The sequence below is a fragment of the Pagrus major genome, chromosome 6 (assembly GCF_040436345.1).
Source record: "Pagrus major chromosome 6, Pma_NU_1.0".
NCBI lineage: Eukaryota > Metazoa > Chordata > Actinopteri > Spariformes > Sparidae > Pagrus > Pagrus major.
This window is the reverse complement of record NC_133220.1, coordinates 21,004,381-21,277,826: the sequence shown is the minus strand read 5'-3', so window position 1 is coordinate 21,277,826 and position 273,446 is coordinate 21,004,381. Positions and strand designations below refer to the sequence as shown.

The 273,446-nt window shown below is 39.8% G+C and overlaps 27 protein-coding genes and 1 long non-coding RNA gene across 33 annotated transcripts; 19 read left to right on the top strand and 9 right to left on the bottom strand.

The window, feature by feature from the left end:
- The first annotated feature begins 8,527 nt into the window (after positions 1–8,527).
- LOC140997722 (G-protein coupled receptor 84-like) lies at positions 8,528–9,763 on the top strand. Its single transcript, XM_073467706.1, has one exon. The coding sequence runs from the start codon at positions 8,528–8,530 to the stop codon at positions 9,761–9,763; it is 1,236 nt and encodes a 411-aa protein (XP_073323807.1).
- Positions 9,764–15,314: 5,551 nt separating this feature from the next.
- Positions 15,315–16,547, top strand: LOC140997721 (G-protein coupled receptor 84-like). The gene has a single exon (XM_073467705.1). It carries the CDS (start codon positions 15,315–15,317, stop codon positions 16,545–16,547), a length of 1,233 nt encoding a protein of 410 aa, XP_073323806.1.
- Positions 16,548–26,939: 10,392 nt separating this feature from the next.
- Positions 26,940–28,175, top strand: LOC140997720 (G-protein coupled receptor 84-like). The gene has a single exon (XM_073467704.1). The coding sequence runs from the start codon at positions 26,940–26,942 to the stop codon at positions 28,173–28,175; it is 1,236 nt and encodes a 411-aa protein (XP_073323805.1).
- Positions 28,176–32,404: 4,229 nt separating this feature from the next.
- Positions 32,405–33,640, top strand: LOC140997719 (G-protein coupled receptor 84-like). The gene has a single exon (XM_073467702.1). The coding sequence runs from the start codon at positions 32,405–32,407 to the stop codon at positions 33,638–33,640; it is 1,236 nt and encodes a 411-aa protein (XP_073323803.1).
- Positions 33,641–37,798: 4,158 nt separating this feature from the next.
- Positions 37,799–39,025, top strand: LOC140997718 (G-protein coupled receptor 84-like). Its single transcript, XM_073467701.1, has one exon. The coding sequence runs from the start codon at positions 37,799–37,801 to the stop codon at positions 39,023–39,025; it is 1,227 nt and encodes a 408-aa protein (XP_073323802.1).
- Positions 39,026–42,203: 3,178 nt separating this feature from the next.
- Positions 42,204–43,436, top strand: LOC140997717 (G-protein coupled receptor 84-like). Its single transcript, XM_073467700.1, has one exon. It carries the CDS (start codon positions 42,204–42,206, stop codon positions 43,434–43,436), a length of 1,233 nt encoding a protein of 410 aa, XP_073323801.1.
- Positions 43,437–52,708: 9,272 nt separating this feature from the next.
- LOC140997715 (G-protein coupled receptor 84-like) lies at positions 52,709–53,941 on the top strand. Its single transcript, XM_073467698.1, has one exon. It carries the CDS (start codon positions 52,709–52,711, stop codon positions 53,939–53,941), a length of 1,233 nt encoding a protein of 410 aa, XP_073323799.1.
- A 1,752-nt stretch (positions 53,942–55,693) lies between these two features.
- Positions 55,694–57,905, top strand: LOC140998637 (G-protein coupled receptor 84-like). Its single transcript, XM_073468981.1, has 2 exons — positions 55,694–55,726; positions 56,412–57,905. Exon 2 carries the CDS (start codon positions 56,420–56,422, stop codon positions 57,620–57,622), a length of 1,203 nt encoding a protein of 400 aa, XP_073325082.1. The 5' UTR covers positions 55,694–55,726; positions 56,412–56,419; the 3' UTR covers positions 57,623–57,905.
- A 1,817-nt stretch (positions 57,906–59,722) lies between these two features.
- Positions 59,723–69,136, bottom strand: stat2 (signal transducer and activator of transcription 2). Its single transcript, XM_073468182.1, has 24 exons — positions 68,915–69,136; positions 68,438–68,569; positions 68,177–68,321; positions 67,864–67,959; positions 67,178–67,270; positions 67,005–67,083; positions 66,769–66,848; positions 66,514–66,665; positions 66,072–66,230; positions 65,885–65,974; positions 65,625–65,684; positions 65,460–65,480; positions 65,249–65,342; positions 64,942–64,989; positions 64,714–64,797; positions 64,462–64,560; positions 64,213–64,348; positions 63,691–63,743; positions 63,013–63,098; positions 62,755–62,891; positions 62,443–62,631; positions 62,207–62,261; positions 61,893–61,984; positions 59,723–60,562 (listed from the first exon to the last, which is right to left on the bottom strand). The coding sequence occupies exons 2-24, from the start codon at positions 68,566–68,568 to the stop codon at positions 60,336–60,338; spliced, it is 2,406 nt and encodes an 801-aa protein (XP_073324283.1). The 5' UTR covers position 68,569; positions 68,915–69,136; the 3' UTR covers positions 59,723–60,335.
- Positions 69,137–72,069: 2,933 nt separating this feature from the next.
- LOC140997532 (G-protein coupled receptor 84-like) lies at positions 72,070–74,563 on the top strand. The gene is made up of 2 exons (XM_073467475.1): positions 72,070–72,119; positions 73,122–74,563. The coding sequence occupies exon 2, from the start codon at positions 73,130–73,132 to the stop codon at positions 74,360–74,362; it is 1,233 nt and encodes a 410-aa protein (XP_073323576.1). The 5' UTR covers positions 72,070–72,119; positions 73,122–73,129; the 3' UTR covers positions 74,363–74,563.
- A 2,510-nt stretch (positions 74,564–77,073) lies between these two features.
- On the bottom strand, positions 77,074–80,922 carry apof (apolipoprotein F). The gene is made up of 2 exons (XM_073467949.1): positions 80,716–80,922; positions 77,074–79,578 (listed from the first exon to the last, which is right to left on the bottom strand). Exon 2 carries the CDS (start codon positions 79,540–79,542, stop codon positions 78,214–78,216), a length of 1,329 nt encoding a protein of 442 aa, XP_073324050.1. The 5' UTR covers positions 79,543–79,578; positions 80,716–80,922; the 3' UTR covers positions 77,074–78,213.
- Positions 80,923–90,877: 9,955 nt separating this feature from the next.
- tac3b (tachykinin precursor 3b) lies at positions 90,878–92,518 on the top strand. Its single transcript, XM_073467697.1, has 5 exons — positions 90,878–90,991; positions 91,090–91,201; positions 91,291–91,320; positions 91,407–91,451; positions 92,442–92,518. The coding sequence occupies exons 1-5, from the start codon at positions 90,878–90,880 to the stop codon at positions 92,516–92,518; spliced, it is 378 nt and encodes a 125-aa protein (XP_073323798.1).
- Positions 92,519–93,027: 509 nt separating this feature from the next.
- c1galt1lb (core 1 synthase, glycoprotein-N-acetylgalactosamine 3-beta-galactosyltransferase 1, like b) lies at positions 93,028–98,432 on the bottom strand. The gene is made up of 4 exons (XM_073468345.1): positions 97,923–98,432; positions 97,549–97,818; positions 96,278–96,942; positions 93,028–96,098 (listed from the first exon to the last, which is right to left on the bottom strand). Exons 2-4 carry the CDS (start codon positions 97,772–97,774, stop codon positions 95,787–95,789), a joined length of 1,203 nt encoding a protein of 400 aa, XP_073324446.1. The 5' UTR covers positions 97,775–97,818; positions 97,923–98,432; the 3' UTR covers positions 93,028–95,786.
- A 1,499-nt stretch (positions 98,433–99,931) lies between these two features.
- os9 (OS9 endoplasmic reticulum lectin) lies at positions 99,932–110,487 on the bottom strand. The gene is made up of 15 exons (XM_073467954.1): positions 110,286–110,487; positions 109,672–109,854; positions 107,223–107,286; positions 107,066–107,142; positions 106,048–106,146; positions 105,666–105,867; positions 105,250–105,405; positions 104,308–104,429; positions 103,943–104,003; positions 103,588–103,670; positions 103,270–103,467; positions 102,930–103,125; positions 102,387–102,554; positions 101,731–101,840; positions 99,932–101,206 (listed from the first exon to the last, which is right to left on the bottom strand). Exons 1-15 carry the CDS (start codon positions 110,451–110,453, stop codon positions 101,069–101,071), a joined length of 2,025 nt encoding a protein of 674 aa, XP_073324055.1. The 5' UTR covers positions 110,454–110,487; the 3' UTR covers positions 99,932–101,068.
- Positions 110,488–114,648: 4,161 nt separating this feature from the next.
- b4galnt1b (beta-1,4-N-acetyl-galactosaminyl transferase 1b) lies at positions 114,649–123,011 on the top strand. Its single transcript, XM_073468714.1, has 10 exons — positions 114,649–114,865; positions 114,947–115,123; positions 116,741–116,847; positions 117,353–117,390; positions 117,483–117,663; positions 119,367–119,459; positions 119,570–119,757; positions 119,840–119,980; positions 120,067–120,304; positions 121,447–123,011. The coding sequence occupies exons 1-10, from the start codon at positions 114,651–114,653 to the stop codon at positions 121,662–121,664; spliced, it is 1,596 nt and encodes a 531-aa protein (XP_073324815.1). The 5' UTR covers positions 114,649–114,650; the 3' UTR covers positions 121,665–123,011.
- Positions 123,012–124,614: 1,603 nt separating this feature from the next.
- On the bottom strand, positions 124,615–154,174 carry arhgef25b (Rho guanine nucleotide exchange factor (GEF) 25b). 3 transcript variants are annotated; one of them, XM_073469155.1, is made up of 17 exons: positions 153,974–154,174; positions 151,799–151,910; positions 137,550–137,875; positions 137,358–137,459; positions 133,056–133,183; positions 131,833–131,899; positions 131,548–131,651; positions 131,285–131,354; positions 130,432–130,521; positions 130,250–130,342; positions 129,882–129,932; positions 129,504–129,581; positions 129,219–129,410; positions 128,953–129,133; positions 128,658–128,863; positions 128,417–128,557; positions 124,615–125,488 (listed from the first exon to the last, which is right to left on the bottom strand). In XM_073469155.1, exons 1-17 carry the CDS (start codon positions 154,124–154,126, stop codon positions 125,387–125,389), a joined length of 2,196 nt encoding a protein of 731 aa, XP_073325256.1. In that variant the 5' UTR covers positions 154,127–154,174; the 3' UTR covers positions 124,615–125,386. The 3 variants fall into 3 exon arrangements, with proteins under 3 accessions (XP_073325256.1, XP_073325257.1, XP_073325258.1); XM_073469156.1 differs by lacking the exons at positions 151,799–151,910; positions 153,974–154,174 and adding an exon at positions 148,400–148,718; XM_073469157.1 differs by lacking the exons at positions 151,799–151,910; positions 153,974–154,174 and adding an exon at positions 148,400–148,718 and having other exon boundaries at positions 137,550–137,872.
- A 2,472-nt stretch (positions 154,175–156,646) lies between these two features.
- ankrd33ab (ankyrin repeat domain 33Ab) lies at positions 156,647–160,328 on the top strand. Its single transcript, XM_073467696.1, has 4 exons — positions 156,647–156,907; positions 156,992–157,121; positions 157,315–157,455; positions 159,478–160,328. The coding sequence occupies exons 1-4, from the start codon at positions 156,647–156,649 to the stop codon at positions 160,326–160,328; spliced, it is 1,383 nt and encodes a 460-aa protein (XP_073323797.1).
- A 2,250-nt stretch (positions 160,329–162,578) lies between these two features.
- On the top strand, positions 162,579–173,369 carry LOC140998452 (activin receptor type-1B-like). The gene is made up of 9 exons (XM_073468748.1): positions 162,579–162,725; positions 165,889–166,134; positions 167,297–167,563; positions 167,859–168,089; positions 168,230–168,397; positions 169,515–169,671; positions 169,762–169,886; positions 170,000–170,130; positions 170,692–173,369. The coding sequence occupies exons 1-9, from the start codon at positions 162,659–162,661 to the stop codon at positions 170,815–170,817; spliced, it is 1,518 nt and encodes a 505-aa protein (XP_073324849.1). The 5' UTR covers positions 162,579–162,658; the 3' UTR covers positions 170,818–173,369.
- A 767-nt stretch (positions 173,370–174,136) lies between these two features.
- prkag1 (protein kinase, AMP-activated, gamma 1 non-catalytic subunit) lies at positions 174,137–180,615 on the bottom strand. The gene is made up of 13 exons (XM_073468033.1): positions 180,497–180,615; positions 179,297–179,348; positions 179,093–179,193; positions 178,900–178,981; positions 178,752–178,810; positions 178,549–178,594; positions 178,403–178,457; positions 177,676–177,802; positions 177,299–177,464; positions 177,157–177,194; positions 176,800–176,946; positions 176,303–176,402; positions 174,137–176,154 (listed from the first exon to the last, which is right to left on the bottom strand). The coding sequence occupies exons 1-13, from the start codon at positions 180,503–180,505 to the stop codon at positions 176,144–176,146; spliced, it is 993 nt and encodes a 330-aa protein (XP_073324134.1). The 5' UTR covers positions 180,506–180,615; the 3' UTR covers positions 174,137–176,143.
- Positions 180,616–180,894: 279 nt separating this feature from the next.
- rhebl1 (Ras homolog, mTORC1 binding like 1) lies at positions 180,895–185,804 on the bottom strand. Its single transcript, XM_073468034.1, has 8 exons — positions 185,350–185,804; positions 184,258–184,329; positions 184,077–184,144; positions 183,737–183,819; positions 183,429–183,485; positions 183,295–183,342; positions 182,686–182,767; positions 180,895–182,584 (listed from the first exon to the last, which is right to left on the bottom strand). The coding sequence occupies exons 1-8, from the start codon at positions 185,399–185,401 to the stop codon at positions 182,492–182,494; spliced, it is 555 nt and encodes a 184-aa protein (XP_073324135.1). The 5' UTR covers positions 185,402–185,804; the 3' UTR covers positions 180,895–182,491.
- Positions 185,805–186,685: 881 nt separating this feature from the next.
- LOC140997935 (zinc finger protein Eos-like) lies at positions 186,686–197,168 on the top strand. 4 transcript variants are annotated; one of them, XM_073468029.1, is made up of 9 exons: positions 186,686–186,726; positions 187,778–187,950; positions 189,067–189,124; positions 189,219–189,323; positions 190,478–190,732; positions 191,114–191,305; positions 191,391–191,522; positions 191,796–191,927; positions 192,489–197,168. In XM_073468029.1, exons 3-9 carry the CDS (start codon positions 189,085–189,087, stop codon positions 193,358–193,360), a joined length of 1,728 nt encoding a protein of 575 aa, XP_073324130.1. In that variant the 5' UTR covers positions 186,686–186,726; positions 187,778–187,950; positions 189,067–189,084; the 3' UTR covers positions 193,361–197,168. The 4 variants fall into 4 exon arrangements, with proteins under 4 accessions (XP_073324130.1, XP_073324133.1, XP_073324132.1 ...); XM_073468032.1 differs by having other exon boundaries at positions 186,688–186,726; positions 191,114–191,281; positions 191,373–191,522; XM_073468031.1 differs by lacking the exons at positions 186,686–186,726; positions 187,778–187,950 and adding an exon at positions 188,221–188,326.
- A 46-nt stretch (positions 197,169–197,214) lies between these two features.
- On the bottom strand, positions 197,215–199,118 carry LOC140997938 (small ribosomal subunit protein eS26). Its single transcript, XM_073468035.1, has 4 exons — positions 199,038–199,118; positions 197,802–197,979; positions 197,567–197,697; positions 197,215–197,306 (listed from the first exon to the last, which is right to left on the bottom strand). The coding sequence occupies exons 1-4, from the start codon at positions 199,038–199,040 to the stop codon at positions 197,271–197,273; spliced, it is 348 nt and encodes a 115-aa protein (XP_073324136.1). The 5' UTR covers positions 199,041–199,118; the 3' UTR covers positions 197,215–197,270.
- A 1,810-nt stretch (positions 199,119–200,928) lies between these two features.
- fkbp11 (FKBP prolyl isomerase 11) lies at positions 200,929–205,735 on the bottom strand. Its single transcript, XM_073468230.1, has 6 exons — positions 205,423–205,735; positions 205,240–205,302; positions 202,420–202,507; positions 202,252–202,285; positions 202,000–202,070; positions 200,929–201,180 (listed from the first exon to the last, which is right to left on the bottom strand). Exons 1-6 carry the CDS (start codon positions 205,549–205,551, stop codon positions 200,972–200,974), a joined length of 594 nt encoding a protein of 197 aa, XP_073324331.1. The 5' UTR covers positions 205,552–205,735; the 3' UTR covers positions 200,929–200,971.
- Positions 205,736–211,943: 6,208 nt separating this feature from the next.
- On the top strand, positions 211,944–214,989 carry LOC140998087 (ADP-ribosylation factor 3). The gene is made up of 4 exons (XM_073468231.1): positions 211,944–212,115; positions 212,199–212,309; positions 212,397–212,521; positions 214,638–214,989. The coding sequence occupies exons 1-4, from the start codon at positions 211,968–211,970 to the stop codon at positions 214,797–214,799; spliced, it is 546 nt and encodes a 181-aa protein (XP_073324332.1). The 5' UTR covers positions 211,944–211,967; the 3' UTR covers positions 214,800–214,989.
- Positions 214,990–220,814: 5,825 nt separating this feature from the next.
- erbb3a (erb-b2 receptor tyrosine kinase 3a) lies at positions 220,815–241,261 on the top strand. Its single transcript, XM_073468488.1, has 29 exons — positions 220,815–221,147; positions 228,069–228,226; positions 229,381–229,567; positions 229,939–230,064; positions 230,499–230,564; positions 231,696–231,814; positions 232,113–232,254; positions 232,440–232,553; positions 232,879–232,996; positions 233,324–233,397; positions 233,493–233,583; positions 233,761–233,778; positions 234,631–234,848; positions 234,932–235,064; positions 235,209–235,302; positions 235,445–235,599; positions 235,684–235,737; positions 235,843–235,984; positions 236,066–236,185; positions 236,279–236,377; positions 237,325–237,510; positions 237,631–237,786; positions 237,935–238,010; positions 238,109–238,255; positions 239,032–239,129; positions 239,258–239,443; positions 239,538–239,603; positions 239,690–239,951; positions 240,075–241,261. Exons 1-29 carry the CDS (start codon positions 221,060–221,062, stop codon positions 240,851–240,853), a joined length of 4,272 nt encoding a protein of 1,423 aa, XP_073324589.1. The 5' UTR covers positions 220,815–221,059; the 3' UTR covers positions 240,854–241,261.
- Positions 241,262–241,940: 679 nt separating this feature from the next.
- Positions 241,941–249,761, top strand: pa2g4a (proliferation-associated 2G4, a). Its single transcript, XM_073468416.1, has 13 exons — positions 241,941–242,134; positions 243,543–243,671; positions 243,918–244,023; positions 244,907–244,976; positions 245,076–245,168; positions 245,417–245,480; positions 245,701–245,779; positions 246,647–246,725; positions 246,855–246,988; positions 247,767–247,861; positions 247,960–248,087; positions 248,191–248,244; positions 248,384–249,761. Exons 1-13 carry the CDS (start codon positions 242,053–242,055, stop codon positions 248,444–248,446), a joined length of 1,176 nt encoding a protein of 391 aa, XP_073324517.1. The 5' UTR covers positions 241,941–242,052; the 3' UTR covers positions 248,447–249,761.
- Positions 249,762–256,239: 6,478 nt separating this feature from the next.
- Positions 256,240–258,052, top strand: LOC140998472 (uncharacterized). The gene is made up of 4 exons (XR_012179433.1): positions 256,240–256,291; positions 256,393–256,419; positions 256,906–256,928; positions 257,720–258,052. It is a non-coding gene; the product is annotated as an uncharacterized lncRNA (long non-coding RNA).
- A 1,790-nt stretch (positions 258,053–259,842) lies between these two features.
- On the top strand, positions 259,843–273,126 carry crbn (cereblon). The gene is made up of 11 exons (XM_073468776.1): positions 259,843–259,926; positions 260,217–260,329; positions 260,483–260,685; positions 261,347–261,496; positions 264,134–264,296; positions 264,683–264,745; positions 264,846–264,930; positions 265,067–265,182; positions 266,604–266,668; positions 267,949–268,080; positions 269,832–273,126. Exons 1-11 carry the CDS (start codon positions 259,854–259,856, stop codon positions 270,013–270,015), a joined length of 1,347 nt encoding a protein of 448 aa, XP_073324877.1. The 5' UTR covers positions 259,843–259,853; the 3' UTR covers positions 270,016–273,126.
- The last annotated feature ends 320 nt before the right edge of the window (positions 273,127–273,446 follow it).

Below are 273,446 nucleotides of genomic sequence, written 5' to 3'. Positions count from 1 at the left end.
GTTGCATCTACTAATGGATGAAAAGCTAGCTAACGGAACAGCTCAGCAGAGGAGGACATTATTAATGTTTACATCAGCCCTTTCACAAGCACACAAGTTTAGTGCATCTACTCAAGTCTCTCGTCCATCAGCAGATGCACTTTTATTTCTTCGTGGTTATATGATTCCTGGGTGTAGTGTAGTAGAAAGAAATAGTTCCTACATGAAACTGCTCACAACAAGGTCTTTAAAATATGCTGAGTAACCAGGTCTGATTTCTGAAGAGACATTGCTGTTGAGTTTTCAAATGTTTTTTTCGTTTTTTGGCAAGTGCCATCTAGTTGTTATATTCGAGAGGAGACAGACATCTCTACGTCTGATATCTCCAAAACTCTGCAAATCACACCAAAACAATTTAGATGGATAAACAGCCCAACAGGTACATGGAAAAATTAAACTGGTCTTTCTATCCATATAGTCCCCATATAATATTTTGATGAAATAATGTAGTCCAACTTGGCATCCTCTCCCTCCTCCTCCGCGGCCCTCAGCACGCCCCTGTGGATCCAGCATCAGCTGCTCTTCCTGACACCCCATCCCCTGCACCAAGTTCAGGAGAGTCAGAGGAAGAGAAAGCCAAGGAGCTTCTCTACTGCTCTCTGTGCAAAGTAGCTGTTAATTCCCTGTCACAACTGGAGGCATATAAAAAAGGTAACTTCAACACAGCTTTGTCAGAGTGCACAGATACTCATGCACACGCTAGAGAGAAATAAGCTCAACAAACAACAGCATTAAGCATTATGCACTCTCAGAAGCAACTTCAAACACCCTGAGGCATGAGGAAAAGGCCCATTAGGAGAAATTCTGCATTTGAAGTTTGAAAACTAAAGCAGGTGCGTTAGTGCCACTTAGTGGTAAGGTTAAAAACTACATGGTTTGACTGGGTGTAGATCAGGCATGTCAAACTCAGTTTGGCTCTGGGGCCGGATCCGGACTTTCTGTTCTCAGGTGGGCCGGATCAGTAAAAGAATGTCAACTCCAAATATTTAGCTTTGTTTTTCAGTACTATGCTTTATCATTCAGCCTACATTTGTAGCCTACCCTACATATTATAATCATGGATGACAAGGGATCTTTTCTAAGCACAACACATTTATTCACAAACAATGGGAAAAAAATGATTTTTGGCATTGAATGTGTTAACAACTGGTTTATTTTAACAGTTGAGTGAATGCAGTTTTACACCTGAACCAGCTCACCACACTAAACAAACTCAAGTGGGAGCTATGAAAAAAAAATTTTTTTGCCTTAATTGTCATACTGCTTTGAAATAAATAAAAAAGAAATACAAAATAAAAGTTTTAGCAGTGCATGGGCAATAAGATTAGACTACATCAGATCAAACTACTAGGCTGGGCCTACTGAAGCTGAGAATATACTGCACAATATTAATTGTCTTTAATATGAAACCAGATTAATCTTATTTTTAATGATCTGTATTCATGAGTGCAAACAAATGTCATCACACTTTTTTTCTCTCTCTCACTGCACTCCTGCAGTCTACTTGCTGCTGCTGGCTCCTGAAACTTGGCATCTTTTTGCCTTTACAAGTGCGTCGATATCAGGTGTCAAATCCTGAGTAGCAGCACATTTAACAATGTCATTCAAGTGTTTATTTGTTAACCTTGAGCGCTGCTTTGTTTTATTATTGTTCATCACGGAGAACACCTGTTCACAAAGATAAGTAGTCCCAAACATGGAGAGAACCTTTGCAGCCATGGCTGTTAATTTGGGGTAACCTGGCACAAGATACTGATAAAACGTATCCAATCCCACGGACCCAAATTTATCCTTCATAGCGGAATCGCACTGCAAGTCAATAAGCTCGAGCTGAATGTCAGCTGGCACATCAGAAGGCTTCACTGTAAATGGCGAGCGAAAAAAGCCAAATTTGTTCTCAAGTTCACTGAAAACCTGAAACCTCCGCTCAAACTCTCGCAGCAAATCTGTTATGTTGTCTTTATATTTATCCAAATCGTTATCGGGACGGCCCGGTGCCTTCGGACGCACAGCTGTGAGACAAGAGAAGTGCGTGGTGTCACCGCTGGATAGCTGCGTCTCCCACAGTGACAGTTTCATCTTGAACGCACTTATGCTGTCTTAATATTGAGTGACAACTCTGTTACGGCCCTGCAATGTAGTGTTAAGTGTATTCAAGTGTTGTGTAATATCAACCATGAAGGCAAGATCCTGCACCCATTCCCTGCATTTAAGTTCCTTTACTGGGCGTCCCTTCTTCTCCATGAACTGTCTGGAACTGAGTTGGACACATCACGTTGCGAATGTTTATTTCCTGGTACTAACTCGTGTCAGTGCCGCATGCTGGACGTGAGCTCTTTTACACATTTACTGCCCCCTAGCGGCCGGAGAGAGAACTTGGTTTGTATTATTTTAAAAAATCATAACTTTTGATAGAAATGAGCTAGAGACTCGCTTCTTTTTTTGACATACTCAGAAATGTATGCCGGGCCGGATTAAATCATCCAACGGGCCGGGTCCGGCCCACGGGCCGTATGTTTGACATGCCTGGTGTAGATGATTAAAACCTAACCTCTTATCAGCTATGTTAAATACTGTTGCACTCAGTTAATGTAATAACAGTAATACTCCCATCTCATCCTGATATGTTTCACAATAGTACAAAAGGATTAAGGCAGATACAGTGGGCATCTGGCAGAAACTGTGATGATATTCATAATTATGTTTTGTTCATCATTTGTGTAGAATCACATGAAACTAACAAATGTAGCATTTTTGTTACCTTAGATTGAGACTTTATATCTACAGATATATATGAAGTGTTGCATCACCGTGTTTCTACAGCAGCCCAGAATGGACAAAACCACATAAAAAAAACATTAGAAAAGATTATTTAAGAATTAAGAATTATTTTCAATTAGGGCTGGTCAATATATTTTATATATATTGTTATAGTGATATGACACTCAGTGATGTTGCTAGGTACACGTCCTGCCGTAAATCCAAAAGGACAACATGCCTCATTTCAGTAATTAGGGAACTCTAACCTCTGCCTCAACTCTTAACTGCCTTGTGCATGCTGATCGAGCAGGTCAAAGTCATGTGATCTGGACTTTAGTTGACATGTGAGTGGAGTAATACTGACAAATGCAAATAATGTTCATACTCATGGCCACACTCTAACCATTACAAGGCAGCAATGTTGCACTGATGCATTAAAATCCGAAAGGATGCAGTGCAATCACAATCCATGCATCCAGGGAACACACACATATTTTATCCTTGATAATGCTACATTGTGAACAACAAATCTGTATTGAAATAATTATAAAAGGAAACTCACCGCCAAGACAGAAAACATCCACTGGTCACCGGTTCCAACCATCTGCACATTGTGTGCATATCTCAATCACTGTGACATGATTTTTTCTGCTGCCTCAAGACCAATCCTTCAGGACACCCAACATGTTGAAGTCATAGAAATAATCCATTATTTAGTTTATTTGAATTTTGTAGACAACTTCATCAGGATGAGTAGGCCTACCTGACTGAGATTTTTTTCACTTGTTCGGATTTTGCTGTTCAGTAAAAGATTGAACTTTTCTTTTTTCAGTTCAGCGCCACACTAAACTCCTATCAGCCCACATGAACCATGCACTTGAGTTTATGCACCATGCACTTGATTTTATGTATTCTTGTATGTATTCTATTCTTGTAAAGTGTCTTTGAGAGTTTTTAAAAGCGCTGTACAAATAAAATGTATTATTATTATTATTATTATTATTATTACCTGCAGTCTCTGACTCACCTTTTAATGTGTTTCCTTATCATCTGTGATGTGAAAACATCAGTTTTCCACATAGTCAGAGAAAGTAAAACTGTGTGTCCTGCTCATAGTTTACTCATAAAATCCCAGCACAACATGGACTGTTTCTCCTATTGGCTGCAGACAGTGTACTCATATATTGGATATGGTTACATCGTGATATGGCACAAGTGTTGTTTTCTCCTGCTTTTAAAGGCTGCATAAAATGATGTCCTTTTCTGAAGTTACTAGGCTGTTCTATTTGTTCTCATACTCTTCTTAATCACTTATTCAGTCATTGTATCCCCATTACTGATGATGGTTGATCAGAATCTCACTGTGTTGATATTTTGTGAAACTACCAATAGTCATCCCTGCAATATTGTTGGAACATCTAACAAAGTAGGGCTTATCTGGTCAAAAATATTGTGATGTTAGATTTTGTTGCCCAGTCCTAGCATTAATTAAGTCCTTTTCAAAACACTGAGGGATATATATTAGGTATCGCGATATGGCCTAAAAATATTGTTATATTCATTTAATATCACCCAGCCCTATTTTCAATAAAGGTTACTTTAAAGGAAGTCCGTAAATGTCCACTGCAGCAGACACATGCATCAACGATGTCAAAACAACTGCGCATTTTTAGTGGCCACCATAGGAGAGGGTAAGATGAGGGGTGTTCAGTTGGTTGGAGCCTCACCACTACATGCCACTAAATCCTACACACTGGACTTTTAAAGACTCCTCGTCCATGTTGGCCTAGAAGCTAAGGTTCAAGGTTCATTCTTGATCTTGGAAACAGCAGTCGAGCACATAATCTCACTGCAAAGTAAATTCATCCCAAAGAAGTTGTTTCCAAGCAACCCCAATATCCAATCCAATCTGTCCTTCCTCATTTCATGTTTCAGCATATATATCTAGCCGGAGACATTGCGATGGAGTCGCAGGGAAACCTAATCCCCTTTTTCAGTCGGCACAAGAAGCGCACAGACTTTATGGTAGAGACTCTTTTTGTTCTCACACTCATATTTCTTAACTCTTCCTCATAGAAAAATCATCATTTCAGGTTTTAAAATTCTTCATTGCATTCATACTTAAAGCCGTGTCACAATTAGTCACTATTGTTTCTTGACCTTCTTAAAGGAACTTCCTAAAACTCTGGGGGCCGGACTTTTACCAAGTCCTCTTGCTGTTGCTGCAGCAATGGCAGCTGCAGCCTCCTCCAATCAGCAGGCACTACGTCCTCCTGGTCCGACCTCCCACCCTCATCCCCATCACCACCTCCTACAGGGAACACCCCTCAGCCTGCTGAGGCCTGCTCCTGGTCCCATCCGCACCACGCACGGACCGATCCTGTTCACCCCTTACTGATGGCGCGAGAGAGAGAGTACAGGTCAGGAAGAAGCACACTGTGAAGTGGATGTCTGCAACCTTGTGCCGTCAAGAGCCAAATCAGCTGGTGTGGCTCCAGCTGGTGTTTCAATGTGATAAAAACAGTGAGCAAAATAAAAATGACTCTTCATGGTGCACACTGTGGTTGTAGACCACTGCTGTTACATTGACAGGGAGAACCAGAGACAAATCTCAGACATTTCAGAGAGAACGTATGTTTCCATCCTTCCTAGTTTCCCTTCATCACTCAACTATCTGCCGATCATTAAGCAGTCTCTGAAGACAGTTTGAAGAGGAACTTATGAACAAGATTTTATCAAGCATCCTTCTTTGAGCGTCCTCCTATCTGCAACTGACTATGTATCGTCGTCTAACATATGATCCACTGTATTTGACTCAAACCCTACCTCTCTTACAGTATGTTTTAAATGGTCACCTCTGCAAGGATTCATTACATATCCAAAGCATTAATGTTATCAACAACATGCCTGCTGGGTTAGATTTAGTAGTTGCCTCTAATGTTAGCTGGTATCATGCTGTAGCTGTCACAGTATAGTGGATTGTACCACTATAAAGTTCTGTTTTAGTGGCCTATAAAGACAAAAAGGTACCAAGAATTGATGTACTGTGTCTGCAGTTACTGGCAAACATTTCTCTGTACTGTATGTCTACATTTTCACAGCTGGCATATATGGTCGACATTTACCTCTGTGGGACAGAAACAGGAAGTCAAAGAGGAACAGGAAAATAGTTGAAACTCTATCTTAAAGTCACTCACGCGAACATCAACCACATTTGTGGTTTGGCAAAGATGGAGATGTTATGAAGAAGTAGTTATTACTGGTGCACTATGCAGCTATCAGTGTTTATTCCTCAGTCTGTGTAAATGCAGTAAGGTTGGAGTACATTTTAAAAAAAGAATGAGAGGGAATACTCATGCTGACATAGTTTCTTTAGTGAAGATCATGCATTTCCCTAAATGGCCACTGACAACAAACATGCACCAATAAGTCCCACAAAGCACATTAAGTAAAGTCTGTGGTGAACAGTCTAACTGACGTAAATGGCTTAAATACATTTAAAGTGACCATCTCTCATTTTGTTCATCTGCACCTCACTGTGCAAAACTGAAAGGTTTCAGTGTCTTAATGGAAAAGTTTCAACACTGTGAGCGCAGCAGGACAATGGTTGATTTGTGACTTTGATAGCAGGTATTTGCAATACATGCACATTTAATTACACAGACCACATTTTCACCATACATGGAGTGTGGAAAAGAGTTGGATAGAAGACACCAGCATTATGTTATAGAAGGAAGAGAAAAGCACGTCACACACAGATGAGTAGTTGTATGCAAAAACTAACACAGCATTTTTGGTAGTATCATAGGCCTGTAGTGGGATAAAAACATTTAGTTTGTCTGCTCTGCCTCGTGTGCTCCATGACCCTGAACTATCCATGATGGCTTGTGAAACATTAGAGGGAAGCTTTAGGAAACGGAAATTTTTGCAATACTTTAAGCACTCCTGCTAACCTTTCTTGTTAACTGCAATAAAAAGAAAATGTCTACAAATGTATGAAATGTTATTTAGGAGAAGTGTATTGAAACTGTAAATGTAGATTATTAAAAAAATGAGAAAAAGTTCATGTTGGGGCTTCCTAATTGTTAAATTAAAACAAAATTATATATAAAATCATTAAACTGACTTTATGGTTGTAAGCAATGTTGATTGGTGATTTTTATTTTCTTTTTCTTTTTCAAATGTAATGAGATATGACAACAATAAATTATAAATGTAACTGGTTGTACGAGTAGTTTAGTAATGTGATGATGTGAAAACAAAGTCTGCGAAATGTGAGGAATGTTTAAAATATTTAAAATCACTATGTGTTTTGACATACAGAACAATAAGTAATAAGTTACTAAACACATAACATACACTAAAGTATACGTGCATTTTCAAACTACTCATGATCAGAACCTGATTAAGGTCTTACAGGTTGGTGCGCTGAGCAAACAAGCATTAAGACATGGAAATGAAAACTGCAGTGTCTGTAGAGGCAACTTAGAAAAAAGAGGATGCCCATGAAAATTACACGGTAACAGGAAGCCTGGCTATTAGCAAACAAAGATTACAGCAGATAAGGACATATGCTACAGATAAACGACTGGTGGAAGTCATTAACTTAAAGGTGAGAAATTTTACACTGAACATTTTTGTTTGTTCGAACACTTTTGTTGGCCAAAGTGATTACATTCAAAACGACAGAGGATGAAGAGCTTGATGCTGGTCTGCCATCGTTTGGGTTTTGAACTGTCAGCTAAAACAAGCAAAGACATCACTGTGGCCTGTTAGGACATGACGTGGGTATTCTAGACTAAACTACGAATCAATTTGTGAAATCTGATGTAATCAAAATTGTGAGCACATTATGCTAATACAAACATCTGGCCGAGAGACAACAGATAAGGCTGAAGTCTTTACTTTATTTAATTTTTTTACTGGACAAGTGGACTAGTTTGGTGATGATGATGAAGCTGATGTTGTTCCAAGTTTCTCCTCATTTATATATTTTTTCATTGACAATGAAAGGTATAGACGAATCAGGTGTTGATCTCTGTGTTCTGCCATCTAATAGAGTCTGCCATTTCTGCAGTGGCAAGTTGTAGTGACTCAACATCTGCTGCTGCCCGCATGGATAGTTAGACTGATGATGTTAGACTGTTGTCAATAGTCCAGTTACTGATGAAGTTAACGTATATGGATGGTGATCTTAACATTAATACGATTTTATTAGTCATGTCATGAGTAACAACAGTAGCCAAAATAGATAATGGAGAAATACAGAAACGACCATCCCCCACATTTCAAGGAAAGAAGAACTGTGTAATATAGTAACGTTAATGTACGAGCTATCTACCATATTTAATCAAGAGCTGCATCTCATCATTAAACACCAGTTATGTTAGTAAAAAACGAAAAATATGAATTGATGGCTTTTCCTATAGGTATTCAAGTTTATTTCATTGATCACCTGGTGATGAGCAACACAATGCCAACTACAGGTACTCATGTAGGGCCAAAATACTGTAGTAAAAACATTGTTAATGCTGACCAAAATAAACTGAACTGAAATACTGTAGGGAGATGCCACTGCAGTGATAGCGACTTTTTGGATTCTGGTATATAATGACGTTTTGCTATAATTTAGGGAAACTGGATATCTATAAAATAATCTCTAATGTTGTTTCCTTCAGTGTGGTTTGTTGTAGTTTGTTGACCAATTTGATTCCTGTTAGTTGACAGAATGATGACGAACCACAACAACCAAACAGAGGACGACCTCTTCTCCTGCAACATTCCTTCAGTTGTTGGCTACCACTACTTTGCTGTGCTGTGGGGATGTGCTGTGACAATCATAGGTACACCAGGCAACCTGATGACCATTCTAGCCTTCGTCATAGATCCTCATCTGAGGACACGCTTCAATGTGCTCATCGTCAACCTGGCTCTAGTTGATCTCCTGTACTGCACCATACTGCAGCCCATCTCAGTTGACTCCTATCTACACCTCGAATGGCGCACTGGTCAGCTGTGCTGCAGAATCTTCGGCCTGCTCTTCTTCCTCTTCAACTGTGTCTCCATTATCACCCTCTGCCTGATAGCAGGGGGCAGATATCTCATGGTAGCAAAGAGGGCTGTGTTTGACCGTGTCTACTCTGACCTTGGTCTTTCTTTACTCATCATGTCAGCATGGGCACTAGGCCTGTCCAGCCTTGGCCCCCTATGGCCTGGTTACGAGTTTGATCCAATGTTGTGTGTTTGTAGCATCCACCAGAAGACGTACCATCCCTACCCCACCATCCTGCTGTTTTTCTACTTTTTTGTCGGTCTGGGATGTGTTGGCACATTCTACTTCCTCATCTACAGACGTGTCCGGATTGCATCACTAGCTCTACTCCGCTATAGGTTCAGCCGCCGATCCTCCAGGAAGAAACCAGCTTCTTCAACAAAAGACACCAATGACAGTGGAGTGGAGAGCAGTATGGCCAACACATGTAGCTGTGAGATGAGCAGCCAGGCAGAACTAGCCCCAACTATAGATGAGTTCAATTGTGAAAAGTCCTCTCAGTCTACTCACAGCTCTGCCACGGCCGAATCAGCAACCAAGTCTCCCCCTGATATCGTCACTACATCCCCTTCACCCACACCTGCTCCCACAAATGCAGCCTCCTCGTCCCACTGCACAGCCTCAGGAGATGATAACGAGATGAAGCGTGTGACACACATGTGTTTAGCTGTTTTCCTGTGTTTTGTGGTCTGCTTTGTCCCCTACCTGTTGATCAACATAGTTGACCAACATAACCGTGGCCCACGGGTTCTGCACATGTTCTGCCTAAACCTCACCTGGCTCAACAGCTGCATCAACCCTGTGCTCTATGCTGTCATGAACAGACAGTTTCAACAGGCCTACCATGTGCTGCTCACCAGAGCTGCTGCACCGTTCACCTGCCTGTGGAACTTAAAGAGACAGTTCTGCTAAAATCATGCTTATTTTTCCATTTTTCCATTTATCCACCAAGATTATATCATTGTGAGTTGCCGATTTTTGAAGTTATGGGCTGTAGAGATGTCACTCTTCTCGCAAACTAGGTACAGTAGCACTCTGCTTGTGGCACTCAAAGCACCAGAAAAATCATTTGGAAAACTCAGAAATCATTACCTGGTTACTCAAGATAATTTGCAGACCTTGTTGTGGGCAGTTTCATGTAGAAACTATTTTCTTTCGGGATCACAGCACAGAGGGAAAGTTGCATCTACTAATGGATGAAAAGCTAGCTAACAGAACAGCTCAGCAGAGGAGGACATTATTAATGTTTACATCTGCCCTTTCACAAGCACACAAGTTTAGTGCGTCAACTCAAGTCTCTCGTCCATCAGCAGATGCACTTTTCTTTCTTCGTGGTTATATGATTCCTGGGTGTAGTGTAGTAGAAAGGAATAGTTGCTACATGAAACTGCTCACAACAAGGTCTTTAGAATATGCTGAGTAACCAGGTCTGATTTCTGAAGAGACATTGCTGTTGAATTTTCAAATGTTTTTTTTTGTTTTTTTGGCAAGTGCCATCTAGTTCTGTTATATTCGAGAGGAGACAGACATCTCTACGTCTGATATCTCCAAAACTCTGCAAATCACACCAAAACAATTTAGATGGATAAACAGTCCAACAGGTACATGGAGAAATTAAACTGGTCTTTCTGTTCATATAGTCCCCATATAATATTTTGATGAAATAATCTAGTCCAACTTGCCATCCTCTCCCTCCTCCTCCGCGGCCCTCAGCACCCCCCTGTGGATCCAGCAGCGGCTGCTCTTCCTGACACCCTGTCCCCAGCACCAAGTTCAGGAGAGTCAGAGGAAGAGAAAGCCAAGGAGCTTCTCTACTGCTCTCTGTGCAAAGTAGCTGTTAATTCCCTGTCACAACTGGAGGCATATAAAAAAGGTAACTTCAACACAGCTTTGTCAGAGTGCACAGATACTCATGCACACACTAGAGAGAAATAAGCTCAACAAACAACAGCATTGAGCATTATGCACTCTCAGAAACAACTTCAAAAACCCTGAGGCATGAGGAAAAGGCCCATTAGGAGAAATTCTGCATTTGAAGTTTGAAAACTAAAGCAGGTGCGTTAGTGCCACTTAGTGGTAAGATTAAAAACTACATGGTTTGACTGGGTGTAGATGATTAAAACCTAACCTCTTATAAGCTATGTTAAATATTGTTGCACTCAGTTAATGTAATAACAGTAATACTCCCATCTCATCCTGATATGTTTCACAATAGTCCAGTAGGATTAAGGCAGATACAGGGGCATCTGGCTGAAACTGTCTAGGCAATACAATAATATAATAACTATGTTTTCATTTGTAGAATCACCAGAAACTAAGAAATGTAGCGTTTTTGTCACCTTAGTTTGAGCCTTTTATATCTACAGAGGGAGCGGCTCCTCTTCCACAAAGTCCAACATGTTGCACCAACAAGTGTCTGCAATAGCCCACAAGGGACAAAACCAAACAATGGCATACTGAAAATATTTCTTTGCATTATAGGGAAGAAAATAAAAATCAAAAACAAAAAAGTACTTCTATTACTACTATTACTCGTAAAATGATAGTGAAGTAAATTAGAAAACAATTAGGAAAGCAAAATAAGTTAGTAAAGTCATGTACAGACATACTGTATATACTGTACATACATATACACAGACTATCTATATAGATGCATATACATATATACATGCCATCTGTGCATACCTGCAAGTTAACTATTTAATACATGCACTGAAGTTATATACTTCTTTATGTCTCTTTTTACTTCTGAAACAAATGAAAATCATGACAACAGCTTCTTTTCAATAAATGTTATTCTAAAGGAGGTACGTAAATGACCACTGCATCGGACACATGTATCAATGGTGTAAAGACTGATTCAAGAATAACTTTTAAATCCCTCCTCTGCAGCCTCTCCACTACATGCCACTAAATCCTACAGACTGGACTGGTCAAACATGTTGGCTTAAAAGCTAATGTTCTGTGAATTAGTCACTATTCTTCGGTGACTTTCTTAGAGGAACTTCCTGAAACTCAGTCCTCTGGCTGTTGCTGCAGCGGTGGCAGCTACTGTTACATTGACAGGGAGAACCAGAAACTGTCATGACAGCTTGTGAAACATTAAAGGGAAGATTTAGAAAACAGAAACTGTAGCAATACTTTAAGCACTCCAGCTAAACTTTCTTGTTAACGGCAATAAAATGAAAATGTCCACAAATGTATGAAATGTTATTTAGGAGAAGTGTGTTGAAACTGTAAATGTAGATTATCAAAAAAATTAGAAAAAGTTCATGTTGGGGCTTCCTAATTGTTAAATTAAAACACAATTATAAATAAAATCATTAAACTGTCTTTATGGTTGTAAGCAATGTTGATTGGTGAAGTATACATATATATACTGTATACTAAAAATACAATGAGATATGACAACAATAAATTATGAATGTACGAGTAGTTTAGTAATGTGATAATGTGAATACAAAGTCTGCGAAATGTGAGGAATGTTTAAAATATTTAAAATCACTATGTGTTTTGACATACAGAACAATAAGTAATAAGTTACTAAACACATAACATACACTAAAGTATACGTGCATTTTCAAACTACTCATGATCAGAACCTGATTAAGGTCTTACAGGTTGGTGCGCTGAGCAAACAAGCATTAAGACATGAAAATGAAAACTGCAGTGTCTGTAGAGGCAACTTAGAAAAAAGAGGATACCCATGAAAATTACACGGTAACAGAAAGCCTGGCTATTAGCAAACAAAGATTACAGCAGATAAGGACATATGCTACAGATAAAAGACTGGTGGAAGTCATCAACTTAAAGGTGAGAAATTTTACACTGAACATTTTTGTTTGTTTGAACACTTTTGTTTGCTAAAGTGATTACATTCAAAACGACAGAGGATGAAGAGCTGGATGCTGGTCTGCCATCGTTTGGGTTTTGAACTGTCAGCTAAAACAAGCAAAGACATCACTGTGGCCTGTTAGGACATGACGTGGGTATTCTAGACTAAACTATGAATCAATTTGTAAAATCTAATGTAATTGAAATTGTGAGCAGCATTATGCTAATACAAACATCTGGCTGAGAGACAACAGATAAGGCTGAAGTCTTTACTTTATTTTTTTTTTTTACTGGACAAGTGGACCAGTTTGGTGATGATGATGAAGCTGATGTTGTTCCAAGTTTCTACCCATTTATATGTTGTTTCATTGACAATGAAAGGTATAGACGAATCCGGCGATTGATTTGTGTGTTTTGTTCTAGTAATAATATCAATTAATCCATTAAAATCATAATATTTTTGATTAACTTCTGGCTAACATCTTAGTCCTGTACATGCCCAGGGGATGAATGTAGTCTCCGATATGGGGCACTGTTAATGAAGTAATGGCTTGTGTTTTTCACATTTATATTTTTTCCAAATTTAAAGTTTTCCACTACTTTTGAAGCAGCTGACAACTGCACAGGTTCTTGATTTCATAGACACCATGGTCAAAACTGTTGATATAGGCTCTTAGTCATCCAGGTCATGGTAAATCTAGGTGCTGTATCGTAGGCAACTGGACTTGATCTCCTGTTCTGCCCCATACTGCATGGTCAAAACTAAATGCACATAGAAAGTTAATGTAAAAGCTGAAGATTTTTCACTTCATTCAAACACGCAGGTATTGGAAAATTGTTAATGGTGACCAAAATAAACTGAACTGAAATATTGTAGGGAGATGTCACTGCAGTGTTAGTGACTTTTTGGATTCTGGTATATAATGACGTTTTGCTATAATTTAGGGAACTTTGATATCTGTAGAATAATCTCTTCTGTTGTTTCCTTCAGTGTGGTTTGTTGACCAATTTGATTCCTGTTAGTTGACAGAATGATGACGAACCACAACAACCAAACAGAGGACGACCTCTTCTCCTGCAACATTCCTTCAGTTGTCGGCTACCACTACTTTGCTGTGCTGTGGGGATGTGCTGTGACAATCATAGGTACACCAGGCAACCTGATGACCATTCTAGCCTTCGTCATAGATCCTCATCTGAGGACACGTTTCAATGTGCTCATCGTCAACCTGGCTCTAGTTGATCTCCTGTACTGCACCATACTGCAGCCCATCTCAGTTGACTCCTATCTACACCTCGAATGGCGCACTGGTCAGCTGTGCTGCAGAATCTTCGGCCTGCTCTTCTTCCTCTTCAACTGTGTCTCCATTATCACCCTCTGCCTGATAGCAGGCAGCAGATATCTCATGGTAGCAAAGAGGGCTGTGTTTGACCGTGTCTTTTCTGACCTTGGTGTTTCTTTGCTCATCATCTCAGCATGGACAGTATAAGAATTACTAAACACATAACATACACTAAAGTATACGTGCATTTTCAAACTACTCATGATCAGAAGCTGATTAAGGTCTTACAGGTTAGTGCGCTGAGCAAACAAGCATTAAGACATGGAAATGAAAACTGCAGTGTCTGTAGAGGCAACTTAGAAAAAGGAAGTTGTTCATTAAATTACACGGTAACAGGAAGCCTGGCTATTAGCAAACAAAGATTACAGCAGATAAGAACATATGCTACAGATAAACGACTGGTGGAAGTCCTCAACTTAAAGGTGAGAAATTTAACACTGAACATTTTTGTTTGTTTGAACACTTTTGTTGGCTAAAGTGATTACATTCAAAACGACAGAGGATGAAGAGCTGGATGCTGGTCTGCCATCGTTTGGGTTTTGAACTGTCAGCTAAAACAAGCAAAGACATCACTGTGGCCTGTTCGGACATGACGTGGGTATTCTAGACTAAACTACGAATCAATTTGTAAAATCTAATGTAATCAAAATTGTGAGCAGCATTATGCTAATACAAACATCTGGCTGAGAGACAACAGATAAGGCTGAAGTCTTTACTTTATTTAATTTTTTTACTGGACAAGTGGACCAGTTTGGTGATGATGATGAAGCTGATGTTGTTCCAAGTTTCTCCTCATTTATATATTTTTTCATTGACAATGAAAGGTACAGACGAATCAGGTGTTGATCTCTGTGTTCTGCCATCTAATAGAGTCTGCCATTTCTGCAGTGGCAAGTTGTAGTGACTCAACATCTGCTGCTGCCCGCTGACAGTAACAGCAGCATAAGTAGTTAGACTGACTGTTGTCAATAGTCTAGTTACTGATGAAGTTAACGTATATGGATGGTGATCTTAACATTAATAGGATTTTATATATTAGTCATTAGTTACAACAGTAGCCAAAATAGATAATGGAGCAATACAGAAACAACCATCCCCCACATTTCAAGGAAAGAAGAACTGTGTAATATAGTAACATCAATGTACGAGCTATCTACCATATTTAATCAATTTTGCTATAATTTAGGAAACTTCAATATCTGTAAAATAATCTCTTCTGTTGTTTCCTTCAGTGTGGTTTGTTGTAGTTTGTTGACCAATTTGCTTCCTGTTTATTAGTCGACAGAATGATGATGAACCACAACAACCAAACACAGGATGACCTCTTTTCCTGCTACAGTCCTTCAGTCGTCGGCTACCATTACTTTGCTGTGCTGTGGGGATGTGCTGTGACCATCATAGGTACACCAGGCAACCTGATGACCATTCTAGCCTTCGTCATAGATCCTCATCTGAGGACACGCTTCAATGTGCTCATCGTCAACCTGGCTCTAGTTGATCTCCTGTACTGCACCATACTGCAGCCCGTCTCAGTTGACTCCTATCTACACCTCAGATGGCGCACTGGCCTGGTGTGGTGCAGCATCTTCACCCTGCTCTTCTTCCTCTTCAACTGTGTCTCCATTATCACCCTCTGCCTGATAGCAGGCAGCAGATATCTCATGGTAGCAAAGAGGGCTGTGTTTGACCGTGTCTACTCTGACCTTGGTCTTTCTTTACTCATTATGTCAGCGTGGGCACTAGGCCTGTCCAGCCTTGGCCCACTATGGCCTGGTTACGAGTTTGACCCAAAGATTTGTGTTTGCACCATTGAGCGGAAGACGCACTATCCCTACCCCTACATCCTGCTCTTTTTCTACTTTTTTGTCGGTCTGGGATGTGTTGGCACATTCTACTTCCTCATCTACAGACGTGTCCGGATTGCATCACTAGCTCTACTCCGCTATAGGTTCAGCCGCCGATCCTCCAGGAAGAAACCAGCTTCTTCAGCACAAGACACCAATGACAGTGGAGTGGAGAGCAGTATGGCCAACACATGTAGCTGTGAGATGAGCAGCCAGGGAGAACTAGCCCCAACTACAGATGAGATCAATTGTGAAAAGTCCTCTCAGTCTACTCACAGCTCTGCCACGGCCAAATCAGCAACCAAGTCTCCCCCTGATATCGTCACTACATCCCCTTCACCCACACCTGCTCACTCAAATGCAGCCTCCTCGTCCCACTGCACAGCCTCAGGAGATGATAACGAGATGAAGCATGTGACACGCATGTGTTTAGCTGTTTTCCTGGGTTTTGTGGTCTGCTTTGTCCCCTACCTGTTGATCAACATAGTTGACCAACATAACCGTGCCCCACGGGTTCTGCACATGTTCTGCCTAAACCTCACCTGGCTCAACAGCTGCATCAACCCTGTGCTCTATGCTGTCATGAACAGACAGTTTAGACAGGCCTACCATGTGCTGCTCACCAGGGCTGCTGCACCGTTCACCTGCCTGTGGACCTGGTGGTCATCTCTTTGAGCGCCTGACCTCCTGGAATTGAAAGAGACAGCTCACCAAAAAATAACATCTTCTTCCTCTTACCTGTAGTACGAGTCTATCTATCGAGGCTGGAAATGTATTCTTTAAAGTGCCATCTAGTTCAGATATCATCAAAACTCTGTAACTCACAACTTAATAATCTAGATAGATAAATAGCACTACAGGTAAGAAGAAGAAAAATATTTGGGATTTTTTTGCAAAAGCCATTGTCATTCAGCCATTGTCAAATCTTTCTTTGTTCGTCTGGGTGATTAATTTAAAGGGTAGAGATTAGGAAGAATGGAGAAAAAGGAGAAGGAACTTGACAGTGTTTGCCTTTAAATGATCAGTGATGTAAGATGTCAAGTTATAAACCACACACAAAAATGTCATCAAGCTTAATTTGAGGAATTTTAAAAAATGTGTCTGTCAAAATTCATGTGAATAGTTTGAACTTACTGTATATAGAGGTAGGTGAGGGAAGTTTTCACAACGAATACAGCAAATACCAATTTTACACTTGGCTGATACACAATAATATTATGACATTAACTCTCATGTAATGTCTTACATAACTAATGATACAAAAGATGCAGGTCATATTTAAGTCAAGCTGCAAAAACTGAACTTCGATCACACTCATCTGATGTGTATAATCACAAGCAATAAGGAACCAAACTGTGATGCACATGGTAGGTTAACTACATAGTATGAATAGGTGAAGAGGTGTAAACTACACAGTAACATGGCCCCAATAACAGCCAGGGTTATACCTTTCTTTGTATTCCTCCTGTGTACCTGAAATGTGCTGTAACACATCTGGAGGCTCTAAAGAGAATCTCTTTATCACTTACTATATGACAATCATCAGGCTTTCGATTCGGTTTGAAGAGGAACTGATAAATACGTTTCTATCAAGCATCCTCCAATCTGCAACACATGACTCTGAATCTGCCTCAAAACCCTATGTCTCTGTTTTCATGTTTTTAATGTTAATTTTGTAATGGTTCATTACATAAGCAAAGCATCAGTGTGAACAAAAGATGCTTAATAGGTTCAACATAGAAGCTGCATACACTTTAGCTCTCTGCTTCTGCTTTTGCTGACATTTTCACACATTTACACCTGTGTGACAGACACAGGAAGTGTATGTGGAACAGCAAAAGGGTCAATTATCATGTTGTGTTTTAAAGCATTTAGTCACATGTGCCCATCACTTATTCATTATCATAGTTGCAGTGAAGAAGTAATTACCACTGGAGCTATGTTTATTTTTTGTTCTGCGCTGGATTTAAAGACAATCACAGGTAGTAAAGTATGTGAAAAGGTCAAACTTAAGAGGTAGTTTGATGAATATAAATCATCCTGGAATTGGAATAAAACTAAATTTATGGTTTTTGGTAATCGAAGAAAAGATGTTAAAATCAAAATAGTTATAGTTGATGTTCTCATTGAAAGAGTGTATGAAGCTAAATCTTTGGGAGTGATGATAGAGTGATGATAAACTTACTTGGAAACCTCATATAAAATATACAAAGAGAAAATTGAGTAAATATGTTGCCCTTTCGAACAAAACAATGGAAAGTTCAGATTTTGCTTCATCCTCACATTTATATACTAAATCTGTTTTAAGGAAATGGAAGCTGTAGCAATACTTTAAGCACTTCTGTAAACTTTTCTTGTTAACTGAAATAAAAAGAAAATGTCTACAAATGTATGAAATGTTATTTAAGTGTGTTGAAACTGTAAATGTAGATTATATAAGGGACAGATACAGGAAATCTTTTCTGCCACATGCCATCACACTGTACAATAACAGCTAAAACTCTGGTCATAACATACAGTCTCTACACACTTTATATGTCTGTACACTGTTCTGCACCTTATCTGTTCACTGCACTTTTTTTTTCTTTTGCACCACAATCAATACTGCTTATTTATACATTTTTATACATATTTTATATATATATACATTTTTATATTACATTTTATATTGCTATGTTAATATGTCTAGGTTTGTTCTATCTATCTATCTATCTATCTATCTATCTATCTATCTATCTATCTATCTATCTATCTAGCATCGCGCCTGAAAGGGAGAGTAAATTAGCCTGTTCACCCAGTTGTTGTGTTCACATCAGACAAGATGAGGCCGCTGGTAGAGGCTATAAATACTCATGACTAATGCGAGTTAATTGACCAGGTAATGAATGCTGATTGTACACATTCACATTGAAGACAAAAGCCAGATGTTAACAGGTATTAGTGGGTTGTTTGGTCAGTATAAAAGGGTTTTAAAGATACAAGTTTTCAAGACTAACATTGTAATGTAATGAGATATGACAACAATATATTAGAAATGTAATTGGTTGTACAAGTAGTTCAGTAATGTCAATATGAGTACAAATTCATTTTTTCAAATATTTCAAATCACTATGTGTTTGTATTAGGGATGCAACGGTACAGTTTTCCCACAGATTGGTATGCATCACGGTTTTTGGGCCACGGTAACGGTACGGTTTCGATATCTTAATATAAAACTACTCACACTAGCAAAGGCAATATTGCATGTAAAAATAATGAAAAGCAGATATAGTCAAACCACAAACCTTATTATAAAACTTTAACACTTATCTTAATTGCCTTCCATAAAAAACATATGCAGTATCCAATCAAGTTAAACAGCAAACATTATTGTAGTATTGTATTGTACTGTATTGTATTGTTTGCCTTTGTGTATTGAACCTAACAGGGCGTATTGAACGGTTTGATAAAATATTGAATATTGTTGCATCCCTAATGTTTACGTCTATGTGCTATCGGGTGCTAAGAAAAAAACGAAGTCAAATTCCTTGTATGTGTTTCACATACTTGGCCAATAAAGCTGATTCTGGTTCTGATTCTGAAGTCTCCCCCTGATATCCTCACTACACCACCTTCATCCACACATGCTCCCACTGATGCAGCCTCCTCGTCCCACTGCACAGCCTCAGGAGATGATAACGAGATTAAGCATGTGACACACATGTGTTTAGCTGTTTTCCTGGGTTTGTGGTCTGCTTTGTACACTTCTTGTTGATCAACATAATTGACCAACGTAACCGTGCACCAGGGGTTCTGCACATGTTCTTTAGAAACCTCACCTGGCTCAACAGCTGCATCAACCCTGTGCTCTATGCTGTCATGAACAGACAGTTTCGACAGGCCTACCATGTGCTGCTCACCAGAGCTGCTGCACCGTTCATCTGCCTGTGGAACTTAAAGAGACAGTTCTGCTTATTTTTCCATTTTTCCATTTATCCACCAAGATTATATCATTGTGAGTTGCAGATCTTTGAAGTTATGGGCTGTAGAGATGTCACTCTTCTCGCAAACTAGGTACAGTAGCACTTTGCTTGTGGCACTCAAAGCACCAGAAAAATCATTTGGAAAACTCAGAAATCATTACCTGGTTACTCAAGATAATTTGCAGACCTTGTTGTGGGCAGTTTCATGTAGAAACTATTTTCTTTCTGGATCACAGCGCAGAGGGAAAGTTGCATCTACTAATGGATGAAAAGCTAGCTAACGGAACAGCTCAGCAGAGGAGGACATTATTAATGTTTACATCAGCCCTTTCACAAGCACACAAGTTTAGTGCATCTACTCAAGTCTCTCGTCCATCAGCAGATGCACTTTTATTTCTTCGTGGTTATATGATTCCTGGGTGTAGTGTAGTAGAAAGAAATAGTTCCTACATGAAACTGCTCACAACAAGGTCTTTAAAATATGCTGAGTAACCAGGTCTGATTTCTGAAGAGACATTGCTGTTGAGTTTTCAAATGTTTTTCTCGTTTTTTGGCAAGTGCCATCTAGTTCTGTTATATTCGAGAGGAGACAGACATCTCTACGTCTGATATCTCCAAAACTCTGCAAATCACACCAAAACAATTTAGATGGATAAACAGCCCAACAGGTACATGGAAAAATTAAACTGGTCTTTCTATCCATATAGTCCCCATATAATATTTTGATGAAATAATGTAGTCCAACTTGCCATCCTCTCCCTCCTCCTCCGCGGCCCTCAGCACCCCCCTGTGGATCCAGCAGCGGCTGCTCTTCCTGACACCCTGTCCCCAGCACCAAGTTCAGGAGAGTCAGAGGAAGAGAAAGCCAAGGAGCTTCTCTACTGCTCTCTGTGCAAAGTAGCTGTTAATTCCCTGTCACAACTGGAGGCATATAAAAAAGGTAACTTCAACACAGCTTTGTCAGAGTGCACAGATACCCATGCACACACTAGAGAGAAATAAGCTCAACAAACAACATCATTAAGCATTATGCACTCTCAGAAGCAACTTCAGACACCCTGAGGCACGAGGAAAAGGCCCATTAGGAGAAATTCTGCATTTGAAGTTTGAAAACTAAAGCAGGTGCGTTAGTGCCACTTAGTGGTAAGGTTAAAAACTACATGGTTTGACTGGGTGTAGATGATTAAAACCTAACCTCTTATCAGCTATGTTAAATACTGTTGCACTCAGTTAATGTAATAACAGTAATACTCCCATCTCATCCTGATATGTTTCACAATAGTACAAAAGGATTAAGGCAGATACAGTGGGCATCTGGCAGAAACTGTGATGATATTCATAATTATGTTTTGTTCATCATTTGTGTAGAATCACATGAAACTAACAAATGTAGCATTTTTGTTACCTTAGATTGAGACTTTATATCTACAGATATATATGAAGTGTTGCATCACCGTGTTTCTACAGCAGCCCAGAATGGACAAAACCACATAAAAAAAACATTAGAAAAGATTATTTAAGAATTAAGAATTATTTTCAATTAGGGCTGGTCAATATATTTTATATATATTGTTATAGTGATATGACACTCAGTGATGTTGCTAGGTACACGTCCTGCCGTAAATCCAAAAGGACAACATGCCTCATTTCAGTAATTAGGGAACTCTAACCTCTGCCTCAACTCTTAACTGCCTTGTGCATGCTGATCGAGCAGGTCAAAGTCATGTGATCTGGACTTTAGTTGACATGTGAGTGGAGTAATACTGACAAATGCAAATAATGTTCATACTCATGGCCACACTCTAACCATTACAAGGCAGCAATGTTGCACTGATGCATTAAAATCCGAAAGGATGCAGTGCAATCACAATCCATGCATCCAGGGAACACACACATATTTTATCCTTGATAATGCTACATTGTGAACAACAAATCTGTATTGAAATAATTATAAAAGGAAACTCACCGCCAAGACAGAAAACATCCACTGGTCACCGGTTCCAACCATCTGCACATTGTGTGCATATCTCAATCACTGTGACATGATTTTTTCTGCTGCCTCAAGACCAATCCTTCAGGACACCCAACATGTTGAAGTCATAGAAATAATCCATTATTTAGTTTATTTGAATTTTGTAGACAACTTCATCAGGATGAGTAGGCCTACCTGACTGAGATTTTTTTCACTTGTTCGGATTTTGCTGTTCAGTAAAAGATTGAACTTTTCTTTCTTCATGAACCATGCACTTGAGTTTATGCACCATGCACTTGATTTTATGTATTCTTGTATGTATTCTATTCTTGTAAAGTGTCTTTGAGAGTTTTTAAAAGCGCTGTACAAATAAAATTTATTATTAGTATTATTATTATTATTATTACCTGCAGTCTCTGACTCACCTTTTAATGTGTTTCCTTATCACCTGTGATGTGAAAACATCAGTTTTCCACATAGTCAGAGAAAGTAAAACTGTGTGTCCTGCTCATAGTTTACTCATAAAATCCCAGCACAACATGGACTGTTTCTCCTATTGGCTGCAGACAGTGTACTCATATATTGGATATGGTTACATCGTGATATGGCACAAGTGTTGTTTTCTCCTGCTTTTAAAGGCTGCATAAAATGATGTCCTTTTCTGAAGTTACTAGGCTGTTCTATTTGTTCTCATACTCTTCTTAATCACTTATTCAGTCATTGTATCCCCATTACTGATGATGGTTAATCAGAATCTCACTGTGTTGATATTTTGTGAAACTACCAATAGTCATCCCTGCAATATTGTTGGAACATCTAACAAAGTAGGGCTTATCTGCTCAAAATATTGTGATGTTAGATTTTGTTGCCCAGTCCTAGCATTAATTAAGTCCTTTTCAAAACACTGAGGGATATATATTAGGTATCGCGATATGGCCTAAAAATATTGTTATATTCATTTAATATCACCCAGCCCTATTTTCAATAAAGGTTACTTTAAAGGAAGTCCGTAAATGTCCACTGCAGCAGACACATGCATCAACGATGTCAAAACAACTGCGCATTTTTAGTGGCCACCATAGGAGAGGGTAAGATGAGGGGTGTTCAGTTGGTTGGAGCCTCACCACTACATGCCACTAAATCCTACACACTGGACTTTTAAAGACTCCTCGTCCATGTTGGCCTAGAAGCTAAGGTTCAAGGTTCATTCTTGATCTTGGAAACAGCAGTCGAGCACATAATCTCACTGCAAAGTAAATTCATCCCAAAGAAGTTGTTTCCAAGCAACCCCAATATCCAATCCAATCTGTCCTTCCTCATTTCATGTTTCAGCATATATATCTAGCCGGAGACATTGCGATGGAGTCGCAGGGAAACCTAATCCCCTTTTTCAGTCGGCACAAGAAGCGCACAGACTTTATGGTAGAGACTCTTTTTGTTCTCACGCTCATATTTCTTAACTCTTCCTCATAGAAAAATCATCATTTCAGGTTTTAAAATTCTTCATTGCATTCATACTTAAAGTTGTGTCACAATTAGTCACTATTGTTTCTTGACCTTCTTAAAGGAACTTCCTAAAACTCTGGGGGCCGGACTTTTACCAAGTCCTCTTGCTGTTGCTGCAGCAATGGCAGCTGCAGCCTCCTCCAATCAGCTGGCACTACGTCCTCCTGGTCCGACCTCCCACCCTCATCCCCATCACCACCTCCTACAGGGAACACCCCTCAGCCTGCTGAGGCCCGCTCCTGGTCCCATCCGCACCACGCACGGACCGATCCTGTTCACCCCTTACTGATGGCGCGCGAGAGAGAGTACAGGTCAGGAAGAAGCACACTGTGAAGTGGATGTCTGCAACCTTGTGCCGTCAAGAGCCAAATCAGCTGGTGTGGCTCCAGCTGGTGTTTCAATGTGATAAAAACAGTGAGCAAAATAAAAATGACTCTTCATGGTGCACACTGTGGTTGTAGACCACTGCTGTTACATTGACAGGGAGAACCAGAGACAAATCTCAGACATTTCAGAGAGAACGTATGTTTCCATCCTTCCTAGTTTCCCTTTATCACTCAACTATCTGCCGATCATTAAGCAGTCTCTGAAGACAGTTTGAAGAGGAACTTATGAACAAGATTTTATCAAGCATCCTTCTTTGAGCGTCCTCCTATCTGCAACTGACTATGTATCGTCGTCTAACATATGATCCACTGTATTTGACTCAAACCCTACCTCTCTTACAGTATGTTTTAAATGTTCACCTCTGCAAGGATTCATTACATATCCAAAGCATTAATGTTATCAACAACATGCCTGCTGGGTTAGATTTAGTAGTTGCCTCTAATGTTAGCTGGTATCATGCTGTAGCTGTCACAGTATAGTGGATTGTACCACTATAAAGTTCTGTTTTAGTGGCCTATAAAGACAAAAAGGTACCAAGAATTGATGTACTGTGTCTGCAGTTACTGGCAAACATTTCTCTGTACTGTATGTCTACATTTTCACAGCTGGCCTATATGGTCGACATTTACCTCTGTGGGACAGAAACAGGAAGTCAAAGAGGAACAGGAAAATAGTTGAAACTCTAACTTAAAGTCACTCACGCGAACATCAACCACATTTGTGGTTTGGCAAAGATGGAGATGTTATGAAGAAGTAGTTATTACTGGTGCACTATGCAGCTATCAGTGTTTATTCCTCAGTCTGTGTAAATGCAGTAAGGTTGGAGTACATTTAAAAAAAGAATGAGAGGGAATACTCATGCTGACATAGTTTCTTTAGTGAAGATCATGCATTTCCCTAAATGGCCACTGACAACAAACATGCACCAATAAGTCCCACAAAGCACATTAAGTAAAGTCTGTGGTGAACAGTCTAACTGACGTAAATGGCTTAAATACATTTAAAGTGACCATCTCTCATTTTATTCATCTGCACCTCACTGTGCAAAACTGAAAGGTTTCAGTGTCTTAATGGAAAAGTTTCAACACTGTGAGCGCAGCAGGACAATGGTTGATTTGTGACTTTGATAGCAGGTATTTGCAATACATGCACATTTAATTACACAGACCACATTTTCACCATACATGGAGTGTGGAAAAGAGTTGGATAGAAGACACCAGCATTATGTTATAGAAGGAAGAGAAAAGGACGTCACACACAGATGAGTAGTTGTATGCAAAAACTAACACAGCATTTTTGGTAGTATCATAGGCCTGTAGTGGGATAAAAACATTTAGTTTGTCTGCTCTGCCTCGTGTGCTCCATGACCCTGAACTATCCATGATGGCTTGTGAAACATTAGAGGGAAGCTTTAGGAAACGGAAACTGTAGCAATACTTTAAGCACTCCTGCTAACCTTTCTTGTTAACTGCAATAAAAAGAAAATGTCTACAAATGTATGAAATGTTATTTAGGAGAAGTGTGTTGAAACTGTAAATGTAGATTATCAAAAAAAATGAGAAAAAGTTCATGTTGGGGCTTCCTAATCGTTAAATTAAAACAAAATTATATATAAAATCATTAAACTAACTTTATGGTTGTAAGCAATGTTGATTGGTGATTTTTATTTTCTTTTTCTTTTTCAAATGTAATGAGATATGACAACAATAAATTATAAATGTAACTGGTTGTACGAGTAGTTTAGTAATGTGATAATGTGAAAACAAAGTGTGCGAAATGTGAGTAATGTTTAAAATATTTAAAATCACTATGTGTTTTGACATACAGAACAATAAGTAATAAGTTACTAAAAACATAATATATACTCAATACACGCATTTTCAAACTACTCATGATCAGAAGCTGATTAAGGTCTTACAGGTTGGTGCGCTGAGCAAACAAGCATTAAGACATGGAAATGAAAACTGCAGTGTCTGTAGAGGCAACTTAGAAAAAAGAGGATGCCCATGAAAATTACACGGTAACAGGAAGCCTGGCTATTAGCAAACAAAGATTACAGCAGATAAGGACATATGCTACAGATAAACGACTGGTGGAAGTCATCAACTTAAAGGTGAGAAATTTAACACTGAACATTTTTGTTTGTTCGAACACTTTTGTTGGCCAAAGTGATTACATTCAAAACGACAGAGGATGAAGAGCTGGATGCTGGTCTGCCATCGTTTGGGTTTTGAACTGTCAGCTAAAACAAGCAAAGACATCACTGTGGTCTGTTAGGACATGACGTGGGTATTCTAGACTAAACTACGAATCAATTTGTAAAATCTGATGTAATCAAAATTGTGAGCAGCATTATGCTAATACAAACATCTGGCCGAGAGACAACAGATAAGGCTGAAGTCTTTACTTTATTTAATTTTTTTACTGGACAAGTGGACCAGTTTGGTGATGATGATGAAGCTGATGTTGTTCCAAGTTTTTCCTCATTTATATATTTTTTCATTGACAATGAAAGGTACAGACGAATCAGGTGTTGATCTCTGTGTTCTGCCATCTAATAGAGTCTGCCATTTCTGCAGTGGCAAGTTGTAGTGACTCAATATCTGCTGCTGCCCGCTGACAGTAACAGCAGCATGGATAGTTAGACTGACTGTTGTCAATAGTCTAGTTACTGATGGAGTTAACGTATATGGATGGTGATCTTGACATTAATACGATTTTATTAGTCATGTCATGAGTAACAACAGTAGCCAAAATAGATAATGGAGAAATACAGAAACGACCATCCCCCACATTTCAAGGAAAGAAGAACTGTGTAATATAGTAACGTTAATGTACAAGCTATTTACCATATTTAATCAAGAGCTGCATCTCATCATTAGAGACCAGTTACGTTAGTAAAAAACAAAAAATATGAATTGATGGTTTTTCCTATAGGTATTCAAGTTTATTTCATTGATCACCTGGTGATGAGCAACACAATGCCAACTACAGGTACTCATGTAGGGCCAAAATACTGTAGTAAAAACATTGTTAATGCTGACCAAAATAAACTGAACTGAAATATTGTAGGGAGATGCCACTGCAGTGATAACACATTTTTGGATTCTGGTATATAATGACGTTTTGCTATAATTTAGGGAACTTGGATATCTGTAAAATAATCTCTTCTGTTGTTGCCTTCAGTGTGGTTTGTTGTAGTTTGTTGACCAATTTGCTTCCTATTTATTAGTCGACAGAATGATGATGAACCACAACAACCAAACACAGGATGACCTCTTCTCCTGCTACAGTCCTTCAGTCGTCAGCTACCGCTACTTTGCTGTGCTGTGGGGATGTGCTGTGACCATCATAGGTACACCAGGCAACCTGATGACCATTCTAGCCTTCGTCATAGATCCTCATCTGAGGACACACTTCAATGTGCTCATCGTCAACCTGGCTCTAGTTGATCTCCTGTACTGCACCATACTGCAGCCTGTCTCTGTTGACTCCTATCTACACCTCAGATGGCGCACTGGCCTGGTGTGGTGCAGCATCTTCACCCTGCTCTTCTTCCTCTTCAACTGTGTCTCAATTATCACCCTCTGCCTGATAGCAGGCAGCAGATATCTCATGATAGCAAAGAGGGCTGTGTTTGACCGTGTCTACTCTGACCTTGGTCTTTCTTTACTCATCATGTTAGCGTGGGCACTAGGCCTGGCCAGCTCTGGCCCCCTATGGCCTGGTTACGAGTTTGACCCAATGTTGTGTGTTTGCACCATCCACCGGAAGACGTACCATCCCTACCCCTACATCCTGCTCTTTTTCTACTTTTTTGTCGGTCTGGGATGTGTTGGCACATTCTACTTCCTCATCTACAGACATGTGCTGATTGCATCACAAGCTCTACTCCGCTATAGGTTCAGCCGCCGATCCTCCAGGAAGAAACCAGCTTCTTCAACAAAAGACACCAATAGCAGTGGAGTGGAGAGCAGTATGGCCAACACATGTAGCTGTGAGATGAGCAGCCAGGGAGAACTAGCCCCAACTACAGATGAGATCAATTGTGAAAAGTCCTCTCAGTCTACTCACAGATCTGCCACGGCCGAATCAGCAACCAAGTCTCCCCCTGATATCGTCACTACATCCCCTTCACCCACACCTGCTCCCACAAATGCAGCCTCCTCGTCCCACTGCACAGCCTCAGGAGATGATAACGAGATTAAGCATGTGACACGCATGTGTTTAGCTGTTTTCCTGTGTTTTGTGTTCTGCTTTGTCCCCTACCTGTTGATCAACATAGCCGACCAACGTAACCGTGCCCCACGGGTTCTGCACATGTTCTGCCTAAACCTCACCTGGCTCAACAGCTGCATCAACCCTGTGCTCTATGCTGTCATGAACAGACAGTTTCGACAGGCCTACCATGTGCTGCTCACCAGAGCTGCTGCACCGTTCACCTGCCTGTGGAACTTAAAGAGACAGTTCTGCTAAAATCAAAAGTGCTTATTTTTCCATTTTTCCATTTATCCACCAAGATTATATCATTGTGAGTTGCCGATTTTTGAAGTTATGGGCTGTAGAGATGTCATTCTTCTCGCAAACTAGGTACAGTAGCATTTTTCTTGTGGCACTCAAAGCACCAGAAAAATCATTTGGAAAACTCAGAAATCATTACCTGGTTACTCAAGATAATTTGCAGACCTTGTTGTGGGCAGTTTCATGTAGAAACTATTTTCTTTCTGGATCACAGCGCAGAGGGAAAGTTGCATCTACTAATGGATGAAAAGCTAGCTAACGGAACAGCTCAGCAGAGGAGGACATTATTAATGTTTACATCAGCCCTTTCACAAGCACACAAGTTTAGTGCATCTACTCAAGTCTCTCGTCCATCAGCAGATGCACTTTTCTTTCTTCGTGGTTATATGATTCCTGGGTGTAGTGTAGTAGAAAGAAATAGTTCCTACATGAAACTGCTCACAACAAGTTCTTTAGAATATGCTCAGTTAGGGTCTGATTTCTGAAGAGACATTGCTGTTGAGTTTTCAAATGTTTTTTTCGTTTTTTTGGCAAGTGCCATCTAGTTCTGTTATATTCGAAAGGACACAGACATCTCTACGTCTGATATCTCCAAAACCTTGCAAATCACACCAAAACAATTTAGATGGATAAACAGTCCAACAGGTACATGGAGAAATTAAACTGGTCTTTCTGTTCATATAGTCCCCATATAATATTTTGATGAAATAATCTAGTCCAACTTGCCATCCTCTCCCTCCTCCTCCGCGGCCCTCAGCACCCCCCTGTAGATCCAGCATCAGCTGCTCTTTCTTACACCCTGTCCCCAGCACCAAGTTCAGGAGAGTCAGAGGAAGAGAAAGCCAAGGAGCTTCACTACTGCTCTCTGTGCAAAGTAGCTGTAAATTTCCTGTCACAGCTGGAGGGACATGACAAAGGTAACTTCAACACAGCTTTGTCAGAGTGCACAGAAACTCATGCACACGCTAGAGAGAAATAAGCTCAACAAACAACAGCATTAAGCATTATGCACTCTCAGAAGCAACTTCAAACACCCTGAGGCATGAGGAAAAGGCCCATTAGGAGAAATTCTGCATTTGAAGTTTGAAAACTAAAGCAGGTGCGTTAGTGCCACTTAGTGGTAAGATTAAAAACTACATGGTTTGACTGGGTGTAGATGATTAAAACCTAACCTCTTATAAGCTATGTTAAATATTGTTGCATTCAGTTAATGTAATAACAGTAATACTCCCATCTCATCCTGATATGTTTCACAATAGTCCAGTAGGATTTAGGCAGATACAGGGGCATCTGGCTGAAACTGTCTAGGCAATACAATAATATAATAACTATGTTTTCATTTGTGTAGAATCACCAGAAACTAAGAAATGTAGCGTTTTTGTCACCTTAGATTGAGCCTTTTATATCTACAGAGGGAGCAGCTCCTATTCCACGAAGTCCAACATGTTGCACCAACAAGTGTCTGCAATAGCCCACAAGGGACAAAACCAAACAATGGCATACTGAAAATATTTCTTTGCATTATAGGGAAGAAAATAAAAATAAAAAACAAAAAAGTACTTCTATTACTACTATTACTCATTAAATGATAATGAAGTAAATTAGAAAACAATTAGGAAAGCAAAATAAGTTAGTAAAGTCATGTACAGACATACTGTATATACTGTACATACATATACACAGACTATCTATATAGATGCATATACATATATACATGCCATCTGTGCATACCTGCAAGTTAACTATTTAATGCATGCACTGAAGTTATATACTTCTTTATGTCTCTTTTTTACTTCTTAAACAAATAAAAATCATGACAACAGCTTCTTTTCAATAAATGTTATTCTAAAGGAGGTACGTAAATGACCACTGCATCGGACACATGCATCAATGGTGTAAAGACTGATCCAAGAATAACTTTTAAATCCCTCCTCTGCAGCCTCTCCACTACATGCCACTAAATCCTACAGACTGGACTGGTCATCCATGTTGGCTTAAAAGCTAATGTTCTGTGAATTAGTCACTATTCTTCCTTGACTTTCTTTGAGGAACTTCCTGAAACTCAGTCCTCTGGCTGTTGCTGCAGCGGTGGCAGCTACTGTTACATTGACAGGGAGAACCAGAAACTGTCATGACAGCTTGTGAAACATTAAAGGGAAGATTTAGAAAACGGAAACTGTAGCAATACTTTAAGCACTCCAGCTAAACTTTCTTGTTAACGGCAATAAAATGAAAATGTCCACAAATGTATGAAATGTTATTTAGGAGAAGTGTGTTGAAACTGTAAATGTAGATTATCAAAAAAATGAGAAAAAGTTCATGTTGGGGCTTCCTAATTGTTAAATTAAAACACAATTATAAATAAAATCATTAAACTGTCTTTATGGTTGTAAGCAATGTTGATTGGTGAAGTATACATATATATACTGTATACTAAAAATACAATGAGATATGACAACAATAAATTATGAATGTACGAGTAGTTTAGTAATGTGATAATGTGAATACAAAGTCTGCGAAATGTGAGGAATGTTTAAAATATTTAAAATCACTATGTGTTTTGACATACAGAACAATAAGTAATAAGTTACTAAACACATAACATACACTAAAGTATACGTGCATTTTCAAACTACTCATGATCAGAACCTGATTAAGGTTTTACAGGTTGGTGCGCTGAGCAAACAAGCATTAAGACATGGAAATGAAAACTGCAGTGTCTGTAGAGGCAACTTAGAAAAAAGAGGATGCCCATGAAAATTACACGGTAACAGGAAGCCTGGCTATTAGCAAACAAAGATTACAGCAGATAAGGACATATGCTACAGATAAACGACTGGTGGAAGTCATTAACTTAAAGGTGAGAAATTTTACACTGAACATTTTTGTTTGTTCGAACACTTTTGTTGGCCAAAGTGATTACATTCAAAACGACAGAGGATGAAGAGCTGGATGCTGGTCTGCCATCGTTTGGGTTTTGAACTGTCAGCTAAAACAAGCAAAGACATCACTGTGGCCTGTTAGGACATGACGTGGGTATTCTAGACTAAACTACGAATCAATTTGTAAAATCTGATGTAATTGAAATTGTGAGCACATTATGCTAATACAAACATCTGGCTGAGAGACAACAGATAAGGCTGAAGTCTTTACTTTATTTAATTTTTTTACTGGACAAGTGGACCAGTTTGGTGATAATGATGAAGCTGATGTTGTTCCAAGTTTCTCCTCATTTATATATTTTTTCATTGACAATGAAAGGTATAGACGAATCAGGTGTTTATCTCTGTGTTCTGCCATCTAATAGAGTCTGCCATTTCTGCAGTGGCAAGTTGTAGTGACTCAACATCTGCTGCTGCCCGCATGGATAGTTAGACTGATGATGTTAGACTGTTGTCAATAGTCCAGTTACTGATGAAGTTAACGTATATGGATGGTGATCTTAACATTAATACGATTTTATTAGTCATGTCATGAGTAACAACAGTAGCCAAAATAGATAATGGAGAAATACAGAAACGACCATCCCCCACATTTCAAGGAAAGAAGAACTGTGTAATATAGTAACGTTAATGTACGAGCTATCTACCATATTTAATCAAGAGCTGCATCTCATCATTAGAGACCAGTTACATTAATAAAAAACTAAAAATATGAATTGATGGTTTTTCCTATAGGTATTCAAGTTTATTTCATTGATCACCTGGTGATGAGCAACACAATGCCAACTACAGGTACTCATGTAGGGCCAAAATACTGTAGTAATAACATTAATTAATCATAAAATACATCTAAGTCGTAATGGCTTGTATATTTAGCATTAATTTTTTTTCTCCACTACCTTTGAAGCAGCTGAGAACTGCACAGGTTCTGTCTGATTTCATAGACATCATGGTCAACACTAAATGCACATAGAAAGTAAATGTAAAGGATGAAAATTTTTCACTTCATTCAAACATGCAGATATTGTAAAATTGTTAATGCTGACCAAAATAAACTGATCTGAAATATCGTAGTGAGATGCCACTGCAGTGATTGCAACTTTTTGGATTCTGGTATATAATGACGTTTCACTATAATTTAGGGAACTTGGATATCTATAAAATAATCTCTTCTGTTGTTGCCTTCAGTGTGGTTTGTTGTAGTTTGTTGACCAATTTGCTTCCTATTTATTAGTTGACAGAATGATGATGAACCAAACCAACCAAACACAGGACGACCTCCTCTCCTGCTACAGTCCTTCAGTCGTCGGCTACCGTTACTTTGCTGTGCTGTGGGGATGTGCTGTGACAATCATAGGTACACCAGGCAACCTGATGACCATTCTAGCCTTCGTCATAGATCCTCATCTGAGGACACGCTTCAATGTGCTCATCGTCAACCTGGCTCTAGTTGATCTCCTGTACTGCACCATACTGCAGCCCGTCTCAGTTGACTCCTATCTACACCTCAGATGGCGCACTGGCCTGGTGTGGTGCAGCATCTTCACCCTGCTCTTCTTCCTCTTCAACTGTGTCTCCATTATCACCCTCTGCCTGATAGCAGGCAGCAGATATCTCATGGTAGCAAAGAGGGCTGTGTTTGACCGTGTCTACTCTGACCTTGGTCTTTCTTTACTCATCATGTCAGCGTGGGCACTAGGCCTGTCCAGCCTTGGCCCACTATGGCCTGGTTACGAGTTTGATCCAAAGTTGTGTGTTTGCACCATTGAGCGGAAGACGTACTATCCCTACCCCTACATCCTGCTCATTTTCTACTTTTTTGTTGGTCTGGGATGTGTTGGCACATTCTACCTCCTCATCTACAGACATGTCCGGATTGCATCACAAGCTCTACTCCGCTATAGGTTCAGCCGCCGGTCCTCCAGGAAGAAACCAGCTTCTTCAACACAAGGAACAGACGACAGTGGCGTTGAGAGCAGTATGGCAAACACATGTAGCTATGAGATGAGCAGCCAGGGAGAACTAGCCCCAACTACAGATGAGATCAATTGTGAAAAGTCCTCTAAGTCTACTCACAGCTCTGCCACGGCTGAATCAGCAACCAAGTCTCCCCCTGATATCGTCACTACATCCCCTTCACCCGCACCTGCTCCCACAAAGGCAGCCTCCTCGTCCCACTGCACAGCCTCAGGAGATGATAACGAGATGAAGCATGTGACACGCATGTGTTTAGCTGTTTTCCTGGGTTTTGTGTTCTGCTTTGTACCCTTCTTGTTGATCAACATAGTTGACCAACGTAACCGTGCCCCACGGGTTCTGCACATGTTCTGCCTAAACCTCACCTGGCTCAACAGCTGCATCAACCCTGTGCTCTATGCTGTCATGAACAGACAGTTTCGACAGGCCTACCAAGTGCTGCTCACCAGGGCTGCTGCACCGTTCATCTGCCTGTGGAACTTAAAGAGACAGTTCTGCTAAAATCAAAAGTGCTTATTTTTCCATTTTTGCATTTATCCACCAAGATTATATCATTGTGAGTTGCCGATTTTTGAAGTTATGGGCTGTAGAGATGTCATTCTTCTCGCAAACTAGGTACAGTAGCACTTTGCTTGTGGCACTCAAAGCACCAGAAAAATCATTTGGAAAACTCAGAAATCATTACCTGGTTACTCAAGATAATTTGCAGACCTTGTTGTGGGCAGTTTCATGTAGAAACTATTTTCTTTCGGGATCACAGCGCAGACGCAAAGTTGCATCTACTAATGGATGAAAAGCTAGCTAACCTTTTTTTATGGAAACAGAAACTGTAGCAAATACAAAACACCTGCTAACATTTCTAGTTAATTGCACTAAGAAGGAAATGTCTACAAATGTATTAGTTGTTATTTAGGAGAAGTGTGTTGAAACATTAAAAAAAAACAAGAAAAGGTACATGTTGGGTCTTTCTAATTGTTGAAACCAAAATATATACAACATCATTAAACTGAGTTTATGGTTGTAAGCAATGTTGATTGGTGATTTTTTTTTCAAATGTAATGAGATATGACAACAATAAATTATAAATGTAATGGTTGCATGAGTAGTTTGGTAATGTGATAATGTTAGTACAAAGTGTAAACAATGTGAGTAATGTTTTAAATATTTCAAATCACTCTGTGTTTGGATATAAAATGCAGTTTATATATAAGTGACTAAGGCTGGGTTGTACCAACAAAGATCTATTTAATCTAAGATTAGTTCTAATCAGAGTTTAGTAAAACTAGGTTTAAAATGAGTAAATCCAGATTTAAAATTAAGCAGACCTCTTCACATTGTTTGCTAGTTGCTAAAACATTAGCTCGACTGTTACAACATGCTGGTGTTACATCATGTTAAGATACTGCTGGTGAAAACCCAACATTTCGTTATTTTGCTACTTCATAATGCAAGCTTTTAAATGACAAAATGACAAAATGACATAGGACTTTTACTCTGAAGAATTTAAAGGAAATTAAATGTGTATTTTACCAAATGAATGGAGCTTTGTTAGTTCAGATTCTTTGATAATGCAGCGTGCTTACAGCCACTCCTCCGACTGCTAGTCACAGCCATGGACCAGCCTGCTGCTCTTTGATGTCTTCTACTCAAGACTGACAAGGTCTGACACACTAGATGTAGAGACCAATTACAAGACTTGAGACAGTTCATGTTTCCAAAAACAGTCTCTACTGAAAATATGTTGAGTATACAGGAGATCAGTCAGCAAAGCAAAATGCACAAAAAAGGATCAGGCAGAGGTAAAAGTCAGGTACAAAAAACACTGAGGCCCTGCACACACGTACATGGGTATTTCTTAAGTTTTTTCAACCCGTTTTGGCCTTCCGTACACACGTAAACGGCATTTCAGGTCACTGAAAACAGAATTTTTGGAAAACAGCCAGGGTGAAGACATTCAGAAATGCCATTTTCAGTGTTTATGTGTAGACAGGTTTTTTGGCTTGTCTCCTTTGTTTGGCAGGCTTCTGATTGGCCAGTGTGGCCTTACAGTAGAGGTTATGTCGCCACCTATTCCTTTGGCGTACGCTTGACAGCCTGCGTTTGCATTTTTTCACGTGGACAGAGTTTTGTTTTAAATACCGTTGGTGTGGATGGAATTTTTTTTTAACTGGAGGAGGAAAAAAATGCGTTTTTAAAAATACCTGTATATGTGTGGACTTGGCCTAACAAGGCTATCACTGGGAGAAATGCCGGAATGCTTGCTACAAAAGGTGAAGATGAACTGGCAGAGAAGACAGGGAGCACGCAGACAAGGGAGGTGGGGATAATGAGACACAGGTAAAACACATCAAGAAAGGGGGGACAATCACAACGGCGAGAAAACACACAAGGGCAGGAAGGGATGTGAAACAAGAGGAGAGTTAGATGCCAAAATAAAACAGGAAAAAGAACGAGAAAAACAAAAGCATGACCTTAAAGCAGACAGACATGACAGAGACAAGTGCTCTTTAGTTAAAGGCACACCTTGAAGCAGGTAGCCCTGTTGTAATGGAGATATAAATCCTAGCTGGGCTGATGTGCCGAGTCAAACTGTGTCAAGCCAAGGTAGCACATGTGGAAAAGCCCTATTAGTTAACTAGCTGCATCTCTTTCACTGCCCTGTCTGACAGTTGATCCAGTCGTCCTGTTCAGCTCAGTAACTAACTGAGATGGTTCCTTGATAAAAAATTAAGCAGCATCATAAAAATCATTTGGTTAGAGCCTGCCCCTTAATTGTATTCCAGTAACTTGATTATTTTGCTCAGTTCATTTCAAAAAGACAGCCATGTTAAAAGTTAAACCTCATGAAGTCTAAGTTTAAAGTTAATACTGGATCACAGTTTAAATTTAAGTTTTGGTGCAACAGAAATACATTTAATCTCGGTTTAGAGAAAAAAAAACTGAAGTTGAAAGAGCAATTTAAATTGAATCTTTTTTCTTTTTTAGCAAGTTTTACAGTTTGGTGCAACAGAATTTAAACTTAACCATGATTTAATCAGGCTTAAAAGTTCATCCTTGTTGGTGCAATCCAGCCTTAGACATAGCAGACGAGATCACTGTATACGCTTCACGACCGGAGGAAGTCATCAAATTAAAGGTGAGAAATTTAATAGTGCATGTTTTGGTTTGTTTTATCACTTTCGTTTGAAAAAGTGATTACATTAAAAATGATAGATGGCAAACAGCATTGAGCTGCATTGAGCTGTTTGCCATCTATCATTTTTAATGTAATCAGGCTACACGTCATGTATAGGTCAGGGCACTGAACAAACAAGCATTAAGACATGAAAATGAAAAATTCAGTGTCTGTAGAAGCAACTAAGAGAAAGAGGATGTCCTTAAAATTACACTTTAACGGGAAGACTGACTATCAGCAGATGAGATCACAGTATACGCTTCACCAACGACTGGAGGAAGTGATCAACTTAAAGGTGAGAAATTTAACGCTGTAAATTTTTGTTTCAACATGTTTGTTTGACAAAGTGATTACAGTAAAATGATAGAAGACAATTGGCTGAATGCTGTTTGCCATGTTGTGTCTTGAACTGTTTGTCAGCTAAAACAGGCAATTTAAAGACAACACCCTGGTGTATTAGTGCATGGGATGTGCAGTTTAGACTAAATGATCCAGATATAATCTGAATTGTAAGCAGCAAAATGTGCTAATGGCAGCATGTACAATTTATTTAGTTTAAAGAGAGACAACAGATCAGGCTACAGTCTTTCATTATAATTATTTTATAGTGAAAGGCATGAGGACTGAGTGCTCCATTTGAACATCAGGATTGCTTCAATCTAGAGAGTGATCACAAAAACACACAAACATATATATGTATATATATATACTGCATATAAAACTAATAAATATAAATGTAAATTGACCCCTGTGTTTTCAGTCAGACATCAACTGATCGAATGTAACAGGCAGAATACTAACCTACACAGAGTGATATTTGAAAGTATTTTGACAGAATAAACTGAATGAATGTGCACTGCAAATGCTAAAATTGCGTACCGTAGAACAACTACTTTGATAAGTAACCATTTGCGCATTAAGCACAAGGAGAAAACAGCAGAGACAAATAACAGGCAGTCTCTCATCACCTCATTTGCTTACAGTGTTTGCATGCACCAGGGCAGACAAGATTAACCAGTTCAACATGAAAATGGTTACCATATATATGTTCCCAATAAGCTTAGTGGAGGAAGAAGGCTTCTGCCAGCTGATGGTGTTTGTTCAGCTGGAGTACAGGCTAGCGAACACACCAACTACAAGAGTGGAGTGGATTTCTGAGGAAAGCGCAGCGAAATTTAGGGCTGACTTAAAAAGTGTAGACAAGGTAGCCAATACTACTGAAAGTGGTGTTTAAGATGTGCTGCTAACCCTAACTGCTTCCCGCACTCATATATAGAAATTACATACAAAGTACAGTTGGTGATGATGACTAAGCTGTTCCTTGAGGACCATTTCTCTCTATTATTTTTGTTTTCAGCTGAAGAGGAACATATTAAAATTATGTTATAGGGAACTACACTCAGGGAACTCAAATATCAGCCTCTTATGTTGTTTCCTTCAGTGTTGTAGCTTGTTGACCAATTTGATTCCTGTTAGTTGACAGAATGAACCACACCAACCAAACAGAGGACGACCTCCTCTCCTGCTACAGTCCTTCAGTCGTTGGCTACCGCTACTTTGCTGTGCTCTGCGGATGTGCTGTGACCATCATAGGTACACTGGGGAACCTGATGACCGTTCTGGCCTTTGCCTGGGATCCTCATCTGAGGACACGCTTCAATGTGCTCATCGTCAACCTGGCTCTAGCTGATCTCCTGTACTGCACCATACTGCAGCCCATCTCAGTTGACTCCCATCTACACCTCAGATGGCGCACTGGTCAGCTGTGCTGCAGAATCTTCGGCCTGCTCCTCCTCCTCTCCAACTCTGTCTCCATTATCACCCTCTGCCTGATAGCAGGCAGCAGATATCTCATGGTAGCAAAGAGGGCTGTGTTTGACCGTGTCTTTTCTGACCTTGGTCTTTCGTTACTCATCATCTCAGCATGGGCACTAGGCCTGGCCAGCTTTGGCCCCCTATGGCATGGTTACGTGTTTGTGCCAAAGTTGTGTGTATGCACCATCACCCGGACAACGTACCATCCCTACACCATCATCCTGCTCTTGTTCTACTTTTTTGTCGGTCTGGGATGTGTTGGCACATTCTACCTCCTCATCTACAGACGTGTCCGGATTGCATCACAAGCTCTACTCCGCTATAGGTTCACCCGCCGGTCCTCCAGGAAGAAACCAGCTTCTTCAACAAAAGACACCAATGACAGTGGAATGGAGAGCAGTATGGCCAATACATGTAGCTGTGAGATGAGCAGCCTGGGAGAACTAGCCCCAACTACAGTTGAGATCAATTGTGAAAAGTCCTCTCAGTCTACTCACAGCTCTACCATGACCGAATCAGCAACCAAGTCTCCCCCTGATATCGTCACTACATCCCCTTCACCCACACCTGCTCCAACAAATGCAGCCTCCTCGTCCCACTGCACAGCCTCAAGAGATGATAACGAGATGAAGCATGTGACACGCATGTGTTTAGCTGTTTTCCTGGGTTTTGTGTTCTGCTTTGTCCCCTTTCTGTTAATCAACATAGCCGACGAACATAACCGTGCCCCACGGGTTCTGTACATGTTCTTTAGAAACCTCACCTGGCTCAACAGCTGTATCAACCCTGTGCTCTATGCTGTCATGAACAGACAGTTTCGACAGGCCTACCATGTGCTGCTCACCAGGGCTGCTGCACCGTTCACCTGCCTGTGGACCTGGTGGTCATCTCTTTGAGCACCTGACTTCCTGAAATTGAAAGAGACAGCTCACCAAAAAATAACATATTTTCCTCTTACCTGTAGTACAAGTCTATCGAGATTGGTAATGTATTCTTTGGCACTTTGAGCACCACAAGCTAAGCGCCATCTAGTTTAAATATCTACAACTCTCACCTAAATAATCTAGATGGATAAATAGCACTACAGGTAAAAAGAAAAAAAAATATTTTGGATTTTTTGCAAAAGCCATTGTCATTCAGCCATTGTCACCAAAGTGTTGTATCTGTTTAATTAGACCACATATGATGTTCTCATGAAATAATGTTATCCAACTTGCATCCAGCCATTGTCAACTCTTTCTTTGTTTGTCTGGGTGATTCATTTAAAGGGTAGAGATTAGGAAGGATGGAGAAAAAGGAGAAGGAACTTGACAGGGTTTGCCTTTAAATGATCAATGATGTAAGATGTCAAGCTATAAACCACACACAAAAATGTCATCAAGCTTAATTTGAGGAATTTTAAAAAATGTATCTGTCAAAATTCATGTGAATAGTTTGAACTTACTGTATATGGAGGTAGGTGAGGGAAGTTTTCACAACGAATACAGCAAATACCAATTTTACACTTGGCTGATACACAATAATATTATGACATTAACTCTCATGTAATGTCTTACATAACTAATGATACAAAAGATGCAGGTCATATTTAAGTCAAGTTGCAAAAACTAAACTTCGATCACACTCATCTGATGTGTATAATCACAAGCAATAAGGAACCAAACTGTGATGCACATGGTATGTTAACTACATAGTATGAGTAGGTGAAGAGGTGTAAACTACACAGTAACATGGCCCCAATAACAGCCAGGGTTATACCTTTCTTTGTATTCCTCCCATGTACCTGAAATGTACTGTAACACATCTGGAGGCTCTAAAGAGAATCTCTTTATCACTTACTATATGACAATCATCAGGCTTAACAAGTTCAACATAGAAGCTGTGTACACTTTAGCTCTCTGTTTGTGACCTAATGGGATTAAATCACTAACAACTTCAGTAGTTCTGCATTTGCTGACATTTTCACACATTTACTCCTGTGTGATAGACACAAGAAGTGTATAACTATTCGTCTAGCTGTATGATTATTGTTGAGGACTACAAACAAATGTTTCTATCAGAGTGAGGTCTCTGTTAAAAAGGAAGTGGTGAATTATCTAGACCACCTGTGACTTCCCTTTTCTCCTGTGGCACTGGTCACACTTGAACGAGAGGTGGGGAGGACTGGCTTTCTGTTAAACTTTAACTTTCTGTGAGCACATTACAAAGAAGAAAACCTATATTCTGATTCCTATCATTCCTATTAGCAAAATTATGTAATGTTTTTACCTTTAAACAACACCTTCGAAAATCATTGATGGTACAGAGTCTTGTAATAGAAGAAGCCACACACAGTGGTTACTTTCTTAACATCTTTAACGTCAGTCCCTTTCAGACTCCGTGCTGACTGAACGTTTTTCAAGCGCTGCTTGACAGAGACAGATGGAAAGATATTAACAAGCCAACAGCCTTAACTTCAATACACATCATAGCATTGCGTCTGAAAAGGAGAGTAATTTAGCGTATTCACCCAGTTGTTGTGTTCACATCAGACAAGATGAGGCCGCTGGTAGAGGCTATAAATACTCATAACTAATATGAGTCAACTGACCGGGAAATGAAAGCTGATTGTACACATTCACATTTAAGACAAAAGCCAGATGTTAACAGGTTTTAGTGGGTTGTTTGGTCAGTATAAAAGGGTTTTAAAGATACAAGTTTTCAAGACTAACATTGTAATGTATTGAGATATGACAACAATAAATTAGAAATGTAATTGGTTGTACGAGTAGTTCAGTAATGTCAATTTGAGTACAAAGTCATTATTTCAAATATTTCAAATCACTATGTGTTTGTATATATAGTACAGTATAATAATAAGCAACTTAAGAACATAACAGTTATACTAAGTGTATCTGCATTCATACAGGTTAGGGCACTGAGCAAACAAGCATTAAGACATGAAAATGAAAATTCAGTGTCTGTAGAAGCAACTAAGAGAAAGAGGCTGTCCTTAAAGTGTAATTTTAGGACTTTAACGGGAAGACTGACTATCAGCAGATGAGATCACAGTATACACTTCACCAACGACTGGAGGAAGTGATCAACTTAAAGGTTAGAAGTTTAACATTGCAACTTTTTGTTTGTTTCAACATGTTTGTTTGACAAAGTGATTACAGTAAAATGATAGAAGACAATTGGCTGAATGCTGTTTGCCATGTTGTGTCTTGAACTGTTTGTCAGCTAAAACAGGCAATTTAAAAACATCACCCTGGTGTATTAGTACATGGGATGGGCAGTTTAGATTAAACGATTCAAATGTTATCCTAACTGTGAGCAGCAAAATGTGCTAATGGCAGCATGTACAATTTATTTAGTTTAAAATAGACAACAGATCAGGCTACAGTCTTTCACTACAGTTATTTTATAGGGATAGGCATGACAACTGAGTGCTCCATTTGCACATCAGGACTGGTTAAAAAATAGAGTAATCATCTTTTTTTATTTGTAAAACACACACACACACACACACACACATATATTATATATACATATATATATACTGTATGTATATTTAATGAATATAAATGTAAGTTGACTCTATTCTATATTAAGTTTTCTATTAAATGACCTGCACAGTCCCAGATAATATTCAACTGTTTAGTCAGGCATTACTTGAGATCACAGCTTGTATCAGTAGCAATACTGTGTAAAATGAGTATTGAAACTGTTTCAAACATTCAATATTGATATTTTTCAATATTTTTGACAACACTACTACTGACAGTGATGTTTAAGATGTATCACTGTGTTTTGTTTTTTGAGTACTGTTAATTTTGAGTAGTAAAAAGCACATCCCTATTATTTAACATCTTTATTGGACAAGTGGGCCAGTTGGTGATATTGACAAAGCTGTTCCTCCAGGACCATTTTTCTCCATTATGATGTTGGTTTTCAGATGAAGAAGAGGGATATAATATAATTCTATAATAGTAAGATTCATGGAACTCAAATATCAGCCTCTTACGTTGTTGCCTTCAGTGTGGTGTATTGTAGTTTGTTGACCAATTTGCTTCCTGTTTATTAGTTGACAGAATGATGATGAACCACACCAACCAAACAGAGGACTACCTCCTCTCCTGCTACAGTCCTTCAGTCGTCGGCTACCGTTACTTTGCTGTGCTGTGCGGATGTGCTGTGACCATCATAGGTACAGTGGGGAACCTGATGACCATTCTAGCCTTCGTCATAAATCCTCATCTGAGGACACGCTTTAATGTGCTCATTGTCAACCTGGCTCTAGCTGATCTCCTGTACTGCACCATACTGCAGCCCGGCTTAGTGGACTCCTATCTACACCTCAGATGGCGCACTGGTCAGCTGTGCTGCAGAATCTTGGGTCTGCTCCTCCTCCTCTTCAACTCTGTCTCCATTATCACCCTCTGCCTGATAGCAGGGGGCAGATATCTCATGGTCGCAAAGAGGGCTGTGTTTGACCGTGTCTTTTCTGACCTTGGTCTTTCGTTACTCATCATCTCAGCATGGGCACTAGGCCTGGCCAGCTCTGGCCCACTATGGCATGGTTACGTGTTTGAGCCAAAGTTTTGTGTATGCACCATCACCCGGACGACGTACCATCCCTACTCCATTATCCTGCTCTTGTTCTACTTTTTTGTCGGTCTGGGATGTGTTGGTACATTCTACCTCCTCATCTACAGACATGTCCGGATTGCATCACAAGGTTTACTCCGCTATAGGTTCACCCGCCGGTCCTCCAGGAAGAAACCAGCTTCTTCAGCACAAGACACCAATGACAGTGGAGTGGAGAGCAGTATGGCCAACACATGTAGCTGTGAGATGAGCAGCCAGGCAGAACTAGCCCAAACTATAGATGAGATCAATTGTGAAAAGTCCCCTCAGTCTACTCACAGCTCTGCCAAGGCCGAATCAGCAACCAAGTCTCCCCCTGATATCTTCACTACATCCCCTTCACCCACACCTGCTCCAACAAATGCAGCATCCTCGTCCCACTGCACAGCCAAAGGAGATGATAAGGAAATGAAGCATGTGACACGCATGTGTTTAGCTGTTTTCCTGGGTTTCGTGTTCTGCTTTGTCCCCTTCCTGTTAATACATATAGCCGACGAACATGACCGTGCCCCACAGGTTCTGTACATGTTCTTTGGAAACCTCACCTGGCTCAACAGCTGTATCAACCCTGTGCTCTATGCTGTCATGAACAGACAATTTCGACAGGCCTACCATGTGCTGCTCACCAGGGCTGCTGCACCGTTCACCTGCCTGTGGACCTGGTGGTCATCTCTTTGAGCACCTGACTTCCTGAAATTGAAAGAGACAGCTCACCAAAAAATAACATATTTTCCTCTTACCTGTAGTACGAGTCTATCGAGATTGGTAATGTATTCTTTGGCACTTTGAGCACCACAAGCTAAGCGCTATCTAGTTTAAATATCTACAACTCTCACCTAAATAATCTGGATGGATAAATAGTACTACAGGTAAAAAGAAAAAAAAAATTTTTTTTGCAAAAGCCATTGTCATTCAGCCATTGTCCCCAAAGTGTTGTATCTGTTTAATTAGACCACATATGATGTTCTCATGAAATAATGTTATCCAACTTGCATTCAGCCATTGTCAACTCTTTCTTTGTTTGTCTGGGTGATTCATTTAAAGGGTAGAGATTAGGAAGAATGGAGAAAAAGGAGAAGGAACTTGACAGGGTTTGCCTTTAAATGATCAATGATGTAAGATGTCAAGTTATAAACCACACACAAAAATGTCATCAAGCTTAATTTGAGGAATTTTAAAAAATGTATCTGTCAAAATTCATGTGAATAGTTTGAACTTACTGTGTATGGAGGTAGGTGAGGGAAGTTTTCACAACGAATACAGCAAATACCAATTTTACACTTGGCTGATACACAATAATATTATGACATTAACTCTCATGTAATGTCTTACATAACTAATGATACAAAAGATGCAGGTCATATTTAAGTCAAGCTGCAAAAACTGAACTTCGATCACACTCATCTGATGTGTATAATCACAAGCAATAAGGAACCAAACTGTGATGCACATGGTATGTTAACTACATAGTATGAGTAGGTGAAGAGGTGTAAACTACACAGTAACATGGCCCCAATAACAGCCAGGGTTATACCTTTCTTTGTATTCCTCCCATGTACCTGAAATGTACTGTAACACATCTGGAGGCTCTAAAGAGAATCTCTTTATCACTTACTATATGACAATCATCAGGCTTTCGATTCGGTTTGAAGAGGAACTGATAAATACGTTTCTATCAAATATCCTCCAATCTGCAACACATGACTCTGAATCTGCCTCAAAACCCTATGTCTCTGTTTTCATGTTTTTAATGTTCATTTCTGTAATGGTTCATTACATAAGCAAAGCATCAGTGTCAACAAAAAATGCTTAATAGGTTCAACATAGAAGCTGCATACACTTTAGCTATCTGTTTGTGATCTAATGGGATTAAATCACTAACATCTTCAGTAGTTCTGCATTTGCTGACATTTTCACACCCGGGCCTGTACGTAATGGCCCATATTTACTCCTGTGCAACAGACACAGGAAGTGTATGTGGAACAGCAAAAGGTTCAATTATCACATTGTGTTTTAAAGAATTTAGTCACATGTGCCCATCACTAATTCATTATCATAGTTGCAGTGAAGAAGTAATTACCACTGGAGTTATGTTTATTTTTTGTTCTGGGCAGGATTTAAAGGCAATCACAGGTAGTATAGTATGTGAAATGGTCAAATTTAAGAGATGATTTGATGAACATAAATCATCCTGCAATTGGAGTAAAACTAAGTTTATGGTTTTTGGTAATCAAAAAAAAGATGATAAAATCAAAATTGTTATAGTTGATGTTCTCATTGAAATAGTGTATGCAGCTAAATTTTTGGGAGTGATGATAGACAACAAACTTACTTGGAAACCTCATATAAAATATATAAAGAGAAAATTGTGTAAATATGTTGCTGTTTTGAACAAAGCAATAGAAAGTTCAGGTTTTGCTTCATCCTCACATATATATCCTAAACCCTTTCTAAGGAAACAGAAAATGTAGCATTTTTTTAAGCACTTCTGCAAACTTTTCTTGTTAACTGCAATAAAAAGAAAATGTCTAGTAATTTCTGTATTGTATGAATGCGTGAACTATTATTTAAAGGTGCTGTTTGTAAGAAAAGTTGATTTTTGAGTCTCATTCCCAACTCATCAAATAATGACACTTTGGGATTGTAGGACGGGTCAGCCGCCATCCCAAAGCGTCATTATTTGACGAGTTGGGAATGAGACTCAAAAATCAACTTTTCTTATAAATAGCACCTTTAAAGCTATAGTTGGTAATCCTGTTCAGAAACACTTTTTGTTATACTGGGTGAAATGGTCTTTCCATCCTGAGAGTAGTCAATAAATAATGTCTTCAGAAAGAGGAACAAAAAAAATCAGACCTCTGTGGCAGCTGCAGGCCTGTAATAACTCTGACCAATCCCTGCCTCTCGGTGCGAGTGGAAAGAACCAATCAGATGCCTTCATGTCTCGTCCTGCCCACGCCCCCATCTGTCCCTCCCTCCTCTCTGCGTGCACTCATCACGTGTCACCGTTGCCGGAAATATTCAGCACACTCCATACCGAGTTAGCAGGAGAGAACAATGGCAGAGAAAATGCAGCCAAAAGTAGCACTTCCAGCGTTACTTGTAACGGCTCGCCCCGCTAAACGGGCTAAGAAAAGAAAGCCGGAGCCAGAAAAGGCTGCAACGAAAAAGGCTTTGGATAAAGCCAGAGGGAAACCCAGAGTCAACATCAGTTCAGCTTTTGAACGGTGGAGACAACTGAGGGATCTGAAGGGCCTAAGAAGTGATGCAGAGGTTGCTGTTTTTCTGTTGGACAGGTAATTATGTGTTTTGCTTCGGGAGGATTTGTTATTTTCATGAAATATGTAACGTTATCCAACTTAGCTACTTTTGTAGCTCGTATCAGCCCAATGTTAACATTAGCTTCTCTGTCGGTGTAAGCCAGTAACGTTACAGGTCGTCGGTACATACTGCTTATCTAACTTATAGGATCTTATAGGACCAAAATGTGCTGAAATACTCGGCTCTCCTCTGCCCTGCTGACTCCTACGCTGTGTCCGAAATCACTCACTCATTCTCTACTCCCTACTCACTACATAGGGAGTCCAACATAGTGGACTATATAGTGAGCTCATCGGCAGAAAGAAAAAAGCACTTTCGGACACTACTCAGGCACCGTTAATTACGTCACTGCTGTCGCACAGTTGAAACGTCATACATCAACGCCGGTTGTGGACTATCCGTAATAAAATTAAATATATATTAAAATGAGTGTTTAAAAAGTATACCGTTAATATTGAGTCAAAACACAAGCATTTTAATGTACATCCCGATTATATATATATATATAAAATATATATATGTATGTATGTGTATATATAAACACCATTTTCGCGCCACATCCTTTGTCTCTTTTATCTTGTATCGTGCGATCAGAGAGCTAGAGTTAGACCCCATTTACTTCGCAATTTCATACGAGTGTCAGAGCTCCCCAAAATGCCACCAAACATCAATTTATCTATATTCTTACTCGCCATCATCCAGATGATTCTGATCAGAAGAAGAATAAGAATCCAACAATCAAGACGAAGAAGAGTGAGATTTGCGGCTCTTGCTAATCTAGCAAGACGTCATCACATTGTAAGTATAAAGATTAAGGATTTTACATTTATACAAGACATCTAAATCATTAATGTATTGTCAGTGTCAATAATTCACTCGTATTGTCAGAGTACACCCCCTCCTGTGGAAGCAGACATGGCACAACTCTGTTCATAAATCAGATTAGATGGATAGATAAATAGATAGATACTTTATTCATCCCTTAGGGGAAATTCAGGTGTCCAGTAGCTCATAAAAATACACACGAATAAATAAGTTAAAAATAGCTCATAAAAACACACACGAATAAATAAGTTAATAACAGCTCATAAAAACACACAAATAAATAAGTTAAAAATAATTATTATTGCACATTTAATTTTAAGACACTATGTTATCAGTTGTATTTATTTTTTTACAGCATGAACAACCATCTCACTACTGCAGAGTGAACTACCAGCTCCCTGTTTTGGCCTTATACTTTGATGGCCAAAGTGACCTCCGCCCGGACTTCCGCCTCTGAACACTCAAAGTGGCCCATCTTGTCCACGTCCTCCGCTGTCCATTTGACCACGGCTGGGGTCATGACCTTGAGGTTCTTGTTTTCTTGTTTTGGCTGACAAGTGCGACGTCCTATCGTGTTGTGTCCAGAGCCTTTGGCATCCCACGGTCCACAGTACACAATGTCATCCACAGGGTTGCTGACAAAATAATAAAAATAAAGAACAGAGTCATCCACTTTCCGTGCCCTGATGACCTGCAACAAATTGGTGATGGCTTCGCACGCTTGGCTGGATCACCAGCATTCGCCAGGGTTGTGGGCAGCATTGATGGCTGCCATGTTCGCATGAAGCCACCCAGTGCAGAGGCTCAGTGTTATTTCAACCGCAAATTATTCCATTCAATACAATTGCAAGCCGTGTGTGACCACCAGTGCCAATTTTTGGACATATTTGTTGGGTATCCAGGCTCAGTGCATGACTCCAGAGTCCTGAAAAATAGCCCTCTGTATGTCAGCAGCCTGTATCCACCTGGGGGCTACTGCATTTTAGGGGATGGTGGATACACCTGCATGTCCCACTCAGTTGCCCTTGTAACCCCCTACCGAGAGCCTGTGAGAGGTGTGGTCGCTGGGAGGTTTAACCAGCACCATGCAAAGGCCCGTTCAGTCATAGAACGGGCCTTTGGCATCATGAAGACCAGATGGCGATCGGTCTTCTTCAAGGCTCTGGAGGTGCACCCTGCATTTGCCGTGAAGGTGATTGCCTGTTGTGCCATCTTGCACAACCTCTGCATCAGGGATGGAGACATATTAGAGCCTGTGGAAGAGGTTCCGGATGATGGAGGTGAGCAGCTTCAGCAGGACCTGCATTGTGGGGAACAGCTGCGTGGGCGCATCGCTGCTGCTCTGTCTGCACCGGACAACACTACTAAAGCTCTTTAAGAGCATGAGTATTGTTAAAAACTATAAAAAAAAAATTTTTTTAAAAAGTCAAGTTTTTTGGTTAAGTTATACGTCTTAGTAGCACTTCTTAAGTTTCAAATGATATTGTAAAGTGTTAAAAGTTTAATAATATAATCTTTGATTTGTTTATGTTAGTTAAGGTTGGTGTTAGAATTCGCCTTGTAAATATTAGTACTCACTTTTTGTTAATTATTATTGATAAATGTTTATATGTTAGAATTTGCCTTGTAAATATTAGTTTTCATCAGTTTTTGTTATTGATAATCCATTGAGTTAAGGTATTGTTGGTATGTTCATATGTTATGATAGATATAAGTTCACAGTCAGTGTTAATCAGTTTTTTAAAGAACATTTTATTAACAAAGATCTGTCTCTTCAATATCTATATATATATATATATTTCACATGTTTTCAACAATCTTTTCTAACAGATTTAACAGCCTCTCCTCCCTGGCCTCAGCTCTCCTGTCTCTCTCCTCTGCCCTCTTTTCCTCCCTCTCCAGCAACTCCAAAATGGCATCACGCCATTGCCTTTTTGGTGGCCTTGGCTCCTCTGACCCTGTCTCATTCCCTGGCTCTGTCGTGTCACTGTCTGAGTCAGGTGGCACTGAATCAGACACGGAAGGGTTCTCTCCCCATGCTGAGGCAATGAGGCATGGAGGCTGAATAGATAGGCCATCTATTCAGCCTCCATGCCTCATCCATGAGGGAGAACCACTTCCATGTCCCAGCAGTGGGCTCCCCTGATTCAGTGCCACTTCCTGACGGTGGTTTCCTTAGCTCCTGCACACATTGCAAAGAATATGACATTTTATTATCACTTTAGTTTACAGCCTGCTATTTAAAAGTTGACCCCAGAGTTTACAGTGTAATCTTCTTTTCTCACAGTGTACCAGTACAGCACATACCAACACATATATGTAGGGTAACAAGACGTTAAGTTTGGTATTAATTGAGGCTGACATTATTCATGACAATACACTGTCCCCTAGACCTATGTTCCCTATTAAACTTAGTTATTTTAAGTATTCCCACAATCGTAAAGGAACAATCTTGTCAACCTGTGTGTTGGTAATAAGGTAGGAAAGGCGGAGGAAAGGCAATAAAATAAAATCAGATTTAGTAATTGCAGGAGCCATCACTCCATCTTCCCTGAATCATCCATCATTTTTACTCAGTGGGTCATACATATCCTATAATCATAATAAAATAGATACCTCATATTTAAAATATAACTACAGATCTTCACATCTCTTGCTCCTGTACCTGCATATGTGTATAAACTCTACTGGTACAAAAAATTACACTGTTACTCCAGGGTTATTTAGTTGTACTTTGTGGGCTATAATCTAAAGCTTACCACATCTTTGTAGAGCACAATGTAATATTCATATTTTTAAAAAATGCTAATACAGAAAAGAAATCACTAACAAACAACAGTAACTATGATCACTCATATACACTTGCACTGTATAGGGCTATAGTAATAGAATACACTTAATACAAACCTTGTATGTCTTTTTTAAATTTTCCCACTTCTTGGCCGCTCGGGCAGGACTCACCCCACCGGCCAAGCCCATCTCTTTCAACACAGCTCTACAAAATGTAATAACAAGTAAATAACAGTCAAGTCTATCTATTCCATTTTGATAGACGGTAATTTAGTCACAAGATAAAACTACTTTCACCCTTATTAAGAATGCACATCAATATAAGATGTTCCTTCACAATAATGTGACATAACTCACTCCCATCCAGATGCCAAAGCAAAGCGTTTGCCTGAGAAGAGGTTGTCCTTCTCTCTCCTCAGGCGGATAAGTTTGGACACATCGTCGTCAGTCCCTGAAGAGATTAAAATATGATATTTTCTCTAGTGCTGATGTGACACTCCAACTTAATTTCACTGCTAAGGTATTAGAAAAAATGTAGCTCATCAAAGTTAGTTTTCACTTAGCGCCGCTGCTAATGGCAATTACAAATTACTGTAGGGAAGAGGGCAACAGTTAGCTACAGTCAGCTAACATTAGCGAGCGTCGCTAGCGTCAGCTAACAGTCAGCTAACATTAGCGAGCATCGCTAGCTGCGAATTATGCCATAATACTACTAAGCAACTGTTAACACAAACTTCAACACATCCATATATATTTTTTATTAAAATTACTCACATTTGTAGATCAGCTCCCTCTCCGCGACCTCCATTCGTCCATCCGCCATTTTTCTCTCAGCGCAATGCATGATGGTAAATATTGCTTGGTTAGTGACCATCGGTTGTACACTACTTTTCGCGATGCATTGTTGGATACTTTGAGTACACTTTATAGGGTATAATAATTCCCACTAGGCATTCGGACAGCACTACAAAATGGCGTACTCACTATGTAGTGCACTATATAAGGAGTAATGAGTGATTTCGGACACAGCCCTACTGTCAGATGCGCGTTCAAGTTTGTTGGGGCGTGGCTTTGGACGGAGCACTGATGAGAGGGGGAGGAGGGGGTGGAGCTTAGAGGAGGTGCCACTTTCAAATCTTGCTAGCTCTCCAACATTACCAATAGCTTTAAGTGTGTTGAACCGTAAATGTCGATTATTTAAAAAATGAGAAAAGGTACAAGTTTGGGCGTTCTAATTGTTACATTAATGCAAGATTATGTAACTTTTTTACCTTAAAAAATCACGTCGATGGTACAGTGTCTTGTAACAGTAACCACTCCGCCTCCCATATCACTTGTTTCTGCACTATGTAACTTCAGTGAGAGGGTAGGATCACAGCATTACATGCTTGTTTATTTATGCCACTTTCACACCAAAATGTGTGCGTATACGCAGGTTTTTTAAAAGCGGGTAAACTGGCTAAAAAGAGGCGATGACCTTTTTCACATTGCCGGGAGGCGAGTACACCTTTCTGTCATTTTTTCCCCTGGTGTGTCACGATCGACATCAAAAATGCGCCGGAAAATGCAACAGTAGAAACCAGCAAATCCTTCACCTCATCACACTGCATCCAGAGGACATAAAAACTTGCTTCAATAAGTCTTAATCAATAATATTCTGAATAAGACACGTTGTTTTTTCCAGAGCTGATAATGGAAGGTTCTGTGGAGTGACACGTCTTGCTTCTTTCTCATCTCTGTTGAGAGTTGCACATGCGCAATGCTGATCAGGCAGCTGACGAGGCTCAGACCCCACCTACTTTTTCGATATCTTTAACGTCAGTCTCTTTCAGACTTCGCACTGACTGAACGATGTTCAAGCGCTGCTTGACAGACAGATGGAAGGATATTAACAAGCCAACAGCCTTAACTTCAATACACATCACAGTATCGCGCCTGAAAAGAAGAGTAAATTAGTGTGTTCAGACCAGATGAGGCCAGTGGTAGAGGCTACAAATACCCATGACTAATGCGAGTCAATTGACCGGGGAATGAATGCTGATTTTACTAGTAGTTCAGTAATGTGAATTTGAGTACAAATGTACGCAATGTGAGTAATTTTTTAATTTTTCTAATCATGTGTTTGTATTTACAATACAGTATAGTAACATTAACACACACATTAAGACGTGAAAATGAAAAATTCAGCATCTGTAGAAGCAACTAAGAGAAAGAGGATGTCCTTAAGATTACACTTTAACAGGAAGACTGACTATCAGTAGTTGAGATCACAGTATACACTTCACCAACAACTGGAGGAAGTGATCGACTTAAAGGTTAGAAATTTAACGCTGCAACTTTTTGTTTGTTTCAACGTTTGTTTGACAAAGTGATTACAGTAAAATGATATGAGACAAATGGCTGAATGCTGTTTGCCATCGCTTGTGTCTTTAACTGTTTGTCAGCTAAAACAAGCAATTTAAAAACATCACCCTGGTGTATTAGTACATGGGATGGGCAGTTTAGACTAAACGATTCAAATGCAATCTAAATTGTGAGCAGCAAAATGTGCAAATGGCAGCATGTACAATTTATTTAGTTTAAAGAGAGACAACAGATCAGACTACAGTCTTTCACTACAGTTATTTTAAAGGCATAGGCATGACAACTCAGTGCTCCATTTGCACATCAGGACTGGTTAAAAAATAGAGTATTCACATGCTTTTCTACTTGTCTTCTTATGTTCTAGGTTTGTTTTGTTTTTTTAAGTACTATTAATTTTGACTAATAAAAAGCCCATTCCTATTATTTAACATCTTTATTGGAGAAGTGGGCCAGTTGGTGATATTGACAAAGCTGTTCCTCCAGGACCATTTTTCTCCATTATGATGTTGGTTTTCAGATGAAGAAGAGGGATATAATATAATTCTATAATAGTAAGATTCATGGAACTCAAATACCAGCCTCCTATGTTGTTTCCTTCAGTGTGGTTTGTTGTAGTTTGTTGACCAATTTGCTTCCTGTTAGTTGACAGAATGATGATGAACCACACCAACCAAACAGAGGACGACCTCCTCTCCTGCTACAGTCCTTCAGTCGTTGGCTACCGTTACTTTGCTGTGCTGTGGGGATGTGCTGTGACCATCATGGGTACACCAGGCAACCTGATGACCATTCTAGCCTTCGTCATAGATCCTCATCTGAGGACACGCTTCAATGTGCTCATCGTCAACCTGGCTCTAGCTGATCTCCTGTACTGCACCATACTGCAGCCCATCTTGGTTGACTCCTACCTACACCTCAGGTGGCGCACTGGTCTGGTGTGCTGCAGAATCATCGGCCTGTTCGTCTTCCTTTCCAACTCTGTCTCCATTATCACCCTCTGCCTGATAGCAGGAGGCAGATATCTCATGGTCGCAAAGAGGGCTGTGTTTGACCGTGTCTTCTCTGACCTTGGTCTTTCTTTACTCATCATCTCAGCATGGGCACTAGGCCTGGCCAGCCTTGGCCCACTATGGCCTGGTTACATGTTTGCGCCAAAGGTGTGCTTATGTAGTGTCAGCGGGAAAACATACCATCCCTACCCCAACATCCTGCTCTTTTTCTACTTTTTTGTCGGTCTGGGATGTGTTGGCACATTCTACTTCCTCATCTACAGACATGTCCTGATTGCATCACAAGCTCTACTCCGCTATAGGTTCAGCCGCCGATCCTCCAGGAAGAAACCAGCTTCTTTAGCACAAGACACCAATGACAGTGGAGTGGAGGGCAATATGGCCAACACATGTGGCTGTGAGATGAGCAGCCAGGCAGAACTAGCCCCAACTACAGATGAGATCAATTGTGAAAAGTCCTCTCAGTCTACTCACAGCTCTGCCACAGCCAAATCAGCAACCAAGTCTCCCCCTGATATCGTCACTACATCGCCTTCACCCACACCTGCTCCCACAAATGCAGCCTCCTCGTCCCACTGCTCAGCCTCAGGAGATGATAAGGAAATGAAGCATGTGACACGCATGTGTTTAGCTGTTTTCCTGGGTTTTGTGTTCTGCTTTGCCCCCTACCTGTTAATCAACATAGCCGACGAACATAACCGTGCCCCACGGGTTCTGTACATGTTCTGTAGAAACCTCACCTGGCTCAACAGCTGCATCAATCCTGTGCTCTATGCTGTCATGAACAGACAGTTTCGACAAGCCTACCACGTGCTGCTCACCAGGGCTGCTGCACCGTTCACCTGCCTGTGGACATGGTGGTCATCTCTTTGAGCACCTGACCTCCTGGAATTGAAAGAGACAGCTCACCAAGAATATACATCCAAATATTTTTCCTCTCAACTGTATTGCTATTGGTCCATCTAGATTGTTTTGGTGTAAGTTGATGATTCAGGAGATATGGGCAATAGATATGTCTGCCATCCCCCTCCATTCTGCAAAACATGACTGTATCTGCCTAAAAAGCCCACATCTCTGTTTCCATATTGTTCATGTTAATTCCTACAATGGTTCCTTAAATAAGCAAAGCATCAGTGTGAACAAAAAATGTGTACTAGGTTAGACATAGAAGCTGCATACACTTCAGCTATGTGTCTGTGTCTGAAAGGGATTAAGTCACTAACAACTTCAGTAGTTCTGCATTTGCTGACATTTTTACACTTGAGCCTGCACTTGATAGTCTATATTTACTCCTGTGTGACAGACACAGGAAGTGTATGTGGAACAATACACAATTATCAATTATCACATAGTGTTTTAAAGCATTTAATCTCATGTGCCCATCACTAATTCAATATCATAGCTGCAGTGAAGAAGTAATTACCACTGGAGCACTATGCAGTTATCAGTGTCTAAGGAAAATAATGCAAGTGTGGAAATAAATAATTCAGGAAAAACAATGACAAAAAGCAATACACACTGTAACTGCTCTAAGTCTTTCCCTGATCACTCCCTCGACTATTCCCCAAATGAACACCTACAACAAACCTGCATTTGTGTATAAAAGATTATAACAAAGCACAATAGTAAAACTACCATATGCCTCTGTAGAGACTTGTCTATATGGAAATGATTTAAATCTCTTTTCTCATCTGCATTTCACTGCACAGTTGAAAAGAAAGGTTTCAGTGTGTTAATGAACGTTAGATTTTACAGCACAGCAGGACAATGTACTATATGACTAAAGCAGCATGTATTTGCATTAAGTGCGTGTGTTTACTTTACCAACCACATCATGAATATAATCTGATGGCACGAGTGTGGAAACACCAGGATTAAAACAACAGAGCTGTGCTACAGAAGGATGAATAAAAACCTGTGGGAAGTCAGCCTATACAGAAATACTTGACAACTAACACAAACTTGTTCCACTTACATAAATGTTTCACAAGCATTAAGTAGTTTTATGAAAAAAATGAAAACATTTTGATGATATATTTGAAAATTACCATTCACACACTGCATGCAAATGACCCAAATTTGTCTATCATCTGAACTAATTGTATGAAAACCGATGACATGCAGATTTATTTCTTTTCTTAGAGTTTGTGAGGAGATCAACTATAAGGCTTTCATATTGTTGCACAGAAGTAAAATAACATAAAATCATTACACTGGATCTATGTAAGCAGTGTTGGTAGTAATGATCAACTGAGGTCAAGTCATCTTCTGTTCGGGCTTACAGTCTCTGACAATAAGAGACCTGTAGTATGCAGACATAACTAAAAACCCAAATACTCATTTCACTAAAAGAATAAACAAATAACCAGATGGAAAAAACAAATGTGGAAAAATATGTTTGTTTATTCCATTTTAAATATAAAAAAAATGTCCTGTGGAAAAATACACAAGATCTCTCTTCCTGATTTTAGACATGACACGGAAAAACCCAGCTGAACACTATTTCATCACTTAACCGGTACTAAAGCAACACTGAACATGCAAATGAAATGCAATACCAGCAGGAAACCAGGCACTAAGCACAACAGATCACTGCAGGGAAGTGACACAGATACTCATCAACAATTAGAAAGACTGGCAGAAACCTTCAGCCATATGGTGAGAAATTGATAATTGTGTTGTTTTGAACAATATCATATGTTTCATAAATGTTAAATTCTATCTTTATTGTATGCAATGTGTTTGTAGTTTAAAATCATAACATATGTGCAAAATTCACCTCAGTGATGTGAGCATAACTAGATGAGAGGGTTTTCATTTTAGCTATTTTTACAGGGAGCTCAAATCTTTTAAAATCATACTGTAAACAAAACCTGTTGTTATTTTGTTCATTCCATATTTATACTTATCTGTAAGGGTTAATGGTGAAGACTTATATATGCGTGCCAGGCAATGTACTTCACGTTACCAGAGCCACAGCACTTATACACAACAGTTGAAACTACATTAGATCATCCTAAAACTGCAGAAAACCTGTTGTTCTTATACTTAAAACTGTCCTAACAATAATATAGCCACACAAAACAATCTAACTACATGAACATGTATAGTTGTTCATCTAGCTCTGTGATTATAGGTGAGGACTACAAACAAATGTTTCTATCAGAGTGAGGTCTCTGTTAAAAAGGAAGTGGTGAATTATCTAGACCACCAGTGACTTCCTTTTTTATCTGTGGCACTGGTCACATTTGATCGAGAGGTGGGGAGGACTGGGTTTCTGTTTAACTTTAACTTTCCGTGAGCACATTACAAAGAAGTTAACCTATATTCTGATTCCTATTAGTTGACAGAATGATGATGAACCACACCAACCAAACAGAGGATGACCTCTTTTCCTGCTACAGTCCTTCAGTTGTCGGCTACCGCTACTTTGCTGTGCTGTGGGGATGTGCTGTGACCATCATAGGTACAGTGGGCAACCTGATGACCATTCTAGCTTTTGTCATAGATCCTCATCTGAGGACGCGCTTCAATGTGCTCATCGTCAACCTGGCTCTAGCTGATCTCCTGTACTGCACCATACTGCAGCCCATCTCAGTTGACTCCTATCTACACCTCAGATGGCGCAGTGGTCAGCTGTGGTGCAGCATCTTCGGCCTGCTCCTCTTCCTCTCCAACTCTGTCTCCATTATCACCCTCTGTCTGATAGCAGGGGGCAGATATCTATTGGTTGCAAAGAGAGCTGTGTTTGACCGTGTCTTTTCTGACTGTGGTCTTATTTTACTCCTCATCTCAGCATGGGCAATCGGCCTGGCCAGCTTTAGCCCACTATGGCCTGTTTATGTATTTGTGCCACAGGTATGCACATGCAGCTTCCATCGAACCAGGGGACGCCCCTACAGCACCATCCTGCTGTTTTTCTACTTTTTTGTCGGTCTGGGATGTGTTGGCGCATTCTACCTCCTCATCTACAGACGTGTCCGGATTGCATCAAAAGCTCTACTTCGCTATAGGTTCAGCCGCCGATCCTCCAGGAAGAAACCAGCTTCTTCAACACAAGGAACAGATGACAGCGGTGTAGAGAGCAGTATGGCCAACACATGTAGCTGTGAGATGAGCAGCCAGGCAGATCTAACCCAAAGTAAGGATGAGAGCACATGTGAAAAGGCTCCAAATTCATCAGCAGCCAACAAGACTACCCCTGATATCGTCCGTACATCACCTTTATCCACACCTGCTCCCACAGGTGCAGTGTCCTCCTCTCACTCAGCAACTACAGGAGATGATGGCGAATTTAAGCGTGTCACACGCATGTGCTTCACTGTTTTTCTGTGTTTCGTGTTCTGCTTTGTCCCTTTCCTGTTGCTCAACATAGCCGACAAACATAACCGTGCCCCACGGGTTCTGCACATGTTCAGTGCAAACCTCACCTGGCTCAACAGCTGTATCAACCCTGTGCTCTATGCTGTCATGAACAGACAGTTTCGACAGGCCTACCATGTGCTGCTCACCAGGGCTGCTGCACCGTTCACCGGCCTGTGGACCTGGTGGTGAGCACCAATATCCTGAACTTGATTGTTTCTCCTGATATTACCCCAGTATAACATTATTCTCCTAAATCAGTAGTGCAGCTTACGTGAAGCTACTATTAAGTTTCAAGTTTCTTTTCTGTATGATTTAGTCGAACAAAAGAAGGGGAGGAGTAACTCTCATACAGTGTAAAAAAGCAAAGGTTGCATTTATGTGGCATAACTAACATCTCAGACTGCTGCATTTGCTTTACAACATCCATGATTTATTCTGTTGTTTGCTTTAACGGTATTTAAAAGATTATATTATGTGTTTATGTTATGTATATGTAATAAATTCTATTTTTGAATAACCTACAGCTGTGTTCAGAATTCTGAGCAACAATTAGGCCTTACATCCCCACTTTTCTAGCTGTTACATCATATGAGAAAACACCAATGTTACAAAATCTGGATATTCTTGTGTCAATCATAACATGCCTTTTTTCAGTAATTCAGGAACTTCCGACTCTAACCTCTGTCTCATGTCTTTACTGCTTTGTACATGCTGACAAATGACAAAAAAAGGTTCACGCGACCTGGCCTTTAGTTGACATGTGACTGGAGTAATTCTGACATTAAGACTAACCATTACAAGGTGTGACTGAGGACCAACCCTGGAGGTAATACTTGTTACTATACACTAGAAAACAAAGTGGTTGGCAGAGTAAAAAATGGAAACACACACCTGCCTACACATGCCACTGTTTTCAACTACATTCAATCTTCACAGCAGCACTATATTGAGTGGTGTGTTTCAGTTTCCACTTTGACCTTTTGTGTGCAACCAATAAGATTATAGATGTCCATACGTAATGACAGGAAAAAAGAAACACACAACACATTAAAGCCAGCTGAGAATCATCACACAGGGCAAACAAATTTGACCAAAAAGATAGTAAACAATAGCACTGAACTGACTGTATCTCACCTCTACACTGTGCTCTGTGCCTCACCAGGCTGTGATCACAGTTCATACCTCTGATTACAAGTAGAGAAGTCCCAACAACTAGTGGGACACAGAATGTAAGTTTTGGCCCCAGAAGACCGGCCTAAATTAGATTTTATCCTCTGTACTGCTGCTATTTTACGAAATCATAGAGTGCTGAGGCAGTAGTTGTGGGCAATACCTTGTACCCTACCTGTTTGTCAAGTTTGAATGTAGTGTGGCATGAACTTAACTAGTGGGTAAGTGGAAATAAAAATGTGGACTTCTATGTAGCACTCCCAAATTTCAAAATTAGTATTCTTCATAACTTCTGTGTCACATTTTAATGACAATTAATCAGCACTGTTGTAATATTTCACTATGGGCCAAAGTGTTGGACTGACAGACAGGACAGACACCACCAGAGCCACTGCCAGCACAACTAAACAACTTAAAATGTACTAATTCACCCTGAGTTCTCTAACAAAAGTAAAAGCTGAGTGAAATAAGAGGTATATAGGCTACATAAAAATAAATTAGTTACTGTCCGAATTTTAGCCACTGGCGGTAACGATCCAATGAAACACATATCAACGTCATGTTAGCTAAGTTAGCTTAGCCTAACTGACACATTAGCAAAACGTACATATTTTAAATAAACCTTACATGGTCAAATGGGCCAGGGCAACATCTGACGTGGCTTCAGGCCACCTAGCGTAAATTAATGAGCATTTACTGACCTTTAAGTTCTTGTTGCGTCTCCAAAAACTCCTGAGAAAAACATGTTTTTTTAGTTTGTTTGCCGTCCACGTTCATCGCCAGCCGGCTAATGTTGCTAGCCTAACTTGATGCTGCCTGGGCGGTAGGCTAGCACTGAAAACAGCTCTCTACCTGCTGCTGGTTGAAGATGATAAATAAAGCTCAATCATAATGCGCAGTAGTCTATAGAAAGCCAAAACTACTCCTAAGAGTTATTAGATCATCTAAAATCTTTATAGAGCCAAATAATTTGATTTTATTTAAGCTAGATAATTGTATTGTCTCAATATGATTTTAATGAATATGGCGCCACCTAGAACAAGCTGTGGCTCTGTATCATAGTTATACTGTGATAATGTGATAAGAAACAAAACATTTTATTTAAAAACAGAACACACAACCAGTCAGCTCCCCTTTATTGGTTTAAATGAGCAGGTTAATATAAAAGCGTAGCATATAACTAACTTAAAGGAGGTCAGTGCCATATGTCAGTAGTTTATCACAAAGTGTAGGAAGGAACATAAAAACAACCACAAAGGAACTCACAATAAACATTAAAACAATAAATTAAGTGCAGTGTCTGCAATGTACAATATCTCATATAAACTTTTGCCAACACATTCCTTTAATGTGATATCACAACCAGATACCAAAATGTTTCTGAAGCATGATAGTTGATGGGTCGAGTGCAGGTGCCTGGTGCCTCTTTTGTGTCTTCAATAGTCTCAATGAATCATTCTTGACAATAGTACAACATGATGAAAGCGGATTTAAAAAAGGTGAATGATTTCAAAGTGCACACAGGCATTCAAATGCTGATTGTAAGAGCTATTCTTAGAGGGGGTGCAAATTACCTCAAGGTAAAGCAACATTCAGAGCAAACTATCATGTTATCACTGGTTTTGCTATGTACACTTCAATTATGTGACATGGATGTTGTAACGTAAGTGGCTAAAGAAAAGCTGATGATGAATGATAAAGAGTGGTTTGGTAAAATACAGACTACAGAGGCTCACTGGAAAATGCCTCCACAGGCTTGTGGGTGCAGGCAATTCAATCCTTGAAGACTCAATTCAGGTAGCCCTGAATCATTTTGCAAGATGTCAGAGTCATCAAAGAGGTTGGGGTTATTGAGATACATCAGTAAATCCTCCTCTGGGGTTGTAGGAGAGCCAGACAGCATGGGATCAGGGTGATACATTTCCAGAGGTGAGTTCAGAGGATGAGTGCCGTTTTGTTCTGAGAGCAGAGAAAGAGACAAGAGAAAGTTAGTGTTTCCGCTTTTAATGCTGGTTGTTATTTCTGGTACTGCTTTCACTGAGGAAATGAGAGTGACAAAAATGTGATGTGCAATGGATTCCAAAGAAAACATAAAGGTTGGACCGTACAGACCAAAAGGATTTGGTTTTGTGCATGATACTTGTGAATTGCATGCAGAGTCGGTACTTTTCCTTCATCTCATCCAACTATTAAAGTACTATTTAATTGTGACTGCACTGAAAGATTAGCTCGATTGGACTGTACTGCAGGCTTAAGTACAGCACTCGTACTTTTGTAATTCCACATTGCATCTTTTCAAGTAAACTAAATACTTAAAAGTATTCACTTTAAGTATCAAATGTGAGGCCACAGCAAGCAGCCACTCAGCTTAGCTTAGCTTGAAGACTGGAAACAGGAGGAAGCAGCTAGCCTGGTTCTGTCGAATGGTAATAAAGCCGCAAACCAGTGTTTCTAAACTCATTAACATCTTATCCACTATGTATTCTAAGCTCCATGAAGTGACTGGTTGTGGCCAAGAAACAGCCCGGCACATAACCATAGAGAGCAGGCAATCTTTGTTTTTACGCTTCAGTTTTTGAATGGATTTAGATGACAAAATAAAACTTGTTAATTAGTGAGTTTTAGAGGTGCAGGCAGGTAGATTCTGTGATCATCTGAAGAAGTTTATTTCTGTTCCAAGGATCTGCATGCAGTCAAGCACATGCATCAAGCGTGGAGTGAAAAGTGACAAATTTTGCTCCCGAAATCCTCATGCATGCCTTTCCAAGCAACGAAAGATACATTTCCAACTGATTGTATATTTAATCATTGTCAAACAAAATGCTACCGCTACCACAATTGCAGTGATAATAACAATAATAATATATCCATATTTCCTTTGATTTCATGATTAATCATTAATCAACCTATGGCTATATTAATTTTAAAGTGTAATTTAATTGATTTTCATACTTATACCAAGCAACATGTTAAAGTGCTTAAGCATCAGAAGGTAGAATGAAAAAGCTATAAATCAAATGAATGTGTTAGTAACATGCTTCTCAAACCAATCACCTCCACAGCTGTTAGATTTCAGTAGAAGCAGCCAACAGCCCCACAGGATATAAGTCACAAGTTCAACAATTTCACAGCTGTGCCTGACATCTTTCTAGAAAGCATTGTCCACATTGATTTCCTTCACCACAAGGCCAAAATAGAGAGGGCAACACAAAGCTTTTTGACAAAGGGAGAGCAACTTGTTTGATGGGATTTTCAGCTGGATGGGACAGCAAGGAGAGCCATGACTCACCAGCTGCCTCTCCATACAGGCCATTCATTGGCTCCAGGCCTTCACCCTGTGCCATGTCACAGGACATGGGTGACCTAGCCTCCAGTGTGTTCCTACATGACCAATAACAAACATTGTCATTACAACCAGTTGCTCATGACAGAAAAAAGGGCGTGGGTACACTGCTTCTTACATGAAGTATGTGCATTTTTAGTTTGCTGTTTAGGTTCTTGTTTTTGTATAAATAGCACATTTAGAACACAACAGTTTTGTTTTTTCATTCAAATAAGCAAGACGCTGTAAATCATCCAAAAGAACAGGGATAATATACTTACTCCTTTGAAACAAACACCAGCTTGGTTTTGATGTACTTTATGTAAGGGCTGTCATCTGAAAAACAGAGTTTAGATGTGATTTTAAGTGTCACATTCCTCTCCAACACTATCAATTTCGTGCAAATTTACAAATGACTACTGCAAAACACAGGTATAATAACATTAACCAAAACAGGAAATGACATGTGAGGTGTGTTTTTTGTTTGAAAGGAAAATGAATCATTTGATGTCATTACCTCCTGTCCTCTCAGAGTAGTAGCTTCCAAAAGCCTCCTCTTTAGGGGTGTTGGGATACAGATACAGAAGAGGGTTTTCTGGGATATTTTCAGCCTCTAAGATCTGAAAATTTCTGATGATTTCAACAAAGGGGATCTGGGAAAGGTCAGTTTTGGTGAAGGGCTGGACTGTCTTAACGTCTGGTTCACCTACAATAGACGAAGGATGATCATTCATAGATAAAAACACAGGAGGCTTGATTGTATTTCTGTCTACAATCCAAAAACTTTAAAGAATTTCTTTGAGTCATTATGAAGTAAAACAAATCTCACCAGTTATGGTGGTTTCCACCCAAGAGAAGGTGATTCCTCCGATGACACTTTCACTGAAGCGCAACAAGAACGTGCCTCTCTGTTTTTTCTTGAGGAGGGACTTCTCTTTGCCTTTGCTCACAAACCCCATGATGTGGCTATAGTGCAGATAGAAAGTCTCATATAAAACAACAAACTTCTCCCATTTACTCTGAGTTAAAGACATAAGTTGAACTGTTCTGTATTGAGCCCAGGTGAGACAATGTTGAGAAAACATACCCATCCCTCCAGAGGTCTGCAAGGTATGTTTTAACTATCTCAAGGATGCCATCAAACCACACATAGAAAGTGTCAGGAGGATTTTCCTGTGACAAAATAGGTTGAAAAGGGTCATCAATACATAGGCTTTTCAGAAAGAAGCCATGCTAGTGGCTCTTTGCGGCTGTAATGTTCATTGGAAAGAAAACCAAATTGTAAGATGGATAAAAGTTGAGGTGTACAGTGTGATTTGTTTTTTTAATCCTAATTAGTCACAATGAATTTATTTTAAAAACAGTAGTGGTTGATATGCCCAAAATGGCAATGTAAATATGCTCATATTTAGCAGGTGATGTTTCAAATGTTTGATATCTTACTTTACCATGCTAGGTAGAGCACAAAATACATGAAAAATAAATATAAATAGATGTAAATAAACCAAAACATTGAACAACCTGTCATTTTGACCTGTTGATTGCACTAGAGGAAAAATCAGGGGCTCAGTACAATACTGACAATTTATCTCGAGAGGTGTGAGGAATGTCTGTAGCATTTTACTCAAAACTAAAACTGTGTACTGCATGGTGACACCAGAGGGAGAAGTCAGAGGATCACCAAAGTTGAGGTATTTCGAGTTTAGCTGATAGGGCTAAAATGAATCACTCGAGCCAATATTTTTTGACGATACTGTTTTCTTACCTTGCTAAATTTTGACCAAGCTACTTTGCAGTTGTCATAGCTCTGCTTCTTTCCTGGTGGGATAGAAAATAAATTATTAAGCACCTCTCATTCACTGACATAATCTGTAATAAAATGTGCTCACAAGCCATGAAGGATACTAAATTATAGTGTGCAATCCTATCATATCATAATCCTAATCCAACAAATCAATGGGAACTGGGCACGAGTTCTGCTGGCTGTCTGAATAATTCAAATCAAATTCTATCAACGCTCTTTTCCACAGACAAGCCACAGTAATGGATAATAATTAAACAGAGAGTAAATGTGATAAAGATGTCTAGTGTCCTCTGAAAGATACAAGAAAAACTGTGATAAAGATATGTTAACATTTTTAGGGTTTTTTTTTAATCTTTAAATGAAAATCCAATCAGTCTCAAAATACAAAGAAATTTCTGACTCACAGATCACTGAATTCAGCCCTATTTCAAGACAAATCAACTGTAAAATAAGCAAAACTTAAGAAACTGAGGCAGAATATACCAAATAGTCTGTGTGCAATCATCTCCAGCTGAGCATCATTCAGACCACGTTTAGTGGCAGAGAGAAACTGCCAGCTCAACATCTCTCCAAACTGCGGCCAAGCAGCTGCAGGACTGTTGGCAAAGAACAGGACGTCCTGCAGGAAGAGATCACATTAACACATGTAAACAAAATAAATTTCAAGCAATTATTTCCAATAATAAACTGCAAAATGCTACATGGCATGTGTTAGTCACACAGATCTTGCACCTTGGTGTCTTGACTGATCATGTTGACCCAGAGGACAGAAGCCCAGGCACTCTGCTGCTGGCTGGAGTTGGAGATGATGACCACCGGAAGGGAGCAGGCCTAGGTTAGGTGCCAGGGAGAAACAACTTTTATTTAGATTATAGTTCCATGATGAAAACAATAATAACATTTTTATGCTGAACACATTGCAGGTTAGCGACATCTTTATTTAACTCAGCCATATAACAAGAAAAGAAGCAGATGGAAATGCACCTGTAACTCAACAGACAAGCCTTTCTGCTCAAATACAGTGTTGAAGTAGATGATGTGCAGCTCCTCTGTGACACTGAGAGAAATCTGTCAACACACACACACACACACACACACACACACACACACACACACACACACACAGATCAGTATTTGGTTGTTCATATCACCTTTAATTATGAATTACGGTAAGCACAGATGTTATCTTCAGGTTTCCTAAAGTCAACTCACATCACTGGCTCCTTTGCCGCCACCTCCACACTTCTGCTCCTTCAGAGACTACAGACAAAAATAGTACACAAAACTAGTCAAACAATAATATTACCACCTGAGATTAAATTTGAGATCATCTAATAATCACTTCAGTTTAGCTGCTGGAGACTTCTTTATGTGTTTGTGACAATATCAGCATATGTGACAGGACTGATCCTCTGAATAATTTGGCTGTCAGGATTGTACGAAAGGCGTTATATCTAATTGTTGTGAAGAGTTTTCTTACTTGTCATATTTTTTCTCTTCTCAAGTCATTATCACTCACCAGATGCCTGAAGTCGGCCACCATGCCTCCACTCTGGCTCTCTGCCATGTTCAAGGCCTTGGTGTTGTTCCCCAGAACATTAAAACGCCGATATCTATGAACATTTCAGATTAATAAAATCGAAATTTGCAAAAAATGTGAAAGTCTATTTCAGTTCTTTTGAACATCCCACTTGATATGTAAGCTAAAGTTTTCTAAAATAAATACTCACCCTTTGATCTGAGGAGCCTCCCTAATTTCAAGGGGGAGAAAAACAGAGCAGTGACCACAGGCAGGCAACGAAACACCACCCTCTATTGTTTGAAGTCATGACATTACAGCTACTCATTTGCATTGTGTGTTGTGAAAGTAACTGAAACTAAAGGAGGAATCTCACCTGTCCATGGACACATTCACTTTCATGGAGTGGTTCAGCTCAGGAAACTTAACAAGAAGTCTGAAAGTCAGGTGGAAGATTTTAGAACTGGGAAAATTAAGGTACTAATAAGTATAATGTTAAAAAAAAACAGGAAGACTTTCAAGGTAACAGTATGTAGCAAAATACGTTTAATATATATATATATATATATATATATATATATGTGTGTATTCAAATAAATACACAGCATTGTAATAATTGCCTGGAGTGGCACTGACCTGGTCTTGACAGAGAACTGGACGTTTGTGCGGAGCACCAGGGGTCCTTTCCCTTGAGGCATAGATGGCTGAGTCTCAACCACAAAGGAACTTTAAAAAACACAGTAAAATAAAAGTGTCAGAAAGTTTCACAAGGAAATTCTAAGAGAACAAGAAAGAGTAGGAAAATGCTTTCTAAAATAGAGACCTCTTGAGTAAGTCTTTTAAAAGAGTATCTGCTCTCCTTTGCAGAGCAGGTCTTTGGGCCTTCACAGGGTCGTTGGCATAGGACACTTTTCCAACCAGCTCCTCAAGCTTACTAAGAAACTCCCGCACCTGGAACAGACACACTGCCACACAGGTGAACCTACAAAACAAGAGGACAAGTGTTTATGTTAACACAGGTCTTACAAAATGGAAAAAAGATTGTGAAAACACCAACTAACGAAGAAAGCTGTGGCGTTAATAGTGGTGGGGGGACTGGAGAAGTCTCAAATTTCAGCTGGAAGACATTTTCATGATTTCTGTGCTGACTAGGAGCTTTAGGAACTTTCTAGCCAAGCAATTAATCTGCAGAGGAATTACTGATACAATAATAAACAGTAAAGACCAAAAATTAAGACTGATGTTGCAGGTGAAGATGGACATACCAGGTCTCAAGCTGATCCAGACATACATTGTCTGGAGCACCAATGCAGGCTTTCTGCTGCCTCCTCTGCCACTCCATCAGCTCCTTCTTCACCAGCAAGTTGATCAGGTCCTCAGTCTTGTCCAGCAGCTTATGGAGGTCTGACAGTGTGCTCTAAGAAGTTGATTGTATGAGACAAAAATTGAAATTAAAGAATAAAATAGGAAAAGAATTTAAAAGATGGAGGTGTCATCTAAAAATATTAATAACTCCATACCTTTCTACATTCATCCAGTCTGTTGATTAGTAACTGAAAAAATTTCATTTGTTCTTTCTTCACGGCCTCGTCTACCACAGCTGCATGACAGTTTCCACAGCGGGGTCACAGTTTCCACATAAGACAGACCAAAACGAAGGAGAACGTGCAGCTGTGATTCATGTCACTTTATTACTCATCCTCAGAGAACATTATCAAAGCATGCAAATATAACCAGACCTTTTCAATCAGCTTACCTTCCATTTTGTAGGTTTGGAATTTAAAATCAAACTCATCTTGCTGCTCCTCCAGACATGACATTGTGTGTTCCATGCACTATATTCCAAAAGTAAAGAGAAAACAATGATGAACTGTAATCTCTGTCGTCTTCAAAGCACAACATAATGGCACGAGGCAACATAATCTGCACCTGCAAGTCATTCCTGAGCCCAGCCATTTTACGTTCAAGGTCCTGCTGGCTGCTTATCTCCATGGCCTCCTGCGCTACATTCAAACACTGGACCTGAAACAAAGCAAAGGCACAGGAGGAGCAGGAAAAGATATAAAATGGGTTTTGAGGTGTGATACTGGGTTATATTATTGGAGAGAAAATAATAAAGTGTGAGAGTGCCAGTTAAAATAATATCACTGCTTCGTGGAAAGTCCTTCTAGCCCACAGTCCTGTAGTTTGTAGTCATTACATGTGGATCCTTCTTAATAAATGTAAATATATTTCTCTGAACAACACACAACAGTTCAAAATATATAACGAAAATATACAATGAACACCTTGAACATACTATTTTGTAAACTTTTATTAAATATATACAAGTTATAAATTAAGTAACTGCTCTGCAGACACACAGTCCACCTGCCAATACAACTTAATGGCTGACCACTGAGTTGTATTGTATAGACAGCCAAGATATGGCAATGTATTAGGTAACTACATCATAAAATATTTGCTTATAAAAATAACAGAGCTGCCATGTTATATTGCATAATGCGTGTAACTCATTTGGAGGCTGTTTTCATTACACTATTGTATGAGCAGCAGGGTGTGTTCCAATGTAATAAATCTCACATGCCAATAAGTTAAGGAAATGTTGCCCCAACCTGCTCAGCCAGATCAGCCCTCTGCAGGACTTCTTTCTCTTTTTCTAAAAACCAGAGGATTGTCCTTGCCAAGGTACACGGGTCATCCTGGTACTTCTGTCAGGGGAGAGAGGTCAGATGGATGTCAGAGTCACTGTTTGGTACTTATAATTATTAGGCAGGCACAGGCAGGGTAGGAGAAAAAACACCAAGAATGCTACATGCAAAGATGTACTCAATAGCCTTGCTCATCACATTCGCAATTGATGTTTCCAATTTAAAATAAACATGTCAGCCAATGTTTTTGTTTTCCACAAATCCTATCAACACAAACCTGAAAGTTCTGTTTATAGCGTCTGATGTTGTGCTGCAGTAAGAATGACTCCTCCTGGACGAAGCGGCTGTGTTGGATATCCAGATTTGCCAGCAGTTCCTGGAACAGCACCATAGCCTTGTCAGGGTCCTGTGCTGCTCGTAGCCTACAGAACAAAACAGTATACAAGCAGTGTTTTACAAGCAGGTTAATTTACTGCATCACTGAATGGCATAGTGTGGGATGGATTATAAAAGGGGCAAAAAGATAGTGCTGCCTTACCACTCCTGCTTCTCCATCCAAACTGACAGGTAGTGCCGGACATCCATAGGCAAAGCATCCCTGTCATAGAGCTCATGTAACTCCTGCCTGTACACATCAGACAGCTGCCTCAGTCTGTCCCACTGAGCCATCCTAAGGTTGATCAGGAAATCACAAACATACACATCAAACCACACTTGACACGTGTACACAGTATGAGTACTTGTGCAAATCTGAACTGAGAGACGGTGCCATTTAATCTTGAAATTTGACTGGTTCATACAAGTCTGCAATCAACAGTTTAGGGAGCAAAGTGCAAACTCAAAAGAGACGACCTGCGCTTACTGTGAACTTACTTTATAACATGTTACGGCTGCAAAATATGTTTTAGCAAGCTACTGGAGCGTATTTTATTTGTGTGTTAGCTAACTCTCGGAGAGACTGCCAGTCAACAACGCAGACAAGGCTCGACCCATCAGTAACAACACATTTACTCACCTCACTTTATGCAGTCAGTCCCAGTCCACTTAGAAATCTCTTATTAGCTAGCTAACTGGTGTTAAAACAAGTGCATAGCTATTGCTAGCGCTGTTTTCTGGTGTTACTAGCAAGCTGTTGTCGATGTTAGGAAGACAAAACACCTTCAAACAGACGACAGGCGTGTGAATGTTATTTTCTCCGTCTTCTTCTTCACTTGGTTCTCTTTTTTATTGGGTACCTACTAATCCCGCCCACGTCGTTCTTCATAAGCGAATCACGGACGCCATTTTGGCTCTGACACAGCTGCCGTTAATGCAGTTAAAGAGCCGAAATGTTCGAGTCAGGTCGCGCAGTTTCCGAGTGAGCTCAGCGCTAACAGCTGATTGGTCGATCCGGACACAAAACACCACGCGTTATTGGTCCACTTCCACGTCAATCAGTCGTGTGGGGGCGTGGTGAACAAAATAGAAACTTATGGCCCTGTCTGAGGATTTCCCGAGAAATAAGGCTGTGAGAGTGATGAAACACACATGTGACGCACTCACCTCCGAATCAGGAAACAACAATATAGGCTATGTGTCTTTCATAACTATGACTATTTTATAATTTTGATAACAACGCAACATTTTTTATGGTTTACTTGATATTAAGCATGTCGATGTTTTTATATTTGTTTCCTTAATCACAAAGTGCAGCGGTCAGATAATGAAGTAAAAAGTACAGTGGGCTATTACATAATTGTAATACTAGGTAAAGTGTACGAAAATCATCATTTTTTTTCATATTATTGAATAGATTTATATAAAAAAATTTGTTGGATGTGTTCATTTGTATCAGTTAATTTACATTTTTCCAAATAAACAGTTCCGTCTTCTGAGTAAGGCGGCGCAGTAGGGCCATTGCGGGTTTGGCAAAAAAAAGATAACAGAGTCTGGGGAGGGGGTAATATTCCGAGAAAACTCGGATGTTTACTGAGGTTAAAATTTACGATGAATGGTGTGGGGGGGGTTTGTCAAGAAAACCACATCGCCTCCTTTTGCAAAGTTGGCTGAACCTCATCGCACATACAGCACATGTATGACTTTATCTCGAAGAACGTCAAGAGTTTTTTTCCTTAAATTTACGACTTGTCATCACGGAAATTCTTAGGTTTTATTTTCGTGCAATACCACCCCCTCCCCCGGCTCCTTATTTTATTATTTTACCTATAATATGCCGTCGTAGGCTACCTGAGAGAGGACTGCCTTTTAAACAATAACCCTGGTAATGTAATAACGAATCACCCTCCTCAGTTCATCCTGCACACTCCACTGTATGAAGTAGTTTGTTTTTTGTTTCTTTTTTCTGTGATGTGGACTTGATAAAAAGGACTCAAACACATTTCGTTTCGCAACCCTGGTGTTGTTAAATGATAAATAACTTCCAGTGACTAACCAGTGATGAGTGCCAATCGATTGAGTACATCTACGCAAGCCTACTGTACTAAATATAATTTCGAGGTACTTGTACTTTCACTCTACTACATATATAAAGATATATTATATATATATATATATATATATATAGGCTATATACATACATACATACATATATATAGGTAAATACTATACTTTTTACTCACTACATTTATTTGATAACTTTAGTTGTTGGTTACTTTGCGGATTGCATGCTGCATCAGAACCAAGTAGCACATTTTAATGAATTTATTTTATTGACAATAAAATAAAAGACACACTGCTTACTTACACAGTCTGGTAATCAGAAAAATGATTACTATCATTTTATAACCAGCCAGGCCAATAATCAGTTGGCTCATAGTAGATGGATAAATAGCACTAGAGGTGAGAAGAAAAAAATATATTTGGGATTTTTTTGGGTGAACTGCCGTATTAAAGTGGTGTATCTGTTTAATTAGACCCTGTATGATGTTCTAATGAAATAATGTTACTTGCATTCAGCCATTGTCAACTCTTTCTTTGTTCGTCTGGGTGATTAATTTAAATTGTAGAGATTAGGAGGGATGGAGAAAAAGGAGAATGAACTTGACAGGGTTTGCCTTTAAATGATCAGTGATGTAAGATGTTAAGTTATAAACCACACACAAAAATGTCATCAAGCTTAATTTGAGGAATTTAAAAAAATGTATCCGTCTTCCTCCCGTGTACCTGAAATGTACTGTAACACATCTGGAGGCTCTAGAGAGAATCTCTTTATCACTTACTATATGACAATCATCAGACTTAACAAGTTCAACATAGAAGCTGTGTACACTTTAGCTCTCTGTTTGTGACCTAATGGGATTAAATCACTAACAACTTCAGTAGTTCTGCATTTGCTGACATTTTCACACATTTACTCCTGTGTGATAGACACAAGAAGTGTATAACTATTTGTCTAGCTCTATGATTATTGTTGAGGACTACAAACAAATGTTTCTATCAGAGTGAGGTCTCTGTTAAAAAGGAAGTGGTGAATTATCTAGACCACCTGTGACTTCCCTTTTCTCCTGTGGCACTGGTCACACTTGAATGAGAGGTGGCGAGGACTGGGTTTCTGTTAAACTTTAACTTTCTGTGAGCACATTACAAAGAAGTTCTGATTCCTATCATTCCTATTAGCAAAATTATGTAATGTTTTTACCTTTAAACAACACCTTCAAAAATCATTGATGGTACAGAGTCTTGTAATAGAAGAAGCCACACACAGTGGTTACTTTTTAACGTCAGTCTCTTTCAGACTCCGCGCTGACTGAACAATGTTCAAGCGCTGCTTGACAGAGACAGATGGAAAGATATTAACAAGCCAACAGCCTTAACTTCAATACACATCATAGCATCGCGTCTGAAAAGGAGAGTAATTTAGCGTATTCACCCAGTTGTTGTGTTCACATCAGACAAGATGAGATAAGATTTGAGTACAAAGTGTGCGCAGTGAGTCATTTTTTCAAATATTTCAAATCACTATGTGTTTGTATATACAGTACAGTATAGTAATAAGCAACTTAAGAACATAACAGTTATACTAAGTGTATCTGCATTTATACAGGTTAGGGCACCGAGCAAACAAGCATTAAGACATGAAAATGAAAAAATCAGTGTCTGTAGAAGCAACTAAGAGAAAGAGGATGTCCTTAAAATTACACTTTAACAGGAAGACTGACTGTCAGCAGATGAGATCACTGTATACACTTCACCAACGACTGGAGGAAGTCATCAACTTAAAGGTTAGAAATTTAACATTGCAACTTTTTGTTTGTTTTAACATGTTTGTTTGACAAAGTGATTACAGTAAAATGATGGAAGACAAATGGCTGAATGCTGTTTGCCATCGCTTGTGTCTTGAACTGTTTGTCAGGTAAAACCGGCAATTTAAAAACAACACCCTGGTGTATTAGTACATGGGATGGGCAGTTTAGACTAAACGATTCAAATGTTATCCTAACTGTGAGCAGCAAAATGTGCTAATGGCAGCATGTACAATTTATTTAGTTTAAAGACAGACAACAGATCAGGCTACAGTCTTTCACTAGTTATTTTATAGGGATAGGCATGACAACTGAGTGCTCCATTTGCACATCAGGATTGGTCAAAAGTATAGAGTAATCATCTTTTTTTATTTGTAAACACACACACACAAATATAAACATATACTGTATATATACATATACACATACAAATATATATTATATATACATATATACTGTATGTATATTTAATGAATATAAATGTAAGTTGACTCTATTCTATATTAAGTTTTCAATTAAATGACCTGCACAGTCCCAGATAATATTCAACTGTTTTAGTCAGGCATTACTTGAGATCACAGCTTGTATCAGTAGCAATACTGTGTAAAATGAGTATTGAAACTGTTTCAAACATTCAAAATTGATATTTTTCAATATTTTTGACAACACTGCTACTGACAGTGGTGTTTAAATGTGTCATTGTGTTTTGTTTTTATGAGTACTATTAATTTTGAGTAGTAAAAAGCACATCCCTATTATTTAACATCTTTATTGGACAAGTGGGCCAGTTGGTGATATTGACAAAGCTGTTCCTCCAGGACCATTTTTCTCCATTATGATGTTGGTTTTCAGATGAAGAAGAGGGATATAATATAATTCTATAAAAGTAAGATTCATGGAACTCAAATATCAGCCTCTTGTGTTGTTTCCTTCAGTGTGGTTTGTTGTAGTTTGTTGACCAATTTGCTTCCTATTTATTAGTTGACAGAATGATGATGAACCACACCAACCAAACAGAGGACGACCTCCTCTCCTGCTACAGTCCTTCAGTCTTCGGCTACCGTTACTTTGCTGTGCTGTGCGGATGTGCTGTGACCATCATAGGTACAGTGGGGAACATGATGACCATTCTGGCCTTCGTCATAGATCCTCATCTGAGGACACGCTTCAATGTGCTCATCGTCAACCTGGCTCTAGCTGATCTCCTGTACTGCACCATACTGCAGCCCATCTTAGTTGACTCCTATCTACACCTCAGATGGCGCACTGGTCAGCTGTGCTGCAGAATCGTCGGCCTGCTCGTCTTCCTTTCCAACTCTGTCTCCATTATCACCCTCTGCCTGATAGCAGGCAGCAGATATCTCATGGTCGCAAAGAGGGCTGTGTTTGACCATGTCTTCTCTGACCTTGGTCTTTCATTACTCATCATCTCAGCATGGGCACTAGGCCTGTCCAGCCTTGCCCCCCTATGGCCTGGTTACATGTTTGTGCCAAAGGTGTGCTTATGTAGTATCGACCGGAAGATGTACCATCCCTACCCCACCATCCTGCTCTTTTTCTGCTTTTTTGTCGGTCTGGGATGTGTTGGCATATTCTACCTCCTCATCTACAGACATGTCCGGATTGCATCACAAGCTCTACTCCGCTATAGGTTCAGCCGCCGATCCTCCAGGAAGAAACCAGCTTCTTCAGCACAAGACACCAATGACAGTGGAGTGGAGGGCAACATGGCCAACACATGTAGCTGTGAGATGAGCAGCCAGGCAGAACTAGCCCCAACTATAGATGAGATCAATTGTGAAAAGTCCTCTCAGTCTACTCACAGCTCTGCCGCAGCCGAATCAGCAACCAAGTCTCCCCCTGATATCATCACAACACCACCTTCACCCACACCTGCTCCCACAAATGCAGCCTCCTCGTCCCACTGCTCAGCCTCAGGAGATGATAACGAGATGAAGCATGTGACACGCATGTGTTTAACTGTTTTCCTGGGTTTTGTGGTCTGCTTTGTCCCCTTCCTGTTAATCAACATAGCCGACAAACATGACCGTGCCCCACGGGTTCTGTACATGATCTGTAGAAACCTCACCTGGCTCAACAGCTGTATCAACCCTGTGCTCTATGCTGTCATGAACAGACAGTTTCGACAGGCCTACCATGTGCTGCTCACCAGGGCTGCTGCACCGTTTACCTGCCTGTGGACATGGTGGTCATCTCTTTGAGCACCTGACCTCCTGAAATTGAAAGAGACAGCCAAAAATATACATACAAACATATCTTTCCTCTCAACTGTATTGCTTTAATGTGCCGTGCCCATGTTGATGCAAAACACACTTGGACTGTGGACACTGTCACCTGTCTTCCAGCAGCTTCTAATTCATCGCAGACTTGCCTTTTGTAGTTTTTGGTTGACTCTTGATCATCCAGACCAATTTTCTCTCATCAGCAGATGATAGTTTGCGTTTTCTTTCTGATCATGGCAGTGACACAACTGCCATGCACTTTATACTTACTAACAGTTGTTTGTACAGTTGATCTTTGGACCTGGCTTCAAGTGACTTTTCTGACTTGTTCAAATCAATAATGCACTCTTAAAGGTAAATGCTGAGCTCTTTAGACTTTCACATTGTACTGTTTGTGGCTGAGTCTAGTGGGTGTTTCAAACAAGCCCTATTAAAATAGGCCCAGAAACCAGTTGTTATCAATCATAATCACTCAGAAGAAGTTAAGAGGCCATGCTACAGTGAAAATGTGATTCACACAACTTTCTGTAATCACCAAAAAGTGATCGTTCGAGTTGTTGTATGTATATTTTTGACAGATTTGGTCGAATTTTCAGAAGACCCTATAATTATTAAAAAAAACAAAACTTTTGACCACAACTGTACATATAAGTAATTATATGTATATTTTACTTTTATTCGTACTTTTGATATTTAAGTACATTTATAAATCAGATACTTTAAAACTTTTACTCAAGTACTCGTATGGTCGACTTTCACTTGTACCAAAGTGATGTTTAACATAATATTGTTATTTTTACTCAAAATTGACTTTTGTGTACTTTATACAACACTGCTTATAACCTTGTTACTTTACCTATCTTGTCGTCCACAACTGGCTCTTTGTGTGACATTATAGTTTTGTGACAATAACAGTAGCATTTATTTTATTCATCCCGTCAGTTCCCACTCTCACCAGTAGATGTCATACTTGACACAAAATTAAATTTGCCATGCAGAAACTCATCATCATGGCGCCTTCATAGAAATTCTGAGATCCTTAAATTCACTGACCACAAATTTAACACCCCACACAATGCTTGCTGTAGCCATGAATTATGTACAATTCTGAAAATTATTTTAATTCCATTCACTTCATTAATTTAATATTCTCTATAAATGTGATCATGACAATGTACAAAATATCATAATCTAAGTTTAATTTGTGTGTAAACTTTTCACCTCCGGGTGCTCCAGTAGCTCAGCTGGTAGAGCACAAGTCCCATATAGAGGCTGTATCCTCACTGCAGTGGCCCAGGGTTCAAGTCTGACCTGTGACCCTTTGCTGCATGTCATCCCTCCTCTCTGTCATCTCTCAAGTTGTCCTATCAATAAAGCCATGAAAGGCCAAAAAAATAGGTTTTCCTCAGGTTGTTACAATCTCAGAAATAATGAGAAGGACAAGACCTCAGAGTCTTCAGCTACAGTCCTGATTGTATATGGTATTCTTTCTCTACAAACAGAGTGATAAGTTATAAAAAAATAAATAGTCACAGTGCTGCTGGAGCTTCAACACACAATTTTACCTCGACCAGCTGCCTGCAGTCATCAGAAGGTGTTAATCTGTTTTCAGCACACCTGCTCAACCATCTTATGACCTGACCTGCATTTGATAACAGCATAAATAAACATTGTTATATCTGGGGATAGCTGGGAAAACCTGAGAAAGAGATTTAAATCCAAGGTTATTTTCCCTCCAGACAAACAGGCCTATTATCTAACATTATTAAATAGATCTTAAACTAGTGTAGCTCCTCTAATTAAATCAAATCATTCTTTCCCTTACCAGGAAGCAGGCTGTGTGTTCTGTTGGACTTATCTGATTAAACAGAACCCAGTTTGTTCCTTATCTCTTTCCACTACATTTAGAGCACTAATGAAGTATTATTAGTTATACTGTATATTATATAGACAGCTACTAACTGTGGATTCATCAGGCTGACTAATAGACTGAGAAATTAAGAATCGTGGACTTTTTTTAGCTGTTTGGTATATATAAGAGCAAAGTTCACATTGCGGTGCTCAGAATCAGAAGAGGGATCTTTTATTGACCGTCACTATTTACTCAGCTCTGTTTATAATGATCAGCTAGGGCCTTTAAACAAGAGTAAAATAAATTTGCCTTCATTGTAATAATCTAAAAGAGTGTAACCAACACTTATCATTGTGGTTCACTTTTAATTACTTGTCCTTTGTAGCACATCAAATGTTTGTTGTTACACATGGCCACGAGTGACTGATGTGTTGAACTGTTTTGTATGGAGAGGAGGTTGAGGAAGCAGCTATTTCTTTTGATTACTTTCGTAAGTTACTTTGCAGATTGCATGCTGCATCAATGCCAAAGAAGTGGATTTAAAATTTTAAATTAATTTATCAGGAATCAGATAAAAAACCCTTCTGATAATCAGAAAAATAATGAAATGGATATGATAATAACTGGTAATTGGTTGACCCATATAATGCAGTATACAAATAAATTGAATGATGTGTGTAATTTACTTTTATTTGTACTTTTGATACTTAAGTACATTTATAACCAGATAGCTGTTCACTTTTTCCAGATATTTTAACATGCTATCTTCACTTCAATTACAACTTTTGGGTACTTTTATACAACACTGACTACCACACTGACAATCACTGTATGCACACAGATTTAAAGTACAATTTATTGACATTTAGGAAAAACACACACAAAACAACAAACTTTAGTTCTCCATCTATTGTCCCTGCAATTACACCAGAGGTGAGAATGTGACATGACATGACAAACAATGAGAGTAATGAAGGACAGTGAACAGAAGTAAAGACACTGGATGGAAGGCAAAAAAAAAAATTCTTGAGGGATTGAAGGTTTACTTTCCTGAGACCAGTTCTTCAAAAGTTGCTGCTTAATATGATAAATTGTTCAACTATTTTATTCATTATACACAAAAAGAGCTAGTTTTCTACGACGCAAAAGGTTCAAAGCTTACTTTATGAGCTTATATTTTTATATTATTGACATAGTTTACAATGAATTTGTAATTTTCATCATATTTTAAGCTAGATCTTGTCTCTCAAAAAAAAAAACATTTTTTTCTTAAAGGCATAATATGCAGGATTTTATCAACAACAAAAAAAAGTCCGGACTTATACAAAGTGATCTCTATCACCACTTATCACGCACTAAAAGTTTTTGGATGGCCTCTGCCTGAATTTTAAGATTTTCTTTCTAATTTTATTTTCAGTGTGGTTTGGGCTTCAACCTTTGGGCGGTGGTGTGTGGCTGGACTCTATAGATCTTTGCCTCTCTAGCAACTCTGTAGCCCTCAGTGTTTTATAAAGAGCTGCAGGTCTGTGTGTCTGTTTGACCGAGGGTGGGGGAATCTACACACGCACACACACAGAACAGAGAGGCAAGGCCTGCTCTAAAGCTGCATTCACACAAAATCTGCAGGGTTGTGCGAAGGTGTGGGCTGGCTTGTGTATTTGTTTCTCTCTCTCTCTCTACCATCGAGCCAGGGAGGAGGGGCCAACTTTGACCGATGTGTTTATCAACAGCAAGTGACAATCCTGCAAATTAGGCCTTTAAATTTACTGACTAACTGACACAATCTTCAATAGAGAATAACTATTTTCTATATTTTGTCAAATAAAGTTTGCTTGCGCAGTCACACACCAATGTGTTACTCTTCAACCATAACAGCTAACAAACATTTATCCCGGGTCATTGTTCAAAAAAATGTATATACTAAATTTAATGATTTTTATTGCTGAAGCTTCACAGGCTGATTTCTTGATCCTCCAGTCTACTGGACGGTGATGACACCCTCCTCCCAGCTAAACTGGTTCACCAGCACGTCGTCTTCCTCCTTCATGGAGTTGAGCAGATACCTGACGCCAGCTTTCACACCGGTCTTCACCCCTGCACCCAAAGCGTAGCCTGCAACCCCTGCAGTCCCTCCCGTGGCGACCATTAGAGCATCCGTGCTGAGGTCAACAGCGCTGAGGATGGCTCTCTCCTTGGCTGTTTCAGAGCAGTTGACTGAGGCGTAATACACAGCTGTGCCGAGGTTGTAGAGGGTGCTGACCCCAGGGATCCACTCCACCACGTTGTACACACGCTCCTCACTTTTGTTGATACAGCTCCTCTGGGGGCTTCGCTTCATCCTGCGACCTGTAGCAGTAGGGATCGAAACATCCTCCTCTGCACTGCACTGACGGATCCAGCATTCATACTCTGTGGACTCAGATGGCAGGATGCGACTACCTTTCCTAAAAACTGCCTGATACTTCCCAGGTTTGAGTAGTCCACTGCTGGTCACACCAGCACACTGGACTCCCAGTCTCTCGCAGGTGTTCACAGCCTCCTCTAGATCACCTGTGACTCCGTCCACAGCTCTTCCTACCAGTGTGGTTGCATTCACCCTGGTCCAACCCTCACAGTGCCCTTCCTGCTTTGACATACCTTCTCCCATCATGGCCAGCTGCTGGATGTTAAACATCACAGCCTCTATGTGGCGCCCTGCTTCATCCCGCACTGAAGGCGATGCTGCTGATGCAGGTGCAAGCGTAGATGCAGACTTGCTCATCCTCCTCTCTATCAGACCCTCCACCTCCATCAGGAGCTCCTCCGTATCTTCCATTCCCAGCAGGTCATACAGCTTGAGCACCAGAGTCTGCGCCTCCTGTGGGCAGCCTGCTACCAACAACACAGGCACCAAAGAGAGACCCAGCAGCTCCTGGGGGAACATGGAGGATGATGGGTCATCCACAGTGCTGGCAGACAGCAGCTCTTCACAGCTGACGTTACCCTGGATGTGGAGACGATCTTGAATCTGCTCCTGAAGCTTTGCTCTGAGGTTTGATATTACACGTTTGGCAGATTGGATTCTCTCCTCTTTTTGCGCAACCACCGATACAGGACCAGGTTTTTCCACAGCGGGGAGACCAGGCTGCAGTTGGGATCCCAGGAGAGATTGATGATCCTGTATGGCTGTCTCCTCTACTTCTCCATGGAAGTCATTTCCTGGAAGCACAGTATTTCTCGGAGCCAGAGAAGGTGGAACCCTGCACAGAGCCTGTTCATTCAGCAGGAGCTGGATCACAATCAGCCACTTCAGCTTGGAGGACATCATTCTGGTCTTGTTACAGCTTTTATTCCCCCAAAGCCACTAAACACAGGAGCATAGAGAAAAACAAGCCAAGAACATAACAAATGAGTTCCCATTGTACATACGGAACAAAGAATTTGCTTAATCTAATCTAAATTCATTCTAAACGTAGTAAATTGTGCTGTCAAGAGATTGATTGGCCGCAGCATATGACAGTTGTGTAGACAGTTTAAAATATAAAATATAAATTACTCATAAATTCTTATATGGTATTGTTAATTTTTCCAAATTGTATGATTTGAAGATGACCACACATGTATTAAGGCATGCATACAAATTCTCCAATGTGCAACTTTATATCTATTTTCTCTGATTCAGTCCTAAGCATCAAGTACCTGGTGCTCTTTTTAATCTTGCTTCTGTAACTCTTGTTTTCATGTGAATGTGTTTTAATTTGTCCTGTCTGCCTGTTGGTATGTTGTGTTTTAAATGTACCTTTTTTTGCACATACAAAAAAAAGACAAAGTTCTGCCATTTGCACGCAAAAAGTAGACAATTAAGTATTTTCTATTCTGTACACCTATTCATTAAAAATTCCAGAATATATATATATATATATATATATATATATATATATATATATATATATATATATATATATATATATACATATACATATACATATATAAAAACTTCCAAACTATTTGTGATGTCATAAATCATGATCAGCCCCCCTCTCACAATCAGATTTTTTAAATGAGCACAGAGAAACTTACATTTTCAGCAAGGAACATGAAAACGACCTTCTAGAGTCAAACTCTGCACAACCATCATTCTATCTCAATGCAAAAAAGTTAATTACACTTATTATAAGAGTATATAAAGAACATGATAAAAAACAGAAAAACTATTTAACTGTCATGATTCTCACATTAGAGGAGGGCAGCAGGGAAATAAAGCAGTGGAAAAACACTATAAACAAGCCAAAAGAATCTGGATTTTAAAATCTTTTCAACATTTTTTAGCAATGCAAAACGGTGTTAACAATGTATCGTAATACAGAGCCTTCACACTGAGCTAAAACATTAATACATGTCCTCTTTTTTCTGCACTGACTACAACTAGATTTACAAATGCTGCTCCACCCACAACTTCATAATTTCATTGCATTATTTGAAATCCTGCGGCAGCACCTACCTTAATAATATTCAGATCTGGAGTCCAGAGCGTAGCAGTGCGAGAAAGATGGCTTCAGAGCGTAGGATGCTTTTTTTGTTTTCCCTCTTCTCCCCCTTTTTTCTTTCTCAAAACATGCATAGCGATCCTCTTTCTCTTTGGCTCCAATGAGAATCTCCTTCTTTACACATGACATCCCACAGCCCTCCCTCTGTCTCATCTGTCTTTCAGCTCCCTCTTCTCTTTGGCCTCATTGCTCAACAGGGAGTTCAGGGCTTGAATATTGATTCACGTGGGGAAAGTCCATGTGCTCTAAAGCAGTTTTTTGTTTGTCTGCCCTGCTATCCTCTCGTCCCCCGCGTCCCTCCTCTCCCTCTCTCTCAGTCGGTGGGTTTTGTTTTTGACCCAGATACTTGAAAGAAGTCTTCCCTCTTGCCGTGAGCAAATTTATCTCTTATACAGCCAAGACAAGTGAGGGAACAGGGTGCTATCTGAGGTGAAGACGGAACTCATTCACGAATGTAGGATAAGAAAAACATACGAAACACAACACCATAATGGATGCAGTTTTGTCAGTTTAAACCTGTTTGCTGTCCATGTATTTTTACATCTTAACTCATCACTTTCCTGCATGAACTTCAATTAGAAAAGGACTTATTTTATTCTCCGAGGCCCTATTTACTCACACTATAGGGATTTTTCGCAATCAGAGCAGCCAGTATAGCCACAGAGCACACCATCACAGTCCTATTAAAACTATGTATCTCCACAAATCAAGTTTTCATTAGTCAAGAATGATAGCCCTCATTTTTTAGGTAACATACATACATACAACATATTTCAGCTCAAGGAGTATGATTCTTGAATACTTAATAATTTAAATAAATAAGCCGAAGTGCAGGCTTTGCCTCTCTGCTCTGCGTGTGTGTGTTTGTAGGTTTCCCCGCCCTCAGTCAAACAGACACACAGGCCTTCAGAAAACAAAATAAGAAGAAAATATGAAAATTCAGGCGGAGGGTTGAATAATTAAAAATCACCAAAAAGGGGGGTTCCGTGGTTACTGTATAGTCATTAGATAGCAATGATACATCAGTTCTAAGTCTCACTGTCATGACGGATACACAGCAAGTCTCTGTTAATCCAGACCTTATGAGGAGAATACAGAATGACTCTTATATGCAGGCTGAATTTGTATCCCATAAAAAATAAACACTGTCATTAAGCAACAGTGCATTTTTCAACGGAGCACATATGCCATAAAAAGGATGGTCATGACTCATCTCGACACAATTCCCAACCAGCATGCATGCCTCTTTATGTTCCCAGTTGTATTTGCTCTGTCACCAGTGTTCAATACTAAATAACACTTTTATTTTTTTTCATTTCAAAGAGTTTTCATCTTATTCCTCTCCCCACTTTTACTATAACTTCCTTCCTCTCACTTCCTTTCTACTCTTTCTTTTGCTCTTACACTTCCACTTACACGCACACACACTCACACGCACACACGCACGCGCGCACGCACGCACACTTTGTCCCCTCACACAAAAATGGCTTTATTCTGTTAGAGTACTCCAGAGCTTTTCCCTTTCTTTGTAAACAGAAAAGGCTCATTCAAGACCGAATGGACCACAGCAGCCAAAAACAAGAAAATTCACTACAGTGGCACAAAAATCTGTGTTAGAGTAAATTTATCCAAAGTCTTATATCACCTATGAGTTTTTCCATTATGCTTTGTAAACTGTTCTTGTCTTGCCTCTTTAAAGAGCTATATTTTCAGTTTAGTGTGATATCAATTCTTATTGTGATATGTATGACCAGTTAAATGAATACATAGTTTTAGGAGAGCAGTGTTTTACAAAGAGCAGTCACCCTCTACTTTGTTGTTGTGCTCTAAGTATTAAAAACACAATTCTCTCTCTTCTCCCTCTACAGGGATTTAAAGGATAAGTTCACCCCCATGTCGATGGAAAGCTGACTAAATTTGCAAAGTCTCAAAAAGAAAATCTGGAGCTTGACAGCAAAACAGTGTTCTCCTAAACAACTGAAGTAGATGGGGATTTAATAAACACTGAAAAAAGAAACAAGTGGTTCCATACAGTTCGGTCTGTAATCCAAGTCTCTGGAAGCCACAAGATCCCAAATAGATTTGAAAAGATGTTATTTAAACCCTCGACACACAGTCTAGCTCATACACCCAGCTCAGATGAGGTGGACACGAACACTTTTAGCTTAGCAGCTACAGTGATTTTAGCTTTTTAAATGTTGTAAATAATGTCTTCTCAAATCTATTTGGAATCTCGGTTTCCTTTGAGACTTGGAGCTGTATGGAGCCAATATATAATTTTTTAATTGTTTTTTAAGTTTTAAAAAAAGTCCCTGTCTACTTTAGTTGTTTAGGAGATTGCAGCAACACTGTTTTTCTGTGAAGCTCCAGAAATGTTTTGTGGACTACGAAAACTTCACCTGACTTTCCATCGGCATGGGGGTGAGCAGATATTGAATGAATTTCAATTTTTTGGGTGAACTGTTCCTTTAAGCAGTCACATCACCCATTTAATCATCTGGCACCAAATCATCTTGTCCTGCCATCATTTTTGTACTTGTTTGGGCTACTTTGAAACAATTCAAAGTGCTGTACATAAGACATAAAAAGGCATAAAAGCAGGATTCAATAGATACTCTTGGTGATATAAAAATACTTTTTAAAGAGTTAGGTTAGGCAGAAGATAAAAAAAAGAAGCTTGGATCGAATACAACGGCTAAAATGGGAGGGAAATAGGACCACCCTAAGTGCAGTGCAAGGTATGAATAATAGTCACAGATTTAATTTTGATAATAAAAGGCCCTGGTTTAAAAGAACTGAGAGTTGGAGCAGGCCTCTTGTTTTCTAGTTTGCTCCAGATATGTGATGCATAAAAACTAAATGCTGCTTTTCCAGGAGGCCAAAAAAAAAAAGTTATTGCAGATTTGCACAGTTTCATAACCTCTCACTCATTTTGTTGCAGAGTTTTGAACAAAAAAAGAGGAACTTACTTGGTGAAAATGAAATACATCAGTTTATTGTATTGTTGATCTCATCTTTTTGTGATCTATTTTTAATCAATGCTCACATAGCAATTCTGTCATTTGTTGTGCCTGGAGGTCCTCACTTTTGATGAAGTCACTTCTCTGTCCTTCCCTTATTCACTTTCCTCTTTTCCTTTCCAAGTTACTCCATGGGAAAATGAGAGAGGAGAAAGGGAGGAGGAATTAACCACTTTCACCAGGAGATGTTGCTCCTTCACTGTCCCCTGCTGGAGACTTAGGAAGTGATCAAACAGGGCGAGAAGGCCTCAACTACTGTAAAGAAACAGTGTAAAAACAATAAAATCATTAGGTGGAAACTAAAGCCATATATTGTGTTTTGTGTGTGGAGTTACTGGGTCATATAGCCCTTGACATGCTCTTTGTCCTCATCTGTATAAGGAAGCAGCCCTCTGGGTTACACGTAAATGATTAGAAAAATCAAACAACTAGCAACAACTGTGTGAATCATAAATTGTAGTGCTGTTTACACAGTCATTTCTGTGGGGACCTGAGTGGAATTACACCAGTTAATGGATATAAAAAACCCTCCAGAGTCCAATCAAAACTCATCAGAACATGTTGATGCAGGCTGACTCACACACTGCTCCACACACAGATGTGATTTGATTAACCATCAGGGTTTGTGTCTGCAGAGTATTTGCTCGGTGGATGTGAGTCACCATCGTCATATGTGATCAAACTGATAATCCCAGTGCAATTATCATGTCTGATTCTGTCATGTATAATATGTGAACGCACATCGCCTTATTCACTATAATGTTTTATGGGTGTGAAGTTTTTAATCCAGACACACCTGAGCTTCAAATTGGCAAAACTAGAGAAAGAAGAAAATTTAAACTTGAGATTAAAGTTAGCTTGGAAAATGTATCAGAAATGGAATAAAGTTGGATGGTTTCTCCTTTTCTAACCCTACATAAGAGCACAACAATGATCACTATAGCATTCATGAGGGAGTGAAAGTAAAGTACAAACATGTACTGTATGCTGTATTTTCTTTTTTCATGACAGGATGTCAATTTTAGTAAATTCATTGGAATTGTCCTGTTTTTTGTTTTGCAAATAAAACAGTAATTGCTGGAAAGTCAGTCTTCTTATATTATAAAACAATAAAACAAAAGTGCTCCAAGAGTCCTGTCTCTAACAGGTGAAACTGAGCTAACCACAGATTAAGGGAGATGTCAATCAGGTAGTACATTCCTACACGGTAGAGGACAAACTGTAAATGTGAATCCTGTGGACCGTAGGCAAGTAGGAGGGAGCAGACTACAACTGTGTGTGACATTTTGAAATTCATGGTGTAACTGGTGTAAAGCAAATACAATTATTTCAGCACAAATCCAAAAATGTGTTTTTTTGGGAGCATTTCAGAATAGCCATCATAATAAAAACAATATATATAGTTAATCTATCTTTAGTTAATAGTTATTTCACTGTTAATAAACAATAAAATACTATTAAGCAATTGTAAAGGTTTATAAACATCAGATGCAACTTTACAATAAACAGTTGCTTAATAAAAGGTTTATAAATCATTTATTGTTTGTTTATGGTGAAATAACGATTAACTAAAGTTAAATAAGCTATAAATTTGCCATTTATTAATGATGGTGATTATAAAGTGTTGTCTTTGTTTTAAGCAAAATCAGAATTTTGTGTCCTTCCTCATGTGGGCCTTAAACAAAGTTCCATCACACCTGTTGGGTAGTTTTTCTCATAACCTTTTCCATCACCACTTGATGAAAGGACAAAACATTGCAGCCCTCTGCCATAAAGACTGTCAGACCGCTTTGATCAGTGAATTTAGAAACTTGAATTAAAGACTAGACTGGTGCTTCATTTGGGTGCTTAAATTCACTTGTGATCAATAGTGATCACAAGATTTCTGCCTTATTCCTCATCTGAGAAGCTGAATGTCACCCACATGTACAACTTGGATTTATGCTAACACAGTAACTATGTTTACAATCTCAACTTTTAAGCCCATGGACCAACAAATTCTGAAAGTGATTAAAATAAAGAAATAATTTCCTTAGGAAGGTCATGAATTATGATTAAAAGCTCCACAACAGCTGCTGGTAAAATCCCACAGTTCCTCTTAAGAAATCTTTTTAAGTATATAGTATATAGTAAGTAATTTAAGTATCTCAGGCTTCCTCAGGTGATACTTAAAATTCATGGCAGATTGTGATTTCTTGTTTGATTTAATTTGATTTTTTCTTCGGTTTTGTACTTACTTCTGCTGCTGTAACAATAAAATCTCATCTCGTCATCTCTCAGACTACTATTACTCATAACTGTATGTAGTCAACTCTGACTCCCTTTGTAGACGAATTGCTACAGAGGACTAATAATCTCAACCCCTGCTTGTTGCCGCTCGAGGTTGACGAGATGGTGTTGGACAGGAAAAACAACTCAATTATGGAGTTTCTTCCACCGGTTTGTCCAGGGAAAACAAGTTTTCAGGCATGCAAACAAGTTTTCAGGCATGCAAACAAGTTTTCAGGTATGCATCTTCCAGATGATTAGAAAGTGCAACGTGAGAAACCCAATGATCCAAGGACCTTTCAGGGTGTTAATTAAGTGTAACTGATCCAGTCTCCTGGGAGAACTATGAGCGCACACACGATGATGCATTTACTTGTGAGGACCCTCATTGACGTAATGCATTCCCTAGCCCCTTACCCTGACCGTTACCATCAGAACTCAACGGCCAACCCCGACCATTACACTAACCCTAACCTAAACCCAATTCTAACCTAACCCATAAAACCAAGGCTAAGCCCCCAACAGCCCTTTGGAGTTGTTGCTACTCTAGTGCAGCACCATAAAACAGTGATCCATATACAATAATAATAATAATACATTTATTTTATATAGCGCTTTTCAGGATACACAAAGACACTTTACAGGTTAAAAAGCAGAATAGTTTTTATTATTCTATTATTAAAACAACACAATAAAAATACAAAAAGAGACAAGTTATACATTAAAAGCAGTTTTAAAAAGGTGAGTTTTGGTGAGTGTTTTGAAAGTAGTGAGGTCTGGACAGGGAGCCAGTGGAGTTTCTGGAGGACGGGGGTGATGTGGTCGCGGGTGCGGGCGTGGGTGAGCAGGCGAGCAGCAGAGTTCTGGACGTATGGAGTTTATTTAGGAATTTGGATGGTGTGCCATAGAGGATACCGTTGCAGTAGTCAATTCTGGAGGTGATGAAGGCAATATAAAGCTTCAAGCCAATCAGGCGATCTGAAATTAAGTCTCATTATTGTTTGAATGCAAGTAAGTAAGTTCATGTGTGTGCCAAACCTCCTCCTCCGTTCCTCATGGAAAATCAGCTTTTCTAATGTATTCTAAAGGCAATTACAGAAAGAGTTTATTTGGTAAATGAGGAAGAAAAGACTGAAGGATGAAAGTCTTGCGTAAAAACGAATTACCGCATCACAGTTTTATGCTTCCGCGTGCCAGTCAGGTTGCTGAGTATAATGATGTCGCAGTGATTGATTTGATTTGTGTAAAGTTTTTTGCCATACACACCTTGACCTTTGACCTTTGACTACTCTAATCTAAACAGTTCAACCTCGAGACAGAGTGCACATTTGTTAAAATTTTTAAAAAAATCTTCAAGCCATTGTTGAGATTTTGTGTTCACAAGAAGGAGACGATAACCCAGAAACATACTGCCTGTGGCCACAGCTATCACAGGGACGGAGGCATAAGAAAGTGGTTAAAAAAAATTAAAAAATACCACCTCTGCTATGCTACATGCTTTCAATGCAGCCATGAACACAGTATGGGTTAGCACTGTATGTAGGGCTTGGCAAGTGACAGACTTAAACATGTTAGTGTTGGCGTACATTTCTGTTCAATACATATCGCATTACTTTCAGATGACATTAGGCTTATAGGAGCTGACTTTCCTATCAGGAGGATGAGGAGATGGTGGTGAGGTGACAGCTAGACTGCCAAGTGAGAGACAACTGTTCAAGACCAGATCACTTCCTGTTTCAACCGGCAACACTGGGTCATTTTAGCCAGACGTCAGAACATTTCGCAGCCGTCTTTATGGTATCAAAACATCATATTTTAATCCAAAACATGATCTTTTCCTAATCCTTACTTCCTCACTGGATTTTGTGCCTTAACCTAAGCCCAAGTTAAGTACAGCGTCGTCATTACATCAAATTGAAAAAGAAATAACAACATAGTTGTGGTTTGCAGGAACATAATATTCCAACATTTATTCTGTCGATTATTGGCTGTGGAGATATGACCTCATGACTTCCAGGTGGGTGTAATCAAACTTTTGACTTTTTTGTCTGTGGGAGGAACGGGTCGGTCAGAAGGCTTCCGCTTGTCCTTTGAGTGGTCATTGATTTAGAGAGTGTGGGAGTTATTTGGCTCTCTGCTCTCACACACCAGTCAATGACAGCGTCACAAACACAAAACAGCAATATCCGCCTGCAGGGCGTACACTGTTTCCACGTCCTTTCCATTCCTCCTGGGACACACACAAACCCTATACTACAAGTTTTCTTATTGTTTACAGTAACAATAAGCAATGTTTATGTTGATTTCATGAAGTAAACACAGGTGAAAAGAGAGCATATTTTTTTTTATATTCCTGTATTAGCCTACTATAAATGCATCCAAAAATGTCATCCCAACGCTTTCATTTATTCCACAAAGAGTGATGACGAAGATGTTGCAAACTATGTGTGTGTGTGTGTGTGTGTAGGGGTAGGATGGGGGTTTGGGTGGCGGGTGGAGCTCTAATTGGATTACACATGAGCTGACGGACTATAATAATTGGGGTAGAGAGGCTGCTGAGAGGAAAGACATATTTTGAGTTGACACAGTTGACTGAACAGATCCCTGGCTTATACTGGATCAGATCAAGATTAAATAGCTTACAGGTAAGATTTTCTGGTTACTTTCATCTGTTTGCAGGCATTACTGTGACGCACCTTTATGAAAGGTTACTCTGTTTATTCAGAGAAGAAGTATAGATACTGTACCAGCCTATAATCTCCTATTGTACATGTTTACATGGTTCACTGGAAGAGTGAGTGAACTGAGTGACAGGTTGGTGTCAGGGTTGGTTTTTAATCTTCACTAACACAAAAACCTAGCTGTGTTTCAGTGTTTAACCTTGCTAAAGATGACCTGTTAATGTCTGCATCAATATTCATCAAAGTTTCTTTATATTATACAGTTTGAGATTGAAGCATATCTGCCCATGTCAGCATGTAAACACTGTGATTTGTGTTGAGTTGTTTTCTTGCTAAATTATTATTTTACTGGTCCACTATTTCCTAATAAGTTGTTGTTAGTATCCTGCAGGCTACAGAACTGTGTGATTTGGTACTAAAGCCCTGAGACTCTTTAGTCAAGTTTTAGTGACGGAGTTTAAAGGTATACCCTTGAAGGAGCTGCATCATGTAAGCTTAAATAATTATGCTGAGGGGTTCTTTTGGAAACACATTTCTCCATTTGTGTTTATTAATGTGTTTTGTTAATCTGATAATCTCATATTGCCTAATGAGTGCCAAATCACTAAGTTATTTCCATGTAACTAATTAGAAGATTATCAGGAAATCAGTAGCACTTTATATTTATAACGTGGGTACAAAACACATGCACAGCTATCCCGTCGTGATTAATGAATGTATTGTGTATTTTGAATTCCTTTGACTCATCATTAAGAAAAAAAGTATCACTATGAGTTTGTGTTTATCCCAAGTTTATATGCCACCAAATTAGCCAAAATATAGTGAAGGGCATTTCCGCCCCATGCATCTGATTGTCTTGTCTGGAAGCAGAACAACTTGCTCTCACAGACATGTGAAGCTGGTATCATCAAGTTGGTATGCTGCATTACTTAAATGTGTATTATGTACACATATTAATAAGTGTTACCATTTTAAAGAGCCATCAAAACAAGTTTACAAGTCTAGATATTATAATAGTATATAGTATTATAAATTGAGGCGAATCTGCATCATCTGAAGTGTAGGCTGGACATCCTGCTGCAACCGGTAGTTAAAAATCTAAGTCTTGAGTTGTGAATGTAGCAGATACATTTTATATTATATGGCATGCCAACATTTCTTTAAGCTTAAAAGGAATGATCAGAAAGTGCTGGAACCTTTGTGTATGTTTCTGTAACAGCAGGGCATAGCAGGCGTCTACAGCTTCGATGCAGTGCTCTGAAGTAACAATTTTTGCATTATCTGTACTGTAATTTATATCTCTCTAAGGACAGTTAGTTAAAGAGCATTCAAAGACAAACAGAGAAACATTTGTTGAAGAGGACGCTGTGATTGTTGCAGGCTGTTCTGCTGATTGAATGGATGACAATAATCACATAAAAACTGATTAATGTACAGATTACTGCACTTAATATCCTGCTTCAGTTATAGATGCGATGATAGTGGATTGCCGCTTTAAAACACTTAGCATACATTTAGTCTGTATTCATTATATAGTTCACAATAGCTGTGCTTATGACCCATTAGTGGGCAGAGTATTTTCAGATATGAATCAGAGTTTGTGCTCTATATAGTGGCTGAGATTTAAAATCAATGGGTAATCACTAGTGGAGGAAGACATAACTAAATACTGTATTCTCACATCACATTAACAGGTTTTTTTTTCTCAACTTAAAATGCCTATTTGTTGATAACCACCACATCTGGTTTCAATTCCAGGTCTCAGTTAACGTGAAAGATAGTAGAAGGATTGAGAGGCATTCCTTTAGTTTTGGGAGGTTTCAAACTTGTACTTAGATAATTACACTGTGTGAGAGAGGAGACATCTGTAAGCTGACCAGCTGAAAAGACCCTGCGAAAAACAAACCATTTCAAACTCTGAAAAAGTCTGAGAAGGCATCACACTTGAACAACAAATGCACGTGTCAAACCAAAATATCTCATTATGTTACTAAATCTAAAAAAGGCCCATTTTTGTTAAACATTTATATCACAGTAATGATTAAGTTAGGAAAAAATTGGTCATTAGAATATGTTTGGACATGCTTGGATGAGAAACTAACTTGGAGTCTGGTTATTATGCCTGCTTTGATTCACATTTCACAGTGATGGAGAAAACTTCAAACTGCTGCACTCTTGCTTCTCTGGTCGCTTTAGTCATCCTCGTCTTACTTCCTGCGAGGTCCTGGTGTAAGGAGGACACCTACACTTCACTGGCAGAGGTAGGACGAGCTACATTAAAGTGAAATTTACAAAGTCAAATCAGTTATCCTTGGGGCTACTGCAGCAGGCTAACAAATGTTTCTGTTTTGTCTTTCAGGCTAAGCCGAGGTGCTGTGTTAGTGGCGATGCAGAGCTGAAGAGATTTGGCGACATCGACTATGACAGTTTTGTGAGTCTGATGGGGAGGAGAAGTGCTGCTCAACCAAACAGTGAGTGGTTTTCTGCAGGAGGGACCTCGTCCTACAGTACACTCTCTCTCTGACACTGGAACTCAACTAACCCCAAACTCTATTCGCAGGTCACAAAAACTCCCCGATGTCAAGAAAAAGTAAAAAAAGTATTGAGAGTTTTTCTGTAATGACCTCATCTATAACTTTATGACAATCTTTTACCTTTTCTGTTTATCATACGCAGGACACACAGATCGCATCCTAGCTGCTCTGTTGGGACGTAAAACAAGTGAGCGACCTCATTACTCTATTGATTCTTTTTACACCATTTCACAGTGTATTGTGTGGCTGTGTGCGGGACAGAAACACACTATGGATATTACACTTGAAGCTTGTGAGGTTCCCTTTAAGTTAACTTTCATGTACTGAGGTAAGAACATGTGCAGATTTGTGATTCACGACATTACCGACCAAACAATATTCAACCATTTGCGGACGATAACAGGTTGTAGGTGGAAACACACAAGCAGCCATTACTGCTGTGGTGCCTCTCTCGTAAACCTGTTTAATTTTTCTTTTCTTTCCTGTCTGGTCTTGAAATGAAGCCAATTTGTTTGTTATTGCTCAGCAAAGTCTTCCATCTTGCTACACCAGCTGACTTGGACCTGGCACCTACAATTACCCACAATGCAACTTAGCCACTGTGCGACATCATTGGAGACTACAGATTACATGCAGCTTCCTCTGGAGCCACGAAAGACTTTATACTACTTTTTTTCCCAACATAACAAGTATAACTAGTTTTACCACAGGCTATTAACATGTTTTTCAAGCAATAATCTCATCAATACAAATCCAAGTCTACCGTTAACTTAAAAAATGTTTAGTGTCAGCTGTTGTATATACTGGGACTAAAGTAGCATGGAATAAAATCGCTTTTGTGTGTATTAAGAAAAAATAAAAATGTAATAGTCAAGCCAATCATAACCAGTTATTCAAAATAAAAACAAAGAAATACACATATTAACAGCCCATACACATTTCTGAATGGTTGATGATTGGGTCGACTGAGTGTACAATCATCTCTGATGAATGTGATACACCAGTGTTCGCCTATCTCAAATTAGCCTTGGGGTGTTTAGTTGACAAACTGCATGGTCTTCTAATTTAAGAGCCATCGTAAAGTGGTTGGGTTGGGCTGTGCTTTGTGCTGAACACAAAAGTTGCCGACAGACTCATTATTGTTAAGGTAAGTTAGAACTTGTTTTCTCCATGACAGGAATGGCTTGTCCGTGTGTTGAAGAGCATTCACAGAAAAGGAGTGGTCGACTCATCAGTCACGAAAGGCAGAGGTAAGAACAGTCGTTATAGTTGTTGATGTCTGTCAACAGGTTGGGTAAGTTATAAATTATTGTTATTTGGAGTGCTAAGAATGAAACTGAGGAGAGAGCCTGCTCTGTGGTCTGGTGGTACGGCTCTCAAACACAAAAATTTCCTTTGTTTTTTCAGTCATGAGATATACATTAAAAAAAAACAAAAAACTGTTGCTTGTAGTAGCTTTAAAAAAAGAACAGAATATTTGTTGCTCAGTCTTCACCAAACCCTATTCTCTCTTCTCAGCTTTCTGTAGAGACGACGTCATGGCCTCCACAGCCGCAACACAGGCTGTAAAACATTCAGTCTCTCACAGCGACAATAAATCCTTGGAGCTACTGCACCAACAGAGGACAATGTGTCAAAGTTATTTAACCATAGAGAGGAAAAAAGCCATATTAATCATGCATGAATGCTCTTCTACAGTCGCTGGAAAAGGCTCTGACACATCAATGTAATATATTGGAAACAAATGTAAAACAAAACAAATGTACAATAAAATATGCATTTATTTATAGTGATTAAAGTACCATTCACTGAAAACGATCCCGCACACTGATCACGTGTGCTCACACTCACACAAACTCATTTACACACTGAAGTGTATCAACTCAATTAAGAAGTCAATACCAACATAAATACATTTGAAATATAAATACAGTACTGTACACCTTTCCCTTTGATAAAATTTGAGTGTTGGGAGTAGATTGTCGAGGACTTGGTGTGTTCTGGCATCAGAAATGTGGTGGTTATCAAGAAACTGTTTGGACCCACATGACCCACTGATAGGCAGTCCTTTGCGACTGAAAAGTTGGAAGAATGTTACCCCACTGGAAATCAAACAAGTCCATTAAAGAAACCATTGTGTAAAACATGCTGATTTTGGTTTAAACCGGACATTTCCATTTTTAATAGAAAAAAAAAAAATCAACTGAACATGCTCTGTGCTCATGTACAGAAGGAAAATGAGTGTAAACGTTTAAAGGCATTTTGATAGGCATTAATTAATTACCTCATACATGTTTAAACTTTAAGGAGAGTAAGACGTTTAAGTGGTTAAACAAGGAAAAAAACAGCACTTATAACACTGAAAAAGTGCATGCAATTGTCACATAAACTGTTTCAATCAACACTGATCCTGCCTGACTCCTGAAGCCATTTTCTATATTTGGTAATTACTGTATTTCCCACAAAACTAATTCTTTGTTTGGTTACAAACTAATAAAAGAATTGTTATGATTACTTTAAATACACACAATGCACCGATTACTAAAGAAAAGCTCTGGCCCACCCAGAATTAAAAAATTACATAACATTGTATAAAAGAAAACAACAACAACAACAACAACAACAAAAAAACGTTGTCATGGACAAGTCATCCCAAAGGCCATACTCATTACATTGGAGGGATTCGATAAATTATTCTCCATCTGAAAGCATCTCTCTCATCATGGTAGTGTCACAGTGCAAAGTCATGTGTGCAGCTGATGGCTCATACAATCTCAATTTACAAGGCACAAGCTAATGGGTCTACTGGGGAACGATAAGGAGGAACTGTATGTATCCAGTGCCTGTTCCAAGAAATACAGGTGTGTGCCACTGATGGTTTAGACAAGATCGTTTTACACAAACAACTTCCTTGTCCGGCGGTGGGTGTGCCCAGACAACATAGACGGATCCAGATTGAGTGAACAAAGGCGGTTGAGTGGATAAACATCCTGCATGTTCGCTTAACACACACCGATGATAGGAAAGAGTGAGCGCCAAGATTCACTGCATCATTGCTACAATACTACAGGTACAGAAGTATTGACTGGTCTGTTTTCAACCTGGCGTCATCCCTCATCAAAATCTTTGGCTGGATTGTACAAATTGAGTCATTTGGACTTTTTAGTTTAGCATCATGGTCACATTAAAGTATCTCTATTAGCCATAAATAAATATGAACTAGAGCCCAACCGATATATTGGTATTGGTTATTACATTTCCTGTGGAGTTTATCATTTCAGTGCACTGATGTCATTTTGGACAATAAAGTTTGTTGCTTAACCGTAAGGTATCCTGCCCCTTACATATCTTTATCACACGCGTTTGACTGAGCAATACCAGTATCATGGGTTTTTGTTTAAGAGGTTACGTTTTAAGAAGGGTATAGCTATGATGTATTTGCCTTTTTCCAATCCAATAACGCTTGATCAAGGCTGCAAGATTTTTCAAGATAAATTTCTTTTCAAATTAAAAATGCCAAACATCTCGTGGGTGCAGCATCTCTCTTGTGGGGACTTGCTGCTTTTCTTTGCCTTATTATATAATAAAATGATCATATTTGAGTTTTGGACTGTTGGTCAGAAAAAGACTTCATCTTAGGCTCTAAGAAATAGTTTCAGTTTTTTCTGACATTTCATAGACATAAACGTCAGATGAGTGATCAAGAAAATAATCAGTGGATTATTCAACAATAAAAATAACCATTAATTGCAGCCATAGTTGTTTCCATAATGGAACATGGGCGTGACATTACACTTTCTTGTAAATTAAAAGTGTTTTTGAATGCAGCCTGAATCAAGTTCGGGATTCAGCCAACTTGATGAAAGTCTTTGATTCAAGGTAAGGCGCAGATTTAAAATGGTCTAATGATTGTGGACCCTTGAATCCAGCTGCAGTGTATCTTGGTTGCTTTCACAAAAAGAAAAAAGAAAACAAAACGTATCTGACAGCTGTCTGATCCGCTCAAGACGGATAGTAATAGTTGGGTCTGATTGGCCTCTTACGCACATAGCTATCTATGTGTGAAATTAAGTCATTTTGTTGGACTTGCAACAGTTAAGAAAAGAATAAAACATTGGTAGAATCAAGTTTAACTCGCTCTGTAAAATACCTTGTTCCCACACTAGGTTGATATGGATTTAAAAAGTGCTTTTTTAAATTAATGTCACTGTTCCCAACTTTTAAAGACACACAGTTGTAAAAATCCACCCAACAAACCTGAAAAACAAGGGTCAAAGTCATGAATCACCTCTTAGCCTTAAGACCAGTCTTGCAGTCACAGTTAACATTAGTAGCACTCATTCAGCTGGAGAATCCTCAGGTAGCACACTTCTATGTGGGGACATTTAAAATCAAAGTGGACCATTTTCTACTGCTGTAGAAATATGAGCCAAGATAAACTGAACGAATAAGCAAACACTCAAATCACACATTCCTCCTACCTAATGATCAGTTCCTGTCACACACCCTCACAGTCTCACTGTTATTTGCCAGCTGCAGCAGCAGGAGGGTCTTTCCCAGCTGCAGGAGGGGGATCTACATCCTTTTTCTTGTCAGTCCTGGATGGATCGTCCCCCTCTCCTTGCCCTTTCTCCTGAGGAGCGGGCTCTTTTTTTCCTTCTGCAGTTTCCAGGGAACTTGACTTCTCAGTACCGTAGCTTATTGGAGTAGGGGGCTGGTAACGGTATCTGTAGCCAAAGGCACGCAGGTGATATGTGTAATACTCCAATAAATACATGTCTGTAGGACCTACATAATGGAAAGACACCGACACGTCCGAGCAGCAGTTTGGACCCTGAGGAAAAACACAGAATTTGGTTAATCAATGTTACACACAGGGTCAGAGAATCAAGTTTTTCATGTTTACAAAGTAATCCATTCTAGAAATTCGTTTCAATAAACCTGACAAACAATCTGCTCACGTTGCTTACATACAAGCCAAACCAGAAATTCCACAACGTTTGCTGCACTTGCCTCTGAGATGGGGTAGTAGCAGTAGCTCCAATACCAGAAGCTCTTGGGGAACTTGGTAGTGAGGTGCTGCTCGGGCACAAATGGGTGAAATGTCTCCCTTTGCACACTGTCTCTGGAGTCCCCCGCCAGCACCCCAACTTTCTCCATGCACTGCCCCATCGCAAGGTCCTCTACAGAGGTGGTGTGAGTGCACACTTTGTTTTTAAATCCTTCTACAAACCGCCGCAGAGCCTCTTTGCTCAGTACATATCCTGCGCCACCACTCATATATCCCTGCTTGGTGTAGGGCTTGAATCTTCGCCCAAAGTAAATCGGCTCCTCCGGCGTGTGGTTCGCAAGAATCCACCGCAGGTTGTCTACGATTACGTAGGTGTCGTCGTCTGCTTTGAGGAACCAATCAGCCTCATTGGCATGATGCTCGTAGGCGTAATGGAAGGCCCGGATCGTTTTCCAGTACAGCTGGTCCCGACCTTCTTTTGTACCCAAGCCCACCGTGGGGAAGTCAGGGTCGTCCACTGAGCTCATGAAGATCACAATATTACAGTGGCGACTCCACGTGGACTTCACATGTCGAGCCTTCTTCTCCAGGTTGTTGGGTCCGGTCATCACCCAGCAAAGAATACGCACCTTTTTGTACAGTTCATCAGCCATGTGGCTATCCTCGCCTGGGAAGAGGATAGAAACATAAAACATCACATTTTTAAACTTTAGTCTCTCCTTAATAAATACTGCTACTATACATTCAGAACACAAACAGGTGTGCTTCTGAACTCCACTACAACAACATTCAAAAGAAGAAGAAAATATCCTCTTAGGTGATAAAAGTCCCAGCTCTAACTTAACTGAAGCATTAAGTCACTCCCCATCAAGGCATATTTGATAATATGCAGTTGAGTCCAGTTTCTAATAAATTCTGTGGTATCAGATCGGTGCTTACACTTGTGTCTTTGCCGTTACGATTCAAGCACTTTAGACAGTATCGAGGCATTCATTTGTCCTGTTTTCTGACAACAGGGACCACTTTGGAAACAGGCGTTCTTACTTTTACATGTTATCCTTTGAATACATTGTCTTCTATTACCTGTCAATCTGATACTGGTAGTGGAAACCCTCTTCTACAAATACAAGGAAGCTGAAACTTTATCTAGTGACTCAACAAGTTTGTGTGAAAATATGGTGTAGTTTAACCCTTAAATACACAACTAACCTAGTTAAATACATACAGAATACATGAAAAATGTCTCTCTATATTAATTGACATGTTTTGGCACCTTTATGATGAGGGTGCTTCAGGTTGAAGAGAGCAGACCTCTCTTTCTTCCATATCTTCGCCTCTTCCTCGAGCTGTAGCTTGTAGTCCTGAAGACTGTCCAGGCCGGCGGCATGCTGGACTGACACACTTCTCTCAAACCACACCTGCCGCAGAAACACGTACAGTGTGAAGGTTCCCACCACGAAACCCGCATAGAAGGAGAATCTGGATCCAAGGGCCTTCATGCTGGACCAGGTGTCTCACTGTCAGGCGTTCAACTCGGCAGGTGCTGAATAAAAGATGAGAGAGAATGGACTCAAGTTTCACCACGACGGCTCCAGCAGCGAGCTTTTATCAAGTGTCACCACGCCCGTCGAGGTGTGGTTTACTCACCAGCTGTACTGCAGGCACCATAGCAGCTGTATTATCCCACAGCTACTTCATCATGACAGGAAGCCTCAACTTTGAAAAGCGAAGGCTGAGCCGCTTTTGACCACGACGTCGTGTTTTTCTTCTTCTTCTTCCTCTGAACGATAACTGAGCTCAGCTAGCCGCACCACAATGTTGCTAACGATTATCGTGGCAAACCGGAACGTTAGCTAAATAACCTCCGAGATAGAAAACAACTAAGCATGATTACCGTGTTTAATCATCCGCTCCTGGCCTGTGAGTTAGGACAGCTGGCTGGTCCGTTATTTGATCGACACGGCTACTCGAGTTAGCGTCGCGTCCACACAGCTAACGGAAAGTTACTTCCGTTAGCTGCTTACAGCTGACCGACCGAGCCAACGAGGAAAACTGTTCACTGGGGTGAAACCAGCACTTTAAAGAAAATAACAAACAGGCTAAAGCACTGTCATGAAACTCCTCCACAACGCTGCATAAACTACTACACCTCTGACATCCAACTTATCTGACTGCTGCTCTCTTCCGTCCAGACAAAGTTACTTCCGGTTATATATTTCAAGACAAGAGCGCAGTGTTGGCTGAGCAGACACGTTTCCACCTGGCGGGGGGGGGGAAATACAGGTGTTGCAACAGAACCTGTGACCCGATTAACAAACTTTTATAATGCTTTAACCTCATACTGTATCAGGTGACCTATATCACTCGCATTGCGTCACATGTTTTAGTAGCATAAACTGTGGGTCCGTCTGTGTTCACATTGGTCAACGCTTTCGTCTTTTCCGTACAGCTAATCTTCTAGTTTCACAGATATGACAGGATTCATTTTAATAACAACCAATACAACATATGAATAAGAATGGGGAAAAAAACAAAAAAAACATTTGCCGTGCCAATAAAGCTCCAATTCCTAGAATCTGATCGGTTACTTCCGCCCAGCTTTCAAAATAAAATGTAATGTAATCACAACGCATGCTATAACTCAATAAATCGAAATCAAACATTGCCGCAAGTAAATCACCTATACCACGTCGACATATTAAAAAAAAATCACATTAAAGTTACTGTCATAGATTGTGTCCTTGTTTTACAACAGCCAGAAGCAGGGGTTTCTGGCTGACGGCACCAAGACTGTGATACTTTAATGACCACACGATATACAACACACTTTCAGCTGTCACTCCATTTTAGCTGCCTGTATGCCAGCAGCCGTTCATGAGAAGTACATGTTTATTATTATGATAATGTAAATTGCAAATTACATGTAGGATTTTCGCCTTTCAAGGCAAATGAAGACTTGTAGTCTAGTATGTTCATCTAATGCAGGAGCCAACTGAAATAAAAAATCAGTGTCTAACATTAGATTGCAAAATAAATGGCTGGATGATGTCTAGAGGACTCCTCTGGTATGTTTTATTTCAAAAGGCAGCACAGATTGACCTTTGTCAGGTTATGAAGCCAACATGGTGTTCCTAATACAGTATTATAGCCCCACTCAAGAATACAGTAATAAATGTAGCTTAAATAGTAATAAATTGTCTTTTCTGCCTCTACTGTGAGTTGTCAAGGTTTACAAATGTGTGCAGCTGAAGCGTGAGGATCAAAATGACCACAGCAGAATAACGTCAGTGTTATGGTACACCTGTGATTGTTAGGTTTTAAAACAGTATATTTTTTCCCCTTCAGATGTCATGATGGAGCTGGCTCATGTTATCACATACTTCAACATAGTCTGACCATTTGTGATCCTGGATAACCAGTATCATAAAGCTGTTAACTCTGGGTTTTCCCATCTAGCTGTGAGTGCATACATGTGAAAGAGGTGCTTAGAAATGAGCCAGCTTTGTGATCCCAGACTACCTGAGCTAGTCAGAAGAAAAATTCTTTTGAATAAGTCACACCCACAACATCACCTGTCTTACCGGTCTTCAAATGTATGTCTGACAATATTTGCATGTGACTTCCAACAGTGAAATTATGCTTCTTATACAAGACTGCACAGTCACAAATGTTAACACATTTACTCAGGCAACTCAAGCCCCACGTAACGTGTGCTAATGTACAACAGCTCAGATCAAAAACATTTTTATGCAACAATTATGTACATGTAGATTTCCAGGTAGCCACAATTATTCACAAACTATACAAATTCAGCCCTTGTAAGTACACCTCTGAAGGATCCTTATAAAAGTTTAAGTGGATTTTGAGAAACTTTACTTGTTTACCTTTGCTAAATTAAATACAGGGAAGTTCTTAACAGAAACAAAACAACGCACACACTTAGTCCTCCTACATTCTTTTAAGTGTTTTTCTTCTGAATCCCTTATAAAGCACATGACAACCCAATTGAAACCCATTTTGTGTTCTAAGGTTTAACGATGTTAAAATTATGAGTTAACAAATCCTTTTTTAAAATATAAAGTGCCAGAGCATGTGTACAAACACTTCTGTAATCAACAGATGTGTTTACTAACAAGTTGAATCACAAAAGTGCAGCGCATCAAGTTTCAAAGACGGCTGGGAACTGAAATGTGATCCTTTGAGTATTTGCCCTTTGTTTTTCATATCCTTATCAGTAAACTGTGAATTGAACAACCTGCACAAACACTCATCCAGTTAGTTGAGGCATGCGCATACCCTTCAGCTGTGTCACCTAAAGGTAAGGACTTCTTCTGTAAGACAAATAAAGGTAATAGTTTAACTGTGGACACAGTGTGCTGCTGACAACTTCAGAACTAGATGCAAATATTCAGTGAAATTCACTGAAATATTTCTAAAAAAGGTACACATTGTACATCGCTCGGCTTCTCTGGCCATCTATCAAAACTGAATCCCATCAAAAAGGGGAAAATGCATAACTTCGCTCAACTGCACAAGGACAGCTGACATTGCTGTATCATCGTGCAACATATAACTGATGCCTACTAAAGACACATATTGCCTATTCAATAAACACACACACATTTTCTAAATGTGCAACCAGGTGAGTTGATATTATCTGCCAGGTTTAATAGCAGTAACTGAATCATGTGGGCTCTTCTTCAAATTTGCCGCTGCGCTTCAGAGTCCCCCTCCCTGCTGGTCTCCACAGGAGTTCATTGTCACAAAATGTGCACTGAATGTACTGAATGAGCTCATATGTCCACATCGTCTGAGTCAGAGGTGCTGGATGACTGGGACTCCTCCTGGGACTCTCCCCACACAAACCTATAGTTGTTCTCCAACTCCTGCTGCCGCTTTTGCTCTTTGTAAACCTCTTCTGTGCCTCCAGTCTGTAAGATGAACAAAAAAGAAGGTGTTTAAAAACAACCACATACTTTCTATTTGACTTTTTGGCAATATTACAAAAATATCACAATTGTTTACAAAAGAAAGAGCTAATTACACATGTTGCAGTCCTCATTTTGAAATGCTGAATGCCAAAAAAACCCACGTGTGTTATACTGTTAATACTATTTAACTATTTAAAAATTAAATGTTGTCAAGACAGCGTAGCAAAGGCAGACAGCAAATCAAAAAGTGTTCTTGTGGTTACCTACAGGTAAGTGGGTTTCAGTTACATTGTAAGAGATCCTGACTTCCTGATTTATATTTGACAGACAAAAGAGTGGTTTCAATCTTCTCATCTAGCTCTCTGCATGAAGGTGTGTAAAGGTAAAACTAAGGCGTTTCTACACTGTTCCCTAAGCAAACTCTACTGCACACAACAGCTGGCAAACACGGTGTAACAAGTACAACTCACACCCAGAAGGATCCAAATGAACCCAATAAAAAGTCACTATCCCCATTAAATTACCAGGAGATTTATGAGAAGCTCTCTGAAGGACTTTGTATCCTCTTCAGTCAGCCACTGGTCACCTGCCTCCTCTGCGTTTTTCCGTGTCAAGATCTTCACCTCAATTTTACCTAAAAAGTAAAAAAAAAAAAAAAAAACAGGGGAAAAGGCAGGCTTGCCAATGAAACACTTCCAAGTGGCTCAAAGTAAAAAGAAAACAAATGTTAATACAACAAATCAGGATGAAGAATGGTACAAACACAGCAGTGGATGAAAAAGAAAAAACACATGGATATACACCTTTTGTTTCCTTTTGTCTTTAAAATAAACTTCAGCTGTTTTGCTGCCATGATCTTTAATTTTTCAATTCTGTTAAAGAAAAAATAGGTAATTGAATGGGTCCCTGGTCTAATGTGCAGGTACTTATTGTGGCCAAACAGTTTTTTAGTCTTCAGTAAAAGGATATGTGTTGAATTGTTCGCAGCTTGAAAAACGTCTGAATTCCTTTGGACTATTGCCATGAAGTGTCTTTGAACAGCTGATTCGTAGAAAAAAATAAATCTGTTATATGCTTTTTGACAAAGATGAGAAGAGAAGCACAGAACTACTATATGCTCAAGATAACAGATGGAAGAGAGAAAAGGCCATTGAGTGTTTCGGGCATTCCCCCCTCGTACCTTCTGCCTTCAGTCCTGCTTTCTCTAGCTGCTCTTTAACCACGTCCTTTATGTGCTGCCACTGGGGGTCTCCTTCGCCCATCTCCTGAACTTTGACCTCCCCATCAGGGCTGCTGCCCGTCTTATACTTAGTAATTTTGATCTTAACATGGTCGTCAGCCGCTTGGTCTGGGGTTGACGAGACAAAAGAGGGACAAACAACACAGTTCACCTCAAAACCCATCAGCAGGGCCACAGGATGGAGGAGGCGAGAGCCAAAACACTGTTATAAGCATTACATTTCACTTTCAGTTACTGTGATTGATTTCAGTTCTGTTTTGTTTTAATTACATCATTGGCAGCAGAGGAAAGGCCACTGACTAACCAAAATAAGTCAAAATCTGATTACATTACTTCTCTGGATTTTTGCTCAAACTAACTACACGTGTGCGTCTATTCTGGGATGAAAGATGTACAACATCGGCTGCACATATGGATGGAATATGAGAGTGATGAAGGCAGACACAGAGTGTACAGACATGTGACCACAGAGAGGCAGGCTACCTGGCTGCTTCGGAGCCAGGCTGGGGCTGCCCCTGGTTGGATCGCTAGCTCTTTGAACTGTTTGCTGCTCTGGGTCCTGGACGTCCTTCTCCTCCAGATGATCGAGCAGCTTGTCCAGCGTTGTCTCCAGTGTCTGTGTTGCCTGAGTGCGATCAAACTCCCCTTTCAGACCTTCTGTCTCTAATTCCTGCTGGGCCTACAACACAGAGGGAAGCCAATCAGTTCAAAGCACCGAATTACGTTGGATTATTTATGAGTCAGATCTGCCAAATAACATTTTAACATAAATGATCTAAAGAACAAACAGCAATCTTTGTGTTAAAATGATAAAATCTGAAACCTCATTTATGATGTTGTCAAACTCCTTCTGCATTTCCTCCTTTATCTCTTCAATTTTGTCCGAGGGCACTGAGAGGTCGGATATCTCATCCTCAAACTCCTGCAGCAGGCGTTCATCTTCTTCTTTCTCCTCTTCCCCGAGCTTCTCCGTTACCCTGTCGCTGGTTGGTTTCTCTCCTTGACTTTTGGCTTGTGCTTTCTAAGAATAAAAATAAAAAATGCTCCATTGAATTGGAATACCCATACATGGCAAAGAAAAAGAAATACACTCCCAAGAGGCGAACAAATAAGTATCACAGTAATCTTGGTAAGTACTGACCTTCCTGTTACTCTCTTTGAGGTGCTGGACAAATTTCATCAGGTCTGCTGGGTCAGTGATGATTTTAAAGTTGAATTTTTCAACTGAAAGACATTCATTAGAAGAGAGAAATTGCTTGTCCAACACTGAACAACAACACACAAAGAAATGTATAATAAATGGACATAAATTATTCATTAAAATTATTATTTATAATTCAAAATAATCAAATTATCCATTTGGACAAACAACTGTTCAGTTTGCAAATCAAATAAAAATAACAGCACAGATATGAAAGACTCTGTGGTTTTATTAATCTTGTTTAAGGCTTTCAAAAGCAACAGGACATAAAATCAGCTGTGCCGTTTAACAGTACCTTCATCACCATCATCGATGACTTCATTGTCTGTCAGTGCGTTGTCGGCTTCATCTGCTGCCTGTGCAGATGGAAACAAACATCAGGTTAGAGGGAAAGTGTAACCTACGCCATCTAGTGGCTAAGATTTGACATTTATAGAAATATAACATCCAAGTGAAGCATACACTTAGTGAATATACAGTATGCAACAATGGGCTACAAAGAAAAACGGTTCAACTATGTGTCATTTAAGTTAGAGAGCCTGTTCATTTGAAACAAGCCAAACTCTGGAAAATGAGTCTTTGATTCATCAACAATCAAAAGACTCCAGAGAAGCATTATTCATTTAGAGGAAAACTGACATATAAAAGACATTTTTTTACCTGATTCTCCTGTTGAGAAGCAGAAAAAGATGTTTTTGAGCTCCCTGGCTTTGTAACTCCCTCCCAGAAGTCAGAATCTTCTGCCTCTTCTGACCCAGCATCCTCAGATACATCAGCAGGATCTGTTTCAAGACAAAAGTTTATATGTGGCTCGATGGAAATAATAATAATAATAATAATAACAATAATAATAATAATAATAATAATAATAATAATAATAAAAATAATAATAATAATAATAAAAAGAACAATAGATATTTCTATTTAGTGCCTTGACAAATGACTACAATACAGTGGAAACTGCTTACAGTAATCACATCTGTCTGGGTCAAATTGATCACTTTAAGCCGATGATTATAAGAACATTTTTTTTAATTTTCTTCTCATGCAGATTACCATCTAAATGACAATTGTATATTTATTACATGACTATGAAGTCATGAAATGGACAGCTTCACTAATTACCAAATTTTACTGACCGTTTCAAAATACAGTACAACTGTTTTTAATACTTTTCAAATAATTGTACAATTTAAATTATTATGTGGCCGGCATTATCAATCCACTTGACGAAGAGCTTTCCCCACATGCAGTCGCTTTCTATCTCCACTACTAGCAGCCAGGACTTTCTCTCATTGTTTGAGTAGTAAAAATTTCCTTTTTTCCCCCCGTTATGACTTCAGTGTGCACACAGGTAGCCAGCAGATGGGTTACCGCGAGCCAAAGTATCACTGGAGTAAAAGAAGAAAAATAGAATTACTGTAGCTTTCGAAATTGTATTAGTATATTGCCGTGTATGGCACAGGATTACTTGACTACTATAAGCAATTTTTAAAAAAAGCATTTGTATAGGAAAGATTCTCTCCCAAGCTTTTAGATTTATATAAGCAGTTTCCACTTTACTTTGAAGGTCATTGGTCTCTTTGGAGTCAAAAAATGCACCTTTTCTGTCTGGCTGGTTCAGGTCATCACTGGGCACAGGCGATGTCTCGTCTGCTGTTACTTCCACTGCTCCATCTGGCCCTTCATTACCAGCCAACATCTCATCAAGACTCCTGAGCTCCTCTGAGATCTGCTCTACTTTACGCTTTGTGTCCGCTGAAAATAGACAGAGGGAAGAAAGCAAGGAGAGAAAAAGAAAGAATAAAAGAAAGAGCAAAAGAAAGATCATGTCACACGTTTCTCATTATTTTAAAATCAGACGATGGAGCATTTCACATAACATCTATTCAACAATGCACGTCAAAAAGTCTATGTCCTGCCTCAGTATCCTGCTTCCACGGGAACAAGCTTAAAGTAATGAAGCAAGACATTCTCCAAATGCTGCATCACAGTGACTTTCGTTTTTGTTAACTCACAGACTTGAGCCTTGACGTAATCCATGTACTGTTGGGCACTTAGCGCTGGCTGGCACACGATACCCTGGGGCTTGGCGGTAGACGGGGGCCGCAGGAATGGATGCTGGCAGGTACGACTGGTGTGAACTGTCAGCACGTAGCGGCACGACTGAGGCTCATCCACTCGGGCGATGTAGTCACCCGAGCCTTCTTCACACACAAACTGGAAATAAAAAGGGTAAAATTGTCTGCGTGTGTTTTGGAGGATCATTTAGGACAACATGCACATTTCCACTGACTTCATATCTTTGTATGGAATAGTGAAACGAAAAAATTAAACAAGAAAAACAGTCCACAGGAGGCAGCATGGAATACTAATACATCCTGCAATTAAATGTCTCACCCGGACTTCAGTTTCTCTGGGATTTCCATTTAGGTCACACTTTGAGCCGTTTACATAGGCCTGACTGTGGTAGCGCTTCAGTCTGTGCTGCTTGGAGGCCTGGGAAATTAAAAGTAAAGACATTTATGTTGATTTGCAATATTTGTGGACAACGTGTTGCCTCTGATGTTTGTAAACAGTTTGTCAACATTACTGAAAGCTGTTAAGTCACACTTAGGACTCAGGAAAAGCAGGACTGAGTTACACCAGCAGTTTGTAAATCAAATGTGTGTTAAATCGTTTCTAACTTAGTAACTAATTTACTAGATCAGGTTGCACCAAGTCTTAGCAAATAAAGATCTCAGAAACGTATAGATTAGTTGACAGAAAAGATTTGTCTCACTCTCCACTCAAAAGCAATTAATCTGTGTAAAGTGAAGCACTTCACTTTTTAAAATAACAGTTTTATAAAACCAAAACAATACATCAAACTTTCCTGATGATACTTTGTAAACGTAATTATGACTTTGTTTCATTCACATTTAAATAGAAGGGGAAAGATTATGACACCTAAGCGACCTTATTTTGTAATTTATATGTTATTAGCATAACATTTTGTTATTTGAAGTACCTTATTTTGGTAAATGTAATTGAGAGTTTTCCGACTACTGTCGTGATATAGAGCAGATACTATCAGAGGGATTTATGATTCATTCTTGTTTGCTGTGACAGATGAAATAAGTCAAATAAACATTCAATAAAGTGAAATAAATGTATTTTGTTAAAGACAGTAATTCAATCATTTGGAAAACAGAAATACAATTAACATAATTTCTGCTGTAGGTATAACATTAGATGGAGATTTATCCATCAAATAATGTGAAAATGCTTACTGTCAAGTACCCACATACAACCACAAGGGTTCAGCTAATATCATACAATTCCTATTCTTGTTTTGAATCTATACCGGGAATCTGAGCCCATCAAGAAAAAGAAAACAAAACAAACAACTAAAACCACAAAACTGAGGCAACTTTACCTTTGCTGTTTCATTGCTCCAATCAAATTCAGATTCATAATAACCAAGAAAGAGAATGTCGCCTTTGATTTCTGTGTCTGAGGAGAGAACAACATCAGTCAAAGACAGCTCGCCTGTCCAAGTGGGTGTAATGAAAAACATGGAGGTGCGCCCTTACCTTCAAGGTGGTACTGTCTGATATGCTGACCATGGCAGAACTCATATGTCCACCAGTCCTTCGTCTGCAGGAAACACACACAGCAGATGTTTCAATTTACGTTAAGTGACTGACGTATGCTTCGAGTCAACAACATAATAGGTCATCCTATTAGACTTCCACAAAAACATAACAACTTGTACGCATATTGTTGTGTTTTTTAACAAGTTAAGCCCAGTAGGTTCATTATCTTTTTCATTAAGTCCACTTATTTGGTTGATGATTGGGATGACAGAAAACTGATATGTCAGGGTGCAGGAATTACTAAGAGTATAAGTCAAAACGGAAAACTTAAGAGGCCTGTTAAGAAAATGTACAAAATACTAAGAAAAGACTAAAAGAATATCAATTAAAGTTAAACACTGGATAACAAAAAAAATGTAACTACAATGAGCTGTCAATCCACACACATAAACAAACCTGTGATCAAAATAAGCATCTGGTGGGGTCTGTTTATGTAATTTAACTGTTTCGGGTTTTTTAATCTGGAGGATACTAAACAGCTACAGTATTATGTTCCTGTTAAAGACCAGTGTTTGGGCCATACTTTGCTCCTACTTGAGTGAGTATAATATCAGAAAAAAGTAGAGGCTGCTCTTGGTATAATGATACTACAGCATGTCCCACGATTTAGTTAGAAGATGTTGCCCTGAATGATAGCCACACACATTAAATACTGTACATGTGGCATGTTCCTGTGTGAAACAGCACCTTATGCTCTTTTTCCATTAAGTTTAATGTTTTATTTTTTGTTTCTGACATGTTGGCCCACATCTACTATAAAACACTGTGGAAACCCTGGGTACAGCATGTTCAGTCCAGGCAAAATATTCACTTAACTTTGAACTGTAGTCCCCCACACAGCCATCACTAACTGAGATGAGTATTTATGGAACAAAAATGAATGGAGGGATTTTTTAAGTATTCCTCAAAGCCAAAACCTCCTGCTATAGAAACAAAAGAGCCTTGTTTTAACCATCCAGACACAAGTTGCTTATGAAGAGATGAGTATGTCATTTGGCACTGGGTCAAAGGACAAATTTACGTCATGTCAGCAACTCACTCTCACAACCTTCGTTTGACTGCGCCACAGGATGAGGAAGACACAAAAAGTTGACTGGGGAAAATATGTGTATATTTTCAAGGGGAAGAAGGTTTTTTCATTGCCCCTTGGCTAAAACAGCCAAGGGGAAATTAATCTGTGACTCTCTTCCCAAGAACTGAGTGGTAATTCACTTGAGCTTATTTTATCGAACAAACAAATCAGGCCCTGTTTGATAAATTGATCAAGAATTATTGTGCTTGGTGGTTTGCTGTGTATGCAGAGCCTGCAGGTCACTCAAGCAGCAAACTCCCACGATTCCAAGAACTCTCATTTTCTTTATCTTTTGCTAACAAGATCTCTGTTGTAAGAACTCTAAACTGAACCAGTAAAAACATAAAGCAGCAATACAGGGATGCGTTTCTCTTCCATTACTTTATACTGACACGGCTGTGAAACGGTTGAATAACTGAAAATGAATTATTTATGTTGTATATTTAGAATATATCATTTGAATATACAGTATGTGCTTTAAAACTTCAATGTGCAGCACAAAGAAGCTAGTGTCTTGAGTTGCAGGACTGTGACTGTACTGGAAAGGCCCTGTTCAGACTTTGACTCTTGTATTCAGGATTGGGTCTACTGTAGCTGCAGATGTGACAGATGTATTAATAGACCACTCATGGTCTGAATCTAAATCCAAACTCATATTGGTTTACATATTTGAGGAAAATGAAAGCACAAAACGGAAAAAATAAACATTAATGTTCACCCTACACCTGGATAATAGGAATGTTTGCGCACTGGTATCTTGCCTTGTGTATGGACCTGAAAACCCTGTTTAAATTGTATTTCCAATTCATCTATCTTGTGCTTTTTATGCACACTGCAAAGTTGAAAGAAGATTTATAAATGTGTATTATCCATATCTTGTTCTGGCAGCCTGTTTTAGTACAGTCAAGTGTTTTTGGTACACAGAATATTGCTTTGGTGTGTTTTTCATACAATGTGATATCCTATTTTCTGTCTGTATACATCAGTCTAGTTTTCCTGGACATGTATAAAGCTGTGGATGGATGCGCACACTATCCCCCTTCTTCACACCACAATGTTAACTAATGCAGCTTTCACAAAACAGTGAATAATAATTCACATTATCAGATTATCTGACTCTTGTACTTTTTGCATGTGTTGTTAGTGCAATCACACATGTATTTGTTAAAATACACTGAAGTGACAGGTGCAGTCAGTGTGTTACAGCCTGCATCAGGACCAGCTCTACGTTAGATGGATAAAACTTTTAAATAGTTTCTAGGTGGCATAAACATTTGACTATTGGATCACACAGATAAGTAGCTGACAACTAACCTTCACTAGACACTGGGCATTGTTCATTGGGCTGAGTAGGTCTGGGATGTCAGGCCCGGTGTACCCTTGTGAGTCAGGCTCAGAGGCAGGATCCTGATGAAACCGGACAGCCTGGGCTGGAAGTCGACACTCATACAGCTGCTTGTACTTACTGGACACCATCATCACCTCCTCTGTCTTGGTCTAAAGGAGAAACACCGTCATGAAGTCTGCAGTATCTTAAATTGTGACAATACCATGCTTAAGCACAGCACTTGAGTGTTTAAAGCTAGTGAACTACTAGGATTTGTGACTGCACTCATGGTTAGTCATTTACAATCTAAGGAAGTTACAACTGGCGTGGTGAGAGTGAGGAAGCTGAGGTTTTGTTGTGACAGCTGTCAACGATGGTTGTTGCGCAGGTCACTGGAAAATAACATCTACATTAACACTTCTTCATGTGACTTGTGAGCAAATTGTACGTTTTGAATTAAGTTTCTCGCCTCGCTAACAGACAGGTTATCCTTTACACGCGATAGCGACATAAGTATAAGATATTTCATGCTAGCTAACAGTAGCCTACTTTCTAGCTAGCAGCTAGCTACCCGTTAGCTCCCCCAAACACCCTCACTCACCTGCCCCAAGATGACGGGATCTGGAAGAATTTGAATCCCATATTTCATCTCATTCAGCTCCTCTAAATTCAAAAACGCTGGGACGGAGAGGGGACATATCAACAAGAAAACATACAATCTTTTTAGCCACCGTACCAAGGAAGCAGCCATGATTGACTCTCTCCTCATACCCCCATTTGTCTGACAGCAACAAAACACAGAAACGTCTGACATGGTGGCAGCGGATTGGTCCATGTGAGAAGCGCTGCTCTGTCATTGGCTAATTTTTTGTGTTCGGCAACTAGGGGGTTCCAGCTCCTTGGTGTGTTCGTTTATTACACCGCTACAGAGTGAGTGGGCGGGGCCTCTACCTTCATTACACCAAAAACCATTATTAAACGGCGCACATGTCAGTGGTCAATGTTTGAATTGACATAAATTAAACCCACACATTGGTACAAAACTGGGCACCTCTTGGGCTGACGGACGAGGCGTGTCACAGGCAAATTTCAGCAGATTATCATGTGGATACAATCTTTTATCTTATTTTATGACACCAGGCTGTTTTTCTTATTTAGAATTTTATAAATATAAATGAATTCACCTGGTGCCCAAATTAGACAAATTACTGAGCTCAAACGTGAACTCCAACTGCGTGGTAGTTGTTTTTTTTAATATATATATATGCATACAATAGCCAATATAGAAGCAGACTGTCGACTCACAAAAAAACATCCTCCCGTGAAGCATGCGCTCACATTCCCACACACTGTACCACACATACAGCACACACACCAAGCACATATGTGCACAGACGCCCACACCCAGCCATCTACACGCACATGCACGTGCACATTTCCCCCCCGTCATGTTCATGAGCAGGTTTAGCTGTTGGATGCATGCATTTTAATTATAGTGCACGAAATGTGTTATTTGTCGCATGTCGGAGCTCCATGGTGCTGCTGATTGACCGCTGGGTGTTGCGTTGAGGTGCGGTGCGCTCTGCCGTGCCGCTGCTGCTGCTGCTGCTGCAGGGGGAGCGTCCGTCCGCTGCTTTATTTGTCTCCTGGCTGCTCCGTCTCTCCACATCTAATCCCATTTGCAGGACCACTGAGGAACAGATTCATTAGGAAAGGCGACCTCCGTGCAGGCGGGAGGTGAAACCATCCTTACACTGTGCGTGTGTGAAACTGAGGTGAGCTCTCTGTTCATATGATTTTTACTGTAACAACAATAGGCCTGTACCTCTGTCTCTAGCGCGTTATTTTTGTCGGTGTTTCCAGGTCTGGGTGGACATCTGACGGCCTCTTTACCGGAGGAAACATGAGAGGAAAAGACAGGCGTGAAAGATTTTGGTGCAAAGTCGATTAAATGTCTAAAGGCGAATATATATTTGTTTTATAGGGTTCGTGTTTCAGCATGTAAGGGATGTAATCGTGAGACATATCCAGCTATATGAGAATGATATTTTTTTTCTTGCAGTCTTTTTCACGACAAGGTAGGCTAATAGGCCCGTGTGAGTGATCGTATTATCTCTCTCATTATCTCTGTCATTCATGTCGCCGGTTTGCTGGACACATAATTGCATTACTGTGACATGTGTGTTCTGCTCTGCTCTTTTTTTTAAAAAAAATTGTGTTAATTTAATATCCAGAATGTGAACGAGGCAACAGATCTGTCGGGCGCACTTTGGGAGGGACCCACGGACAGAGCTGTGTCCATGTCTGTAGCATGTCCACAGCTCTCCTCACCTCCCCACTGGCTCGTTTTTAGGTTAATTAAAAGCAGCAACGCAATTAATACAGCACGCATTTTAATTCTCATGACCGGGGTCATCTCTCACCTCTAGGTGAGGATGGTTACTCCATCAGAGCTAATTATCATCAAATCGTGCACAGTTTACATCCATATGCAGAGCTGTGGGACCGGCTAGTGGGGCTGAATCTGCAAGCTTAACAGGACACACCCAATGTCTGCTCTTAGAGATATGAACATATCATGTTATATTGTTTGCTATCTTTTCTGTTTCAGTTTTTATTGTAGTTTACTTATTTTTCCTAAATTCATCGTATTGTATTTTTATTGTGATTTTATCCAGCACTAATGTCAGCATTTACTCACTTTTACACTGTTATTTATTGTTAGTCTATTGCATATTTGCATTTTATTCTCATGTTAATGTCATTTTGATCATTCCCTGCACAAGAATTTCCTTCGGGATTGACACAGCTCTATTTTATCTTTACATCAGTTGTTTTAAACCTCTAATTATATTTAAAACATGTTCATGTGAGGAGTTTTCTGATTCATAAAAGTGACTTTTGATGGCTTTATCCATTTCTTTTATTATTTAATGTTTTTTGTATGTGTCTGTTTGATGTTGCCTGTATTTGTTGCAGCTAAAAGGAGATCATTAGACTGCTGTGGCATACAGTATAGTGGGACAAGAGAAAGAAGCAGCACTCTGTGGGGGGGATCCTACTCTACATCACTGATATAACAAGAGGAAGCCATTTAAAGGGGCACTTTGAGGAACCATTTACTATACATGCTCAAAACAGCACAGCTGATTTCCTGCTCAGCTCTGATTGATTTTTTTTTACAGCTCACCAGGATAACACCCCCAAACCCTGCAGGATTTCCCCTGGGGGCTATCCGACCAGGCCAGCAGCTGCTGTGGCACCATATGGACTCTTGACGTTTGTTTTTATGTGGTGATGCGATTGTGCAGTTTTGTGTACAGTTTTCTTCGGGAGCTAGTCTGTGATGTTATAGTGATTTTTTTACAGGGTATTCTATGATTCATGTTTTTTCTTTTTGTGTTTGTTTCCAGATGGGGAAGGCGCTTACTTGTTTCTGTGACTGTCTACACAGTTTCTGGAGATGCAGGTGCCTTTAGAGGATGCCCTTTCACTGACTGGATAGAAGCAGTTGGGTAAATTTTCTTACTTAATTCACATACATGCAGAGAAGTTGCGGGATTTGTTAATTTATTGATTAATTTGTTTAATTTTTGAACATCTACTTGAGGTGTTTGCAAAAGAAATTCTTACGTATGTGTACATGCATGTACTCTGGTGCAGGAACCCCTGTGTGTGCATGCAGCAACTGAGGTCATGATTGGAGAAAGCATGCAGATTAATGCTGAATACCCATAGTCATTATGTTTTAATCTCACAGCAAACCAAACTGAGATTTGGTTTTAGGTCACGATGAAGGCATCCCTTTCCTTTGGCATCTTTTTTGTAGCTGAAAAAGCAAGGAAGGTTTTTGGCACAATTCAATATGGCGGCCAAATTAAATGAAATGTTGAACTCCTTCTGGCTCACTGAGCAGGGGAAAATGAGGTCTTTTATTTGAAGATCAAGAGTTCAAGAGTTAGAGGCCAAAACATTTTCAGATTTTGGACAGATGGTGGTGTTAGAGCAAAAGAAAGAAAGAGAGAGGTTTGGCGCTTACTGTGCTGTAGCTTCAGAACGAATCTCAGAGCCAAAACCCACCCCTACCACACAGTCACACACACACAAATCACGTCACAAACAGAAATTGCTCATAAACTTCCAGACCGGAAACTGAGTTTTTGTTCATCACTGCTGCGAGGTAGGAGAAAGAGCTCATTGTCTGATGGCAAATTTCTAAGACATCTGCTTTCAGTAGAGTTAGCAGAGACGATAGAGGAGAGACCAGAAGAGAGTGGACGATAAACAACATCCAGATGTTTCAAAAGCTAAATGCTGACTTTGGTTTTTACGCATACTGAGCAAACTCAGCTCTGCTAACCCAGCAAGGTAATTACAAACTGCACGTTATTGAATATTTTTTTGTCTCTGCTTGTGTGTGTGTAAAAGCCATGCTGCTGACTGCTGTCGTGGAGGATGTGCAGACACCACATAGAGCACAGCTCTTTATTTCATGAACGCTTTGTTGAAGCACTAAGTCTCCATCATGAATGTTCCCAAGGGGTGCCTGAAGAATGCTCCACAGCAACTCTGTAGCAATGTTGATGATTTACTGGAAAGATCTTTTCTAGTCTGCCTAGATAATGTGGAAAAATGTATTCTAAAGTTCAGCCAAGGCTAATGTGGGGCTTCAACAGCCTGAAGTTAGTCACATAGAGTGGAGAGCCTCCCAAGGATTCAGGCTTTTTAGGATGGATTTCCTTCTTCCTGATTGCTGGACAGTGTTCATGTGCTGAGCAGCGGAGGAGCGACAGTAACACAGAATGTTTCATTGTCATATTAGCTTCAGCTGAACTTTGAAGTGTATTTTTACACAGAGCAAAGACTGTGGATTTATATTGGAGTTGTGTTAAGTGTAGACAGGAGGAATAATTACAGCAACCAGGAAGTCTTTCAACACGTACATTTGTCTGTGTCAGGTTTTAGGATGCGCTCCCTGAGAAAGACGGTGTTGCTCGCCATCCTGGTGTCTGTGGTGCTGGTACTGGCCCTCCTCCATTCATGGCCTACTCGGGCTTACACCACGGTGGATGTGTGGCAACGAACGGGGCCAATAGCAGAGAGGCATCTGGAGGAGAGGCTGCTAGAACCCGACCACCGATTAGGCAACATCCCCTTTCGCGTGAGGGACAGTGTGGCAAGGTATGAGCACCTTTTAACCAGTTAATTTACTCCATCTCACCACAACAGAGCTCAGCTATAAACTGGTTTCCTCCCATCCAGCTTGTTGGCGCGTAATGGATGTGTATGTGAGGGTGAGAATGGAGGAGTTAACCTACCCTTCGCCCAACTCTTATTCCCGCGGGTGTCAGCTCACCCGCTGCACACTGCCTTTGAGGTCTCCGAGCTGGAGGAGATGAAGAGGAGACGGGCCAAAGAGTACAAGAGTTTCCAGAAGAGGTGAGCCACTCGGTAAAACAGAGATATGAAATCGAATAATGGATTTTCATCTTATTGACAGAGAAACTAATGAAGCATGAGCTGTAATTCAGCTTATATATATATATACATATATATAATTTTATCTGCCTTATTCACATTTAAGTTTTCAGTATCGGGGCTGGACAATATATATGGTTAAATTAAATCGTTATCGTGATATAAGACTGTGTATTGTCTTTGATTTTAGATATTGTTATATTTTGATGTGGTTACTGGCTTTAAAGGCAGTGATATAATTTTATGAACTTACAAGACTGTCCACATTACTGATGATTGTTTATCAAAAATCTCATTGTGTTAATATTCTGCGAAAGTACAAACATTCATCCCCAGAATACTGTCACAATGTTGATGTTTAGGTATTTGGTCAAATGTATTGAGATATTTGATTTTGTCGCCCCTGTACAAGCTTTCGAGCTTGAGCAAGATTTCAAAAATAACGAGATATATATAGTATATGTATCCTGATTTTTTCTAAAAATATTGCCATATTATCAAGCTTCAGTCCTCTCTGGGTCATTTATCCGTCATTGAGAAAGCCACTGGCACACCCATATCAACTGTCCCGAGTACTTAGTATTAGTAGGATGAGTGGGATTAACTATTACCTCCCTCAAGGAGGTTATGTTTTCAACCATCTCTACGTACCGGATTTCCATGAAACTTTTCCATGAAAGAAAAAAGGATGGATCTCGGCCCAGAATAGACCTCATTAATTTTTGGTGCGGATCTGGATGAAGAGATGAATCCAGGAAATATCTTTGACATTGCGATATAGGGTATTTTTCAACATTTTTCTTAATTTCTTGGGGAAAATTGCATGGATCTTGATGATAAAAAAATGTAGGTATCTATGAGTGAATACAGCATGATGTGAATCCTAATAAAAATCCATGTGTAGCTGATTAAAATGTGTCTTTATGGAGAGTAGTGTTTTTTCAGCTACAGCAGTAACAAATAGGGACAGAAACCTGCAGCTATACCACCAATGTGCAGCTGAGATGATGGGGATTCAGAAAGGCACCAACAGTTTCAACATATCTTTCATAGTTTTAGAAGTTTATCCAAATGGAGACTCCTCTCAAATCTTGTAGCCAATGAGATTTGCTTAAATATTGGATTTGGTAGTCATGGGTGGTTTAAAATTTAGAGTGATAGATACAAGGTCATCGAGTTTGATATTGGATAAGGTTTGATTGTATTAAAGGGGACTATTGAGCCTTGGCGGAGTGATGTTCTAGTTCAATGTGTTCAATTGATCCAGAGCACAGCAGCAATGCCATCAAGGTGATCAAAATGGAGAAATCATATTATTTATGTTCTTTCCTCCCTATGCTTTCTCACTGAAGATTAGTTTAACACAAGATATTCTTTCCTGTCAAGAACCAAATCACAAGGTGACAAGGTCTTTTATGAATAGCTGCTGTGTGTGACAGTGAGCTTGTGTTTTACAAAGAGCAAAACATACTCACTGGATTTTTACTCGCTCATTTTGTTCCTGTCTATGCTTGTGGTTGTTTGTTGTGTGAAGGCTACAGAAGACTACATCCTCCTGATGTGAGTTTTTCCCCTCAGGTCACAGACTCCTGCAGATGTCCTCATCATTGCAGAGGCTAACAATCCCTTACAGTATCCAACACAGGGCGTGGAGATACGACCCCTGAAAACGATCATCATCCCAGGTACGACTTCAGACACAGTGGGACACTCGTGCCTATTTGTCAAATTAGATGGACGAAGTGGAAGCAGCAGTGTTACTTTATTAGATTAGATTATTTAATTAAAGCAGTGGCCATTACTGCAGCGAAATAAATCAAAGCCAGTGTGTTAAACGCAGACCCAGAGCTGGCTGACATGTTACCAGATGTACAAAAAGCACACTGGATTTAAATTATCTGTACGGAAGCTGAAAACAGCCATGCTTGCAATATTTTTTTAATGCTGTTATCTCAAAATTACACATTCATTATTTTGTTATCTCAAGAAAACAAGCTATCTGGATAAAACGAGATAACCAACCTGTTATCACAAGAAAACATAACTTTGTTTCTTCTTATTACTTAAAATACCTGGTACTAAGATAATGTTATTATTATATTATTATTACTTTAATGTTTGTTAGTCTTTAATAATTAACTTATGATCTCATGATAACAGCATCTGTCAATTTTCATCACATCCTTTCAGGCTTGGCCTTACACGACCTTCCAAGAGACCACTTCTCAGTACGTATTCCAATATGTCTGTCTTCACTTTCACATAATTCAGATTTCCGCTGTCCTTTTATCCCACTGACTTTCTCTCCATCTCTCTGCAGATAAACATCACTGCCACGCTGGGAACGCTGAATGTGGCAGCGGAGGTAGACGGGGTGAAAATCAAAGGTGACGGCGAGATGCATATGACCCTGTCGAGCAACCTCCTGCTCAACCTGAACCGACAGCTGCAGTTTGTCACCTACACAAACACACTGTTCCACCCGAGCACGGCTGACACAGGTGAGGCCTCAGACAAACATCTCTTACAAGCTATGTCGTACAAGTGTAATCTCTTTATGTCATCTGATTTCTTTTTGTTGTTACTCTTTTTCAAATGTATGGGGGACGTGGAGAGAAAAGCTTTTGAGTAAATTGTAGTATGCGTCCCATTTTCAGTGCTTTTTCATGTACAGAATCAAGCGCTGTGTGCTGTGTGTGATTTAAAGCTTGGCAGTTTGGGAATCATTTTTATTTGTTTTCTGGAGGAGAGTTGGAATAGAGTTGATCATTACCATTTTCATGTCTATGCAGTAAATATGAACCTACAGCCAGCATCTTAATAGCTTAGCTTATGTTAGCGTAAAGACTGGAAACAGCTAGTTAGCTCTCTCCAAGGGTAACAAAATCCACCTTCCTGCACCTCTTAATGCATATTATATCTTGTTTGTTCAATCTTTTCAAAAACCACCAGAAAGTCAAGAGTGAGAACAACCATTTGTGGTTTTCTCTGGAGTTATGTGACTATTTTGTGGCTCTGAGCAACCAACAGAGACACCAGAAAGTCACTGCAGCCAGCCAGGAAATAGTCAGACACATGAACCCTAAAAAATAGTGAATTGTCGTCTTCACTATTCAGTTTTCAGACCGATTTAACAAACAAGTTATCACGTGTTCAGTTAAAAGCTTTGCAGGTTTATTTTGTTTCCTTTGGATTTTTCCCCTGTTTCCAGTCTTTATGCTAAGCTAAGCTGACAAGCTGCTGGCTGTAGCCGCATATTAAAAGAGACCTATTATGCCCTTTTAAGTTTTTTCCTTCCTTCAGTGTTTTATAAATGTTCATGTGCATATAAAATATCTGGAAAAAGGTCCAGGTCTGCACCAACAGAAGCTCCTTCCACCGACAAAAACACTGCTCCTGCATAATTTATGCCCAGCAGCTAGTTTGGCATATAAAAATTGATTTAGCACAGCTGCTCTGTTGTTGTTAGTAGTGCTGGGTCAGGCGTGTGTGAGCTGACCAATCAGAGCAGACTGAGTATTTGGGAAGGGGGGGCTTAAAGAGACACGAGCTAAAACAGAGTATTTCAAAAAGAGGGGGAATACAGTGCTGCTGCACTGGACAGTATGAGAAAACTGATGTATTTGAGCCTTAAAGCATGTAAACCTATTCTGGTAGTAACCTAAAGTAAAATTACAAACCTGAAAATGAGCATAATATGTCTCCTTCAACAGTCATCTAACTCTCCATCAGAAAGCTAATGAGCATGTTTTTCTTTTTTTTTAACTTAAAAAACGACAACAAAAACAACCACAATACGTTTTTGTCTTAGTCGTCCTTTTCTCTTTTTTAATGTCGTCACACCTGCTGTTGAAAACTGTTGTGCTGAAAGTAGAAATAGGTTTCCAGGCAGAGGAAATATTTGCTGAATTTTGACACTGCGTAGAGCCAGACAGCCAATCAGGAGGCAGACTAATAATACAACCTGTTTGTCTCGCTTCAATAGAGTTTAACGGGGACAAAGCCTGAGGACAGGCACTGACCAAAGTCCAGATTTACCTCGTTGAATTATCTGTCAACCTCTTACCCTCATATGGCAGGGGCTAATTTCAGTATTTAATCTTTTGTCCATTGTGCAAAAACATAGACTGCAGAACAGTCATCCTATTTGATCCTATTCCTACACTAACCAGGTTTATTAAGTCGTCTCTGTTGTGTCTTTTAGTGCAGTTTGAGACCGAGGGGCATCAAGCTATCTTCAGCATCAAGATTCGTCACGGTGTAACACCCAAACTGTACAACACAGGATCCAAAGGAGGTAAAACACAACACCAGAGCGCCAATACTGTCTGTAACCATAAATCAAAAATCCTACATATTATTTAAACACGGAACTTTCCTTGGTTGTTTGATCTTCCTTCTCTGCAGAGTACAATGTCAGTGCCCTCGTTACCATAGCTACGAAGACTTTCCTGCGCTATGATAAGCTTCAAGATCTTATCGACAGCGTGAGGAGATACTATCCCACTGTCACCATAGTAATCGCTGATGACAGTGAAAATCCCAAAAGCATCGCCGGGCCTTACATCGAACATTACATCATGCCTTTTGGAAAGGTTTGGAAAGTCTTCTGATTTCACATCTCTGCCGCCCTCATTGATGTTCTTTGGTATTCAAGCTCTGTGTCGCGTGTCGTAGGGTTGGTTTGCCGGACGAAACCTGGCCGTCTCTCAGGTGACCACAAAGTACGTGCTGTGGGTGGATGATGACTTCATCTTCACAGCCAACACCAAGCTGGAGAAACTGGTGGATGTTTTAGAGAGAACCACTCTGGATCTGGTGAGAGACGGAGGAATACAATGTTTTTAACAGATGTGGCATTGGCGTGGTGTTTTTGCTGAGTGTTTGATGTGTGTGTCTTCCAGGTGGGTGGTGCAGTGCGAGAGGCCACAGGTTACACTGCCACCTACAGACAGACCTTATCCATCGAGCCCGGGGAGGAGGATGGTGACTGTTTACACATGAGGAGAGGGTTTCATCACGTCATCCAAGGCTTCCCCAACTGTGTCGTGACTGACGGGGTCATCAACTTCTTCCTGGCTCGCACCGACAAAGTCCAACAGGTTGGCTTTGACCCGCGCCTCGCCAGGGTAGCTCACCTGGGTGAGTACAGAGACAGAAGTATTTTCATATCAAAGACACAGGAAAGATCGGACCGGTGATATGACTAGGTGCAATGTAATATACAAATGTTATAGCATTATTTGCATTTATTACCATATTGTAGAAGGCAAACATAGAGAAGATACAGCAGCAGCAGTAGAGCAGGACGTGAGAAAAGCCAAAGCTGTGTCCCAGTTCAGCACTACTGTACATACTGATTCTATACAGCTTGTGTTTCATACTCGTGCTTTGTACCAAGTGAGAATTATACTACATGTGAACTGACGGAGGTTGTATAAGATATGTATGTAGTGAAGGCAAATTATACAGTTTAAAAGTGACCTTTATTGTCTAAAATAACATGAATGCACTAAAATCTTCACTGGGAATTTTATGATTTCCAGTTATGTTATGTAAAAATGTTTATCAGACAATGTATAGGCTGATTCTGATCGATAACGCTAATGGTATGTACACTTGGTATCAGAAAAACCATTAGATTAGAGAAGACAGCAGAAGTAAAAAGGCAACAGCATAATCTGAAGAGTTTAGGAAATTAATGTTTAAAAGATTCATATCTCATTTTAGTCAATTAGATAGTATCATATACTATATTATTACACTATCATAAGATCATCTTTGCAAAGAAATTAAACTGTGAATATTTCTAATCAGCGCATGCAACATCTCAGATGTTATCTGATATTTCTCTGCTATGATTAAATGCATGCATTAACTCAAATTGAATTTTATTTCAGTTTAGTCCCCTACTGTCCATTTTCCCACATCTCTTCTCGTACAGTAGCTGTTTATATGTGACAAATCTGATAACTGTGGTAGTTTAAAATTAAAGCTTTCAGTTTTTAATCACTCAAAATCCTACAGAGTATTTTGTCTGCTTTCTATTCAAAGTATTTATCACTCTTAATATACGTACAAAAGTACCTGGAGAGTAGGTTCAATTTTTCTACTTATAACAAGTAGAAGAAAAACTTTCTCTCCATTTTTTAACTTATTTTGGAGTGACGTTTTTTTATTCAGTGTGAGTGAGTTTAAGAAGTTAATAAATTAGACTTAAATTGAGTTCAATTATTGAATTGGCTGAATTCGGCTGAATCATGCTGTTTGTGTTTGTTTTGCAGAGTTTTTCATCGATGGCCTTGGATCTCTCCACGTAGGCTCTTGCGACGATGTCATTGTCAATCACGCAACCAAAATCAAACTCCCCTGGGTCAGCCAATCAGAGAGTGACAAGACTTACGCCAAGTTTCGTTACCCGCCGGCCTCCTCTGACGCCACTCACACGAAAAATGGCCTCCTGTACTTCAAGAACCGATTCCAGTGTTTGACTCATAATTAGCTCCTCTCCTCTTTATCCTGAGGGTTCCTCTGCTCTTCCTGAGTTGCCAAAGAAGTTCTCCCCCACGCCGCGTCCCATCAGATAAGATTTCAGACAAACACTTTGGTTTGCCTTTTCTTGAAAACCTTCACAGGAGGTTCCAGGCTTTACTGTAGAGAAAATGTGCCATTAGAGCAGTTTTAGCATGTTAATTCAGTCAGTGCAGAGCTCTGCGGCGAGCTAAAAAGTCTCTTCTGGAGTGGAAACAGCTGTAGTAACAAACATATTGTCTTGTTTACACGGTTAAATCACAGCATAATTCATTTAAAGTTATTGAGGGATTTTGTTTGTCAAATCTTATCTGGGCACACATCCTCGAGTTGCTCTAACACGGAGACCGAGCTTTGGGAAGGTCCCACAGGTAGCATCTCTACAGTCTGAGTCACTTCATTGTCATTCTCATGTGAGTAGAGGTACATTTGTCCTCCCTCAATTTGCACTATCCGAAAAAAGACTGAGCTTGGAAAAGCAATAGTGACGTTAGAGACGCTGAAGACAAGGATGACAAAGAGACACTTCCTAGAGAGTGACAATCCCGTAGACACAGAGCATAGGTATCCATTCTACTGATGCCACATGAAGAACGAATTCAAAACCTTCTCACACGTGGTACCTACGCTCCGTGACTGACTGGTCGTGCCAAAGGTTTGGCTGCTGGCTTTAGGATGTTTTTATCTCTTTGTGTTATAGTTTTGCCGCCCCTCCTTTTATCCAGAATCCTCTGTGTCATTCCTGAGTGATAAATCATGTCCGAGGAAGATCGAGCTTTGGTCCCATCCATCTGGAGTCACGCCTGGTGTTACCTGATCTGGGAGCAGCCTTGGTTATCGTCTGCTACTGTTCCTGATGTTTCTGTCCAGTGCACGCTGATGAATAAGACTGAAGTGATTGCATCTTTACATGCTGCCTAAAAGAAAAGTTGAATGAACCAAAGTGCATGTTACCACGGTAAGAGAGGAAGAGAGTACATTGGAAGAGGATTCAATTATTAGTCAGAGCATGAGAGGAAAGCTGAGTGGTGTCCGGTGAGACAAAGTCAATGAGTCAAGGTGAGATGCTGGAGCCCCAAGGCTTGAAATTCTGTTTTTCTGCTCTCCCCCTTGGAGAGTTTCTGTTACTCATGCCTGAAGTGACGATGCTGTTTTTTTTATACCATGGCCTTTAGGTGGTGCCTAGGTGGCGCCCTTGTCTCACTATATTGTTTCCTAATAAGTCATTTGTTGTTTGCAAAGAGGTGCCAGAGATTTATCTACTTTTCTTTTTTCTTTTTTTTTAATCTTGAGAGGAATATTTTAAAACTATTTAATGTGATGTTTCTGTCTGTCATGGATTTTCTTTTTTCCTGTCCAGCTTCTTCAGACGGGTCAAAATCAAATTTCATCAGTGACAAGCTTATAAAAAAAGGCTCCTGTGTTGTTGTGTGTCCAGAGATCATGTCTCATGTTAGCAACTGTTGACAGATCTATTGCTGAAACTAGGTTTTGTTATTTTGTTCAAACAGTGATATTTATTGTGTTAGCACTGAAATTTAACTTGCCTGCTTCACCCGAAAAACACTGGTGTGAGACGTCTGATCACAGCATTATGAGCATTTTTTAAATTTATTTCAAATGTTGACATATTAAAATGTCTGTGGAAACACCTTTCTTTCATTTCCTTAAAAAAAAGGCTGTTATATGTTGGGGTGGTAGGAAGGAAGAAAGAAAGAAAGAAAGAAAGAAAGAAAGAAAGAAAGAAAGAAAGGACACAAATACAAACTGATTGACCAATGCATGGACAATAACATGAGATTCCCCAATCTCCCCACTAGAGGGCGCTGTATACCAACAGGTTCTGTTCTGCAGTAGTTTTAGTGCCAAGATCAGATTTAGTACAATTTTCAATACATTTTTTTCATTAGCTCAAAAAAAAAGTGACCATCCCACTCAGAATTGTTTTCTGCAATTGAATATGCACATTTCATAGTAGAAAATCTCCTGTATGAAGGCAAATGTGGCAAAGAAAGCCATGAGATAGCTTGTATATTATAATAAGGTAGGGTGGGCGTTAGCGGGGGCTTCTGACAGAGATTATGTTTAGAAAATGGACTCATAAGACATTACAGACAAAGGATCTTCAGGCTACAATCTTCTTACTGAAGCATCGTGGAATAATGTTTACGGAAAATCGAACAAAAATGTTGTTTAAATTTTCACTGCAGCAGACATTTTTGTGGCTTATGAAATTGTTCCATGCTAAAAATGAAACTGTAGAAGTCATATCCTCAAAAGTCAATGTTTTTACACTTCTGTTCATATTTACAAACGTGGATGGATTACCGAACAGGCGTACCAGACACGGGGGTTCAGGTGCCCCTTGACCAGACTCTCTGTTTGAAAGTCAATCAACCAACTACAAAGAAAAGCAAAATTACTAAAAAGATGTGTGAAACAACAACAAAGAAACAAAATTAGTGCAAAGATGTACAAAATGACCACAGACACACACTAAATAACAAGAAATATGCCATGACGACTGCAAAGACACAACATGATCACAAATAGACACAAAATGTTGCATGATTACGCAAAGACAAAGAGACGACCACAGAAAACAGACACGTGAAATGATTAAAAGGAAACGCAAACCCCTAAAAAACATACAAACGACCATAGAGACGCAAAATCATACACTACTACAAAAAAGATGCAAAACAACTGTGAACAGTTGCAGATAATTATGAAGAGAGGCAAAACGACAGCAAAGAGACACAACACAGTCACAAAGTGTTTTTTGTCTCTGTCTGAGTGTCTTTCACCCATCGAGGAGGGACAGGGGCCTTTTTATGTCCTGTTGTCTTATCTGTTCATGCTGAGAAACATGTCAGGAAATGTGTAATGTTGCTTTCTTTAAGAAAAATGACGATGACGAATCAGGACACCACAAGTCAAAGAGTTTTATTGATAAGATCCCACATGAGATTATTTACATTCAATATGACAGTGACAGATGAGCACCTCTGTTTTATCTTTGTTCCCTTTTTCCTCTTTCTGCTTGATTGGGGCGCCTTCTTTGTGTGAGTTTGCAAATGTGTTTAGTTCAGATAACATTTTAACAATGGCAGGGTTAAAATAGCCCACCAGAGGGAAAACGTGCAGGGAACGCACAGACAAACACAACTCATGGATTCAGATCCCACAGTGAGGCTGGAAATGGACAGTCACTGCAGTTATTTGAGGACGCTGTATGACTGCGTAAAGGAATTTGAAATCAGAGTTCTCAGGGGAATAAAGTGGAATTGGTCCCTTATGAAATTATGCATTACAAAAATATCAATCAAGGAGTTTTCAATGGAAAAAGTAAGAAATTTATACATATAAAAAATAAAGTACAGTGTCCGAGGTGCTTCAAAACCAGATCTTCACATATTCCATCTCATCTGTTATCACCATCTGTTGACGTGTATGTGCAGAGTATACACACACATAAACAATCAAACCAGTATGATTATACAAAATCCAGATTAGCCTCAACCACAGTGATATTCGAAGGAATTTTAGGACAATACGTGATAAACGGAAACACTGAGACCTCGAGGACTCCTGTACAGGACTGACACAAACAATGCTGACACGGAGCTCAGACTCAGTCGAGGCACTCCTCCTCCAGAAGGGTAAAGTGAGTTCATTTGTCCTCGCAGGTCATTACTGCTCGCTCTCCATCAGCTGATCCAGGTTGGCTGGTGGATGTGATGAATGACCCCCACCCTCATTTACTGTGGTTGCCTGGACACTGGCAGTCACAGCCTGAGAGGAGAAGAAGCAACCAATTAAAGGTTTTTGTACTCGACTTGTTTAAATGTGGAAAGGAACTTTCCACTTTCCAAATTGTTTGGATGGCCTAAATGTTAATGAAAGTTTGTTGTTGTCAATAACACAAAACTGTACATTTAAAGTCAAATTTAGTCAAACTGTATATACATTTAGATAAAAATGAAAAAGGATTCAGGGAGCTAATCACATCACCCAGATACAAACATTAACAATCTTGACTAAATTATGAATTGTATGCAATTCCAGTCTGTTAAAATATTTCTAAAGCTGCATTAATTGATTTGAACAAACTGTTCAACATTGACACATTATCACAAAGTTATTACAGCTAACATAATGGAAAACACATACCTGCATAACAATACAGCAAGTCAAATCAATCAAAAGTAACATTTAAAATTAAAAAAATTAAAAAATCACATTGTGAGAGATTGTGTGAGGAGCCATCACCCCAAAAAGAACAAGAGGGAGGACAAAATGGACAAAGGAAGAAATGTCAATAAAGAGGAAGGTGAAGTAATATTATAGTGAGGCGTATTTCTTCTTCTTGGCACCTGTTTCATTCATTTTCAGTGGCAAACTGAGCAGAGCAGAGGGCTTGAGTGAGCGCAGGACGAGTGACACACGTCAGGCAGGGTCTTTTGCACATGCTCACCTCTGCCTCTGGTACAACGACACACATACCACGAGAAACTAAGACAGTCCCATTTGATTTGTACCTTTAAATTGAGAGATTAACAGGAGAAATTACTAATCTGGAGCACAGCAGGAGAAAGGGTTGAAAAATTAGCTTTTTTACACAGCCAACAGATGTGGAGCTAAATTATCGTTCATTTGGAGCTTCTGACATGAAAATAAGTTAAAAGTTCACTCTATTTTAGCTCTGTTTTTGGTCTCCACCATTGCCTGAGGCAAATATCTAGCTCCTTGATACTAAACTACATTCACCAGCTAGTGGCTAATTGTGTCTGTCTGCAGTTTGGTACTAAGCATGTGGTGTACAGTGTTTTTTTAGAGGCTATTCCACTGATTTAGCTGCTTGTTGCTGATGAGAGTGATGATAGTGAACCAAAACAGCAAATTCGTGGACTATAAAACCAAAACAATGAAGTGAAAGATGCCAAAAAGCTCCACAGAGCTGAAGAAAACTATTAGAAAAGAGTTTCTAATTCTTTGTGGGTAACCCCTATCACATTACACATTACACCTGGTCATTGACCAGTTGCTAACATATACATATTGTTTAGTGCAGCTTTAAAAATGTATGAATTACAAATATGTCAAATGCTGACATACACCACAAAAAAACCCTCAAACTTCAAGTTTATGCTTCGACTGAATTGTCACTGGATTTTACTTTTACAGGAATACAATTATGGAGCTGTTACATAAAAATGTAATATTGATCAGAAACAGATGTTAACTATGAAAAGTCTGACAAAGGCTTCGCTCTGAGCGATAAGCACCAAAGAAATAAAGATTTTAGGAAGCCTGTCTGAACTCCTGCACCAAAAGCAGGATGGAAACACTGCTGATCCAAAAACACAAAGAGGACAAGAGCGACTTGGTGGAAACGAGCCAGATAAGCTCGTCTAATAAGAGCCCTGTGATCAAATCATTTCCCCCCTATGTGGAAGTCTGAGTGAATAAGATAAAAAAGCAGGTCAGTGAGTTTTCCATAAACTAGATGACTGAATGACATTGGCAGCAGATAAGGTCGAGCAGGTTTGTAAATCTACGCAGAAACAACAACAGGATATTTGACAAAGACATCCAGAGCGTCATTTCCCCTCATCGTCAGTGATCATGACAACAAACGGCCTCGGGCTGCTGACAGAGAGACAACAGCTCTGTTCATCTGATCTACCAAATGTGAAAAACGGCAAATTTATTTGAACTGTGAGCAATAAACACTTAACAGGGTAGTTAGTTATAAAGTGTATGATGCTCCCAACCTGTCCTGATAAACCTGATAAAATACTCAAGTGTCGTTCTGTCTTCAGGTCCTGACAGTTTAAACTGACGTTGACGTTGTAGCACAACAGTCTACTACGGGAGAACGCCTGGTTTGCCGTACTCAGGAGTATGTCACAAAGAGTTAGAGGATAGTAACAGAAGTAGTCGTTGTAAGAGTTAAATGTTGCTTCGCGATATTTGTTTTCCACTACTAAGGCAACACGCTGGAATGTTTGACGGACCCTCTACCATCACTGCTTAAAGTCCCTTGTGATACCAGACTGAAAGCAGCATTTTGCTACCTGCCTGTATGTGTGGGCACAATGTGCTGTGTTGCACCTGTCACCACACCAAGCTGTTAAATTGTTCTTTAAAAGGTCTTTACTTTGACCCACACGAAAGAAAAAACGCTGCGTTCCAGTATCCACACTTCAATACCATTTAGTATGCCAGAAAAAAGATTTAGTATGTCCCAATACATAGTATGTCAAGTGCAGTAAGCCAACAATACCAGGAAGTCCTCCTGCATGCAGTTGCATTTTGCAGTAAGAAAGCCAGCATTGTTTTCTGGCTATTCTAACCCACCATCGTCTACACAGTGGAAGACACGCCACATCAACTAAGCCGCTGAAAGAGCACAAACAGATGACAGCTCGTTGGCTGTCTATATTGCATACTTTTTCTTTTTGCTTCAAGACGCAATGTTATGATGAAGTAGTACGTCCAAATTATATGTGTACTGCATGCAACAGTCCGTACTTTGTACGGGCAGCTGCAGTGCGTACTGAAACTAAAAAGAAAAAGTATGCGATTTGGAAGGAAACTATATTTCCTATCTTACCACAATAGTATCAAACTTGTATGTGGTGCTCTTATAGTATTGAGAAGTTCTAAAAAGTCGTTTGAATTCACTTTTCACAGCTGTCTAAAGTAAAACTGATGTACCTGCATGCTGTGCTGGCTGCAGGGTGGCAGGCCATTGAACGTCGCACAGCCGTGTCTCACCTCTGTGGACAAACTGAGCTGTGAGTGGGAGGAGAGCGTAGGGTGAGCTGCTCGATGTGTCGCAGCACAAGGATTAGAGACCTTGAGAGAAAAAGAGGAATCAAATAAAAGGCGATGTTGGAGAAGGAAGGAAGGAATGTATACAAATGTGTAAAGGAGCGTTGCTGTACTGTCCACTCACCACCTTCAAGGCCGGGCAGTGCTGTGGCGGGTGCAGAGAGGGCAGGGAGGTGTTGTGAGGCAGCAGGCGGGGCTGCTGACGTCGTTCCATGGATGCAGAGGAGTGAGGTCGCAGGCCGGGTGCTGACGCAGTTTGAGTCTTCATGTTCCTGCCCAGGCTGTTTGAGTTGCTCTCCCTGCGTTGGTACTCTATTGGAGACTGAAGAGCTAAAGTGGACAGGGGGAGGTCATTAATGTGACATTAATCAAACTCTTAAATGTGTGTTTTAATTGAGGAAACACTGAGCCGCTAGTACCATTAAGGAAGTTCCTCTGAGTCTCTAAGATCTGAACCACGTCATCGAGCCAAGCTTGCTTTATTTCCGGAGATGATGCCTGCATGATGAAGCGCGTCACGCTGCTGTCAGTCCCGCGGGAGGTCAGGACCAGACAGAATGGATCTTCCTCTGAGTGTTCCTCCACGCCCAAACAGCTGACCTGAAGCACACAGGAGACTTGTAAAAAAAAAAACACTAAACCAAAGATGTTTTAAAGATGTCTTAAAACATAGAGTCACTCGCACCTTGATGCTGTTTTTAAAAGTGTACCCTGGCAACGAAAAGCCTTTCTTCTTATCAATCGGCTCACTGAACATGACCAGCTGCTCAAACAGGAAGACCCGCCTCTCCTTGGCTCTGGACAGGAGGCCGCCTTCCTGCTCGCTGACAGAAAAGGTGTCCTGCTGGAGCAGCTTCCCCTGAGCTGTGATTTTCCCCTGAAACACAATGTAAACATTGTCATAGACCGTAAGTTACACTTGACATGTGTTTCATCTGTGACGACAGATAGAAAAAAATGTATATCTCACCTCAAAACCTTGGAGCCGGCCCACATTCATCATATCGTTACAGCGTTTTGGCACAAAACACATCACCTCCACTGCTTTCTGATGGAGGAAATTGGATGGAGAATCAAAGTTTTTGATTTACAGAATCAGAATATTACTGTTTACATTCAGCTGCCAGTTTATTAGGTACTCCAAGCTAAAACTAATGTAGTTAAATCCCATAGTGTTGATTAATTTCTATGATCATTTTGGAGGATGTAGTTGGTCGTACCATTGAACTATGTCACATTGTATAGACAGGTGTTTCTGTAAGCCTTCCCTCATTAGGACAAAATATTAAAAGCACCTGTTTCTAATAAACTTTGGACTGAGTATTTATATTCTGAAATCTGCTCTTACCCGCAGCTCCTCAACGTCCCGTCCTGCTTTGCTGTAGTACTTCAGGAAGTCCTGGAGTCGCCAACCAGAGAGAGGTTTATTTAGTTTTCAGTTTTAATCAGTCAGCGCACACTGCTTCATACAGATTAAAGGTTGACAAAGCTATTTTTGATTTATTAGAAAACTTAGGAGTTTGACTTCCAACTCATCCACTCCTCTTTGGTGAAGACAGTTGCCTGGAAAGACCTTCTCAAACAGTTTGCCTTTTCAGTTCCTTCCATGCAGACATCAATCATACTATACATGTTGTAATTAAAATAATGTCAAATAAAAAACAAACACGTAACAAGGCCTTGCATGCAGACAAACAGTCATGTGAAACAGCGAACCTTCAGCAGCAGCTGATACTTCATGATTCTCTGAACAGGTTTGATGAGCAGATCGTTGAGCTGCAGCCTGTGACCCAACTGCTGCCGGAGATCCTGTCAGGAGACAAAAAGGGTGTTTCTAAGTAAAAAGAAAAAAGTCACTGGAGAGCTACAATAAAACTAAAGTATAAAGGTTCACTCACCTCAAAGTAGGTCTCAATGTACTCAGAGACAATGTGCTCTGATTTGGGTTTGTTCTGACAGTAAACCACGTACATGTGAAGACGCCGCTCCTGGAAATGTAAGTATATAAGAGATTATTCCAAATAATCTGTGTGAGAGAAAGAATTACGGTTCTGCTTTGCTCCCTCAGTTTCCTCTCAGTTTTGTTGTTGTCTTGGCTGAGTTTTTTTTCGAGTTTTCAGTGCAGGACCTGTGCCTCATTAAATAGTTCCAGTGGCTGAGGAAGAATAGTTTAATTTGACATGCTACAGTACACTGGGTGAGAAGCTCCACCAAATATAAATATTTTTTTCTCGAATTTTCTGCAGTAGTTTATTTTTATGTTCTAAATAGACCCCATGCTGATATGTACACTGCCGATAAAATGTATGCACTACGTGTATGGTTGAACTTCATTTAGTCCATTTGTAGAGATCTGTTTTCACTTTGACATTAAAATATTCAAAGTTCAATGTTACACAACAACAAATGAAAAACAACACTTCTTATAGAGCTCTCAGGTCTGTAATTCCAGCACATTTTCACACACAGTGTGGTCTCTGCGGGGCGTCTTTAGCACTGATTGTCGGCTCCGAGGCATCTATAGTCAAACCAGAATGATTACAAGATCGTTTCTTCCACAGCTGCACCTGCAGACAAATGATCTGTGACATGAAGACACATCTGGATGGCAGGGGGCCAAGGCTTTATGTGCAGTCAGAGCTCTGATCTGTGAGATGACTGCAACCTTCAGCCAAAACTGAAAACATGCAGAGACGGAAAGAAAAAGAAACTTCTCATCCACACTTGTTACTCACTGATGTGTAGACTCACATGTTTGATGAAGAGCTCAGCCAGGCTGTCTGGATCACCCACACATTTCTCCAGCTCTCCCAGGAAATAACTGTGTGACACGAAGCAGTGAAGGTCAGACACACACACACACACACAGGCAAGAAACAGCCACAGGGGGCCTGACACAAGCTGAACCATCATGAAACACAAGACGCTCAGAAAAAATAAGTAGCACTGCAAGAGATAGCTCAAATTCAGAGAAACTGAGAGGGAAAAAGACAGAAGAGACGCCTCTGACTCACTCCTTATGCCAGTCATAGATCTGGTGGATGTTTCCGAACACAATCCTGTCCTTCCCTTTCATGTCGTCTGGAACTCCCTGATTGGCCATGGTGGCCATGTAGCCCTACACACACACACACACACACATACACACATGTCATTAATCACATCAGAGGAGGTTTCCAGATGGAAAACAAAAATGTCTCTTTCAGTTTAATGTTGCAAAATGCTGCTGATAAAGGAATCTCAGTAATGTCTAATAAATGTCATGAGAGGATTATTTAAAGGCTGGAGGAGAGACACACCTGCACTATGAGTCCAAGATCTTCCACGTACAACCTTTCTGTCTCTATCAGCTCTGTCAGCACATATCTGAGAGAGAGAAATTTGAATAATGAAAATCAGAAATTGACATACATGTTATAAGACATTTTGGAAAGTACACTTATTTGCCTTTCTGCTGAGAGTGAGAAGAGAAGATCGATACCACCAGTCAGAGCCATGAGGAAAACAGTTGGAAATAATTTACGTTCTAGTGTACTTTATTTGCTGAGGTTACACAGTTTCATAAATTCATTGCAGCATGCTTTATTAGTTAACAGTTAACACTGCAGTCAGCCCTGGCTTCTGATTGGATGGAAGACACAGCATGCTGCCCTGTTTTTGTAAGATGGTTTTGGAGGAAGCCGTGCAGCCCTGGAAGCACACTGGTCGTTGACCGTGCTTTATGCTTAGCATACCGTTTGCTGTTTTCATCGTACTTGTGTGGAACGTTGTGTTATATTTTTTTGTATCTTAACTTAGCTAACTTTAGCATAAAGACTGAAAACTGGTGGATATTGCTTGCCTAGCTCTATCCAAAGGTACCAAAATCTGCCAATAAGTATGTCTAAAGCTCGAAATTATACATTATATCGCATTTGTTTAATCCGTACAAAAACTGACGTGTAAAAAGAAAGTGACTTCCTGGTGTCTCCACTGGTTTTGTGGCATTGTCACAGTGACAAGACTACAGAGAGTCACTTTGCAGCCACATAACCCCTCGTTAAACCTCAACTCGTCATGTTTTTTATAGTGATTGGCATAGACTGTACAAAACATGGACGTAGTCTCTGTGATGTCACGCATAGGTGTCTGAAGAGCCATTGTGAAGCTGAGTGTGGTGGCTCAGGCCGTAGCCATCTTAGCAGTGCCTGACTTTGCTTAACTCAAAGCTAAAATTAAAATAAAAAATAAAGAAATAAATGTTTATTTCTGCGGTAAAGTTGGGCATTTTAATATGGGGCTCTATGGAGATTAACTCAGTGCTGTAGCCAGTCTCAAGTGGCCATTCATGGAACTGTTTTTGGGCTAGCTGTTTCCCCGTTTTCAGTCATTATGCTAAACTGACCATCTGCTGACTGTAGCTTCATCTTTACCGTACAGACATGAAAGTGTTATCAATCTTCTCATCTAACTCTGCACAAGAAAGCATGTAACCATATTTTCCGACATGTCACACTACTCCTTCAATAAGGTGAACACCTACATGCTCTTCTCTAAGGCAGTGTTTCGTTCCTCTTCACTGTCCACTGTAGTAGACCACTGGCTGGTTGAGTCATCAGTCACAGTGCAGCTGTCTTCCCCTTGGAGAGTGTTGATGCTGGATCTTTGACTCTAAAACACACAAACAGGACAGTAGAGCTTTTGGTAAACATCACTGTAACATGCTATGTAAGAGGATACAGACAGCAAATCATTCTGTTGTGTGAGACAGTGAAACTCAGTGGAAAGTACATTAACACAAGTACTGCACTGAAGTATTATGTTGAAGTACTTTACTTAAGTATTTCCATTTCCATTCCACTACTTTTATTTGATAGTTACCTAATGGTACAATATTATGTTTATGAGGTGTTAGCAGTTCTACCCAAGAGGCATCTGCCCTTTAAACTTCTCAGGTGGTTTTTATTTTGGGGTAAAGCGGTAAAATAATAAAGTGTTTCTTAAAAAAAAGCAAAGAATAGAGAAAAGTCCACAAACCAAATACAAATATGTGTAGCAGTAAATTTTTTCCCTCTTTCCTCTCCTATTAATCATCGCAGCTGTGGCTCCAGAGGGAAAGAGGGTTGTCCACTAATCACAGGGTTGGTGTCTTAAGACAGTTGTCAAAGTGTCCTTAGGCACTGAACCCCAAATTGCTCCCAGTGGGGCTGTACAAATGCAGCCAGTCATTATTTATCTCACGACCCGTCACATTTATCTTGTGATCCTTTGGGACAAGATAACGGGAACCACTGAACCTTGACCAGCTAAAACACTTCTGCATTGGTTTTTTGCACATTAAAGCATGCAAACCTATTCTAGTGGTAACTCAAAATAAAAATTTGAACATGAAAATGAGCATAATATATCTCCTTTAAAGCTGCTACAAGGAACTTTAATATTTTGTTGATTCTGGCGGCCCCTGTGGACAAAAGTGGTATGAGCACCACCACCTCATGTTGTAAAGTTCTTCATATCGTCGTTTGCAAGTAAAATAAAGGATGCACAAATATTTTTAGTACTTTCTTTCTTTTTAAACACAGCTGTTTGCAGGATGCATAGCAATGAGGTTAATGTGTCTGTTTGTGGCTATGTAAGATTAATAATTGTATACGACAATGTTGAAGCAAAGTAAACTTTGTTTTAGTGCTGTACGACCAGACTACAGAGCAGCTTCTCCTGAGACTCCTTAATTCATCCTCAGCAATCAGCCATAAAAAATAGTTTTAATTGTATGACTTATTCAACATGGATAAGTCTGAATTCACCCCAGGCATTAAGAATAATTATAATAACTACACAAAAGTAGCCAATCTGTTCACTAATGGTCTAGTTTGCTAATGTAGGTCATATAAGGGATCAGTATTAAATTTAGATGAGACGTACGTCAGACCACCGGGCATCAACGTCACAAACTTAAATCATTAAGCCTCGTGCACAGCACGTCCTGACCCAGCCAGCACACATCTGTAGAAAACGATAAAGTTTAGAGTGTCCTAATCCTGAGAAACACATCAGTAGGCCAATTTTAATGATCCCTTTTGGAAAGTTTTGCCAACCTCAAATCCTAAGTAACCCGAGAGTACTAATCACTTTTTAATGTGTCCTGTTGCTAAGGAGACCATGCAGAAAAATTTGGAACAGTACAGAACAGTCAGTACAGGCCAGACGGATGAAGGTGAATAATGAGCAACATTCGTACAATTTGTCAAGTCAAATGATAAAGGTCGAGGTGACTGACCACAGCATGGAGAGATGTTATATAAGAAATATCACTCCTCAGCTAAAATCAGTGTAATCTAATGTGAATTTGACTGTAATTCTCTTGACATACTGTAGGCTCACCACATTTTGTTCTCTGCCTCGGTGCACTAGATCATAATCCTTCTGTGGAGTCAGTTTGTAGGTCAAATATGCGCTTTCTGTTTATTTTCTCTCTTTGAGGCGACTGTTCACGTCCTCACCCAGCAGACATCCTGCCTATGAGAAACATCTGAGCCATTTAAATTGCTGAGTGTAGCTTGTTGATCTAAATGTTTCCTCCTCTGTTACAGTCATATCTCATCAGCTGAAAGTCCATTAGCTTCTCTAAAATCCATGGGGAGGTTAAAGGAATAGTTCGCCTTTTGGGAAATATGCCTTTTTGCTTTTATGCCGGGTGTTAGACAGGAAAATCGATACCACTCTCGTGTCTGTTGGGCGGATATGTAGCTGGAGCCAGCATCCAGTTAGCTTAGCTTAGCATAAAGAAAAGGGGAAACAGCTACGATCGCTCTGTACAAAGTAACAAAATCCATCTACCAACACCTCTGAAGCTATAATTAACACAATACATCTTGTTTGTATAATCTCCACAGAAAATGACATGTAAAACTGACATTTTACAGAGGGTTATGTGTTGGTTTTTGTGCCAGAAACTCCAACAAAAATAAAAAAGTTAGGAACCAAAATCAACATTAAGCTGCAGGTGTCTATGGATTAATATTGTCCCACATGAGGGCCACTGGACTGAGTAAGGCTGAAAGTGAGTACAGTCATTAATCAAGCAGAACAATAAAATACTTTATTATGGTAAAAGGATTATTTCAACCCTTTAAACATTCTTCTTATCTCTTATGTAAAACTTGTGTAACTCGACTCTAAAGGAGTCCTGTCCAACACCCACAGGCCTGTTTCTCATCTTGCCTGTTGGCTTCATCTCCTAATTGTGATAAACTGTGGTGACACCCTTTTGAATTTTACGGTTGTAGCTATTGGCTGTCTGATTTGGTGTGTGGGCTGACAGGTGTGTGAGCACAAAAAGAGAGCTTTGAGGCTTTTTACACATTTACTATGTCTGAAATGAAACGACAACCAGGAGATAGATCAGTTGATCGCCAATCAAGAAAGGAGATCAAGAGCAACATGTTCATGCCATAAACCCACTTCTTTACCAGTCTGACATCCAACGGCAGCGTTCACATTCACATACGCTGTTCCCCTTGACTAATTAGCGCTTTATTGTTGGGGCCGGTTGGTTGTCGTGATAGTACGCTCATCACCTCCAACCCTGACCCTGTTTCATCCTGTTCCAGACTGTTTAGCTAGTTGATAACTTCCAGATGCCGTCCAGAAAAGCCCACAGGATTGATTCCACTCCACAGGGCCTTTCAAAGAGGGTTACCAGAGTGTGTGTGTGTGTGTGTTTGACCATGCTCATAAAATATGCAGCAAAATGTGAAAATCTGAGCTATTCATTGAGTACAATTGGTGGAAGTCAAATGATGTGTGCTAACACAGCCGAACAGGATGAGGAGTGACGTGCATGTTTATAATTCACAGTTTCAGTCGAAGCTGTCTTGATATTTACGTGAGTGTGCTTCAGTGATTTATACATCATTTATACTCATGAGACCTGCATTACCTAAAGGTTTGGTGATGAGAGGCTAATGAGTGAAGACATTAATGGTGACATCTGTGGAAATAAGTCCAGGACTTATCAATCTTATCAATCAGTTTGTCAGTCTGATATGTTGTGCATAAATATGTGTCATTAATAAACCAAAATCTTGAGGCATTTGGTCACCCTGTTAGGCTTTTTATCTGCCCTACCTCCTTAGAAGATGCTCTCCATTCATTTGAGTTTTTGCCTTAATTTTGACTAGCTGGTTCCAACAGTATCAGGAAAACAGCTTGCACAGATTGGGTACAATACAAAACATTTCTCTGAAACCAGAGTCCTGTTTAAGTATTTATTGCTCAATTAGCCCATAAGTTGAATTATTATTCAGCTTTCTTGAATCAGATAGTTTATATGCAGCCAGCGGCTCAGCGGTTATACATGATATATAATATGTGGTACCATGTAATATGATTGCCACATATTCAGTGCATGCAAATGAATCTTCTGTTGTAACTGTTTTTCTGAGCTTTTAATCCAGCTATAGCCAGTCTATATTTTCCTCTAGTTGAAATGCTGTGATTTTTAAGGGGAGACCTCACTTGTCAACGACAAAGTATAGAACAGAAAATACAGACTTGGGGACCACAGCCTTGACACTGAAAAGTAAGACATTGTAGAAGCTGGATCAGAGGCTGTGACATCACTGTGACCTCTTGAAAATTGAGGCTGAAATGCACTTTCTTCTGTCGTGTCTAAAAAATGTTGAGATAAGGGAAACATATTATCCTGATTTTTCAAAAATAGTGCCAATAATTCTTGGAGAGAACAAGGAAGTAAACAGATTTCACATATCTCCACAGTTGTCTACCTGAAGGTGACTGTTAGCACGGTGATTCAGTCTATAAAATAGAATAGAAACATTACCAGACTCTGTGTGTCTCTTCCTTGCAGGAGGTCACATAAATGGTTCTGACTGGACAGCTGTGCAGGAGGAGATGCAGGACTCAACAGACCATCTTTCCACATCTATGCAACACAAACACAACAACCATTACAATCCACAATATAAAATGTGCTCATATATGTCGGAGGTATAAGTCTGTCTTTAAGTCTCACCGTGTCTCCTGAGGGGAGGATGGTGTAGTTGGCGTGCGGTTCCAGAGGCCTCGGCTGAGTTTCACTGTGGGAAAGCAGCGATGGTGGCTGCCTCCCGTCTGACCTGCACATCTGCTTCTCGACTTTTCCCACTCCTCCTCTGCCATCAGAGCTCAACTTGCGGACAGGATTGGTGAGCCATTTCTTGAGGGCGCTGACAGGGTGCCGTGATCCTCCAGACGAGGAGTGTGAGCAGGGGCTGGAGCTGCCTGAGGCCTGGTGGGGCACAGAGCCCGCTGATGGGGGGATACTGCCGTCACTGCCCGCCACAGTGAAAGACTCTGCTGCTGAGAGAGAGAAAAGGATTGGGTTAAAGTACAGCAGCTAATTGTGGGGTACATCCTCTCAGGTCAGATGCTAAAGACAGATTTCTGCACAAAAATGTCGTTCAATTTCCTGTTTTAAGCCCAAACTGTAACTTTAGTAGCTGCAGCTACTGTACCTCCCGGTCCTAAATCATTATAAACACAAGAACAGATCTGTTCTCACGAGGAAGGACTCCTTGTGAGAACTAATTTAAGTGGAAATTATATACTGCAGCTTGACGCCATGCATTTGTTATGCAACATCAAAAAAAGACAATTTATTTCAACCAAAGACGTGTTGACATAAACTAAAGGTCGCCATTTACATCATTATACTTGCAGCACTTTTACTTAGCTAAATGAATAAGAAACAATGCCGGAGTATAGAGGCAGTTAAAATAAAACAAAACTGAACATGGAAAGTCTTCCTTTTGATGCATTGACACAAACATTATTTGCAGAGGCGGAGTTATGGAGCGCAAAAACACAGCAGAGCTCTGGACAAACATATAACACGGTAATTAAAATACTGAAAATCAAAATGGCCAAATTAAAGTCCTGTTATATAAAGGAACAGCCAAAGGTTTATAATTTATCAACAATAATTGCACAGCCACATTTGACTTCTTTAAACTTATTCATATTTTATATGCTCATTATAGGATTTTAAGCTTAATCTGCAAAGTAACTAGAGAGGCAAAGTCCCTTCTCTTCTGGAAAGTCAAGAAGGTCACAATTTTCATTAAAGTAGTAAAGTATAATCACATTTTTTGTGAAACCGCTCGTTGAACTACACGTCTCGCTCAACCTACGTCAGAACACCAACATGGCCGTCAGCTTGGTAGAGAAAAAGTATTAACAAAGTCGAAAATGACAACGAGTCTGGACACATTGACAACGGCAGGAGAGTTAGTCAGTTGTGTGAGCTGACTAATAAACAGGACCGGCTTTTCAAGGTTTCATTTATAGGTTTTGGTGTGCGTTAAACAAGACGTCACTAACACGACTGTCGGGTGTGAAGTCTTTATAACTACATATTTTCACAGTCTTAGTTCAACAGTTTTATGACAAACTGCGACTTTCTTGAGTTGAAAAAATATCTTTTAAATTGATAAACATCATACGTGTAATTCATGGCACAATTCAGACGGGATCAAAAAATTATTTCTCTCTCTCCATTCACTATCATGCTATTTTTTTCTGTAATAAAGTACTGTGGCGGTCCACTGGAAGGGGCCCGACTTTGCCTTTTTATACTTGTCAAATAAATGTAGTGCAATATTTCACTCTGAATTGTAGTAGAACTATATTGAAACATGAAATCGAAATACTTAAGTGTTACTACCTCGTTATTGCACTGAAGTAAATGTACTTTCTCTGTTGAAACATAAATATACAATCTGAACTGGAACATAATTGTACACAGTTAAGACACCATAAATTGTGCCTTTAAAAACTTTATATCGACTGTGGTAACACGAACCCTCATTTATCTCAGCTACAACTGGGACTCTGGTTTTACTTCTAAAATGTAATTAAGTTACTGAATGAAACATTTAAAGAGTGATTTTTTTTTTTCCGGTCCTCAGTGGATTATGTGAATTTAAGTTAGTCATAACTGAGCCCATCATGTCTGCACTGAACTGCCCTCATTCTTTCTGCAGCTCAGGCCGCACCAACACTGGAGCTGACACCCTTTTATGCCACAGCTGGAATTTGTTTCCAGCTTTAAGTCTCTTGACTATGGAAACTGGTACCTAATCCCCAACCACACTGTTTTAATCAACCCTAACATTAACATTTCACTCTGTTCTGCTGATCGTAGCAAAGTGGAATCTTTCAGGAGCCCCATTTTGTCGTTTTGGACTCTTCCCAGAAGCCACTATTCCCTGTCAGCACATTTATGTAAGCTGTAATCATAATAACAAGCTTTCAAGAAGCCAGTGGAAATCTGGGTCAGCCATTTGCCAAAACTGTCTGATACCGCCATTAAACAAGACAACATATTGGCAGTAAAATACTAAATAATGTGCTTTTCTTCCTGCTCCATTTCTGTTCTCTTATTTCACGGGGAGCAGCAAAACCTTCCCTAAATAGCCTACACGAAAACACATAAATCTTTGAAGGCCACATTTGTAATGATTTTATTCAAAGACATCTGGTATATATTTATCGTGTTAATATGCTGGTACCTTGAGTGACTGTTACACAACAGTTCAGTCTCCTAAAAAAACAATCTAGACATCTAAAGTAGGCTGGATTCAAATGAGACTGTAATTAAACTAATTCATTGCCTGCTTCTTCTCTCATGCAGCGAACAACACAAACTCATTTCTGTAATGGGATGATTAACAGGGAAGGGAGGAGGGTCGAGGTTTGTGTGTGTGTGTCTGTGTGTTATGTGTGTGTCTGGTGGTTCTTGGCGGAGGTTTGAACCAGAGGACAGTTGCGACAGTTTGCTTATCTTCAGAATGAATCATCAATAATAAACCCGTTTAGGAAGGTAGGAAAAAGAAAAATGTATCCAGAAAATTGTGGAGTTTAGAAGATGACAGAAGCCAAATATTTGATTGAGAGGAGAAGGAGAGAAAGAATAAGACGTTGGCTACAGCTGCAAGACATTAATTGTTAACTGGGGGAAAGAAGAGTCTACGACCATTCTAGCAGCTCTGTGAGGCCCACAATCATCAGTGCTTGAGCTAAAAGCTAATATTAGCATGCTAAAATACAATGATGATACTTTTTTAATAATGTTTACAGTGTTCATCGTCTTAGTTTAGCATGTGAGCATGCAAAATTTTGATGAGGTAGGTGGGAATATCATTAGTTTTGCAGTCGTAAACTTAAGTGTTGGACCAAATTTAAATTTATGATTGATGATGGCGCTAGATGAAAAGTCAGAGGTTCACCAAAGTTATTACTATTGATCCTGAGGGGATCAAAATGAATGTTTGTCACCAGTCATGGTTGGATTCTAATATAGCCATGGAAATCCAGCAGCAACCATTATAAAGAGTCAATGTAGTCCGCCATAGTTGTTCCTTGCAATGCTGAGAAAATCGGCAAATCCCGTGGAAAAGCAAACCGATTGGTAGAGGATTAAACCAACTCCAAACCAGCACTAACACCAGCCAAGAGCCAGCACTTGGTTCGCTTTTCGAAAGGTGGGTATTAAGGGTGAACCGAGCCAACCTAAGGTCTGACGAAGGCAACGCAACCACTTTATCTGCAAAATGGAGAGAAGCAATTCCCTAAAGAAGTGATTCACAGAGTTCCCCAGCTGGACACTCTCCTCCACCTGGCCACACCTTGAGATCCTTACCATGAAGAAAAGGTGACGAGGTCTCACATTCAAAAAATGAGAACCACCACCTCTCCAGTCCTGCAAGCAGTGTCCCCAAAATCCACATACCATTGGGGAAGCGTGTCAACGTCCCCATAATGAACCGTAACATGAGAACAGCTTTAACAAAAATTACTTTCTGACTGTATCCTGAACTATATGACAGCTCCAGCTATATGACTGAAATGAGGTAAGAACAGGGGAAATTCAACAGAATCCGTTGGTGAAACATCTACAAATGCCCTCAAACACACACACATACTTTCATCACCCTGAGCAGAGACAGCCATCTGGTCTCCTTGCTTTTTATCTACAGAGGTCAGTTCAGGGCCGCTACAGTAACTATCACCTCACCATCTGCTGATGTGATACAACAAGTGCACCTTACTGAGGTCTTTCTACAAATACATCAACAGTTTCTAAGAACTGACCCTTAATGGTGTGTAACGGTCATTGTAACGTCCAAACTGCTGCCGAGCCGAGCGACTCAGCTTGTCATGTTTGTTTGAGACGCTTATGTAATATGTTATGTTCACACAAAGCAACAGCTGGACCACCATCCGGTCTGTAGGGAGTGTCAGCACTGTCTGCAAGCATGCGTGCTGTGAATGCATCCTCACATACTGTACAAGCCTTATGGACATCCACATTATAGTAAACATTGTATCCTTGTGTCCATGAAAATAGTGAATAGTGAAGGTCCAACGTCAACTTCAATTTACAGAGTTTGTTCACCAATTTTCACAGACAATTTGTCAGTCATGGAGGTGGTGTTATGTGCAACACAACCACTGCATACAGGTTGGGTGGGGTTTGATTCTTTCTGCAACCCCATTATCTCAGACAACACACCTACCCAGATGGGAAGGGATGCCAGTAACCGGGACCAAAACATTAGCAAAGAGTCAGCCTCTCCGACAATAATCCTGTCTGCTGCACTGAAGCTCTGGCTGCTGAAACACTGCCAGAAAATGCTACTACACTGTGGCGTAACAGACCAACAGCTTCTTGTTACTGAAATGGAGTAGATTATTTGTGCAGTTTTTGAAGTATCTTTTAAGTCTATTTTAGTTTTGTATGCTTTTACTGGAGCAACATTAATCACATCCACTGATGATCACAAAGCTACACAGCTCAGTAAACTGGAGTCATTCACAGTGAGCAAGGAAAAGGAAGGCCACCTGAATGCATTTTGTTCATCCATGTTATTTTGTAAGTTCCTACTTTTCCACTTGAAAGAACAACTTTCTCAAATGTCCTTTATTTATACAATTAATATACTAACCAATAAAAAGGCTGTGAATGATGATAGTGTGCAGGAGTTCACTTCTGACCTTTGACGCACCTGTCCTCGACATGCAGCTGTGGAGAGATGCAGTTTTTGTACAAAATTGTTAAAACTATGTCCTTCTTTCTAAAAAGTGTGTCATGGTCCTCAGTACTAGTTTTGTTATTTCCTGTTTAATGTTGCCTCTCCTTGTGTGTCATGTTTTACTCTCCACTTCCTGTCTTTGTCTTTTTAATGCCCTTTTTTCTGTGTACACCTGTGTTTCGTTCAATCAGCCCCTGTGTATTACTCTTTAGTTTTCCTTGGACTCTCTTCAGCCTGGTTTTGTTCTCCACCCTTTTGTTGCCTGCTTTTTGATTATTTTGGATTCCAGCTTACATTAAAGCTCACCTTTTGTTTTTTCACCTGCTTGCCTCTGTGTCTTGTGTTTGGGTCCTTTCTTTGATAGACAGACATTACAAAGGGTTCATCTCTTTCTGAGTAGCTAATTTTAATTTTCAGACAACACGATGTGAAGCGACGTGATATAATGGGTAGTTAATATCATATCTGGGTAGATGCAGTGACTGGATATTAACCACTTGAATGCTACTTTTGAATGAAAACTGTTACCTTTAGACTTGGTTTCATAGTATCAACACAAGCAAAAGTAAACCTATGGTTTTACAGTATCTTGAGGATTAACTTGAAGTATATGAGAGGAAGAGTATATTCTGTATTTGTGCTCCTGTGACTGATGGGAGAGAGCGATGTTGCCATGACCTACTTTACATGACATCACTCTCTTGCGCTCTCTCTTGAAGCAGATGGTTGGGAGATAGTTAACTATATCTTCCCCCACTAAACCCCATAGATGGTCATGGTCAGCCACAGCAGGAATTATTGAGATGCTGTTGGAGCGCCGCTTCAAACAGGATGATGACACTTCACCAAGTGCAGACATGACTAAAGCTTTACACATGTAACGTGCCAGGCCTTAATTTGTCTGTTTATAGGAGATGAGTACTGCGGGTGCTTCATATTCTGTGCATGCTGATGGATGAAATCATCATTATTACAATCGAACCCGGTCATTTTTGGCTAAAAATGGCCTGCCTCACTTCCCAAAGCAAATACTCCACAGCGCTGTCGTTACCGCAACCAGAAATCAGCCACTTTGATGTCGTCAGCAGCCACTCACTCCTAAATTGGGCTGATGTACGGTTTATTAATCTGAGAGAGAGACAGATTGATAGAATTAAAAGCGCACACATTCACACACGAGTTGATGTCTCATCTTCTTTGCTAATCAATAACCTAATGACTGGTTTCATTCCTGAATATGTGAGAGGACATTTAGCTATGAAATGTTACATGATAGAAGCTTTAACTCGTCAGTCATTGGCGCTGCACTGCCTTGTAATGAAAAAGCACCTCTCGTGTCCCCTGCCCTCCATATCATTTACTTTGAAATATTCCTACTGCTAACTGATACTGCTAACTCAACTGAGATTCACCTGACATTTAAACATACATTTCATCATCTATATTGCCATATATATACAGATATATATGTTACATGCCTGCCGTTTGCTCTCTTTGCTCGCTGTGACCTGGGCCATTATTGGGTCGACTGTGTTTGCTAGTAAACTATGACAAAAATGATTATGATTAATATCCCTTCACATCACATGCGATTACATCCTGCATGTTGACAGCTGACCCAGATACTATTCCTCACGCCACCACTTCCTTTTTCCCACGACACAGCAAGCAGCTGATGTGGGCTTTCACTCGTACGCTGTGGTCACCCCTCGTAGTTTTTTTGATGCTCGAAAAACACTCCGTCTCCCCTCAGTGAGGGTCAGGTTTGAGTTTTGTGAGTAAAACAAAGATGAGTAAGCATAGTGACGAGTTTTGACCTCAACACACCATTTTCACAGGTCTCTGCACTGGTAACTGGTAGTGGTCCGCTCATGGTTCCCAGAGTGCAACTTAAACATGAAGAAGCACTATTAAGTCACAGCAGTCTGCACCAGAGAGCTGAACAAACGTCCAGAAGACATCAGACTTTTAATTTTCACTTCCTCTAAATCAAAGTTTAAATTGTTTATGTTCTCCACTGCCTTTGACTGAAGCTGAAACCTGCATTGATTTTTTTTTTTGGGCCCTGACACACCAGACCAACAGCTGGTTGTCGGCCAATGCAGAGGCATCCGTGGCTCTAGCACTAGTTAGCCCTTGCCAGCCGACTGAGCAGGCAGAATCGGCAGCAGAGCCCATCAGTATGAAAAATCACTCTGACTTGCTGTTCAGCTAAGTGACTATGCGCAAAGAAAAGAAATGGAAAAAGTTGCTGTAGTAGACATTATTTCACTCGTCTGGCGCAGTTTGTCCTTATTTTTCACCTCTGCCTCTTTGCCAGTGCAACATTTTACTGGACATGTTCTCGATTAGAAGTGGCTATTTTAGCATGAGTGGTGTGACAACATGCTGCTTTATCAAAACAACAGTTTGTATATCCGTCGACCTGGGTCTTCCAGTTGCACCCAGCCGACCAGGATTTCAGTCCCATGTAAAACCAATAGTCAGTGTCGACTGGTTTAAGGGAGTATTTATTTCAAGCAAAACCATGATCCTTTCCTAAAACTAACCAAATAGTTTTGGTGCCTTTATTTTGAAAGTGTAAAATGCGACAGTGACACAGTGGACTGCTAGGTCTATTACACAGTTTGGCGTGACACCAGGTTAAAAAATATTGAATATAGCATCTTTAAAGCTGCAGTAGGCCATTCTATAGAAAGATAATTTGTTGCGTCTCAGTCCCAGGTCATCAAATACCGACCCTTTGGTTGGTGTACGAGTCAGTCCGAACACCAACAACCCATCGTTGAGTCTTATAATCATTTTTCAATCATTTTTTTTTTTTCTTTAATCTCTAATCATTAGCACTGTGCACTCACATCTTGGCCTATCTTGCAATTATGTCTCTGTTTTATCTTTCCAGAGTTCTTTAAAATGTCTCTATCCTTATAATTTGTATTTGATTGCCTATATTTTCTGTTTTCTGTCTAATTCTGTGTTTTAATGCAAATCAAGTTCAAATGTGGAATCAGGCACTTCTGTGGTTCAGCAAAACACACAGCCACCAAAAAAGTGAAATATGACTGAGCCTACAGATAGGCTGCTGTATATGTAGATGCTCTGTGGTACTAAACACTTTTGCTGCTTGTTAGTCATCATGTTTACTTCTTCACATACTGGCAGTGATGATCTCACACACACTGGTAGGCTAATGGACTATTAGTCATGGCAGCTTCTGAGCCAAAGTGATGTATATGTAATGAGACAGCGAGATTGTTGGCAGGACTTTTAAGTAGATTTCCAAGAAAGTTTCCTTTATCTGGAGGTGTTTCTCTGCCTTTATAAATAGCTGTGGGACACGGAGCCAAATGAAATGAAACACTCAAATAGAGATTGCAGAATGGAGTTATAAGAAGGAAGTCTTCAGGGGAGGTAGAAGGAAATCAGAAAGCTGCAAAAACAGAGGAGAAAGCTCCAAACCACACAAGAACACTGGAAAAAAATCCTCTCTCCGGCAAAAGTGCGTCTTTCCTGCAACCACTGAATGAAAAACAAATAGATTAGATTAAAAAGAGGGAGCCTTTGCTATCCTGACTGTGACTGCGAGGCTTTCTATAAACACAAACTCAACCACAGACTCGCAAGCAGACAAAAAAGGTATTTTTAGAGTCAGAGAGGAAGAAAACACCTTGTATAACAGCAGTGCAGCATCACATCACACAGGCGGTGTGTATCCTCAAGAAAGGAGTCAGAGACGTTCTATTAGGCTCCATGACCAGAGGTGAAAAAGCAAGGCATCTCAACACATGGCTGTTTTCCTATTTCACATTTCACACATCTATTCGGAGGGCCTGTCAGAGCAGTGCAGCTCAGAGTAGAGCTGTTCTGTAATCACTCCCTGCGCAACTGGAACAACAGAGGATTTACGGGTCGGGGCAGTAATGGGACGTGTTTGTGTGTCTGTGTATGTGCATGTTTGATAGTGTGTGTGTGTGTGTGTGTGTGTGTGCGTACAGCTGCCTTTGCTCTGAAGCAGGGTTGCAATTTTGTAGGGGTACAGATTAAGAAAATCACTTTCTGTTAAAATGCATTTAATATGAAATCTGTGCCTCACTCCATGCAGGAACAAAAAGAGAAGTGTCTTTTTACTAATATACACTAATGCTTTCATCTAATCAGATCTAAAGACAGTTAATCATGATTCTTGTGTTGCAATGATGTAACACTTCAGAGATCCAGTTTTTAGTCAGTTCGCAACATGAATCTGCTCTTGCTGATGTGTATCACATCCTTCTAAACACAATCTGCTGATTTACTGCAAAAATATGAATGGAACTGTCACTGCCCTGTTGTTGTTATGGTTGTAGAAAAATCCACATACAACGCACCTACTCTGTCGTCTTGACTTTCTAAAAGTTTGTCTTGGTGTTTCATGGAGTCAGACAGAATTCCTGTTAAAAGGAATACCTGCTGTTCAGGGAATCATCAACACACACAAGGAACAAAGAATTAGCATTAATATTGTGGCTTACGTGCATATAGTTGTTGTATAGTTGCCTTTTTGTGCTGAACTGACAAATATATCAAACAATATACAACTGGTCAATATTCACTTTGCCCTTGCCCTGACGAAGGCCTTTTAGGCTGAAACGCGTTGGCATGTTTTTATTAGACTAGTCATGTACTAATAAAGGCGTTTTAATCATTACCCTCTTAAGTGCCTCAGATCTTTCCTTATAAGTGGGGCCAATATTGTTCCACATTAGTGGGACACTGTGACAACGTGGTATGTGGCACGACTCACAACTGGGAGACTTTAAAAGCAACTAGCAGCCGTTAGCAGCTAACTCAAGGAAAGAAGAACAGTTACCAAAAATGTCTTCAAATCTGGGGAGACAACAAAGTCCGGGAGTTCCTTATCATCTGAGCACAGGATGAGATCAACCGCAGTATAACAGAAATAGTAGATGATTGCTACCATAATTATATACCATTGCCATCGTCACATAAAGCGCGGTCCGACGATAATATCTCATAGCACCAACGCTGGCATGCTATCCAAAATCATACACTGGGGCGGTACTATGTTGCCATTGTTTTGGTTCAGTGTAAATAAACAAAAGTGGCGTGAAGAGGGAAGTATTGTGCGATCTCTGTCTAAAACGGGCTAAAAATAAACCAAACCCAACATGTGCAAAAGAGCCTTTGACAATCTGTGGTGTAACATCATGGCCTATTGTGACTGCACAATTTTACAAGCACTAAACAATATACAAACAAACATAACGGGGCAAACAATATGATGCTAATGTTAGCTAGCAAACACTTTGTGGAAGCTGTCAGTACCTGATCTGCACAGGGAACCAGACTTGTTGGGCAAATTTGCGTAGGTCAGGTCCTAACAGCTGACCGATTTTATTCTTGAATTATGCTGTGAACATGAAGGACAAACAGTAGAAAGATTTTGTCCAAACAGCACCATTATTTGTATTCTGGCTACCTCACGAGTCGGTACCACACACAATAAAACTGGGCAGTGAATGGATGAAAAACATAATAGAATGAATAGAAATGTTGTTAATCTGAATTTACTACGACTTAAAGAAACTGAATTTGGCTTTGATTTATGATAAACCATAAAGTTATGACCAGGTACATCTCCTATCATAAAAAAACTGCGTAAAAACAACATAAATATTTGTTTCCAACAATTTTAGGAATTTAAAGAAGAGGCCTAACATAAATATATCATCAGAAAAACCTAAGAACAACTACAGTAAATGTCCCACTAAAGGGCAAAGCATCAACGTACCTCTAACTTGAACAAAGCAGCAGCCACATTTGCTGAGCAGTTTTCTGAACAGGTGCTGACACCCACACCCTCGCTGGTGGTGACCCCCTCTCATGATGATCCACTCCTGCTGCTAGACTCAAGACTATCAGAGGCAGGCATCATGCTGGACGGAAACACACATAAGCACATGCACACACACTATTCCTGCGATAATACCCGGAGGGGATGGAAGGAAAAGTGTACAGAGAGCTCCACAGTCATAGTCCAATCTGAGTAGAAACCCCTGGGATTAAAAAAACTGCTGCTTTTATCCCATGATTTGAAGATGAACAGTGGAAAACCCCACAGAGACAGTCCTCTCCTCCACTCTCAAGCCTCTCTGTGTGGTCAGATAGTGGGCAAAGATTATGAGAGGGACCAAAACTAAGTGAGAGAGAGAGAGGCAGAGGGGCAGGGAGTGGGAGGGTCTGTGATGAGGGAGGGGGAGGTGGCTAACATGCTGCACTGCTGCGTTAGCATCTGTTTCCCCGTCCCACCTCCTCTCATTTCTCTCCCCTCCCCTTCTGCTCCCTCTCCACTCTCTCTTCTCACCTCCCCCAGCAGCCTCCCTCCCAGTGTTAACTCTGTGGCTGTGGGACCTTTACTAGCATTGCATGAGCAATGACTAACATGGACTTTTCCATGAAATAAGCAATAAATTTCAACTGTACAGAGCGACTCTGCATTCTGTGTTTTATCATTTTTTCAGTGGATTGCAATGTCTGTCATTTGGTTGATCCACACATTGGTCCAGACTGAAATATCTCAACTTCCATGAGATAGACTGGCATCTAATTTTATACAGTTTTATGTGACTTCATATAATTCATGGTTCCCAGAGGATGAATCCTAATGACTTCTATGAGCTCCTGACTTTTCCTGTAGCGCCACCACAAGGTTGGCATCTGTGGTTTTGAGTGATATGTCTCAACAACTATTAGATGGATTGTCATGAAATTTGGTACAAACATTCATGTCCCTGTCAGGATGAATCCCAATAACTTTGGTGATCCCCTGACTTTTCACCGAGCCCCAGAATCATGTCAAAAATACACACTAAAATATGTGGAGTTAATGACCAAATACCTCCAAAACTAACAACATTCCCATCAACCTCTGCTCTATCACTGTGTTAAGTGTTAAACAGCAAGTTTTAGCATGCTAACACACCAAACTAATATTGTAAACATGGAAAACATTATACAAGCTAAAGATATTCGGCTATTGTTTAATGATCATTTAGGTTCTGGAGGCAACAGCAATTGTTGCAGGCCTTTCAGGGAAGGCAGCAAAATACTCCTCCACTTCAATTGGTCATTTTGGCTAATCTCTATGAAAAATATCTGAATCAGACGATTGGGTCAGAGATTGCATTTTGGCGAATGCGTTCTGCAAAGAGTCTTTATGCATCAAATAACAGTTATACAATGTAGTGAACCTTGTTCACTGCATTTAGCCCATCCCAGTGGACAGCCAACAGCCAATGTACAACACTCAAGGACCAACTCCTGATCTCAGCCAGTGCCTTAAGTCATGGGCACTGACCAGAGAATAAACCAATATACGTACATGTTGTGATGGCAGGGGAAACCAAAGCATGTAGAGGAAACCCATGCAGGCACACGGAGAATATGCAAACTCCACACAGACTGTTTACCTGCACGCAACCCAGCCCTCTCAATCATGATTGGTCAATTCTATGACTTGAATTTCCCCTATGGTATGGTACATCTTATCTTATCATTTAGCTTGAAGCATCACTGTGTGTGTGTGGACTCTTAGTCTCGTTGAAACAAATGTGTTCCCTCATCTGTTTTCAACCATACAGCATGCTACATAAATAAAATATGACAGATTTAAAGGGAATGTAAATGCATTTATGCACTTTGCACACTGTCACAAGCAAAGACCCACTAACACGCAAGCAGCTGCAGAAGTGCAGACACAGAATGAAAACCAGGTCCCCCAAGAGGTCACAATATAAATCTAAGGAATCGTCAGATGATAAACAGGGTTGGTAAGATGAAGAAATTAGGTATATTTCTGCCACACACAAATCCTTTCTGCTCTTGATATACAGTACTGGATCATTTTAAGAGGGGGAAAAAAATCGCTGCACAAATAGCTTCCCCTGTGAAGCTGGGCGTTTCTCTGAATGTAACTCACTGTGTCACATTTTCACTCAGAGTCAGTAGCAGTTACTCAGATGTACTTGCAGGTTAATTATGAATCAAATCTAATCAACAGAGATGATCTATAATAACTGCTTTTAAAAGGTGCACTATGTAACGTTTTTCCTTAAATCTTGGTTACGTAGTCTTATATTCTTGAATTGTAGATGGGTAATGAGCTCTTTTTTTTTTCTCACCGCACCATCAAGCAAAATGCGAGCTGATTTAGCTCTAGTGTTTACAAACATAAACAAAGCATATAAAAAAAGTCATGTTAGCTCTTGCAAACTGTTATTCCTTGTATCACAGGCTCTCTTTCTGTTTATAGGCCTGTAAAAAAGCCACATAATACACCTTTAAAACTGCTAAAGAACCTCCTTCTCTAATCAGTGAGGCAGTTGCCTGCTCTCCTTTGTCACCACAGGTACTAAAGCATTTCCTCTGCCGTGAAAAAACCAGCATGTGGAAATAACCGACACACAGCAAACTGAGCTGGCAGGATGGAGGCAGACCGATTTAATCTCAAAGCCAAGATTAAGCATTCATGACTAGATGATCTTCCGAGCACAGCTGTCCAGGCTCGTGGCAGCCGGTGGTGTGATTCAAGGAGATTTATGCATTAACTCATATGAACCCAAACTTGGACAAAGTCAGGGAGGAAGAAAAAATGAAAGAGAAGAGTCTGTGTAATACAGCTGCTGTCTCTATGTGACACACGTTTATTACACAGTTCCACGCACACACAAACAGATAAACGCACATTCACCTCACAGGTCGACCAACACAACCCTGGAATCTCAATCCAGCGAGGACAGATTACGGCTATAAAAATATCAAAATGCTCTTGCTCTCTTGGCCATCGAGTTAAGCTTTTAAAAACTCTCCTGACGTGATGATCCCCGTGAGCTGAAAGGCACTGATCTCCCCCACAATGCAGGATTACTGTGTGTGCATGCATGTGTATGTGAGCGTGTACACGCCTAATGAGCCAATATTTAATCATCAGGATAAGGTAATGTGTTTTTTTATGTTTGGTGTTGCTTTTAGTATTTTAAATCATAAATCCATGATGTTTTGTGGGCAAAGTAAAATCAGATGAGAACACACTGCTCCTTTCTGTCACATGGCTCCCCTCAACGGTTGAGTGAAGAGGTGCACTCAGCAGGAAACCACAGTATGAGTGCAGCAGATAAACCCTCTGTGTTACCTTTGCATCCTGCAGCCACACTGGACTTCCTTGCCCACTTGAACTGCCTCTGTGTCTGCACGTCCTGATCGTTTTCATCTGACAACAGTTTCTCCAGGCTGCTGTCTGAAATCTTAAACACAAGACAGACAGGAATAATAAAGAGATTAAGTTTAGGTTTAAATAAAAACATCAATCAAAAGCATTTATTTGTAGTGGTATTTGTATTTTAATGTTTTTTGGGGTAGGTAGGAGCTAATTGCACCACTTCTTTGTTCTATTTCACCTCTCTCTCTGTCCCTCTCTCTTTCCTATTGTTGCTTCAGCTTGAGCAGTTTCTTATCTTATCTGAGGAATTTCCCTGAGAGGGTTAAACTGGTCAGGAGAGAACAGGTCAACAGTGAATCCTAGGCCAAAGAGGTCTGATGCTATCTGAAGAATGAGTTTCATCTTATTGATGACTGATCTATAAAATACTGAAAACCAATAAGTATAGCTGATTTTTCTCTGGTTACTGCCACATAAACAAGTCTATCAAAATTAAGAGGGCAGGATAGTTGAAAAAGTTCAGACAGTATATTGGAGACAGTATTCACCCTGCAGCTTGTAAAATTTTGATGGACTAGGCATCTAACACTCACACTGATCTGCACCTCATTGTGTCTAAATTCTCAAAGTTAGAAAGCACTGCCACATAAACAGCAGCAACATTTTGTCAGCACACAAGCTGAATAAATGCAAGTCAATATCTGTTTTCATGACACATTGCTAGTTATTCTTAAAGGCGCACTAGTCAGGAATTGTCATTGCTGTGTCATGACAGAGACAGAGAGAGAAAGAGCAGCGGTGGTTGACGGAGCTCACGAGGAGCGGCGTTAGTGTGGAGAAAGCAGCGAGTCAGAAAAAATAAAACTTTATTTTCTGATTGTTTCACAGCGGACACGTTATAAAGCACAGACAGACATGGCCATTCCCCTCCGATGACCCTTCAGATTATGTGTAACTGAGTGCAAGCTTCATCCTGTCCATTGTTTGCCTCTCTGCCCTGCCTGTGTGTGGGTGGAGATCAGCCACTCAGTCACACAGACACACATACCTGAGCTCTTAATGACAGAGCAATAGAAGAGGAGAAAGACAAAGACAGTCGCTACAGTTTCACAGTCCCGACCTCATGTTGTTATTGGCTGGGGGCTACACACCACTGCCCAAAGGGTAACACCTATAAACGTCCCAAACACAGCGATATACTAAAGAAAGTCTGGCAGAGGGGAGGGTCTCTAGACAGAGCCACATTCTACATGTACGTTGTTAAATAGGGAAAATCTGCATAGTATACCTTTAAAGCAAGACTGACTCAAAATTAACCCTATTTTTAAGAGATATTATATGACAATCAGATTATAGGATGAGCAGCAGCATTGTTTTGCCGTTTTAATTTCTATCCACAAAGAACAACATAATTTATTCCAGCTCTAAATGGAATATATTCAAAGAGGGAAAGATTTGACAAAAGCAAGATAAAGATCATCAGACAAAAATGAATGCATACAGAAGGGTCAACCTGCATTGTAAAAATAAGCACTTTAGATTAGGAAACATATATTAACCATTAAGTTTGCTTATTAGCATGCATTTAAGTAGCATACTGATTCTTGATTAGTCATTATAAAACACTTATAAATGCCTCATTCTGCATAATTCAGTCATAATTTTATACTTATCCATTACTTTTAACACTTTTTTGTTTTTTTACTTTTGTCACATAAGAATAGACCATATATATGAAGTGTTATTAGGAACTACCTTGCCACCTTTTAAGGTCCACACTGAGCAACGCATATAAAGATCATAATTCATGTACAACAACGTCCTTACTTACTATCAGTGGCCTTTAATTAGAAGGTTATTCAGTGAAAACTCTTAGATAATGGCCTGGAAGTTGTAGAATAAGTGTCATGCATAATAAGGCATTATTACCTGCTTTAATAAAGAATAATAAAAAGCCAATATGCAACTAACATGTATGCTAATAGCAACTAGTTCATGGTTATTATGTGTTCCCTAAAGTGTTACTAAATAATTATTTCTCATTTCTCATATAATATTAGCATTTGTATACATGTATAATGATGAAGAGCAGCCCAAGTTGATTCCCACACTTGAACAATGTTGGCCTTGTGGACCAAAGACACTCACTTTATCAACCCTGTATCCCAGAAGTTGTTCTGTCCTCACTTGCACTTTTGCCAAAGTCTTCATTTTGCATCCCTTGCTCTTCCGATCCCCCCGAGGTTGTCCAAATCTGGCGTCCTTCTTCTTATTGTCTTTAAATTCCCTGTATTTAGGCATCAATGCCTGATCCTTTAGTCTTTACTTATTCAAAATCCACAAAACACGTCGAAGCAGCTTCAGAAAAAGATCTCAGACAGCCTGCCTGATGTCCAACAGCAGGACAAAAGTAGACCATCTATGCTTTGTACCAGGTCTTTTTTCTCCTCTGGGCTGACGAAGACAGATGTTCAATTGCCGTGTGAACTGTCCTCAGGCCCTTCTGGACAACAGAGGAGTCAGTCGGTCCAGACATGTCCAACCACGTCCCGCAGGCCCATAGGCTAATAATGTCAGTGGGTGACCTTTCCCAAAGCAGGACTCGAAATAGCTACAGAAAAAATTCTAGTTTCTTAAAATAGCACTGCAAGTCCTGCAGTGAAAGCAAAAATGTAGTTAAATCTACTTGGAACTCGCTTCATAGAGTGCGCTTCATATAGCTCAGAATGCAGATGCATTTTAGATTTAAATCATGTTGATGCATTTTCTTGATGTTTAGGTTACAGCTATAACTGCTTATTAGTTTCACTCTATTATGACCAAATCATAAAGGCTGAAGCCTGAGAGCAGAGCCTGTGAAGTGTGTGAAAGTTCCCCATCCTGTGGTAAACCTGGGAAGTATCATGACTCAGCCTCCGCTGTGAAATGACTTGTTATGTTGCTGTTTTAACTCTTAAGTCTGGACTGTGTCCCATCTGTTCAGAGAACATTGGTCACCTCAGATGAGATCTGATTGTCTGCCAGTCAGCCAGTCTTAAAGAATTAATTAGATAAGTCTGGCTTTAGCAGCTTACAGTTAACATTTTATACATATACAATCGGATTAATTATGTATTTGTGGACAGAATACAACAAACTGTATGTGGTTGCAGTGTTTTCTAATAAGAGTTTTTTGCATTAATGCATTTTTATTTATATCTGACAGAAGGCAAGGTATGGTTGTTGTTCACGTGTGATTGTTCTTCTTCCGCCAAGTTTTCTTTCTGTTTATGTTCTTATTTATTTTTCCAATAAAGTTTCTCGACTTTTGTTTTGTGTCATTTTATTGTGGGTCAAATGTATTTTTAACAGTTCAGAAGGGTGAAGAGTTGGGAATTTACTTATTGTACAACAAATATCAATAAATATCAAAAAATATCCTCACAAAAAGTGAGGAAAAAAATGGCACACAACTTCAGGAAACAAAATGGTTTAGGTACCAGGTAGTATGCATAACACTGGAGTTGTGCTAAAAGATGAAAATGGCCAAGGCAGTCAGTAATCCTCTCCATAAAGCTGCCGTAAGTGGGATGAGCTGAGCACATGGTATCTCAGTGAAGACTCCGCTGAGACTCCTCCTCTTAGTTGTATGTCATCATGACAATATGTGGGATGGAAATGGGTAAAGTACCTCTATTTACAGGCCCGGGAGGAAACTGTGACCTCCTCGCTGCTCTGAAAACACAGTAGGAGCATTGGAGGAAGTCAGAAGTTGCCCACAAGAAGTCACAGAGGTGTGACACACAGGCACCGACACGTGGGTATATCGACATTTACAGCTGATTATTACCCTTTATGGTAAGTGTTTATTCTTTATGTTGATGAATCAGTGTCAGTAAGTTGATTAAAGTGATAGAACATACATTATGTAATGCTGTAGGATGGTTGAGGCTGCAGTTCTGCCTTTGAAATTTCACTTCTGTACTTTGGTTTCATGATCAGTGGGTTCTCGTTGGTCTGTGACATTAAAGATTTGATATCAGGAAATGACTTCAGAAATAAAGTCTGAAGTGGACTAGAGCATGTTGATTTAGGCAACAAACTTGGTTCAAGTGATAATGTATCGACACCAGGTGCGTCTTCATCAGAGTCAAAAAAGAAGGCGTTTGAAGCTTGTTAACCTCTTCCTTCAACTTTTAAGGAACTGATGTCTGTACATTTTTCAAAGTGCTGAGAGGAGTTCTGTGAAAATATCTGGAAATCAGTGACGCTTTAAATATTCCAAAATCACAATTATAACGCTTTGATTTGAGCCAGGAACACTCGAGTGTTAATGTAAACATTTGCATTATTACATACACATTACATTAAAGATAGAAAAAGGTTATTAGTCATTAGTTTTAATAGTTACAATGGCTTCAGAAAGCAGCAATAAAGCCAACTTGAGGCGACCAGGGCCACATGTGACATGAGGTTATTCTGAGGTGGGTTGTTCCTCATTTAGCTCTCTTGTATGTTCAGCAGAGCTTTTCGATGCTGATCCAGTTACTCAACAGTAAAGGCACACTGAGCTCACACAGCCACACCCACTCCATGACACACAGATAACACACACTCATAATCCCAGACTGACAGACTCATGTTATCCTGACAAGCAATAAGCAAACTTTAGATTTCTTAATATGGTCAAGCTGAAGCCTTAGATATACATGCTGTGATTCTGAAATGATTTTAATTTACGGAGAGCTTTCAAGGGAGGAAAATTCATCTTTTTTTTTTTTTAAATTCTTATAGATGTAGTCAAACAACACAGTACCGTCTCACCTGTATTGCTGTTGGAAGATGGCCACTGCAGCAGAGGACCCCCACCTGGGCTCAGGCCCCAACGAGGACGACGTCTCTCTGTCGGGGAGCGAGTCCGATTCAGACAGCATCCTCTCCGATGACTCAGTGCTTCCAGATTATATGCCAGCGAGAACAAATGGGAATGCAGCATCAACACTGTATGAAGCATGCGCCCGTAATGACTCCGTCACCCTGCTGAAGGTTCTGGAGAGAGGGGTCACACAAGAGGAGGTTATGGAGCTGGACATCAACAGCTGGGTGAGAGTCTCATTCATAATGTTAAAACCACTGTACATCACTCTCCCACTGTCATTGATTCTTACCTTTGATTATTGCCAACAGAACGGCTTGATGGTGGCCTGCTGCAAAGGCTTTATTGACATTGTGTACGGGCTTCACAAATGTCCCTTTATAGACATAAATCACCAGGACAATGAAGGCAACACCGCTCTGATGATTGCATCCCAAGCAGGTAAGTCGTTCCTACACACAAAAAGCAAAACAAAAGTCAAGTTCAGATGATAAACTGGTACAAAAGTACAAAACAAACAGTTGAGCTGCTTCAGTTATGGTTTGTGGTCTAGTTTTGTGAGCAGCTTTCAAAAGTTTCACGTTTTCTGAATCATTGCTGATCTGATCTCTGATTTCTGTGTTTTTATCTCCAGGTCATGTCAGCACAACAATGTACCTCCTAAACTACTACCCCGGTATAGACACTGAAGTAAGGGATTGTCGAGGTTTCACAGCCCTCATCAAAGCTGCTATGACGGGCCGCACTGACGTCATGGCTGCCCTTGTTATGGCTGGTATGTAAGACCAGGAGCAGAGCTATGAACTCTCCGGCACCTAATTCACTGATGTGTTAAATGATTTATTATGTTAGTTTGATAGAATTTACGATCTTGCTCAATTTTTTATTTATTTTTTATTAGTCTTGAAAACATATTTTAGTTTGTCATTCATTTTGATCAAATTAACTGCATGATGTATTACTGGAAAATTATATATTAGGACCTTACTGAGATCATACCAATATATCACACGCTGTTCACTGATAAAAAAAAGTAATAATAATAATAATAATAATAATGATAATAACTTTTATTTATATAGCACCGTTCATGGTACTCACAGTTGCTAACCCTTAAGTTAAAAAGGAAACAACACACTAAATATATATATATAAAACAACAATAATCACACAAAAGTACATATAAGTATACCCAAAGTGGTATTTATGACTTACAAAAATGCATACAAGTACATTAACATGGATGTATAAAATAATGTTCAGATAGTTTTCTCATCAGGTTTTCGAAGCATTCAAAGAACCAACTTTTTACAAACACTATTCTTTGTATCTTCTTCATCCACCAGTGAGACCACCTTTGACACATGTTGCACTCGTACAGGAGCTGCTGTACTTTGATATTATTAGGTCTTTTGTGAGACCCTGACATTAGCTCATTACCCAGGACTCTTACAGCACTGAGGGTGAGAATAGTTGACCCCACGGTTTACCTGTCCATCTTTGAAGCAAGCTAACTATTTTTGTGAGTGAACGTGCGAGTGACGCCAGACCGGTTTAAGGGATCATTCTGAGGACTTTACCACATCTTAACACAATAATCTCTGATTTACTAGTCCTGCAGGCTGCGTGTAGATTAGCCACCTGCAGTGCTAATTATAGACTGCACACGTTCCCTAAAATCTCTGCTAGTTATCATTTATTGTTCGACACCGCAGTTGGGCTGCAACTAGATTCTTTTAATTAATTGACCTATTTTCTCAATTAATCAATTAATCTTTTACTCTATACAACGTTAAGATATACCAAAAAATGGCTTTCACAGACTCTCAGAGCCCATGGTGATGTCTTCATTTTGCTTGTTTTGTCCAACTATCACTGCTTAAATCTATCTAATTCTTAAAGGATAAGTTCATATTTATCCTATTTACCTATTGATAACTATTTTCATATGTTAATTGCTGATATTATAGTATCATTATTATTATTGTAATTATTATTACAGTAAGACTTTTTCACAGTATGACACCCCAGTCCAGCTGGTTGTTCTTGCTCTTCCAAGTTAATTATATGGAATTTAGACACTATATTTTATTGGATATTGTCAACGGTTTGTGTGATAGTATAATGCTGGAAAGCCTTATAAATTTGATCCATCGTAAAACCCTAATTTCTGCCATTTCACCAAACCTCAACAAATCTGTACCAATAGGCTTTTTTCACTTAAGATATTTTGACATGTTACAGTGTGTAAATAATAAAATTGATGGCTGAATTTCATTTATGTGCTTCAGTTTCAGGATCCTGGTATTGTGCATGCTGACTCAGTGTCACACTGGGACACTTGTATAGAACTGAGCCATCGTTAATGTTATTAGACACACCTGTTCTTTTCCTACAAAGAGTCAAAATCTAAAAAAAGAAAAAGCACATACAGTGATTACCCTGCTTTATTTTGCCAGTAATTGGCCTTTTTTAGAGCAGAGATTATGACACATTAGAGCAAAAAACACAGGTGTAATTACTCATTTATGATGGCTGCATTAAACTGAGGTCTGCTAACTGTTATGGTATACTGGGACATTTATCTGTGAATTGGAATAAAGCCATCATTAAAAAGGTTAGAGACACCTGTGTTTTTCCTCTGCTATGGCAAGCCAAAATCTCAGCTGTGAAAAAGACCATTTGGCTCTCTGCAGATCTGAATAACACTAAAAGGAGGATGAATGCATTATTCATAATTAAATTAAAATTAACCATCACTCTCATAATTCCTTTGCTCTTCCATCTTTATTCCCAGGGGCTGACTTAAATGCAGTGGACTCCACAAAAGGGAAATGTGCTCGGGACTGGGCACTGAAAACTGGTCGTTATGAGACCCTGCAGCGTCTTCGCCGCCTTAAGTTGCGCCCAAAGGCTGAGCAGTTCTGTGAGAGTTATATCCCTGAGTGGCCTGAGCTCAAGGAGAGGGTCGCCACTGCCATGGCTGAGAAAACTGCCAGGGAAAAAATTACCCAGCGGATCAAAAACACATTTGGATTCAGATTACCTCGTGACCCGGAGGACAACGGGTGCTTGGACCACATGGTGCGCATGACCACCAGTATCCACAGTCCCCTAATCTCAACTGGATGCCGTCCACTCTGCCCTACAAGCCCTCCTGAGGTGGGCAAGAGGCGCCTGGCTGTGCCAGAGCTGGTGAAGAAACACTCAGATAAGGAGTTAGAAGATAACTCCGTGTGCCATAGCAATGGCTCAGTCTCACACATCATTCCATCAATCCACTCTGCAGAGTCAATCACTGCAGCGTGCTGTGTCGAGACCGAGCGGCGAGGCAGCATGCTCTCACTGGCTTCCACCAAAGTTGCTTCTACATTCATTTCCCGCAGTATGGCGAGAAGGAACAGTGTGTTCCCCTCTGGATGCATCCCCAAGATCAGCGTCAACAGGCCTTTGGAGGCAACACCAAAGAAAGAAAAGAAGAAGAAGAAGCTGGATAAACACTTCCTGGAACCACCCATATGGAGGTACAAGGAGATCAAGGATGAGAAAAAGCGGGAGAAAAAGAGAGCTGCGAAGGAGAAGGAAAAGAAAGAGGGAGAGAAAAAGGAGAAAAGAAAAGGAAAAAATGAAAAGAAGGCCAAAACCTAGGACTTTCAAAAAAGGGCTAATTTTGCCATGTGAATTGTCCCTTTTGAGAACAATATGATTTTAAAAACTATGTTAACCTCTGGACCTCAAACTTTCAAACCAATTTTCATGGAAATATTCAGCAAATATTTAATATGTGACCTCAAGAGAGAATAAGGAAGAGAGAAGACATTTTTTCTTTGAAAAAACTAAATGAGAAACGACCTACGACAAGCATTGCAAAGACTCTTTGGGAGGGGGTTTGAGGCTTTTAGCCTCTAAAAGTTGAGATATAAATATTACATGTATTTTGATTTAGGATAGAAAAGAGTTTATTTTTCCACAAATACTGTATATTAAAACATTTTAGAAATAAAAAAGACTAAAAGGACTTTATTTACATTATAATACAATAATATAATATAATTCAGTTTCACAGGCGCTGACACATTTATGGTATCTACCTCATCATTCACATAAAACTCAGACAGAAAGGCAAATATTATATACAGACCTGCATTCTCATTTCCTATGCAAGTTGTAAATAAAGACACATATAGCTACATCATAGCTCATTTGCATTGTTATATCATGTTTTATGTTAAATTTGTTGTCATTATTTTATAAATAGCTGACCAACAATTGTAAATACTGTACAATATGTAGCAAACATGAATCAAACTGGAGAATCTGTTTCATCCTTTAGTTCAGTTCTATGTTTTATTGCCATTTTCTGATGTTGCCAATAACATAATCATATGACATTTTCTGCTTCTATTAACTCTATGAGTGCATAGATTCAACTCGCTTGAATTAACAAATAAATATAGGACGGTGAAAGATTCAATGCAATCAATGCTGTCATTTGTGTTTGAAGCTACACTCATCAGTATTTTCATATAGGAGGAGTTACCATCAGGCTCTGCAGCTATCAGGATTTTAAGTCTATTTTATCTCATTGTTTTGATTTTCCTGCCTACTATTCCACTCTCATCAACCTTGTTTCCAGTCGCAGCTTGAAACTGTTTCTCAGCATTTGACAGCTAAAGAGCCAGATGTTTTTGTCAGACGTTTGTGGAGAAACCAGAGCTAAAAAGAAACCGGATTTATACTTCTCTGATAAATGCTAACTCCAAATGAATACTGATGTTCCTCCGTACCTGCTGGATGTGAAAAAGGCAACTGTTTGCTAACAAGTTCACCATGGGTGGTTGGATTTTCATCTTATTTTTATTTATTGCACCATTGTCATAAGTCCTTACAAACTTGAGTAAAAGCATGTAAGTATTTGCAATATCACTGAATTATAATTAATGATGCACTAATGTGTAAGCATCACTAATGCTGCAACTGGTGAGGGTAAGGTTAATTTGAACTACTTTATATACTTCCAAGTTGTTTAATCTATAATAATAGATCATTTATCAGTTTATATTTTATATTAATAATCTAAATCTGCAAAAAAAAAGTATGGAAATGTATTGCTGCCAGGCCAGAAACGGAAAATGGATCTATTTCATGTTATAACGTAAAGAGATCACTTTATAACAAAATATTTTCACATCACAACAAGATGTCATTACAAAATACTTTCACATTATCATGAAGTAGAAACAAGACAAGTGTCTTCTTATGACAATACAAAGTTATCACAAGATAGAAGTATACTGTTATAACAATAAACTTTTAAGGTTATATAACGTGATACTGATCCATTTTCCTTTTTCTGGCCTGGCAGCAATACACTGTCATATCAAAGTAATAAGTAACTTATGTTGTCAAATACATGTAGTGCAGTAAAAAGAACAATACTGACTTCCAAAATGTAGTGAAGTAGAAGTTTAAAGTAGCATAAAATGCAAAAAAAAACACAAGTACAAGTACATCAGAATTGGTTTTAGGGGAAAGTATTTGAACGCATGTATTATATAGCTTATATAGCTGAAATGTATTTGAAGCTGGAGGTGATGAGAGAAAAATGCATGGAAAAAAACAATAAGAGCCTCGTGAAAAGGAAAATCTAGGAAGAACTTGTTATTGACAAAAGTCCACTTGTGAGTGACCTTTATGACCTGATATGCACCCTATCGACAATTTTCATGACTACAGTATATCCTCATGATGTCGACCACAGATAGATAGATATATAGATAGATAGATAGATAGATAGATAGATAGATAGATAGATATCCTCACACAGTGTCCTGTGTATGTGTGCTGCTGCCTGCTGGTGGACCATGTTAGTAAACTGTACCCTGGGCACTGACAGCTTGGTTAGCTGTCATCAGCACGCCTCACCACATCTTAGCTAACTAGACGTGTTAATGCGATGAACCGGGACTTTATTGATCATGGCTAACTTACGGATTTCGTTAGCCGTCGTGGTTGTTCAGACCGTCCTGTACAGAAGCTGTGAGGGTGAGTAACTCACTGTTTGTTTTGTTCATAAGCTCAGCACCACTGCCACCATCAAGCCGAGCGAATGTGGGATTAGCAGCGAGCTAACGTTAGCTAGCCTAGCCTAGCCTAGCCGAACCGAGCGGCGGTGGGAAACCAGGTCAGCCTTCACTCGCCTGGACATGGACATGTTATTTAAATGTCTTTCATGTGAATGTAACAAAACACGATATCTCACCGTGTTCCCGTCGCTGTTGAGCAAGGTTAGGGCAGTCTTTAGCCAGCAGTTAAAAGGTGTGTTAAGGTAACCAGGACTGTCAGCGCAGTGAAGGGTTTGTCTGTAAACACAGCTCTGGAGCTGCACAGGTTTTTGTACTTATCGTTATTTAAGTTACAAAAACCAAAGTCATGGTTGTTGTCGTTGTGTATTCCTTAAGTACCTCTCTCCACCACAGTAATGCTATCCAGAGACCCTTGACGTGAGGCTGGTTAGATAATGATGCCATCAAGACATTATACTGTGTGACAGTATTTCTCCAGTGGTCAGATGTTCATGTAATGTAGGATGGAAGTACTCAAATTACTTATAGGCAGACATTAGTAATCTTATATCTACAGCATCCAGGACACAGAAGGAGATGAGACTCTTTGTTCAGTGTTGCAGTGAAGAGACAGTACACAATATCTTTTATCTGATGGCAGGTTATTTCACAGTTTATCATGAATTGGACTCTGTTGAATCCAGGTTGTGTCTTGAGTAGTAACAAATATTATTTTTGTAGCATTATTATATGTTTGAGAGATTATAATGTATCCAGCAGCAGTTTAATGACATATGAGGCAGAGTAGGACAGGCTATAATATCCTTATTTGGAGGGCCGGGCAATGCATTGATATCACATCATATTTGTCAGTAGTTAATTTTTTTCACCACATTGTAGATATCAGTGACCCCTAGAATAAAGTAATGTTAAGAAATGTGGAAACTGTCCCTTCTCTTTTCTTCTGTCATTGCAACCTGTGAAATAGTGCGAGCAACACATCTCAACTATACAGCACATTCCTCTGCATCCCCACCCAGCGCTGGTTATTTTACACATGTAACCACTGTTACCTGCATCGTCTTCAAACACATGGACCATAAAGTTACTGTTCGGGTTGTAAGACATGTCATGAACATGAGATCTCAATCCTGTTCTGGTTTACAATAGAAAAATTGGAGCAAATGTGACCGAGTGCTGAAGCAGCTGAATTCCAGTGGTGATATGAAGTTTTTGTACTTTGTAAGGAAACATTTTAAATTGTTATTTATTTTGACTGGGAAATGTTTGAGGTTTTGAGGTAAAGATTCAGAAAACATCTTTTTACTACTGCCTTTTTATCACGGTTGAAGTGGTCAGCAACTTGGCTGTATGCCTCTGCGTGGTTTTGAGATTTCCAATCCCAATAATACATATTTTTTTCTTCTCTGTGGACTCCTTTGTGACATTTACAGGCATGGAAAGTCTGAAATGTGTCTGATTTCCTGTTTAGTCAGCATTTATCTTCCTTATTTTTTTCTCCGGTTGGCTTGTTTCTCGTATCTGACACACAAGCATCTGCCAAATAGGTGTTGGAAATATGTGAGTCAGTACCGCAAAAGATCTTGTAAGGCCTTAACTCTAAATTTCCCCTGTTTGACGTAGATGGCACTGAAGTTCAGCTGCGTGTGTGCTGGCTTCCTAACAAGCACATCTAGCTGCACACAGGCTCTCCAGCAAGGTCATTTCCTACATCGAATCCACTGGGGGCTCTTCCAAAATTACTGGAATGTCACATCATGTCTGTGTCTTAATAACATAATTGAATTTCACAGAGGAAGTCTCAGTCTCCTGTTAGTAAAATGACAGTCACAGCTGATCAGTTAATCTCTACTCCTACATGCCCTCACATAAACCCTCCACCCATCCTCAAAAAGCCCCTGCATCCCACACACACACCCCACCCCACCCAACCTCCAACACTTCCTCTTCTTCCTGACCAGACCTCGCTTATGCCATCCTCCTTCTCTGTCCTCATCTCTTGAGTTCATTTTGGCAAGACATCACTCATCTGAAAAAGTTCTCCTAATAGTAATACTAAAACGTAAGATTTTACTCTCTAATCTCATTGACTGCAACTAACTTTTATTTTTAGAGTCGAGTAATCTGTTGATTGTTTTCTTGATTAATTAATAAGTTGTTTGGTCTATAGAATGTCAGAAAATTGTGAAAAAGCCCAAGTTCACATCCTCAACTGTCTTGTTTTGTCTACAATAGTGTTGTAGCAATATACCGGTTTTAGTGGTAAACTGTGGTATGAAACTTGACAGTTATCGTACTGTGAATATTTGCTTATCTAAGGTATTGAATTCCACCATATCAGTGTCATTAAATATAAGTATATTATCAATTTTATGTCTGTTGGGATATGATAGTTTATGAAAATAAAATAAATGTTTGTTCAACCTAAAAAAAAACATATATTTTGATTATTTTAAGCGTCATTGCAACTGATAATAATGATAATAACTGTATAATAATGTGATATTTTCTCAGATGGTTATTGTACCGTGAAAATCTGATATGGTTGCAACTTTGGTTCAAAGCCCAAAGACAATCAGAGTACTGTAACAGAGTAGAGAAGAAACCATAAAATATTCACATTAAAGAGGCTGGAACCAGAGCATTTTGGCCTTTTTTCCCTTAAAAAATTACTGAAATCAATGAATTGATCATCAAAATAGTTGTTGATTAATTTAATAGTTGACAACTTATCGTTTAATTGTTGCACTTCTACTTACCTTATCAGTTAGCTGCCTAGCAAGATGTGAGATCTCACATGCTTAAAAAGCCACAATAGAAGTTCATCACTGACAAAGTATTGCTAGTTATTGGCCTGTATGTTTATAGGTTTCATGTTTGTCAGTCTAAAGCTCATTATGTATACTGTTCGTGTCGGCTGGTACCGCCCTCTTCTGATGTGCACTGTAAGTTCCTGTAAAGCTGAGAAGACAAAAACGCACTACATGTTTTTTTACCAATAAATTCAGACCCTGGAGACGCTGTGCCCATTTGCAGTGCTCACAGACCAAAATTCAGTTTTTTTGATAGCAGAAAAAGTTGTATTTGACACCATGTTGCTTCTGCCTCCTCCGTCTCTGCAGCTCTGTGGTGTAACTGCACCACACCCCCGTGTGAGAAGACCGGCTCCCGGTGCGAGACCGATGGAGCCTGCATGGCCTCCACTTCTTTCATTGATGGCCAAGAGCAACACATCCGTACCTGCATCACACGGGACAACCTTGAGCCCCCTGGACAGCCGTTCTACTGCCGCGGTGCAGACGGCCTGCTGAACATCCACTGCTGCTACACGGACTACTGCAACAGCATTGACCTCCAAGTACCCTCAGGTCAGAACGCAGCATATACAGTATGATCAGTTACATGCACTGATGCTATCACCACGAGTTTGGCATTTAAGTATTTTTTTTGTTTTTTTGTGTTTCTCTGTTTATCTATTGTGCAAGTTGGAGCAAGTATGTCATCCAAAACTGACTGAGAAAAACCCAGGCAAGAACATGCACTAACTTGTTCTGTGTACACTGGTAAATTACTGGTTCTGAGAAGGAGCTTTTGCACCTTATTAACTTAACTCCTGATAATGAACAAGCGGCCTAGTTATAACATGCATTCATCTATCGTCTGTGATGTTATCTGTTGCATCTCAGCACTTGTGAAGAGTTTCCTACACACTTTCATGACTCATGGTTACTGAGAAGCTTTTTTTCTGGTGTTCTGTACAGCGTCTACAAATATGTGAAGAGAACAGTGTCAGTGTGGAACAACTGTGCCAGGAAATTATGGACTGAATCCATCCTCAACATGAACAAAAAGCACAAGTTTATATGAAGCTTTTAACCAGAAAACAGCACCTTAAAAGCCTGGTATAAACAAAGAGACTTATATTTGAAACCAACATTTCTCAGATTCGCAGGCTCACATAGTCAGAGTGTGAACATCCTCACCAAAACTGTGAACTCTGCAGCACGCTATGATAAATGGGTATAAAAGACCAAAGTTTTCTCTCCCTCATGCAGGTTTGGTGATCTTGAAATGATTATAGTGCCTGGATGATTTGTGCTACAATCAGCAATAAGTATTTTAAACACAAATAATACAAGGTCTCAAGAGTGGAGTTGAGGAGAAACTCAGAACTCAAGTAGAGCATTGTTAAAGCACTGCAGAAATATCTGAGTGTGGTTAAACAAGAGAATAAGCTGACCTTTAAAGGTATTAGTATGCTGTAAATGTAATTTCAACACTTCTTGTACATCTTGTTCACAGTAAAAGCCTTTCACTGTGGAGAATTGAGCATCTCTTTGTTAAATAACTAGAAATAATCAATAGAAGTTAATGCAAGAGTCTAATTCTGACTCATTTTTCTAATTCTCTGCTTAGCTGAAAGCTTTATGCCGTTATCTCTAAAGGACACAAAGCAGTTCATTATATATAGTTATGGAATAGAGTCAGTCCTGAGTGTGTACTCACTGCCACACATTGTTCTCTCCTCAGTTACGACTCAGTCAGGACTGGGGGGAGGCTACGGTCCAGGTGGGACATGGGGGCTGGTGGAACTCGTCGCTGTGATCGCGGGGCCGCTGTTCCTGCTGTGTCTTCTGCTGCTGATGGGCGTGTTCCTGTATCAGTACCATCAGAGGGCCTACAGCCACAGGCAAAGGCTGGAGGTAGAGGACCCCTCCTGTGATCACCTCTACCTGGCCAAAGACAGGACCCTGCAGGACCTCATTTATGATCTGTCCACGTCTGGTTCAGGCTCCGGTTAGTGCACAACATGATATGATAATGGAGCTGCAGGCCAGCACTTGTGCTGTGTGGTGGAAATTCTTGTTGAGAAGCGAACAAATGAATAAAGATGAATAAATAAAAGGTTGTCTTTGAGCAATTTAATAAAGTGATATATTAGAAAAATAGAGAATAACAGTGTCAATCCATTTCAGCTGAAAGGTCAGCGCTATTCACACTAGGGCATTTTGCTACTACATGTTGTAGTTTACACAGGTTTGTATCAGAAGGCTGCTGATGACTGTTCTCCGTTCTCATCCTCTCTGAGCAGGTCTGCCTCTGTTTGTCCAGCGGACGGTGGCCAGGACAATTGTCCTCCAAGAGATCATTGGTAAAGGGCGTTTCGGGGAGGTGTGGCGAGGACGTTGGAGGGGTGGTGACGTGGCTGTGAAGATCTTCTCATCCAGGGAGGAGCGCTCCTGGTTCCGTGAGGCAGAAATCTATCAGACCATCATGCTCCGCCATGAAAACATCCTGGGCTTTATAGCTGCTGACAACAAAGGTGCAAATCACAGCATATTCTCTTTTCTAATCAAATAATTATATGTAGGTTATTTATCTGTGTTTGGTCAGTGTTTCTTCATCACTCTTGAGTAAACTTATAATCTCTTGGTTATCTCTGTATTTCTGCGTCTTGCCCAGACAATGGCACATGGACCCAGCTGTGGTTGGTGTCAGACTACCATGAGCACGGCTCTCTGTTTGACTACCTGAACCGCTACTCTGTCACTACTGAAGGAATGATCAAACTAGCGCTGTCAGCTGCCAGCGGCCTTGCACATCTGCACATGGAGATTCTTGGAACTCAAGGTAGTGTTTGTATTAATTTGCATTTGTATTTAAGCATACCTCTTTTCCCCTGGCCTTAAGCTGTTTAATAAATATTTACAATTTGGTGATGCTACCACTTTAATAATAAACCAGCCAACATAGATCAAGTCTGCTGCCAACATTCCTCTCTAATCTGTTTGTGCTGTAGCTAACAGTATGAAAATCCCTTTTAAGTCTTCTAAATTTCCATCTAAATAAAAATGTTGTCATTGAAGTGTTTAATGTACAAAGTTCCACACTTCTTAGTGGCTACAGAAAGTCTTTAGTTTTTAGCACCTGTACATGAAAAAAATGTGTGTACCATCCGAAAATAACTAATTGAGAAATTATTTGAGAAATTATTTTACTGAGAAATAAATTGAGCAATATTTATATCAACACTTACATTGGTGGTTGGAAGGATTTCCCTTTTGAAACACATTGCTTATGTTTCCTACCCCACCCACAGACTGACACAAGCTCTCTCCTGTTGACAACTGATTTTTGCCATGTAATGCAAGACTCTGATGCAATTTAATTGAGTCATTAAACAGAAGATGTCCAAACAGTTTCGTATGTAGAATATGGTTACAAAAAAGATTATGCTGAAAAATAAATAAATATGTTCTTGGAGACATTATTTTATTTATTTTAAATTTGAAAAACCAGTGTGGTTTCTCCTCTAAATATCATTAACTGATGTTTTTTTGTGGTGTGGTCAAGGAAAGTTGTTTTTCTCATCTGTTTTCATCTTGTTTAACTGTTGTTATGGTCATGTACAGGCAGGCAGTCTAGCATCAGACATTGTTTACTGCTGAAAAATTAAAAGATGTAATAATTTCCATCTAATGAAGACTTATATCCACTGGCCGTCTTTGAGAACACTTCACTGGTGAATCATCTTCTTATCTGCCGTTCATGGAAAATTAAAGTGCAGTTGAGGACATTCTGTAGCTCAAATTGGGAAGTGTTTTCTATTTTTATCAACCACGCTGATGCCCATAAAAGGAAACGTTTCTAGTTTTTTTTTTCATAAAAGAGACTGCATGTTCATGTTGATAACAAATTTTGGGATAGCAACTCACAAGTGTTTCTCATATACCTTATGTTTGGATAGGAAAGCCAGGCATTGCCCACAGAGACCTGAAGTCCAAGAACATCCTCGTGAAGAAGAACTGCACCTGTGCCATCGCTGACCTGGGCTTGGCTGTCCGTCACGACTCTGCCACAGACACCATCGACATCGCGCCCAATCAAAGGGTGGGCACCAAGAGGTCTGTGTCATCATACATGCCTGCACATATCTCTGACACCTTTATCCTTTAATTCTTTCTCTAAACTGGGATTGTTTTTACGTCTCACAGGTACATGGCTCCAGAGGTTCTGGATGAGACGATCAACATGAGACACTTTGACTCATTCAAATGTGCTGATATCTATGCTTTGGGGCTGGTCTACTGGGAGATTGCACGCCGCTGTAATAGTGGAGGTCAGACTCTTTTGTTTTCACTCTGGATCCTCAACCTGTGTTCTTTGTTTCTCTTTTATCAACCCCTGAGATCACAGCACTGATCTGAGCTCAACACTGTCCTGTGTCACCAGGTATCCATGAAGAGTACCAGCTGCCCTACTATGACCTGGTACCGTCTGACCCGTCCATCGAGGAGATGAGGAAGCTAGTGTGCGACCAAAAGCTACGACCCAACATCCCTAACTGGTGGCAGAGCTACGAGGTATAAAAATAAACTTTTTACTGGATCATTCAGGGTCATTCCAGTTTATTACAACATGGTTCATTCCTTTCCATGATCATAACATTGCCCACATCAAGTTAATTGCTGAGAGGAGCGCTGTGGAATCACTAAAATGAGTTCAAGAGGTTATCAGGTTCTTTCCCCAGGGTGAAATTATTATAAAATGATTAAAATTGCTACTCAAACTGTGGAATAGCGTCACACTGTTTCTAGATTGTCTTCCAGTAACATATTTCCTGTGCCATGAGGGATGCATGTTGCAAGTGCCCTCCTTCTCAGTTAATCTGCTTAAACTGTTGGTTTATTTCCAACTAAAGCCAAATAAATCAGCCAGTATTAGCTTTTCTTACGTTTATTGGTAACGGAGCATACATTGGCCAATGAGAAACTGGTGTACAGCAATACCAAAGATATGTTTAGTGTAATTTGTAGACATCATTACGGTGTCTGTCCACCAGAGAGTTCCCATTCATACAGAAAAACTCTAATGTGTGTCTGTCATTTTTCATACTTACTTGATTCTTCCCCCTGCTGTTCCAGGCCTTGCGGGTTATGGGCAAAATCATGAGGGAGTGCTGGTATGCTAATGGAGCCGCCCGCTTGACGGCCCTGCGCATTAAAAAGACCCTGTCCCAGCTCAGCATTCAGGAGGACATTAAAGTCTGAGCATTAAAGTGAGCAGAGCACTGAGAAAGAGCTTTGAGCAGGACCTAACTCCAGACTGTAGGACACTGAGAAGAAAGGGGCCGGGCCTTCTACAAAGAATGCACAAAGTAAGAGAATCTGATGGAGAGTCGCACTCTGTAAAATATTCCTCCATAGACACTCCTGCCAGTTTTGAAGCCACTTGATTTCTGACAAACCCTACCTCGCTTACCCAGCCAAACTACCAAGAACGTCTTTCCTGTCTTGTCCTCAGCTACTGCTGCCCACCCTGAACCTTTTTGTTCCTCTCTACACTCCGTACTAACAAGGATCCTTGGATTTCCTGTGTTACTTGTATGCAATCTATAATAGGATATGTAATTAATTAACCAGTTAACATTTTGAAAATCAGTTGCTGATATTTCCACAAAGTCTCCTCGATCACAGTTGCATTATATTTGCTCTTTTTGTCTTTGAATAGGGGGCAAGCTGGTAAGGTTGAGAGTGTTTTTAACTTATTTTGTACTTATCCTGTTATTTAAATGACTAGATCTTGTTGTTAATGTATATGGGTGTTTGTGAGTTTTTTTCTCTGTGCCACCTACAGCACACAGGCACATCACAAACTGCTCAGAAATCCTTCAAAGAGAATAATCCATCTGGTTCTGCTACAACTGTGTGCTTTAGTAGTCTGCTGATTATCACCATGTAAGCATGTACAAAGCAGTTCAGACAGATTGTGTAAATGCAGCCCATTAACTTTGAACAAGGTGTTTGAGACTTCAAAGTCACTGGAGCATTCAGGCAACTTGCCAAACACGGTCTAGCCTTTGGACCACTCGCCAGGGGCTCTTTCCATAAGCTGTTGTGAACCTCAGGTTTTCCTATTGCTCACCAATCAAAGTTTTATTGTGGGTGTCTATCTTCAGAACAATCTTAAGCAAAATACCCATTTTGGAATTATTAAGCAAAAATCCAATTTGCTAGGATGAAGTGTTGCAGAGCAACAGCTGCCAGTGATTTGACACTATGAGTTTTGACTTTGATCTTCTTATCTGACACACTGGCTGGCTGCAGATTGGGGCACACAAACAGCTGTACCTCCATGCTACATGTATTATATTGAAATGGTAGCATTCCAATATGAATGCACTGTCACTGTCTGTTGGTCAACCAACAAACCATGACCTGCCATGTGAGTAAACCCTCTAGTCCCTCAGAGAAGCTGGTACACTCAACATTCAGATAAACCTTTGTCCTTTGCAGCAGCCACTACTCTTTACACTGAACCTTAAATACGGGCCAGAAATGTTTTATATTTATCCCTTTTCAAATCACTAGGAATCTTCATATAGTTTGTTTTTATGTTCATTTTTTTATATTGTCCGAGCATGTCCATTGATCTTTTTTTCCCCTCAGGGTGCACTCTCCCTGGCCAAGTACAACTACTGCACATAAATTAATACATTTTTAAGATGATACTTGTGTACATATGACAGGTAGATTAGATTTTATGTTGATACCTAGGTCATGTTTTAGATAGTTGAATCTTTTATACCAGCCTTTTGGTTGGTGGGAAGAAAATCTAAGACTTCTACTTTCTGACCTTTGCAGTAACATTATGAGTCAGACACACTGTTTATGTTCACTTTCTCCTACAGCCCTCTGTTAGTGCAGAGCGGTGTTTGATTTTTAATTGATGTTTCCCCTGGTGGCTCATTTTGTTCTCCATACAATACCTCCTCAATGTGTGGATTGTCTCCTTCTAGCTAACATTGTCAAAAATCACTGTCTACATTTGTCTCTAGCTGTATGCTGATTCAACAGGTACTGTTTGTGTATAGACTTTCTCGTTATTTATATTTGTATGCCCTGAGTCCCTATGAAAGCCTGAAAGGCCACATGTGCACTACTACTGACCTCTCGCAGCATTATAACCAAATTGTACTCAGAATCATGTCTTGTCATGGCTGCCAGTGTCTATTTAAGATCCCACTACTGAAAACGAGAATGTTTATACGAGTCAGTCACTGTACACTCCTTATAACTGGAAATTCGACTTTTGTTTGGGAGAAGAAAAGTTGACACTAAATACTACTGAAATGTCTCAATGCTGTTTCACAAATGTGTTCGACCAGTTCCTCTTATTTTAAAATCACTTGCTCACTGCACTGTATTGTTTTAAGTCTTACAGGATGTTTGTAAGAATGAATAAACTGCACTTGATGCTGTTGTTTTTGGCTGGAAAGACTGGGGAGCTCTACTGTTTGATAGGTGGTTGAGTGTCAATCATATTTATACAATAAAGGGGTATGTTTGTCAAATTGTATTTGCCTTACAATGTACAAAATGTATAGTGTATTTAAGGTTTTTAATACCTTGCTCCAAATGTCCCTATGGAAGAATAGGATGGGTTTGAGTCAAAGAAATTAGGTGTTACTCTACAGGTTGTGACAATGTCCAGGTCTCTGTCTAATCATGGCAAAGAGACAACTGCATCCATGTAAAAAACCCCTTCAGGACTTCAATCATGTACCTTCTAATATAGAGTAATAAATGCAATTGTTTTCCTATGTGGTGTCTGTTTCTTTAACTTTATTTCACCGCAGCCAATCCCAATGTTCAATGTTTCAAGAGTGAAAAAATATTTTACATGAACAAAAGATGACTTCGTAGTTGTAGTTCATGTGTATTACTGTTTTCGTTCACTCTCACTGCGCTCATAACATTCTGCTCTAAAAACCAGTTTATGCCAGTCTACCTATCCTGCACCAATCAGCAAAGTAAGCAACTAGTCGGTGAACATAATGGAGCATTTTGCAGCTAAAGAGAGTGTTGAACTTCAACACCTCTTTGACTCTCTGAAAAAAACGACAAGTATGGGTTTACGACCTCTGAAATATTTTGGGAAATACTGTGTTAAAGATATATAAGGTATATAGTAAACTTGTGGCTTTCGATCTCAGTCAGTTTTAAATCATACAGTATGCATTGGTTTCTTTTTCTGTATTTGTTATTCCTGTTTTATCAAAAACAGCTAAAGGAAGAGTGAGCATTGGACTTAAATTCGTCAGGTGGACAAAAAGACTCCAAATGAATGCTGATTTTACTTTTTGTCTGTTGGATATGTAAACAAGGAACTGTTTGCTTACATGTTCACCATAGCAACGTACCAGGTGATGTCAGTGTATGCTTGTCGCTGGCCAAAGATAATAAAGATTGAATTTAGCTAAAGCTAAAGTTGCAGTGTAAGTCACTTTATCATCAGTGCTACCAGGTTACATCTTTAGACAAAGGTTAAATGTGATATGGAAGATGTAAGCATTGAACAATTACACCATTTAAAAGAAACTCAAAGAACCTTTATTGCTCATCCTTTAAATTATAATCTCAATACAGATTAGTACAAAACCTGTGCATTTACATACAGTTGTACACACTCAATTTTATACATACCAAAACAGGAAGTGTGGTATGTTCCTGACCTATCTCATGAAAGTGGAAGGAAATGCTGGTAGTTAGTGATTTTGATAAAGTCCCCGAAACACAATGATGGAAACGGTCTGATATACCTGTAAGACGACTGACTCTAACTGACGTTAACAAAACACACCAAAAACATATACATCTGAGCATAAACACCACAAAAATTTGAATAGTTAAAGTGGCAACAGACAAGTTTTTTGTTTTAATGTACCCGCCTGCAAACCTCGCTTTCACTATGCTATTCTGTCTGCCACCGGGGACGGAATCTCCCGGGAAAATGAAGGCTGGCAGCCCGTCACTATTCCTGTCTTCTGTCACGTCTCCATTAAAGACTACATGGATGAACACACGTTTTGTCTTGTGCTGTTGGTTGTTGCAATTCTGAGAAAAACAGACAGCGATCAGGTTGCAACACAGGCGCCAACAATAGTTCCACTTGGGGAAAAATTGTCTGTTGCCACTTTAACTTGACCATTTAGACCACTTTTTTGGTGATTATGAAGCTTTGACGAAGTGAGCAAATCCCTTTTATGTTAATAATGCCAAAACCCAAAGTGTGGGTAACAGAACAGGCAGAAAAACTGTGTCTTCAAAGTAAAATGTACAATCCATTAAACATTTTGTTATACATGACAACAGACAAAATGGCAAACATAAAAGCCATAAATATCCAGAGCTTGTGACAATTAACGGTTGTCTCTAACAGCAGATTCTTGGACGCTGCTCTAGACTTTAATGAGGTTGTCTTAGCCTCAAGTGCTCTTCCAGGTTTGCTACTTAGCTCTCTGGCTACACAACAGATTCAAACCTGAGCCCTTGAATTCTTCCCACACTGTTCACTGCGGCAACTTGATTTAATTATTGACAAATCGACATATATACATTTTTTAAGTTCACTGAAATGTGGTTTAAAATGTATCCAGAGCTATTTTTGGCTCCACTCTGGCTTTTTGAAAATTTAGTAAGACCGTGACCAGGCCTCTCGCTTTACATCTGGGAAATCATTTCAAATTAAAACTGTCTAGTGTTTGAATGATAAATTAAGCTAAATAATTTTTACAATCTTCATACAAAGCTAGCATGTAGCTTGTTTTCATAAACTGTATGTACGATGCGTACATACAGTTAAATACTTCAGTAACCATAACCTTGTCCATCTATCTGTATTGAAAATTGAAAAAGTCTAGTTTAAGGTAAAAGATGATGTACAAATCAACCCTCCACCTGCTTTTAAGTAATCAAACTAGCTGAATAAATGAATATCAAGATCATTTAAGCTGGTTAACATCATTCTACTGAAATGTACAAAGAACAGAGCTCAGTCAAATGTCATAACGTGCCAAAACAACAACACACCGAATGTTGATCTGACAGTTACAGTATTCACAATAACCCTTATATAGGCTTTATGTGCATCTAGATTTACATGTTTTATTGTAGAAATGAAATGATGCCAACAAAAGGCAATACAGATAAATCAGTTTCCCTTTAGCTGGAAACGGATTAATTGATTTATATTATCAGGAATACATCTGCAATCAAAGTCATAATTAATGGTCCTCAGTACTAACTGGCTGCAGCTCCTCTTCAGAGGTCTCTTGTGCTTTCACATCTCTCCTGTGGCTTAGAATTTGGCTCAATTTACTTCCATATATTCTGTACTATTATATTGCTGTTTTGCTATAATTTCATATTTTTGCAGAGAGAGGGAGAAGTCTTCATGTGCGAGTATAGAAAAGCTGGTGACAGGAGATAGATGACACTTCGATATACCGTCTTAATTCCCCTGCATGTTCTCTTTCTCCCTTCGCTCTGACCTCCACTTAAAACTGTGTGGCCTTTCCTTGTTTGAGTTACTTCCTCAAGCTGTGCCTGTGGACAGAAAAATGAAATCTTTACTACAGGTTTATCATGAACATATTTAGGAAAATATGTGAATGATTACACTGCTTTAACGACTGAAATACTTAAATTATTTGTAAGGTCCAAAAATCCATGACAGAAACACAACTTTACTTACCCTCATCTCCATCGGTTAGCACTAGCGCCTGGAGAATATCAGACAGGGAGACAATTCCCTTCACCACCTCCTGCTCATCCACTACGACCAGCCTGTGCACCTAAAAGACACACAGGAGCACCATAAATGTTACTTTTACCCCTGCAAAACAGTATTTCTACCAAGGCCAGAAGAATTGATTCATGACAAAGTAACTACACACACAGTAGTGTCAATAAAAAAAGATAACATAGCTTTTGTAGTTATATAGTGTAGTGATGACACACTGAAGTGTAAAAAACATCATTTTGACTTCATTAAGTTATCAATGAGTTTCCTTGAAAGCAAAATTAAAGGAAATCTGGTTGTAGCCTCAGCTAATTTTCAGGTAGTGTTTGATGTGTCCCTCGATTTAGGAGCTTGATTTAAAAAGCAAGATTTATAAAGTGTGGAGGATCATGTCAGACAGTGTTTATCACAAGCAATAGGCCACAAAGACAACGACATCCAAGTCTCACCTCAGCCTCCACCAGTCTGTTGATGATGGCCTCCAGGGTCTCGTGTCTGTTGCAGGTCAGCACTCCTTCAAAGTACTGAGAGCGATGCTGCAAGGCTTTGGTCACTGTCACATCCAGGTTGTTGTACGTCTTCTCCGCTGCCAGGTTCTGTGTTAAAACAGGCGTTCAAGTTAAAAATGCTTACTCCTAATAAACTACTCATAAATGTCTTTCAAAGAAATACAGCCATGTGGTTCATGTACCAAAATTCAGGTAAATCTATCTCTCAAGTAAGGGTGGGCGTCATTAGTTACTCCTATTGAGTTGTAAAAAAAATAAATAAATACAGTGAGTAGACACTGACAGATATCAACTTACTATAACATCAAATTTTGAGTATATATCCACCACTCGACCTGCAAGAAAGAGGCAGCACATCAGCACATAAATAAACAAACTCAAGAGGCTTGGTCAATAATGGAAAAATCAACAAGGATGTCATTTCAACCAGCCCACATACCTTTGTCATCCACAACGGGGAGTGCTGACACTCGCTGCTCAACGAAAATACCCAGCGCTGTGTACAGCGGTGTGTCTGCACGGACCACTGCTATGTTCTGGAATGTTCCAATGTTCAGTTCTTCTAGGGTTTGCTTCAAGAACGAGGGTTTTGGCATCTCTGATATCTGAAAACAAAAACAAGAAGTTGTGCAAGCTTGACTTAAACTGTAGGGAAATTTGTGTCTTTGTGAAATTCTTCTGACAGATACTGTTTCCTTTACTCTGTACTAGACATCTGCAGTGTTATTATCAGACTCCCAATACTGAGAAAACAATAGCAGATCATTTGAAGTATTTAATGAAGTGTTAGTGAGGAGAGAAGCTAAAGTGACTTACAAAAAGTTTCAGGAACTTGAGAATCCTCTTGTGTGTGAGAATATAGAGCGTGTTCCCTGTCAGCGGGTCAATTACAGGCAGTCTGTGGATCTTATTCTTCAGCAGAGATGAGACAGCATCATACAAACTGAGACACAGAGGAGTTAAGACAGGAACACGTTAATCAAGTTATTTTGGACAAGGCTTGTTGTGAGATAAGGTAGCTATATAAAGAAACGGAAAGCAAAAATCACCAAGACATAGTTACTAATGTTAGTTTGTAAGCTGTTGGTATCTCAGCAAGAAATGTAAAAACTTCAAGTATAAGTGTAGCATTCATACTATAAATATTGTAACAGACTAAGCTAGGTTTGAAAATGAAATCTTGATAACTTCATATCAATCACAAAATTGCAGAAAAGCTGGTTGTAGCCATGGCTAATCCTCAGATGGTGGTGTGATGTCAGCTTCGATTTGCAAACTCTGGTCTAAAGAATAAAGTGTGGAGGAGTGTTTCAAACAGGATTCCTGAAATGTTAGTAGTGTAGTAATTAAGTATTTGTGTGTCATCAGTGACATCTGAGCTACTGCCTCAGGCTAAACCATGATATGTCTCTCTAGTATGCCTCCTGAATGTCACAGCGTGCAACATCTGTGTATTTAAGAAATTGAAATTTGATACCAACAAAAAAAAGCTAAATGTCTGGAAGTCCGACTGCAAACCAACCATTAATTTAAAAGAACTCACCTTGCATTGGGAGATATGCTAACCAGTGGCTTGAAAGAGTCTTGAAGGTACAGCTCTGTTATAAACAAGAACATATAAAATTGTTTAAAACCTTCAAGAATACCACAGTAAATCACAAGCAATTCATTAGATATAAACATTCTCACCTCTCCATGTTTCAATTTTGTGCTCTTCCAACTCATATATCTGGACCTGAAAGATTACAAGGAGAGGAAGGGCTGACAGTGAACAAAGAAAGAAATCAAGCTCTTGATACAAATGGAAAAAGAGCAAGGACACATTCAGTAACTTACATTTCATACATGAAATATGACAAAATACAGTAACCATTTGGTTTCCACCATCTTACCAACGGAGATTTGTAGTAGCGATGAAGGATGTTAATAAAGTCTGTGATGGTCAGCATACCTGTGGAGATGCCAGAGCAGCATAAAATAAGACTGAATTAATTTTGTCTTAAAAAGAGTTAAAGTGTGCTGAATAAAAATGACCCTTACCAACGAAGCACTGCTTCTTACTGTCCCACAGAGGTGCTGCTCTTACCCCATTAGATACAAGAGCAAAAAATGCCTTCTTGACCTGTAAAATCAATCACACCAAAAGTTTCAGTCTACATTAGCTCATAAGCAAAAAATGTAAAAAACAAAAAACAAAAAACAATTAGGATTTAAAGCATTTCTTTTTTTTTACCTGAAGTGATGTATCAAACACAACCAATTTGGAGCTGGTAGGTACAAGGTCATAACACCGGTGAGACTTCATAAACCTGGTGTACACATTGTGCTCTGGATCTGAAGGAATGAGAGAGGAAACACTTTTGAGGACACCGTTTGGCTGTTTTTGAATGTCAATGTCTCTCACTTTGGTCTCATGAGATTTAAAGACTTTCTTTACCCTCTAGGACTGGGTCTTTTTTGCCCTCAAGGTCATCAATTGCTACTGGAATCTGAAATAAAAAAAGATAAAGGCAATTAAGATTCAGTTTGTCCAGGCAACTTCAAAGACAAAGTGAATGTGTAAACTCTGTTGTTATAAATCTAACTGTTATATTTAGGTTAAAGGTGCAACATGTAAGAATTCTAGTTGAAGACAGAAAAAAATAATATTATATTTAAAAAAAAAACTGTTAAGATATAACTGTTTTGATGTTACAAGATATCTACTGAACTCAGCATGGTAACTAGCCAGCCCTGTCCTGGTTCATAGTTCCTGTGGCAGCGGTGTAAACACCCAATTCTTACATATTGCACCTTTAATATTGGGACTGGTTGGGTTATTTTAAAGTTAAGTGGTTGATAGGGCATCTGTAAACTGTATGTACATGCTTAATGCGGATTTAAAGCTGTACTTGTAAACTTATAGGTGTACTGTATTATTTACCAAGGGCAGGCATATGTGACAAAGCATGTTTTGCTTCATTGATCATGACTGGTTTTATGGGATGTAGCAAACAAGTAAAATTATGTTGCAGTCAGCTAGTTACTCATCAACTTACTTTGCCTAACGTTAGCATTAACGCTAAGTACGAATAGAGAGCACACATGTTTACTTGAGTAAACGTAATGGAAATATCTATTTTTGTTATACAGGATTCATTTGACATTGATGTTGCAATTTTACAAAGCTTGGCTATCAAACTGACAATGTCGTTATGAGCAAAAGGAATAACGCACCTTTGAACAAAGCCTTAATAACAAAGTCTCTGATAATAGTAACGTGAGCTAGGCATTAGCATTAAGCTAATCGGACGTCAGTGTGTTGACGTTGAACAGCCAGTCGAGGTGACTTTCCTTTTCAGCTCTGGCTTTTACGTCAATTACCATGGTAACATTATATGGTTTGCCGTCTTATTTCAGCAACCAATGTACACCGAGACAAGGGCGGCATTTCTAAGTTACCTTCCCCGCGGGAATGAAGTGCTTCCTGGCTGTTGTTTATCATTACTGAGAGCTTTGCCTGCTATGCCAACACTTAGCTAGTTAGCTGCTACCATTAGCATTCTTCGGAAAGTCACGTTAGTTGGCGAACTTAAGTGGAAAGGATTTTTTAGAAAGCTAACCATTTGTACACGATTAAATGGGCTAGGCAACTTACACACTCCATATTCCATTCGCCGTATCGCCCTCCTGTAGCCGGGTTGGTTTACAAATGGCAGGATCTCCCAAAGCACGCAGCTCTTCCGCTACAACTTGCAACGAGCAACTTGAATGGCTGTACTGTCATTACCGTACTACATGTAGCGTTACCGCACCACAATCTCAGGTCAGATTGCGTGCAAATGAAATTACGGTAATGTAATGTAACATACACTACTCAAAATTAGTCAGGTACATTGGGATATTAGTGTTTCACTTGATTTGTTTTACTTTAGTTTTTATTTAGTGCGACACATTTAATTTGTTATCCCAATTAATTTTGAGTAGTGTCTATATCCATATTGTAAGTCAACCTTTAGCTACCCAAATAATGCAACCGATCTGCGCAATGACACATCAAATGAGTAACAGATTTATTTATATACAAAACTGTTTACAGCAAGATTTCTGAATTAACATTGACCCACAAGGGGGTATTGGTGTTCAGGAGCGCAACACCACCTGCACCATGGTATCAAGTCAGCAGAAGGAAAAAAAAAAAACCCTTTAAGAGCACCTTGAGTCATGAAGGTAAGCAGATGAGGGAGTTTGAAGAACTGTAAGGCACAAGACACAGCATCACCAGCTACGCTTAGACCATCATCACTCACCTATCAATCAGCTACTTACTCAGCAAAGCACTTGAGAAAAATTTACAAATACCCACTATAGATACAACATGAGGATTACGGGGGAAATCCACATATATCATGTCTTTGCAAAGCTACAGGATCTAAGAAAACAAGTCGTTAAGGATCTCAAGCATCTACCATTGGCTTGGTTTTATGAAGCCTGCATGAACCATCAAATCAAAACCATGAGCGCAAAAATTACTAAGCTAACTCTGTGGCCTTCGGTCATTTAACGTCTTACACCGTGTTAAAATGCAATTAAGTAAATTGCAACTCAACAATGTTCACAATTATACCGCATTTATACTCTACTAAGGATATTAAAGGGAGAGCACACCTGCACCACTCAAGATATAACCAATAGTGTCAAACCACTTTCTAAGATTCTATTTATATTGTATAAAAAGGCCATAATTGGTAAATACCAAAGATCTATTTATATCTACACTAAATTTCTCTGAGGGTTGTCTGTAAGAGAAAATCTTTATTACAGTCAATAAGGAGAAATTAAACTGTAGAAACAATGGAAGAGGACTAATCTGCTTAGCCCAGTGTGAGTTGTTAGATATACAAAAAGATTCCTCCATCGCCAAGACATAGTTCAAGAGTTCATTGGTGAAAGGTACCTGAAGAGGAGTTGATAAAAATTACAGCGAGAAGAATTTAAACCACAGTGAAATTTCTTGTGTGAAATCTCATTCCAGGGTGTTCAAGGAAACCCACCATTTGTGAGGAAATACTGACGTTTTAACACCACATTTAAAGCAATGTGTACTGTGACTATCCATCACTGTCAAAAAAAGAATACCTGCTTAAATACCAGTTCTTAAAAAGATGGTTAACACGCCCTCACTGTGCATTAATTCAACTACTCAACGAGTTATGAGACATAAGCCAATGTTGTCTCAAACATCAGATTTACAAGTAGTAATTAGCATAATATGTTCATGTAAAGAAGTTTGATACAATTCATTGGGACCAATATACCTGGCAAACCTTGTTTTCTGAGCATTTAGTTGAACTCAAAGTCAAGAATTTGCCCAGTCAGATTACATTTCAATAAGTGTTCACTGGCGGCGTTTCTTTGTCTAAAACAAAGATCAACCTTGCTCTTAGAAACTTCTCCCTGTGGTTACAATTAGTGGAATAGTTTATCAACTGTCTGGGCAGTTGCCTTGCTGTGTAAATCAATCTGGTATCACAATGGAGCAGACAAAGTTCCACTGCAGTGCCTTGGTGTCGGTGAGGTCGGGATTGGCAAGCTGGTGAAGTTGTGCCTCCTGTCTTCAGCAAATGAGCTTACTGATGTCCTGGATACACATTTACATCACAGCGCACTTCTTCTCCTCTGGGGGTGCATTTCCATCTGCTTTCTCCATCTCCAAAATGATCCGCTTGAAAACCTCCACCGCAGTCTGCATTTCAAGAATATTGTTGTCAGAGTGTGAATCTGTGTCAGAAATGATATTCGAACTGCACCCATGAGTTGGCAGTCAAAAGCGGCATCTATCATTACCTCATTCTCCTTGGCTGAGGACTCCATGAATGCAGCACCCCAGGAATCAGCAAGTTTCTTTCCCTCCTCGGCCTTGATAACCCTGGGAAAAATGAAATGGAAACTTCACTCATTGAAAACTGAGAACTCCTTTTGTATTGCACGTATACACTGACTTAGAGCACTCTTTTTAAAGACTGAGTGGGTGGTGACAAAGTATGAGAGAGACAAAGACAAGTATGCAGTACTTTTTATAAGGATTAGGCTATTTCTGTTTTCAGCAAATTCAATGGGCCAAACAAATGTACTTCTATTTAAGAACAGGGCTAATTTCTCAAAACAGCAGGGCACTGTAATTTTTAACAAATGTTATTGAAACAGGAGTAAATGTCTCATTTGTTGAAGACTATTTTAAGCTACAGTCGGTGCTCTAGTGAGTGTGTATGACAGCTAACAAGTGTACGTAGGATCAAAATAAATACAATGCAGTGCTCAATGTTGTTCATAATGAAGAAAAATATCATCTAGAACAACAGTGTGACTCACTGATGTGTTTTTAATGTTTAGAGGTCGACATCACAGAGGAAGACCAAAAAGTCTGACATATGCAACATGCAGTATTGTAATTACCTTTCCATGTGGAGATCTTTTTTGTTCCCTACAAGAACAGTTGGGACCCTAAAAAGAAAATATCCTGGTTTAAAAAAAAAAACACACTTGACAATTCTGAAGGCATTTCATTGTAAAGATTCAACTAAACTCACTGAATCTTCCCGACCATGTCTAGCAGCTTGTCATGTAGAACCTGCACAACTTCAAAACTGAACAGAGAGAGACATCAAAGTACTTTTAGGAAAAAAAAGCAACTGAACATTACATTATAAACCTACTTATACGGCGCTAGATGACACTGTTGTTATACATAACGTTAACTCTGTATCTGTATCTTTTAAACCAATGCTAGCACAAATTGTATGACAGATAGTGTTGTCTGCCTAATCTAGTCTTTTAAGACTTTTGACAGCGAATTCCTTATTACTCATACAGATATGAAACTCAATCATCCACTCACCTTTTCATGGAAGTCACTGAATAGACAAGGACATAGCCATGGATGTCCATTGAGTGGGATTGGTGAAAAATTGAGTACTCATCCTACAGACAGAGGAAATGGTATTATAATCTCATTGGGTGGGACTGTTACAAAACACGTTATTAAAAGGGGTCAGATATACAAGACTAAAGCTTCTAGAGAAAATTGTACATTCAGTTAAGTAGATAAAATTGTCGATCTGACCTCCGAGTACATGTCATAATATCCACAATGCCTAATGGTAAATATTGTGACTGGTGTTGATTAAAACCAAGACTTCAGTGCTCGTGTCAGATGTGGTGCTAGATGAACAACTTACTTGTCCAGCTGTATCAACCAGCTGAAGATTGAAGTCTTGACAATTCACGCTGACCAATTTGTTAAATGCTGGGAAGGAGAAGAAACTAGTTTTACAACAGATCATTTTTTAACATAAAGCCAAATTTACTATGACTTTCTTTGCTGAAATATCTTAAAAACAAGTGAATAACAGCACGTACTGTTTTCGATGGTGGGGTCATAGGAGTCAACAAACTGTCCTTCCACAAACTGTATTGTAAGAGATGATTTTCCTGCGCGGGGCAAAGAAACATAACATGGTTGTTATACTACCACTACCAACGTTAAAACTACCTTGTTCCGTCAAGCAATCCTCTATATTACAATACACGGTCGTAAACTACATAGCACTCCATAATCCGTTCAATTTATGTGACATGATCAGGACTTTCAGGTGTATCACCATGGTGGATGGTTTTATTACACTAAATCACTCGTTTATTTTGACAGTCAGCACTAAAGATGGTTCCTCTAACAGGGTCACACATGTTGATAGCTATGATTTTGTTGATATCTGTCAGATTGTGTGATACAAGAGGACCAACTACATGATAAAGACCAAAGAAGTGACATAAATTAACATGTGAAGTAAAAGTGCTCTACATATAAACCTGTACCTGTTCTAAATTTGTGGTTTACGAGGTCATTTTGTTTTTTTTATCTATACAGATATTAAAATGTGTGGCCTTTAGTAAATGTAATGGGGTACCTTTGTTGGTAATGGCTGTTATCACAATAAATGATATGATAAAGTATAATAAAACGTTTACAGTGGCAATCCAGCTTATTTTTAATGCTGAAACTGAGAAACTGAGCGGTCATATTAAGCCCACACGGGCGCATTTAAGGATACAAACGACTGCTATTAACACGGTGGATCGTTTACAGACTGATCTCCTTAAACTCTGGACAGTAAATACTTGTTACGTTCAGCATGCTAGGCTAAAAGTTTCGACACAACACTTGGCACAACACCAGGATGTCACCGGTGAGCTAACTTTGTGTACACAGAAGACGTTACAACTAAACAGATGGCTAAAGCTACACGCCGAGATGACGTTTGTTTCTGGGTGTTTTAGCACTCAGCTGCTCAGTAAACACACGTAACACAAAGAAACACGGACAAAGGTAATCTAGCGTTAGTGGTGTCAGTCGGATACGCTCAGGAGGAAAACAAAGCCAGGACGTTAGCATGTTAGCCAGCTAGCTAACTAACATTAGCTGCGGTGCACGACCTCGTGTGCTTTACTCACCTACAGACCTGTAACCTATCACGGCGATCTTTCGATGTTTTGGTTGAGGCATCGCGGTGAAAACGGGGTCCAATGGGTTTTGATAATGTAGTACGCCACCTAGTTTTACTACCTAAACAAACTTTTATCGCCACATTCGTCTCACGTCACGTGACAACAACAAACTTTTCGGAGCTGCTGCCGCTCGAGCTCTCCGGTGGGCCTCGAGCTGGAAGTTCAGAGTACAACTTGTACTTCTCTCAGAAGACTGCTCGCTTTCTGGATCCGGCACAGTAATCGATATCGATCGATGGGTTGAAATGACGAAAAAGCCGTTTCAGCGGAAATTGGAAACGAAAGAGCGCTCGTTCAACGCGACTACGATTTGCAAGTCAAACTCACGGAAACTGTCATTGTGTAAGCACACCGTCGTAAAACCAGCGGGTACGTCAGGGCCGACATGGACGTGCATTCTGGTCGGTTTGTACAGCAGAGGTCACTCTTTGTGCGTCCCGGCGCGTTTCTGACAGGCTTCCTCTTTGGACTTTTCCAGACTCACCTTCAGACCACAAACACCAGTGAAACTCCGCAGTCCTCCATCATAACACGTTTCTGTTGTTTCAGCATAGACACACATCGCCAGAGACCTGCGAGTATAAAATGTTACTGATTGAAAACCTAGACAGATGTTAGGTCTCATCCTCCTCTGGACAGAGTTTTGTTTGGGATTAGTGTTTAGGAAGTTAAAGGAGCTGTTCGCCTAAAAATAAAACTTCAGTCATTATCTAATCAGCTACAGGCCGATTGGAAAGTCAGGTGAAGTAGTCCACAAAACATTTCTGGAGCTTCACAGCAAAACTGTGTAGCAGCATTCCCCTCAAATGAAGTAGATGGGGAACATAAAACATAAAATGGTTCGTGGAGATTGTCTGGCTCGATCAAAGTCTCCGGAAGACCCCAATTTATTTGAGGAGATGTTATTTACACCCTTTAGGTGTGAGAAGGAAAAAAAGATGTAAATAACTTCTTTTCAAAACAGTATGGGATCTCGGGGCTACCTGAGACTTGTATTTTATGTTTTTGTTTGTTGTTATTTTATTTTTTGAAACAAGTCCCCTTCTACTTCAGTTGTTTAGGAGAATGCCGCAATGCTGCTTTGCTGTCAAGCTCCAGAAATGTTTTCTTGACTACGAAACCTTTCAAAACTGTCCACTGGTATGAGGGTGAGTAGATAATGACTAGATTTTCAAGTTTTGGGTGAATTTATCCTTTAAACAGCTCAATATCTGCTGAGGTTGTGCCCATCTGCTGCCATCTTTCCCACTGACTGATAAACACACATTTTATATCTATGTGGTAAGAAGATCCTGAAGCCAAGTCATCTTATTCTCTTATCAGGTGAATAAAAACTGCATAAACCTCTGAGCTCACTTCGCTCAGTCATGCACACAATTCAGGTTCTTTATCATCACGAAAATGTCGTAGCTTACTGTCGTAGGCATTTTTTACAATAACCCTCCAATGTTTGAAAATGCTGATGCCACCCCAAAACAATTAACTGAACTTATTTTCTCACTTTGGATGTGTATCCCTGTAGCTCTCTGTCTTTATCCTTTGTGCTCATCTCTTACTGTCTTGCTCTCAGTCACATATGCTTAACATCAGATACTCCAACAAAATGAGTCTCGTCTTGAAACCATGAGGAATGCAGTCTTTTAAGCCAAACCATAAGACAAAAAAATGGGTGATTGAATAAGACAATAAATGTTCAAACATGACCACATAGCACATTACGAACTGCACAATGAAATGGCCTCATTAAATAAAACAAAGGAGACAGTCTGTTCCCTTAAATGCCTCAGATGGTAAGGACGTTGGACACATTTCCGATGACAATTAGTTCATTCATTCACCTAATTATTATTTGTTAAATAAAGAATATATGGACGATGATAATAAATGCTTCTATGCACACCAATGCACTCCACTTGATCATCTGAGCTTGACCCCCATACCATAATCGAGTCTATTCTTTTAACAGGCATCAGTAAATATAATTTTTTCTTAACTATTATATTGTGCTGACTTTTGTGAGTCTGAATCTAAAGGCAACACCAGCATGAAGGGGGCATACAGCCTGCACTAACATTGTCATACTGTTTACAGCTTAAAATACTTTATGAAGACCAACACAACACGGCTGAGTATTAAAACTGTTTGCTTACTTATTCTGTGATCAGATATTTCCTGACTTAACTAATAATTTTGCAGCAAAGTTCCTGCAATTTTGCATTTCAAAGGTTTTGCTAATTCATATAACAAAAAAGGGTTTTGGTGGAAAAAATATGATTATATTCTGTCTGAGGCATTTAAAAAATACTGTAGATATTATTTTGTCAGTGTGTGTGCCTGCTGAATAAACAGACTCACACCAGGTGTTTTTATGCAGAGTCCTGGTTCATGTGAGGCGACTCGCTGCTGGTGGCTGACATGCAGCTACATTTGGGATGTAACCGGAAATTGTTTGGAGCTGGAGGTAAACGCTGCCGGAAGATGCTGCCGTCATAAACAGGCAGATGAAAATACGGAATAACCTCACTGAAACGGCCCTGACAGGGACAGGTAATGCAACTGTTACTCGGAGAACCGTATAACGCTAAACGCACGTCTGTATTTGGCTGTCCGCGCTGCGTTGTGTTGTAAAAGTCAGCTTCAAGGCTTCAGGGAGAGCTAGCTAGCTAACCACTAGCTGGCTAGCCATAGCATTGGGGAGGCGGTGGCTGCCATAGCAACCGTTTAGGCAACATTGGCCGTTGAGGCTAGTTAGCTAAGATAGTTCAGGCTAACGTTGGTTTGTTATGCTAGCGTCAAACAAGACGCCGTAGAGACTTGAATGTTCAATTTAGCGTTGGTCAGCTAATTATTGTCACAAGTCAGCGTTATCTACCTTGTGTCTTCGTCCGTATCACTAAGCTATAACTTTGCTCCATGCATTTTAGTAAGCTGTCGAGGATGGCAAAGTGTTGTAACGCTGTGGTGTTGAGTTTAGCTAACTAGGCTAACGGTAATGTCCATCACATGCAGTAAGCTAACGTTAGCCACCAAGGCCGATCAGTAAACTTAGGTTACCTCAACGCCACGGTTATGTAAACGTCAAAGTAAACGCAATCTTTTCCTGTTGCGATCTGTATTTCAGACCTGTGTGTCTCAGATGAATCTAACGTTAGATTAGCTAAACATGAACAGTTTAACAGCTAGCTAACGTTACTTTATTGATCTTGTCATGGGTCAACCAGTCAGCTGATCTGTGGCTGCTAAGGTTTGAGTTGGCGCTAACTTAGCTGCTAGTTAACCTCTTTCTTGTGCGATGAACCAAGCGACGTTAGCTAATCTTCACCACATTTATTTTGGTGTTACTGTTAAGTGAGACTATATGCATTTACTTATATTGCATCGACAAGTAAAGCACAGTTGGCTGACATCCACGTTAGCTTTTTTGTGTATATTTATTGAATTATAATTTTTTAGTCATTGAATGTGATATCATAACTTGTGAATTTGTTGTTATGTAATGCCAGTGGTTTTATATTTCATAATGTAAAGTCAATTAGTCCTCTACCTGTTACTACAGCATGCTTTCCTGCTTTATTAAATGGGGTTGCAGTGTGGGGCTATGAATGAACGCATGAGAAAGATAATTCAGCCTGATCTTAACCTCTGACATAACTGTCATTTCAGTGTTCAGCCTCACCTACTATGGATGTTGATGACTGCAATGGCCGGTCTTACATATCAGGTAGGGCTCTTATTTCATCACAGATATATTTACCTTCACAGGTTGGCATGTCATTCAAATGACTGATCTTGCTTTATTCCCTGTTTGGTTGCAGCTAGTGGAGACTCTTCAATGGAAAGAGAGTTTTCTGGGGCCCTTGGAGGCCCAACTGTGAGCACCCCGAACAGCAAGGAGACCTCTCCTAGTCGCTCCCTCAGCGGTCAGTGAGAAAATAAGAGTGAATCCCAGGGAACGGGTGGTTAATTAAGTCCCATAATCTTATTATCTCACAAGTGACTTCTTGACTAGTTTTCAATATATGATGGGACATATCAAGGTAACAAGTTTAATTATTTGTAATTATACAACACAGGGTTGTATAATGAACAGATACAGATACTTATATACATAAATACGTAAACAATTTTCTAGTGATTTTTAACATTTTTTTTTATTTCCATCTGGTGAATGTAAATAGCAGCAACAAGATAGTGATGATAATAGGATTGGCATCTTCACATTTAAAGTTTGATATCAGGTATAGCTGTTCGTCAGCTTTGACTGCGTTTGAGCACCAAGCATCAATGACATAAACACAGAGTCCACCTCTCTTCGTCCTGTTGTAGTTCTGCACTCTGTCGGCTCAGAACACAGTCCGCCCGTCAAGTGTAACAGCTTGATCCAGGTTGTTGGGGTGGAGACAGGTCTCTTTTTAAGATGTGGGCACCACAGTCTCTGTTTTTCCGTTCCTTGGTCAGCCTGGGTCCCATTTTGTCCATTTCATTTCCCGTTGACCGGACATTAAACAAGAGCAGCCTAAAATCCAAGTTTAGTATGACTCATATCTCGACTCTCTTCCTCTCCTCCTTGGGGCGTTCCGGTCGATCATGTTGGATGGTTGAAAGATGCCGTTGGCAGTGAATGTTTCAAAGACTGCTGCTCTTAATCCAAAATCCTTGCCACTTTTTCAGTGCTGACGAATGTATTTCTGTCAAAGGTAATCTGTGTTTCAGCGATAAAGCTGATAAAATAACAGATTAAAAACAAAAATGCAGCAAAGTTTGAAGGAGCTTCGGGCCGCTGCATATGCACCACCGTTGCCATACTGAAATATCATAGTAATATCTAATTTGACTGTGGTTTGTCAAATTTTTTCAAAGGTTAACAATTTTCTTTGACTATTTTATTATTCCAATTACACCCAGAACATCTAATTGTATTAATCTGAGATTTAGTTATTGAGGTAGCTATATTCTCATCACATAAGTAAATATATGTGAACCTATGCTTACTCTGACGTTACTTTGGCAACACACTAGTTAACAGATTATCTTATTTAAGGGCGTCTTTATGTTTGATCTTGTGCCTCTGTAGCCAACTCCATTAAAGTGGAGCTGTACAGTGATGAAGACCCAGGTCGCAGTACTGAAGATGAAAGAGGGGAACGGGTAGAGGAAGGAGGTCCAGAGCAGGGGTCTGAGGCTGTTGGAGGCTACAGGGAACCCACCAATCCTGACATCATGCCGACTGGAGCCACCAGAATGCCAAATGGAAAGCTCAAGTGTGACATCTGTGGAATGATCTGCATTGGGCCTAATGTCCTCATGGTGCACAAACGCAGCCATACAGGTGACTGAACAGTAGTTCAGATTAGTCATTACATAAATTCAGTTTCCTTTTTGTTACAGAGATTAAGTTACATACAGAACATATCTTGAGTTTGGCAAATCTTTGGTAATTGAAACAGAAATTGAGATACAATTATTTTTCTTCACACATTTGTGAATCATATTTAATGTAATATAATGCGATGCAATGTGTCCTAATATAGGACCCCAAAACAATTATATTTAATAATCATACCAAAGAGAAAATGCCACAAATCATCGTACATGCCACTGAGGACCAAATCTTCTTGTAAGCTTTATTCATTTTTGCATGAGTATCAATGTACCAGACACAATAGATACAGATAAAGAAGGTGGGTTGACAGGTTTGATCCATCCCCAGGTGAGCGACCATTCCAGTGTAATCAGTGTGGCGCCTCCTTCACTCAAAAGGGTAACCTGCTCCGTCACATCAAGCTGCACTCAGGGGAGAAGCCCTTTAAATGTCCCTTCTGCAGCTACGCCTGTCGAAGACGAGATGCACTCACTGGCCACCTTCGCACTCATGCAGGTGGGACAGTTTCAAGCCTGATAAGTGAGTTACTTTTCTTATGATAGTGTACAATGACAATAATTATGCAATCTTTCCACTTTGTACCCAGTCTCCTCTCCAACTGTAGGGAAGCCATATAAGTGCAGTTATTGTGGCCGAAGTTACAAGCAGCAGAGCACCCTGGAGGAGCACCGTGAGCGCTGCCACAGCTACTTACAGAGTCTGGAGTCACAGCAGCCATCCAGTGCACAGAATACAGGTATGTAATGGAGATGACACGTCAGAAGTAAACTACATTGTCTCCGATAAGACAGCCTAAATCACAATATGTTGTTGTGGTAGCGACTAATGTAGAAATGAAGTCTCCCTCCTTAACACGGTAATGCACACAACCCCTTATTTAGTTTCTATCACACCGTTGGTTTTGATTCTACTGAAAACCAGCCTACAACTTAAACATTTGGGATAAATGCTGTCTAGGTAATAAGAAACCCCTAAAAATAACATCACAATTTGTTTGTACTCTGTGCAGGAGAGGAGATGAGAGAGCTAGAGTTTATACCAGACTCTCTACTGCAGCCCACCTCAGACAAGATGGCATTTATCGATCGGCTCGCCAACAGCATCACCAAACGCAAGAGATCCACACCACAAAAATTTGTAGGTGAGCATTCGGTCTCAGTGTGGACAGGTAGATGAAGCTGAAGCAGCATTAATTGCATCAATTAGAAACCACATACAACAGTACTGATCTTTTTGTGCTAATGATGTGACCTTCGGCTTTCACAATTTTATGTATCTAAACTTATTGTTGTGGTCGATACAACAGTGGATACAAGCTCAAGGCAAACAGTATAATTAAACAGTTAACAACTGAACAGTCGTAAACCTTATAAAAACACAAAGCCACTGTAATTCAGGTGTTCTTTTAAGAGTATATTTACTCCACATCCTGGATTTTTTTTCCTGTTGTCCTGCATCCCTGTGTGGAGGTAAAAGTTTAGGGTGGAAATGAAATTAAAGCTTGATTATGAATTTAAATAAAATCATAACTTCCAACCTGATTATGGGATCCAGATAGATCCAAAAAACTTGGCTGGCTGATCATTGTCTGGGAAAGCCACCTACCCATATTTAATTTTCTTTGCGGTGAAAAAATGCAGTTTTGACGTCTTCCACAACCTTTCAAAGAACAGTATCATAAGATTATGTATCTCTATTGCAGGACAGAAGCACATACGCCTCAACCTTGCAGATGCATCTTATGAGCTCAGCGCTGGATTGGATAAAGACAGGGAGATGCATGCAGGGGACCTGGAAGCCCCGCACTTTACTGGTCTGGGAGGAGAATACGCCGGTGTAGCAGGTAATGGAGGAGGAGGGGTATCAGACACACTGAGGCCTCTACACCTTCCTACCACTCACCCATCATGTTTGTCAGAACTCAGGCCCATCCACAGCTCCATTCACAACACTGTCGCACTAGGCCCGAGGCTGGATTGTACAGGGACTGGAGCTGCAGGTGTAGGGGGGAGGGAGGCAGCAGAGGGTCATGAAGACCTGCCTGCTGGCCGAAGTCACGCACCCTCGCCGAGCAATGGTTGCCAGGACTCCACGGACACGGAGAGCATGCCAGATGAGCCGTGCAACAGCACTGCTCCAACGCCGACCCTGCACAGTAACAACGGCCATCATCTTCTCCACTCCAACCATCACCCGGCACCTCCTCCCGCTGCACACCACAGGAGTCGGGACAGACGTAGTCCCAGCCATGCCAAAGACAGGGAGGTGGAAAGAGAGGATGGAAGTCATTCAGCCCACCCGCCTCCTGTCCTCGCACCAACTCCTAGCTCACCTACAGCGCCCTCGTCCACATCCAGGGAGGCTTTTCGGGTTGTAGACGGGGAGGGGCGAGCTGTTCGCTCGTTCCGTTGCGAGCACTGCCGTGTGCTTTTCCTGGACCACGTCATGTTTACCATCCACATGGGCTGCCATGGTTTTCGCCAGCCTTTTGAGTGTAACATCTGTGGCCACCGCAGCCAGGACCGCTATGAATTTTCTTCACACATCGTCCGTGGAGAGCACATCCTTGACTGAGGAGGAAGGGTGGACAACCTGTTTTACCTAGAGAAATTTTTACGCTGAGACGAGGACCTGGCTGAGTTTGGTCTGCACACAAGAAAAAGGGGACACAGATGACTGATACTTATATTTCAAACTTCAAGGTGCTGGTACAGTTAACTTGTACCAGCATGAATGGCAATGTGTGTTCCTAAAATTAATGATAGTTGTCCTTATATTTCAATGCACTTTGAACGAAGAATCCATTTTAAAATGCACTTTTAATAAAATGTATTCTTAAGTAGATGAAAAGCCAATGCACTTTTTCATCCACAGATGTGCCTTGATCCAAAATTCAGGATTCAAACCTGATGCACAAATTGTGGTAGACAAATCTGACTCTGGTCCATAACCTGAAAACTTTCCCTCCTTGTGCACTTTAAAAAAAACCTTAATGTGAAGTTTATAGGCTCATCCACAGTGGAATCAGTAGAAGTTTTAATGCCTTTTCCTAAAAGCACTCATTTAATGAAACGATTCCCGAACAAACCTTAAGTTCTGCTGAGGTTTTTCCAAGGTGGGCTTGATTCTGTTAAAAAATAGATCGCTTTTTTATGAGAACTGACGTGCAGGCCAAACTCACACCAGGTCCAGGTCGAAGAGATTTGTTAGAGGGGTTGTCCATCAATTAGAACTGCACTTTTGTTTTTAACGGGGGATTGGGTGGAAACATCTGAGCGTGTGTGTGTGTGTGTGTGTGTGTGTGTGTGTGTGTGTGTGTGTGTGAGTGTGTGAGAGAGAGAGAGAGAGAGAACATGAGAGCCTCTGTGTTTCTTGGAAGTATATTGAATAAGTAAAGTGGAAAATGAAGGCCTTTGTGTGAATGCCGTGTGGGGCAGCGTATGAAATGTTTTGTTTTTCTTTCCTATGACTGCTTTTGTTGCACTGATACCTGCCAGAATACTATGATTATATTAAACTATTTTATGGAATACATTAATGACCTGCACATTTCTGTCAAAATGTGAGAAAAACTGATGATTGAATGTTTTTCTCACTATGTAAGGAGTACGAGTATCACTGCCACAATCTTAGAGATTACTGAAGAGGTTAGGGTCTTTACAAGCTTTTAACATTTTCCCTTTCATTAAACTGCAAACCAACACTAATTTATTCATGCTATATTTAAAAGTGATTTTGCTGTTATATCTCATTGTATTGTGCCTTTCTTCACCCTGATCACACCTTGTTGACCAGACTGAGGAACATGAACTACCAACTGTCATATCTTCAGATTATCCTTGGTGTTTTTTAAAGATCATGAATTACAAAATAGTTTGTTTCCCAGAAACTGTAAAGTCTCTGGTGTATAGCTTTGCATAATCTTGAAGAGAGCATCGATTTTCATGAATTCACTGGCAAAGAACCAATTCTGCTAATTTATCAAAGACTGAAGGTGCCTGACATTTGGCGCATGCTGCTGTGACATGAATGAGTGCAGTGTGGATTGGCAGTTTACTACCGTCCAAAATCCCAAAAAAAGATGTTTTATCTGAATTTTCTTTCAACACATTTCAGTCCACAAAGTCACCAGTGTCACAGCAGAGTAAAACAGGTGTTTTGTTAGTTGTGATAAATTCACCTGTCTAGGTGATATGGTGCAGAAATGAACTGGCTGTGAAGAGAAATGTGTCGGTTAATACAACACCGTCAGCTCCTGTTTATGTCTGTTTACATGTTAAAACAGTAGTAATTAATATTTGACTTTACACACTAAGCACAATAAAATGTACTGTCCAGCTAATGTTAGAGTAGTCTAAAGTCTAGAGTACAGAATTGGGCACAAAAATCAGTACCTAATTTATTTTGAAAAATGGGACATTCATAGTTGAGATATATAAAGGTAAGTTTGAGACAGTCGGACTGAGTTTTCAAAGTCGTCAGTTGACATTAACTTTTGTGTTGTGCAGAAAATTTGCTTATTGAACAAGATTTTCACTTTTGTTAAACAAACTGGTATTTTGATTTTATTTCATAAATGTTATGATTCTTTCACCATCAACAAAGTGTTTTGCAGGCTAAACAGGAACCTCTGGGCCATTCAGTTATTTGAATGGATACTTATGGTCATTTTATTGTTGTGAATGGTTCCCTGGTTTTGTCATACCTTCGTTGAATCTTACATTTTTCAGTAGTGGTCTAGATGTGTTCTAAAAATACTGTTTTTATGAAGAGGAATAAAAAAAAATTACTTGGTTTTCATATTATTTGTAGATCACCATGAGTGTGGTTCTGTATAGCACCAAATAATGGTTCCCCCATGGCTGAGCCAAAGAACCACTACTTCTTACTGTTAAGCACTTTTCCCTGTTATAGTGGCAAAATGACAAAAATATTGAAGTGAATGAATATATTTGTACATACAGTATGAATTAGGAAGAAGCTGCGAGGTAATATTTCTCTTTTCATTGGTGTCCGTAAAACCTGTAGATGTTAAAATCTTTTTTCCTTCTCCACTTACTTTGATAGAATATTCATAAAAGATCATTCAAAACAAATATTGTAAATGCGTACCTCAATTTACTTTTGTTACTAGAATTTCTTCTTGAAGTGAATCTACATTTGTTTTTGTAGATGGTAAGGCTTCTATATGAGATTTTAAAGAGAGTCAGTTTGTGGTGATCCTCTCACCAGTATAGAAACACAAACAATTAAATGAGGTTTAAATTTTTCTCTTCCAAAGTTGTGGTTTCATTTATTAATCAGATTATCTTGCCTTAACATAAGAATAGAGACTGTTACGTCATGTTGGGACAGAATCTTGAAATGAATTTCCCTGCACCCTAATCTACAAAACACTGACTGTGTGACTTTGATGTAAATTAATCGACACCAAAGTTGTCATTGACATTCGCTGAAATTGTCATCTCAGTTTGCATGGGTAAAAAAATGCTTTGATCAATTACATCTTACTTCAGTGTGTATATTTTGATTAAGGAAACACCTTGCGTGGCCCAGGTGTGATTTCTGTGTAGTACACTTTACTATTGTGCCTTTGGCTTAATGTCTTCTACTGCATTTTTTCCTCAACTGTTAAAATTCTCAAATTTTATGTGCAAAACTTGGTTTGCCAATTGTTAATGTTGTGGTGCACATACTGCACAGTGCTAATGGCTCCACATTTTAATCATCTCTGAATTTTTGGGTCACCAACAGCTACAGAGTAAACCCGAACCAGAACCTCTTTTTTTATAACCAGTTGACCATAGATTCATTAAAAGAAACAAAAGGATTTTGGTTACAGACTGTTTGGAGCCAAAGAACTAACAAAACTTGTAAAACTTCTTGGATATTGAGCTTTGCATCAAATAAAAACATTTGACCCTTTTCCATTTCAGAAGTTTGACAGATTTGGGTGTAGATGTTTTATTCATACTGTATGTGCAACACTAGACTAATGTGCTAAACCTGATGCATGTGGTACCAATGCTGTTTTCTAAACCTTCCAGCCATCTCTGTTTTTGCCACAAGGACAACCAAATACAATGTCTACTCCAACTTTCAAGACAGAAAAGAAACGTACACTACTTTTGTGGCATTTTGTGTTTCTCTTGTTGCACTGTTTATTCCTTTCAGTTTTACCATGTTTGTTAACCTCCCCACTCCTGTAAATGGTCTGATATCGCTTTAAATAACTGCAGAGCCTTTTTAAATGTATCATATGTAATTATGCATTTGCGTAATTTGATCTTCAACTACTGTAAGTTTTGTACTGTAAGAAAGTCTATTGTAAGAAAGTCTATTCCAAATAAAATACCTTGCAGGCCTGTCTTTCCTAAAACCACTCAACACATGGTTAGTGAAGAATAATGAGATCGACACATTCAAGGTTTTGTGAAGACTTTTGAATTTATTCTTCAAGTGTACAGCATCTTCAAATTCTGCTTTACATGGGTTTTGGAGGAGCTCTTGGTGCACCAGCCTGTAGAAAAACAAATAGATTAATATCTGATAGCATTTCTCAACATGGACCAACTTGAAAAAACAGGGGTAACAAATAAAAGGCTGCATTGCACTCGGGTGTTACAACATCCTGCTTTACTGACTAACATGAAGACTACAAACATCATTAATGTTATTACAACTGTGCTTTTTCCTGCTAAGCTTAAGAAATATTTATGACTCTGTAGAGCTCAATTCAACAGATCAGACAAACGGTACTGTTCTGGAAGATGTACTCACAGCGGGCCTGAATCTGGGTGGTGGGGTGCGGTCTTTCCTGGCCTCACAGGAGCGGTTCCTCACCACTTTACTGTGGATGGCACAGCTGACACAGTAGTGCAGCTTCACATAGAGCTTGGGCAGAATGTAAGCTGCAGAGTAAAGAGAGGCACAGATGAGGACAAGCCACCAGGGTAAAAAAAACAAAGGCAGCTTCTGATGATGAATGATGTAAAAACATGACAAACACACTTACAGTCAAAGACACTGGCCTCTGTGATGTCTCTCACGGCAGCCGCCTCCACTATGTTCCTGATGACAAACTTCTTGATGGCCTTGTCCTTGGGGACACAGCGGGCACAGTTGGTGCAGCGGATGGGCTGCACATGGCCACGGCCCTTCTTAGCACGACCGTTATTCCTCCTCTTCTTGGTCTGTAAAACAGAGGCGAACAGAGAGATGTACAAATTACAGACAGCCAACTAGGGTTGGAGATTGAAACTAAATTCCTTGTAACACATCAGATATGGCAAAATACCAAACGACTGCTTTATTATAATCAGACACTTAGTAAAAACTATTGTACAGCTGCTTAAATTCAGTCATTTGACAATAGGTCAGTTGACCTCCTTTTGATCAATAGTGGTATAAAAAGGAAAGTGTGTCCTTAAAATGCATTTAAAAATGTTATTTTGATGCCCTTACCTAAATTTTGGCATATACCCTATTACTGGTTTCTAAACATTTTTAACTGATCAGTCCATGATACTGGCCAGTGAGCAAGACACATCAATGTTGTACATTACTATTAATCAAACGTTTTTCACCCTACAGAGACCCTGCAGAAATAACTTGTATTACAATAATAAAACTGTGAGACACTTTAACTATCACCATACTTAATCATTCTAGGATATTAAAGACATTCAACACTTCGGCAGCAATACCGTAACAAAATGAGTCGATTAAGAGACTTTTGATCTGTATTAATTGGGGCTATGCATTAGCCGTCACATTAGATACAGCACACACTAACTTTGTATTTTGAACCCTCCGTTTTTTAACAAATTGGATCATCGGCTGCGTGTGACGGCTGCGGTGTCTAATACCGGCAGCCATTGCAACACAGGGTTAAAAATATATATACACACAATTAAACTTTTTTGGTCTTACTGTTTTTATATTAGTCCTCGTGTTAAACTACGACACATATCGGATCCAGACTGCCTCGCTGTTTCTCCGCACATTAACGGCGACATTCATCCAAAACCAGTTCACAGGAACACATGCACAAAACAGCTAGCCTGCTAACAGCTAGCATTAGGCCCAGACTGTATTTTAATTAAATTGAGTGACATCCAAGGATCGTTCACGACAGCGTGGTTCAGCTATGACATTAAACTACCCAGTAAGGAACAATTATGTGTGTTTTGCGAATAAAATACCAGTTTATTCTGTTTTTGCCACACGGCCGCCGATGAAACACACTCACCATGTTGCACGGGAAGCTGGAAAGAGGACCGGAAGAGGTTGTACCGCGAGAAGTAGTGCCATCCGCTCCGCCCTCGAGATGTGTTTTTTTTTAAAAAAACAAGCTGGGCCATGTCTAAATTTATTTAATTCATTTCACATTAGTATGTGTTTTGTGTGCGTTTTAAATAAAAAACAGTACACAAAATGTCTTCGGGAAAATTACATTACTAATGTTTTATTCGCGGAGGGATATCAGTGAACTCAGGGTTTGTACAAGCGCCACCCGAGTGAGCGGAGTGATCCATTACTGCAATCTGAGTGAGAAAAGCAGTGCCGTCGAGCAACGCCGTACAATAAAACAAGCCCGCCTATGTTCTTCAACTCTTCAACGCAAACTCAACATGATAAATAAAACGATAACAAGTATTGTGTTTATTGTCTGGTAAAACAATAAGTCTAATAAAATAGTTCAGTACTTACTTTGTGCCTGCAATGTGATTAAGATTAATTAATTTACTGTGTTTAATTGGCCCTATATTTTACACCTTGGTTAGAAAAAGGCTGATGATTTTATTTATGCATGGTTTGCATTGTATTGTAAATACTTGGCTTACTGAGGAAGGAAAATCTCAATTCTTGTAATCGTTACATTACAGCCAGTCATTTCCCAAAGGACACTGTAGTGTTTTAAAATATTATTCTTGCTTTGTAGGCAGCCATTCATCTAATCTGCAAGGTGAGAAAATTCATTTACAGGCTTGACTCAGATGAAGTTAATTGGGGTGATGGAGTCTACACTGCATTTCCACTCAAGAATAATGCAACTTAAAATGAGAAAATTAGACATAATGCAATGAATAACCTAACATAGACACGTTTTAAGATTTCAAGATTTTCATAGGTTGTGGGAATCAAAGGCTCCCATGGATGTAGACAAAAATCAATTAACATTAATGAAATGCCTTCAAAAATGTTGGTCATCCATGTGCCCTGTAGCAAACATTCAGAAAACCCCAGTATCATTCTCTCTACATAGTTCCTCCACAGTTACAGCTCAGCTTCAAGTCAAACAGCTAGACAGCACTATGGTGCATGTGTGGGTGCAGTTTCCTGTATCTACAAACACCATACTGTGTTTTAATCCACATTCTTTGAGACCACTTGATGGCACTACATCAGAAAGGTTATCTAGCTGGAGGACGTGACTTTAAACAGTCCATTCGAATGCTCATAATGACATCAGACTAGGGGAACTTTTAGGACTCCAGATGAGAAGTTTTATTTGATCATTAAACAGATTTTTACAAATGAGTAAGGCTTTTTTTAATCCTGATATCTCCTCCTCTTTGGCTAGACTAGTAAGAAGATGCACTGTAAATCCAGGCACCTGTGGCATCAGGTCCAAAAGGCTCTGCTGAGTTGCAGTAAAGCCACGAGAGATCATCAGATGACTGTGACCATGAAAAGCTTAAGAGAATGGCAAACACAAAGAAAGAGCTGCAGTCGATGCAGATCCACAGGTGTAATATTGTAAAACCATCTTTACGGCTTATTATTTCACCAGTTGGTTTTATGGTGTCGCCTGCTGGTCTTCCTCAAATAACTCCACAGATGATGCTCCCATCATCTCTGAAGAATATGTCTTCAAAAACACGTCACTTAGTCATGTTTCTCCATCCATAAGACTATTACACAGTGGGGCCTTTTTTATATTATCTGCCCTTTACATGGTGATAAACACACAGGTCTTTGCATTAAGCTGCTATTTCATATATTCACATACAAAAACCCAAAGATGTCAGTGAGATGTTCTGCAGGCTGTTCTAACATTAAAGTGTCCTTGGACTATTACACAGTGTCCTCACATGAAAAGCATGTATTCATACTAAATAAACACGAAGAGGACAAAATAGAATTAAAAAATTTTATTTAAATAGTTCTGTGCTTCTGTCATTATTTCTTCTTGCTCTTCTTATCCTTTGCCTTCTTTTTGCTCGGCTTGTCGACGCTGGCCTTCTTGTAGAGGTAAAGTCCCACCAAGCCAAGCAGAGTGGGCACCAGCGCCAAACACACGAGGGGGAACACGTCGTTGACCATTTTCTGCCACGGCGTCTGCTGCATCAGGGAAACCACCTCCACCTCGAACTCAAGAGCAGCATCACCTATGGCAGATCAAAGTCAAGGTCTTTATTATCATATGCAGAGTACAGAACAAGTTCCCTGTACAATGAAACAAGGAAATTCTTCCTCCGTCCTCGACTCTTAATGTTGTTGTAAGCAAACGAAGACGTCTGCCACATAGGATGCCATCTTGAAGTCCATGTTCAATGTTTTGTCACATCAGGTGTTGAAATGAATTTTTTCTTTAATGTTTCACCCATTTATATTATTTGCACATATAAATAAATAAATAAATAAAAAAAGAAATATAAGATAAAATATATATTACATAATGGTCACTAACGTACGTATACGAAGGAAAGAGCAGTGATATTCTTTATTTACCTTGTCATCAACAAATGAAAAGAATTAATCCCAAAATGAATTAAATATACAAACACCTCAGTGAGCCACACTACTGCACCTTCATTATGATAAACATGAGCACTGTAGTTTATTTTTAGTCATTCCCACATACACCATCAGTTCAAGAGGGGTTTGCTAAATTTGCAGTTGCCTGCTGTTTTGGGAAATTACAGACTTTAAGATGCCTCTTAATCTTACATACTGGTCCTTTAAAGAGCTCAGTCTTCAGGAAGACTCAATGGGCCTGAAGCTGAGTGCAACAGAGTAAGTCGTAACAATCGAGAGATGGACTGAAACCTATTTGGTTTTGGTCTTTTCATTGGATTTAGACAAGAAGCTATAGACTAACACCATTTGACTAACACCAAATGCTCAGTGTGACTGTGCTAATGTATGTGATCATAGTTGTGAAGTTGTGTAAAGTTGCTCGATGACTTGCAAACTTTGTTCAATACCTGGAATCGTAGGAGGGTAACCTTTTTTTCCATACGCAAGGTGAGATGGAATAGTGGCTTTGATTTTCTGCCTGAATGAGAGAAATGGAAATTTGACAAACACATTTATTGAGGAAGCATTTCTCAGATTCCATCACCAATCTATTAACTGTGGTATTTCGTTTTTGAATGAATTCATGTCTGCACACAGCCACGGAAAATTACAACTACCGCTGAGCCTTTTCTTCCGATGGACCTTTACTTTTCACTTACCCTTCACACACGCCAACCAAGCTTTGTTCCAGACCTGATAAGAAAATCACACAGAGAAAGTCAATCAGCACAAAGAAAGCACATTCACATAACAGGCTGCAGTCTTCTCTTAAACGTAAATAAACTGTCACTGCCTGAGCAACACAAAAGGATTTACTGTTTATTTACCGGCAATGACTGTCCTCTTCCCCAGCTCCACGACAAGAGGGTCCACGGACAGAGACGAGTCGATAACTTTTCCGTCCAGCAGTTTACCCTGGAGGGTCAAACATACAGTGTGAGGCAAGAGGTGGTGACATAAAAGAAAGAGAAAGAGTAATTTGATACACGTTTCATAGAGCTGGTTTTGATGTTTTTTGTACAGTAATACAGACATAAACTTGAAGATACAACATGTATGTATTACTTTAGAAATTGTGGACAAACTACTTATTGGTATTTTTGATCAATAAAAAATAGATAGTTAGATGAAAAGACATTCTCATGTCACTACAGTAAAGCTTGGTTCACTTAGTTTAGCACAAAACCTGGAAGAACGAGGAAACTTCTATCATGGCTCCGCAGATTAAACAAATAAGATCAAGGGTGAATTAGTGAGCTTTAGATGTGCTGGTAGTTGATTATTTACCTACTTTCTAACTTTTGGACATAAATAACCTAGTTGTTTTCCCCTGCTTCCAGTCTTTGTGCTAAGCTAAGCTAACTAGCAGCTGGCTCCAGCTTCTTATTTAACGGACAGAGGTTATGACATGAGATGGGATCTATCTTTTCATTCCTCTCACAGAGAGAATCCAAATAAGCTTAACATCCACACTTTCCAATGATTTCTGTAAAATTATAAATCGAGTAAATGTGGATAAAATAGTTTCCTTTCAGATCAGGTATACATTTTTAAATGTTTACATGTGTGTATGGTTGGATTATCATTGCCATTGTCTCTTTTGTTGTATTTTAAATTGAACTTTATTATAGTCTTACTTTTTCTGAACCTGCTGTTGTTTTTTTTTGTTGTGTGTGGTTTTCTATCTGTAAAACATGTTGGACTACATATCTGGATGTCTGTGAAGGAAACAGTAAAAATCCTGATCCTCAAAAACAAAAGTAAAAGTAAGGACTGGGCACCAGTATGAAGTATGAATGTGCTTGACTTTGACAAATTCAACACCTGTAGCAGACGGCACACTGTTTTGCTGTGAGCGATCATACAGTGCAGTTCTGCCACGTCTTTAATGCTGAAAAGTCTTTCAAGGTTATACCTTTCGCTTCATGATTTAAGCAATGGTGCCGAAAAAATTAGATTATCTTATTTCTGCAAATTCAATCTTTCATTCAGCAGTAATAGTTTGCCTCACCTGTCTCATTTGTTCAACAAAGATCTACATCTATTAGAAATAAAACTAGTTCCAGCGTCCATGGCAGGACAAATACTCAGTATGTTATCAGCTACAGGTGAAACAGGTGTGAACTTTCTCAAATTGCAACTGTATTTCCAGCCAGAAATGTCAAATATCTTTCCTCTGCTTTTGTAGCACAAGATCAAAATATGAACATATTATTTTGTCTGGAAATATAAAATACTGTAAGACAAATCAATATACAGTATAGTAATAAAACTGTTAGCAGATGTTAACTTTGTTTGGATTAGTAAGAGCAGGTCCACTTAAAGAATGGGGTTAAAAAATGTCTTCTCATTGCGCAGCAGTATAAATTATTTGGATTTGGAAACACATTAACAACAGTGTTATTATATGACCTCTTGGATTTTCAGATTAATCCGGTTCTTAGCTCTGTTATATCAGCATATATGTTCTCCGACGTGCGCCGATGTGGAAACCTTTTTTAAAAAAAATCAAATTCCCAGTCTGCTTTTGTAAATGTATATGTATGTATGTGTGTTTGCATGAACACACACGTTTGAGTATATAGATATATGTATGCATGGTACATATATAATATGTGGTGCATTTGTAACCATGAGCCAAAGTCTATGTTTGTAATCCAAGATCAATGTTCTTTTTAGTCTTTTTTTCTCTGTTGTTGTTGTTGTAGTTCTTTTTGTTTTGTTTTCAAGAACATCTAATAACTTTATTAACCATCTATATTTCCTCTCTCTATTTTTTGTTGCTGTTTCAATTTTTTATTCCTGTACTTGACCTAATACTATGTAAAACTTGTAACTGTAAGTGTAACTTTTTCCCTGATCATGAAACCAATTTTTGTTTTAAATCCAAGTTTATAGTTTCGATTCACTGACGCAAAATACTACGTTACATATCTTTGTAACAAGTGTGTGGTAACAACATTTGAGAGATCACTCCAAAAAATATGTGCTTATAGCGGCTGATGTATCATCAACCCAAACATCGACATGGTCAGGCTCTAGTTAGGTCTATATCTTTATAAGTCAATGTTGTTCATAAGCTTTTTTTGTGCTTTTCTCTCCACATATTCTATTTTATTTGTTTGTAAAAACAGAGAAAAGTAGGAAGAAAGTCAGGGAAAGGGGTCTTTGTTTTCCCCTTTGCCAAATTCAGATTTTTCAAAAACATCTAATGGAAAAAAAGGCATTTTTTTTATTTATTCCACAAGTGTGATGAGTGGAGACCACGAGGCTGCAGCACTACTCCACACAGTGGAGCTGAAACCCACAGCTGTTATTGCTGACGTGTTGCACCGCCCCATCAGTCCGTAGTAAAAGCAGAGGCGATCTTCTCACACACGAGATAAAAACCCCAAATAAACCTCAGTGACCGACACTAAACCACAATCTGCCTCATGTTCAACCACAAAGCCCTTTCTTGTAGCTGTGTGTGGTTCATATTCAGTCAGTGTGTGATTGTCAGCGGTGTCCACATGGTTCATGCAGACGGTGCCACATAGACAACAACTGCGTTCGTCATCAGCTGGACCCGTCTCAATATAAACCATTATACAATGCACACACAGGACTGTTTCAGCGCAGAGCAGACAGTGAAGCTGTTTTCTTACCGTGTAGTGGATTTTCAGCGTGTCTCCCATTCTGGAAAGTACAGAGCAAGTTTCTGGTTTCACCTTCGGGACAGGAGAGTGAACTGTTAGGCTGTGTTGCATTAATTCTCCGGAGGCTGTTATTGTGCCACAGCTGCTGTGTCACAGCTGTGTGGCGGTGTTTTAACCGAGTGTCTCACTCACCAAGGTCTCCACCTGCAGCTCCTCCGCTGAGGGGTCCTCTCCCTGTGCGAGTCCGCAGGTGAAAGCTGCTGAGAGCAGCAGCAGAAACACGCTGGTCTTCATTGTGAACTTGTGGGAAAAAGCTGCCATCCAACAACTTCCGTGTTGAGAGAGGGCCGAGCTGCACAGCGTCGACCACTTGTGTCCAAAATGGCTCAGCACCGACTAATGCTGATGTGTTATAATGCTGTGGCGATAAGGACTAGCGGCCCGCGGACGTTGTCCCGACACCTGGGTCTCCCTGAAGAGCCCGCCTCAAACATTCCGCCAGCATCCCACCAGGCTGCCGCGGCCGACAGGCGGAAGCGGCTCCCTGCAGAGGCGCTGGGGGGCGGTGCTGCGCAGCCTCCGCCCGGCTCTGCTGCTGCTCCAGGGAGGAGACCGCAGACATGAACATGGAGGAGACCGTAGACATGAACATGGAGGAGGCTGTCAGGAGCAGACATCTCCTGTTAGAGCCCGCTGCACAGGCGCCACGTCACTGCTGGTCCCTCACCAAGCCACTGGTAAAGACTGCCAGTGGTGGAAGAAGTACCCAAAAATCCTACTTGAGTAAAGATATTGTTAAAATATTATTTGTGCGTGCTACTAGTAAGTTTGAGTCACAGTCTTCAAACATCTGATATTAAAGGTGCACTATGTAGTTTTGGGAAAGAAATTTTAATCAGAAGAAAGATCTTCGAAATATGACTGAATAAACAAACTGGCCTTAAAGGACAACACAATTTCATACTGTTTCACTTTGTTTATATGTGGCGGACCCTGCCACGCTTCTAGCTTCAAACAGTGTTCTGGACCTTATTTTCCACTGAGAACAGCTTGTTTATTCAGTTATGGTAAAATAAAAGTATCATAAGTAGTTTTGTTTTAAGTATTAAAAGGGCAAGTAAAAGTAAACTTATACATATATTTACATGTATACTGTCTACAAGGCCCATGAGTCAAAACAATTTTTGTCAGAATGCTGTAAATATGAACAGCGTCATATCTAATTTAAAGTAAATGATGTGAGATCTTGCATCCTTACAATTAAGTATGTTTTTAAAAAGTTATAAATAAATGTAATGGAGTGGAAGTATAAAGTAGCAGAAAATGGTAATAATACAAGTACTTCAAAAGTGTGGTACTTGAGTAAATGTAGTCAATTGCATTCCATCACTTGATATAATAGTAAAACGCTGATAGGGTAAATTTTTCTGCAGAATGAGTACTTTTACTTTGATACTTTAAATACATTTTGCTGATAATACTACACAAGTTTACTTAGTATTTCAAAAGTACCTCAAAATTGTACTTAAGTGCAGTAGAGTCAATGTATGTACTTAGTTACAGTATTCAGATTCTTTATTTAAGTGAAGACACTATGTGACAATTCTCCAAAAGTAAAAGTCCTGCAGTCAAAACCTTCCCTATGTAGATGTATATAGTATATCACCAAAATGTATTTAAAGTATCAAAGCAAAAGTACTCATGCTGCAGAAAAATAGTCCCTGCAAGTGTTTTGCTAATATATCAAGTAACGGAATGTAACTGAGTGCATTCACTCAAGTACTGTATTTTATTATTGATGTCTATTTTGATCTACTTGTACTTTACTTGAGTATTTCCATTTTCTGCTAGTTTGTGCTTCCACTTCACAACATTTTGGAGGCTACTTTTAACTAAATTACATTTATTTGATGTAAAAAAAAAAAGTATTTCTCTGTAACATTGACTATTATAAAAAAACGTAATTACTTGTCATTTATCAAGAGTTTAACACTCAGCTGATCTGCTTCATCAGGACTGTGCTGGTGTGATTTTATCCAATTTGATTGACGGTGGTCAGGCAGCAAGCAAACAACCACAGCTGTCATTTGATGTGGATTCAAGTGTTGCTATACTCTAACTGGTGTGACACATGACATCGATTTTTCCCAAATGAACATTGCTCAGAGTAAGAATATGATTAAAACATGTTTTGGGGCATTTAAATCATCCAGGGGATCTGGATGTTCAAATCGCAGATCTTAAACTTAAATGAAAACCTTCACAAGAATAGCTGATAAAGTGTAAATTGTGCTGTCACATACAAAGTCAATTAATTGTATGTTCACCAACATATTCTACATGTTTCTTTTACATTTATTTTGTTAAGTGAAAAAAGGGGATCTCTCAAAACCACATATTTTCTCCACCTATGACTCACATTCATCACTTATTTTTATCTTCAATGTGACGTATGATCACAATCACCGATCTTGTCATGCAGAAACCCTTACCGACTCTTTGACAGGGTCATAAAATGTCAGGTATGAAGCATAGTTGTTATCACTAGTGAACTCAGGCAGGGGTAGGGGAAAGTGATCGCTGTGTGGAAATAAAAAAAACAACCTGAAAAAGTGTCCTCTTGCATGCCCTTGATAAAACATGATGCAGTGCCCTCTATGAACCCTTTCCAGTGGAGAAAACATGATGCAGTGCCCTCTGTGAAGCCTTTCCAGTGAAGAAAATATGATGCAGGGCCCTCTATGAAGCATTTCCAGTGAAGAAAACATGATGCAGTGCCCTCTATGAAGCCTTTCCAGTGAAGAAAATATGATGCAGGGCCCTCTATGAAGCATTTCCAGTGAAGAAAACATGATGCAATGCCCTCTATGAAGCCTTTCCAGTGAAGAAAATATGATGCAGGGCCCTCTATGGCATCTTTCCAGTGGAGAAAACATGATGCAGTGCCCTCTATGCATGGCCCTCTATAGGGCCATGGATAGAGGGCAAAAGGTAGTTTCGCCCGAGCACTCAGTTCTTTTCTCCTCGTCAACTTTGTTGTCATCCACAAATGACTCCCACCACTTCCTCTTACTTTATTTGCAAAGATGACCTGCAAAACTAGAACCAAATCACCAACTGTCTCAAGTCATTTGTTTGCCAGCAGAATATTATGAAAGTATCACTAGCACAGATTGCAGTATTAGTGCCAAATGCTCTCGTATTAGACAAAGGATAGTTTTTCATGTAGAAGAGTCAGAGCTTAGAGTAAATCTTTGTTAGGTGGCGCTAACTAAAACAAACTTAGGTCGCTCAATGATAAATATACGAGTGGTCAATATAAAACTTAAATGTCTGAAAATACAGGAATTACAGATTCCCTGCCTGTATTAAAAAAGATGTATGATCAAGAACGGTACATTAAAACACTGTCACAGAGCAGCACTGAAATAGAATTGAGTGACTCATCTTTGTGTGCAAACCAAAGATAAAACCTGCTTCCTCCCTCAGATCACAGAAGTAGATACAAGGGTACGTTTTGGTAAACCACAGTATTTCATCTTAATGATTTGGCCCCATGCCATCTTCAACTGCTGCATCAAAATGCTTTTACATTCACAAAGGCTAGCAGTGGGTAGATTTTCTGTGGTAATAACTGTTAAAAACATGTCAGTGTAATTTGATCTGTCTTTATGAGTGATATTACTTAGAAATGCACAATGTTTTATACTGATCATATGCATCCATTTACTCTAGAAACTTTTCTTTGTTCCCCGTCTGGGGATGAAAATATTGCACAAGGTCTTATGCAATACTGACGACCAATTCACCATTTCCTAAAATCTTCACACATACAACAGGAACTTTATATAACAGGATGTCACGCTCAGTAGCCATTTAATTAATTGCAACTTCAAAATTCTTAGTCTTGTCGTTTCCAGTTAACACATCATTGCTGAACTTGATGCTAATTAACATACAACAAATCAAAAACCTCCTGATCTGGTTTACAGTGTTTTAATGAGGGACTCTGGTGACACTGTCCGACATTTGGTGTCTGGTATTTGAAAACATAATGTGCTCTACTACATACTTTTCAGAGCAGACATATTGACTTTTTATCAGGAAAAACAGAGGTGTAACTGTATACCATTAATGATGTGTCCAAGTGAGCCATGTCAATAATCCAGCATGCACCATACCTAACCGGTCAACCTAAATGTAATGCAGCCCTTATACCATTAGCTCCACCTGCAGTTTTTCTGCTATGACACATCTGCAGCGAACTATATGGAATATATGGAAGCCCATTTCTGCCAGTTAAAGATTTTTTTTTAAAATTATGTCACTACATTACAAACCACTGTGCATGAAAAAGAAAACCACAAGAAAACTACTGAACATTATTTATGCCCTCAAGCTCTTTACATTGTTTTAATTGAGTATTTGATTCATTGTGTCTGTTAAGATGTAATTTTCAAAAGAGAGTCTAAAACTGACATATCATTTTCCATATATTGCTGTACAATTTTTGTATCAAATGAAGGAAGAAGGGGGAAAAGTTGCCAAAATAAGTGAAATGTGTTGATGAACCATGGGTATGTGCACACTCCAAAGGCAAAGAAAAAAAAAACATACAAAAACAAAAGACAGCTGTTAACACATCCTAATCCCCAAAACGTGATATTCCTATACAGATGTGTCCGTAACTAATATGCAGAATAAATGTCAGGGGTAGTATTTGAGTTTTGCATCGACAGACACAGACATTAATTTAAATCATGGGCCAACAGGGAGACCCAAGTCACTCACCTGTGTGAGTCTATTGTACTGCGACACTGTTTGATATACAATATGTATAAATATTGTGCTTTTCTGAGTCAGATGAGGTCTTACAATGATCCAAATCCTTCATAAATCTACATACATTCATTTTCACACAAAATTCTGCTCCGCTTTTCCTCTATTCTCGCGAGATCTCGTGTACTGCTGCGTTGTCCCCCGGAAAATACCGTGAGACATTTAGTAGAGGTCTACTCAGCAAAGGTAAGTGAGGATACTGGCAATACCATCCTTAATACACACGTAGGTGCTGCAGTTCGGGACATAATGTAGTGTTTGCTGGCCGTCCTGTGGCGGGAGTGTAAACTCAGTGTCGCCCGTGCTGAAGCAGCGGCGGCCGGCTCGCTGGCAGCCGGACGCCCGCTGAGGTGAGGAGCGGATGGATGAATGGGGTGGATCGGCACGGCGGATACGCTAGCTCCCGTTACGCCTCGTCGCTCCAGCGATTAAAAGCCACACTCGACTGATAAATGGGAGAATAATACATCAGATAATGCTGAAATTTTAAGGGCTGAAGGCGGAAAATAAGTGCGAATCTTTAGATGAATGCGGGGCCGATGTTCACGGCTAATAGCGGCAGGATAGCTGTTACGTTACCTACCGACCGTAGCATCCCGGCTAACGCAGCCTGAGTCACCCGGAGCTGGATTTACATGATCAGGCCGGAATATCGTGGCCCTGCTCCCACATTAATAATCACCATCTTAAGAGGTCACATTTTAAACGTGTGAACCCATCTGTGAGAGGATGCGAGCTGGTGTGATCCTCTTCAGCACCATGGACAGGGCTGCTGTTAGCCCCACGTCCACCTGCTGAGGACTTTGTGCATCTGTGTTTTATCTTCTGTTTCCACTTTAGTGAGTCTGGCACTTATCTGAACCCCTCACTGTTGTTGTAGGACGATTAAGTCAAATGCACTCTCGGTTTAAGGATTTACATGTATAGTATAAACTGAACCACCTTGTCTCTTTGACACATTAAAATACAGTTAATATACATACTTTACAATTCAGAGTATGTGCAGTCACTATGGCATTCCCCTTGGCATAAACCCAACATAGCACAATGTCCAAGATGTGTTTGTACATTTAGAAGACATCATTCGAGGACATTGTGTTATTTACAGGTGCATTTCTACACACATTTGTTATACGGACTACAGGATTCTAGCCTGGTCCCAGACCTCTGAGTGATCTCCAACCTGTTCAGCACTTCAAATGATGAAAATGAAATGAATAAATTAAGGGAAATTAAATGGATAATGAAGTTAGTGATGTCATAGTATTGAGTGGTAGAAAGCTCAGAAGGCTAGTAAGTGGACCTTTGAGATTAGATAGTTTAAGAGAGTATTGGATTTCACTCCTATCCTCCAATATTTAGGATAGTTTTTTCCATATAGACTGCACAGGTAACATGCTCTTCTGTCCCTGTTTTAGGCCATCTGGCTTTTATGGTGGATTTCAGTTTAATGTGTCTTAAGCCATGCCCGGTAATGTAGGACATTTTGCATTTGCTCCGAGGGCTTGGCGTTGTTGCAGGCTAACATTTGAAGGAGAAAAAAAAACAGCGAGAAGGGTCTGAACAGATTGTGCTGCAGCCTGGAGTCATGGCACTGACATCCATCTCCTTCACCCTCTCTGTGACGATGACTGTGGGCGATTAGCATAGCTTGCACCTGTCTCGGGGTGTGCATTTAGAAGTGAGATTTTCCTGGCGTGTTAGTGTAGTTTTTCATTTGATGTTTACCTTGTGTTATAGCAACGCACACAGACGTGTTAGTAAATGGTTATTTGTTCTGTTTCCTTTCAGCCCTCCTTCATAATCTATCCCTGCTGGACGATTAAAAATCTTCACAGAAAGCCATCCAAAATCAGGATTGTAGCCACACACTGAAGTTTAACGACTCCATTTGAATCATGGGGAACATTTTCGGGAATTTGCTGAAGAGCCTCATAGGGAAGAAAGAGATGAGGATCTTGATGGTGGGGCTCGACGCTGCAGGAAAAACAACGATCCTCTACAAGCTCAAACTGGGGGAAATAGTCACCACAATCCCAACCATTGGTATGTGCACAGTCGAAATAGCATTAGTTGTAAAGTACTGTCATGCCCGCTGTGTTTGCTTTACATCTTGCTCTTGTTTTCAGGGTTTAATGTTGAGACGGTGGAGTACAAGAACATCAGCTTCACTGTGTGGGACGTGGGTGGGCAGGACAAGATCCGCCCTCTCTGGAGACACTACTTTCAAAACACACAGGGTGAGCAGAGCTAATCAAAGGGTAACACTTGCATCTTCTCTTCTTCTGAAATGTAATGTATTTAGTTCATTCCTCTCGCTGTTTCAGGTCTAATCTTTGTGGTGGACAGTAATGACAGAGAGCGTGTGAACGAAGCACGAGAGGAGCTGATGAGGATGCTGGCTGAGGACGAACTGAGAGATGCGGTCCTCCTTGTGTTTGCCAACAAGCAGGTAAGAAACCATAACATTTCTGCATATATATGTTAATCATTTACTCCATTTTCATTGTAGTTTCATTTACATTTACAATTTGACGCTGCAGAGAAAGAGAAGGAAGCCTGAGCTCATAAATTCTATACCTGTTTTGGATCAAGAAAAAATAAACAACATCCCTTAGAATTCATGGCTTACGGGTTTATGATATAAAAAGAGAAAAAGAGGAAAGGCAGATGGAAAAGGAGGAAGAGAAATTGAAAGGAACAGTGGCTCAGCTGAATAGGGAACAAGAATACAGAAACCATGACAACGACACCAAAAAAGATAAACACATGCAATAATCTGGGTCAAATCACACCAGTGTTATGAAAGAAATCATACCAAACCTCAGAAATTCCTCCTTCCTCATTAACACCTTTATAACTACATAACATACAGTAATCTGAGTCTGACAGTAGAGCCATTCTGTCTACAGCTGCAACTATTATTATTATTATATTCATAATTGATTAATCTGCCAATTATTCAGTTGATACATTTTTAAATTGTTTGGGCCATAATTTTACAGAAGGCAGTGAAAAATATTCATTACAGTTTCCAAGAATCCAAGGGGACATATTGAAGTTCTTTACATTTATATAAAATAGAGAAATCCTCACACTAGAGAAGACTCAATCAGAGAATTTTTCAGCCGTCCGTCTTCAAACTCACACACCTGTAAAGTTCCCTGATTGTATTTTGCACGGTTGTGACGCTATTGCACCGACAAAAATCTCAGACGACATCCACAGACAGACCGAAAACAAAACCAGCTGCAGTAGAGTGGACAGAAATGATTGGAACTCGGTTACAGGGATCTTCAACTTAAAACAAATGTGGGCAAGGGGCTTAAAAGTGGGGCGACAGTGACCCCATTCCTACTTCCTCCCTCCGTAGTTCCTGGCCCTCACTTTCTTTTTTTTAATCTCATCTGCACACCTGTAAAGATTCGTGACTGTATCTTGGGATGCTATCATGCTGACACAAATCTGTACACAGAAATAGACGACAGACATATAACACCTGGCAAAACACTCAAAATCGCTTCTTTGGTAGTTCCTGCTACAAAAGGTGTCTCCAGGATCACATTTTGTGAGGATGACACACACAGACTCAGAAAGTGAAAACATTACCAGCCAACACTGTCTTGGCTGCTAATCAGTTATCAAAAGTGTTGCCTTTGAATCTTCTGTAGAGCTGACAATGTTTAGAAGATAACAAAATAACGAGAGCTAAATGTTAAAACCAGTTAAATAAAATGTAGCGACTATAGCACACTCCTGAACCGTATGTAGAAATGTAGCTTTCAGCGTACAGCCTTTCACTATATGATTTAGTATATCAGCTAGTTAGCCAACCCATTCTCTCTGTGGATACAAAGTAGCTTTGCAAGACTTTAAACAAGCCGATTTACTCGTTTTGCAATGGATTGTTTGGGCAACATGCTAATTTGTTTTTCATAATGACAGTTAGATGAGAAGATTGATACCACTTTAATATCTGTCCCTCAAATATGAAGCTCCTGCCAGCAGCTGGTTAGCTTAGCCGCTAGACTGAAAACTGCGCCAAGGCCACAAATAGTCCACCTAACAACCCTCTATGAAGTTTTCTACACATTAAACAAATAAAATACTACATGTGAATTAGTGAGCTTAGGAAGTGCTGGTAGGTAGATTTTGTTACATTTAGACACAGCCGGGCTAGCAGTTTCCTCCTGATAACTTTATGCTAAGCTAAGCTAAGCTAACCAGCTGCTAGGTCTAGCTACTCCTTTAAAATTCACCATTTAAGTTTCCTCTGTAAAACTACACATTACTAAGGCTGCAACTATTATTTTCATTATCAATTCAAGATATACGATGTAACAATTCTGCATTAAAATGTCATAAAACGACAAGACCAAGGTAAAAAAATCAAAAAATCCAGAGACACTTAATTTACGATCAAATACGACATCAGCTGTCTGGCCTTTAGAAAAGTAAAATGTCGAGTAAGTAAAATGCTCATATGCCTTTATTCACCCATGTGTGTTTGTACCCTATTCCTTGACCTACTGTCTCCTCACTGAACTCTCTGTCTCTCCGTTCGACAGGACTTACCAAACGCCATGAATGCTGCTGAGATCACAGACAAGCTGGGCTTACACTCCCTGCGTCACCGCAACTGGTACATCCAGGCCACCTGCGCCACCAGCGGCGACGGCCTCTATGAGGGTCTTGATTGGCTGGCCAATCAACTCAAGAACAAGAAATAAGAAGGAAACTGGAAAAAGCAGCCAGCGACCACAACCGTCCAAGTTATTATTTGTTTTTGGGGAATGTGGGTGCGTGTTAGGATCAAGGGTTTTGATTGATAAGTGAAAAGCAAGATCATGGGGTTGGGGAGGGTTGATTTTTAGGCTTTCTGTTGAGGTTCTCAACGCTTATTGAAAACAGATTCTCACATACTTCATATTTAACCTCTCTCTCACACACGCACACACACAAGAATGCACACTAACCGTAAGCAATCACAGCAGACACTTGCTTTTCCTGTGTCCACCTCTTGTCCTTAGGTGCAATGTACTGTATGTTAGTCTCTAGGTGCTGTACCAAGTCATGTGTGACTCCACCCAGTCAGCAATGAGTCAAATGTGACTTTTTTGTTGATGTATGTCGTCCATGCGAAGAACTGTTCTGTGTCAGTTGCACTCCCTGTTTGTTTGTTTGTTTTCCTTTTCCTTTCCTACGGGGGTAACAGAGCCATTTTTTGAGAACAATCACAGCTTAACAATTAATGGTTTGTTCTCCCTTCTTAATTTGTGAGCAATGCTGAGGCACTCTGATACTCAGATAAAGTGTGTACCTACATGTGCTGTGCTGTATGTGTCTGTGCGAGCAGCCTAGTCAGTATTAATCGTGAACAACTCAACAACATAAAAGACAGCAGGACTGGAGCTTCCTCTGTCACACGTCCTCTTTACTGCCTCATTTTGGAAATCTTTTGATATCTGTGGCGTGTTTCTACTCCCTGTGTGGCGACCCGGAGCGTCAAAGCCGCCCTTTTTAAATATTTTAAAACGCTCGACACGTCCTCGACTGCCTGAACTGCATGCTGACATTGTTGCATACTCTCTCCATCCTCTGAGCTGCATGGATGTTGACGCTGTTTGTGGGTTTTTTTTCTCTAACTGCTCTCATCGTGTTCTGATGCTGTTTACAGTAGGACGCAGAAATCTAACCGATTTCTGCAAGTAGTTGTCAACACGCACTAAATACAGCATAGTCAGCTTTATGGTCTTTTTGATGTGTAAGTGGTAAAATAGGCGAATGACCTGCAGAGCTGCTGCTTCATGTCTGCCTCCATGTGAGTACTCAAACTGCGTCAGGTTGCTCTCGCTTCGTCTCAGACGTGCATATCCGGGGGGATGATTCTGTTGTTGTGTTACTGAATGTGAATATTGTTGATGAATCTATATATGGCTGTAATGATATTTATTTGACACGCGCATATATTCCTTTATTTCAGTGATGTGTCGGCGTAATTATGGGAAAGAAAGCAGGGTGAGCAGATCAATTCATTCACTTGTGAACAGCAGACGAGTTACAGCGTCGCCACTGATACCAGCAGAATCCACAGACTTCTGTCAATAAGAGGAGTTAATTGTGCCATAAACCAGTGACAGTGCAACATACTGTAAATCCACTTCCACCAAGTTACGAGTGCATTGTCCATACTCCGACTCTATCGTATGTTAAATCATGAGTTTGATCATTTGGGTTTCGTGGCCTTATATTCAGTGCTGACTTCAAATTGATTTCCTCTCAGCTCGTTTGTTTCTGATTTTAGCTCACATATATTTATCTATAAAGAATGATTTACAGATTTATTTCTCTATGCCCTCAATAGGCGGGTTTTGCACCACAGTTCAGGATGATTAGGCAAAGGTTTTGTCCTTTTCTTTTGTTTTGTCTTTGCCAGTATACTTGATTCATATTTGGTGGTAGATTTTTCTTTGGTTTTCTTTGGGGTGTAAAGAAACTTCGATGTAGACTGTGTCTGTGAAACAATGATAATTATGTGCGAACAAAAAGATAATAAAAATACTTCTGATGATTCATTCTGTACCGTTATAGTTACACATGTAGATTTAAAAACGGTGACGACCATGTTTCAATGCTGAATGCAAGGAGACATCTGTATGTGATGTAAGACGACAAACAAAATCCTGCTGTATTACAAATAAACCCATTTTCTGTATGACCCGTCTCATCAGCTGAGAGTGAGTGTTACTGATGGACTTCATATTTACAAGTGATGAGTGACTGAAGCGGGACAGAAGATCCTGCTGTGACAAGTGTCTACCAGAAGAGGGCAGCCTTTAGCGATGAGATCTTTAAGTATGAAGATCTGTGTCTACTTACCTGTGTGGATTAATCCTACTTGTTATATTTGGGGTCCTGTAGATCCGAGGCCCTCTTAAAACAGCTCAACAACGTATAAAGATTGTTTTATAAGCTTGATACTTCATAAGTTTTCCATATTTTGTGAGCACTGCTGCATTACAAACATGATTTTGAACTTTTTTGACACAGCAGTTCTGTCCTTAAAACTGATACATCTATTTGAATGAAAACTTTGAAGTTCTTATCTTTACATGTGCATGTCTGCAAAACTCAAAGGTTAAAAGGCAAATACCAGCATTTTTAGAGTCAATATGTTGTTGAATTTAGTTTAAAAAAAATTAAGAAATACATGAATGAAAAGAACCAATATTTATTTCTGTTGGTGTGGAGAATAATCTCGGAAAATAGCTTTATATGCAACATCAGGAGAAACTGTTGGACATACTGTTATGTGACTGCCCACTCCTGTTCTGCTTCTGGTGAACAAATGGAGTGACATGGAAAACAGAGACAAAGAGGGGAGGAGGAGGAAGAGGAAGGCAATCCAATATTTCTAACGAAATCTGTCCGACTTTGGTTTGAACTCTAATTAAGTTGAAGTATCAACTGTAGCATAACTTTACAGTCTGACTTTTAGCAGCTGCATTGTGAGTGTTACCCAACTTGTGCTTATTGGATAGACACATGTGCACTTGATCCTACCCTGATACAACGAGTCAATGCAATGTTGATATGATTTATTGATGAGTGATTTATTCACTGTATTGTAACAGCCGTTAAACTGCATGTATCATACAAATTGCAACCTTTTTTGGGACAGAAATATACATACGGTATATAGAAATAACCCTGATTGTTATGTTAACAATTTCAAACCATTTTATACAGTTGAATATGTGGCACGGCCTCATGAAGCCAAATGTATTTTGATAGTAGTGATTTTAATCTGTCACACCAGTGTTTAAATGATGCTCTGATGTTTGGTGGAAATAATCACTCTTTTGACAAGAGAGAACTTGCTTGCTGAGTGCAGTGTTTCATTTTGCAAGAGAGTTTTGAGAAAGTTTTCCAAAATTGTGGTTATGGCTAACTTGTGCAGTTTTTGCCTTTTTCAGAGTTAATTTGACCACAAACTCTATCATTTTGTAGCTTTCAGAGTATCAGTATCAGCTGTAGAAGGGCAACTATGGGTTTTAGTTATACTTTACTTTTCTTCAAACATAATTATTTAGCAGTTTATTTCTTGACGTGTGTTCGAGTGTGTGATGTAACAGCCTTTCTATGTTTCCCTGAACGTCTTCTGTTCTCTAGCAGGTTGTTTTGTGAGAGGACAGAAAGAAAAGCAATACTTTTAAGAATCACTTCCTGGTGGTGGTGAAATATTAACCATTTGTTTTGAACAGCCCTCTTAGATTACAAATGACTCTGGAGAAGAGGAATTTGACTTTCTGGTGACCTGGAAACAGTCGGATGTATAACTCCATGTAATTAAACCTGTCCATATAGACAAACAACGCACTTGCTTGTTTGTGTTCATGTGTTTTTGTGTTTATGTGACAGACAGACTGGAGGTGCAGGCAGAGCCAGTTTCCACAGAGCAGTTGAGCTGGCTCAGCCACTCTTCCAGGCAGACGATGTTTGCATGAAGCTGAAGCGACAAGCGAAGAAAATGACAGCAGATAAGGTTTTCTAACCAAACCAGATATTAGTCTGAAGAAAACCTTTGACTTCAACACCAAATGTCAGGCATGTCAGACAATTGGCTGATGCTGTTATGCACAGCTCGCACACACGAGTCCTAAGTGCAGCAGTAAAGTCATGAAGCAACAGAATGATGCTGCAATAAAATAATCTTACATTTCCAGGCCAGCAGCATAAAGGAGTGGAGGGGTCAAAGCCCGATTGGTACGACATCAATAATGTCCCTGAGTGAGTGAAGTGAAGGAGGATGGGAACAGATTTGTTTTAGGGTTATTTGTTGCTTGTTTTAATTGATACAGTTAGACAGGATGTGATTTTTTTCTTCAGGGGAGTAAAAATCCTCCATTCTTTGATGAAAAGACACGTTTTCAGTTTTATGAGGGGGAAAGAGGAAGTGACTCACCTGCTCTGACTATAATGATAAAGTTACTTAGACATCAAGAAACCATGATGGAGAGAAAAGGTCTCCTAATGACCACTTCCTTAACAGGCACACTGAACGCTTACATCCATCACAGGTCCCTTCAACTGATAAGAACTGAACAAAACTGCCTGAGGAGACCTGAAGTGTGTCAAGATCAGATATTAACGTGAATGATTGATCAATGTCACAGTGACATGTACTCTGATATTCATTAATGTAAGACAAATATCAGATAAGGAGGAAAATTCCACCCCTGCACCGTGTAGCTTTAGAGAACAATGGTTGGATGCGTCACACTCGTGTGTCAGGCAGCCGATTATCTCTTGCTCACTTTATTCACATGCAGTAAACAACAATCACACAGGTGCACCTGATAAGAAATGTCTGTTTCAGATCATCCACAAGATACCATGTCATGACAATGTCCCTGTTTGTGACTGAGGACCTTTGTTTCATGTCTCCATCTGTCTCGACCGTCAGACTTTCAAATAAAGGCAACGTGCTGCATCTGTGTGGTTAAAGGTTTCTGGACTTGTTGTCAACGTTGTTGTGAAAGCTCTGTTGTGTAAATGGACTCAGTGACTGGTGGCTGTTCAGAGAACTGCTGCTTTAAGCACAATTTTGACAGGACCGCACTGTGCACACAGCAACCTGCCGTTTTTCTTTTTCTATCTTTGCTTACATGAGAATATTCTCCCTGCGCTTTTTTCACTTTTGAACATTATTGAAGGTTATTATTTCTTTCTCTCCAGATCTCGACTTTAAATGAAGTGACACCAAGCGTTTGTTGTCTTTGCCCCTCAACGTTTGAAGTTTTACTCCTTAAAGGACAAGTTTAGCTAAAAATGAAAATTCAGTCATTATCACCCCCATACCGATGGAAAGTCGGGTGAAGTTTTGCAGTCCACAAAACATTTCTGGAGCTTCACAACAAAACAGTGTTGCAGCATTCTGCTAAACAACAGAAGTAGATGGGGACCGAAAAATGAAAAACATAAACAGCTTGTCCAGCATAATCCAATTCTATGGAGCTCTGAGATCTGAGAATTTGAAAAGCAGTGATTTGTGCACTCACTCAACAAGAGGTGTGCACTTTTAGTTTAGCAGCTACAGTGAAGGTTTTGATATTTTTTTTGATAAGTTCAGTCATTCTCAACATTTCCAGCTACTTAAATGTAATGATTTGCTGCTTTTCTGTGCCATTTATGATTTAAAAAGCAATTTGAGGACGTCACTTTGGGCTCTCGGAAATTGTGATTGATATTTTTCACGATTTCTTGACATTTTATGGAGCAAACGATTAGATTACGTAGGTTGGAGTTATCAAATAATGTAATGGAGGTCCAGTACTAAATATACTTAGTTACATTCTGTCACTGCACTCAAAGAATGATCCATATTTGTGTTTGACACATGGGGTTGTGGATCATAAACCTAACAAGGGAAAAACCTTTCTGAAGATGATGACCTTGATAAAAGAGGACACTGAATGCATCCATCCATATCTTTCATGGCGTAAATCATCTTTGTGCGCTAATGCATCTTTCAAGGTGTTTTCGAGGTTTCTAGACTTTGCATATAAGCCACCAGGTGCTCTGTGTCGTCGTCTGGCTGCAGGCAGGTCCCTCCCAGATAAATCAGTGCCGGAGGAACAGGCGCTCCGGGCTCTGATTGGCTGCGCGATGCGCTCCAATCACTGAGCCGTAGTGATTCCTCTCACACAGACCGGAGCGGGCGGCTTGGGAAGTTGCGGCTCAGTTAAATGCCAAACAGAGAAAAACACAAACAGGTTTCCACGACTAGTTCCTCATCTGGGAGGAAAGCGAAGGGACGGAATAAGAAACGATCTGGATTAACTGAAACCCTCCTGCTTTTAAATGGTCTCTCTCGGATTGAAGCGACCGAGGACGATTTGTGACGAGCAGAGGACACACTTTCTTCTTCTGAATATGACCACCGTGTTTGTTTGAGACGTCACCAGGGAAATTGGGTATTTGAGCGAGCATGGTCGCTTTAATGAGGAGGGTGCAGCAGGTGCTGTGCGTCCTGCTGCCGTGTGCTCTCCAGCTCTGCAGCGCGCAGACACAAGAAGGTGAGCTCACACACACGATCAACTTCTCTGTTCCCCACAACACTCATCGACATGTGCAGTGTCGGCCCTAGTTTTGAGTCATCCCTGCTAACACCTGGATTAGAGCCGCGTACTACAGTCTGATGCAGAAAACACCTGTCCTGCCTCTCAAACCCCAGACACCAGAACCTGTTCCGCACACGTAAAACTTGTTTGCAGTGAGTCACCTGCACCTCTCCCACGACTCTGTGCGCTTTATCATGCTTGACTCAATTGTTTCAAGGTTTTGCGACAGAGGAGCCCAACCTTTCACCGCCTGTTGACTGACAACCACAGTCAGCTCCTTTACAATGGACAAAACTTTACCTTTGATACGAGTTTGTCTGTACAGTCAGTGGTGGGGGAAGTATTCTCAAATAGTAGTTGAATGAAAGTAGTAATACTACAATGTTAAACTACTCTAATGCAAGCAGAAACCCTCGTTTACGTAATTAAAGTACACAGGTATTAGCAGAAGATAATACTTACTGGAGCAGAATGTCCCCTATCAGTGTCATTACATGTTATATTAAAGGATTATAATTGATGTGTTTACATGTAATTAGTATTTTAATGTTGGAGCTGCTTAAAGTGAAGCCAAATTGACCTGCTTTCTATCCTACTGGGTAGTTTAATCACATGATTGATCACATTTTTAGAAATTATATCACATCTTTAGAAACTGATCATGTTTTGTATGAAAAATTGTATAACTTTATAGTAACAAGCGTCAACTAATTATTAATTTTATTATGCAGTTGTCTACCAGTTGTTTTCCAGATTAATAGATTAATTGTTTGGTCTTTGAAATGTCATAAAACAGTTGAAAATACACCCAGAGCTCAAGCTGATGTCTTCACATGGCTTGTGTTTGAATCCAAAACTCAAATACATTAAGTTTACTGTCACATAAGACAAGTGAGAAGTTGTAACTTGGTAATGTTTTGTATTTTTTGCTTTTAAAGTGACAAACAAACAAAAAGTTGCCGATTAATTTCCTGTTGACGAACTGATCGATTGATCGAAGGATTGTTTCAGTTGGGGAGTTACGACTCGAATAGATGTAGTGAAGTGAAAAAATTCAATATTTCCTTGAAATATAGTGGATTAGAGGTATAAAGCAGCATCCTCAAGAATAACAACAAACTTGTACTTGAGTCCAGCACTTGAGTAAATATACTTAGTTACGCTCCACCTTTGAGAGAAGTGTTGTGATTTGAATCTCAGAGAGACTCTAAACTTTGGACTGGAGCTCTTGTTGCTGTCACCTGGTGGCAGGTGAATCAGGTGGCGTTCTGAGTTTGAGAAAAACAATGTGAACATGAGCTCATCAATCTCCAGGCAGCTGATGCTCAGGTAACAAAGCACAATAACCTGCTGTGTTCTCCATGTTTCACTAGAGGTAGAGTCTTTATTCTAAAGAGACGAGCGTTGATGCAAACTAGAGACAACCAAGACATTTTCAGGAATTTCAAAAGCATATTTTGATATCAAAGCAACGTTTTCACTCATCAGCCAGCTGATGAACAGGATCTTGTTGTGCAGTAACCAGTCAGCCATGAAAGAGGTTGCTGTTGTTTTGTTGATGTAGAAATATGAACTTGTATGTTGACGTGTTTATGAACATATTGGTTGTGATAAATGAAGTTAACTGTTCAGTTATAAGAGAACAAATGTCTTTTTATGCCAAACCTTAAAGCAAAGTGTCATTTTAGATTATTGCTGCACTTTTCTGCAAGTAGCACAGGTTTGATTATGAAGAGAAAATGCTTTTCACATTTTATAATATTTGCATGAAGCACAAGAGTTACACACATTACACAACATGCCCCACACTGCAAATAAAAATCAAAGGTATTTCCAACTTATAGCACTTTTAATTTCAAATGCAGTTGGTGTGCCAAGAGAAAAAACTTGAGTTTTTAATTCCACAAACATTATCACAACAAAATAATGCTTTTTAAAACATTTTTCATTTCACCTTTATTTTGTCAGGAGGTCCCAGTACAAGAGAGACATGGCCAAGGTGCAGCTGTATAAAATCACAACGTAATAAAATGCAACATACAAAACAAGATTTACAAAAATCTACAATAAATCAGGAGAACAGGTGTCCAAACACAGTGGCATCTCAAGAAAAACAACATGCCTCCTTCACCACATTTCTTATGATGTCCTTAAATTTATCAATTGAATGATTTCAGATCTTTCATGTCAACAACATCAGGTGTTGCCTCTTTGAATTGCTTCTGTACGTTTACAGGTGTGACATCCAAAATAACAGATGAGTCAAAAAGCAATTATGTCGTCGCTCCTGTTGCCATTGTGTGATATAAAGCAACGCTCAGTCTGTTCAGTTTGAGGGAGCAGTCCTGCACACTGGCAGAAAACAATCTTCTAATCAATTTGTGCATGACCTGTGGCTGTGAGCCAGTGAATGCACCACGAAATGAAATAGTTCATGTGCTCAGGTGTCTGTCTTTGTTTGTGCATGTGCACCTGTGCCTGTGCGCGCTCACCTGTCAGGTATGCAGTAATCTCTGTCCATCCTGTGCCAAGTTTCTGTTTACCTCAGTCATAGTCTCAACCGCTTTATTGAGCTTGTTTATCTCCTCCTCCCTCCTTTCTTTTCTTTCTCTCCCTCTCTTCTTTTCCCGTATTGAAACCCTGGTAACAGACGAATGAAAATAACAGCTGAACCTGATCCATGTTATGTTATCGTCATGTGTTGGGTTACAATGTAGTGCCGAGGACAATGACACCATTTTGCGTTGAGTTCATGTGCAGTATATGATAGTTTGTAATAGAATAAGTGCACATACTGCAGTGTTTGTGTCAGTGCAGACACATCTTGATGCACTGCGACACTTGTTTTGCACTCTCACAAAATAGGGCTATTGTGTTTGTGTTTGTGTGTGTGTGTGTGTGTGTGTGTGTGTGTGTTGACTCTAAACCCTCCACCCCATTCCTTTTCTCTCCATCATCCATCTGCCGACACTGAAAGTCCTCCTTTGACAGAGAAAACCCACTCAGCCTGTTGAGATTTTCAGCTGCAGCTTGTACATTGTGTGTATGGCCGACATACCATTTTCTCACACACTGTGCTGCATGTGAACACACCGGTTCGCCCTCTTCTAGCGTTGGCTGTGCTTGTACTGTATGCATACTGTACTGCAGCGTATGGAAGGTTCCTGAGCATACGTGCACAGACGCTTCAGGAGTATTTCCCAACAGGCAATTCCAACGTTACAGAGTCAACAGCTCAAGTCATCCACTGATAGCAGCGAGCTGCTCTAAGGGCTTGACTAAGGTGGGGTTGATAAAGAGCTTCACCCTTGAGCAGCTCATAAACTGACATCACGTCAACTGAATGGCTTTTAATGAGCAAAAGTTTCTGGAAACAAATCTGATTGAGACTTAGTCACACAAAATTAATTTGATAACCCTGACGCAGAGTAATATATAGATATAACCGCCCTACAGCATGCATAGTTGCAGAGCTGTGTCACATCCAGTGATTACACTCCTATAAAGTTGATGGGTTTGTAAGGAACAGATAAAAAGTTACGGTCAACATCGATACAGCAGAGGCTGAGGTCCAACTTTGTGTGTCTGTATGCGTCAAGCCCTAAAAACACTGACTCCTACACTTATCACAATGTAGCTCAGCAGAGTCTTTTGATATGCTGCATTTATGTTTTACTGTAAAGACAGTAAAAATGAGGAGCAAGGCAGAGAAAAAAATGTTCATATCAGCCTTGTTATTTTAAAATTGTATTTTCTGACAGCGTAGGATAACTTTTATTGCTGAAAAGAACAGATAATGACAACAAAGTGGTGAAAAAAACTTACAAAACCACCACTATATAATGTATTAAAGGGAATAGTGTGGCCCATAACCCACACTACTTCAGCTTTTGTCCTGATTAAATGAGGTTATATAGCAGGCTTTTTTTCCTCTTCTCTTCATCTTTCAAACTCCATGCCCCAAGTTTGAAACACAGGGTTTCTGTTTAAAATATTTAGCCCCTTCAGGTCCAGATAACCCTGCTGACGTCAGTATGTGTCCAGATTTTGAGATATTAGATCATCTGAGCGTCCTGCTTCCTCTCCAGTAACCCCTTGAAAGTGAAGTGTGTTTGTTGTGCTCAACGATTTGAAAACAAGACATTAATAGAAATCAAAAGCAACGCGTCTTCCCAGAAACCATGTTCTTGATAATCCACAGACGTCGCTGCTAGAAGTGACACATTATTTCTGGAAAGAAAGCCTTGAGTAGCGTAAACAAAATTCCATTCACCTCTGTTGTATCGCGTTGGCGGCAGGACTTTCCAAACCTGAAATTAAAAAAATCCTCAGATAAAACCAGATCTATCTGCATGGTTAGACACCATTCAGAGCATACAGAGGAGAGGTATGTGTTTTTGTGATTTTAACTGACCCATTAAATGTGTGTTTGGGACAGAGCCAGTACTTGTGAACCCGGTGTTCTCAGAAACACAATAAAGTGACTCTTATCGGGACTTTATTGACGGAGGACGTTGTCTTTTACACACACACACACACACATGCACGCACGCACACACACACACTTGGACTTCTGTGCCTGTGAGGTTAATAATCATTAGCCTTTTTATGCCCTTGTTGATCCTGTTGTTCTACAGATGGAATGGGTTTGTGTGCGAGCGTGGTTTAACACACATTCTTCAGATACAAATGCAACAAAGTCAACACAATTGTAAATAATCAGAGTTGACTGGGTCATGATAATGCTTGGGCATGATGTTTTGAGTCACTCAAATAACTCAAAACAGTTTCACCTTTATCTCTAGTGGCATCTAGCCCTGCAGAAAGGATTGGAAATTACATCTAAAAAAAATCAGTAGCCACACTTCTAACTAGATACAGAGCCCTAATTATTAAAGAAGAAATAGTCCCTGATGAAAACAGTTTTCTGTGGATTATCTGGAGACATATTATATGATGCTGTTGATTTTCAATGCTATGGTCACTACAGATGAAATGTCATTCACTTTCACTGTAGAAGCAGAAACCTATTTTTTTGTTTGGTTGTTTTCATTGGTTTACACGATGCACAATCAATCCAGATTATTAAATCCAAAATCTTGAGAAATAAAATCCCAAATTATCAACATGGCCCCGTACTGCTCAGGGGAAGTGAGAAAATGTGTCTTTAACAGAATTCACAGTTGCGTTTTCAATATATCCCAAAAGATGGATGCAGATACCAAACTGGTAAAACCAATTCTTTATCAGAAGTATGTGCACATATTATGTATGTGACATTGTGTACATTACATAAGCGTGTGTTTTTATTTTTGTATTGATTCCTCGCTTACATTGTTTCAAACAGTCGTGTTTCATTTTCTGTCCTCTCTGTCTGTCGCTTTCTCTCTGCTGCTTCTCTCCTGTCTGACATTTGAATAGCAAAGCAGCCTTCAAATGACGCTGAATGGCTGAACTCCCACACACCATAAACAAGGCCTCGTATGTTTGTCTCAGAGAAGGACATGTCCTGTACACAATCCTCAGCTTGTTTCACACTGTTACAGTACATTCATTGATATTGTGCGATTGAAACACAGTGGGTTGTAGTAAGTGGCATAACACAGTCTTTATTAGGGCTTACGCTGTTTCTTCATGAATGATTTAATAGAATGTGCATAGTTTAACTTGTGTTGTGAACATTAGTGTATGTTTTTCTTTTTGACTTTTGTGGTACTATACCCAGTACTAATATACTAATGACTGACTTGTGACACATAAAACAGTGAAACTGTCCATGTTATTCTATACTGTTCTTAATGAATACAAATCCCATAAAATGACCAAAACCAAAAATGCATTAATCTGTCTCTCAATACTTTCTGACTTCCCCAGCTGTCTGCATTATTCAGCCACAAGGCCAGTGCTTTGTACTGAGGAACTAAATCTTTAATCACAAAGAGAGTTGAAGTCATGATATCACATCTAGCAGAGCCTCTGTTCCACTAGCTTCTGTAACTCAGTGCAAGCTCTTATTCAGCATTTCTTTCATTAGTATTTTTCTGGAAAAATGAAGCTTGTCCCCGATATTTACTGTCCGTATAAGACAAATCAGCCCATCTCCCCAACAGCAGCTGCAATTAGAAATTGAAACCTGTGAACAGCAATTACTTTGTAAGCACAAAGGAAACTAAAGCTCCCATGAAAATTTGCCAGCACAGCAGCTCTAGTACTTGTCATCTTGTATCTTGGTTTCAATCATATCCATAAAAGTTTTTTGTCACCATCTCTGCCAACTCTTCTGCCTAAAAACTTCCACAGCTTTTAGTCCTCTCTTTTCTGCTGTTATTATGATTATGACATGCTTGAACTAATGGAAACCCTTCGACTCGTCACACTGGTCAAGCAGTGACGTTTACCCTGTGAAGGTCTAGAGCTTACAGGAAATTGGGTTTGTTAAAGACGGACAACAACAGAAATATGAGCAACAAGATTAAACTTAAAGAAACTTCCATCAAAACATATGCAGCAAGCCAGTGAGACACACAACATACTGTAAATGAAGGCTCTGTTCTAGTTCTTTATTTCTAGTTACCAGCGTGGTTAAAAATGTCAAAGGGATTTTGAATGAAGTTTTCTCACTTTTGAAACAGATCCCAGAAGTTCAGGTTTCTATATACTTTCATTTAAAAAAAAAAAAAAAAGACTACATGATGTCCTGAAGGAGCTGGGCACTGTAGTTTTTATCACACATTACTCAAACAGGAGTAAGTAGAGTATTTGTTGGGGACTGTTTTCAGCTGCGGATTGATACACATCAATACACTCCTGTATTTAATCTTAACATATTGACATTATAGACACTCATTAACAAGAATTCATTCTTCGCTTTTCCAGTGGTCATTTGTTCCGGCACCCAGAACGTTCTGAGCACGACGGGAAACTCAGAGATCCAGTACAACCTGATGAAGGACATGTACACCGGCTGTGAGATTGTGATGGGCAACCTTGAGATTACCATGATGGAGCACACCAGAGACTTCTCCTTCCTACAGGTGAGGTTTAAAACACAGATGCAGAGAGCAGTACTCCTTTCACAGTATGTGTCACTGGGAAGAACAGCGTGGTAACCTGTCCAGACAAGGACATGAATAAACCTGATGCCAGTCACAAAACATGCTGTTTATCACGGTCTATAGGGGATGATGTGTGTGTCTCATATTCACAATGAGCTCATTTTTGTCCCCTTCCAAGTCCGCTTCCAATTCAATCATTGCACTCCAGTCATAGTGACTCACAACGCAAGCAAACAAACCTCTGCTGCCAAGTTGTGACTCTGATAACAATCACTACAGCTAACAAAAGCAGAAAGTACGTGTGTTTTCTTCAGGTGGCAAATACGCAGTACAAATACTTCGTTACTGTATTTGTAACTGTACTGTAATTTTTCAGGTATCTGTACTTTACTTGAGTGTGTTTTTTTCTGAGAATTTTTTACTTTTACTCCCTACATTTTAACACAAATATCTGTACTTTCTACTCCTTACATTTTCAAAACAGGCTCATTACTTTAGTTTCATTGCATTTTAGGAGTGCGTTCATATGTTGTTGGAATAATCAGAATGACTTATTTCTGATTGGGAAAATTGATGCGAACAGCCCCTCAAGTCAAAGCAAAAACTCGGAAAGTCTGAGAAAATTTTGGCACCGAATTGGCGAATTGACATCATATAACGCTGAAATATGGCGGACGAAAGTAAACATTGGGTTGATGGTGACATGCATATTTGTGAAATATATTTCATGGCCTAATTATCCATTTCCTTTGCTCTTTCCTGTCACTTAAATACCGGAAACATCTGTCAATGTGTTGGTTAAACGCTCTGAGCAATAAAATGCAAAACATCATCCACGTTTGTCCCACATTCCAACTTGATGCAACCTGAACACACCAAAGTTGGAACGACTCCCGAAGGACTCAACAATCAGCTATCTTTCTGCTGTGTTTATGGACAGCTCCAACAAATCCTACTGACTTTACCTTTAATTGAAATAGTCTTTGAATTAGATTAATAAGACATGAGGTTCAATTAGCTTTGCACATAAATGGCCAGTAGAAATGACCTTCAGAGGAAAACTTTTTACTGTTACACTTTATCTTACTTTCTTTTCTTTAACGTCTCTTTCTCATATTTTTTCAACTCTGCAGTCCATCAGAGAGGTGACGGGCTACATCCTGTTCGCCGTCAACGAGTTCAGTCGCCTTCCTCTTGACCACCTGCGCGTCATCAGAGGCACCACACTGTACGAGGGCCGCTACGCTTTGGCTGTGATGGTCAACTACCAGAAGGATGGGCAGCATGGCCTCCAAGAACTGGGCCTGACACACCTTACAGGTACACAGGAAGTCACTCAGTTAGTGTGTTTAAGTGTGGGAGGCTGGAGTGGAGCGGATAAGGTCAGGCTGGATGTGACACTTGGTTACTGTTGGAGCTCCCACGCCCACACAGTGCAGCCACACCTTCAGCGTACCGGTCGTCAGAAGGCAGCGGTGTGTGTAGACGCTGTGATGTGAAGTCCCTGGAATGTCTCATGTGCTCAACCGCTCAACTGCCAGTGTAACATGAGCCGCAGCACATTACACTGAGGTTGTATGTGCTGTAGTAAACAGCGAATGGCAGAGTTCAATGGGATGAGTCACGGGGCTTGCTCGGACTCGCTTTGCTAGTTGTCATTCCATGTTTAAATGATTGTGTGCCACCCACAGAGATACTGGAGGGAGGAGTCAAGATCATCCAGAATAAGTACCTGAGCTACGCCCAGCAGGTGAACTGGCTGGACATTGTGAAGGATGCATCAGCTGATATTATGATCGAGGGCAATGGGCCTGAAAGTGAGTGGAAAAGATGATTATTACACATATGAGCGTCGATTACTTTCTACTTTAAAGAGGAGACACTCAAGCACTTGTCAAGTTTGAGATTTGGGGTCATTTTTCTTCTATTTCATGTCTTCTTTCAGATGAGTGGAAAGAAAAAGTCCACGTTACACATTCAGGTGTTTATTTGAGTCCAGATGTCTGTTCTGAAAATGTATGAAAATGAGTGCATATTTAATAGTTAATCCCTCATTTGCATATTTCACTGTAAAATATCAGAAAACTTGAAATACAACAAACAATTGACTAAATGTAAGTAGTCCACTATAAAACAAAAGTCTAATGATGATATCAACTAGCCTTTTTAAAATCCTGTTCACCTTTAATGTCTGCTTAAATTTGCTTTAAGATGTTAAAATACATCTACTGATGATAAAATGTTATTTTAGAGCCCTGCAACGAAGCCTGCGGAGCCATCCCATGTTGGGGTCCAGGAAATGACTTGTGCCAGATATGTGAGTGACATCAACATCCCTTTATTTTCCCATGCATTTTATCATTAAAGTCTCTGACTAAGTGGTTACCAGGTGGGTTTTGTGGCCCTGGGGCAAATATGAACAAAAGGTGCAGCAAGATTTGTTTTTCCATATTTATTATACAATTTCGATAATGTTTCACCCCATTTAAAAAATGAGGCAACGCTTACCTCTACTGCATTTTATGTTAAAGGAACAAACCGCCCCAAAATAAATAACGCATTTTTCCTCTTACCTGTAGTGCAATCTATCCTTGTATCCTTATAGGAACTATAGTTCCTGTATGAAAAATCACAACAAGGTCTGTGGATTATCTTGAGTAACCATGTCATGATTTCTGGAACAAGACATTATTACTGAGTTCTTCAAATGTACTTGTAGTGCTTTGAGCACCACAAGCCAGGTGCCATCTAGTTCCATTACATTTGAGAGCTGATATCTCAAAAACTCTGCAGTTAACACCAAAAATCTAGGTGGAGAAATAGCTCTACAAGTAAAATAAATATGTTTTTGATTTTGGAGTGAACTGTCCCTTTAAACTTTCAAACTTTCAAACATCAAAACAGAAGAAATAAGAATCAAACACTGAAATCACCATATTTAAACCCCTTTAAATATGACGCTGTCACAGTAAGATAACATGCTTTTTGGCATGTGCATTTTTCAGGCACAAGGAAGTCAGAAATATTCACTGTCAAGAACAAGCAATGAAAGATTTGTTGATGCTGATGAGCTATATCTCAATCCTTAACATGAAACAAAACAAAAAGCATGCATTTAACTCATTACTACAAGTATGTGGGTTTTTTTAAACTATTTTTTTGGGTTAGCATTTATCTACAAACCCACGCTGCAACATAGCATAAAATAGTTGCTTTTTCCCCCCTGATGCCTGTATATTCATTTTATTTGATGTATGTCACATAATTTATCTTATTTAATTGTTTGGTCCTTGAAAATAAAAATGCATTCTTATAACAGATAACCACGGTGTCATTTTTAGCTGAAAAGGGCATGGAGGGAAGAAAAACACAACTATGAAGTGGTACTTTTAACAAAAAGTTTGGAACCAATTAAAATGAACAAACACACTCTCCGTCTCTCTTTCAGTGACAAAGACTGTGTGCGCCCCTCAGTGTAACAGCCGGTGCTTTGGTCAAAGCCCGAGCGAGTGTTGCCACATTGAGTGTGCTGGAGGCTGCACTGGACCTCTGGATACAAACTGCTTTGTGAGTCTGCAGCTTCAAAGGGCCTTTTATCACAAGAGACATTTTGACATGTCCCATAAGGAAAAACACAAGTGGAAATAATAAAGTTAACTTTGGCTGAATTCTATTTAGTTGCCGGTGTTGCGCCACACTGCCACACTGCCACACTGTCAAAATCTGAATACAATAGAGCCATTGTTAATTTTTATTAGTAACACCTGCACTCATGACAAATGTCTGTCATAGACACAAATATACAAACTGACAAAACACATCTGTCAGCTGTGTTACTGACTGTGCTGTACATGATGTTTTACAGGCGTGCAGGAACTTCAACAACTCGGGATCTTGCGTGCCTCTGTGTCCTCAGACCCTCATCTACAACAAGCACACATTCAAACTGGAGCCCAACCCCAATGCCAAGTACCAGTATGGCTCCATCTGTGTGGCCCAGTGCCCCAGTGAGTCCCCACACACGCTGCTTTGTACCCACATATTCACACAGACTCACGGTTTTTATACAGCTGCAACAACCTCCTGATGTTCCAGTGGCTAAACTGCTGTAAAATGCTACTTGTATCTTAACCTGCGCATGCATAGTTTCAGTTTAGCATTGCTAAAATCACTTATTTGTTTCTTTCCTCAGCAAACTTTGTGGTTGATGGAAGCTCATGTGTGAGCAACTGCCCATCTGATAAAATGGAGGTAGAGAAAAACGGAGTGAAAAGATGTGAACCCTGCGGAGGCCTCTGTCCAAAAGGTACTGAGGAAAATTCAACAGATGCTAACTCTAACTCAAGCTAAGCTAACTCTATGGTTTAAAAATCCTTCATGCTGCTCCATGCTGTACTGTTGGGTAGTTTAATCTTTGAAAAAGATCAGAATTTATTTGTTGATCATTTGTTTTATATTAAAATCTTTATCTGAAAAGTAACTATAGCTTTTGAATACATGTAATGGAGTAAAAAGTATAGTATTTCCCTTTAAAATGTATTAAAGTAATAGAATAAAATAGCATAAAATGGTTTAAGTGACTTCATTTGTCCTGAACCTTTTCTTCCTCCTCTTCTTCATCTTTCTCCCAGCTTGCCACGGCACAGGAAGTCCAACCAGACAGACTGTTGATGCTCGAAACATCGACAGTTTCATAAACTGCACTACGATCCAGGGCAGTCTGCACTTCCTGGTGACTGGGATCGAAGGGTGAACAAGAGACTCTTTCAATGGTTTAATAGTTAAGCAGGAATCCAGACTAACTGTTTACACTGGTTGCACTGGTGCTAGTACACCCAATAATCCATTTTAATGAATTTTCTTAACACATTATGCAAATGATTGTAAATAGGAATAAAGGTGCAAATAGGCTACATGTGTTTTTCATTTAAATCACAGCACAACAAGAAATGTCGACAACCTCAGTTATTATAAGAATAAACTGCTACATACCAGGCACTTGTAATGAGTTAATAAGTACTTCCATCTTTTTAGCTACAGTTGTTAATTTTGTTCCTCTTTCTTCTCTCTTCAAAGTGATGATTACAACGGTGTACCAGCCCTCGATCCAGAGAAACTCAAAATCTTCAACACTGTGAGGGAGATTACAGGTGTGTGTGTGTGTGTGTGTGTTTGTTTTTAATGTCACGTCACAGGTGTTTGCAATCTGGTTAAACCCTCTGAAACACAATGTGTCCCATTTCAGACATCCTCAGTATCCAGTCATGGCCTAGAAACATGTCCGACCTGTCAGTCTTCTCCAACCTCCAAACAATTCAGGGCAGAACTCTTTACAAGTGAGTTGTTGTTGTTTCCCCTCCCTTGTTCTAAGACTGTTTTCGTTTCTTGAGCTGACAAAGGTCACGTTACTATCATGTGGTTGTATCTTTCACTGCGTTGCAGACATGATCTGATTGTCTTTTTGTATCTTGTATCTCTTTCTTCCCTTGTTATATCTGTTTTACCCCGTTTAGAGGAGTGAGCTCTAGAAGGTACAGTAAATGTTTCACATGGCCGCATGCATCCGCCCTTCATCTACAACAGCTTAAATCCTTGTTCTTGGTTTAGATTATTAGTCTTACAGGGCATATTCAGTACTGGGATTGTGTGATTGAGCTGGTGGTGGGCACAAATCTTTAATGAGATCACTGGTTTTCTTGCATGCTGATGTAAATTGATTTTAAATACATTGATTTGGTTTTAACTAAGTGTTTGGCTGCAATATGTTGGAAACTAAGAATGTGGTTGTATTTTATGGAAGCAAAGAAAGGCCAAAAAGATTTCAGTCCTATTAGAAACTTATTTGCTGGTTGTGAAATGTAACCACCAGTGACTAATTACATCATGTTGAAATTTGAATTTTGATTACAGCAGAGTTTATAGTGTATTTTAAATAGTTGATCTATAAACAAGTTACATGTTTATGTGGTTTGTGTTCCTTTTAAAAATTTCCAGTTGGATATTTAAATTTGTGAAATTCAAAGACTTGATACATATGGTTTTATTGTTTAGTTAAGTCTAAAAAAAAGTAAATCAAGTAAAATAAATCTCAAATTGGATTGGTGAAATTCAGACCCTAAAATTCAAACCTAAACAACCAATGATAATCCAGCCTGAATAAAATCGATCCATTCATGTTCTCTGAAAATCTGAAAATGAATATTTGAAATTTGAAATTGCAAAACCTGAAATTACCCTTAAATAATTCAAACCTCAAAAAGATGGTTTTCAAAGTTCTCATAAAATTGTGATTATCAAGCCTTCTTTGCTTCTGTGCTGTCATCACATCACAATATTGGCAACTGTTACTTTCTCACACATTTATTGACCGCCTGTTATTTCAGGGGCTACTCTCTTCTGGTGATGAAGATCCCCTCGTTGACCTCACTGGGGTTGCGCTCGCTGCGGAAAATAAATGACGGCGGCGTCTACATCACAGGAAACAAGAAGCTCTGCTACCATGACACTGTCAACTGGACTCGTATCTTGAGCAGCAGCTCCCGTCCGCAGCGACGCCAGAAACACATCGACGTCAAAGACAACAGACCGAGAAACCAGTGTGGTGAGTGACGGTGGATCATTTCTAACCAGCTCCTTGTCAGTGTGAAGATGATGTCATAATTTTTGTTTTGTTGATGTCTGTAGTTAACGAGGGTCACGTGTGTGACCCCCTGTGCTCCTCTGATGGCTGCTGGGGTCCGGGGCCAAACCAGTGTGTGTCCTGTAAGAAATACAGCAGGGGAGGAACTTGCGTGCCAGACTGCATGTTCTTAACCGGGTCAGTCTTTAAAAAACAACTAATCATACAAATAAAATTAATCAGTGTTTACCTTAATGTGTGTAATGTTTGCTGAGTGTTTGAATCTTATCTGCAGCCTTTTCAAAGAAGTTGAAAGTGAATAACTTTTCGCCTTGAATGCAGGGAGAGGCGGGAGTTTGCTACTCAAGCAGGGGAGTGTATGCCGTGCCACTCTGAGTGTAAGGTCCAGGCGGGGAAGGAGACCTGCAAAGGCCCGGTATGATTTTCTCTTTTCTCTTTGGGTGTGCTGCTGCCCCCTAATGGCATTCCAGTAGATGTAATTATTCTCCATGTTGAACTTTTTCTTTGTTTGTAAAGTTCTGTCTCCTTTGTGTTTGTCTGTCCCTTCTCCTTTAAAGGGAGCAGATGAGTGTGTAGCATGCGCCAGCCTGCAGGATGGTCCACACTGCGTCCCATCGTGTCCCGAGGGTCTGATGGGAGGGGAGGAAGTCATCTTTAAATACCCCAACAAGCATGGCAGCTGTGAACCGTGCCACATCAACTGTACCCAAGGGTAAGGAATGATTAGAGCTCCCTGTGTGTATTCACATTTATGTTTGTGTTTATATCAAATGAACCTCCTGTCTGCGTTTTTTAGGTGCTATGGTCCAGGAATTCGTGACTGTGTTGGGTCGTCTCGCTACATTTCTGGGTAAGTAGCTCCTCTCAACCTGGCATATTTTAAATAGTTTAGATTTTGCTTTAGTATCAAGTGCTGACAATGTGACATCTCCTCTCCCCTCTCATCTGCCATTAGCCAAGCGACCACAGCCATCGTCCTGGGAGTGATCGCCCTTCTCTTTGCTTCGTTCTCTATTTTTGTGCTGACCATTCTCTACCGCCGAGGTCTCGCAATTCGTCGCAAGCGAGCTATGAGGAGATACATGGAGAGCGGAGAGGTCAGTGAGAGTCTGACGTCTTTAATAATGCTGTTATGCTTCAGTTTAGTTTGTTTAGACATATGATCTATGTGCCCACAGAGCTTTGAGCCTATGGATCCTGGAGAAAAAGGCACTAAAGTCCATGTTCGGATCTTGAAGCCAACAGAGCTGCGTAAGATCAAGCCACTGGGTAATGGAGTGTTTGGATCTGTCCATAAGGTAGGAGTGACTGTCTATACAATCCTCCTCTTGCACATTTGATATTCATGCATTTAGCAAATTATAAATCTGTCTCTATTTCTTACCTCTCAGGGCATTTGGATTCCTGAGGGCGATACAGTGAAGCTTCCCGTGGCCATAAAGGTGATTCAGGATCGCAGTGGACGGCAGACCTTCAACGAGCTGACAGATGTAAGAAAATGGGACTTTTGTGTAACAAATACTCACTGATGGTACACTTGGACAGTGGCTGTGAAAGGTTGTTAGTTTGCTTCTTTGCAGAGTCATCTTGGATTCACAGAAGTTGCAATGGATTTCTCTGGCTACCCAAAATAACATGTCAAAGCTTACCTAAAAATAACTCTAGAGTCACTCCTGTTGATCTGCATGTCAAGTATGTTTCAAGTACTCATTTTCCTCACAACATATCAAAGATACCTGAATTTCCTGTCACACCGTAGCATCCTCATTGAAGCTAACCTGACACAGCATGTGATTGAATGAATCATCGGTCCATTACTGTCTATCAGGGGCTAACTTTAACCAATACGATTAATGAACCAGATAAAGCAGCAGCAGAGCGCAACCAGCACAGCTGGTTCGTTGATCAAACTCAGTTGATAAAACATCTTTTCCATTGTGAAAAACCTTCACTGCTGTATTTTGCTTTTCTGTCAATGAAGAAATATTGATGTAACTGATGCTATAGCATCTACTTTACTTCTACATCTATCTTCGCCAGCCTCTTTAGGAACCACCATTTCAGTTGCTTCTCTCGCTGGTCGCCACAAATAAACCCCACCTGTAGCTGCCAGTAGTTGTTCATAGGAAGCTGTCAGGCCAAAACCACTGTGGTTTGGGTTTGAGCGCATAGTCTGAAACCAGATCACATGATCTTTGTATAGGGGCATTTTCAATGTTTACTCTTGCTCCTTACTCTGGTTGTCATCTGAATCCATTTTAACTTCTGTGAATCCAAGCTGAGAACAGTTGAACCAGTGAAGAAGCAATCCTCAAACTCTCCAGAGCCAACTGTCAAGCCAACAAGATGTGGATATTTGAACCTCAAATGATAGACCTTTGTTGGACTATTGTTTCTTTTTGAATCCTCAATGATCAAACCTAAATGTTCTCTGCAGCACATGATGACGATGGGAAGCTTGGACCACATAAACGTTGTCAGGATCCTGGGTATCTGTCCCGGAGACAGCCTGCAGCTCGTCACCCAGCTCAGCAGTCAGGGCTGCCTGCTGGAGCACGTCAAGAACTGCAAGAACAAACTCAGTCCGCAGAGATTGCTCAACTGGTGTGTCCAAATCGCAAAGGTAAAGGACCATCCTTTTTTTTGTGCATTTGTAGGCTATATTTTTATACATTCACAAAGGATTTGGTCTATTCCACGGATAGTGTAAGCACTTAAAAGCATTGTTGTCTTTTCTCATCAGGGTATGTATTACCTGGAGGAGCACAGGGTGGTCCACAGGAACCTGGCCGCCAGAAATGTTCTCCTGAAGAATAACTACACCGCTCAGATCTCAGACTACGGCATTGCAGACCTGCTTTACCCTGATGACAAGAAATACTTTTACAATGAGGTCAAGGTCCGTACCTGGCAGAAAAGATATGATAGACACATGGACACTCAGTAAAATGATCAAAGTTCATCAAGAATGCTTTTGACATGAATTTATTGTGCACACTGTGAGAAGTTGCTCCAGTTTTCTCACATTTTTCTGTTTATGTGTTTAGGCACCAATCAAGTGGATGGCCTTAGAGAGCATCTTGTTTCGCAGATACACACATCAGAGCGATGTCTGGAGTTATGGTGAGTCTTAAGCCCTGGTTTGGTTCACATCGAGTGTTTATGAAAACTGTAGTGGAGGTGCTGTTTCATGCCATACTAACCTACTCACCTTCATTTAGGTGTGACAGTATGGGAGATGATGTCCTACGGGGCAGAGCCGTACACTTCGATGCGTCCACAGGAAGTTCCTGATCTGCTGGAAAAGGGCGAGCGTCTGTCCCAGCCTCAAATTTGCACTATTGATGTCTATATGGTCATGGTCAAATGTGAGTGCCTGTCTTCTATCCTTTTTTCACATCTGGTCTGAACTACATCATAGCAGCAGTATTACAAATATATGCTTTTTAGCCATGCTAGCATGTTGCGAAGGGAAGCCAACGTTGGTGCAGGTCTGTCAACCGGACTGAAATATCTCAACAACTATCGAATGGATTGATAATGCTCAGATAATGAATCCTACTGACTTTGATCCCCTGACTTACCCTCTAGCACCACCTTGAAGGTGACATTTTTGAATTGTATGAAATATCGTGACAAATATTAGATGCATTGCCGTTCAATGTGTCCAATACTTACTTTAGAGCCAATTTGCAAATGTTAGCATGCTAACACCCTAAACAAAGCTGGGGTTGGTAAAGTTGGAGAAGGCAGTAAGAGTCATCAGATTTTGAAAGTTGAAAGAATGCACACAGGTAGGCAGGTACGTAGGTAGACAGGTAGGCAGTCCAGTAATTTCATTCAGGCAGAACAGACACCAGATTCTTTCTTTTTATGTCACAGCATTTGATTTATTGATTGCTGTAAGGATGTGAGGACATTTTCTAAAATCATAATGATAAATTCAATAAAATGACCTACCCTAGCTTCAGGACGTTATCGTGGTGATGTTGTGCGGCCTCACAGAGCTGCTAGCATGTCTGTATACTCGTAGTTGTGTTTATATTTAAGTACATGTTAGTTTCAGATTCTCCTTATTGAGCATTAGTTTCAACAACTCAGTTGAACTGATTGGCTAACCGTGGCTGTTGTTTTTAATTTTTAGGCTGGATGATTGACGAGAATGTCCGTCCAACATTCAAAGAGCTGGCGAATGAATTTACCAGAATGGCCAGAGACCCGCCTCGCTACCTGGTGATCAAAGTAAGAAAGGCTTTTTATCAGTAGCCACCCACTTTGTATAGCACTTACTTTACACTGAAGACAGAGACTTTTGTATTGTAGAGTTAAAGCATACATGCAATAATCTATGTCTCACTTTTGTCTACCAGGAGGACTGCAGCCAACAGGACACAGGTCCAGATGAACTTGCCCAGAAGAGTGCAGATGACCTTGATGACGTAGACATGGACATGGTGGTCCAGGAGGAGGACATGGTAGATGGCATCACTCCAGCCCCCCACTACCTGTCTCAGTCCAGGAGCCTCAGTCGCCTCTCAAAAATAGACACTCACAGAGTAAGAGACACTACTTTCTGTCAATTTTATACCTGGAAAGGCCTTTTCTGTCACCTCCTGGATCTAAATCTCACTTCTTTCTTTAATTGTAAAGGTGGTTCTTTCTCCAAACGTGGCTGGATACCTGCCTATGACCCCAGGTGTGGACAACCTAGGACAGGTAACTAAACCACCAGCATCATCCTACTGCACATTCCCCCTCTTGTCATGTTACTAATACAGGTCTGGTTGTGTTGTCTTGTGCAGGCCATGTGGCAGTCCCGCTCTCGACTAAACTCAGCCCGCACCGTATCTGAGAGCTCGGAGGGCTGCGGCACGGCCGTGGAGCTGGAGATGAGCGAGGACTTTTCTCTGGCTGGGAGCCTGAAAAGACGACGTCATCGCGAGGACAGCGCTTACATGTCGCAGAGGGACAGTTTGTCTGGTGGGCCACCGGAGACTCCATCACCAGAGATAGAGGAAGAGGACCAGAATGGATACGTGCTTCCTGGAGACAGCCCAGAGAAAGGTGATAGCATATTTGTTGCCTATTGAAATCATAATTTCAATTTACATGGCCAACAATTTTAAGATTACATCTTCATCAGGCAATGCAAACCTCACCTTATCAGTTTTTCTTTTTTTTTTTCAGATGCCCTTCTGTCCACATCTCGAGCCACTCACGGCAGAATGCGCAAGTCTCAGTCTTCAGGCGTGTTGGACGACCCAGATGATGAAGAATATGAGTATATGAACAAGCAGACATGTGTAACACCTGTCTCGCCCAGACATAACAGCCACTGGCGGAAGCCGAACAAGAAGCGCACCTCCTCCGTATCGTCACAAGCGACGGCATGCTCCGGTGACACCACACCGTCTGTGGAGGTCAGGGGAGGTCACACAAGGAGCAATCACAACTCGGATTCAGAGCAGCAAGGATCTAACGAAGTCCAGTATGAATACATGGACATTAGGGGTAATGAAAAAGATGAGAGTCCTCCAGCACATGAACCTCCTTCTCCTCCTCTGACATCAGCAAGGATGGTGGAGGATGAGGAGGAAGAGGAGGATGAGTATGTGGAGGACAGTAACTATCATTACACAAACAGACAACCGAAGCTGCGACAAGCTCTTCAAGACAGGAAGGAGATGAAGATACAGGAAGGGGACGAAGGCGAGGCGTATGAGTATGAGGACATGGACTGCTTTGCTACCCTGCGGCCTGGAGATGCAGTGGTGTACCAGAACATGCAGAGGGGAGTTGAAGGAGCAGCAGGGGGCTCAGAGGCACATCGATCTGGCTTTGAACCATACGTAAAAGTGCGAGCTGGAGTCGGGGTAGGTGAACCTGCAGCTGGTGACAAATCTTTTGACAATCCAGCCTACTGGCACAGCAGGATGTTCCTGAAGCCCAAAGCAGTGCCTACATGAAGAACATTTTAAATCTCATGAACTCACCTCTGAGACACATTCATGAAGGACCCAGAACAGGAAATGCAACCATAAACCAGGTTTATAATGTAGCCTATGACACAACTTCAAAAAGAATATGTGTGACTTTCTCACAGCTTTTGTTGTGTGTTACAGATTGACATTATGTTTGGTATATTGGAGAGTTATTCGGGGCATTTCCAGAAATAATAGCACTGAGTGTTGAAACTAACACTAACAGAAATGAACAGATACCAAGCTATATATTTTTTTGTTTACATTTTGAAATGAACAAAGCTTGCTTTTGAGAACAAATATTTGGAGTTTGGACTTAAATGTTTTGAGAACTCTTTTAATGATGACGTATGATATACATTTTCTACTCAATAAAAATATTTTGAATAATGATTTTGAAGCACCAGCTTTTTATGTGTGTGTGTGTGTTTTGTGTGAAATGTTTGCAAGGCTGTGTCTTCAGGACGTTACATTAAATCTGGACACAGTGTTTGAAGCCAAAACAGCTCGACTTCCTGGGTCTGAAAATACCCGGATCTCCCATGTTGTACAGCCAATAGAGCATGTGCACTAGGGACTTCTGCAGATCGAGCCGGCTAACTTCCGGTTTAGCGCCCGGCTAACTTAAATGAGGATAAAATAATGTAATCATGCAGCTCTAGACTTTCATAATCGGTTGTGACGCTCAAAAAGGCGCTTTTTCACAATGTAAGCTTTTGTCCCCAAATCCCCATTTACTTCAGTTGTTGTGAAGCTCCAGAAATGTTTAGCGGACCACAAAACTTCACCCGACTTTCCATCGACATGTGGGTGAGAAGATAATGACTGAACTTTCCTTTTTGGGGAGACTGTTCCTTTAATGACCACTATAATGGAGATAATGTGTGAAAGTGTTCACATGGGCTGTTGATTTTAGACAAACTTGTGAAACAATGTGAGCCTGTCCTTTAGCACAAAATGGAAACTGTCAAACATCCACTCAACATGTTTGTTGCACTGGCTGCATTTTGGCGGGGTTGGGGTCTCTGTGACGTCATTAGCGTCACGGTGGAGTGGGAGGGGCTTGGGGGAGCGGCAGGAGGCCGGCGTTAGCAGAAACGGTCAGAGCAGAGCCGAGCCGAGCCGAGCCGCGGGGAACTGTCGCTGCAGCAGGGCCGACTAGCGACCGAAACTCCACTGCCAAGATGTCGGACGATGAGCAGGAGCAGACCATAGCCGAGGATCTGGTTGTCACCAAGTACAAGATGGGTGGTGACATCGCTAACCGTGAGTACATCTAAGCGAGTGGCCGCTGTGGAGGGGATGGGACGACCCGCTGGTCTCGGCCTGTCGTGCAGCCAGTTTTCCCCACAGCAGCAGCTGCCATGTGGTTTACATGCGAGGCATACATATGCTATCCTAAGTGGCTAGCAAGCTAGCAGGTGCAGCTGGTCCAGTTTAAGCTAATGCTAGCTCCTCTGTCACTGATGCCCATAGCGTTGACGCTAGCCTTCACCGAGGTCCGTATAACTAACATGAGATGCTAACTGAGCAGCTAACACAGCTCAGCCTGCTGCCTGCACAGTCGGCCAGCTAAACACGCTAAGCAAACGTTTACAGCTGAGAGATAAGCAGACAGCCACAGATAGGAAGCCACTTTAACGGTACTTACATGTTCACGATTCTCTGACTCGTATCGCCGAGTTTGTGTTAGTTTATCCTCAACTTTTGATTTTAAGTTATATTTTTAATTGACATGTAACATGATATGTCTGCTCCAGGAATAATATGATGACCACAGCTTGCATGTCACTCATTCCTGGGTTATTTGTCATACGGAAAGATTGAACTGTATATGACAGATGATCTGTTGGAAATTAATTTTTTCTCTACTTTTTGCCACAATATCTGTATGATAAAATAAAGTAGTTTGATAGAAAAATAAAGTACGTGTTAAAGACAAATTTAGGAACTATAGAGATAAAAAAAAATTAAATTAAATAAAAAAACAGACCATGATATGTGTTTTAGGCAAATCCAGCAAGTTAAATACTTGTAAAATCAGCTTATATCATAATATTAGTACCAAAATCATCTTATATTGTAAATCTCTTGATTTGTAAAATGATCTCCTGATATGTTAAAGAAGGCATTTCCACTGTATAAACTCTCATACAGCATCATATCACCCAACCATATTTAAAATCTAACTGTACTTTGCAAATGATATTAAAACTAGGGCCTGGTCCCTCCTGATAAATGTCACTGCTCATGTTTGTGCATCCAGTGTTCATTTTACTCAATTTTAACAGTCAAATAAGTCTAATGCATTGTTTTAATATCTCGTATCATAGTGTCACACGGCTCCAAGCCGCACCTGCGCCCAAAAATCTGTCAAGTGTGTTGAAACATTTTCATTGGTTGCGCCTGATGTCCAGCAGGCCAAAAAACTGTATAAAACTATTTGTTGCTAAAATTTCTTGGTGCGTCTGCTGTGATTTAAATGGAGAAAAAAGTCTTTCTGCACATTTTATACCTGTTAACAACAATTCACATAATTTGTTAAGTTGTTGGGTGCACCTAAACTATGTGCTTGTGCGCCTAAATGACATTGTATCAACTGTATCAATACTACATAGATGCGTCTACCTGCTCCAACTTGTGCCTCTTCTGCTTGGCTGTTTGTCTCCTCCAGAGGCGCTGCGTCTGGTCGTGGAAACTGCCAAGCCCGGTGTGTCGGTGCTGAGCCTCTGCGAGACGGGGGATGCCTACATCATGGCTGAGACTGGAAAGGTCTTCAAGAAGGAAAAGGAGATGAAGAAAGGTGAGGCAAAGATGATGCTAGTTAGGCTCTTGCTGTTCAGGTGAACTGTGGTGGATTCATCAAGAAGAGCGCAGATGCCGTCATATTGGTAGTGTGTTTGAGTCCACACAACCATGATTAGCTTTAATAGCAGCAGGGATGTTTAAACGAGTATTACAGTGGCAGAGTTTGAGAGTGTAGTGTTCTTGCTAAAATTGTCGATGATTTCCAAATGAAGACTTGGTGGTTCTCTTTTCCCTCTTCTAGGCATTGCCTTTCCCACCAGCGTCTCAGTCAATAACTGTGTTTGCCACTTCTCTCCCCTGAAGAGTGACCCTGACTACACACTTAAAGATGGGGATCTGGTCAAAATGTAGGCACCACGCTCTGCAATAATGTCACCCTCTGTTCTCCCCTCGTGTGTGTCTTGAGTCTCCCAGTGTGTTGTCCTCCCTTCTTTCCATGTGATATCTTGGCTTGTATGTGAGGGTTTTCTCTTTGCTGTTGACTGTCTGCTTCATCAGTGAGGTTTCGTCTTCATGTCTGTCCTGTGTGGCAAACGACAAGTAAGGTTGGACATTTTTTGAACAGGGGGTTTTGCTATTTTCAAAGTGATACGTTGGATTTAAGCTCTGGTGGTCATCCGTCAACTAAATCCAATTGATCACATTTTTGTTAATGTAATGTACTTTGAAAGAGACAGCTCATCTTAGTTGTTGTGTTGCCACGTGTGTCTTCGTCCTCTGTAATGTTTTGTGCTTTGTGTGGAACTGCAATGTTTGTTTTTGCTCATGGTGATGTGGTTGCACATGCACAAGGTTTGTATGTTTCCCAGTTTTCACACACTCCCAGCCAAACCTTCTGGCTATGCATGTCTGTTCGATTTATTAACAGTCTGAAGTGCTGCTCCCTAGAATTCACAATAAGTCCTTCACTGTATTCCAGCTGATGTACAGCCAAAAGAAATTCACCTTGGACTATGTCTTCCATTTAATCGCCATAACAGATTAAATTGTTTTTATTTTTGTCTGACCTTATTGATTATTGTTTAGTCTTTGTTCGTCTCATCTTCCAAAGTGGAGCATAGTTGACATTTTGTCCTTCCTAACTTGATTTGATTGATAGGTTCCTGTTTCAACATTAGTAATCTTGACAGGAAGCAGTTAAACTTGCAATAAATTTGACCCGTGATTAGTTTAATTTGTTTCATTGTTATTTCATAGTCTCATCTCTTCTTTTCCTCTTGTTTTGTGTAGAGATCTAGGGGTTCATGTTGACGGCTTCATTGCCAATGTTGCTCACAGCTTTGCGGTTGGAGCCAGTAAGGTGAGGGCATTTCTTCAAACACTACTTTAGTCCCAGTTTTGTGTCCTCTCACACAGGCACACTTGTAAGTCCTCTTCTCACTGTGTCTTGTTTCTGCAGGAGAACCCCATCACAGGCCGGAAAGCTGATGTCATCAAAGCGGCTCATCTGTGTGCAGAAGCAGCTCTTCGCCTTGTTAAACCTGGTAATCAGGTATGTGTAACAACTTTCTCAGGCTTCTTCATGTCAATCATAATAATCTCTTCGATAATTCACTGGACATCCTCCAATAGTCTGTGCTTCTCGTCCCTCTGCTCTACAACCAGCATGTAAAAACATAAAAAACTGTATTTAGATTGCATTTCAGCTGTTCATGTTTTTTCTTTATTTTCTTTATGAGTTAGTTAATGCGAAACTGCATTTTGCTTGTAAAAGTAAGGCGTTTTCACTTTGTCTCTCAGAACACTCAAGTGACAGAAGCCTGGAACAAGATTGCTCAGTCGTTCAAATGCTCACCAATCGAAGGTGAGTGTCTAAATGAAAGGTTGTGCCTCTCAGTGTGCCGTGTCAGGGCAACCATGAGTGTTCACATTTGGATGTCCTTAAATGTCCTTTTTCAATATCTTCATATTTCTTAATTTAGTAGGAAGACAGTGTCTATTAATGATTCATAACATGCAAGTGAATGTTTTCATGTAAGTGGTCCCCTTTACTATTATTAATACGCCTGTCTCTGTGTTCAAAGGTATGCTGTCTCATCAGCTAAAGCAGCATGTCATAGATGGAGAGAAGACCATCATTCAGAACCCGACAGACCAGCAAAGGTACATTTAGGGAGGAAGGGAAGAAAAACTAAAGCCTTCTGTGGGTGTTTCACAAAGACTTCCGTTAAACTGGAGTCTCTCTAATTTTGTGTCCATATATACACAGTAAATGGTTGAGAATGCTAGCATGTATGGGATTTTGTTATTTGTTGTTATTTTAAAATATTGCACAACGGTGTTTGTCTGTTTGTTTCAATGCACTACATTGTATTTTTTCCATAGAAATATTGACGGTGTCATTTCCCTGTAATTTTCTTTCAATTTAAACATCTGTCCAAAAAATTAGGCGATTTGACCCGGCATTGTTTTGAACAGAAGTAAGAAGTTGCTGGAATGTCAGAGTTGGTTACTGTGGATAAAATACCAGTTGTCAACTCATACTTAAACAGCCAGGCTGTGTGTAGAAAGCACAAATGCATGAAAAATCTCCCAGTAGTTTATCATAGCTGTGTTGAGCAGGACACAGTACTATGTTTTTTTAAATTCCTTTTAACCATGATGGCTGCAGACTTGACCACGTTAAGGATCGGTCACCAAAATCACAAGGATGCATATTATGCATAGGCCAGACAGTAAGTTTCAGTTTGATGTGGTTATTTTTTCAGATCTCTGCCTTGAACTGTTGCTACAGTCTCAATTACGTCTGTGGTGCTGAAACCCAACAACCACAATAATATTTGGAAAAACAGTAAATTGTCTTAAGTGGAATACTTGAGATCTTAAAACTATTTACAGTTAGATCTGTGGATTACCCCGATGAACTGATGTGCTGCAACTCTCTGGAGTGGCTTTATTGACTTTTTATAATGAACTGAGTTCAAAATGTGTCGCTCATCTTTTTCACTAACTGCTGACATTCATTTACAGGAAGGACCATGAGAAGGCAGAGTTCGAGGTACATGAAGTCTATGCTGTAGACGTCCTGGTTAGCACCGGTGAAGGGAAGGTCAGTGTCCTGTCTTGTCTCATCTTTTCTTCATTACCCATAGCTGCTGACTGTGTGCTTCAGCTGTAGATAATAAACACTTGGATTGATTGATTTTACTTGGTTTTGCCCTCTGATATTTCCAATTAGGCCAGAGATGGAGGTCTGAGGACCACCATTTACAAGAGGGACCCCAGTAAGCAGTACGGCTTGAAGATGAAAACTTCCCGTACGTTCTTCAGCGAGGTGGAACGACGCTTTGATGCCATGCCCTTTACTCTTAGGTATGAACACCACGCATTACAAGGGGTGTCACGACAGGATTTTAAGAATTTTTATGTTCAGCAATGACGGCCATCGATGGAATATCGCTGGATTTGTAAACATCAATAGATCATCGTTTCTTTGCCCTAACAACATTTTACATTTCTTATTTAAAAAGAGAGGTATATTTTACAACAACAGCTTGACCTCATCCTGGTGTTTTCTTCAGGTAAGGTTTAGGCGAGTTCACATAATATTTACCAAAAATAAATTCAACAAAACACACCACCCTTTAGGGATTCAACAAAACACAACAAAACATAGAAATTCAGTTTGTTACAAAGTTTGGTCTCCCAAATCTGTCTCAAGTAAACTCTTCCCAAACAAATAAAAAAAATAAACCAAACATCTCCTGACGCTGTCCGATACCAGTCATTTGATTGTCTTCATGCACACAGGATATGTGTCTGGAAGTGCAGCTGCAGGTTACCAATAAGATAGCTGTGCCCCCTTTGAATTGTTGCTTTTTATTTTCTTTCCTCAGATGCGCACAAGTAGTAGGTGGAGGGTAAAAAAATACTCGGAGAATCCTGCTTCTGATTTCAGTGATCGGAATTGATGGCTTATTTCAATAAAAATTTTGACGTAGAATCGAAATCATGACACCCCTACACATGTAGCCATTAAAACACATAATCAGGCACATGCTGACAGTTAAAATTGATTGACAGCAGGTTTAGTATAAATATACTTTGGCCGAAGCATTTACTTCATACCACCATCCATCTCTGTCAACAGGGCGTTCGAGGATGAGGCCAAAGCCCGTCTCGGTGTGGTGGAGTGTGCCAAGCATGAATTGCTACAGCCCTTCAGTGTGCTGCATGAGAAAGAGGGTGAGTGTTTAGCTCTCCCTTTTGTAATGTTTTTGTCTTTTTAACCACTTTTACTTGTTCATTTACCGCCACCCTCCTTTCTGTCTTTTTCTTCTCAGGAGAGTTTGTAGCTCAGTTTAAGTTCACAGTGCTGCTGATGGCCAACGGGCCTCACAGAATCACCAACGGACCTTTTGATCCAGAACTCTACAAGTCAGAGCATGAAGTTCAGGATCCAGAGCTAAAGGTGAAGATTCACTTTACTTGTATAGAGCCCATTCATCATAGAGAAAGTGGCTGTATCAAATACCTTAATCACTTTGCACTGAAACTCTTCTTCTCTTCCCCAGACTTTACTACAGAGCTCTGCAAGCCGTAAAACACAGAAGAAAAAGAAAAAGAAGGTAAATTATTGTGTGTGTGTATATCAATGATACTAGATTTTGACCTGTCACGCTCTTACCACTCACCTCCCTGTCTTTTATGTCACAGAGAAGACATATTTGGTAATCCTTATGTACTTCTCCTTTTCACATCTTACAGGCCTCAAAGACAGCAGAAAATGCCACTGGTCAGCCAACTGAGGAAACAGAAGCCGCAGAATAAATAAATAAATAAATACTGCCTTTTCACACATGCAAGACCCCAAAGAGACGCAAGAGAAAACATGACGAATTCCCCCAAACTCTCTGCCCATTAAACACCTAATAAGAGCTGATTTCACAGATTAAACTGATGAATTGATAAGAACTTTGGAATTAAATGAATATTTAATGATCCAACAAGGATGCTTTAACCCTTTACTGCATTAATTTAATGTTCCATGGAATGAGTGTTGCTTTTTCTTCCCTAACTTGAGGAGGAAACAAAGAACATTTGAAAAGACTTGTTGCCTAAATGGTGCCGTTTTTGTTTTTTTTAGTTTGAGAATTCAGTTATTATTCGCAACCTAATGTTATTTAATTACAACGGAAGCTTGCAGTGGTATCATGTAAGTGGATCAGGCTATATTTTTGACATGCAGCTGCAGATGAAAGATCACGGGATGATACCAAGAGAAACCTGGATCATATTTTTGATCTCAGTATACCTTGAGATGGTTCGACTGAATTGTCACGTTTCCTTTAGCCAACAAAGTTATCTAAACTTGTTTATATGTCTGCAAATTAATTGTTAAGAGAAATATCCAGATATTTTATTGTAACGTTTACAGGCACTTCTGTGTGTGTGAGAGAATCAGCAGGGACGAGCAGTTAAATCCTCCAGTGCATTATCAAACAACTGAGACCTTTAAGAACATTTCATTAAAAACATTAATTTCTCACTTCATGCGGTAAAGGGTTAAATTACAAATTCGTGGCGCTCATTAAAATGACCGACTAATAAATGTAACACAATTGATGGTAAACGCCAGGAATTGTAATGCAATGGATGGTATTTGCACCAGAGTTGACGTAGTGAAGGTTTACGCTTCGATCATCAAGATCTGACCACATTTTTGGCTACAATGACACAACCACACTAGATTTTTTTTAAAGCAATAACCTGAGCAGAAGATACATCACACTCATAAAAACCACAGTTGCGATCAGCTTGACCTTAGGGAACAATACTGCCACATTTACTGCCATTCCCTTTGAATTTTATGAAAAGAACGTAATCTACACATGTTCCAATTTTGAAAACTTTTCTATTAGCGACACCTGTAACTTGCTTTACTATGTCATTAGTCTTGTGAAGCATGAAAACTGAAGCTGGTAAAACTTTGAGAAGGTTTTATGGGCTTCTTCACTGTAGTTGGACCAGTAAGGAGTTTCATCTGGAGGTCTGGGACAGTGTTGAGAAAAGAGGAATCCTGCTTTGTAGCTCCATCAGTGGGCAATGAAACTTTACATCCAATGAAATAAAACATTTTCATACATTTCTGTCTGTTTTCTGTGATGGTTTTTATCCAAGTTCACTATTGGAAATGTTTTCAATGCAATATCATCACTCAAACTTTGAGATTTAAAGTTCAGATATTGTGGTGGAGTCAAAGGTGCTAAAGAAGGAGTTAAGGCTTCTCAAGGTCAATTTAGAAACTGTACTGGAGCTTTTGACCATGTCACATGATCCTCATGCACATTCTGAGCAAATCTTGGACAAAGCTCCAGATAAGCTAATGTATATCTAAATGGACCTTAAGGTGAGAGTGTTCGAGTTCATAATCCAACGAGATTTGAGTAACTGGTGGTGTGGTGGCTGTGGGACTGATTACTAGATCATACAAGGTTCCTGTAGGAACACATCAAATATGATTAACAGACTCAAAGGAAGCCTGTAACTACACAAACTATGCGCAATTTACACTTCAATAGCAGGACAGACGTAAGGCTGTGTGTCTAATGCTGAACAGTCATTAAAACAAGGTGTACTCATTACGTTCAAATGTTCTTATAATCTACAAATCAACTTGAAACAATGCTCATCATTCCCTGTGGAAAAAACAACAATTCCTTCTTGCTCAGAAGGGAGGGTCAGATAGTGTAACAGCTCCATATCAAACCTTCATACAGTTTGCCTTTTTATTTAGCATACTGTAGGTAGATCACTTATTTTACTCATTATCTTCAGCATATTATTTAATTCACCACATTTTAGTCACAAGATTAATACTTTAAATTATCAGCATTTACACTGAGCCACAAAATCACTCTTCAGGTACTGAACATTGTTTGTCTTGACAGCCTCAGTGTGTTGACACACTCAGGTAACAGAAATACTCTGCATGAAATCAAATGCTTCAGAGGCGGGGATCCTTAGCTGTAACGCTGTTTCTTAGACTTTTGCTGATCCCACAGAGCTCCTGTAGGCACCACAGCTGTATCCTTTACCTGTATGAACATCTTCATTGTGTTCTTGATGCTATCACTAGGGGGCACCAAAGTCTAACGCACACGGCTGTAAATGTCTGTACCTGCGCACATAAAACAGATAAAGTGTTTCAATGACTTTCATTTAGCTTAAAGTCCGCCTCACCGATCACAACATTACTGATTCATAGGCTGATAATATTCATATTAATATGAATAAACATCATCATCACGGCATGTTGTGTTTTTGAGAAAATAAACAAAGTCAAGAAGATTCAGAGCTTAAGACTCAACGACATGAAACTTTGAATTTAAAAGATGCGCATTCACCGGATTGGTTGTGACGATTCTTTCAAGGCTACATCTCGGCCAAATGGAGGCCAATCATTTGAAAAGTAAAGACATTTCAAATGTGAAAACTGCCTGGCGAGTGAGTTTTTGTTGGGAGAGTGTGTCAGGCATAATATTTATCAAAATAATCACAACAATTTGGCACCATCAGTGAGACGAGGTGTCCGCTGGAGGCCTTTAAGTAGCCCTGGAGTTCTGTGTCCTTGTGTAGCGAGCTGGAGCCACGAAGGTGAGGTGACCCACGCCGAATTCTGGCTCAGTGTGGCGGCTGGTTTCCATCAGTGTGTCCGTGTGTGACCAATATTGATGGTTCCCTGCAAGAGACCAACACACCGGGCTGAAGCAGTGTGGGAGCCAAGCTGGAGTGAACTCTGACAAGCTACCGCACAGACTCCACGAGTTTGTGTGTTTTTATTGAAGATGAGTACACTGAATAACTTATCTAGTGGGATGAAGACACTCAAGTCCAATACGAGGGATGACAGTAGATAAGTTATTTTACTCATTATCTTAAGCATATTATTGAGTTCACCACATTTTATTTTAGTTCCAGGTTTAATACTTTAACAACATTTACACTGAGCAGCAGAAATCATTCTTGACAGCCTCAGTGTGTTGACACACTCAGGTAACATAGAAATACTCTGCATGAAATCAAATGCTTTCAGAGGCGGGGGAATCCTTTCTAGACTTTTGGTAATCCCAGAGAGGTCTTGTAGGCACCAAAGCTGTATCCTTTACCTGTAAGGAGGGAACAAAAATGCATCAGTCTGCTGACCATTGTGCAAACCAATCATAATGTGAAGTGACATTGATTAGTCTAATAGACACATACAGTTGTTGTCTTTAAAAATGCTGCTTGTGATAGACATTAAGTTGTGTTTGCACTCATTTTATGAACTACAGAAGATGTTGATCATCTGTTCAGATAAACAGGTTGAGCAGATTTTGATCCTGACCCCAATCACTCAATCCACGTTATCATATACCAAGATAAAACCATACGCATACAGGCCAGGAGGTTTGAGCTGCTGCCCACAACAATGTACCAAAGTCGGTCAGTAGGACAGAGCAGGGAGGGACTTGAGCTTTGAATGTAAGCTTGAAAACTAGAGCCTGACCAATGTCTCAGGTGGCAGGCAATATTAGCTTATTACAGATCTTCAGTATCAGCACACACACACACACACACACACACACACATATATATATATATGTATATATATAAAAATATTTATAAGTAATAATGCAGAAAAGGATGCTTGAGGTGATTAATAATGATTGCTTTGCCAGTGAAGTTGTCATTTTAAAAAAGGCAAAGTTTATTGTTAAAGTGTAAACTATCCAGCCCCCACAAGTGTTTTTATAATCACATTTGAGGGATGAGTGGAAAAAACGTGAGTATATGGGCCAATATATATATATTAATATGAGAATGTTTTACTCAGTTATGTCAGTATCAGTATCAGGATGGAGTATCGGTGGGGTTGTATTGAAAACTTTAAAGGCTGAGCAGTAATGAAAGACATTCAGAATATGGATCTCTCTCCTTTCAGCCACATGTGAGTGTGAATGTTACACCAAGCTGATACTTATTGTGTAGGTGACATTTTGCTGCAGTCAGAGCATTAATCACAACTTACATGTGGGGCCTTTCTTTTCAAGGAGCCAGTAGCAGAAACCTCTCCTGGCACGGTCATTGAACACATTCCTGTACTGGAGCATGTTTTGAGGTGAGCTTTTTGGTGTGTGTTGATGTACGCCTAAAGAAAAGCATGTTAGTAAAATATATAGGAAAGAAATAAATGAAGATATGTTAAAAAACTCCTGTTGTTGTTGTTGGACCTACTGTGCACCATGAAGGGATCATTAACTGCAGTTTGATCCCGAGTCAGAGGAGGTAACCTTCCTTCATGTGATGCATATACTGGAGCATGTAATAAAGGCAAATTAGAGACACATTTCCGTTGTAACGTATGCACAAAACCCAACTTTACCCTATTATCTGTTAAACAGGGTTATTTCCACAAACCTCTGTCCTTCAACAAGGCAGCTGGAAGTGATGCAAGATAAACTGGAACCTAGGTGGGATTAACTGTGTTTAGTATCACAAGAATGCAAAGTAATAGTAGTTTATGTTTTGTTATTAATCAATAAAGCCACATTAGTTTGTATATCATTTTTGTCAGCAGGAGAAGGTTTTGTTTGATTTCATTTCACCATTGTTTTCATTTTGCTCCAGTGGTCTGTCTGGAGATGTGGAAACGTGACTGGGTCACTCCTGGACCAAAATGTCATGCTGGTGAAGAAAATTGAAGGATCATGAATATTAGCTAGTAACATCTCTTCCACATCAAGCACGCACTGGATCCCAGCTGCAAAACAAATACTGTGCATGCGTGAGACACACAGAAAGCTCCTGACAGTACTTACTGCTCTGGCCTGAAACGACTCGCGTCCCATGTTTTTTTCTTCTCCCCTGCCTGCATGTTCCAGAAATTTAGTGCACCAGGCTCGCCGCCACTCTCGCACACAGAGATGGGTTGTGTTACTTTGTCGCTTAGCAACCATTTGGCAACAGTAGCCCTGCTGTGCTAAACTGGGGCTGGTTATAATTTCACAATTTGACATGTGACTTTGTGTTTGTCTGTAAGCTTATACAGTCTGGGTTTGTACAAGTGTTAATTATGTCAAGTTATTCAGCGTGTGCTGAGCTTGATGTATTCCAGATGAAACAGTTTATCCGCATTGACATAATTACAAGTAATGACATCGGTTTAAAAATGTTGAATGCTGCTCAGTTATATGTTGTCAAATGTAATCAATTTGCTTTATATCAGACATTTTAGTCCATATGATAAAGATAAAAAAAAAAAGAAATTCAAAAAGGAGGTTAAAAAAAAAACATGAGAAGATCCTTGCATGTCAAACTATAGTGTATATCTAATAATTATCTGAGTGTTGGAAGTTAAATGCAACTTATTGTGCTTGACAGCACTAAATGTTCATTCCTAAATCATAAATCAGCGGTTCCATTCATTAAATACAATGCATGCATACAACTGTACAATTGTAATAGTATCTGCGTATGTGGTCATAACAGATGCTGTTGGGCGTCAATATTTTTCTTATAATATTGTAGTCTTCCATTAATATAATTGTAGTGTGAGAAATGAGGTCTCAATTTCATGATTTTTGTTTTGTGACTTCATGTTTATTATTAACTAGTACATATAGACTGAACAAATAACTAAAATAATGCGATCCACAGCACCTTTCAGTAAGAAATATATCTTATCCTATTTATTTATTACACAAATAGACAATTAAAGACTTTGAAATACAGTAGCAGGAGTATGAATTTAGCAGATGACAGAATAACAAAAGAGGCAGAGAATTATAAAATAGGAAAAACAAAAGCATACACTCCTCAGTCACAGTGTTATACATCCTAACCTATAGGAAAATTATCTGCAAGACAATATTTTAGAAGCGTGAGCCAGCATCTCTCCCCTGAAGATGTACAGGTGAGGTGACTTCAGTTTGTCGCCACTTGAACATGACCTTCTTTCTGTTGCTGTCCATGTTGAAGATCCTAAACCAATACACAGTTGTACGGAAGCCCTAAAGGGCCATGCATTCATACATTTTATTTCCTCCGTTTTCCCGTGATAACGAGTTAATTTCATTTGTTTTCTCGAGATCTCGAGTTATTATCTCGAAATAACAACTGCCGTTTTCCCGAGATAACGGGATAATTTTCTTGAGATCTCGAGATAACGAAACTTTGTTTTCCCGAGATAACGATATAATTAATACGAGATCTCGAGATAATGACTGTGATATGATAGGCCTGAGATTATAGAGACGCCCGGGACCTCGTAGCTGGTCAGCTATGTAGTTAACGACGACATCAGGCTCACTTAGATTGCGCCTCTGACATAGCTGAAGCCTTGCTAACCGTCTTTTTAGATTACGCACACTAATGTGTATATTATCTGTAATAGCAAGGCATAATGCTATTTCAGCCAGATCTCAAATTAATTATATCATTATCCCGTTATCTCGGGAAAATGGCAGTTGTTATTTCGAGATAATAACTCGAGATCTCGAGAAAACAAATGAAATTAACTCGTTATCACGGGAAAACGGAGGAAATAAAATGTATGAATGCATGGCCCTTTAGTGTTTCCGTAAAAAACAATGCAGTGTTCATTATTTTTTTCTACAATTAGAGAATTGCTGTTGTCTGATGCACAATTTAGTTTGTAGATGAAGATAAAACAATTGTTAACTCTTTTTCAATGTACAGTATTTGCTGCATAAAAAGAAACTAGAGTGATCATAGCACCTAAACTGTGGAATAAATTACCTTTCAAAATCCGTAGTATTTTTATTTTATTTTATTTTTATTTTTACTCTGTATTTTGTTTTAAATGTCAGCTAAAACCATACCTTTCTAAACTGGCTTTTATCCAACTAGGGTTATTTAAATTCTCCTAGATATTATTTTATCCAATTTTTCTGGTTTTAATCTTAAATGTATACTTTAATACTTTGCTTTGTAAAAGCACACACGATGATAAAGAAAAATGCTTTTTCCAAGTCAAGTTACAGTCATGTTTATATTCATATTCATTCAAGGTGTATCACGTTTTCATGGTGTTGGCAGAGGTGGCCTCCAAATCCCCAAGATCCCAATCTGTTTGTGTCAGACCGACATTATATCAACTCATATTTGCTTACAAGGTGCATATTCTGAAACGGGAAAAAAAGCAATGCCAACGAAAAAAGCTCATTTTTGCCCTGAGCATCTAACCATTGATGGCCTGCCTCCATTATAAGGTACTGCAAAAAACCCTGAATGATAACTGGGTTTGGGTTTGTTCAGCCAGCCAGCGTCTACTCGTTAGCTTACACAATTTCTTCCTAACAACGTCACTTAATTCAGTTATGTACATGTAAGGTGAAAAATCCCGCCTTTATGAGCAAAACATCAAGTCTACTTATTTCCAGGATAATGCAAGAGCTTTTGTTAAAGGTCCTTAAACCTGGGCTCAGTCTTAGAAGGTTATATCGTGTTGGAAAAGTGGATATCACATTAAACTGAGACAGATTTGACCATTTAGACTACAATTCCCAGTGAGTTAAGCAAACGCAGTTGGCGCTTAAAAATGACGCAACCGCGGGTATAAGTAGCGCCCTCTTTCTTCGTCACATCCTCTTTCGTTGCTCTTCTCGCTTTGGGGTATGCAACATCGCTTCTCTGCTAACTGAATCCAAACTAATCTTTAAGATTTACAAATCATCCGCAGTCACTAATAATTTTATTTGTTTCCTTTTTCACAGACTCTTCCCCACACGATGAGAGCCAAGGTAAGTTAATCAGCCAGTGTCAGTATTTCAGTGTTTTACATCCTCTTCCTGTTCTGGTCAATGCTGCTAGCTAACATCTGAACAACGCCTCCTGTGCTGTTTCACATGCGTGTTGGTGTAAAATGTTTTTCTGTCTTCTGTTTATCAAGTCATTTTAACAATGCAAATTCAAAATGAACAAAACCAGGTGTGCGAGTAGTATAAATGCTAGTGGTGCATAAGGCCCGCTTTGGTGCATGCTAATGTTAGCAATGGGAAACCAGCTAACTAAGGTAGATGGGCTTATTTGGTAGAAAGCCCACTTCTGGTAGTTACCAACATAACTGATGTTTTCAATGCCAGTGTAGCTTTAAATGTGAATTCCTAGTAGTATTTCTGCTCCATAATATGCATGTGGTCTGTCACTTGGTCAATAAATGGGAGGGCACACATGGCATACTGAACTGCAGTCACTGTATATTCATAACTCTCTCTCTTGTTTTCTAGTGGAGGAAGAAGCGTATGCGCAGGTAAGCAACAATAATCCACTTTACTCTGTACAAATTACTAGCGGTCAGATACTATCTGAGGATTTTGATACATGGTCAAAAAGTGTGTACAGCAACATGGTTGATCACACATTATCTTTCTGCATGTTGGAATTTCTGCCACAACCAATAAGAGCAGTTTCTTACTGAAACATTGCTTTCATGTTTTTATAGCCGGTATCAGCAGCATTATGTACATTAAACATGTGTCTGCAGTCTAGTGGTGTTTGATTTTGATGCCATTTTTAAGAGTTTGGAATTTGTTTTTTTTAATTGGTTAATTTTAGTTCTGTAGGCAGGACTGGACCCTATTTCTCAAATATGCATGTGGCCTTTGCATCTTAATGTACCATGTGCCAAATATTTGAATAGTATCTTGTGAACACCAGTTACAGTATTATGAATGGAATGATTTTGAAAACCACTTCACTCTTTCCCAACATGGCTGTGAAATGAAACGGTCACTTTTGAGGCAACTGTCAAAACTACAGTTGCTTTGGGTGTGTTCTCGCAGCTTGACTGCATAACGACAAACTAATGTCCTAACTCCAAATACTAGTAACATTTAAAGGTGACAAGTTGGGAGGTCAAATGTGACGATAGTCTTGAACTGTGAGTGAAAAGGCAGGTTGAGTGCTCTCTAGGCAAAACTATACATGTGAAACAAGCGACTAAGTGAATGATTTCAGGGTTCAGTCATCGCTTCCTAATAAATGGACATTGAGCAGAAAACTCCTGTTTTCCTAACTTTTTTTTTTTTCTTTTTTGAACAGGCTGAAGCGTAAAAGGAGAAAGATGAGGCAGAGGTCAAAGTAAGCCCTCATCCACGCCAGCTGTGATCCCGTCGGCGCTTCTCCAGATGACTGCAGGTGGCTGAAGTGGATTGTGGAGCCTCAATCGGTGCGATAAAGGCCTCAAAACCTGAGTTCAGATGACTGCACATCTCATGGATCCAACTGTAATTGTCTCATTGGATGATGGCAACAACGCTGGACAGATCTCTCAACATCAGAGCTACAGCTGCTTCGTTCATGGACCATATTACATACGTTCACAACAACTGTCACATGGTGTATTGAACAATAAATGAACACTGTTAAAGTTTACCACAAGTTTGAGCCTCTTCATTACATTTTTCAACTTATTACGCAGTATTAATCTGTGGGTGTTTATACATTTGCTTGTCTGAATTAATTTTGTATATCTCTATCTCAGTCTGCACAGGAGTAAGAACCAAATATGAACTCTATAAAATGGATGCATAAAATTACTCTGCACTAAGTGTATTTGCAGCCAAATATTTATGACCCCTGCTTCTAAAATCAGACTAGATCTAAAGGGAAGATATCCTCACTATTCACTAAGTATATGAAAAAATTTAAAGTGAGACAAAACAGCTTGTTTTCCTTTTCAAATGACCATCCAGGGGAAAGACTGAAGTTCATCACTCAGGTGTCTGATGGCAGCACCACATAATTAGACAGCACATTGTTAAACTATTTACCTGAGACAAACATTTAATGTGATATTGCAGGTCACAAGCACATACTGTAAAATCTGCTCAGGATAACCTCAAGTCCTAACAAGCTGTTCAGGATGAAGAGCAACTTCAGCCTTCCCTACATTTTGACAGCAGGTTCATCTTGTGCACTGGCACAAAGATGGTGTTTAAGCATATTCCTCAAAGAGTAGCAAAGCCTCAAGTCTGTGTGGAGAAAAGATCAGCATTGACTCCCAACATAAATGTGTTTTAAGGCCACAATCTCTCATCGCTGCTCACCAGAGATGCACAATTGCTAAGAGACAAAAGCGAGCACATTCAAGCTCAAACAAGGACTTCCTCGTTCAATTTTGGTTGTAGAAGCAGAAGGTTTTCTTAAACTTGACCATCATTTGTCAATTCCAGTTTACATTGCTTAATTTCAATCAATAGTATCTGTCAACTTATGGAGTCCAAACCAAATCCAAACTACTGCTTTAACCTTGTCTGAGTAAATTGGGACATATTCTATTTTAGCACCAGCACTGGTGGACACCAACAGCATGCAGCTGTTACTGACAGTATGTCTTATAAAGAAGTGGTACCAATACATTTATGAAAAAAAAGCCCTGCATTCACAATCCCATGAGTTTAACTACATACAAAATTATATTAGAAAAATGTATTTGCCAAGTAAACATACTGCTTTCACAATAAAACGGTCCATTTGACTGCTATGTTGTAATATATTATTAGATTGTTAATACTGATGCATCGATATGCACCAAGTTTTTGGAAAAGGAGAATCTGTGTATTTACGTAAGTAAATGTACTTAGATATTTTCCACCTTTGATTACCTTATGATAGATAGATAGATAGATAGATAGATAGATAGGTAGCTTTATTAATCCCTGAGGGGAAATTAGGTTATCATAGCAGCGGGTACATTCAAGTACAAATCAATCAAAATACAAGGGCAAATACAGAAACAATAATAAACAATAAAGTACTATATACAGTAAAATGCTTAAGTAGTTATAAAACAAAATACTGAGGTAAATAAAATAAAATGCCGAGGTATTGAGGAGTAAAGGTAAGTGGAACATAAGGTGCAGTTTTATTGACAGTAATAATAATTTAAAGCACAAGGATCCACAATCCAACAGGTGTGTCAGTGACTTTGTCATACAACTTATACTTAACATGCTCAGATATTAGAGACATGTTTTAAATTACACAATCTAAAAATGGGGGCCTTTAAAGTGGGGCATGAGAGAAAAAGTTATGGGGACCCGAGACATCTCGTTAGGATTATTATGAACTCACGTCTAGTCGTGAGTCGTCGCCAGGGGGCGCTCGGGATCCGCGGTGCTGCTGCACAGTGAAGACGCCGTAGAAGAAGAGTTAGTATTGTAAACACAAGGATATGGCTGACGAGAGGGGTGGAGGTGAAGACAACATTAACGACAACATGGGGAACCAGCTACAGCTTTTACCAGGTAACAGTTAAATCTACTGAATCACTGCTCGCTGTTTCACCAGAGCAGCGTGTCTCTCTTCACCCTGCTAACAGCTAGCTAACATTTCTTCACAACAGGCCACTGTCAGAGATCACATCCTGACTGGGACATTTTCTCAACCTCTGCTTTCACTTTCCTTTCATTTTTTTTCCCTTTACCATCAGAGTGACTTATTGAGATGATGAAGTTGCAGCTGTAGTTTGATTAGGAGTGTCCAAAAGCGCTAACTAGCCTCACTGTGAGCCTTAATGCTTGATGTGCCATGACAGACAATGAGGAAGAGGAGGAGGAAGATGACATGGAGACGGAGGACCGAGACAGTGAGGACGCAGAGAAGCCCAACATCATCACCTTTGACCCCAGTCTGCCCACATCACACGCTGTGAGTAATGCCACAACTCTCTTCCTTCACATTATGTCTCTGTGCATGTTTTCTACCATACAGCTTCACCTTCCCAGTGTTTTCAGAGAGCTGCATGGTCAGTGTCCTGCAGCTCTTCTGGTCTTGTTGTGACTCTGACCCCTGTACTGACAGTACCTGGGTTCAGACATGGAGGAGTTTCATGGCCGTACAGTCCACGATGACGACAGCTGCCAGACCATCCCTGTGCTGCCACACACGGCTGTGATGCTGGTGCCCGGTCAGACGCTGCCTCTGCAGCTGTTCAGGCCGCAGGAGGTCAGCATGATGAGGAGCGTCATCCAGAGAGACCGCACCTTTGCTGTGCTCGCACACAGGTAAGAAATGACTTTGTATCCACAGGTAATCACCACAGACTGGACAGAGCTCATACATGGAGAAGGCATCTCTTTGGCTCTGCATCTCAGTTAAAAGGGCACTCCACACATGGAGTGCAATTTTAGCCTATAACAACTCTTTTGTAATGTTTCCTGTGACTCTTGAGTCTGAGAATATAACCCTGATGATATTATGATGCTTATCTTAGCTTTAGCTCAGTGATATCCAATTTATGACAGAAAGATTGAGAGATCTGGGCATTTAGCAGTCTTTTAATAGATAGATAGATAACTTTATTCATCCCCGAAGGGAAATTAGGTTATCATAGCAGCGGGTAAATTCAAATACAAATACAGTCAAAATACAAGGGCAAATATAGAAACAGTAAAAAAGTACTATATATAATATAAAAAAATGTTTAATAAGAAGATTATATCAAGTTGCATTATGGGAAATGCAGGATTAACTATTTTTGGAGCTTGACCCATTTAAAAACTAAATGGCAGGATTTCTGTGCCTCTTCTGCTTCTATTTTTGTCCTTATCATTATTTTTCTGTGTCTTGTCCCACAAACAGTATAGAAAATCCTAAATGGCTGGAACATAATGTATTATTTGAGGAGTTTAATTTACTGGTTTTATTTGACATCTGTCTCTGCAGTGATGCAGGAGAGCCGGAGGCAGAGTTTGGGACAACAGCTGAGATATACGCATACAGAGAGGAGCAGGAATATGGCATTGAGACTGTCAAAGTGAAAGCTGTGGGGAGGCAGAGATTCAAGGTCCATGAGATAAGAACTCAAGCAGACGGGTGAGTTGAATTGCCCCATAAACCATTAAACCAAAGGTTACAGCTAAATGCATCCACACGTTTGAGCTGGAGCTGCACTCTAGGAATAATAATGGCATAAACATTGTGCTGTGGTTCTCACTTGGAGTAAGTAAGTGGTTGTCTGCAGGAATCAGAGCCCTGCAATATTTTCATTGTAATCATCTTGCCAAAGTCTAATTCAAACAGTATCTGTTAGTAACCACCTGATAGGATAGAAAAACCAGCAGCACTCTAGACGAGGACTGCAGATCAGCCTCTACGTTCATTTTTATTTTCTTAGCTCTTTACTGGAAGCATGAAAAAAGTGAAAATCTTAGACTTCATCAGATGCTCTCAGTTGTTATAAACAATAAATCAAACTTTGAAGCCTCACTTCTTTACATACATATGTAATGTGATGCCTCTTTACTCGAAGGAGACGACATCACGTCACGTATCAGTTTTTGACCAGTCATTTATTGCGGCTGATTATACAATATGCTCTGGGTGGGGTTTTATATGTGCTCCCATAGTTCACAGCTAGATGGCAGTCTATCTCTATTCACTGTAATATTCAAGAAGTCACCTGAAAACGTCAGTCAGCCTCCATTAATTGTGTTTGTGGAGAGGAGCTGCTACTGTAAACTTACACATTCAGGTTTTTTAATACAGGATTTTATTGGTTATGACTTGTTCTTTAAAGAGTTCGTTAAGGCTGTGTTCTAGTTTTATTCTTGAGAGGCTTACGTTCTTCTTTTAATCATCACTAGAGCCGCAACACTTAGTCGACTTATGGATGTTATTAACAAATGGCAGAAAATGCTGTTTTCAGTCTCTTAAATATGAGGATTCCCCCTGCGTTTCTTTGTTTGATAAACTGAATAGTTTTGAGTTTAAGGAATCAACCAACAGATTATTAATAATCAAGGAGGAAGCGATACACATTTGCAGTAAAAAATAAAAATCTTACTGTTAAAATTGGTTTCAGCGATACAAATACTGAACTCTAGTGCAATTTTGATGCATTTTAATTGAGTATTTCTGTTTTCTGCTCCGGTATACTTCCACGACTCTACATTTATTTGATAACTTGAGTTACTAGTTCCTGTGCAGATTCAGATTATTCAGTGTTGATTGGTTATTACTTGTGACGTGTAACCAATCAGTTAGTGTTGTAAGCGGGACATTGAGTGAGACCACAGAGAGGACGCTGCAGTAGAGCCAAAGTGCATTTTTAAATCAATTTATTTTATTGGCAACCTGACACATGGTCCAGATGGATAATCTGTCTATCCCTAGCTTGGAATGACAAATGTTCCGATTCAGTTAATTTTTTCCGGCAACAATTCAAATACCTGAACTTTGTGTCTCGGCCAATACCAGTGGGTTAAGATAACTGTATGGATGCTATGTTATGAATGTGCTTGAAGTTAAACAACTGGATTGCAGTAAATGGAAACATGCCGACTTGTGCAGTAAAAAGCAGGTGTACAGGGCGTTCCTGGGAAGCAGCAGGGTCCCGTTTCTAATAAATAAATTACGTGGTATCTGATCGGTGAATAGACTCGTGTACTCGCTGATAGCGATTCCAGCATTTCAGGCTGTATCGGAGGCCTTTCTGATACTGGCATCAGCATTTGAACAACTCTAGACAAAACAAGACATTTCAAGACATCACCTTGGACTTTAATAAACTGGGATGGACATTTGTCACTTTTTTTTTACATTAATTGACCAAACAACTTGTTGCTTAGTCTTGAAAAAAATCAGCAGGTTAATCAATTATTTAAAATAGCCCAGTCTTTGTGCCTTTTCTTGTTCGAGGTAACAATAAACAGCGGAAGCATCTATGGAGAAAAGCTGCCTATTTAACTGTGGCGGTCATTCTACAGATCATATCTACGTACATCCTCCACCGTTCAGGAAATCATGGAGGTTTACTGTCCATAAAACTGACTCTTCATAAAGACACATGTCCCTCCTTCTGTAGTTGCTGTTGTATAATGCATATAAATTGGTTACCATAATCCTGTTGACCTCTTGTTGTACTGCAAATGACCCAGAAAGCATAGAATTGAAGTTATCACTCACTTAGATGGGATCCGCCATTGTGCCATCTGAGGTGATATTTACATTTTCTGAATTTTCAAGCTGGTAGTTTTGGTCACTGAACGTGCCACGGAAACAAACATTTACAAATCTAGTGCCACTGCCATCACGTTATGTTAACAGTTTGTGCGTAATTGATTGATTGAAATTAAACATTTAATATCGTCTTTTGGCAGGATTGAACTGTAATACCATTTTTGGTGTATGCTCTGATGTTACAGCTATAAAATTTACGTTTGTTATTGCTTAAATGGTTTTGATGTGAATGTTTGTTTGTGATGCAGGAAGGTCACCGAGTTCGTCTCTGTTGAGAAGTTAAAGGAATATATCTTATTGCTGACAGAGAAAATGTACAGACAGCACCTTTTAATGATCATCACAGACTTACAAACATCCTGTCATACACCTTATGACATTCAGCTAGCACACCATTTATTTAATCTGTTATTCATCTGCTTCACATTTTCCTACCCACCTGTCTTTTGTTCCACGACCTCTGTCATTGTCTCCTGTTATTTCTGTCCTCAGGATCAGACAAGCCAAAGTACAGATCCTCCCAGAAAGAATCCTTCCAGATCCCCTCTCCGCCGTGCAGCTAACACCGCTCTCCAGGCTCCATGTGCACGCCTCCTCCAAACCCCCGACTCAGAGCTGCAAACAGGCCCAGTGCTGGTGGAATAACTACCAACAGGTCTGACACACAAACACTTGCATGCAACATCTCGTGCTTTAGAACGAAAACAGAATCAGGAAAACTTTATTGTTCATCAAAGGGAAATGGAAATTTGAAATTGCTCAAATGTCCAGACACAGTACAACATCAGATATGCCATTTAGAAATGAAACAATGAGTCTCTGTGACTTTGTGGCAGCATCAGAAAAGACCCTTTTTACCATGGAACTTGGTGCATTGTCATGTATGAGTGTAACTTTTGACTGTCTACATACTTTTGGCCATGTTGTCAGTCAGTAATAGTAATGAGAGAAGGGAAGAGAAACTCTGTGGCTGTTGGGGTACTACAGTCATCATTACATGTAGATTTAATTCATTAATGGTGCATCTGTTGTTCATCACAGAGGAAGTTTCACTGTGCCAGTCTGACTCCGTGGCCGCCCTGGGTCTATGCACTCTACGACTCTGTGAGTACTACAGCTCTGTACTTGGAATTTGCCCCTTACATAAACATCACATTGGAGCAAATGTAAACCAACCTGTCTCTTCCTGCGTTACTCCTCACAGGAGTCGCTCATGAACAGAGTGAAGAAACAGCTCCATGAATGGGACGAGAATCTGAAGGATGACTCTCTGCCTACGAATGCCGTAGGTCAGCCTCTGTTCAGTGTATTACAGATGGATTGCAGACGCGTACACCCATGCGCACGTACGTTTGTCTGTTCTTTGTACTTTCTTTCCTTCCTTCCTTTCATCGCTTTCTTTCCCTTCTGTCTGGTTTCTGTCAGACTTCTCCTACAGAGTGGCGGCCTGTCTGCCCATAGACGACGCTCTGCGGCTCCAGCTGCTGAAGATCGGCAGTGCCATCCAGAGACTCCGCTGTGAGCTGGACATCATGGACCGGGTAAGGAATGGCCACCACTAACCCTCCTCTTACCGGCCCACTTTGTCCCTGCTGTCAGTGCCACCATTTCCCTCATGGTGTGATAAAATCTGGTGTTCATACATAATTGCTGTAATATTTCAATCCAGACTTGGCCTTCACAGTCAGAAGTGTTTAGAAATCATTTAGTGTGAGTAAAGATAGTTTGATTTTATCGCTGGTGACAATGAACTTTAATAAATGTGTAGTAAATACGCTGTATACATTCGCTGTTTGTCACATTTTATCTGTAAGAAATATTTTTGGTAGATATTTAATAACAAGACATCTATCGTTCCTGATAATGGATATTTAGACAAACTTTCTATAGCAGTCAGACGCTAATGCTTATATATATATATATATATATATATATATATATATATATATATATATATATATATATATATATATATATATATATATATATATAATCAACTGACTGCACAGTATATGGACTGAATGTTGTAGACGGTGTTGAAGCACGCCTAACTTCATCTTGCCCGCCTCACCTCTCCACTAACATCCACATTATAATATAAACAGAGCAAAGAGGTCTGTCCTCTGTCTCCCCAGCTTACCTCACTGCAGAAGTGTAAATATTACATTTGCCAGTATTTAAAAAATGAACTGCAGCAAGGGAGAACTCTGACATGGACTGACACGTTTGTATAGCCCTATAACATATAAAACATTTGAAATGAAGAATCTAGTCTGAATCCCTTTGTTGCCATTTTGTTGTTTGTTTTTTTAGTCTCTCACTTCACTGAAAAGTTAGTCCTTACTACGGCACCAGTTGTTTTTATTCTCAAATAAAATTTGACAATGTTTTGGAGACTGATGAAGCTTTCTGCAGACACTAACTCAAGATACAACTGAGACAAAATTACTAGTAATGGGGATTTGATGGCCCGTCAGCTTTCATCGATCCACTTCATTATGCAAAATGTGCCCTCATTCACATTTGAATGTTAAAATGACAGAAGTTACAGATATTCATGGAGGAGTAAGGCCAGTGTCGCTCTAACCTGATCTCAGACAATAAGCTGAAAACACACGCACACAAACCCAAAAGCTTTTAGCGTGCAGGACTACTGTTGCGTCACCAGAAACTGCAGCTGTCACAGGAAAAGTGAAGTGCTTCTTAAATGTGCCTGCCTGTTATCTTCCTTTGTCCTCTTGTGTGATTGAGCATAATAACCCTCCTTAATGAGTCTCACTGCTCACTGAAGACCTGAACTTGATGCATGGAAGGATGGATACAGGGTGGATTATTATAGGACCCTGAATGAGCCTCAAGGAGAACACTTTTCATTGAGAACGTGACATGTATACATCCTTTTTAACAATGTATTTCCTCTCCTCCTCCCCTTCCTGCTCCTCCTCCTCCTCCTCCTCCTAAGTGCACATCACTGTGCTGTAAGCAGTGCCAGGACACAGAAATAACCACAAAGAATGAGATCTTCAGGTGAGGACTGGTTTTGCATGTCATTTTGTTTCATTTGTATGTTTGTTTGTTTTTGCATTGTCTTTTTGTTTAAAGGTGCAAAAAATAAAAAATACATTAAAAGGGTCTGATGGTGGTATTCTGCCTGGAACAAAACCGCTCTTATTTATAATCGCTTATAGTATTTTCCTCAGTCACAGTAATCACTGTCATTATGAACACGTCAAAGTCGATGCTGATTCGATTGTCTGTCTGCAAGTTTCAAACGGTCTGGTGTTACATCACGAACATAAGTGGCCTGGCTCTGCAGCTCCACACTCACAGTGCACACACTGACACACACACAGTCACACACTGTTATGTAAGGTAATTTTCAAACAGTCAATGATGTGTGATGGTTAATGTGTTCGTCCAAGAGTGACAAACAAATCTCCTAACACCAACGAAACTGTCCAGACTCGTCGTACATTATAGGAAAAAGTGCATTAACAGATTTGTCTGAGGACGTCCAGATAATCTGAGGGAACAAGTGATTATGTGTTTAATGTGACGCTAACTTTTAAAGCACACTTTCTTTGACGAACAAAACTATGTGTGTAGCTAATGCATCTTCAGTTGTGTGACCCACCCAGAACAGGAGTACAGCAATTGTTATTTGACAGTCTGCCTCACAATTAAGTTTTGATTGTCGTTTGAAGTCGTTGATTTTTTTGTGTGTGTGGTTGGATTGTCCGCAAAAACCTGCAATTATTATGTAATTAATTATCTTATAGAGCAGAACATTGAAAACAAACTTTTCCATCTTCAAGTCTTCGCTTTGTACGCTCTGTTTTGTATTTCCATGGTTGATATATGCAGAGAGCACTGGACTTGTTTCAAGCTGTTGATGAAAAGTTGTTGGATGACTTAAACCAAGATTTTTTACTTCAAGATTTCACTGCAGATTGCTCATGACTGAACTGTTATCAAAGTTTACACTTAGTTTACATTATACTCTTTTTTTAATACATAAATCCATCTTGACACACCACGCAGTGAATATAAAAATAGCACATACTATGTTCACACTTGTTGTGCAATATGAGTTAATTGTCATGACTTACAGCTGGGTTCAGGTGAGGCTGTAGAATTTAAATGTTCAATTTAGGCAGTTTGGCTCCGTTATGCCTGTGATGGCATCTCTAATCATTCAGTTTTATTCTCTTTCAAAGGACCATTCTCATGTTTTGTTAGCTGAACTGTTTATTAATGTCATAATCACTGCTGATGACATGTTCCACCTGCCTCTTCTCTCCCTGCAGCCTGTCCCTGTACGGCCCCATGGCTGCATACGTCAACCCTCACGGTTACGTCCACGAAACTCTGACTGTCTATAAAGCCAACAACCTCAACCTGGTCGGCAGGCCATCCACACTGCACAGCTGGTTTCCAGGGTAACTATGCTATACTCACAGCGTTTATCCTGCACTCCTCCCTATGGCTATTGAATAATGCAGCACTTAGTCAGACCCCTCACCGCGCCTTTCAGTGCTTTCATAAATGCACCTTTTGAGATAAACATAAGTCGATAAAATGTCACAAAATTGTGATAAATGCTCATCACAATTTCCTAGAGTCAAATGTGTCGTCTTTGAATTGCTGCTTTTGTCCAACCAACAGTCCAAAACCCGAAGACTCTTCATGTACTATCATACATGACAAGGAAACGCAGTAAATCCTCACATGTAAGAAGCATAACATTTTTGCTTAAAATATCACTGAAATAACTCAAAATAGCTGCAGATTTTTTTTTTTTCAGTTCACCGATCAATTAACTAATCACTGCAGCTTTAATATTGACATTTGAATGACATGTTTTTAAGGAATACTTGACTGAAAATGTTTTAAGTAATAAATCTTTCAGGCTTGTAAGGAAGCTCTGAAAAGTTTGAAGCTTGCTCCTTCACGGAGGACAGCACCTCAAGTTTGCTTAGGGTGTTTTTGAACCTCTGTCAATCTGGTTGTATTGGACTGTGGCTCGTTTTCGCTCTTGGTACGATTCATACTCGGCTGTGCGCCAAAACAACCACGGCAAGACCCTTTCGAGGAAGTGGCCTCCAACCTATTCTGGAGCCATTTGCGACTTTGATCTGACCCAACAATTTTGAGCCCCACAGCTCCAGTAGCCAGGTGGTTCATTTGCATACTGGGATGCAGATGAGTGAAATTAATGGCAGCTAGCCAGAGAATAAGTTGAGATCTGTCCTGGACTAGCGACAAAGTAAGTTGCCTTCTTAATATTTGGGCAGATATGACCTTCTCCCTGTGTTTACATTCTCACTTCTGCTCCAGACACATCTAACCAATAAGTGTTCTCATGTGGCTTTTGGTGATGGATTTTTGTTTCTTTGAATGTCAGACCAAAGCATTCGAACTGTAGGTTTTAAAATAGCTCTTTGATTTCACAGCAGTCACAATGATGGACCAGGATCACAGCGAAATGTCCTGTAGAAACTTGTCAAACTGTTCCCACAGACTAATCCACTCCTCCTCTGTGGACTTGTTTCTTCAATATGTCTCAAACACTCAAAGTTATTTCTACAATATTACTAAAACAGACTTTTTCCATGTTGCGCTGAAATGGTTGAGACATATCTGTGTAACTGTTGAAGCCTTTTTTTTTTTGCTGTAACGCTGACTTGCCTTGAGTTAACTGTAACTGCTGTGGATCCATTAGGATCAAGCAGACCACATTTGATACTCAAAAGATAGATTGTTAAGTGTTTTATCCCTTTGAAGTCCCATCCACTCAAAAATGTGTTTTGGATATTGTTACTCAACATTAATGTTTGAGCTCCATGTGCAGAGTTTGACTCTATAAGGCTTTTTTCACATTCATCTGCTGCTCAACTTACATCTCAGCTTCAGACATCACAACTAGTTTGGAAGCCAATCATGGCCCAATATGCAACTTACACAAGTGTGACTTAAGTTTCATTAGTTAAACGTTTGAAATGGACAGTATTTGAATGTTCATAGATTCTGCAATCGTCAGGGGGAAGGAGAAGATGTCATTTTAAGATTTTTATCAAAGTGATTTTTTTGAGGGCAGAACTTGTATAATTTACAAATGATTATTTAAAACAATTTTTTTTCTATAAACACATCTGAAGGAGAGAGTGTTGTCCTCTTCTTTTGCTCTCAGGTACGCCTGGACGATCGCTCAGTGCCGGACCTGCGGGTCTCACATGGGTTGGAAGTTCACAGCCACCAAGAAGGACTTGTCTCCACCTCGTTTCTGGGGTCTGACACGTTCAGCTATGCTCCCCCGTATCCCCCAGGGCGAGGGGGAGGAGGCGAGAGGGGGCTCTCGTCTCTTCTGCCTGTGACATTGGACCATCATTTCCCCCCAATTAAAGGAAAAAAAAAACCAACCCTGCGAGCCTCCCGAGCCTGGATCTTTAGGCACTCTCTGGCTGCGAGTCAATGCATCACACACCACCTGTCACCCCAGGCAGCAAATCCATCACATTAGTGGAAAAGCTCACTCTAAGAGCAAATTACAACAAAATGGAGGTTCTTGAAGTGTGGAGGCAGCAGAGAGAGGTGCATCGTGATAAAGTGAAAGAGAAATAGAGAAACATAGGTTGAACAGATTGACATGTGGTAACATCCTAGCATGCAGCGCCCCGATCTGCACCCTTGTCCTGCTGATTTCTTGGTAGCTGTGAACACACAAACACAAAAGCTTAACGCGTAATCGTACTTCAGCTCTTTTCCTCTGTATGATGGAGGGTGTGGCTGCATGCAGTGGAGATAGAGACATCGTCAGCAAGCTGTTAATATTTAATCTGTTGTGAAACCAACCAGTTAATATCAATTCACATAGCGTTCAGAGCCTTCGTGCGTTTCAGTGGAGGAAACTGTGTGAATGACAGTGCACTCATGTAGATCTGTCACTATAGGGGATATTTTGAATCTTGGAATTAAATTGGATGTATTTTTGTATGCAGGAAGATGGGAAAGTAATTTAACATTTTCATCCATGCGTGGAGACATTGTGCTATTTATTATCACTACGGTTTTTTTATGTAATAAACAAAAAGCTGTGGTGACAATAACGATAAGGTGTAATATACTCGATATAATCGTTGTCTGTTTTGTATTCAACGCCTTCTCATTGTCCAATCAGATGATACGCTTCAGGAAACAAGCATTATCTCTGGTTGCACAAGTGGAAATTAGACTGTTGTTTTTTTCAAGGTCAAAGCTAATTAACTCAAAAGCGCAAGGGGCATTTACTCCTCTTTATTAAGTTTGTTCATGTTGTGTAGAAAATGGTGTGCCTACGCCCTCAGCTCAGTGTCTTTCGATATGGTTAATGAGCCAGTGATCCACGAGTGTGAATGACAGATTGTAAATGGAAAATTGATGGTGAGATTTAGATTTATTTGTTGACGTTTTTTAGGATTCTCTTTGATTTGTAGTCATGCAGTTTTCAGGATTTTACTTCTTGCGATTTTGTTGCAAGGTGCTGGCTCATGGTTGTATAAATGTAAATGTGAATAAGAGGCAGTTATAGCATCTGTTGTTAAATATAACTGGTGAATCTGACTCTTATTTCTCATATCTCTTCATGTCACAAAGAGTTGTTCAGAAATAATCTTTTCATCAGGAAGCAAAGTATTTGACTGCAAAAAGAAACTGTCCAGATTGTGATGATGCTTATCTGCTTAATTAAAGGGACAGTTCACCATAAAATCAATCAATCATTCTTTCCAGAAATCATGACCCTATTACTTAAATAATCCACAGACCTTGTTGTGAGCAGTTAAATTAAGGAACTGTTTTCTTACTGCCGAACTACACCCACCAACTGTACCATCTACTCATGGACGAGAAGCTAGCTAACTAAGCTAGCTAACATTATAGCTGTAATGAGCATGAGCCTCTCGTCAAGTTGTGTGAACTGTCTCTTTAAATGTTTTTGATAATGTCTTAAAGGAGTTGCTTGGCATTTTGGGAAATATGCTTCTTTGTTTTGTTTCTTTTGCCAGGTTAGCTGTGTATCATATTGTTTCCTGTCTTATGCTAAGCTAAGCTAACCGGCTGCTGGATGTAATATCATTACCATACAGATGTGGGAGTCTTGATCTTAATCATTCCACACAATCTTTGGCATGTAAGCAAATTAGCGTAGTTCCCTAAATGCCATAACTACTCTCGAAAGGGCCATGCCTTTCAAATGAAAAATTCTTACATGTTATTCTCATGGCCAAAGCAAGCTGTCATATCGGTGCACAATTCTGCCTGAGAAAATTACTTGACTTTTTGGTTTAATGCAATGTTAGTGTTGAATTAATCTTTTCATTTTTCTCATATTCTTGTTGTCCCTTTGAAGATACTCTGCTTATTTAGCAATGCACTTCTGTAACATCAGTGAACAAAAATAGATGCAGCAGAACCAAAAATATCTTCTTTTCTCTTCCATGCATTCAACTTCTATGTCAAAACATGGCTCGTATTACCCACGATGCAACTTGACCACTGCCAGTACAGTCGGAGATGCAGGTGTGTTATGCTGGTGGCGGCTAATCTATCCTTGAGCTGCTAGCCTCAAGCAGAGATGATGAGTGTGCTACAGAGGTCTGTTAAGCTCCTTTTTTATCTGAACAACACTCCAAGATTTTTTTCATGTTCAAACTTGCAGTCTTCAGCCCCAAACACTGACTCGAGTGAAATCACTTTAGGATATTTCTAGAAGGCTTTATACAGCTTTTTGTTGTAGAAACCTCCACAAACCTTGCAGGCATAAACCTGTTTACAGCCAGGTTAAAAAAAAAAAAAAAGGTTTTGATCTCTGTAGTGTATAGGATGAATCTTTATGTAACACACTTGTTTTTATCAAGGTATAAAGTTATGCATAATTAAGGGCGTGTCCACTTTGAGTGTTAGCTAGCCACTAGCGAACAAGCTAGCTGTCAGGAACCAGGCATCATTTGGCCCACGCCACATCTTTTTCCGCTTTTGGATTTTGCTGTGTGCTGCTAAGATGGCGATGGCCAAAACTACCACACTAAGCTTCATAATGGCTCTTCAGAAACCTATGACGTCACGGTGACTACATCAGTCTTTTATACAGTTCCCATTTAAGAAAATCAGAAAATGTGAGCTTCCTCTGAAATGTGTCTGGATTTTTTTTAAATTCACATTTTAAGTCTTTTACCTATCATTCTCTATCATCATATCATTTTACTTTATTGAGGAGAGGCTTTCACCATGAGAACAACATGTGAAATCTAAAAGCCCTTGTGATAATATTCTCTGTCATATCAGTGATTCAGTGTTCACCAGGCTGTCATACTTTCATTCACCCTCCCAACAATAAAATTGATGCTTGACTGAAGAAATCAATGGCTTGAATCCAAAGAGGGTCTTTGTTGGTTTTTCCATGAGATTCAGTGTACCACAGAGTAAAATAAACACGTGGATGTCCCAGTTTGATTGTTCAGAGACGTGTGTGTGTGTGTGTGTGTGTGTGTGTGTGTGTGTGTGTGTGTGTGTGTGTGTGTGTGTGTGTGTGTGTGTGTGTGTGTGTGTGTGTGTGTGTGTGTGTGTGTGTGTGTGTGTGTGTGTGTGTGTGTGTGTGTGTGTGTGTGTGTGTGTGTGTGTGTGTGTGTGTGTGTGTGTGGCTGTCCGTCTGTCAGTCTGTGTTTGTGTCTGTCTGTTTTTGACTTTTTGGACACGTCTCAAACTTATGTAGTGGTCCTTAAAGTGACATGAGTCAACTTTGTGTGTGTGTGTTCAAAGCCAGAGATGT

What these genes read in the sequence shown, in the direction of transcription:
- pa2g4a (XM_073468416.1), top strand. Translation starts at nt 242,053, where the DNA reads ATGTCGGACGATGAGCAGGAGCAGACCATAGCCGAGGATCTGGTTGTC. An exon ending in GGGTGGTGACATCGCTAACC is followed by an intron (nt 242,135 to 243,542) that starts GTGAGTACATCT and finishes TGTCTCCTCCAG; the next exon opens with AGGCGCTGCGTCTGGTCGTG. An exon ending in GGAAAAGGAGATGAAGAAAG is followed by an intron (nt 243,672 to 243,917) that starts GTGAGGCAAAGA and finishes TCCCTCTTCTAG; the next exon opens with GCATTGCCTTTCCCACCAGC.
- LOC140997717 (XM_073467700.1), top strand. Translation starts at nt 42,204, where the DNA reads ATGATGATGAACCACACCAACCAAACAGAGGACTACCTCCTCTCCTGC.
- LOC140997938 (XM_073468035.1), bottom strand. An exon ending in AGAGGCCAGTGTCTTTGACT is followed by an intron (nt 197,698 to 197,801) that starts GTAAGTGTGTTT and finishes TTTACTCTGCAG; the next exon opens with CTTACATTCTGCCCAAGCTC. An exon ending in CACCCAGATTCAGGCCCGCT is followed by an intron (nt 197,307 to 197,566) that starts GTGAGTACATCT and finishes GTTTTTCTACAG; the next exon opens with GCTGGTGCACCAAGAGCTCC.
- ankrd33ab (XM_073467696.1), top strand. Translation starts at nt 156,647, where the DNA reads ATGGCCACTGCAGCAGAGGACCCCCACCTGGGCTCAGGCCCCAACGAG. An exon ending in AGCTGGACATCAACAGCTGG is followed by an intron (nt 156,908 to 156,991) that starts GTGAGAGTCTCA and finishes TATTGCCAACAG; the next exon opens with AACGGCTTGATGGTGGCCTG. An exon ending in GGCTGCCCTTGTTATGGCTG is followed by an intron (nt 157,456 to 159,477) that starts GTATGTAAGACC and finishes CTTTATTCCCAG; the next exon opens with GGGCTGACTTAAATGCAGTG.
- LOC140998452 (XM_073468748.1), top strand. Translation starts at nt 162,659, where the DNA reads ATGGCTAACTTACGGATTTCGTTAGCCGTCGTGGTTGTTCAGACCGTC. An exon ending in TGACCTCCAAGTACCCTCAG is followed by an intron (nt 166,135 to 167,296) that starts GTCAGAACGCAG and finishes TTCTCTCCTCAG; the next exon opens with TTACGACTCAGTCAGGACTG. An exon ending in CACGTCTGGTTCAGGCTCCG is followed by an intron (nt 167,564 to 167,858) that starts GTTAGTGCACAA and finishes CTCTCTGAGCAG; the next exon opens with GTCTGCCTCTGTTTGTCCAG.
- LOC140997722 (XM_073467706.1), top strand. Translation starts at nt 8,528, where the DNA reads ATGATGACGAACCACAACAACCAAACAGAGGACGACCTCTTCTCCTGC.
- LOC140997935 (XM_073468029.1), top strand. Translation starts at nt 189,085, where the DNA reads ATGGATGTTGATGACTGCAATGGCCGGTCTTACATATCAG. An exon ending in TGGCCGGTCTTACATATCAG is followed by an intron (nt 189,125 to 189,218) that starts GTAGGGCTCTTA and finishes GTTTGGTTGCAG; the next exon opens with CTAGTGGAGACTCTTCAATG. An exon ending in GACAGTTTCAAGCCTGATAA is followed by an intron (nt 191,306 to 191,390) that starts GTGAGTTACTTT and finishes CTCCAACTGTAG; the next exon opens with GGAAGCCATATAAGTGCAGT.
- erbb3a (XM_073468488.1), top strand. Translation starts at nt 221,060, where the DNA reads ATGGTCGCTTTAATGAGGAGGGTGCAGCAGGTGCTGTGCGTCCTGCTG. An exon ending in CTCTGGATACAAACTGCTTT is followed by an intron (nt 231,815 to 232,112) that starts GTGAGTCTGCAG and finishes GATGTTTTACAG; the next exon opens with GCGTGCAGGAACTTCAACAA. An exon ending in CACTGTGAGGGAGATTACAG is followed by an intron (nt 233,398 to 233,492) that starts GTGTGTGTGTGT and finishes GTCCCATTTCAG; the next exon opens with ACATCCTCAGTATCCAGTCA.
- LOC140997532 (XM_073467475.1), top strand. Translation starts at nt 73,130, where the DNA reads ATGATGATGAACCACACCAACCAAACAGAGGACGACCTCCTCTCCTGC.
- LOC140997720 (XM_073467704.1), top strand. Translation starts at nt 26,940, where the DNA reads ATGATGATGAACCACAACAACCAAACACAGGATGACCTCTTCTCCTGC.
- LOC140997721 (XM_073467705.1), top strand. Translation starts at nt 15,315, where the DNA reads ATGATGATGAACCACAACAACCAAACACAGGATGACCTCTTTTCCTGC.
- c1galt1lb (XM_073468345.1), bottom strand. Translation starts at nt 97,774, where the DNA reads ATGAAGGCCCTTGGATCCAGATTCTCCTTCTATGCGGGTTTCGTGGTG. An exon ending in GAAGCACCCTCATCATAAAG is followed by an intron (nt 96,943 to 97,548) that starts GTGCCAAAACAT and finishes TCCTCTTCCCAG; the next exon opens with GCGAGGATAGCCACATGGCT. An exon ending in GCTACTACCCCATCTCAGAG is followed by an intron (nt 96,099 to 96,277) that starts GCAAGTGCAGCA and finishes GTTTTTCCTCAG; the next exon opens with GGTCCAAACTGCTGCTCGGA.
- rhebl1 (XM_073468034.1), bottom strand. Translation starts at nt 185,401, where the DNA reads ATGCCTCAACCAAAACATCGAAAGATCGCCGTGATAGGTTACAGGTCT. An exon ending in TGACCCCACCATCGAAAACA is followed by an intron (nt 184,145 to 184,257) that starts GTACGTGCTGTT and finishes TCTCCTTCCCAG; the next exon opens with CATTTAACAAATTGGTCAGC. An exon ending in CCTCAGCCAAGGAGAATGAG is followed by an intron (nt 182,585 to 182,685) that starts GTAATGATAGAT and finishes CTTGAAATGCAG; the next exon opens with ACTGCGGTGGAGGTTTTCAA.
- b4galnt1b (XM_073468714.1), top strand. Translation starts at nt 114,651, where the DNA reads ATGCGCTCCCTGAGAAAGACGGTGTTGCTCGCCATCCTGGTGTCTGTG. An exon ending in TTCCAAGAGACCACTTCTCA is followed by an intron (nt 117,391 to 117,482) that starts GTACGTATTCCA and finishes ATCTCTCTGCAG; the next exon opens with ATAAACATCACTGCCACGCT. An exon ending in ACATCATGCCTTTTGGAAAG is followed by an intron (nt 119,758 to 119,839) that starts GTTTGGAAAGTC and finishes CGCGTGTCGTAG; the next exon opens with GGTTGGTTTGCCGGACGAAA.
- os9 (XM_073467954.1), bottom strand. Translation starts at nt 110,453, where the DNA reads ATGAGGAGAGAGTCAATCATGGCTGCTTCCTTGGTACGGTGGCTAAAA. An exon ending in CCAGAGAAACTGAAGTCCGG is followed by an intron (nt 105,868 to 106,047) that starts GTGAGACATTTA and finishes TTTTATTTCCAG; the next exon opens with TTTGTGTGTGAAGAAGGCTC. An exon ending in CTTCTCAACAGGAGAATCAG is followed by an intron (nt 104,004 to 104,307) that starts GTAAAAAAATGT and finishes CCATCTGCACAG; the next exon opens with GCAGCAGATGAAGCCGACAA.
- arhgef25b (XM_073469155.1), bottom strand. Translation starts at nt 154,126, where the DNA reads ATGCCTAAATACAGGGAATTTAAAGACAATAAGAAGAAGGACGCCAGA. An exon ending in CTTTTAAAAACAGCATCAAG is followed by an intron (nt 129,134 to 129,218) that starts GTGCGAGTGACT and finishes TGTGTGCTTCAG; the next exon opens with GTCAGCTGTTTGGGCGTGGA. An exon ending in TCAGAGGAACTTCCTTAATG is followed by an intron (nt 128,864 to 128,952) that starts GTACTAGCGGCT and finishes TGTCCACTTTAG; the next exon opens with CTCTTCAGTCTCCAATAGAG.
- LOC140997718 (XM_073467701.1), top strand. Translation starts at nt 37,799, where the DNA reads ATGAACCACACCAACCAAACAGAGGACGACCTCCTCTCCTGCTACAGT.
- stat2 (XM_073468182.1), bottom strand. Translation starts at nt 68,568, where the DNA reads ATGGCTCAGTGGGACAGACTGAGGCAGCTGTCTGATGTGTACAGGCAG. An exon ending in GACTGGATGAATGTAGAAAG is followed by an intron (nt 66,666 to 66,768) that starts GTATGGAGTTAT and finishes TCAACTTCTTAG; the next exon opens with AGCACACTGTCAGACCTCCA. An exon ending in GATTGCACACAGACTATTTG is followed by an intron (nt 63,744 to 64,212) that starts GTATATTCTGCC and finishes CTATCCCACCAG; the next exon opens with GAAAGAAGCAGAGCTATGAC.
- crbn (XM_073468776.1), top strand. Translation starts at nt 259,854, where the DNA reads ATGGCTGACGAGAGGGGTGGAGGTGAAGACAACATTAACGACAACATG. An exon ending in AGCTGGACATCATGGACCGG is followed by an intron (nt 265,183 to 266,603) that starts GTAAGGAATGGC and finishes CCTCCTCCTAAG; the next exon opens with TGCACATCACTGTGCTGTAA. An exon ending in ACAAAGAATGAGATCTTCAG is followed by an intron (nt 266,669 to 267,948) that starts GTGAGGACTGGT and finishes CTCTCCCTGCAG; the next exon opens with CCTGTCCCTGTACGGCCCCA.
- LOC140998637 (XM_073468981.1), top strand. Translation starts at nt 56,420, where the DNA reads ATGATGATGAACCACACCAACCAAACAGAGGATGACCTCTTTTCCTGC.
- LOC140998087 (XM_073468231.1), top strand. Translation starts at nt 211,968, where the DNA reads ATGGGGAACATTTTCGGGAATTTGCTGAAGAGCCTCATAGGGAAGAAA. An exon ending in CACCACAATCCCAACCATTG is followed by an intron (nt 212,116 to 212,198) that starts GTATGTGCACAG and finishes TCTTGTTTTCAG; the next exon opens with GGTTTAATGTTGAGACGGTG. An exon ending in CTACTTTCAAAACACACAGG is followed by an intron (nt 212,310 to 212,396) that starts GTGAGCAGAGCT and finishes TCGCTGTTTCAG; the next exon opens with GTCTAATCTTTGTGGTGGAC.
- LOC140997715 (XM_073467698.1), top strand. Translation starts at nt 52,709, where the DNA reads ATGATGATGAACCACACCAACCAAACAGAGGACGACCTCCTCTCCTGC.
- apof (XM_073467949.1), bottom strand. Translation starts at nt 79,542, where the DNA reads ATGATGTCCTCCAAGCTGAAGTGGCTGATTGTGATCCAGCTCCTGCTG.
- tac3b (XM_073467697.1), top strand. Translation starts at nt 90,878, where the DNA reads ATGGAGAAAACTTCAAACTGCTGCACTCTTGCTTCTCTGGTCGCTTTA. An exon ending in CCTACACTTCACTGGCAGAG is followed by an intron (nt 90,992 to 91,089) that starts GTAGGACGAGCT and finishes TTTGTCTTTCAG; the next exon opens with GCTAAGCCGAGGTGCTGTGT. An exon ending in AAGTGCTGCTCAACCAAACA is followed by an intron (nt 91,202 to 91,290) that starts GTGAGTGGTTTT and finishes CTCTATTCGCAG; the next exon opens with GTCACAAAAACTCCCCGATG.
- fkbp11 (XM_073468230.1), bottom strand. Translation starts at nt 205,551, where the DNA reads ATGGCAGCTTTTTCCCACAAGTTCACAATGAAGACCAGCGTGTTTCTG. An exon ending in AGCTGCAGGTGGAGACCTTG is followed by an intron (nt 205,303 to 205,422) that starts GTGAGTGAGACA and finishes CCTGTCCCGAAG; the next exon opens with GTGAAACCAGAAACTTGCTC. An exon ending in TTACCCTCCTACGATTCCAG is followed by an intron (nt 201,181 to 201,999) that starts GTATTGAACAAA and finishes GATCTGCCATAG; the next exon opens with GTGATGCTGCTCTTGAGTTC.
- prkag1 (XM_073468033.1), bottom strand. An exon ending in ACTCAAAATTTGATGTTATA is followed by an intron (nt 176,947 to 177,156) that starts GTAAGTTGATAT and finishes GTTTTAACACAG; the next exon opens with AACCTGGCAGCGGAGAAGAC. An exon ending in ACAGACTGGTGGAGGCTGAG is followed by an intron (nt 176,403 to 176,799) that starts GTGAGACTTGGA and finishes TGTGTCTTTTAG; the next exon opens with GTGCACAGGCTGGTCGTAGT.
- LOC140997719 (XM_073467702.1), top strand. Translation starts at nt 32,405, where the DNA reads ATGATGATGAACCAAACCAACCAAACACAGGACGACCTCCTCTCCTGC.